This window comes from Schistocerca nitens, chromosome 4, assembly GCF_023898315.1.
Source record: "Schistocerca nitens isolate TAMUIC-IGC-003100 chromosome 4, iqSchNite1.1, whole genome shotgun sequence".
In the NCBI taxonomy this organism is placed as follows: Eukaryota; Metazoa; Arthropoda; class Insecta; order Orthoptera; family Acrididae; genus Schistocerca; species Schistocerca nitens.
Genome location: NC_064617.1, coordinates 890970907 through 891228351, shown reverse-complemented (window position 1 = coordinate 891228351; position 257445 = coordinate 890970907). Strand labels below are relative to the sequence as shown.

Genomic DNA, 257445 nt, shown 5'->3' with positions numbered 1-257445 from the left:
GCCCTATGTATACACTCCCGCATTGGCAAAGTATCCGATAAACCCCTGATTTACGTAGACCAAGGTTGTCCTTGACACTACCAAGAAGGCCCTTGGTTTTGCTTGGAGGACGGAAGATGGTTTTCACTTGGTGTTTACGTAAAATGCGTCCAATTTTTCCGTATAAGGCCCAACAAAACGGAATAATAGCCTGAGGGAGGAGCGGGAGGGGGATTGTCCTATATATACATGGCGCCGGCCCACCGCTGGTCAGTACATCAGCGCACCCGATGATGGCAACGTGGTCGATTACCGAAATATTGTGTCCTATGCACACTCATACCAGGCTGTTCACCCGAGATTTATTTCGTCATAAAATACGCCTGGAGAAAACTAAGAATAACATGAGTGTATATTGTCTGTAGTAATTACTTTTCCAAAGGCGAATACCCAACGTAACTCCCAGGACGAGTAGTAGTCCGGCTGTCGAGGCCGTGCAGTGCGGACGTGCTGTTGTTTCCACCTGCGGAGCGGGCGCGCTCGCTGTTGCTTACTTTCAGCAGCCGTCAGTTGTGTCGCTTACGTGTACTAGAACCATGGCCAACCGTTTTCAAAAAGCAACACTACGATTCACCTTCTGCAACGACCACACCCGACCAAAACCCTTGAAAGTGGAACGCTTCTACGTGACATAGCTAATAGCCCAGCTTCCGACATTTTGGGCATCCATTTGTCCATATTAAGTAGTACGGTGTACTCAAAATCGCCAATGACTGTGAGAAAGAATACTTCGTGATACTAAACACGGACTGCCCTTTTGCTACGCCGACGGAAATGCAGGTGCGGTCACTGTCGATATCGCTGGCTTGGGAATGCGAACCATTCTAGTTTTGTAACTACCATTCGATCTCCCGGCGAAAGATGTTATCGCGGCTTACCGCCCTATGCCACTGTACATGGCCACACTGCCGAACGCTGTGCGCAATTCCAAACGTACCCTTCTTAAGGGGCCGAGCGGTTCTAGGCGCTTCAGTCCGGAGCCGCGCGACTGCTACGGTCGTAGGTTCTAATCCTGCCTCGGGCATCGATGTGTGTGATCTCCTTAGGTTAGTTAGGTTTAAGTAGTTCTAAGTTCTAGGGGACTGATGACCTCAGATGTTAAGTCCCATAGTGCTCAGAGCCATTTTGAACCTTCTTAAAGGTGTACGACAGATCACCATCGTTCTCCGTTGCCACGTGCCGTCTTACCTGCAAATCAGCGGTTGCCGCGCGGTCGTTATATATGACGGCCAACCCAAGAGCTGTTCCAAAAAGGCCACCTCAGGTCCGAGTATCTTCACTGACGAATCACCCAACAACTGCCAGCCGCTACTGTGGCGCCTCCAACTCTGACTACGGTTTTTACCCTCACCTACGCTTCGGCGCTCTCTTCTCCTCCCGCCGACCGCCGTCCGTCGGACCATCTCCCGGTGAGATGCTTCAGTCCGGAACGGCTCTGCTGCTACGATCGCAGGTTCGAATCCTGCCTCGGGCATTGATGTGTGTACTGTCCTTAGGTTAGTTAGGTTCAAGCAGTTCTAAGTCTAGGGGACTGATGACCTCAGATGTTAAGTCCCAGAGTGCGCAGAGCCATTTTAACCGGTGAGATGCTACCGATACTGCCGAGCCGACGCGTCACGCTCACAACCTGACGCTTCTCCGGCGCCAGTACTAACACCGACGACTTCCAATCTGCCCCCGACCGATGAAATAGACGTCCCTTATCGTCCCCGCGACGACCTTCCTCCCAGATCGCCGCGACTCCCTCCCGTCTTCCGACACAGAGGAACGAACACGCAAACAACGTTCACCTAAAAGGCGCAAGAGGAAGGGCCTTACTGTCTTGGAACGAGACAGCTCACCTCCCCCTCAGGCTCTAGAGGCCTTCCGTCCCGACGAGGCCTCGGAGAACCTGCACAACGACAAGAATGACGACAACGCGACGCCGGCTCTGGCTGTCCTGGTGCCTACTCTGCCGGCTTGCCCAGGAGCACCTGAAACTATGGACTTCACTGCTTTGACTGCCACCGAGACGTCCTCCACTTCTACAGACGAGGTCGAACGTCACAACGACAGCACCCTCTATCGCGAGGAGTGACGACGTCGACGATGGTCCGAACCACTCGCTGGGGACGGAGTTACCGCAGACGGAGACCTAGTTACGCCGCCGATAATGCCATCATGTGGCTCATGGTATGTCTCGCTGCTGCCTCGCCCCTCTTCACCCTCCAGTAATGGAGTTGCCGTCCACGGCGGGGCACAACTCTAAACGTACCGAATAGCAACGATCAACACTAACAACATTAGCTCCCGCGTGAAAATTCAATTGCTGCGAGAGATGATGTGGGCATCGGACGTCGACGTCGCACTACTACAGGAAGTACACTTGGCCATACTTCCGGACGTCGTGGGATAAAACACTTATCCTTCCCCTCGTGACAATCTGCGACGCGCCGTAGCCATCTACGCCCGAGAAGACATTCCGGTGGTTGCTATGCTGCTGTCATATACCTTCCGTCCGCCAGAGGCTTGGCAGTGACCATCATGGGGACACGTATTGTAAACATATACGCTCCGTCAAGATCCACCTTTAGCCCCGACAGAGCACACTCCTATTCAGAAGAAATCGCCCCTTTTTTTCTTGGGCGCATTATCATTACTTGCTTGTGGGTGATTTTAATTGTGTCCTGCATCCTAATGATCAAACGCTCCACTAAAACACCTGTCACGAAGTGAGTCTTGTCGTGTGTGATCTATTGCTCCACAACGCTGGGGAAGTTCGACACAGCGACGCACCTGGAGAAACTTACCAGATGAGTCACTCCGCGAACCTCCTTGACAGGATTTACGTCTTTGGAGAACTCACATCTGCACTTCAAGGTGCAGAACTTTGGTCCTTGGCCTCTTTGGACCACTGTGCCTACATCTGCAACATCCTCCACCCGCAACAAGAGATCTGGTGCAGACGTTCATCGTGGGTGCAAAACACCTCCCATCTTCACGATCCCGAATGTCTTCAACACACTGCCGACACATGGGCCACCTGTGAATGTAGCTTACCTAAGTACTTCACAACTTTGACTTGGTGGCTGGAATGTTCCAAACCTGCCATTCGATGTACCTTGATTCAGTATGGTAAGGAAGTAGCTGCGTTGCACCGGCTCACTACCGACTACCTGGATGCCCAGCCACCCACCCCTGAAACCCAGAGGGAACACAGCAGGATTGAGCCACAAATTGAAACGTTGACACGCCGTAGACTGCAGGGGGCAATGGCACAGACCCGACATCAAGGTTCGGTGGACAGTAACATCCAACCATGCATCATACCACCTTCGATAGTAAACACCAACAACAACACCGAGGTATCCACCTGTCGCATCCAGCGCGTCACTTGCCAGGCCGAAATCGTCAATGCCTTTGTAGACCACTACCGCACAATGTACGAGGAGGAGGCTATCAACAACCGCACTGAGGAATTTGTGTTACCAAACGTAACTCGCACCCTCACCAGCGACGCGGCGGAAGAGCTGAGGGAGCTGGTTACGTGCGACGTAGTCCACGATGCAATCAACAAAGATTCTCTGAATAAGTCACCTGGCGTCGACGGATTGCCGATAGAATTTTATCGTGCCTTCCTTGAGCTAATGGCGTCTCGGTGGACAATGTTTCATGAACTGTTGGCGATTGAGAACGCCGTACCGCCGTCCTTTGTCACCGGAATTATCATACCGATCCACAAACCGACACAGCACATTACCATCCCCTAACTCTGCTTAACGCAGACTATAAAATTTTTGCACGACTCCTGTCGACGGGTTGCTGCAAGATACTGCCTAGGCATTCCATCCTCAGAACAGACAACTCCGGATGGCTCAGTTAATATACAAACGGCCTCAGGAGAATGTCGTGGTTTAATTGCACTGGCAGCGGCGTACGTATTCCGCGTCACGATGGCTGCCATTGATTTTGACAGCGCATTCGACAAGGCGCAGCACCGTTTTCTGTTCTCAGGAATGAGCCAAATGGGTTTTCCTCCCTCCTTTATCGACATCATCCGGCGGTGGTGCAGCTCAATGGCCATGTGGCAGGACCAGTGACCATCCGGCGCTCCATAAGGCAGGGTTGCCCACTTTCGACACTACTCTATGCCATAAATCTGGAGTCACTTATCGGGAGTCTGACGACTCACCTTTCTGGTCTCACTTTGCGGGAGCACACTTTTCAGTATCGTGCGTATGCGGACAATCTCCTCCTCTTGGTCCGCTACCGGCATGAAACACAAATGGTTCTTGATTTGATATCAACGTATGAAACTGCAGCGGGCAGTAACGTGAATGTGGCTAAATCCTTGGCAATGCCCATTGTACATGGCCTCTCATAAGACAACTTAGCACCTCTTCCGTGCGTACAGAAACTACGATACCTTGGTATCATTTTCACCTCCACCGTGCGCCACTCCGCTGCCATGAATTTTCGGCGTTCTCTCCAAAATATCCGCACGGCTGTGCGACAAAATCTTCTCCGCCAACTCGATTTATTACAACGAGTCGAATACCTCACTCAACATGTGGCGTCTAGACTGGTCAACATCACACAGGTAATCCCGGCCGCGTTCGGATACTTTCTTATTGCCAGTACTCTAAGGTCTATTACCAAATACTCACCCTTCCCCGAGAGCGGGGGGCCTGGGCATTATCAATGTGCGACTCCGAGCGGCGTCTTTATACATGTCCTCCATGCACAAGCAGTGGAATGGAGTTGCCTTCCTTACTCGCAGCTTGCTAGAAATTCTTATACCCGCGACCATATCGCCGCCTCCACCAGTCGGCCACATCACTTATCGAGCACGCGTCTTCCTCAAACCAAAGACTTCTACACCCTACTGCTTCGTTGCATATCCGGCAACAACGGCGAACTCAAACATCCAAGGACGCAGTGGCCCACGGTTTGGAGTTGTATCCACCAGCGTTTCCTTACCTCCAGCTTCCAGGCAACATAGTACCAAGTGGCAGAAAATTCTTCCAAATCAACGCCTTCACGTCATCAGACTACTGGACACTCCGCTTTGTTCAATTTGACACCTCCTGGATGAAGATGGCCACCAGCTGACTTTTGCTGCCACCAGTGACGTCTCGAAACTGGGTCGACAGTTCTTTGCCTGCTACCTCCGTCTTCCGCCAAATTCGATTGACCAATGGACTTTTATCCATCCTCAGGATACTTATTTCCGCGCCACCAAAACTCATGCAATTACACTACTGGCCATTAAAATTGCTACACCAAGAAGAAATGCAGGTGATAAACGGGTATTCATTGGACAAATATATTATACTAGAACTGACATCAGATTACATTTTCACGCAATTCGGGTGCATAAATCCTGAGAAATCAGTACCCAGAACAACCACCTCTGGCGGTAAAAACGGCCTTGATACACCTGAGCATTGAGTCAAACAGAGCTTGGATGGCGTGTACAGGTACAGCTGCCCATGCAGCTTCAACACGATACCACAGTTCATCACTAGTAGTGACTGGCATATTGTGACGAGCCAGTTGCTCGGCCACCATTGACCAGACGTTTTCAAATGGTGATGGATCTGGAGAATGTGCTGGCCAGGGCAGCAGTCAAACATTTTCTGCATCCAGAAAAACGCGTACAGGACCTGCAACATGCGGTCGTGCATTATCCTGCTGAAATGTAGGGTTTCGCAGGGATCGAATGAAGGGTAGAGCCACGGGTCGTAACACATCTGAAATGTAACGTCCACTGTTCAAAGTGCCGTCAATGCGAACAAGAGGTGACCGAGACGTGTAACCAATGGCACCTCATACCATCACACCGGGTGATACGCCAGTATGACGATGACGAATACACGCTTCCAATGTGCGTTCACCACGATGTCGCCAACACGGATGCGACCAACATGATGCTGCAAACAGAACCTGGATTCATCCGAAAAAATGACGTTTTGCCATTCGTGCGCCCAGGTTCGTCGTTGAGTACACCATCGCAGGCGCTTCTGTCTGTGATGCAGCGTCAAGGGTAACCGCAGCCGTGGTCTCCGAGCTGATAGTCCATGCTGCTGCAAACGTCGTCGAACTGTTCGTGCAGATGGTTGTTGTCTTGCAAACGTCCCCATCTGTTGACTCAGGGATCGAGACGTGGCTGCACGATCCGTTACAGCCATGCGGATAAGATTTCTGTCATCTCGACTGCTAGTGATACGAGGCCGTTGGGTTCCGGCACTGCGTTCCGTATTAACCACCTGAACCCACTAACTCCAGATTCTGCTAACACTCATTGGATCTCGACCAACGCGAGCAGCAATGTCGCGATACGATAAACTGCAATCGCGATAGGCTAAAATCCGACCTTTATCAAAGTCGGAAACGTGATGGTACGCATTTCTCCTCCTTACACGAGGCATCACAACAACGTTTCACCAGGCAACGCCGGTCAACTGCTGTTTGTGTGTGAGAAATCGGTTGGAAACTTTTCTCATGTCAGCACGTTGTGGGTGTCGCCACCGGCGCCAACCTTGTGTGAATGCTCTGAAAAGCTAATCATTTGCATATCACAGCATCTTCTTCCTGTCGGTTAAATTTCGCGTCTGTAGCACGTCATCTTCGTGGTGTAGCAATTTTAATGGCCGGTAGTGTATATGGATCAAGGAGTGGACGATCACTTACCTGTATAATGATGGCGATAAACCACGCCTTGACTTACAGCATTACTTACAAACTGCCCACAGTGAAGTCGAGCACTGACCACGCTACTGCTCCTTCTTCGCCAATTACCTTCAAGCAAGCTTTACGTCACCCCATCCCCGCTCAGCTGGATGGTGCCACACGCGGACAACACTTCCCCTCCTCCCTCCCCCCCTGCCGGGAACGCCGTGGCAAAGCCTCGCATGTTGACCCCTGTCCACTCTGCCTCCGCACCCCATTTACCGGGCAGGGGGATGCCGACAAATCTGATCATACCCCCCACCTTCTTTACCCTTTGTCTACGGCCTCACACCTCTTAGCTTACTTCAGTATCATTGTTATTATTTTTTTCCACATCTTGTTACTAAAAACTTTTGCTCGCCTTGTTCGAGTGTAATGTCTCATGTTGTTTCCGCCGGGAGGATGGCTTTTCTGTTGCATTTATGCTTGTACAAATAAAGATATTTTGTTTACTTAACCCGCTTCCAGTTTTAAAAAAACTAGAGGGGAGTGGTTCAGATATGGGAAGGCGGAGGCATTGTGGCCAGGCCTTGGGTTTCGACCCCACTGGCTCAAAACTGACCACTCTACTCTTCACCTTGGGAAAAAGGGGTAACATATAAAAAAATGGTAATATGCTCGCGTGCCCTCAGGGGATGGGGGCTGGGTTCGATTCCCAGTCAATGAAATAAAAGAAGTTCATATTCGGCCGGCAAGCGGAGGAGAATTGGTAATTTAAAGTTCCTGATCACCTCTTCGCAGTGTCTCATGAAGTGAGGGCGTGTGACACTGTTGATGGTAATCCGTCCATTGAACAGAGAAGTTGAGCTTGGCGGTCCCCTTGGTGCTATTCGCAGGTGTAGGCTGCGAGCCAGCACCGGGTTGCACCTTTCAACGGGGTTTTCAACTTTGGAAAGAAAAAAGTCCACAGGGGACAGGTCTGCAGAGGACCTAGGATAAGGCAGCACAGTGATTCTGTACGTAAAGAAAAAACGGCTTTCAAGAAGGTGCGCTTTCCGTCATGCCATGACCATGGTTTAGGGCACAAAACAAGCAGTTTTGTAAGTAGTTCCATTTATTGCAGCGAAAAGTAACAGTTACAGTGTGTTCAAAAAAGTGTCAAATAATTTGAGAGATGACAGTACTCATCAAAATAAGAAAAAATAGTCCAATGAACATGAGTCCAGAAACGCATACTTTCCGAGATAAGCACTTGATTGTAGGAAGGGCTTCACCACGCTTGGTTGCAGATATTAGCACAATCGTTGCATTCGCGTTCGCGCTCAGTCAGATGTGTCGGTAGGATATTATGAGCCTTACTGACAGTACTCTACATACCATTAGGTGGTCTGCAGTCAGTTGTGTGGTTCGAGTCGTGTTGTAGGCTACATTAGTTTTCATCGTTTTTGTGTGCCTTATTGTATGCTACTGACAACCCTGGGTAGGTATCGTGGTGTTTTACCTTCTTCCAAAGGCTGATTCACTTGCGTGTTTGTCCGCAGCTCGTGGTCGTGCGGTAGCGTTCTCGCTTCCCACGCCCGGGTTCCCGGGTTCGATTCCCGGCGGGGTCAGGGATTTTCTCTGCCTCGTAATGACTGGGTGTTGTGTGATGTCCTTAGGTTAGTTAGGTTTAAGTAGTTCTAAGTTCTAGGGGACTGATGACCATAGATGTTAAGTCTGAAACGTACCCTTTGAACAATTATACATGACTGTGCTTAAACTGACACACAATATTTTTAGCGCAACGCAATCTGACTTTCAGAAATCCCTACAAAAGAATGGCCCTGACTAACATTAACCTATGCATTTCACAAATCGCTTACCTCACAAAAATCTTCGTTACTCGAACTACTGCAGTACAGCGAGCGCCACTACTGCCAGCTAAATAAAAGATTCAAACTACGGAAGGCACTAACTACTGATAGGCATAGTTAGCAAATGAAAGATTTTAATAGAGAACAAACAATGTATTTACCTTAATAGTCATAATATATATAGCAGTTCATGACAAATTACAAAACTCCGCCATCTCTCTCCCCACATCCACCACTGCTGGCGGCTCACCTCCAACTGCGCAACGCTACGCGCTGTTCACAGCCAGCTGCCTAACACTACAATGGCGAGTATTACAACAATGCAAAGCAGCCACAGACTGCACACAGCACAGCCAGTGATTTTCATACAGAGGTGGCGTTACCAATAAAAAAACCTAAACAGCCTACTTACAAGTCCCATAGTGCTCAGAGCCATTTGAACCATTTTTGAACTTACATGTTTACTGTTATTACGCTGTCTGCACTTACAAATGGTGTACTACATTTACGCTATCTCTCTTCCACCACTTGTTAGCAAAGGAAGCCTCCTACTCGGCAAGTGAAATGGCGGATATGATATTCTGCTTTGGTTTAGCAAATGCATGTAGCCTGCGAGCTTGTGCCCTCTATGCTGAAAAAGACCCACAGCTCAGAGTGCCCTCTGATAAGCAGTTTGACAGTTTGAAAGACTTTTCGATAGTGTCTAAGGGACACAGGTACCCTTGCGCCTCGGAAGACTGACAGTGGATGACCCCACGCAGTCAGCATGCCTGTTGTGGAGGAGCACGTGCTACATTCGGGGGAAGAAACCGCTGGGACCAGTGTGCAATGACTAGCAGCAGCAGAGGGCTTCTCTCACTCTCTTACCTGGTGGGTGGGGGGTACTTCACGGATAATTGCTGCACCCATATCACCTCCAGCGCATTCAGGCCCTAAGCCACCGGGTCATCATGGCAGACGGCGGTTCTGTCAATGGCTGTTGTAGAAGCGTGACGCAGATCCACTGTTCACATCCAATATTTTATTTACCGATGAGGCAGGGCTCACAAGAGACAGTGTTGTGAATTTCCATAGCCAGCATGTATGGGCATATGTAAATCCCCAAGCAGTTCAGGGAAGAGGGCATCAGCAGCCGCTCTCAATCAACGTATGGACAGGTGCACTTGGCGATAGATTAATAGGGCCATATGTGCTGCCACAAAGGTTAACGGGGCGCATTATCTGGACTTTCTCATTAATGTATTTCCTGTATTGCCAACCTTGCTGGAGGCTGTGCCATTGCAGCAACGAATACAAATGTGGTTCATGCATGATGACGCACCAGCACACTTTCGTCACAATGTGCGGTGCGCGAACATCTGATGCAGAAATTTTAGGACCGCTGGATTGGTGGGGAGGGGGAATGAGGTACACCTTGGCCTGCTCATTCCCCGGACATCAATCCCATAGACTTTTGGTTGTAGGGACACTTGAAGGAATTGGTCTACGCCACGCCAATCAACAATGTGCAGTCACTGTAGGGTCGCGTCTTCAATGCGTGCCAGCAGGCACGGCAAGCAAGTATACTTCAAAGTGTGTGTCATTCCTTATGCCAGAGGGCAGAGGGGTACACTGTCATGGATGGACTCCACGTTGAACACCTCCTGCAAACACCACTTGTTTAACGCATAAAGTTTTCATTTCCAGACCCATGTTTATTGGACTTATCTCAGAAAGTTTGCATTTCCGGACCCATGCTTATTGGTATTATTTTTCTTGCTTCGCTGAATGCTACCACCTCTCAAAGTATTCGACACTTTTTTTGAACACCCTTTATATGCCAAATAAAGTTGCTGGAATTCAAACCGCGTGAAATACGACGAAACCTGATAAACAGTTCGTACAATTTACTTGCTTCAGCTCCAAAGTAAGGTTTGACAGACGTTTTCCGTATTATTTTAAAAATTAATATCTATTGATTGTCGCTTCAGCACCGAGAAAAGAAAGGAAATGAGGGAAACCTCAAAAGAAGTTACAGACAAAGAAAAAAATTAATTTAGAGGACTGTGAGAACAAGAAGAAGAGCAATGTAAATGGTATTCATGGCAGATCCAAAGGAGAGAGAGTTGTAGCGAAAGGATGCCATACATCTTTCCACGCGTAACCGCCCCTTAATCACAACGTCTAAATCCAAAAGACTATAGCATGTGACGATGTGACGGGCAGTGCGTAGTTTACTTATTATTTCTCTATATATTACAAACTAGGCCGTCTGCTGTGGCCGAGCGTTTTTTTTTTTTCGTTATGGTTCTTTGTATTTGCTCGTAGCGGACGTCACAACGTCACATGACATTCGTTGAAGTCCGTTGTTGATCCCTTCCTTCAGTTTCTTTTTTTTTATTATTATTATTACAGAGAGCAGCCAACTCTCTGACCGAACACGCTGAGCTACCGTGCGGGTTAATTCTAAATTCTAGGCGCTTCAGTCCGGAACCGAGCTGCTGCTACGGCCGCAGGTTCGAAATCCTGCCTCGGGCATGGACGTGTGTGATGGCCTTCGGTTAGTTAAGTTTAAGTAGTTCTAAGTCTAGGGGACTGATGAACTTAGATGTTAAGTCCCGTAGTGCTTAGAGCCATTTGAACCATTTGAACCTCTGTACGGGCATTCAAGCTGACCTATGAAAATTTCAAGCATTGTGTAGGTGCATGCTAGAAACTGAGTTGCCAACACTGCCAGTTGCAGTCTCTGCCATTTTGAAAGACACGACCAAGGCGACCAACTCCAGCACTTCCTTTGTCATCTGTTACAAAACACCGTTGACGATTTCAAGCAACTCACTAGATTTTATAAATGATTTGTGTTTACAACTTATTCTCACGCTCCTTCCTTTACACGGAACTCACATCGTCTTGTTTAAATCTGAAACCTCCCCTTAGAAAAATTTATGAATGACAGTGCTGGTAAACCCCTTAAGTTATTTGATTTTCAAACACCTGAGCAAAACTGAGCGTACTCAGACATTTCTCTCTTTACTTATTCTGACCATCACTAAACTGACACACAATATTTTTTTAGCGCAACATAATCTGACTTTCAATAATCCCTACAAAAGAATGGCCCTGACTAACAATAATCTATACCTTTCATGAATCACTTCCCTCACAAAAATCTTCGTTACTCGAACTACTGCAATACAGCGGGCTCCAATACTGCTAGCTAAATAAAAGATTCTAATTACTGAAGGCACTAACTACTGATAGGCATAGTTAGCAAATGAAAGATTTTGATAGAGAACAAACAATGTATTTACCTTAATAATATTCAAAAGTCATCATATATATATATATATATATATATATATATATATATATATATATATATATATATATATATATATATATAGGGTGAGTCACCTAACATTGAGAGGCACCCACATGCCTTGCTCATACTGTGGCATCAAGCAGTCAGGCCTGCAAGATGAGTGGTCTGCCAAGCGAGTGGATTCATTCTTATTTATCGAGTAACATGAACTCTAGTACTCACAATTAAGTTACAAGTTATCCTCCTATATGAATAATACGCAACGGAAACACGCATCTGACTATCAGTAATTTACAGAACTCTGGCTGTTCACTACGCACTGGCAATACCACATTTTCTTTCTTTTTTATTTAACGGCTTTTGTCAACACGTGGCCATCGCACTGAATGTGAGTGGCGCACACATTATAAATTCTGGATATCATGACAACATACAATTCGAAGGAAAAGGCCACCAATCTTTTTCTTTTCACTATCTTATTTATTCCGATAAATTCCATAACCTAAACCCACAAATTCTATAACCTACAACAATAACACATGAGAAATTCCGCCCAGTGGGCATGGCTTTACATTGGTGAATCTCTATCTTATGGTCTCGTAACTATTTAACGCTACAGTGCACTTTCTGGATAGGATGGTGGATCTTTTATTATTTCTCACACTTCGACTCTCACAATCATCATCACGAAACTTTCCTCCAGACCGAGCAGTACAAAAGGAACACGCACAACCCACTAATCTTTTGAAACTACCTTTCTACTCTCTCATGCAAACCACACATACCCAAATTACATGACATACACCACACTACAACATGGAATACAATACAATAAATAGTCACAACACTATCACTTTCAGCTCTCCCACTTCAATTAGTATTTATCCCAGTTTCACACGACACTGCCCCACTTTGTAATTCTACTTTCCTACTATGAACTCTGGAGATATATGCACGTCTTCCTTTGCAATGCAAGCCAAGTGGCGTTGCTGGATAGACGGCCGACTCACCTTGCTTCTCTCTCAGAGTTTGAATCTAGCGTCACACGGAATCATATCACGCAAAGTAATATTAAGAACATATTCATACACGCGAGTCCTCAACTGATACCATGGACGAGTACTTCTTTTTATCCTTTGTCTCATACACAGATTGAGACTCACACAGTACTCACCACGTGGAAGTACTCGTCTCTAATTTCAAGTCCTGCACACGCCATTTCTTAAATATTTCAACTTATGGTACACACACTATTTCTTAAATATTTCAACTTATTGTACACACGCTAGTAATTCAGCTTAACTTAAGCACACAGAAGTATTTCAACTTATTGCTACACATGGTTTCATTGTGACCGTTGGTCACTTCCGAAGATTACTACAATCCCATTAATATTACCTGCCTGACATTTAATTCTCCCCACAAAAGTTCCTGAAACAGAGAAATTATTATTTCAAACTACTCATGCATACCATGTCTCCACTCTTTTGTCTTTACGGAGCACAACTAAAACAGGTCTTAACAGCACAAGATCCAGCGGCAGAGTGCTGAAACATGGCCGTTCTTCAGGTCCTCTCGCACCTCTGCTGAAGTGGGGGAGCACCTTGCTACCATATTGGTCAGCCACATTTCAGGCGCTCAAAGCTCAGGTAAATTTCATCTCTTTGGTCCCACCAAAGGTGGCCAAAGGATCGTCTCAAAGATGATCATATATTCACATTCACCATCTGCGGTTAGCAGACGACCATACATTCATTCATTTCACAGATCTCACCAAACTGGATGTAGGGATTTACTTTGTGGGAGTGCACATGTGACCAATTAAATAAATAAATTGTCATTCTTTCCCACACTGGTATCCGGCTTCGCTGTATTAATTGAAATTGAGTTATTTTACAAGAAAAATGTGTTGTTCTGACAAAAATAATGAAGTATGTTGTACCTATTTTCAATGTCGGGCGGTACTGTACCCTTTCAACATTAGCGCTTGATATACTTCGTAAATCACATCAAATACTAACGAATCGATTCCACAGACCGAACGTGAGGAGAGGGGCTAGTGTAATTGGTTAATACAAACCATACAAAAATGCACGGAAGTATGTTTTTTAACACAAACCTACGTTTTTTTAAATGGAACCCCGTTAGTTTTGTTAGCACATCTGAACATATAAACAAATACGTAATCAGTGCCGTTTGTTGCATTGTAAAATGTTAATTACATCCGGAGATATTGTAACCTAAAGTTGACGCTTGAGTACCACTCCTCCGCTGTTCGATCGTGTGTATCGGAGAGCACCGAATTACGTAGGGATCCACAGGGAACGGTGATGCACCTTAGGTACAGAAGAGACTGGAACAGCACATTACGTCCACATGCTAACACCTTTTTATTGGTCTTTTTCACTGACGCACATGTACATTACCATGAGGGTGAGGTACACGTACACACGTGGTTTCCGTTTTCAATTACGGAGTGGAATAGAGTGTGTCCCGACATGTCAGACCAATAGATGTTCAATGTGGTGGCCATCATTTGCAGCACACAATTGCAATCTCTGGCGTAATGAATGTCGTACACGCCGCAGTACATCTGGTGTAATGTCGCCGCAGGCTGCCACAATACGTTGTTTCATATCCTCTGGGGTTGTAGCCACATCACGGTACACATTCTCCTTTAACGTACCCCACAGAAAAAAGTCCAGAGGTGTAAGATCAGGAGAATGGGCTGGCCAATTTATGCGTCCTCCACGTCCTATGAAACGCCCGTCGAACATCCTGTCAAGGGGCAGCCTAGTGTTAATTGCGGAATGTGCAAGTGCACCATCATGCTGATACCACATACGTCGACGCGTTTCCAGTGGAACATTTTCGAGCAACGTTGGCACATCATTCTGTAGAAACGCGATGTATGTTGCAGCTGTTTGGGCCCCTGCAATGAAGTGAGGATCAATGGGGTGGTCGCCAATGATTCCGCACCATACATTTACAGTCTACGGTCGCTGTCGCTCTACTTGTCTGAGCCAGCGAGGATTATCCACGAACCAGTAATGCATGTTCCGTAGATTCACTGCCCCGTGGTTTGTGAAACCCGCTTCATTGGTAAACAGGTAGAACTGCAACGCATTCTCTGTTAATGCCCATTGACAGAATTGCACTCGATGATTAAAGTCATCACCATGTAATTGCTGATGTAGCGACACATGAAACGGATGAAAGCGGTGGCGATGCAGTATGCGCATGACACTACTTTGACTCAGTCCACCGGCTCTCACAATGTCCCGTGTACTCATGTGTGGGTTCATGGCAACAGCAGCTAACACACCATCTGCACCCGCTTCTCCTGTGACGGGCCTGTTACGGACCCATTTGCGTGCTGCGACCATACCTGTTGCATACAGTTGGCGGTAGATGTTTTGCAATGTGCGGCACGTTGGATGCTCTTTGTTCGGGTACCGTTCTGCATACACCCTGCAGGCTTCAGCTGCATTTCGTCGACACTTGCCATAGATAAGTATCATCTCCGCCTTTTCAGAGTTCGAATACACCATGGTCACAGTTCCTAAAACACTATACTATCACAGACGTCTGGTAACACGGTGTACTACAGATGGTCTGCGTGCGGAGACGAATGCAGAATAACAATAGCAGCAAGCGCTACATGCGGACACTGCGACAGCTAGACCAAACCTCAACAGTGCACTACAGCCACACTCGTAAACACGGTCGTCATCGTAAACATGTCCCTGCAGATGCTGCTCGCCGACCGTGGCCCGTGTTTGTTACAACACGTAACTGAACGTCGGAAGTTTCAAGCATCAACTTTAGGTTACAATATCTCCGGATGTAATTAACAATTTACAATGAAACAAACGGCACTGATTACGTATTTGTTTATATGTTCAGATGTGCTAACAAAACTAACGTGGTTCCATTTACAAAAAACGTAGGTTTGTGTTAAAAAACATACTTCCGTGCATTTTTGTATGGTTTGTATTAAACAATTACACTAGCCCCTCTCCTCACGTTCGGTCTGTGGAATCGGTTCGTCAGTATTTGATGTGGTTTACGAAATATATCCAGCGGTAACGTTAGGTGACTCACCCTATATATATGATATACAGTATTACAAATTTACTCTTTCTGATGGACACACGTCCAGATCGTCCACTCTAAAAATTCTGCCATGTCACTCCCCGCATCCACCACTGCTGGCGGCTCACCTCCAACTGCGCAACGCTACGCGCTGTTCACATCCAACTACTCAACACTACAATAGCGAATATTCCAACAATCCAACCAGCCACAGACTGCACACTGCACAGCCAGTGATTTTCACACAGAGCGCTACGTGACGTTACCAACATAAAAACCTAAACAGCCTACTTGCAATTCGTCCTTTTGAAACCATATTAAAATTTGAGATTATGCAGCCCCCAAAACCTACTGTCCTAGTCGGTAGCATGGTGCTTCCCCCACAACCCCCCCACCCCCTCCCTACCCTCGCCTTCCTTTACTGCCGGCCTTGCCGAAATAGACCACTGGTCTGGAGTTATGGCAGTTGTTTATTGATTTTTCCAACCAGACACTGCCTCCACTAGTCCGTAGATCCTACCATTGACGCGAAAGGTCACTATAATGCTAGTTACACATGGAACAAAAAAATGGCTCTGAGCACTATGGGACTCAACTGCTGAGGTCATTAGTCCCCTAGAACTTAGAACTAGTTAAACCTAACTAACCTAAGGACATCACAAACATCCATGCCCGAGACAGGATTCGAACCTGCGACCGTAGCGGTCTTGCGGTTCCAGGCTGCAGCGCCTTTAACCGCACGGCCACTTCGGCCGGCCACATGGAACAGATAATAATACATATGTATTACACACTCATCGTTATCTAGCAGCAATAAATGATTTACATAAACCCTTCTTGTGAATCAGTATCTGTACCAAAACCCCTACAGTTCCTGAGATTGGCCTGAATATATAGACAGAAACCATAACTTTGGTATAAATTCATTTTAAATTCTTATTAAGCGAGTGTATAAATAAAATGAAACCGCTAAACTAAGCTTCAATACATTAACTGCAGAATTCTAACAGCATAGAAATTTTGAATAGTAATTCTAACTGCCGCGCGGGATTAGCCAAGCGGTCTTGGGCGCTGCAGTCATGGACTGTGCGGCTGATCCCGGCGGAGGTTCGAGTCCTCTCTCGGGCATGGGTGTGTGTGTTTGTCCTTAGGATAATTTAGGTTAAGTAGTGTGTAAGCTTAGGGACTGATGACATTAGCAGTTAAGTCCCATAAGATTTCACACACACAGTAATTCTAACTCATTTAACTTCCGTGTTACAATTCCAGAAAAGTGCTACGGTGATTTGAGAAGCATGACACTCATGACTTGGCTACCAAATTCCCCTGAGGGTGAATCCGATGGAAAACATCTGGGATGCCATTGGAAGCCAACACGTCGCCCACAAACCACCTGCCCATAATTCAAGAGTGTTGCGTGACATGTACGTAGTCATTTTTGCCACATACCTTCTAAAATCTACCAAGGACCTGTCAATTCCATGCTGTGCAGAATCGCTGCTGTACTCCATTCCAAAGGTCAACCAGCAAGAAATTAAGCAGGTGATCATAATGCTTTGTCTCGTCATTGTATATACAGGTTGTTAGGGATGCACACTGCTAAGACAACATATTATACGCATTGCCAAGGGCGAGATTGGATGTCGCCTGGTAGCATTGCGATAACATGGCACGGTAAGGAAAATATACAGGGTGGTCCATTGATAGTGACCGGGCCAAATATCTCACGAAATAAGCGTCAAAGGAAAAAAACTACAAAGAACGAAACTCGTCTAGCTTGAAGGGGGAAACCAGATGGCGCGATGGTTGGCCCGCTAGATGGCGCTGCCATAGGTCAAACGGATATCAACTGCTGTTTTTTTTTTAATAGGAACCCCCATTTTTATTATATATCCGTGTTGTGTGTAAAGAAATATTAATGTTTTAGTTGGACCACTCTTTTCGATTTGTGACAGATGGCGCTGTAATAGTCACAAACGTATAAGTACGTGGTATCACGTAACATTCCGCCAGTGCGGACGGTATTTGCTTCGTGATACATTACCCGTGTTAAAATGGACCATTTACCAATTGCGGAAAAGGTCGATATCGTGTTGATGTATGGCTATTGTGATCAAAACGGCCAACGGCCGTGTGCTATGTATGCTGCTCGGTATCCTGGACGACATCATCCGTTCGCCGGATAGTTTCGTTATTTAAGGAAACAGGAAGTGTTCAGCCACATGTGAAACGTCAACCACGACCTGCAACAAATGATGATCCCCAAGTAAGTGTTTTAGCTGCTGTCGTAGCTAATCCGCACATCAGTAGCAGACAAATTGCGCGAGAATCGGGAATCTAAAAAACGTCGGTGTTGAGAATGCTACATCAACATCGATTGCACCCTTGCCATATTTCTATGCACCAGGAATTGCATGGCGAAGACTCTGAACGTCGTGTACAGTTCTGCCACTGGGCACAAGAGAAATTACGGGACGATGACAGATTTTTTGCATGCGTTCTAGTTAGCGACGAAGCGTCATTCACCAACAGCGGTGACGTAAACCGGCATAATGTGCACTATTGGGCAACGAAAAATCCACGATGGCTGCGACAAGTGGAACATCAGCGACCTTGGCGGGTTAACGTATGGTGCAGCATTAAGGGATCTTTCTTTCTATGTATTCGCAGCACATTACACTTGTCTACATTGAGATTCAATTGCCATTCCCTGCACCATGCGTCAATTCGCTGCGGATCCTCCTGCATTTCAGTACAATTTTACCTCTCGATATACCACAGCATCATCCGCAAAGAGCCTCAATGAACTTCCGATGTCATCCACAAGGTCATTTATGTATATTGTGAATAGCAACGGTCCTACGACACTCCCCTGCGGCACACCTGAAATCACTCTTACTTCGAGGACTTCTCTCCATTGAGAATGACATGCTGCGTTCTGTTATCTAGGAACTCTTCAATCCAATCACACAATTGGTCTAATAATCCATATGCTCTTACTTTGTTCATTAAACGACTGTGGGGAACTGTATCGAACGCCTTGCGGAAGTCAAGAAACACGGCATCTACCTGGGAACCTGTGTCTATGGCCCTCTGAGTCTCGTGGACGAATAGCGCGAGCTGGGTTTCACACGATCGTCTTTTTCGAAACCCATGCTGATTCCTACAAAGTAGATTTCTAGTCTCCAGAAAAGTCATTATACGCTAACATAATACGTGTTCCAAAATTCTACAACTTATAGACGATAGAGATATAGGTCTACAGTTCTGCACATCTGTTCGACGTCCCTTATTGAAAACGGGGATGAACTGTGCCCTTTTCTACATCTACATCTGCATCTACATTCATACTCCGCAAGCCACCCAACGGTGTGTGGCGGAGGGCACCTTACGTGCCACTGTCATTACCTCCCTTTCCTGTTCCAGTCGCGTATGGTTCGCGGGAAGAACGACTGTCTGAAAGCCTCCGTGCGCGCTCTAATCTCTCTAATTTTACATTCGTGATCTCCTCGGGAGGTATAAGTAGGGGGAAGCAATATACTCGATACCTCATCCAGAAACGCACCCTCTCGAAACCTGGCGAGCAAGCTACACCGCGATGCAGAGCGCCTCTCTTGCAGAGTCTGCCACTTGAGTTTATTAAACATCTCCGTAACGCTATCACGGTTACCAAATAACCCTGTGACGAAACGCGCCGCTCTTCTTTGGATCTTCTCTATCTCCTCCGTCAACCCGATCTGGTACGGATCCCACACTGATGAGCAATACTCAAGTATAGGTCGAACGAGTGTTTTGTAAGCCACCTCCTTTGTTGCTGGACTACATTTTCTAAGCACTCTCCCAATGAATCTCAACCTGGTACCCGCCTTACCAACAATTAATTTTATATGATCATTCCACTTCAAATCGTTCCGCACGCTTACTCCCAGATATTTTACAGAAGTAACTGCTACCAGTGTTCCTTCCGCTATCATATAATCATACAATAAAGGATCCTTCTTTCTATGTATTCGCATTACATTACATTTGTCTATGTTAAGGGACAGTTGCCACTCCCTGCACCAAGTGCCTATCCGCTGCAGATCTTCCTGCATTTCGCTACAATTTTCTAATGCTGCAACTTCTCTGTATACTACAGCATCATCCGCGAAAAGCCGCATGGAACTTCCGACACTATCTACTAGGTCATTTATATATATTGTGAAAAGCAATGGTCCCATAACACTCCCCTGTGGCACGCCAGAGGTTACCTTAACGTCTGTAGACGTCTCTCCATTGATAACAACATGCTGTGTTCTGTTTGCTAAAAACTCTTCAATCCAGCCACACAGCTGGTCTGATATTCCGTAGGCTCTTACTTTGTTTATCAGGCGACAGTGCGGAACTGTATCGAACGCCTTCCGGAAGTCAAGAAAAATAGCATCTACCTGGGAGCCTGTATCTAATATTTTCTGGGTCTCATGAACAAATAACGCGAGTTGGGTCTCACACGATCGCTGTTTCCGGAATCCATGTTGATTCCTACATAGTAGATTCTGGGTTTCCAAAAACGACATGATACTCGAGCAAAAAACATGTTCTAAAATTCTACAACAGATCGACGTCAGAGATATAGGTCTATAGTTTTGCGCATCTGCTCGACGACCCTTCTTGAAGACTGGGACTACCTGTGCTCTTTTCTAATCATTTGGAACCCTCCGTTCCTCTAGAGACTTGCGGTACACGGCTGTTAGAAGGGGGGCAAGTTCTTTCGCGTACTCTGTGTAGAATCGAATTGGTATCCCGTCAGGTCCAGTGGACTTTCCTCTGTTGAGTGATCCCAGTTGCTTTTCTATTCCTTGGACACTTATTTCGATGTCAGCCATTTTTTCGTTTGTGCGAGGATTTAGAGAAGGAACTGCAGTGCGGTCTTCCTCTGTGAAACAGCTTTGGAAAAAGGTGTTTAGTATTTCAGCTTTACGCGTGTCATCCTCTGTTTCAATGCCATCATCATCCCGGAGTGTCTGGATATGCTGTTTCGAGCCACTTACTGATTTAACGTAAGACCAGAACTTCCTAGGATTTTCTGTCAAGTCTGTACATAGAATTTTACTTTCGAATTCACTGAACGCTTCTCGCATAGCCCTCCTTACGCTAACTTTGACATCGCTTAGCTTCTGTTTGTCTGAGAGGTTTTGGCTGCGTTTAAACTTGGAGTGAAGCTCTCTTTGCTTTCGCAGTAGTTTCCTAACTTTGTTGTTGTACCACGGTGGGTTTTTCCCGTCCCTCACAGTTTTACTCGGCACGTACCTGTCTAAAACGCATTTTACGATTGCCTTGAACTTTTTCCATAAACACTCAACATTGTCAGTGTCGGAACAGAAATTTTCGTTTTGATCTGTTAGGTAGTCTGAAATCTGCCTTCTATTACTCTTGCTAAACAGATAAACCTTCCTCCCTTTCTTTTATATTCCTATTAACTTCCATATTCAGGGATGCTACAACGGCCTTATGATCACTGATTCCCTGTTCTGCACTTACAGAGTCGAAAAGTTCGGGTCTGTTTGTTATCAGTAGGTCCAAGATGTTATCTCCACGAGTCGGTTCTCTGTTTAATTGCTCGAGGTAATTTTCGGATAGTGCACTCAGTATAATGTCACTCGATGCTCTGTCCCTACCACCCGTCCTAAACATCTGAGTGTCCCAGTCTATATCTGGTAAATTGAAATCTCCACCTAAGACTATAACATGCTGAGGAAATTTATGTGAAATGTATTCCAAATTTTCTCTCAGTTGTTCTGCCACTAACGCTGCTGAGTCGGGAGGTCGGTAAAAGGAGCCAATTATTAACCCAGCTCGGTTGTTGAGTGTAACCTCCACCCATAATAATTCACAGGAACTATCCACTTCTACTTCACTACAGGATAAACTACTACTAACAGCGACGAACACTCCACCACCGGTTGCATGCAATCTATCCTTCCTAAACACCGTCTGTACCTTTGTAAAAATTTCGGCAGAATTTATCTCTGGCTTAAGCCAGCTCTCTGTACCTATAACGATTTCAGCTTCGGTGCTTTCTATCAGCGCTTGAAGTGCCGGCACTTTACCAACGCAGCTTCGACAGTTTACAATTACAATACCGATTGCTGCTTGTCCCCGCATGTCCTGACTTTGCTCCGCACCCTTTGAGGCTGTTGCCCTTTCTGTACTTGCCCGAGGCCATCTAACCTAAAAAACCGCCCAGTCCACGCCACACAACCCCTGCTACCCGTGTAGCCGCTTGCTGCGTGTAGTGGACTCCTGACCTATCCAGCGGAACCCGAAACCCCACCACCCTATGGCGCAAGTCGAGGAATCTGCAGCCCACATGGTCGCAGAACCGTCTCTGATTCAGACCCTCCACTCGGCTCTGTACCAAAGGTCCGCAGTCAGTCCTGTCGACGATGCTGCAGATGGTGAGCTCTGCTTTCATCCCGCTAGCGAGACTGGCAGTCTTCACCAATTCAGATAGCCGCCGGAAGCCAGAGAGGATTTCCTCCGATCCATAGCGACACACATCATTGGTGCCGACATGAGCGACCACCTGCAGATGGTTGCACCCTGTACCCTTCATGGCATCCGGAAGGACCCTTTCCACATCTGGAATGACTCCCCCCGGTATGCACACGGAGTACACATTGGTTTTCTTCCCCTCTCTTGCTGCCATTTCCCTAAGGGGCCCCATTACGCGCCTGACGTTGGAGCTCCCAACTACCAGTAAGCCCACCCTCTGCGACTGCCCGGATCTTGCAGACTGAGGGGCAACCTCTGGAACAGGACAAGCAGCCATGTCAGGCTGAAGATCAGTATCAGCCTGAGACAGAACCTGAAACCGGTTCGTCAGACAAACTGGAGAGGCCTTCCGTTCAGCCCTCCGGAATGTCTTTCGCCCCCTGCCACACCTTGAGACGACCTCCCACTCTACCACAGGTGAGGGATCAGTCTCAATGCGGGCAGTATCCCGGGCAACCACAGTCTTAGTCCGATCGGGGGATGCGTGGGACGAGCTGGCCGTCCCCGACAAACCCCCATCCGGACCCCCACAGTGATGCCCATTGGCAACAGCCTCAAGCTGTGTGACCGAAGCCAACATTGCCTGAAGCTGGGAGCGAAGGGATGCCAACTCAGCCTGCATCCGAACACAGCAGTTGCAGTCCCTATCCATGCTAAAAACTGTTTTGCAAAGAACGTCTGAACTAATCTACAGAGAGCGCAAACAAATCGACAAAATTTAAACGGTTCCTTTGGAACGCTACGCTCTTCTAGAGACCTACGGTACACCGCTGCAAGAAGGGGGGCAAGTTCCTTCTCGTACTCTGTGTAAAATCGAACTGGTATCCCATCAGGTCCATCGGCCTTTCCTCTTTTGAGCGATTTTAATTGTTTCTCTATCCCTCTGTCGTCTATTTCGACATCTACCATTTTGTCATCTGTGCGACAATCTAGAGAAGGAACTACAGTGCTGTCTTCCTCTGTGAAAGAGCTTTGGAAAAAGACATTTAGTATTTCGGCCTTTAGTCTGTCATCCTTCTTTCCACGAACAATACGAGACTGGAATAGAAGGGAGAACCGATAGAGGTACTCAAGGTACCATCCGCCACACACCGTCAGTTGGCTTGCGGAGTATGGATGTAGATGTACATGTAGATGGGAGGAAGGATAATTTGCCCCCATTTTATCGATGGCAATCTAAATTGTGCAATGTATGCTGATTTCCTACGTAATGTTCTATCGATGTTACTGCAAGATTCTTTCACTGCAGCACAGAATGGCGATGTATTTCCAACATGATGAATGTCCGGCACATAGCTCGCCAGCGGTTGAAGCGGTATTGAATAGCATATTTCATGACAGGTGGATTGGTCGTCACCGGATCTGACGTCCCCGGTTTTATTTCTGTGGGGAAAGTTGAGGGATATTTGCTTTCGTGATACACAGACAACGCCTGACAACATGCGTCAGCGCATTGTCAATGCATGTGCGAACAGTACGGAAGGCGAACTACTCGCTGTTGAGAGAAATGTCATTACACGTATTGCCAAATGCATTGAGGTTGACGGACATCATTTTGAGCATTTATTGCATTAATGTGGTATTTTCAGGTAATCACGATGTAACAGCATGCATTCTCAGAAATGATAAGTTCACAAAGGTACATGTATCACATTGGAACAACCGAAATAAAATGTTCAAACGTACCTACGTTCTGTATTTTAATTTAAAAAACCTACCTGTTACCAACTATTCGTCTAAAATTGTGAGGCATATGTTTGTGAGTTTTACAGTGCCATCTATCACTAAACGAAAAAAGTGCTCCAACTAAAACATTCATATTTCTTTACGTACTACACGAATATGTAATAAAAATGGGGGCTCCTATTTAAAAAAAAAAAAACAGTTGATATCCGTTTGACCTATGGCAGCGCCATCTAGTGAGCCAACCATAGCGCCATCTGGTTTCCCCCTTCAAGCTAGACAAGTTTCGTTATTTGTAGTTTTTTCGTTTGACGCCTATTTCATGAGATATTTGGCCCGGTCACGATCAATGGACCACCCTGTGTAAGTGGATCGAAGAGGAATGAGGAATCATTCTAGCGACGAAGTAGGACGCAGTTAGGAAAATTTGCTGATTTAAGCGACTTTAACAAAGGTGAAAATATTATTAACCAGAGCCTGTGAACGAGTATCTCGATAACGGCGTTACTCGTCTAATGTTCACTTGCTACTGTAGTGAGCATATACGGAAAGTGGTAGGACGACTGTGAAACGACCGCTGGGCGATAAGTGGTTGGACGTCCACGACTCAACAGAACGTAGGATGGAGGCTTGTCTTCTCTGTAAAGCAGAATAGGTGGCGATCTGTGGCATCTCTGCCAAAAGCGCACAATGCTGGTGCACGCACAAGCGTTTCGGAGCACGCCGTTCATCGTACATTGTTGAACATGGGACTCTGCAGCAGACGACCCCACTTATTCATATGTTGGCCCAACGATATCGACAATTACGACTGCGGTGGCCAGAGAATCGTCGAGATTAGACCGTGGATCAATGGAAATGTGTCACCTCGTCGGAAGAATCACGTTTTTGCTACGTCAGGTCGATGGTCATCTCCACAACCGCCATCAACCACGCGAATAGCAGTAAGAAATGTGCACCGCACCAATGATGCAGACTGATTGTTCTATGGGAGATATTCTGCTGCGCTCACATGGGACCTGTGGTAGTAACCAAAGACACGCTGACATCTGTGGACCATCTGCACCCTTTCATGCTCGATGTCTTCCTCACTTGCAGTGACATCTTCCAGCAGGATAATTGTCTGTATCTCGAAGCCAGAACCATGCTACAGTGGTTTGAGGAGCATGATAGTGTACTCACGTTTATGTCTCGGCCACGAAATTCGCTCGATGTGAATCCGATGGAACTCATTATGAGTCGCTATCAGGCGCCATCATCACATACACATATCAGTGGCCCACTGTTTAAGGAAATTACATGATTTGCCCGTGGACATCTGGTGTGACAAACATCTACAACACCTGCCAACAAACTGTCGAATCCGGGATTGCTTTCCAAAGATGGTCCAACAAGTTATTAAGCAGATGGTCATAATGGTTTGGCTTGTTGTGTAAGTGCAGATATTGTGATCACTGGTACCTTATATATACTTACTTCACTGTGTTAGTTTTTTTCTCTCTCTCTCTCTCTCTCTGCCTGCATCTAACAGTATTCCTGGAAAAACATCACATAACTTCATTATAGACTGACCGTTTTGCTTCCATGTGTCCACGCTAGAACACCTTACTTACTGCCCAGGGGGAGATAATTATTAATGGTTTGTTCTTGGATCTTGTCTGCAAATACCTCCGATGACCTGCTCTTGCCACATGCACTTGGAGATACTAACCAACGTAAAAGTGTTACTCCTAATAGCTATAATTATTAGTAAATACTGATGTAATGTTGTCCAGTACACTATCTTCAGTCACCAATAAAATATCTGCTCTTATACACCTAACATCCTATATTTTGTACAGATTAAAAAATCCCATAAAATCTCCACAATTATTTTGTTAGTTTTTTCTGCATGTTCTGTTGTGCAAACTATGTTCATATTAGCGAGAATTTAGTGTTTCAGTTCGCTTAGTCTCTTGCATGAAAAACGGCTCTGAGGACTATGGGACTTAACATCTGAGGTCATCAGTCCCCTAGACTTAGAACTATTCAAACCAAATTAACCTAAGGATAGCACACATATCCATGCCTGAGGCAGGATTCGAACCTGCGACCGTAGCAACAGTGCGGTTCCGATCTGAAGCACCGAGAACCACTGGGCCACAATGGCCGGCTCTCTTGCACGATCTCCCACTCGCACTTAAAGAGCATGTGATTTAAATCGTGCATCTGGTGTTGAGACTCAAAAATGTGTTGGTGAGTCTCTAATGCCTGTCCTGTGGAGGTGACTGGGGCAATTTAGTTGATGGAAACAGACCTTATTATTGAGCATTTGCTGTACATATGGATCTTTTGAGGCTGCAGGTTATAGTACTGATGGCCTTTTTGTTCCAATCCGCTCTTCTCTCCATATGTTGTATGTCTCGACTTTGTGTACATGGGTGCAGTAACATGCACTGAATTTGGAGATGAGTGGCTGTTTGTGGACTGCGATGTTCTCCACATACTCTGTTTCCTGGATGCCTTGGTATGACAAAATTCAGAGAAAATTCATTGATGTACCAAACCCTTCCAGATCACCTACCTCCTGCATGATATTTTTGAAATGAACATTAATTTGCCTCTATATTTCTGGGGTGTTGAGAGCCAATAGTACTCTTAACAAGCCAGATATGATAAGATCCTGTTCTTCCAAGCGGCTTGATTACCTGGAAAGATTTCGTGATGGCCACTGCCTCTGCAATGCATTCTCAGAGAGGCAGTATGGTCGTTCTGCTTGGACATTATGAGACAAAGACACTATCTACATGTAGATGAACAATTATTTTTATCTGTCAATTAATATTTTAACAGCATCTGGCAACTGCAGTTGCTTGGTTATCTTGAATATGTTGTTTCGTTTGACTTTTCACTTTTGAGGATCAGTTGTACAATGTGCCTTAAAAAGAAACGGTAATTTCTGTTTTTTGGAAAGAATTTTATTCACTCATCCACATCAACGTATCTGCTTCAAAATACTCCCCATTATATATTACATTCTTATGCTATCGTTTTCTCCAGTCTCCGAAACTCTTCTGGAACTCTATCTTTGGTATTGCTTGTAGCTCTCCCAGCAGTGCGGTTTTAATCTCATGTATGCTTGTAAGACGAGAACCCTTTAAAGTTTTCTTTCTTTTTTTCTTGAACATAAAAAAGTCATGTGGAGTCATGTCTGGCAATTGCACTGAAGTGACAAATGTCATGGGATACCTTCTAATATTGTGTCATACCTCCTTTTAACCCAACATAGTGCAGTAACTCGAAGTGAATTGAGGATGCTGTCTCTATTAGCCATCCATAATTGTAAAAATCTTCCTGGTGCAAGACTTTATGTATGAACTGAGCGCTCTATTATGTCCCATAAATGTTCAACTGGATTCATGTTGAGCTATCTTGATAGCCATATCATTCTTCAGAACTGTCCAGATTGTTCTTGAAACCAATCACCAACAATTGTGACCTGATGACACAGTGTATTGTCATCCATAAAAATTCCATCATTGTTTGAGAACCTGCAATCCACGAATAGCTGCAAACAGTCTCCAAGAAGCCGAACAAGAACCACAATAGGAGAGTGATTTGCAGCGATCAAAGCGAGGTTATCAGGAGGAAGTGTATTGCCTGCTTGCTTGGCTGGGATAACGCTGACATCGGCGCCGGTGTCGACGAGAAAGCACATGCCCGATGACAAGTCCATGACGCAGAGGCGTCGTGCTGCTGGAGCAAGTGGTGTGGCGTCAGAAGGTAGGTGCCATGGACGGTCATGGCAGGACATTTTGCCTAAATGTGCTCACCAGAATTGTTTGGGTACGCACAAGGTGCGTGGCAGTTGCGAGAAGCGTCCTCATAGGTTGCACGGTACCAGCATAGCGGGTAAGCTTAGAGGTGAGGCGGTGTGAAGTGAGCGGAGGATCCAGCTGACTGTGTTGTAGCCCAAGACCACTTGAGCTGCTGTTTGGGTGAGGTCGGCTGCTGCCGGGAGGTTGCAGGCAGTACCCCCCTGTAGGTTGCCAGGAGGCAGCTCCTGGCAGGTCACATAGCTGCTGAGGTGTGTGCAGTGGCTCCTACTGGCAGAGCGCGAAACCAAAGGTGCAGGCTTACCAACTGAAGGTGAAGGTGATGTCGTCCGTGACAGGCAGTGTTGGTGACGAATGATTGCGTAGGCCCGGTTGGTCATGTGTAAATGAATCTCAAGAGGGTCAGTTACGTGAGACAGTAGGTGAAGTTGTAGGTCTGACAGAAACTTGACCAGCCATGAGGTCCACAGCATGGTGTCTGGTAGTGCTTGGTTATCAATTAATGGTTGAAGGCGCCGCCAAAGTTGCGAGGTGTGTGGACATCGAGGTGCTCAGCATGGATGATGTGGAGGATAGCCTCTGCTGGAACGCAAGAAAGGCTTTCGATGAGCAATGTTTTTTCCATTAAACACTTGGGCAAGGCAGGCAGTGAGAGGAGCAGATCACTGATGAGGTCTGGATGATTATGGAGGTGGCTCACCAGGTAGACGAAAAGTGCATCATCGTCCGAAATCCCTTGGATATTCAGTACATGGTCAACCAATACGAACCAAGTCTTGGGGTTGTCCTTTTACAACGCAGGCAGCTCAGGAAACCTGCTGGGTAACGCATGTTGATGCAGCACTGGGACGTAAAGATCTGTGTGAGCAGTGTAGGAAGCCCCTGACACCGGGAGTACAGTAGCAGTGGACGATGAGTCGCTCGAGGTCTGCATGGGGAGGGGGTGGCCGCAAGCTGCACACAATGTGGAGTGAGCCGGTGCAACTAACAGCACGATGTCTCCTAACTGCTGGTCTGGAGGCGTACTCAGGGTGGGAGTAACAGCAGGTGGAAGGCGGTTGCGATGCAGCCAAGGGGGGCTGATCTGGTAACTGGCGTGGAAGAAATGGCCGGTGCCATTACGAGACTAGTCGGAAGGCGATCGTTTTGTGACGACAGAGTGATGGTCACAAAAATCGGTGTGGTTGTAGCGAGCAGAGTCACCGAGATGGCGTTTAGAGGGGGGAAGGGGGGGTGCAATGCCTCCCGGTCGTGCATGTATATAAATAAATAAGAATATGCGACCCCAGCACATGAACATTCGAAATACAGTTCTCGAATGTTGGAACGTTGTTGGCACATCAGACCAAACCAAAGGTGACTGCTTAGCTGAGGGAGGAAACACAACATTCTTCACATGATCATCGTTCACAATATCACTAAGCAGCATGCACTGTCCGTGTAGCAGCTGTTGCTGTGTAGTAGCATTTGACAGTGGCTATGTTGGGCCGGTTATGGTCAAGTGGTCGCCGGCATAGCTGGGGGCCAGGTAATTGTTCACTTTTAACTAAACGTAAATTAGGCACACTAGTATAAACGCAAGCACAGTTAATAGGGTGCAAGTCACTGGCACAAAACGACACTGGTAGATCCATTGTTCTGAAGACAATGTGGACCGGCACACAAAGCCCGTTAAAGATGAAAAGAAGCACAAAGTAATTCACGAACACATGATGACGATGTCAGGGTCACCACTGTGGATATTACGAGTCGTAGATCGGTAATAACACACTTTTGCAGTCAAATGCACATTTATTTAAACCCTGAACAAGGTGAATCCAATGTGGCCGTACAAACACAGCGCGCAAAAAGACATAGACAGAAGTAGAGTCAAAGATCATCGGTTCCAAAGACATGGCGCTTCTCGCAAGAGGCGCCACGAGTCCGATGTTACTGTTATTATTGTTTGCAAGGTCATTAATGTACAACATGAACAGCAAGGGTCACAAAACAATTCCCTGGGGCACACCTAAAATTACTTCCACATCTGCTGATGACTCTCCAACCAAGATAACATGCTGTCCCCTCCCTACCAAACAATCACCAGTCCAGTCACTTGATACTTCAAACTTTTAACAATAAGCTTAAATGTGGCACTCTAAGTCAAATGCTTTTCGGAAATCAAGAAATACTGCATCTACCTGACTGCCTTGAACCAAAGCTTTCAGTGTGTCGCTTGAGAAAAGTGCGAGTTTGGTTTCATGTGATCGACGTTTTCGGAATCCATGTTGGTTGGCACTGAGCAGGTCGTTCTGTTCAAGGTACCTCATTACAGTTGAGCTCAGAAAATGTTCCAAGATTCTACAACAAATTGATGTTAAGGATACTGACATGTCATGGATACTTAGTGGATCACTTCTACTACCTTTCTTGTAGACTGGTGTGACCAGTGCTTTTTATCCAAGAGCTGAATACAGGTTTTTGTTCAAAAAGATCTACAATGGATTATGGTTAGAAGAGGGTCTAACTCAGCCGCAAATTCAGTATTGAATCTGACAGGGATTCCATCGGGCGCTGGAGCTTTGTTCAATTTTAGCGGTTTCAGTTATTTCTCAACACCACTGACACTACTTATTTCATTCATGTTTTCAGTAGTATGAGGATTAAAGTGGGGCAATTCTCCGAAGTTTTTCTTTGTAAAGGAATATTTGAAACTGAGTTAAACATTTCAGTTTTTCTGTTGCTATCCTCAATTCCAGTTCCTGTCTCATTCGCCCTACAAATAGTACGTGATGTCTCTAAAGTTTTTTGTAGTGTTTTTGGAGATGGCATCACTGATGATTTGTCAACTGTTCGTTGACCCAAGTTCTCAGAACTAAAGATACGGCATTGCAAAAGTTGTTGACAGGTGAAGTGCTTTGAGCGTACAGTAGAGTGTTATGCGATAGTGTACGTGAGAGGCGTCGGGGTAGTTTCAAATTACAGGATGGCGTAGTGGAGTTTAATTGAGCATTTACTTATTATTGCAAATTATATAGTTTAACACAATTTTTCATGTGTTGCTGCTTGTTTTTCTGTGCAAAATTTGAGGTTAGCGATGGCCGAAGTCGGCTCTTTAGGAGATCTGTCAGATCATTCATGCGTGGGATCAGTCAATCTTGATATAGAGGAGGTAAACGCTTGTGCTGTTGTTATGTGAAACATTTTCCCTGGCTTTAAAGGAAAAAAAGTCCGCTTTATTGTTTACTATTTCAGCTGGATGATGACGAGTACAATATCCCGCCAGTAGAACATACGCCAACATTAGAGAGCATCTTGAATGATTTGGATGACAGGACATCAGCCAGCGAAGATGAATTGTCGAATTCACTGTTGCCGCCAGCGGAGGTAAGGTAGCACCTTCTCTCTCCTGCGGCGTTAACATTGCAAGCAGCTGATCTACCATGAATTTGATATGTCAGACAAGTTGTGGTCACAGCTCAGACCTTGTAAAATACGTTAAAGGACATACAGTGTATAACACACCCGAAAACTATCGACGCTTTCAACAATGTGACTAAATAATTGTATTCAACTACTGTAATCTAGTCTCCTTTGCGCGTATGTGATGCTTCTGCGTTAGCTATGGAGAGAAGAGCGGTTATATACCTGTGGACACTTCTGAATTGGGAAGTGTAACTTGATCCTCCAAAAGCCCAGAAGCCGTTGCAATTCGTAGTTTCAGCAGCCATTCATATCTGAAATTTAATGTCCAATTGCTTTGTTAGTTACTTTCGTATTCCATCAATCATTATTGAATTATCGTCTTATGACACATGATGATATACCTACAGAACAAGTCGTTTTCCAAGTGAATATATGATTACACATGGCATGTTTTTTATCTGCATCATGTGTAAAATTTCCCAAAGTGGAAAAAAGTTCATGCGCGCGCGCGCGCGCGCGCACACACACACACACACACACACTGCTTGTGTAAAAATTTGTAATAAAAATAGTATCACTTAAAATTATTTCAGTTTTTAATTGTCTTTGAATACCATTATTTCATTAGAAATGGCTGAATTTATTTATGACTCTATAATTCGTCATTTTGTCTGCCAGTTGTAGATTGTTAGGAATAAAAGAAATCTGTTTCACTTCCATATTCAGGGGCCCTATTTATGAGCTCCATAGTTCCTCCAAATCATTATAGACAAACACTGTGATGCTTCTTTGTGATGGGCAGTGGTTGACATATTCACCTTTCCTTATAGGCTAAATTACTAAGACTTTGAAACAAAATTTTATTATTATTTGTTTGATTATTTTCATTCTGACATTTTATAGTTTCATCTTGTACTTCTGTTTTTTCTTTTAGTAAGTTCAGTGTTTGGCATGAATTAATCTTATACAGAAGTCCAAGTGAATAAATATTAAATTAATAAAATATCATACATGTGTTTCAAATTGTGGTTGATTGCTAATCTACCCATAAGAGCACCAACTTAATGAGGTGGCAGATGCAACACGAAAGAGTTGTTGGTATATGTCCTAGATAAGACAGTTGACTATGTGGAATTTAAGGAAATCTAGAACCAAGTAAAGCTGTGAGGACCGGGCGTGAGTCGTGCCTCGGTAGCTCAGGTGGTAGAGCACTTGCCCGCAAAAGGCAAAGGTCCCGAGTTCGAGTCTCGGTCGGGCACACAGTTTTAATCTGCCAGGAAGTTTCATATCAGCGCACACTCTGCTGCAGAGTGAAAATCTCATTCTGGAAATCTAGAACCAGTTTGCAAACCTGGTAAAATTAAGGCTCTTAAAGTAGAATCCACGTACAGAAGATTCGTGCATGTGGTTCCCATGAAATAAAATACATAAATTATAATTGTAGTACTGTATAAAGTTAAATTAACCATTGTCATAATTCTAGATCTTGGGTTTGTGTATGCTATATTTTCACAAACAGTAATGTTTACTTCTAGGTGTTGTATTTATCCTGTACTAAGAATGCGCTGGAACATTCAGGATTGAATAAAAGCAATATTATGGGGAGGACAGATTGCTACTCACCGTTTAGAGGAGACGCTGACTTAGACAGGCACAAGAGAATGACTTCTCTACATTTGAGCTTTAGGCCACAAGGCCTCCAAAGTAGAAAACACATTCACACAAGCACAACTCACTCACATACAGCAACTGTGTATATGGCGGTCTTTCTGTTGTGCATGTCTGCAACTCAGCATCTCCTCTATTTGGTCAGTAGCAGTCTATCCTTCCTGTAATATTGTCTTTATCAAGAATGCATGTAGATAACTGGGAAATACGGAAGCGTCCGATCCCGCCCGTCTGCTTTGACCCATGGTGTCACAAATATGGCGGAAACAAAAACAAACACACACACTTTCCACAAGAAGCCTATTGACACTAACGGGACAAGCGCGGGAAATTGGGTGTTTTGAGTGGGGGGGCAAACTAAATGTAAACAAATTTAGACACCTTGCGTAGCTACAACGTGTAAGTGAAGACAGCCATGCATGAATACCCACCCACCTCCCCAAGGGTCGTAACCCCTGCAACCCATAGAAGATAAAGATGCTTCAGTAGCTGATTAGTGTTTTTTGTCCTTTAAAAAAAAAAAATCTCACGGGATAGAACGAACGGATCAGAAAGATAAATATAATAAACTAAAACAGAAATTGGAGGAAACAGATAATTAAAATAAGTAATAAGTGTTTTTAAATTAAAAAAAAAAAAATCTCACAAGATAGAACGAACAGATCAGAAAAGTAAATAAAATAAGATAAAACAGAACTGGAGACAGCCACACTCAAACCAAACTCCGCGCCGTCATGACGTCACACACGACAACACCCTTACGTCACGGGTCAAAGCTGACGCGTGGGATCGGACGCTTCTGTCGACCCGATAACTGGGCACTAGGTACAGGAAGTGACTATACAGAAGAACTGCATGTTTGTCAGTAATGGGAGAAGATAGGCATTGATCCTTTGTTTTTAAAATCTACAGTTGTTTGCAGAATTAGTCTCTGTAATATATATATATATATCTCTTCCTGTTTGTAAATAGTCTCTTTTTTTGCATCTTCAGTGTAGGCCTTCATATATTTGCTGAAAATTGTTCATCAAGAATTATTACAGTATAGTATTTTACTTTTATCTTTCTTTTGTAGGGGACGTTTGAAGGCAGTGAGACTTTGTCCTTGGGTAGTGTGGGCAGTGTAAGCCGCAGTTCGTCAGAACGCCGACAGACGAAAACAAACACTTGGAGTGGAACTGCGCCAAATACACAGAGAACAGGTTCCATATTGCGGCATGTGATATTGAAGGGAATATCCACTCAGCTTGTTTCTGCCTGTGTATGTGTGTTTCTGTAATATATCTACTGATTAACTTCTAGTTCTTATGCTTATGAATTTATGGAAAAACTTATCAGTAAATATTTTTCTTGATTTCAGAAAGAAATCTTTTTACATCAGAGAAACTAGCCATTATCATTTTATTATTGCTTTGTATGTTTCACACAATCATAAGTTTCAGCTTTTGAAATTGAGGAAAGTTGATTTTCTTTAAATACAAACATTTTAGGTTAGACTTTACTGTGACTGTTATTGACATTAAATGAAACAACAAGTTTACTGTTACCATTCACTTTTTATTTGCTGGTAACAGTAAACTTGTTGTTTCATTTAATGTTTATTTATTTATTTATTTATTTATTTTCTCCTGATAACTTCTCAAATTCAGAGTCCATCTATCCCTCCTTTCAATCTATCTTATATCTACTTCCCCTTCAGCTGATGAATCTATAGAAAGACTAGGGACATATGTGCCATTGCGCCCTCTGTTTCCCTCTGTGGTAGCCTTTTAATTGGCCAAATACAGAGATCCATTCCTTTTTCGAAAAATATTTTGTTGTGCATGTGCTTTGTGCAATTTGTTTGCTTTTTTTACTATTACCTTTTTTCTCCATCCAGTCTCGCCTTAAGTCATTGCTTATTCTACTTCTACTCATTCAGAAAAGTTGCTTTTATCTTGACAGACATATTGTCCCACGTACTCGACCTGAAATCCTGTTACTGTGTATCCCTCCTAATGGATTTACCATTTATGGATACCATCCTTCCTTTCACAAAAGGCATCACCCTTTTCAGTTCAATTAGTCTTAACACTCACAACTTTAGTCCCATGTAACCACACTGTCTTAGAACAGATTTTACTGAAATGCTTCTCCTGCTTTTGCAAAATCATTTCAGTTTTTAACAGAATTTTCCAATCTCCACTCTACTCCCCAAAAACATTCTCCAGACTCCAAGTACTGTTATTAACGTGTTTTTCAGAAACCTAATACTGACAGAAGGCTCCATCCTCTTGTAAAGCCTCATAATTAGCCCCAAATCCAGATTCATTTATGCTGAACTTGACAATTACACCTTCTGCTTAACTCATTCCTCTCAGTGGACGCATTTCACTAAAATACACTGTCAACCTTGTCTTAAACTTCCAACTGCAATCCAGCCCTTTTCACCAGCTGTCAATCTCCACGGAGTACCTCATATCCAAATGTCACCACCTTACATTCCTAAATCCCATCCCAGTAACCCCTATATCATAACTCTCATAACCTTAAAATCAATCCGACTTTAATATTCCTCCAAAAATGTGCGCCAGTGCACCACAAATATTGTCAGCAAATGCAGTGACAGCTTGTCCATCGGTATTCAGGCATCTCCACTGACAAACATCACTGTTGTATTTGAGAAATGCAGCCTTACCTGTAACTGTTCCTGAAAACTTTAGGTCACCTGGATCTGTCTCTCTCCACACATTTGCAATCTCTTCTAAGTGCACCTGCCACCAGGGTTCCATAAACCCAACTATACTAGTATCCCTATTGGTCACCCCATCACAGCTGGTTACAATGCTCCAGAAGAAAGATTGTCTGTGTTTGTTGACAGACGTCTCCATCAAATTGTATGCATCCTCCCTTGCTGCACTGAAGATACCAATCACTTCCTCCACATCTGTCCTCTATTTCTGCCCCATTACTAACATCTAGCTCATCATTGTGTACCTTGCTATGCTTTTGAACACCACCTACATCGATATGGTAACAGGTCTCTTAATTGCTTCGATGTCATCCTTCAATCCGACCTCGCACAGATCCCAAACACTCAAGCAGTACTCAAGAACAGGTTGCACCAACATCCTATGTGCAGTCTCCTTTACAGATGAACCACTCCTTAAAATTCTCCCATTAAACTAAAGTCAACTATTCGCCTTCCCTACCACAGTTCTCACAAGCAAATTCCATCTCGTATCGCTTTGCTGCATTATGCCCATATATTTGACCGATGTGACTGTGTCAAGCAGGGCAGTAGTAATACTGTATCCAAACATTACAGGTTTGATCTTCCTACTCACCCACATCAACTTCCATTTTTCCACATTCAGGGCTAGCCGCCATTCATCACACCCAGAGGAAATTTCGTCTAAATCATCTTGTATCTTCCTGCAGTCACTCAACTATGACACCTTACCATACACCACAGCATCATCAGCAAAAAAACTGCAGTTTGCTGCCCACCCTGTCCCCAAATCATTTGTGTGTATAGAGAGCAGACCTATCACACTTCCCTGGTTCACTCCTGACAATTCCCATGTCTCTGATGAACGCTCACCATCAAGAACAACATACTGGATTCTATTATGTAAGAAGTTGTCAAGCCACTGACCTATCTATGAACTTATTCCATATTCTCATACCTTCATTAACAGGCTGCAATGCGACACCATGTGAAATGCTTTCTGGAAATCTAAACATCCATAGTTCACACTATATCATGTGTGAAAAGGGCAAGCTGAGTTTAGCACAAGCAATGCTGTCTAAAACCATGCTGATTTGTGGCCATAAGCTTCTCTGTCTCAAGAAAGTTTATTCTATTCAAACAGAATATGTTCAAGGATCCTGCAGCAAATAGAAGTTAAGGAAATTGGTATGTAAATTTGCGGGTCTGTTCTTTTGCCCTTCTTATGTACTGGAGTCTCGTGCACTTTTTTCCAGTTACTTGGGACTTTGCACTGGGTGAGAGGTTAGTGATAGATGCAAGCTAGGTAAGGGGCCAGTGCTGTAGAGTACTCTTCATAAAATTGAACTGGGATTCCATCCAGACCTGGTGATATATTTGCTTTCAGATCTTTCAGTTGTCTCTCTATGCCAGGGATGCTTGTTACTGTACTATGTCATTCAGATGGGAGTTTGTCTGGTAGTCAAGTGATGGTATGTTTGTATGATTCTACTGCGTGAAAGATTTCTTGAACATGAAATTTAAAACTTCGGCTTTCATTTTGCTATCTTTAACTGCCACATCAGACTGGTCAGCGAGGTCTGAATAGAACTTTAGACCCACTTAGCAATTTTACATAAGACCAAAGTCCCCTACCCCCCCCCCCCCCCAGGGGCCCACAGTCCTTTAGTGGGTCCATGTGTGGCGCACACGGGGCCCCGAGCTATTGCAGTCTCCTTTCCTTTCCAGGCTGCATTACCATCCCTGTTCCTCTCCCTCCCTATCCTTACTCTTTTTGTCCCTGCCCCCTCTTTTCCCTCTTCGTGGACTTCTTTGTCAGCCTGGCTATCCTCCTGGCTTTGTTTTGGTATGTGCTATTGTTTAGTTTACTGTTTCCATCTCCTTTTTGGCGTTTTTGGTCCTCTTGGGGTTTGGCCTCCATTGCCAAAATTTTCCGTTCAGTGTGAGCCATTTGGGGATGAACTCTCTACCTAGCTTCCATAGCAGACGTGATGCTCCTTCTCCTGATCCTTTGGCCTTCCCTTCCCTGGCCACCCCCTGGGAGGAGGATCAAGCTCACCGGCTTGGGTTGAAACCTTTCCCTTGGTACCTGGTTTGCACCAGGACGAATGGCAGAAGTTTTGCCATGACCAAGCCTTTGTTTTTCATGGAGACAATTGAAGATAAGTACGGCAAAGTGGAATCCATGAGTAAAATGCGGTCCAGTGCTTTGCTCATAGACATCTGCTGCCCAATCTGACGCCCTGCGTGCTTGTGATCATCTCGGTGGCATCTCAGTCTCTGTCACACCCCACCAATCTTTGAACTCAGTGCAGGGCATTATTTTCCACCAACATCTTCTCCAAACTGACGAGGAGCTCCGTGCTAACGTCGAGCGGCGAGCGGTTCGTTTTATCCGCCGTGTGCAGCGAGGCCTTCCAAACAGTCACACTGCTACGGGCGCCTTTATCCTGGCCATCGAGGGGGATGTCCTCCCAGGGAAAGTCAAGGTAATGGTGTATTGCTGTGATGTAAAACCTTATATTCCACCACCGATGAGATGTTTTAAATGCTTGTCTTCCCGCTGCTCCACTGATCCCCTCTGCGGTGACTGTGGGCGCCCCCTCCATGAGGGGAGTGCCTGTGCTCCCGCACCAGTGTGTGTAAATTGTCATGGACAGCATTCTCCACACTCGCCTGTATGCCCGGTGTTTGTAAAAGAAAGGAGGATTCAAGAGTACAATACCTTAGATTGGCTCACCTACACTGAGGCTTGTCAAAAGTATGACCGGCTCCATCCCGTGTCTGTCTTCTACTTTTGCTTCCGTTACATCCATTCCCCCTCCTACCCCATCCTCTTCCCAGCCCCATCCCATTCACCCCATGCCTTCAGTCTCCTCCTCCCCCTCCCTGTCAGTACCCATACCCACCCCTTTGGGTGCTGCTCCCCCTCCCCCACCGGAGAAATGTTCCTCTCCTTCGGTGGCCACCGGTACTGAAGCTCCCTCCCAGGACTCCTCTTCCCAGCACGCCCCTGAAAGGCAATCTACGGCTCCACATCGGCAGCGCGATCCATGGCCGGTGGGCGCCAAGATTGCCTGGTGAAATTCTGTGCCCACTCTCACTAAAGTCTGCCCTTCTCTTCCTGCCCAAGAGAAGAAGCAGAAACGCAAGAACAAGGGCAAGGCCCATCCAGTACCCCCTGAGGTGCAGCTTTCCCCCTCCTCCATTCAATGAACCAAGAGTCTGACCCCACCTAAATGGATATTACCCCATCCTTATTGGTGACTGATGGCGACTCAGCGGCGTGACCGACTCCGGTCCCTTCGCTTTCCCTTTGGACACCGCCTTGAGAATCCTCCAGTAGACTTGTAATGGGTATTTGCATCACCTTCCAGAGTTGCAGCCCCTTCTTTCCTTCTACTCTGTCACTTGTATTGTGCTCCAGGAGACCCATTTTGTCAATTCTTACTCACCCGCCCTTCGTGGGTTCCACACTTTCTGTCGGGACTGAATTGGCCCTTTACAGGCTTCTGGTAGTGTTTGCACCTTGGTCTGCAAGGACATTGTTAGTAAATGGGTTCCCCTCCATACCACTTTGGAAGCCATTGCTGTCAGGGTCCATCTGCCCACTCCAATCACAATCTGTAATCTCTACCTCCCACCTGACAGGCCTCCCACATCCCATGCTCTCACTACCCTTCTCCAACAACTCCCTTCTCCCTTCCTACTATTAGGGGGCTTTAATGCCCACAACCCTCTTTGGGGTAATCATATGACTACTGCCCTGGGCAGGACAGTTGAAGCTGTTCTGGCAGGGCTTGACCTCTGTTTGTTAAACACAGGCGCTCCAACACACTTTAGTGTGGCGCACGGCACTTTCTCTACCATTGACCTCTCCATCAGAAGTCCTGGCCTCCTTCCCTCCAGTCAGCGGGGAGTCCACGATGACTTATGTGACAGCGACCATTATCCTATTGTTTTGACCTGACCTTCCTTCATTCTCTCTCGCTCTGTCACCCTCTCAGGTGGGCCATATCTAAGGCTGATTGGGGTGCCTTCTTCTCTGCTCCCATCCCCCCCCCCCCCCCTCCGTATTGCCACACGACAGTGTTGATGAATCTACTCAGACTTTGACTGCTGCCATCCTTTCAGCAGCGGTTTCAGCAGTCCTTTCTTCCTCAGGTTCCCCACGCTGGAAGATGGTCCCTTGGTGGACTCCGGAAATTGCTGCAGCCATAAAAGACCGCCGCCGTGCTCTTCAACACTTCAAGCGGCACCCTTCTGCTGCTGGTCTTCAAATAACTCCGCACCCGGGCCCTTACTTAATCAAATCTCGGAAACGGATTTGCTGGGAATGATATGTAGCTGCCATAGGACCACACACCCCCTCTTCACAAGTCTGGGCGAAACTCGGGCGAAGTTTTGGCCACTGTCCTCCCACCGGGGTTGCAGGAATTTCTGTGCATGGTGTTGTCCTTACCAATCCAGACTTTGTAGCAGAAAATTTCTCTCAAAACTTTGCTCAAGCTTCGGCATCGGCTCAGTATCTGCCCACATTCCTTCTCCTGAAAGAGCACTCAAAACGACTGCCTCTGTCTTTTGTTTCTTGCTGCTCGGGGCCATGTAATGCTCCATTCAGCAAGTGGGAATTTGCCAGTGCCTTTGCCCTTTGTCCCGACACAGCTCCTGGATTGAATCGGATACATAATCAAATGCTGCAACACTTATCGGTGGCTGGCCACCATCGTATACTGACCCTCTTCAACCGTCTGTGGCGTGAGGGAATCTTTCCTACCCAGTGGCAGGAAAGTATCGTTGTTCCGGTGTTGAAGCTGCTTCTTCAGTTGGCTAGCTACCATCCAATTAGCCTTACTAACACCCTCTGCAAGCTCCTCGGATGCATGGTGAGTCGGCGGCTGTTTTGGATCCTTGAATCCCGCGACCTTTTGTCATCGACTCAAAGTGGTTTTCACTGTGGCCACTCTACGGTGGATAACTTGGTGCACCTGGAATCTGCTATCCAGTCAGCTTTTGCCTATTGGCAACACCTCCTTGCAGTCTTCTTTGATCTGCATAAAGCCTATAACACCACCTGGCACCACCACATCCTCACCACCCTTCACAAATGGGGTCTTCGTGGCACTCGGCCCATTTTTATCCGTAACTTCCTTTCTTGTCACTCTTTTTGGGTCCACATTGGCTGCTGCTACAAAACTCCCATTGGCAAGAAAATGGGGTTCCACAGAGTTCCGTGTTGAGAGTCCCTCTCTTTCTCTTAGCCATTAATGGTCTGGTATCAGCTGTTGGGCCGGCAGTGTCCCCCTCTTTGTATGCTTACAATTTTTTTTATCTACCTTGCTTCCTCTGTAATGGGCGCTCAATGTTCTTAGGTGTCTGTGCAATACCGCCTGGGGTGCAGACCGCTCTGTTCTCCTGAGATTGTATCAAGCATTGATCCAGTCTTGTTTAGACTACGGAAGTCCTGTCTATGGTTTGCATCACCTTCGACGCTGCAGATCCTAGACCCCATCCACCACTGTGGGGTCCGACTTGCGACTGGTGCCTTCCAGACTAGCCCCATACTTAGACTACTCGCAGAGGCAGGGATTCCACCACTGCAAGTTTTGCGCCAACAACAACTGATATCTTGTGCGCTCCGCATTCGATGAACCCCAGAGCACCCTAATTATGGTCTCCTTTATCCAGACACGGAGATCATCCTGCCGCAGCGGTGGCAACGATGTGAGCTTACCATGGCTGTCAGCATTCAGTAGCTGTTTTATGAACTCCAGCAATTCCCTTTACCGCCTCTCTTCTCCGCTCACGCACATACCCCTCCTTGGTGCGTCTCTCGGCCAGAGCTCTGTCTTGATCTCTCAATCAATTCAAAGGATTCTGTCCCTCCGATGGCTCTTCGCCACCAATTCTGCTGCCTCCTCTGTTCATTCCAGGGTTCAGAAGTGATTTATACTGATGGTTCCATGGTTTCTGGCCGCACTGGTTTTGCTTACACCTCTGCGCGACACAAAGAACTTCGTTCCTTGCCCGATGGCTATAGTGTTTTTATTGCAGCATTGGTAGCCATCTTGCACGCACTGGACCATATCCGCTCCTGCTCAGGACTATCCTTCACTATCTGTAGTGACTTATTGAGCAGTTTGCACGCTATCGGCCAGTGCTTCCCTCGCCACCCGTTGGTCATCGCTATCCAGGACTCCCTTTCTCTCCTTGCTCAACATGGATGCTCAGTGGTTTTCATTTGGACCCCAGGCCATGTTGGGATTCCTGGCAATGAACTTGCCAATCGACTGGCTAAGTTAGCTACTACCAGGCCATCTCTTGTTATTGGCATTCCGGAAATAGACCTTCGCTCGGCATTATGTCGTCAGGTGCTGGGCCTTTTGGATGCAGAAGGGCACACGCTTTCTTTGCTGAAAAAGCTCAGGGCGATTAAGGATTCTACAACTCCGTGGCGGTCTTCCTTCTGAGCCTCTCGTAAGGCCTCTGCCATCCTATGGCAGTTCCACATTGGCCATACTCGGTTGACTCACGGTTATCTCCTTCGTCATGGGGACCCCCCTCACTGTCGTTGTGGATCAGAGTTGACTATGGCTCACATCTTATTGGACTGCTCCAACTTCGCCACCCTGCGACGGACTTTTAGCTTTCCAGACTCACTACCCCTGGTGTTGGCTCACAATGCCTCAACGGTGGATCTCGTTTTACATTTTATTCGTGATGAGGGTTTTTATCGCTTTATTTAAGGGAGGGACCTTCCACCTTATCGGTGAGTGGAGGGAATGGCAGGCCCTCTTGCTCCCCCCTTCGCCACAACTGGATTGGCTTCAACTGCCTTCCCATTCCTTTCCTTATGGGGTCTGTTATGTCTTTAGCATCTCTCTTGTCTCCTGTGCTTCTTCCTTCATGCCCCTGTCATTAGTCACTTTCTTTACTTCACCTCTTCTTGTCCTTTTTCTTCCTTCCCTGTTAATAGTTTATCATTTTATGGATATTGTAGTTCCCTCTTTTAATGTAGTATTTTATCGGTTTTAGTTAATATAAGGTCAGAGGGACTGATGACCGCATAGTTTGGTCCCTTCTATAACCAACTAACCAACCACCCAAAATTTCCTAGGGTACTCTGCCAGATCTTTTGATAAGATGTGACGGTGGTAGTTGTTTTATGGTTCGCTCTTAGATCTTTTCACAGACACAAGAATCTCTACTAACCTTCGCTTGTCATCATTTGTGCATTCTCTTTTGAGCTGAGAGTGCAACAGCCTCAGCATCCTCTGAGTTTAATTATTAAACCATGGTAGTTCTTTTGCATCTTTTATCCACTTACTAGGCACATAACTCTCCAGACCATGATTTACAATCTGTTTAAATGTTGCCCAGAATTCCTATCTTATTGGATTAAGTGATGCCAATTCACAGTCTAAGTGTGACGCTAATAACTGCTTATCTGCTCTATCTAGCAGAAACACTCTCCTAGCATTCTTGACCGATTTATTAACTTTCGTAATCATAACTGCTGTAATACATCATGATTGCTAATCCCCATTTCTGAATTGACATTGTTGATAAGGTCCAGCCTGTTTGTAGCTATAAGGTCTAAGGTATTTCAATTACATGTGGGCTGCCATGATAGCTGCTCAAGACAGTTTCCAGAAAACCACCATACTACATTCTCGTGGTTTTCCTGTACTGGAACACTACATTTTCCTGACACATATGACACCAAATACACCACCAATTGTGTGATCCTTTAGTCAACCACACTCTGTTGAAACTTCCTGGCAGATTTAAACTGTGTGCCGGACGAAGACTCGAACTCAGGACCTTTGCCTTTCACGGGCAAGTGCTCTACCATCTGAGCTACGCAAGCAAGACTCACGACCCATACCCCATTGCTTCAATTCTGCCAGTACCTCGTCTCACACCTTCCAAACTTCACAGAAGCTCTTCTGTGAACCTTGCAGAGCTGACACTCCTGGAAGAAACGATACTGTGGAGACATGGTTTAGCCACAGCCTGGGGATGTTTCCACATTCTGTTCATAATTATTTGTATTTTAGAGGTGATATACATTTCAACTAATCCTTCTTAACTGAACATACTACATTCCTGGCCGGCCGGATTGGCAGAGTGGTTCTAGGCACTTCAGTCTGGAACCGCACAACCACTACGATTGCAGGTTCGAATCCTGCTTTGGGCATGGATGTGTTTGATGTCCTTAGGTTAGTAAGGTTTAATTAGTTCTAAGTTCTAGGGGACTGATGACCTCAGATGTTAAGTCCCATAGCTCTAAGAGCCATTTGAGCTACGTTCCTGTTTATCTAACTGCTGAAATAGTTTCATTATAGCTCTTGTCAGTATCAAATGCACCTACAGTGCCCCCATTGTGACATCTGTGTACCATGTGGACCATGAGTTTCTTGGATGTACTAATGTTAGAGCCTTTACAACCAGACAATATCCTTCTTGGCTAGTCCAGAATCATATTTCTCTTGCGGCGGTCTCTTCCTGTGACAACAAACAAACACGTCTCCACTGTGAAGCAGCACAACGAATGCTCCCATTCTCATCCAGTCCTTGACAAAGCAATACCTTCACCACATATTCAGCTATCTCTCACTGTGCTTTTAAATGAGGGATATTATACCCTCATTAACTGTTTTCAAAGTCATTATTATTTTGCTTCCACCCCAGGTCAAATGACAGTTCAGTAGGTACAACATTGGTAACTATGTAAATTATCCTTACTTTCCAAATATGCCTTATGTCGCACTCCACTCAGTCAATTCTCCAGACCATTTTCAATGTTGAAAAATGTAACCTCTTATTAGAACGTAGACTCTGCAGCATTTAGATTTTTTATGTATGGTAGGTAATGTCAGCACTAAGTTTTTAGGAATTCTGCTAAATAAATATTCTTTCAATTCATAACTTCTTCAATAAAGATGCATATTCCACTTTGTCATCAATAGTGAATACAGCATCTTGAACCTTTACAGGTGGTTAATGCGAAAGTTAAAAAGAAAGAAATATCAGTTTGGTTTCACCTGAAGTGATTGAGATTATTCATCTTTCATAGCCTTTAATAGAGTTATATTACTAGAATTTCAGTAAGAATCCTCTTATTTTGTAACATCATCACAAGTTTGTATTTTCCCCACAGGAGCGATCAAATGCTGGATTGCCCACAGCCATGGCTGCCACGACAATGATTGCTGTGGGGACATCTCATGGACTGGTGCTCGTCTTCGATGCCTCACAGCGCTTGCGATGGTGTCTTGGTTCAACAGACCAAGAGCAGGGATCTGTTTCCAGCTTAGGATTCAATCATGACTGTTCTCGTCTTCTGGTTGGCTTTGCCCGAGGACTGATCCTCATGTATGACATTCTGAATGGAAAACTTCTTAGAACTATGGCAGATGCACATCCACCGGGGACAGCTGTTTTGCATGTTAAGGTATTTTGGAAAACAGTACTGATAGTTATTCACATACTGTATATGAATCTTTTGTGTAGAAGTTAACATTTAAAATACTAAAGAAATTAAAAAGTTGTGCGCAGATATTGTGAGAGTGAGACAGAAGAGGAGCAGCTCTCTCTCTCTCTCTCTCTCTCTCTCTCTCTCTCTGTCTGTCTGTCTGTCTGTCTGTGTGTGTGTGTGTGTGTGTGTGTGTGTGTGTGTGTGTGTGTGTGTGTGTGTGTGTGGGTTTCCCCCCCCCCCCCCCCCCCCCCCCCCTCTGTATCTGTCTCTTGACTAGGCTTGGTGATTCCTTGTGCTCTAGTTATAGCTTTGGTACCTCCTGATCAAGATTTTATGTACCAACTTTCCCTAACTCCTTCAGCCTCTTTTACTTTTTTATATCTAAATTTTTCTGCCAGTTAATAGACCTAGTCAAAGTTCTGAAAGAAAGTGGTTAAATTATTTGGGAATCTCAATATGAAATTTTGAGTTACTATTTGCCGTAAATGTAGACTGGTGATGTATGATGACAGGACGTATAAATGCGTAGTAAACAGTTGAGGGCACCTGTCAAGTTCTCCTAGCCACATTTGTTAAGTTGACCTATTGTACAGACAAGTCTTTTGAATGTTCAATCGGAATATGTTACAGTCAAATATCAGAGATGCAGGTATGTCATAACCAGTGTATTACACTACTCTAATCTGTGCTTACAGATTGCTGGTCTTGAGGCCCTTCACCGCATATTGGTTTTAGCTGTCTGGCCCCATTCTTTACACATCTAGTTGACATATAACCATCTGCTAATGCAGGGAGGTTATTTATTTGTCATCTCTGACGACTTCCATCCAAAGCTCTCTGTTCTGCCATGCAATCAGACACCCATCTATCAAGGTCATTAGCTAGTGGAATCCAGGCAATAGCTTTGAACATAGCTAGCTACCCATACTCTCAGTTTTCTTTGAGCAACGAAACTGGAGTTCAGTCCTGCGGACACGCTGTGAAGGACATGCCACATGGCTGCAGACTTTGTATTTCAAGTAGTGCTATACACAATACCGAATGGATTCTTAAATGCTTGTTGCAAAAGTATTCAGACTCGCTCATGCCACACCATCTGTACACCTGCAATGCAGTAAAGCAGTGCATTGCACCCCAAGTTGCTCTCCCCCACCGGAAAGTGTATGTGCCCACATGGGTTCTAGCCAAGATTTGAGCTTCTGCCTTTCACAGCCAGTACTCTCATGTGAAGACTGGGTGTCATTCCATTGAGATTTGCCCTGACCATTTCCCCCACAAAAAATTTTATTTCATGTCTCGTGTCTGCAAATTTGTGTTAGTGCCGGTGAGCAGCAAGTGATGAGTTAATGACTTTAGTGTGTGTCACCGAGCTCATTTTGGACTGTGTCTAGAGAGTTTATTTTATGGGAAAATCACTGCTGAGGGCACTATTCTTGCCATGCTTCATGACACCAATCTTTTATTTAGTGTTCAACATATTAGCGTGTTATATCAGTTGTGTGCATCTTGGTTTCAGAAATCACAAAGAACTATTAATTCTTGAGTTTTCTCATTGCTCCTTGTAGTAGTTTAATTGATTCAGTAAAATGGTTGTTTGTGTTGAACCACTTGTAAACATTATTCATTGTGCCGGTACCTAAATGCCTGTTCTCTCGTGCTCAACTTTAATTTTATTTAATTAAATTAGATAGGGACGCTTTCCTACACTGGAAAACTATTTGTGTGTTTTAACATTTTGTGTTTTATACCTTTATTAATATTGTAATGAATAAGTCACCTAATGTAGTTCGTAGCTGTCAGTGAGTTCATGGGCTAGTCAACAGAGGCACTCATGTTTTGGAACCAGTGATGGTTTTGTTTTGTTTACCAATGCTCCATGAGAGTAGACACTGAGAACTTTTTTGCAAATACACACATTGTTCCTAGAGAAGTCTGAAGATGTTTCTTCTTGTATCTAATGTTGCTTTATGTATCATTTAGTAAACGTTTGTTGTTAAGAGTTATACAAGCACCATTAATTTGTATGCTGTCAAGGCTGATTTATTTGAACACAAGCATAAGTATTTCAGATGCTTATTGCCATAGCTGCTCCAAAATTGGCAACCCTGACATGATCAGTCTACAGATACTAGAAGAATAATACAAACTATTGTGACTGACAAGAGAATTTTCAATTCCTAAACTCCAAGACTGTAGGTACTGAAGGTCGGACAGTGTTAAGACTTGCTGTGTGATTACTGCCAATCTGGCCTCCCAATCCAGGGCACTAGTTTGTGCAGGTGGGAGATAGTTTTCTTTGTGCAGTAATAACCATGGATTCTATGAAGTTTACTCTAGTGGTCAGTCAGCTTGACCATCAGTATATGGCTGAAATTGAAGTAATCACAGCACCTCCTGTAGAAGATTCATACGATAACTGAAGACATCATTGATTCGCCAAATGTGTGCATCATGAGAGGATCATGAGCATCAAGTGTTAAGACAAGAAGATATTGGAGACAGGAATCAGTCGTAAGGCACCTGTGTATTAAAGTCTGTGTAGGAACTGTATCCAACACATTACTTTGTACTCTCTGGTGTAGCTGTCTCACCTGTAGAAGCATCTGACAGCTGTCGCAGATTTGGCTGACAGGATTCAGGATGCAGTATGCTGCCATCAATCAATACTGCAGGGTGCAACAGTGCGTCATCAGCAGTGATGTTAGCAGATTACAATAGTCGGTCAAAGTAGACATTGTCAAATGGGTCAACTGGGTGAACTGGTGGCTCGACACAGTTAAAGAAAGGTTAGAGGTCGTTACCACAACAGATCAGGCAGTAGTTCCAGAATGAACTCCTCAGTTCTCAGTGGCACAGATCATCCAACTACAATATGGTATCATCAGGACTTTGGGGATCAATTGCACAAATTCACTTCAGCTTGCACCTACCCAAACAGCATCAGCAGTCGAACATAGCTGCATTCAATTGCTGAACACACTCTGTGCCCCTATGCTAGTGACCGGAAGACTGGAAAGAAATTCCTTTTGGGTGTGGGCTCCGATTTGTGCATTTTCCCCCACAGACTTTTCTGTATAGTTGCTGGTCACCAACTGTAGAATTCCTTTCTGTCACTAACAACACACCAATAGGTAAGGGACATGTTTAGTTTGACTTGGGGCTGCATCATGTCATCATCTGGAGTTTTATTGTTGTGGGTGTCACAGAGCCTATAGTTGGAACTGACTTCCTGGCTTATTATCATCAGTTGTCTGATGCAGCAAATGCGTGGCTTGCGGACACTGTAACAGGACCTTCTATTGCTGGATTCTAGTGCAATGCAGTGATTCACAGGGCTAAGCTAGTTCTGATGGCAGAAAGCAGGGAAACCGAGTTGCTCGACCAGTATCCATCGGTAACACAACCATCTGATGTGGCAAGAGACATAAGTCACAAAGCTGTACATATTATCAAGACTACCAATACTCCACCAATTTCATGCCATCTTAGACATTTAGCTCATGATTGCAAAGACAGAGATAAGTCAGTGCTCAGGGAAGGTGTTATTCACCCTTCTTGTAGTCCTTGGTCTTCACCCCTAGATCTTGTACACAAAAAGGGTGCCACGTGGCACCCGTGTGGCGATTACTATGAACTGAATGTTAGGACAATTCCAGATATATGCAGTGTCCCTATTAAGGAACTACAATTATGCTCTCAGTGGTGCAACGGTGTTTAGCATACTGGACTATGAAAAGGCTTGTATGGAAATTCCTGTGTGCAAAGGAAGACATTCCGAAGACTGCTATAATAACTTCATTTGGTTGATTCAAAAGTCTTTATATGACTTTGGTTTGTGCAAAGCCACTCAGTCATTGCAGCGGTTCATTGACTCTGTGCTGCACAGACTGTCATTCTGATTTTTATACTTGGATGACATTCTCATCTATTTGGCCACAGCAGAGCAACATCAGCAACACCTGGTGGACCTTTTCAAACACTTAGAAGAGCACAATGTTGTTTTCAGCAAACCTCAGATAACCTTTTTTTGGCCATCTAATTTCGCCTGTAGGGTCATTGCCACTACCAGAGAAAGTGGAAGCCATCATGAAGATTCCACAGTTGGAAACCATAAAGGAACTATGTCACTTTTTGCGGATACTAACTTCAGCATTTACTGGGCTCAAGATGTCTCTCCCACTGGACAGATGAGATGAGCTCTGCTTTTAATGCAGCAAAGCAAAGCCTAGCAAATTCTGCATTCCTGTCACACCCTGCATTGGATGCATCACTCTTGTTAGTAGTTGATGCCAGTCAGACAGTTGTTGGTGCAGCATTGCAGCAGCAAATTGAAGGCATTTTGCAACCACTTCCCTTGTTTTCACATAAGCTCTCTGCTTCTCAATGAAAATGAGTGCTTATGATCGTGAACTTATGTCTGTGTACGGAGAAATCAAGTACTTTTTGTCACAGTTGGAGGCAATAGAATTTAAAATATTTACTAACAAGCTGCTTATATATGCCTTCAGACAGAACAACAAGAAATATTCACTGCGGCAGTACATCCATCTGGAATTTATTGCTCAGTTCAGCACCAATGTCCACTACATTCGTGGTATAAATGAATTGGTCACCAATAAGCCTGTTACAGGTTGACAGAGTGAAAAATGTTATTAATATCATTCAGCCCACAAAGACACAGGAATATGATATGCAACTCCAAAAGTCACTGCCCATTGTATTATGAAGCCTTTAATTACAACTTGTCAGCATTCCTGGTTCCGATATGAAACAGTATTGTGATATTTTCAGTGAATAGTGTCTCCCATTTTTGCTTTGTAGTTTCCACAGACGTGATTTCGACAGCATTCATAGCCTATGCCACCCTGCCATTGGAGCATCAACTTGCCTGGTGTCAAAATGTTTTACCTAGCCTGGTTTGCAAAATAATCATCATGAATGGGCTCGTTTGTGCCTTCAGTGTCACTACAGTAAAACACCCTGTCATGCACCTATGCCCATTGTAGAATTTCCAGACACTACAATGCACTTTACGCATGTGCACATTGATGACGTGCATCTACCTCCTCCTTCTAATCTGGTCAACATTATCTGTTGAGTGCAACTGATCACTTTACCCATTGGCTGGAAGCTATACCAGTTAACATACCGATGCAGACACTAGCCTTTGCCTTCATTTCAAATTGGGTGTATCACCTTGATTGTCTGCTTTGTAGTAATATGAACTGTGGCAGACAATTCGAGTCAGTTAATCAGCTCAGCAAATCCTGCAGTGCTCTCCATCAACGAACAACCAGCTACCACCCTGTGAACGATGGCAATGTTCTTTAAATGCTGCATTAATGTGCCATTCCACCTGCTTGGATGACTGATTAACAGTGGTCTTAATTAGCCTTTGCACTAATTACAAAATGGACTTAAGCTCATCATCAGTGAAGCTTGTTATATGGCAAAACACTTTGACTGGCCGGCAAATTCATTGATCTGAGATTTGCATAGCTACCAGACCATGACCCATCGGAATTCAATTGTTTTCTGAGGACCCACTCTGCATGCATTTGTTGCCCACATCAAGCCTCCAGACATGGAATGGCATGTACCTTTGTGTATCACAGTGTGCAAACATGCATGTACGTTATGTTACGTATGGGTGTTGTCAAACCCTCTAACAAGATATGTACACAGGCCCACATAAGGTGATTGAAAGAGGGGAATGAACACTGCATATTGTACTAAACGATAAGACTATTACTGTCTCAATAGACAGGGTAAAACTGATGCACCTATTTCCAGAATGCCGTCTACTATTGTGCCTCAAAACTGGCCTCCATCTCAAATTCAAGTAATACCATACAAAACTGAAACACAACTTGACAGAACAACACTACTATCCAAAACAGATACACAACTCAACGGAAGAGCATGCTCCAGCCACAGAGGTCAATTTCCGGCAAGATTTTTGTATGATGCTTCGCTTCTCTCTAAGTGACTGATGTAGCAAATAGAAGTTAACTACTGTATTTCATAGCTATCAGTGAGTGCATTGGCCAGCCGCCATAGGCATGTTTGTTTCAGAGTCAGCAGTTGTTTTGTTTTTGTCAAAGTTTTATAAGAGTAGACAGTGAGAACATCTTTGCAAATACACACACATCATTCTTAAGGTAATTTATTGCAGTTTGTAAGTCTGAAGGTGTTGCTTCTTAATATCAACATGCATCTGTTAATATATCTAAAAACAAAGATAATGAACTCAAGCATTTGAAACTAGTCACCATTAAAGATTATATGCAAATGTGATGAAAACTAAATAATGGGAGTAAATTTATCTTTCTTTCCCTTTTTCTGTCAGTTAACAAGTAAAATTTTCTCTTTTTCCCTTATATAGCATTTTCTGTTATTATGAGTACATCGCAAGCAAGGTAGGCATTAAAATGGGACATGTTATACCTGTTTGAGATTTTATTAGTGGTTATATGCATACAACAGCCTTCTAAGCAAACAGATTCATTCAGAAGATAACTGGAATAAATTATCTGTTTGCACGTATATCTGAATATGCAGTGTGTACAGGATCCTCACAAGTTACTTACATCAGAGGTAAAAGTGACTGATCAAGCTGTATTATTCAACTCTCCTCCAGCTGTTATAGGCCAGTTATCCACTGTCAAGTTACCATTTATGCTGTATAAGCCGTTTTTGTGGTTATTAGCAGTTGCAAGATTCCATTTTTAAAACACACACACACACACACACACACACACACACACACACACACACCACAAGTGAAAACAACCACCTTCTCTGGCCACTGGGGCCTCACTATAGGCAACTGCGCATGATACGAGATGCAATCTGGGTGGTGAGGTAAAAGGGCTACTTGTGGGAGATGGGGGGGGGGGGGGGGGAGCTTTGATGGGTGTGGGGCGGCGGCAGTGGGGAACAATTATGACTGGAGATAAGGAGAGGAGGGGGGAAAAAGGAGACTGTTGGGAAGTTGGTGGAGTAGAGGAATAGAAGACTGCGTAGTGCTGGAGTAGGAGCAGGGAGGGGATAGGTGGGTGAAGGACAGGGACTAATGAAGGTTGAGACTAGGGGGGTTATGGGAACATTGGATATATTGCAGGGAGAGTTCCCACCTACGCAGTTAAAAAAAGATGGTGTTGGTAGGAAGGATCCAGATAGTGCAGGCTGTGAAGCAATCACTGAAGTGAAGAACATTGTGTTGGGCAACATGGTGGGCAACCGGGTGGACCAGCTGTCTCTTGGTCAGTCACAGATAACCATGTTTTTGATGGGATAGGTGGAGCTTGTGAGTGGACTGGAGTAGGTGATAGTAGGAGGACATATGCGACAGGCCTTGCATCTAGGTCTGTTACAGAGATATGAGGTATGAGTCAAGGGGTTGGGAGCAGGGGTTGAGTAGGAGTGGATGAACAAGTGAAGTATGTGTAAACAAGATGAATTCATAGGGATTAGGGCCAGTAGTGAAAGGCAAAAACAAGCTGAAAATTATGTGGAAACACGATGAGATCAGAAAGAGAAATAAATAAAAGGACCATAATCTGGGATGCAGACAGGTGGACAGATATATATGAAAATGGAGGACAACAGATATGATTGGATTCAGTGAAGTTAGTATACGCATACTAGAATAAGAGAGGAGAAGAAGCGAGCAGGAGGGGAGGGGAGGGGGAGTTGGAAGTAAGAGGTACAAAAAGGTTTTATGGCACAGGAAGGCATGGAAAATAATGTACAAAAATATGTGAGAGTGAGGCAGGAAGAATGACCAGTTTGAAGGCTGAGGATTAATTATATCAGTGGGAGTAATGTGGCTCATGAGATGCTGCACCAACAATCAGCATTGTCATGTAGCTGTGTGCTGTATGCAGACAAGATGGTTGATGCAGTGAGGCTCGTAAAGACTGTTTGTGTATTTCAATTAGAAAGACAACAGGTAAATCACAGGAAACAAGAGAGAGAAAGGATAAACACCAAGTAAAGTAATGTGTTAAAGAGTAGTAACAAAGGAAAGTAGCATTGGGTTGTGGGATGGAAGAAAAGCTGTTAGACATAATCAAAGAATGGAGAATCCATAATAGAGTAATGACAGTATTATGAAAGGATAGAGGCTACTCGCCATGTAGAGGAGATGTTGAGTTGCAGGCAAGCACAACAAGCAGACTACTAAACATGTAAGCTTTTGACCAAAAGGCCTTCTTCTAAAGAAGACAAAACACACACACACACACACACACACACACACACACACACACGCACACACGCACACACGCTTGACCACTGTCTCCAGCCACTGAGGCCCACTACAAGCAACTACACACGCTGGTAGAATCAATGAGGGTGAAGTGCTCCTTGTGGGAGTTGCACTTTACCATCACACACCCCTACGCTACTGTTCCTCCCCATCCACACCCAAGCCTCCTCTTTGCTCCCACCTCCCAGATTTCTTTTCCCATCATGTGCTCACAGTCTGGCCTCAGGGGGCAGAGACAACAGTCACATGTGTGTGAGTTGTGAATGTGTGTTGTTTACTTTAGAAGAAAGCCTTTCCATGTTTAGCAGGCCATCTGTTGTGCCTGTCTGCAACTCAGTATCTCCTCTCTATGATGATTAGCAATCTTTCCTTTTCATAATATCGTAATTATTCCATCCTGGATTTTCCTTTCTGATTGTTTTATTTTTATTCGGTGTTTGATACTCTCGATCACTTCTGCTCTTTGTTGGAGATATCTCTCCACATATCATGTGTGTCATCTTTGTATGATGGACTCCATTAGTGTCAGAATAGGTAATTTGCAGACTGCCTTCAACCTTCTTGCACCATGTAATCATATTCCAGCAGTGTGCTTTTGTTCAAAATTAGTCTCCTGTTCCCTCCATTTACTGTTTGTTTACTTTCCCTTGGCTCTTAAAGTCTTTGGATCAGAAGCCAGAAGTATTCTGCACTTCAGATTTCACAAATCCTTGTGTGCAAACAATGCAATGATGTAGGACTGGCATTAGTGTTGCTATTGCTGAAATTGTCTTTTGTTTCATAGTGCTGTGTTTGAGTTTTCTGAGGAAAAAGCCGTTTCAATTTACCCAAAACAGTTAAGTAGATTTTTATGTCTGCAGTTTTGTTTTAAATCAGTAACTCCTCTGAATGAAGAACAATACACAACTACCACTTACTTGGTTGCTTCTTTATCCCACACCTGTCTCCTCCACAAAGGGATTTTATATGTGGACTGGAGCTAATTTTCTCTGATATCTGGAAGAACTAAAGAAAATGTGAAAGAATAGTTAGCCTGAAAAAATTTCACATACAGATACTTCATACACAACTTGTGTACTCCTTATTTACTTCCTCAATTGTAATAATAAACAATAGTTGCAAGGCACAAATGATGAGTGTTGCCTTCTCACCAGTGTGCTTTGTTTCATAACACAGTGAATTTCCATTCATGTAGTAACTGGGTTTATGTTAGTACTGAATGGATAAGTGGCATGCATATGGATAATGAGAAGCAATTATTATTCTAGGACACTCTTGTCATGTGTGGTTGTTTTTATTTACATGTCAGTGCCTAAATTTTGAGTGCTGTCTGCTGTGCAGTTTATCACTTGAACAGTGAGAGTAATATTATAGAGAGTCTGTGCTTCTCACAAATATTCTGACTATAGTGTCAGAAACAAGGAACTAGCAATGATTAGTTTATTAATGGCAAAGAAAAATTTTTAGTTTATTTTCTTGACAGAGACATTGCATAACATCAGCATTTACTTTATCAAAAAATTAAATGTTGCAGGATTCAAGTTAGCTTCTAACCTCTGTAGAGAAAAATGGAGAAAGAGGAGTTGCCACATTTGTCAGAAACTGTTTTGATTTCAAGAAAATTGAAATTAATAAATTTTGCTCAGAGGAGCACTTAGAAGCATGTGCAATAGAAGTAGTATTTCATGATAAGTCCTTAATAATAGTAGATATATACAGATCACCTTCAGGAAATTTTAACTTCTTCATAAAAAAAATCTGTAAGCTCTGTTGTCCCATCTCACAGTAAAAAACAAGGAAATAGTGCTTGCTGGTGATTTTAATATGGATTTATTGAAAAGCTCTGTCAGTGAACAATTCCTGCAGTCAGTAACACTTTCATTCAATTTAGTTCCTACTGTGAACTTCACAAATAGGGTACATAAATGCTCTGAGACTGCTATTGATGATATCTTTGTAATCAAATTTCTGCTACTGACAGCTTGGGGTTATCAGGTTTGGTGAACAGCGCAATGTAGTATCTGAGACCAGTCTTTAAAAATAACTTCAGTAAAATGCAAATGACACTCATGTCTCCCAAAGAAGTAGCATCCATCATAAAATCCTTAAAACCTAAGTACTCTAGTGGGTATGATAACATATCAATGAAGTTAATCAAAGAGTGCTCATGTGAGTTGTGTTCTATGTTAAGCTATTTGTGTAATCAATCTCTCATCAGTGGAACATTTTCAGGCTGGCTAAAATATGCTGAAGTTAAGCCTCTTTACAAGAAGGGGGATAAAGAGATACCGTCAAACTATTGCCCAATTTCACTTTTGCTGGTTTTCTCAAAAATATTTGAAAAGATTGTGTTAAAGTGTCTCCTTAAGCATCTGACTGCAGATAATATATTGTCCAAGTCACAGTTTGGATTTCTTAAGGGTTCTGATATAGAGAAAGCTATTTACATTTACAGTGAGAATGTACTTAATTCATTACATAATTACATAATGAGTTAGAGGCTACTGGCATTTTCTGTGACCTGTCAAAAGCCTTTGACTGTGTGAACCACACCATTCTCTTAAGTAAATTAGAATGTTACGATGTCATTGGCTGTGCTGTGAAATGGTTTGAGTCTTATCTAATTAACAGGAAACAAAGGGTGTCATTGCGAAATAGCTGTGCAGTAAGCAGTCAGTCTTCATCTGATGCGAATTAATTACACGTGGTGTTCCTCAAGATTCCATCTTGGGTCCGTTGCTGTTTCCTGTGTACATTAATGACCTCTCGTCTGTTACATTGCCAAATGCTAAGTTTGTTTTGTTTGCAGGTGATACAAACATCGCAATAACTAGCAAGTCAAGTACAGATTTAGAAATAGCCGCTAATCAAATTTTCACTGACATTAATAAATGGTTTAAAGCTAATTCACTATCATTAAACTTTGAAAAGACCCACTATATGCAGTTCAGAACCTATAAGAGATTTCCTTCCAACATGTGTGAAACATATGAAGACATGCAGATCGAAGAAGTTGACAGCGTTAAATTTCTGGGATTACAACTCGATAATAAATTCAGTTGGGAAGAGAATACCACAGAATTGCTTAAGCATCTAAACAAGTCTGTATTTGCAGTGAGAATGATGTCAGATGTAGGAGATATAAATATTTAAAAAAAACTTGTATACTTCACTTATTTTCATTCTATCATGTCATACCGGATCATGTTCTGAGTTAACTCATCAAACCGAGCAAAACTTTTTAGCATGTTACACAAGAATCATTTGTGGTGTAAATTCAAGAACACCACATAGAAACCTGTTTAAGGAACTTTGCATTCTAACCACTGCTTCTCAGTATATTTATTCTTTTATGAAATTTGTTGCAAGTAATATATCTCTATTTTCAACCAATAGCTCAATAGATACTATAAATACTAGGAATAAGAACAATCTACATAAAGACCTAAAATTACTTACCTTGGTCCAAAAAGGGGTCCAATATTCAGGAACACACATTTTCAATAAATTGCCAGCAACCATTAAAAACTTGGTTTTTGAAGATAAAGCACAGTTTAAACAGAGTTTGGAAGACTTTTTGATAGCCAACTCCTCCTACTCTATAAATGAATATCTTAACAGAGACTGTTGGGCCAGCATAAGTAAAAATGTCTGTTACATTTCAGTTTTGACAGCACTTTGTCACAACAGTCAAGATTAGGTATTTTGTGTATGATAAATCTATTAATAATGCATAACAATGTTTCATTCTGGCAGCATATTGTGTAAATATTAGCTGTTCCAGTTTACTGTATTGTATTCGCCTAGTTTGACAATCTCCTGACAAATGATCGGGGTAGTAAGTATTATAATCAAATGTTTTATGTTATTCTTTCTGTCATGTTCCACACCCACAAGAGTCATCTCAATTTTTGGGTCTGTGGAACGAAAACTGAATCTAATCCTACATATATACAAAATTGACAAACAATATTTAGAAGGTGTAGATAGTGCCTATTTGGTTTGTGTCTCATTTTGTTTCTAATTGCCATATAACACCCAAAACGTTTGTCTCCTTAAATAGAGCTGACCTTTTCATCAAATTCTCATTAAAACATTTTTATCTATATACACTCTTGTTTATGCAAAGTGTGGGTTTCTTACAGGTACTGTAAAATCAAAATTACATTTTGCATTCAGATATTTTTTCTGTCTTGTGAGAGAACATTTGTAAAAAAACTATCAAGTCATCATGCAACATTTAATAGGCATCACTAAAAATCAAACAATAAAATAAAGATTAGGAAGATATAAACTGCTAAAATCCAGTATTACAACTTGAGTGAGTGTCACAAAAACTGCCTTACCTTCCAATGTCAGCAGATGGATGCCATTGTTTACCATCATCATTAGCACTCTACAGTTTCTTTGTGTGCACAGTCTTCAGCATGCTAAGGATTTTAGTACTTACCACAGCGAATTGATAATTGGCATCACCAACCCACTCCTTAAATGGTTGTTAAGTGATGTACATGCCAACGTGTGAAGCACACCTTTACAATGCTTGATGATGACTAGAAAGTCACTCATGTAACACAAACATAAAGGAGTAATCATTAGAGAATGAATGTTGCAGTCCACCCCCACCCTCACCCACTCCCTCATAACTTCTTATGAGTACTGCTCCATTTCAGTGTAGAATATTACAATGTGCCTGGTATCAACTGATCTTCTTTTAATTTTTTTCATAAATTGGTTGTATATTTTATAGTGATACAAAAAAGAATCAAAGGAAATAGTTAGGTCAGAGTGACTGGAGAGTAGCGCTTGGATATAATGAATGCAGTCACTGTCCAGTGCAACCCATGCACTCCACATTCATTCATTTATTCCCTCCTGTGTGTTACCACATATAACATGTAACTGTTCACATTTATACTGGAAATTCAGGACATGCGAGGGGCCAAAGTGTTCCCTGCTGCACCAACACTGAGATTCTGTAATGGTCCACCCCCATGTTGTTTTCAAAGATTTCATAATCCTTGTGCAGACGTGACACTCAGGATGTGGGTTTGTTGTTCTTGAGGTGAGATGGTAAGAAACAAAGATGCCTAAGGCTCTCAGTGCTACAAAATAATCAGTCAGATTTAAATTTGGGATGCCATAGATTTTTCTTTAATTAGCACATGAATCATGTAGCAGCAAAACCTGAACTTCTATCAGAACACTTTACAAAATTATGCCTGCAAAGTTACGGGTATTACAGCCCATGTTTGAAACAATAAGTCTTCTACATTAAATGCCTCATAGTAAACTGAAAATCCTCATCTCCTGGCATGTAATGACATGCAGATTACTAATGAGATCATGCCACCCTGGGAGCTAATAATTGACTACTCCAATCAGGGACTGAAAGCAAACAGCACAAGAGTATGAGAGTAAGGGTGTGATAAGCAAATTTAGCAGATTAATTAGAGAATTAAAACATGAAATGTTTGTTTTTACTACAGTACCTTTTACACAAAATTACGAATCTCAGTGCTGATTGGACTGGGCATGGAAATGACTCAGTTATTTAAGTGGAAGTAGGGGAGAATCAATCTTCTTGCAATTCTTGGTAGTCATGTGTCATGATGATGAGTGGCAGATGCTGTGTCAGTATGGTGCGTCACCTCAGAGCTGTGCGGCAGTGAGTCGACAACTCTCACCAGTCTTCCATGCCTTTGCTGTGAGGCCCCAGAATAGTCTCTGTGAACTGACTGTTGTGGCTTTCATAACCAAAACAGTGTCATATTGATGTTAGGAGATGGAGATTAGGCAAAAAAAAAAAAAAAAAAAAATGTAATATTCCGTTGAGTGCTTCATTCCCAAGTGCTGGACCATAACGGTTCATCCACTTAACATGGAACAGTAAAAGAATAAGTGAAAAAGTGATGAACATGAGGGTGGGAGTAAGGATCAGAATCAGAGTCAGCAGACTAAGTAGATAATGGTTGAAAGAACCTCGATGTCGTCTTACTTTCATGCTATCTCACCAACTGTCCTTCACTTCTCATTACTCCACTTAGGTCACAGACTCCTCGAATGTTTCATCCTCTCAACATTGTTATTGGCAGTCTAAATTTGCAGTGACACCCAATGAGTAATTGCCATTTTGTGACCATGCCTCCCAGTCCAGGCTGAAATTTTTTATCTTGCAGGGACTGACGTGTGACTTGGGAACTGGCATTTTTCTCAAGTGTTCACTGTCAAGGCTGTTCCCATGTTTCTCCACATTCCTTAGTTGCTGTGAAAGCAGCCATACAACACTTCTTTATAACAGCTGTCTCTGTGTGAGGTCTGGATGATCTTTCATTTGTGCTTCGTCTAAGAATCTGCTGGCATTTGTGATTTATAAGCTGGTAAACATTTTCGTACACAGGCTGTTACTTCTTCCGCATTTCTATAGGTACATATGCCTCGCTATGTGCATTTTTGGCGCCTTGTGTCTACGCTCCATCTCAGTGCCTGCAGGAGTCCATGAATTATGAGCATGTTTCTCACTTTTTAAGGCAGGCCAAACAGCTGCAGCCAGCCCAGAGTTTCACATGCCTCCACATGTGCATTGTTAATGCTATCATGTTTACGTGCAATCACATTGGCTGCAGAGGTCCACAAATTATCAGCACATTTCCAATTTTTCACCAGGGCATTCACAGGATGTCCATTCTTAAGCAAGTTGAGAGCATCTGCAAGCCTACCCCTTCCATTGGTGCAGAATGTGCCCTTGCCTGCATCTCCGACAGTTGGTGTTTGAGATCCAACTTTCCCCTCTTTGTTGGCCTCTGTCACTGGGAGCTGTTGGAAGTATCCTCCAGTGGAAGTATTTTAACATTGTAGGAATTGTGTTCACAAAAATAATTTACACATTTTCTGCTCTGATCTTCTCTGTCTTGCACGCAGAGTTGTGATTACTTTAGACGAGCTCCAGTAGCTGGTGTTGCCCAGGATGCCACACGAAGAGATTGGCTGTGTGCCTTGTTGATTTTCATAGCAGTGAAAATGACTGTAAAACATTTGCTCCACGAGAAAGTTGGCTTTGTAATCAGTATTCGATAAACAGAACTTCAATAAATGGAACTTTAATATGTCTGTTCAGTAGGAACTAAATGATATTCTGTTAGCATTTTTAATTCATTTCTTCAAGCAAATTTTTCACAAACTTTGTATTTTTCCCGTATGAAAAGATGATTAGTTGCACAATGGAGAATTTGTCTTCTATTGTTTCAGCTCAGTTTTCACACTTTCAAGTAGGGCTGTATTTGAGCACGACTCGAACTGTTTGAACATTTTACGTCACAGCTCAGGAAATCTCAGTTTCTGTTCAATCTTTTGATTGCTCCGCTATATAATGACTTTTGTGGGTACTATGTCCACAACCTGCATTAGCATTTGTACAACACTGGATCTTAACCATCAAGCAGGTGCCCTATTTTTTCATCATGCAAGCAGCATGTGGTGTACTTCATGCATGTGTCATGAATAGCTGTATTTATGTTACCAACATAATCATGTATGAGCAATATCACCATTCAATCTCAATGTAATGAAACAACGATAAAATAAATTTAAATTATACAAACTGAATCATTGTTTGAGTGGAAATAAAATATACTTTCATTATTTCACTCTGTCAGCACATACAAGTGTTACAGCACTGTAATGAACTATTCAAAGCGTTAAACAGGGCAGTTGCTTCAGATACCAGCCATCTGCTTATTCAATTGTTAATTATCTTGTAGTCAAGTGTCTCATAGTGGGATTGTGGTCATTTTGTTGCATGAATTGTAAATTTTTTCGCACCTAGCTCGGCGTTATAAAATAAACACTGCTGCTGACTTTTTCATATGACAACACAACTTTTCACACTGTTAGCTGAAGAAATAATGAAGGAATAGATATCCACTCACAACTGTATAAGATAATGTTATTTGTAGTTGGGGCGCACTTTTTACCCAAATGCACCCACTCGAGTGTTAATAATAAAAATATGTGAAACACAGACTAAAATATCTTCCAGAGTGTATGTCATATCTAGCAATGGCAGCTAATCAATAAATAAAAGTTTGCAATAAACGTTTCTGTCAGATTCTCGAGCTTTCACTCATCCCACAATCAATCTAGTGACATCTCATGACTCTCTCTCAAAGACATGTATTGCCACTGTAATTTATTCTGGCGATAGAAATTGCTGTCAGTTTACTACAGTGTATTTCATTTGTTAGGCATTCAATTTTTCGTTAATTTTCATTGTTTCATCTTAACGCAGAAATTTGAAGTAAATTGCCCAATAACCTTTAGAGATTTCTGGTAACAACTTTTCCCCTTTATGTATTCCATACATATACAGTATGTTATGTAGACTGTCATCTTGCTCGTATCTTGAAGGTAAAGTGTGCAAAATTTCATCAAGACCAGAATATAACAAGAGATTTGTATGACTTATATGTAGACATTCTTCTTCATATATAAATCTTTCTATAAGACGTGCAGCTCAGTTCCTAATCATGCAGCTCATAACGTGAACTATACTGTATTGCCCCTCGTACTCGACTCGACTGTCAGTCTAGGGCTCCTGCACCAGACTGGTAGTCAGCACAAATCACTTCATTCAGCACACATGTTTAGGCAGGAGCCAAAGGTGCACAAAGGACTTCATCTGACTATCGTTATTCTGATGTTAATAAAATTTGTTGTTATAATGACATCTGGTGTGATTTGATGATGGCTTGCTACTGAGAGGATATTTAGCATGATAGACAATTAAATCTGAGGTATGTTTTATAAAATATTAGTAAATTAAAATTATAGATTTGCTCCACTGGCTCCTGTCGTGGCAGCCAATCAGATTATACTCCTCCTGAACTGGCATAACTTGTCACGGAATTGGTTCTCACCACACCATCTGTTGTCCTCCACTTCTTTTGTCACAGTTCAACTTATGCGATCTCAACTAAACTGCTAAGTGAAACTTGGGGTAAAATATCGTGGCTTTTAAAGCCAGATATAACACAATTTGTGAAGTATTATTTTTCTAATATTTGTTTGTCTTGCATTAGAGCTTGCGGTAACATCTGTACATTATCAGTTTACAGATTCACCAACTCTTGCACTTTGCAGCGACAGTGGAGGATCTGTGTTCGAACTAAATTTCCGGAGGACAATGGGTATGCGAGGATGTGATTCGAAATGCCTTTTTTCGGGCAGCAGGGGGGAAGTGGTATGCATAGAACCTCTGCTCCTCCACCATCAGCAGCTGTCATCACATCCACTGCAGGGGGTCATCCTCATAGCAATGGCCACACTTTCAAAAGTAAGTTTTGCCAAATAAAATTCAGAACATAGTTGACGTAGAATAAATCAGTAATTTCTTATTGCTTGACACTGTACTTAACAGGTTATATGGGGGATATGTGACACGTTTTATGTTGCTCTTGTTAATCTTTCATGAAGAAAAAAGGCTGTTATGTACAACTTTCTCAAACAGGCGAACAACAGAGTATGGATAAAAACCTGTAATGTTTGCTGATTACACAAGCATACTAATGAAGCATCCAAACACTACCATAGCAGATTCAGCTCAGATGATAGCCCAGTGGACCTATAGCTGCTACATAACAAACACAGAGGCTCATAATACGGAATTTCAAACCCTGCTAACACAAAATATAGGCATTAATGATCATACACCAAATGAAACATTGTGCATAAAATTCCTTTGGGGTCCAATTTTATACCAAGTTAAAACTGAATCAATACATAGATAAACTAGTTAAAGCTCAGTCCAGCACTTTATGATCTTAAAAGTATCTAATTGTATTAACCTAATGATTGTTTTGTTTTGCATACTTTTAATCCTTAACGTCTTACAGAGTTATTGTCCAGGGAAATACATCTAAAATGAAGTAATTATTCATCAGAAATTAGCTTTAAGAATAATTAACGTAGATCACCGCATGTCTTGCTACAGTCTCATTTAATTCTTACTCACTTTCCAGTACATTTAATTTTTGTTTTTGCTGCTGATGATAAATATCCATTTCAGCTGAACTTTGATTTGCATAAACACTGTACAAGATTTTATGTATATAAACTGAGGCAACGAGCAAAAATTTGTACCAGGGCCAGAAATTGAACCCGGGTCTCCTGGTTACTAGACACTTGTGCTAGCCACTAAGTCACATTGGCAGAGTAGTTGACACAACTGCAAGGATTACCCTAACATGCTTCTCTCCTTGGTCCATATTCTCACTGCTGCCCCTGTCTACTTTAAATTCCCCCTCCTGTGAGAGACCAGTAAAATCTCTGAAATTGCCATTTCATTTGTATAAGCATGACAATATTATAAAAAGGATAGTTGCTACTCACTAATGGAGATGCTGAGTCTCATCTACATCTACATACATACTCCGCAATCCACCATATGCTGCGTGGTGGAGGGTACCTCGTACCACAACTAGCATCTTCTCTCCCTGTTCCACTCCCAAACAGAACGAGGGAAAAATGACTGCCTATATGCCTCTGTACGAGCCCTAATCTCTCTTATCTTACCTTTGTGGTCTTTCCGCGAAATATAAGTTGGCGGCAGTAAAATTGTACTGCAGTCAGCCTCAAATGCTGGTTCTCTAAATTTCCTCAGTAGCGATTCACGAAAAGAACGCCTCCTTTCCTCCAGAGACTCCCACCCAAGTTCCTGAAGCATTATCGTAACCCTCGTTTGATCAAACGTACTAGTAACAAATCTAGCAGCCCGCCTCTGAATTGCTTCTATGTCCTCCCTCAATCCGACCTGATAGGGATCCCAAACGCTCAAGCAGTACTCAAGAGTAGGTTGTATTAGTGTTTTATAAGCGGTCTCCTTTACAGATGAACCAAGTCTTCCCAAAATTCTACCAATCAACTGAACACGATTATCCGCCTTCCCCACAACTGCCATTACATGCTTGTCCCACTTCATATCGCTCTGCAATGTAACGCCCAAATATTTAATCGACGTGACTGTGTCAAGTGCTACACTACTAATGGAGTATTCAAACATTACGGGATTCTGTTTCCTATTCATCTGCATTAATTTACATTTATCTATATTTAGAGTTAGCTGCCATTCTTTACACCATCACAAATCCTGTCCAAGTCATCTTGTATCCTCCTACAGTCACTCAACTACGACACCTTCCCGTACACCACAGCATCATCAGCAAACAGCCGCACATTGCTATCCACCCTATCCAAAAGATCATTTATGTAGATAGAAAACAACAACGGACCTACCACACTGCCCTGGGGCACTCCAAATGATACCCTCACCTCTGATGAACTCACCATTGAGCCGGCCGTGGTGGTCTCGCGGTTCTAGGCGCGCAGTCCGGAACCGTGCGACTGCTGTGGTCGCAGGTTCGAATCCTGCCTCGGGCATGGATGTGTGTGATGTCCTTAGCTTAGTTAGGTATAAGTAGTTCTAAGTTCTAGGGGACTGATGACCACAGCAGTTGAGTCCCATAGTGCTCAGAGCCAGCCAACTCACCATTGAGGACAACGTACTGGGTTCTATTACTTAAGAAGTCTTCGAGCCACTCACATATTTGGGAACCAATCCAATATGCTCGTACCTTAGTTAGGAGTCTGCAGTGGGGCACCGAGTCAAACGCTTTCCGGAAGTCAAGGAATATGGCATCCGTCTGATACCCTTCATCCATGGTTCTCAAGATATCATGTGAAAAAAAGGGTGAGTTGCGTTTTGCAAGAGCGATGCTTTCTAAAGCCGTGCTGATGCATGGACAGCAACTTCTCTGTCTCAAGGAAATTCATTATATTCGAGCTGAGAATATTTTCAAGAATCCTGCAACAAACCGATGTTAAGGATATTGGTCTGTAATTTTTAGGATCCGTCCTTCTACCCTTCTTATATACAGGCGTCACCTGCGCTTTTTTCCAGTCGCTTTACGTTGCACAAGAGATTCGTGATAAATGCAAGCTAAGTAAGGAGCCAGTGCAGTAGAGTACTCTCTGTAAAACCGAATTGGAATCCCATCAGGACCTGGCGATTTATTTATTTTCAACCCATTCAGCTGCTTCACAACCCCTGGGATGTCTATCTCTATGTCCTCCATGCGGGAATCTGTACAAGACTCAAACAGCGGTATGTTTGTACGATCCTCCTGCGTGAAATATTTCTCAAATGCTAAATTTAAAATTTCAGCTTTGGTTTTGCTGTCTTCCGTTGCCAGGCCAGACTGATCAGTGAGTGACTGGATGGAAGCCTTCGACTCGCTTACCGATTTTATGTAAGCTCAGAATTTCCTTGGGTTTTCAGCAAGATCTTTTGCCAAGGTATGTCTTTGGTAGTGGTTGTATGCGTCGCGCATCACTCTTTTTCCAGCAGCACGAATCTCTACTAACTTGTGCCTGTCCTCATTCTCCTGATCTTTCTTGTACGGCGAGTGCAACTGTCTTTGCTTCCTGAGCATTCTCCGAATTGCGCTGTTAAACCACGGTGGGTCTTTTCCGTCCGTAACCCACTTTCTCGGCACATACTTGTGCGTGATTTACAATCTGTTTAAAATTTGCCCATAATTCTTCCTCGTTCATCATACTTGGAAGTAAATGAAGTCAATTCATTTACTAAGTGGGATGCTAACAACTGCTTATCTGCTCTTTCTAGTAAGAATACTTTCCTAGCTTTCTTGACTGACTTTTTAAGTTTTGTAACCATAGTCATAATGACAACATCATGATCACTAATCCCTGTCTCAACACTGACACCGTTGATGAGATCTGGTCTGTTCGTGGCTACCAGATCTAAAATATTTCCATTACGCGCTGGCTGTCGATTTAGCTGCTCTAGACAGTTTTAGGATAATGTGTTCAAAAGTAATACACACGACGGCTTGTCTGTACCACCTGTAATGAATCCATAGACATCCCAGTCTATACTAGGTAAGTTGAAGTCGCCTCTGACTTCTGTGATACAGAGTGTAGACTCCCTTTGTATGGTTCTAGAACTGTCACGGTGGAACCTGGTGGCCGGTAATAACACCCAACAATTAACTTTATTTCTCCTAGCCCTGTTAAACATGTCGAGATAACTTCACAATCACACTCTAGACTTCAGTAGACACAATATTTTTGTCAACTGCAATGAAGACACCACCTCCTACGGTGTCTAATCTGTCTTTCCGATACATGTTCCAACCCTCACTAAATATTTCAGAACTTCCTATCTCAGGGTTCAACCAGGTCTCAGTCCCGAGAATAATTTGCACACCACATGCTTCCTGGCGGGCAGTAAATTCACGAACTTTATTCCGAACACTCTGAAAATTTACTGCTAATATCTTGATAGCTGAAGTGTCTTTACACTGAGCACGTCCTGATTTCCCTGCCTGCACGTCGACTGGTGAGTGTTCATCAGGACACCTTGCACTACTGCCTAGCCTAAAAAACCCCCATGTGCACGCCACAAGTACTCTGCTACGTGAGTAGCTGCTTCCTTTGTGTAGTGCACCACTGACCTATCTAGGGGTGTCCTACAATTCCCTACCCAATAGCGCAAGTCTAGAAATCTGCAGCCAAGACCATCACAGAGTCGACGAAGCCTCTGGTTGAGACCCTCCACTCGGCTCCAAACCAAAGGACCCTGATCCACTCTTGGAACGATGCTGCAAATAGAGAGCTCTGCTTGCACCCCGCTTGCGAGGCCAGCGGTCTTCACCAAATCTGCCAGCCGCCCGTACGAACTGAGGATCGCCTCAGAACCCAAGCGATAGGCATCATTGGTGCCGACGTGAGCAACTACTTGCAGACAACTGCACCCTGTATGCTCGATAGCCGCAGGCAAGGCCGCCTTCACATCTTGGATGAGGCCCCCCGGCAGACAAACCAAGCCCACGTTGGAATTCTTTCCAGCCCTGTACGATATTTCCCTAAGGAGCTCCATCACCCGCTTAACTTTGGAGCTCCCAATAACCAGCAAGCCTTTGCCTCCGTGTGCCTGCTCGGGCCCTGCTGAAGGAGCGGCCACCCACCCACTGACAGGATAAACAGGCGAGGCCAGCCTCCACATTGATCCTCTGCCTTGAGCGACACGAATGCATTGCAGTCCGCCACTCACCCTGAGGTGAGGGCGGCCCCAATGCACCGGGTACACTAGAAGGTGCCTCGGCGGCTGAGTCAGTGGACGCAGCAAGCGGCATCTGGGGTGTTTCAAGCGACGCGCCAGACCCTCCGCCGTCGCTGCACCTCGAGGCTGCAGCCTGAAGGCGGCTGACCATGGCCAACAGCACGCTCAGCTGCTCGCAAACCTCCTGCACCCGCACACAGCATGCACACACCCTATCCATCCTACTGCTAATATCTGGATGTATAAAGTTCCGACAAATAAAATAGCAATATGCGACTGCACAGTTGCGTCACCAGCGCCAGATTGAGCTGTGATATATGAAAAATTACTTATGAACTAAGCAATAAAATTACTACGACTACGCCACTATACAGATATTACAATGGGATCCTACCCCTGTCTTACAAGGGAACCTCCCCACCGCATCCCCCTCAGATTTAGTTATAAGTTGGCACAGTGCATAGGCCTTGAAAACCTGAACACATATCAATCAAGAAAACAGGAAGAAGTTGTGTGGAACTACGAAAAAAATTAGTAAAATATACAAACTGAGTAGTCCATTCGAAGATAGGCAACATCAAAGTCAATAGAAGTCTAGGAGCGCCGTGGTCCCGCGGTTAGCGAGAGCAGCTACGGAACGAGAGGTCCTAGGTTCAAGTCTTCCCTCGAGTGAAAAGTTTAATTTTTTATTTTCAGTTTATGTGACAAACTATTATGTTTTCATCACTTTTTTGGGAGTGATTATTACATCCACAAGAAAACCTAAATCGGGCAAGGTAGAAGAATCTTTTTACCCATTCGCTAAGTGTACAAGTTAGGTGGGCCGACAACATATTCCTGTCATGTGACGCACATGCCGTCACCAGTGTTGTATAGAATGTATCAGACGTGTTTTCCTGTGGAGGAATGGGTTGACCTGTGACCTTGCGATCAAATTTTTCGGTTCCCATTGGAGAGGCACGTCCTTTCGTCTACTAATTGCATGGTTTTGCGGTGCGGTCGCAAAACACAGACACTTAACTTATTACGGTTAACAGAGACGTCAATGAACGAACGGAATGATCATAACTTTGCGAAAATAAAGCAAGTAAAATTTTCGGTCGAGGGAGGACTTTAACCAAGGACCTCATGTTCCACAGCTACTCACGCTAACCATGGGACCACGGCACTCCTAGACTCCCATTGACCTTGATGTTGCCTATGTTCGCATGGACTACTCAGTTTGTATATTTTATTAATTTTTTTCATAGTTCCACACAACTTCTTCCTGTTTTCTCGATTGATCTGTGTTCAGTTTTTCAAGGCCTATCCACTGTGCCAACTTATAACTAAATCTGAGGGAGGTGCGATGGGGAGGTTCCCTTGTTAGTAAAAATGACAACCGCCTACGCGATGTTACACTCTACCATTATTAAAATTTGATACTGCCCCTTTCTAATTCAAAAATATGCAGATATCCGAAAAATTTCACCATGCAAGCACACAAACACACAAAGTAATTTGAACTAAACCTGTGGAACTAATACAAAAAACTGAATATACGACTAGTTTCTGCTACTGCTGCTCGCACACGTCACTCTGCAAGCACAGATGAAACTGCACTGGCCTCTGTCTGCTGCTGACTGACTCTACAAAATAAACAGAAAACACTGGCTGTCCAAAACAAACAACTAACTAACGACTCCGTGAATTTATACTTTACAGCTATCAATAAGCACTATAACTCCTCTCAAATACGAGAATATGCAAGGATTTTATGTAATTAAATATGCAAGTGCAGAAACACTCGGAAAGAAATAAAGAATCAAACTACAAAACAAATATGAAAGCTAAATATGCGGCTCAGATAGGCACGATGAAAGACTGTCAGAAACTCTGTGTGTGTGTGTGTGTGTGTGTGTGTGTGTGTGTGTGTGTGTGTGTTTCCAATGAAGGCAGAGTTGGCTGAAAGCTGACTTTCTGACAGTCTTTTTATTGTTCTTATCTGTGACTCAGCAGCTTCGCTATATGGCAAGTAGAAACTACACATTCCACAATATTGTCATATTCCATCGTGTGTAAGGAAGAATTTAAAGTAGGCTGGGGTGACATTGAGAATTCGGTCAAGCAAGAAGGTATGCCAGGGTAATACGTTCAGTTGTGTGAACTGCTGTGCCAAGGTGGCTGAGTGACTAGTGCATCTCTGTAGTAAGAAGGAGACCCAGGTTTGATTCTGGCCTTGGTACAAATTTTCACTTGCTGCTTCAGTGTATGTACATAAAATCGTATATGTATCAGACCTGCAAATTCTCAGAAATTGTAGGATTTCATAACAATGTGAGATACTTTGCCATTCCTGTCCAAGGTACATAACGGAGTTGTCCTCTAGTGCAAAGGTATTCAGCAAGCTTCTGTTGATGATGATGCAAGAAACTGGAAATCCAACCAGTCCAAAAATAAATTAATTTTGCATAATTATTCCCTCATTTTACAGTTTATCTGATTATCTGGCTTCAAGGATTGGAAATTAATGTTAGTAGCAGTGTTTTTTGTGAAAGCTACAAGACACATATTACAGTATTGTAAACAGACCTGTGTTATTACAGTTGTATATAACTGTTTTATTTTGAAAAAGACCACTGTTATCTAAAGTAAATATTAAGATACAACAGAGGAAAAGGCAGCTTTTTTGAAGTAGCAAATTTCCTCCTAATTTACTAGATTACATTTAGTAGGCATAATCACAAACAGTATTAAGCAGTATAGCAATAAATTATTGTTAATACTGTGTAAAGATTAAGTTTCAATGATTTGCCTGTCTTTTTGTTAATGTTTACCTTGACTCATTCCATATCCTTGAAGGTGCTCTTTCGTTAGTGTGTCTGGAGAACTTTATGAACAAATGACTGAATGATCCTTATGTTGGCAGGCTTGTAATCTACAAATGTATATTTTGAAGAATTGTTGAAGAAAGTGTATAATATACTATAGTTGGTTGTTGCAAGCAATAATTTAACATTTGACACACAGCAATTATTATGAGTGAGTGTTCTGTGGCCCAGGTTATTGTCGTAAGCATTCGACCGAGGATGCGTGTCCTGTTCACCCACCCTCTGCAGAGCAGCCCAGTGTCCCTGCCACTAATTTCGTGGCAGTTTGTCATAATTCAGATGGCTGACACCAGTAGAGTTGTGGATCCTGTACTTGCTTTTGCAAGGGATTCAACTTTACACTTCTTTCAGGTGAGTTTGATGGCAAATAATGCTACTCTAAGTTGAAAAGTGAAATTTTTTTAGATTCATAATAAATTGTTCAAGATAAAAGCTAAAAAAAAAATAGCTGGTTTGGCTTTATCAGCTTTTATTAATGAAATAAAAGTATGCTCGTATTAACCTAGAATTAAAAACTCCAGATAACTATAGTGAATGCAAAGGATTTAAAGAATGAAAGCTGGAATCACAGCCTTCATAAAAAATAATCTAGCCTCACTATTATCAAATATCAAAATAAAAGATTTCTTAAAATTAAGAATTGATTATCTTGTGTAGATGCTGCTATACTCTGAGACCTGCAAGTTTCTTATACTTGAAGCCCAAGACTAACCATATTAAAAGTGCAACTCTTTCCTTTCCTTTCCTTTCCTTTATTGAGTTGTCAGAAAATACGTCTAGTCTAGTCTTGTCTGTCCGACACTCAAATAATTTTAATTTAAAGTAGCTTTATAGAATGAAAGGAAAGTTATAGATTGGTCCTTTTCGTGATGGTAATTTCAAAAAGCTTTGACTCAGTTTCATGCATCCAAAAGCCCTTTCTTCCTAAAGGTAAAATTAAATGGTTTATTTTGGAACCAAAATGACTACTCTACAAGATTGTCGCTTCTCTTTATAATTAATGTTTACAACTCTCTTCTAAGAAATATGTATGCAAATTTGTGTCTACTATATATATATGTCCATATATATGTCACTTGAGATACAGAAAAAATCCATACAGACTTGAGTAAACTAATGTGCCTAAAAGGCCCATCTTTAAATTGAAAATAGCAAAATCATGTTTACATCACCCATGTAGTCAACAAACGTACTCCACCTTCTCTTTGCATCAATACAACGTTGATAAAAGTGTAGGGACAGCAGACTAATAGATGCTTTTGAGTAGTCACTAATGTGAAGATGGAATAATTTTGTTTTGAACCTGAGTTGTAACATAACAAGAGGTAAAAATGGAAATAATCATATCGTTGAAGCAGATAGACGTAAATGTACAAAAAATTAACACCGCTTGTGAATGATCCTTGTAAAACTTTAGCTTTCACAATCGTAAAAATTTGTATAATCAGCTTGTTCACTCACTCAATTCACTGATTTCAAATAAAACCATCACTTTCCAATCTATCTGAAATCTTTACCTTTTCTTAACACCAGTCTGTCACCACAATCAAGATTTGTATTTCAGAGAAAAATTATTGTGAAACATCAACATAATCACTTTGACATCCACAGCAGAGTAAATACCACCTCTAAACTTTTGCATGAATTAAAGTCCTCAGCTACACACATATATCTATGCATTCTAATGTCACCTAGTCCACCTTCAATCATCAGGCTGTCCTCTGTCTTTTCTAACTTTTTGGATGAACTTCCTTGGCCATCTGTGATTCATTTGTTAGCTGTGTCTCCTGCCCACTTCAACTTTATTATCATTACCATTGCAACCAATGACCCACCCCAGCTTCACCCAGGTAGAATTAAGTATCTAAGGTTGAAAGACTTGTCTAGCATACCTGTTATTGTGTTTAGAGGCCAGTTATGATTAAAATACAGAGAACAATGTTAGGTAACTGAATTTTAGCTCCAAATTCTAGTATAATTTAAACAATTTGAATAGCACATGCCAGAATACTTCTCAGGGAAATTACTTAATCAATAATCGTCGTATTTCAACTATTTTGCACAAAAATTCATAAATCGATCACACAAACCTTCCATGTGAATCAGTCTGTCTCTTAGCGAAAACCATATCAAAAGCCCGGCAGTAGCTCATGATATTAGCCTCCACGTAGAGGCAGAAAAATGCAGCATGAGACTTTACTTTATAATATGCCACTCTTTCCTGCCTCTTTTTCATAATTCTCACCACGAAATTCTCCATTGCTTGCTGAGAAACACTCAGGTTTTAAATTACTTTTACATAAAATATCTCAACCCAGCTACTCAGAACAGGTAACACACTGATTTCAGCATGTAAATAACTTCAGTTTTACTATGTTGCTTATACCATACCATATTTCAGCCTTATTGTACGTGAGTTTCAGGCCTGTTTTCAGATTGAATCTATTCAGTTCTTTCATTAATTACTGAAGTTTGCTTGCAACTGATACAAAGAGCACAGTGCCATCAGCAAAGTAGTGGTTCAGGCATCTTGTGGTAACACACATTCTTTCTTTGCTTTCTTCCTATTAGGAATGCTGTGAATAATTTTGGTGATATGGAATCTGCTTGCCCGCTCTCTTTCACTTTTAAATTTCTCAATATCTTGGTGAAGGACAATGGGAGTTGTAGTATGAACATATACAAGGGTTGGAACTTCAATAGTGGCAACTATTTATTTACAGCCCATACAAAATAGATACATGTTTCAAAGTTTTACTAACGTTCAAAGTAGTCACCAGCATTGTGTATAACCCATTGCAAGCAATGTGGAAGTCGTAGAATACTCTTAGCAGTGCCAGTTGCGTTGACAGTTCGAGCAGCACGGTCTATTGCCCAGCAAATTTGTAGCAGTTCTGAAGCGAAAGCCATGAAGCGTTTCCTTCAGTTTAGAAATAGAGTTGAACTCGTGAGGGCTTAAGTTGGGGGAGCGCAGTAGGTGGTATAGCACTTAGCAACCCCATCAGTCAAACAAATCAGTAACAGCTTTCACTATACATGCTTGAGCATTGTCCTGCAAAATGATGATCAGGTCTTGCAGAAAGTGTAATCACTTCTGTCTCTAAGCTGGTCGTAGGTTGTGTTCCAAAAATGAACAGCATAGACACAGAGGTGTTGACACTTTCTGCAGGACCTGACCATCATTTTGCAGGACAATGCTCAAGCACATACAGTGCAAGCTGTCACTGATTTGTTGATTGATGGTGCTGCTAAGTGCTATATCACCTGCTACACTCCCCTGACTTAAGCTCTCTTAAGTTCAACTCGATTTCTAATCTGAAAGAAACACTTGATGGCATTCGCTTCAGAACTGCTACAGATTCTTCGGGCAATAGACCACGCTGCTCGAACTGTCACCACAGCTGGCACAGCTAAGAGTATCCTACGCTTACCACATCGCTGGCAACAGGTTATACACAATGCTGGTGGCTAATTTGAAGGTCAGCAAAACTTTGAAACACGTATCTATTTTGTACGAGTTGTAAATAAATAGTTGCTATTATTAAAGTTCCAACCCCCGTATATTATTCAGTATATTAACACAGGTTGATATATATGCCAGCTTTTACCTTACAGATATTTTGCTGTCGCTGTTCTTGAAGTTATTTGTTGTACTGGACTGGCTATGCAGTGCCACTAACTCGTGGCATTTAACTTCTTTATCTTTTGCAGTGGACGGTGCTGAAAGAGAGCTCCAATCTATTCAAGTTACTAAAATGACATAATCAGCATTGCAATAACTCTTCTGTATTATAATTGCAGGTGATACATACCGCTCATAACTTGTAGCTCACAGTAGATCATATCATGTACTGTTGTACTCGTTTGACATTAGAGAATTGACTGTTCGTATGCATAATCTTTAGCTGTTCATGTGGTGTCATTATTGCTGGCCCTCTTTGCTCTGTCTTCCCAGGTACTGACAAGACAAGATGCCAAAGCATAAACAGGCTCCCACAGTAAGTGGGGATATGCACACAACATCACATCTCATCAATGTTCTGAGCTGATGTGTTTTACACCAAATCTACTCGTATGGAAAACCAGAGTATGCACATTAGGGTGTTCCACACTTAACAACTAGCTAAACAACATATCCGTTTTCCACAAACGTCTTTCATTGGCCTAAGTGGTTAGATGTGGAACATGTTACTCCACAGGATTGGCAAGTCACACCACAACCTGTGAGACAAAACTTATTTGCTTGACATTTATATTTGTGAACTTTGTTGGGTGTCCACACAATGTTATCGTAATGTGATCACAGTACTACCAGCCGAAATAAAGTCCAGGTAAACAACCAATAGGCAATGTAATAGAACAAGCCAACACACCTGTAGTAACATTAACTCAAATCATTTGCAGATTGATTCTGGGGATGGGATACACCTTTAAGTCCAGCCAATGACAATTGGTTTACACCATGTAATGTGATGTCTGTCTGAAGAGTGTGTCCCTCAGTTTTGGTGCCACCCGTAATTGATGAAGGCACTGTCCATTGTTTGTGATTTGAATGATTGTTATCTCCAGAGAGAGTAAAAAATTTTTCCGCATTGCTGTCGGGGAATGAGACAGTTACAGTAGCGAATATTTTGTATTGTGGAGATCATGGAATTAGTTACACACAACCAGATGAGGGCATGGTGGCATATTTTATATGTTGTAGCAAGCCTAGATGACAGTTCTAAGTATTTACATCTGGAGGAGGTTGAGAAGATGCTAAACATATAATGGACATTAGATCAGTTTTAGTAAAACACTTTAACACAGAATACCTAACTTTGGTAAATATCCCACATCCATTTGAGGGACGATATACATTTAATACAATCACAGATTGCAATGATAACAGTTTAGTTCTTGCACTGAATGAAAATTGAGTATCACTTAACATTTAATTCTGAACTTGGTACACTGTTATGACTAATGACACAAGCTTGCTCCAAAATCTGAACTGTGATGATTATGCTAGCAGACTGACTATCAAAGACTGAAGTGAGCAGTTCTGCTCTCTGACATAAGTAGACTTCCAGTAGTGGTGTACAGAACATCTTGAGGGCGTGTCTTCGTCATCTCTTATTTATGCCTGCATCTAGCAATAAATATCTTTAGATTGTAGCCTGTTGTGAGATACCAACTTAAATATTGGTCCTCACTCTTCAGATGACACCACATTCCTGCCTGTCAAATCTCAGCACCATGGTCATTCAGTGCTGCATGTGAGGAGGGGGAAAAGGGGAGGGGGGGAGGGCAGGCCTGAATGCAGACATAGATGAGGGTACAGGGACTGTAGCAACAGCCAATGGCAGCTCCCTGTTCTCACTCCGGTATTCACCTTGCGAGTGACCAGGAAAACTGGCCACAGGGTGCATGCCCGCAACCAGGGATGCGGATGCTGTGGTCAGGAAGACGGCAGGTAGAACTGCAGGGTGCCATGGTGGCTGATCAGAGGCAGTGCCTGCACATGCATCGCCTCTGGCGGGGGGACCAGTGGCCGACGTCAATCTTCATTGGCACTGCACTTTACAGCATCAACTGTGACAGGCGGAGAGCTGGAGATGACTGCTGTTGCAGATTCTAACAGCTTACTAGATCTGTTGGCAAATATTCTGCAGCAGAGTCACTGCCATTAGAGTGCTGCAGCTGTTTCTGGTGATGCCAGTGCAGCCCTTGCACCCTTGAACAATGGAAGGCGAATGGCCCAGCACTTGTGTGATAACTCCATGTGCCCAATCCTTTTCTTGCCAAAAACTTTGTTCTGTGACTGAAACTTCATCTGACATGATGAAAAAACTATTTCCGTGGCAGCCGCAGATGATGCAACAGGGCATGCTAATGACGACAGTGTAACAATCCTGCCTGCACCTTCCCATCAGGTGGTGAAACCTACAATTATGGATAAAGGGATATAAGGCAAAAGGTTAGGGCCCATGTACTATCATGTGTCATTTCCTGTTACTAACTTACTGACATAATACCTCTGAAACAGGAAGCCCTTTGGCAATCACAATTTCAGTTAATTACAACATAGATTAACGTATCAGATCTCAATAACAGAGCAATAGAGACAGGTAGACCTTGATTAATGAGAGTTTCAGCTAAACCAAATTGTGATACAGCTCTTAATTTAATTAAAAGGGAACAGGCAGGCCTTCAGTAATAACAGCTTCAGTTAAGCAAAATTACCAAATACAAACAGCTCAGCCTTCAATAATAACAGCTTCAGTTACAATAGAGATAAGACACACTCCTCTAAACCAGTAAATAATAAAATTTAAATGACTGAAAATTTCTAACCAACTTTAGTTACACATCTGACTTAGACAAGTAACTCTTGTGTAAACCCGTAATTAATAAAATTTAAATGACTGAAAATTTTAAATCAGCTTCAGCTAAAAAAGACATAGCCAAATAACTCTCATGTAAACCACTAATAAATAAAAGGACTCCAATGATGAGTAACTTCAGTACAAAGAATTGAGAAACAATTGCAGAATAATTAACATATTATGCTCAAATGGTGATGATAGTAAGAACCAAAATGCTCCCTTTAAACAGTAATAATTAATTTTGGAAAATTTTGGGCATTCAGCCAACAAGAATTTAAAACATGTTAAAATAACCAGGCGATGTGACGGACAATCACTACCAAGATACAACCAAACGCTTTGACAGAGCAATAATTTTGTCACTGTGCCACAGTTAGAAAGGCCAGACTGATGCAGAGTACCTGTACAACATGCTAATGTTGCACATTAATGATCAATAATGGCCAGGCTACTGCAGCAAGTTACATCAATACAATTCCAGCTAAGAACAAGTTACCAAATGCGCTATTTTAAGGTACAGAATAAATTAATAAGCCTGGGAATGAATCACACACAACCGTCGATAGCAGCATTCGCACACACGTAAACCTCCTGAGAGCTTTTTAAGTATTAGCAAGGAGGGATGCCCATTGGCTTGCAGAAGCGAGTTGTATCCCCCATTGTCTTTCCATCATCGCAGTCCATTGCAGCCTGCTCGTGTATAGGATGGGGGACAGGCCTAGCATGATAAAACTGTGGTTTTGCATTATCTTTAATTGTATGTGTGCCTTAAAATCTGTAGCCCTTCCTAATCCTGGTTCAAAAAGTTCACTTTACTTCTTGTCCTAATCAGAAACAAGGGAATGAGACACTGAAACACTGATTTGTGACACATTGCCTTTTATGTACAATTGAACAAATCAAACAAGTCTATGCCAAAAATGTTTGCACTGTTTCTAGAATGTAGTATGTGGAATGAAATACACTTTGTAACATCACGAAAAGTTGCAGGCAAACTGCACACACATAGTACTGGTATTTCTTGTCTGCCATAAGCAGAAAAAATAGAAGTAGACTTTTGTAGTTGTGATCTACCAATCAGATTATAGGTGTCTTTACTGATTAGGGATACAGATGCACCTGTATCTAATTGAAATTAAACTGTCTTGCGAGTCACTCTTAATTGGACAAAAAGTTTATTCTACTTTCAGTGCACTACAGCAGAAGATTGGCGTGAAGTGAAAAAGTGAGACTTACTTTGTGAATGTCGCAGTTGCTTGGTCACCGCAGCATGAACTTGCTGTGGCTTTGTGTTAGACTGGCACCCTTGTAAATAGACTATTTGGATGTGACTTTGCTTGTCATACTTGAAGCACTGTTCTTCATAAAAAAAGGACATGCTTGCTGTCATGAGTAGGAAAATACTGTAGACAAGACTTCCTCTCCTTTTTATGAACTACAGCTCATGTACCACATGACCAAAAGATTTTACCTTTAATCTGAGCCCTGTTTTTATGCACTTTAACATTAGCTGATGACTGATTGTCTTGTGTACTACAAACAACAGAAATAGACAGAACCTCAAAATCAACTTCAGTTCCTTCCACAGTACTGTGAGGTGTTGTAATTGACAGAACTGTTTTCAAATCCAGGTCTGGAAATTCTAGGATAGCAGCCCATATGCTTATATCTGATGTGTTTTGCACGATTGTCTCATGTAGCCTCTCATCACTGTAACTTTGTCCACAAAAACACTTGAACAGACAATGTCTTCTTAGCCCTTTTAAGTTCAGCATTCCACTATTTTAATGACTGTTCAGGGTGCTTCTTTAGATGGCAAAATTTAAATCTTGCCACTGTGACATGAATCTGTGTCTCATAACGTTCATCGATATTCCTGACCAGTTCTTCATATTATACATCTTTGGGAAATAGTTTGAGACACAAGCAATAGACACCAACTCCAAGAGTGGACAGAAAGAATACTATGCACACTGTGCCTTGAATGCTGTAGGTGCTGAAATGAGCTTTGAGTTGAGTGCGATATTCCAGCTAATCTTCTTCCTTGCTATTAAACAAATGAAATTTTGGCACAGTAACCTGCTATTGTGCTGCGTGTTGTGGCAGTAAGTTTACTATCTGTTGAACACTGAGCAGCAGTCATTCAGTCTGCTGTGTCTGAAACTGAACAATTTCATTTAAAGGTAGTAATCTTGGCGCTCAGATGTGGTTAAACACTTTAGAGTAGATACAATAATACAGAAAAATTTTAGCTACTGTGATGAGCAAAGCGCCAAGCATATCTGCACAGGCAAGAAAAGGTTAAACTTCTGTCAAAAATACTTGTCACACTTTTTATATGTATTGGATGAAAAAAATTGCACTTGAACAGAAGTGAGAATCATTTTTATATCTTGTTGCAAGCCTAGATGACAGTTCTAAATATTTACTTCTGGAGAAGGTTGAGTAGATGATACAACATATAATGGACATTAGATCTGTTCCAGTAAAACACATCAATACAGGATACGTAACATTGGTGAACATCCATGCCCTCCCCCCGCAGGTCCGGGTGTTAGAATAGGCCCGAGGTATTCCTGCCTGCCGTAAGAGGCAACTAAAAGCAGTCTCTCACTTTTCACCCCTATAGGTTCAGGTCCTATTTTATGGTTTGACCTGCCACTTTCCAAATTCTACAGAAGTGCGGGCATATGTGGTAGGATGCCTTACATGGTGCATGAGTTATCCATAGTGCCCTTAGATTCAATCTCCTGAACCACTTGTCATGGCTTTACATCTCCACCTGCAATTCAACTATTTGGGCAAGGACACTTTCTGGGGTGTCATCTTCTTCCATTGTCTCCTGTCCTCTTTCGCCCCCCAAGACGATACTGGATTTCTCTACGCCCAATATCCAGCACTGTAGCCAGTCCGTTGTGGTGGGACCGTCATGTACCAATATGGTGGTAGCCTCCTGACAACACAGGGATCGCACTGCTGATGCCCGAGCTGTAAACTCCCCACATATGCCAAAGGAGTAGATACCTGTCTTCCTGGGGCTTCAGGACTGCTGGCAATGGCCATCATGCCAGGTGGCCTTTGCTGTGGCTGGGAGAGCCACTGATCGGAGTGGGTGGCATCAGGGCAGATGACCCGCAATGAAATGTACTAAGTCATCTATTGCTGGTGACCATACAGTGCCAGCAGCCTCTAAGAAGGGCAAGATCGAGTACAGTGCTGACAGATATGAACCTAAATCATTTCCCTCCCTCGCTACACCATGGGAGTAACGTAGGGCTACAGAAAGAAGAGAGCCCTATTCGCCTTGGTATTTAGTCTGTAGCAAAATGGACAGGGACTCCTATCTACTTACTAAACCTCAATTTTTTGTTGAACATCTTGGGGATAAGTTTGGGGAAGTGACAGCACTGTCTAAGATAAGTGGTGCAGTCTTGATTCAGATAGCATCCCCAGCCCAATCCCGTGTGTTACTCGCTTGTGACCGGCTGGGTGATATTCTTGTTTCTGTCACTCCCAATAAAAGCATCAACATGGTCCAGGGGTTTATTTTCCATCGTGACCTCCTCTTGCGGTCTGACAATGAGCTCCATGCCAGTCTAGAACGGCAGGGTGTTAATTTCATCCGGTGCATTTACAGGGGACCCAAAGACAACAGGGTTACTACCATTGCCTTCATCTTGGCCTTTGAGGGTGATTCATTGCCTGAAAAGGTCAAGGTGATGGTTTACCACTGTGACGTTAAACCATATGTCCCTCCCCTACGTGGTACTTTAAGTGCTGGAAATTCGGGCACATGTCTTCCTGCTGCACTTCCAATGCCACATGTCGAGACTGCGGACGTCCAGTGCATCCAGATACTCCATGTGCACCTCCTCCCACTTGTATCAACTGTGGAGAGCAATACTCCTCCAGCTCGCCAGACTACACTGTACTCCAAAAGGAGTGGAAAATCATGGAGTAAAACACCCTGAACCAGTTGACTTACCAAGAGGCTAAACGTAAATGTGAACGATTACACCCCATTCGGTTGACATCCACATATGCTGCAGCTATGTTACCATCACCGTTGCAAGTACCAGTCTTACCGCACTCTGTGCCACGGACAGTGGTCCCTCCAGGCCACCAGAATACATCTGCCCCCTTGGTGGTAGGGGGAAAATCTCCTTCCGGTGCTCCCAAAGTACCTACTTCCCAAACACAGGGGACATCGGTCCCCTCCCCCAGCTGGAGAAGCAACAGCCTCCTCCGGTTCCTCTCATGCAGAAGTGCTCCCTTGGGACCCACTCTCCCATACTCTCCCAAAGTCTACACTAATGCCACAGTGGACCCTCATCAGTGGCTAAAGGAGCCAAAAGCTGCTGGACAAAGAGCTTTACAGTCTTCCACCGTGCCTGAAGCTACTTCGGAGAAGTCCTCCCAGCAAGCCCCTAAAGAGAAGCAAGAGGGCAAGCAAATAAAGAAGTCTGCTAAGAAAAAGGACCCTCTGGTGGCCCCAACACCACAGCTCCCTAGCAATTCTGTACCTGATGAGGCAGAGATCTTAGTGTCCCCTGAGGATCTGGATCTCACTGATGCCTCATCCACAATAAGAATGGATACAAATACTCAATTGGTGGCAGCAGGTGACCCTGATGCATAATCTGCCTCCTTGTGCTCTTCATGCCTTCCCAGCCTCATGATAATGTCTTCCTCCAGTGGAATTGCTACAGTTTTTTCCACCACCTGGCTGAGCTATGGCAACTGTTAAGCTTCACACCTGCTCTCTGCATTGCCCTCCAGGAAACCTGGTTCCTGGCAATGTGGACCCTGCCCTCCGTGGATGTTACAAGAAACATAGAGACTATAATAGTGTGTCAGGTGAAGTTTGTGTCTGTGTCCGAACTCAGTATGCAGTGAACTTGTGCCCCTTCAAACCCCTCTTGAAGCTGTGGCTGTCAGGATAAGGATGACACAGGAAATAAGTTTGCAATGTATATCTTCCTCCAGATGGTGCAGTACCCCTGAACTCATTGGCTGCATTGATTCGCCAACTCCCTTAACCTTTCCTACTTTTAGGAGGTTTTAACGCCCATAACCCCTTGTGGGGTGGCACTGTGCCTACTGGCCGAGGTAGAGATGTTGAAACTTCACTGTCTCAACTCAACCTCTACCTCTTAAATACTGGTGCCCCCATACATTTCAGTGTGGCTCATGGCACTTACTCGGCCATTGATTTATCCCTCTACATCCCATAACTTCACCCGTCTGTTCACTGGAGAGCCCATGATGACTTGTGTGGTAGTGACCACTTTCCCATCTTCCTGTCACTCCCCCAGTGCCATTCCCCAGATGTCAACCAAGATGGGCTTTAAACAAGGCAGACTGGGAAGCTTTCACCTCTGCTGTCACCATTGAATCTCCCCCACATGGTACCATCAATGTGGTAGTTGATCGGGTAACTAAATCTATCGTTTCTGTGGCGGAAAATGCGACTCTTTGATCTTTAGGGTGCCCCTGGCGAAAGTCAGTACCTTGGTGGTCGCCAGAAATCACTGAGGCCATTAAAGAGCGTCGGCAAGCTCTACAGTGACATAAGTGGCACCCTTCCCTAGAGCACCTAATAGCTTTTAAATGGTTGTGCCAGCTTTCGCCACCTCACAAAAAGACGGAAACAGGAATTTTGTGAGAGGTAAGTCCCGACCATTGGGTGCCATACGTCACCTTCCCAAGTCTGGACTAAGATCAGACATGTTTGTGGGTACCAGACCCCGACAGGTGTCACTGGCATTAACATCAATGGCGTGTTACCTACAGACGCAAACGCAATAGCCTAGCACTTTGCTGAGTACTGTGCTCGAGCCTTCCGTCGGAGAATTATCCCCCAGCATTTCGACACCTCAAAAGACGGATGGAAAGGAAAGCCCTCTCATTCACTGAACGTCACAATGAACCCTATAATACCCCATTTATGGAGTGGGAGCTCCTCAGCATCCTTGCACATTTCCCTGTCACAGCTCTTGCCCCAGATCGGATCCACAATCAGATGATCAAACATCTCTCATCCGAGTACAAGCGACATCTCCTCGTCATCTTCAACTGGATCTGGTGCGATGTCGTCTTTCCATCGCAATGGCGAGAGAGCACCTTCATTCCAATGCTCAAGCCCGGCAAATCTCCACTTGATGTGGATAGCTATCGGCCCATCAGCCTCGCCAACGTTCTTTGTAAGCTGTTGGAACGTATGGTAAGTTGGCAGTGGTGTTGGGTCCTGGAGTCACATGGCCCACTGGCTCCACACCAGGGCAGTTTCCGCCAGGGTTGCTCTATCACTGATAATCTAGTTTCCCTTGAGTCTGCCATTCGAACAGCCTTTTCCAGATGCCAACACCTTGGTGCCACCTTTTTTGATTTATGAAAAGCTTAAGACACGACCTGGCGACATCATATCCTTGCCACATTACATGAGTGAGGTCTCTGGGGCCCGCTCCCAATTTTTATCCAAAATTTCTTATCGCTCCATACTTTCCGTGTCCAAGTTGGTGCCTCCCGCAGTTCCCCCATATCCAGGAGAATGGGGTCCTGCAGGGCTCTATTTTTAGTGGCCATTAACGGTCTAGCAGCAGCTGTCAGGCTGTCCGTCTCACCTTCTCTGTATGCAGACAACTTCTGCATTTCATACTGCTCCTCCAGTACTGGTGTTGCTGAGCTGCACCTACAGGGAGCCATTCACAAGGTGCAGTCATGGGCTCTAGCCCACGGCTTCCAGTTTTCAGCCACAGAGTCATGTGTCATGCACTTATGTCGGCGTCGTACCGTTCGTCCGGGACCAGAAGTTTACCTTAATGATTTTCCACTCACTGTAGTGGAGACATATTGATTCTTAGTACTGATTTTCGATGCCCTATTGATGTGGCTTCCTCATCTTTGTCAGCTGAAGTGGAATTGCTGGCAGCACCTCAATGCCCTCCGCTGCCTGAGTAACACCAACTGGGCTGCAAATCGCTCTATGCTGCTGCAGCTTTACAGAGCCCTTGTTCAATCCCGCCTTGACTATGGAAGTCTGGTTTATGGTTCAGCCGGAGCCCACAGTGTTGTGTTTACTTGACCCAGTGCACCACTGTGGCGTTCGACTGGCAATGGGAGCTTTTAGGATGAGTCTGGTGACCAGCGTCCTGGTGGAGGCCGGAGTCCCTCCCTGCTCGCTAGTTATGTTTCGCATATTCGTAGTTACCTGAGCATCCAAATTACCATCTCCTTTTCGCACCCACGGCAGTTCATCTCCCCCATTGAAGGCACAGGTCAGGGCTTACTCGAGGTCCATTCATGTACACCTCCATGGCGTACACATAGGTTGAAGCTTCGCCTGGACCTTTCATATGGTCCTAAGAACTCAGTTAACCCCATGGCTCTCCGATGGCACTTCCTCTCGATTCTTGACATATACTAGGACCATGAAGTGGTTTAACAGATGGCTCAATGGCTGATGGTCATGTTGGCTTCGCATATGTTCATTGAGGACATAGTGAACAGCACTCCTTGCAAGATGGCTGCAGTGTTTTCACTGCAGAGCTCCTTGCAAGATGGCTGCAGTGTTTTCACTGCAGAGCTGGCAACCATTTCTCGTGCTCTTGAGCGCATCTGCTCATGCCCTGGCGAGTCATTTCTTCTCTGTACTGACTCCTTGAGCAGCCTGCAAGCTATCGAACAGTGCTACCACAGCCATCCTTTGGTAATGACCATCCAGGAGTCCATCTATGCCCTGGAACAGTCCAGTCGTTCCATGGTGTTTGTATGATCCCCAGGTCATGTCGGAATCCCAGAAAATGAACTTGCCAACAGGCTACATGGAAACTGCTTCTGGAGATTGGCATCCCCATAACTGACCTATGATCATTATTTCGCTGCAAGGTTTTTCAGCTTTGTGAGATGGAAGGCATAATCTCAATACGCACAACAAACTGCCTGCCATTAAGGAGACTATGAATGTGTGGAAGTCCTCCATGCGGGCCCCTCGCAGTGACTCTGTGGTTCTCTGCCAGTTCTGCATTGGCGATATGTGGCTAGTACATGATTACCTCCTCTGTCCTGAGGACCCACTTCTGTGGTGCTGTGACTCCCAAATGACAGTCGTCCACATCTTGCTGGACTGCCCACTTTTAGCCCCTCTGCGGCGGACTTTTAACCTTCCCAGCACCCTACCTTCGGTGTTGGGCAACAATGCCTCAACAGCATATTTAGTGTTACATTTTATTCATGGGGGTGGTTTTTCATTGTACCATCTAAGGGTGGGCATTTAGCCTTCTCTCCAAGGCCACCACCCTCCCTCGATTTTAACTCTGTCACACTTTCTTTGCATTTGTTTGTCTTGGTGGTCGTCATTTCCCTACATGTGTTCATCTCGCCTTGTCTTTTTGGGGTAGACATTTTAATGTGTTGCAGAGTGGCTGGCTCATCCTCTCTTATTATTATGATCAGCCAGCCCAGACCATCTGGTCTATGGTTTTAATACCTCCTTCTACTTTTCTTTGTGCTGTATTTTTTCCCATTTTCTGTTCATTCCATTCGTTTTCTTTTTAGGTGTGGTTCCCTATTCCTTTTCCCCCCTTTTACTTTCTAAAACGTACTTTGGGTGTTTTCGTACCTTGAGCCTTGCTTGCATCAGGAAAAAGGGACTGATGACAGTGTAGTTTGATCCCCTTACATCCCAAACCAACCAACACCCATGTCCCTATGATGGACGAATTACATTTAATACAATTTCAGGTCACAATGATAACAGTTTAGCTCTTGCCTTGAATAACAGTCAAATATCGCTTTACATTTAACTCTGAAATTGCTGCACTGATCTGACTAATGACACAAGTTTGTTCCTTTAATGTGAACCAGGGTGCTGATGCTATCACACTGGCTGTCAAAGAGTGTGGTGTGTGGCACTGCACTGTGATATAAATAGACTTCCTGCAATAGCGGTGTACGGAATGTCTCGAGGGCGTGTTTTCATCGCCATCTTTCATTTGTAGCTGCATCTGGCAGTTTGGTCTTTAGTTTGTGGTGCTGTCATGAGACACCAACTTTGACATGGAACCTCACTCTTAGGGCACGTCACATTGAAATGTAACAGATCTCTCTCTCTGTTGATTGCTCTCCTGTAGAACATGACCTAATGTGTATGTAAGTGTTTGCTAGAGCATCTACACAACTAAAAATGAAAATAAAAAAATATTGTGGAGGTGTGGCAAGTAAATAATGAAACTACTATCGGAAATGTGATTTATTGCAAACAAAGTAAGAACTAATTTTTATCCTCTTCAACATATGCTTCCCCCCCCCCCCCCCCCATCCATACACCACTGCACATGAGTCTTCTATTGTTAAAAGCAATGTTGTAGGTCATCCTTTGTCACTCTCTTCAACAACTCTGCCATTTTTTTTCTTGTACCTCTTCAATATGCTCCCTTCAGTGCAATTTTCACTCTGTGAACAGATAAGTCACAGGGAGTTAGATCTTGCGAATGCAAAGGATGTTAGAGTGTAGGAATTTGCTTGTTGGTTCACAAAACGGCATTGTGGGCTGATGCATTTTCCCGACACAGAATCCAAGCATTGTTCTTCCGCATATTGAGTCATTTCTTCCTTACTCTTTCTGCCAGTTTGATTAGGACATCTTTGTAGTATCCCTGATTAATGATTTGACTGTCAGGCATCTATTCAATCTTGATAATGCCCCTGATAACAAAAACAAATAAATCACCATCGCCTTCAGTACGGACATTCTTGTTAGTGCTTTTTTTTTTTTTTTTCATTCTTGGCAATGTGGGAGTCTTCCAGGGCATCAGTTGGTGCTTTGTTTCTGGGTCGTACTGGAAGATCCATGTTTCATCAGATGTGATGACACACTGTACAAGCTGTGGATGGAGATTAGAGTGGCAGTTTCCCGCCGCAGAGCACGTGGCTGGCGGTTGCTAAGGGGGCCATGGCGAGAGGCTAGCGTTTACGTGGCCTTGGAAAAACCTGAGCAGAAGCTTGGCAGGAGTGCATATGGCAATGTTTTTGCACTTGCAGAAATTTATATGCCAGAGAAAAATGTACGCGTACCTGCTTGCTTGTCACGTTTGTAAACAGAGCGATAAGTGGTTGCGTAATCACTGAGGTCAATGCTTGCACAGAGTGCATCCCATGCGGCTGATACCATACGCTCATTAATGAAGTAAGATAATTGTAGTTTTTTTGGTAGGGATAAAGGATAGGAATACTTTATTTAATTTCTATATTAATGAGTGAGATTGCCAGTGACAGTAATTTTTTTACAGTTGTCAACACCTTTAACCCACACTGACACAGATTCAGATTCATTTATCTTGTGATGATTCCTCGTCCTGAGAACCAAAGGCATGGACGACAGGTAATAAGATTTACCTATATCTCTATTGTACACCTCCACAATCTGAAATGTCCGATAAGCGATGACGTCACTGCTGTTGAACGGCTCCAGTCCTGCCACTTTATTGACTTTAGGTCCACATACCAAAGCAACAGTAACCCAGCCATTACCTTTTTGATTGGCTTCATTGTTGCTAAGGGTAAAGTTCAGAACTCCACCACAGAAAACTGATGGACTGTGCAGGATGACTTGTGCACCTACATAGTTCTTGGTCTCGATAGTAATATTGTCTGTTGTTTTATAGACAGTTGGGCAGGTACGCCTTCTTCTCCTATAATAACGTGGCATTTTCACCGTGAGTGGTCAATGCTGCTGCGTGTGCAGCTCCACGAAGACTGACGCCTTCTTAACAAAATCATTACTTATATAGACAAAACTGTTGCATCCTTGAGCCCCAGGTTTGCGACGTACGACTAGCAGTTCTCGACTGACGCTAACGATCAGAAATTTTCGAAGTCTGACATTTGCGTTTTATCCCATACATGTACTGTAGCCACTATAGCGGCATGTGTACCCGATTGCTTGTCATGATCAGAAGATCAGCAGATCAGAAAATGTATGCGTGTTAAGAGTGACACGGAGGTGCAAGTTGGCACTCATGGACAGAAAAATATGTAAAGCTAAATTATGTAGATGCACCACAAAAATATATAATAGTTCAAAAGTTACTGTTGTCTTAAAAATTGTAAATTTATGAATGTTCATAAGCTAATATCTCAGCAATGCTTTGGCTGATTAATATGATCAAAGTGTTCATGGATGTGGCTAGTAGAACTGCATCAAGCAATCATAGTGGATTTAGCAGAATATGTACCATTTTTGAATGAGAGGTCGGAATATGGGATTCAACTGAGAGAAACTTTGTTTTTGGTAATAAATAAATTTAAAGAGACAAAACTAGCAGCAGCATTCTAAACTTTAAAGAGGCAGGTATTTTTATTTAGTGTGTATTAATAAGTATGTATTTTTATTTGCTTATTTATGTTCAGTATCATAAATCTGGGAAAAGCAAAATCACATCACAAGAACATTATCTGGGAAAAAATGATGGCAGATACAAAAAAAAGTTGGACTGAAGGTTGTTATTGCCCAGAAAATTTCCATATTTTTTTAATGTATCGTATGTGTTTCGTGTTTAGTTTTAGAATATTCATAATTTTTTTGTCAAACATTGTTTTGAGTTAGGCAGTCATTTCAAGGGTGCATAGGGTGGCCATCTGTGAGGGCAGTTGAGTTTGAGCGACGCTAAGAGCCAGATGTGCCCCTCATCTGGGGCTGGTATTGGGTTGGTAACCACGATCGGGGACAAGTATGTATGTAGCAACGTTCGAAAACGATCAAGTTTAGCGCAATATAGTGGTTTAGGGCAGCAGACAGCAGTGTATTTTGTGAACTGTGAACAGTGCCGTGATCGTGACATATGAATTTTATAGTGAAGTGTTGTAGCATCAGTTATCAGCAGCTGCCATTACGTAAAAGCCCCTCAGACTGCATTTTGTGTGTTAAGTCAATATTGTCACAGAAGGAGCTGAGTAGCACGGTCACTATGGTGTAGTGGTTATGATGCTAGGCTGTTGCAGGGAGGATTGTGAGTTCAAAACTCACCTGAACTGTAAAATTTTAATTTCTGTATTTGGTTCAAGTACCTTCTAGAAGTATCCACAAATGTCAAGAATTATTATACTGGAATGTTCTGTAACTGTATACATACCGTGTTCTGGCCGGAGGCAGTTTGCTCCTCACTCTTGTATGTGCAAGTGCTGAAAAAACCTTCATTAAGTGAAGTTAGTGTTCGTCATTCATCTAATTACACCTTCTTCTATGTGACAATATATTGGACTGTTTGTGGAAAAATTGAAATAAACTAATTGTTCAAATTATAAATAAATGTGAGTGACTCAATATTTTTAAATTTCACCGCAATACCTGCCTGAATTTTTTTAATATTTTATTTCATCTTGAAAATTGAGTTTATGACAAGTGTGAGCTGGCACCCTATGACGAAAAACATAGCCATCATTGAGACCATCCTCATCTCTGGGCTGCTCAAGCTGAGAGTTGAGTGTAACAAATATATATATTTTCGTGCTGTAGCACATTGGTGCTCGAGCCAAAGTATACAATCCATAGTGCGTAGTGCCCAGTACCATCGTAACACGTGACCAAGTCCGGTTTCCCGTTGACTTGTTCCATGACATCAGAGCAGACGTTCTTCCAATGACAGCTTTGCTCCTGAGAGAGGTTTTTCAGAACCAGTTTTGCACAAACTTTGGTCATGTTTAATTCATCATCCAAAATTTGTCTTACTATCTTCTTTACTTGCTCACCATGTATGTGATATCCCGAATGCTCAGATGTTGGTCATTCCACATAGTTTCATTAATCTTCTGAATGTGTGCCTCATTCCCAGAACTCGCAGATCAACTGGAAAGTTCATTATCTTCAACATCTTTGTGACCGTCTGAAAACAGTTTAATCCATTCAAAAACTCATGCATGTGACCTAGCATTATCACTAGACACATCCTTTAACATATAAAAACATTCCAATGGTGACCTTTTTAATTTCACGGGGAACTTGGGTTAATGCGCTACTCAATTTTAAAGTTCACCATGCTCATGGCACTACTGCAGAACAATATCCTCTACAACTAAGGCTCAAAAGCAAACTGAAACAGACCTAAAGATGAAACAAATGGTGGCTGCTGCTCTTGAACTTTCAATGTCTGCTGCATTCCAGTACCAACCTCCCACCATGCGACAGCGCAACAGGAGGTGCACATTCATGTTGTATAGTTACCACACCTTGTGTATTACTACATTCTGGCTATTAAGAGTTTTGTAGCTGCATATTTCACCCCTTCCTGTGCCAAATTTGGATTAGGGTAATGCAGATCATTTTCCCTTCTATTGTTGCATTCATGAACATCTGTCACTACACTATGTGATCAAAAGTATCCAGACACCACCAAAAACATATGCTTTTCATATTAGGTGCATTGTGCTGCCACCTACTGCCAGGTACTCCACAGTAGTGACCTCAAGTCATTAGCCATCATGAGAGAGCAGAATGGGGTGCTCCGCGGAACTCACGGACTTTGAACGTCGTCAGGTGATTGGGTGTCACTTGTATCATACGTCTGTATGCAAGATTTCCACACTCCTAAACATCCGTAGGTCCACTGTGCCCGACGCGATAGTGAAGTGGAAACGTGAAGGGACACGTGCAGCACAGAAGTGTACAGGCCGACCTCATCTGTTGACTGACAGAGACTGCCGACAGTCGAAAAGGGTCGTAATGTGTAATATGCAGACATCCATCCAGACCATCACACAGGAATTCCAAACTGCATCAGGATCCACTGCAAGTACTATGACAGTTAGGCAGGAGGTGAGAAAACTTAGATTTCATGGTTGAGCATCTGCTCATAAGCCACACATCACGCCGGTAAATGCCAAATGATGCCTCACTTGGTGTAAGAAGCATAAACATTGGATGATTGAACAGTGGAAAAAGTTGTGTGGAGTGACGAATCACGGCATACAATGTGGCGATCTGATGGCATGGTGTGGATCACTATCACAGCACAGGCCTACATTGATGTTTTAAGCATCTTCTCGCTTCCCACTATTGAAGAGCAATTCAGGGATGGCAATTGCATGTTTCAACACGATCAAGCACCTGTTCATAATTCATGGCCTGTGGCGGAGTGATTACATGTCAATAACATCCCTGAAATGTCCTGCACAGAATCCTGACCTGAATCCTATAGAACACCTTTGGGATGTTTTGGAACGCCGATTTCATGCCAGGCCTCACCGACCGACATCGATACCTCTCCTCAGTGCAGCACTCCATGAAGAATGGGCAGCCATTCCCCAAGAAACCTTCCAGCACCTGATTGAACGTGTGCCTGCGAGAGTGGAAGCTGTCATCAAGGCTAAGGGTGGGCCAACACCATATTGAATTCCAGCATTACCGATGGAGGACGCTACGAACTTGTAAGTCATTTTCAGCCATGTGTCTGGATACTTTTGATCACATAGTTTATCAAACTTGGATAGATTGTTGATAACAAATTTCATAAGTGAATAAATGTAGCATGAGGCTGTGGTTAATATTTCCATTTCCTTAAACACATAGCACCAAGATCTACATGTGGGAACTTCTGTAAATAATTGGAATCCTTTTCTTGTGTGCACTGAATACTTTTAACCTAAGCAAGGAGTTACCCCCAAAATATTATAACATAAGGCATCAGCTAATGAAAATACGCAAAATACTTTAACTTAAAGACCTCTATTTCCCAAAAATTGGCAATTATTCTTACAGCAAAACTAACCGAACCTATATGTTTTAGCAAATCTACTATATTGTTTTTCCAATTTGTTTTCATTAGTATGCATACCTAAGAGCTGTATTTTTCTAACCTGTGTATTATTTCTTGTTAGTGGACTACGTTAATAGGAAGTGGAGTATTTGTAACAGGACAAAACTGGATGAACCATGTTCCTGGATGGATGCATCACATACTCACATGCCAATAATGCGTTCTCTTTTAAACTCACTGACTTGACGGTACAGTTTGTGCATATGACTGCGAGGCATCCTGCATGTCTGCTCCAACCACACTGATCCATTACCTTCAGTTTATAGCGACAACGACAGCTGCAGGCACATTTTACCAGTAAGTGGTGCTGCGTCACGATATCAATGTTGACTTTGAACCCATGGGGTCAACATGGTTCAAATGCTCATGATTTCTGCAGAACGTATTAATGTACATGCCCTGTGAGTATGAATGTCCCATCTCTAGTTGTTCAAGGTGTTATGTTTTTTCTGAACATGAGTCTTGGCACTGGGCAGCAGTATTGACATCTTTGGAGTCGCCTTATTTCTTTATAGAGGCCTAACAATAGCATATTTAAATCTTCCTGGGAAATCACTGTGAGTTAATACTGCATTACATACATGGCTAAGAAAATTACCTATTATAGCCTTACAACATTTTAGTGACTTGTTGGAGATATTACCCATCCTATATGAACTTTTGATTTTAAAAGTCATGGTCCCCTCCCTTATTTCAGTAGAGATGTGAGATTAACTTTTATTTCACTAAATGTCCTCTGTATTGCTTCTTCAGCATACTGTTTTGCTTTTTGTTCTGAATTATTTGCATCAGTCTCCTCACTTCCTTTTTTAAAAAAAGGTAATTACTAAAAATATCTGCTGCACATGAACAGTCTTTTACAATGTTTCCATTCTGTTTAACAGCAATAGTGTCATCCCCTAAGGCTTCTTTTCCTGTGTCTTTTTTGGGAATATTCCCTGTTGGTTTGATTTTATTATATGATCTGTCAATTTCAGATGAGATGTGCATAATGCTGGATTTTTGCAACTTTTTGTAATATGTTACAGTACTGTTTATAATAGGGAAGTATTTCTGGGTTATTATTTGTTCTAAACAAAGATTGTTAGTCTAAGATAAAATGAGAAATCTGAACAGCTAAAGTGTTTCTGGTGTGAGGTAGTTAAGGATGCATTTCTTTCACATAGTGTCTCAAATCAGGTCACTCTCAATAGTTGTAAGAAATAGTCAACTTCAGTGCGAACCTAAGACAATTGTTTATCTTTCAGAAAGACTAAATAGTTTTAGACAATCGAAAATCCAGGATGGAATGTAACAATATTATGGAAAGGATAGTTGCTACTCACCATATAGTGACTCAGCGTCTCTGCTATTTGGTAAGTAGCAACTATCTTCGTCATAATATTGTTAAATAGTTTTAGACTTACTTTATATATAAAAGTAGTCTTTCATTGTTTTCTGCTGAAAAATGAGCATGTTATATATGTTTCCTTCAAGTGGTACTGGGTGACGTGTTGTAAATTGTGAAGTGTTTTCTCTTCTTTGAGACAATACTAATTCAGAATCTGGCTAAGCCACTTGATTTTGGTTTTGCAAAATTTCTTTAATGCATCCGATGTGAAAGCTATGATGCATCCAATGCAGAAGGTATGTATTCGTCAATCTGTCGTCAAAACTGAGTATTCAGTTTCTTTCAAAGAGATAGAGGGGCTGGCCAGCCCCTCTATCTCTTTGTTAGTATTTGTTTCACATCTTTATATGAGATTTTCCATTAATCATTTATTCAGTTTCTCTTGAAGTTGCACCACGAGAATAAAAGGGCAAAGCCACAAATGAAAGCTGTAGCAGGCCTTGAACAGTTCTTCTTGTTAATCCTTATTTCTGTTCTGGAGCTTTAGTGATGATAAAGTATTCGTCTCATTATTACACAAGGTGTCACAACTTTCACACAGTTTTGTAACATTACACTGAATCGTCAGAACTTCTGTCAGTATTTTTCCAGTCAGTGTTCATATAACTTCATTCCATATGCAATCTATGCTTTTTTACAGGTTTCTGTAGACAATAAAAGCAAAGTACGGTTTGTGGCACTACAGCGCTTGAGTGTCGGTTACCAATTACTGAGTCTGCACTGGCTGAATACACGCACCCTGGCTGTTTTGGACACATTGGAGCAGCTGCATCTCGTGGATGTTCGGTCACATGAGGAGCTAGAGGTTCTGGACCTAGCAGCTGTTGGCCTGGTGTATGCAACAGCACACTTCAAGGGTCTTGCAACTGGTGGAAATGTCAGCAAAGCATTGGTATGCTATTTTCCAACAACCATAATGTCTGATATTTTGTGTACTCTATAGCTTGAAACTGTTACATTTTCAAACTGTGTATAACAACATCAAAAATGTGAAAGAGCCATAGAATTTACTTGGAAGTTTGGGTGAGAAGAAGTATTACTTTGAAAAAACAAATCCAGAGCCCCCAGTTTTGTAATAAATAAAGTACTCTTCATCTCAGGGCAGAAATCCAACTGGAGGAACATTGTTTGAAATGGTCAGGAAATGATGCTTTCCTCATTCCTATCAATATAAGCCAAATAAGCATATATAATGTTTTTTGGGAAAAATGAAGACTGTAACTGAAAGAGCTAAGTTGTCCTCAACCAGTAGATGGGTTTTAACACCACTGTGCTTTATTAGATGCAGTCTTCATGGAGATGCTATGTTCTTGGCTTCCTCCAATCTTTGACTGACAGCCCTTTTCTTACAGGTTGACATACTGTTTAATGTGCACTCTGAACCACAGTGCAATGTGCCATTTTCACATTAACAAATAATTGACAGAATGATAAGTGACAGAAAAATTCTAGGACCAATTTTTGATTGGACCCCAAACATTTTGGTTTGTAAATTGCACTTACCCAGTTAGCAGTGGCTACACATGACTACTAGTCACTGTTGTTTTACCATGTATGAATGAGGTTTGGTAACTGTTTCCCCTCAGATGCAGTACACATTATAACTCATTTCTACTTTGTTGTTGTCAGTGGAATGTACAAGAAATCCATGAAATGTATACTTCCATACATATATGAAGCTCAAAGGTTTAAAACTACTAATTCCCAGTTTTTGACATGAAACAGAGTAAATACTAGTAACTGATTTCTGGCATAATTTCTGCAAGAAAATGTATGGAGGTATGTGAAACTAAGCCCTTAATGTCAGTTTACGACAAGTAAAGAAGTTCATACTTATGACTGTATAAAACTGGAATGATTTTTCCCCACAAACATTAGTAGTTCTCGTATATTTCATTTATTGTTCCTGCATTGTTAATTTTAATTTGTTAATTTTCCAGGCCTTAGCAGGGGAACATGCCTGCTATAATTCTGTAGTCAGCTTTGGAAGCCAGCTGCTGCTTTTGGGCACTAAAACATTTCATGTGTTGTCAATCAGAACTTGGAATGATCGTCTAGCACACCTTGTGAGACAGGTGAGTTGTCACATTCTGCTCCATTACTGTAATGAAGGATAGCATCATGCACTATTGCCACATTTGATAGTTGGCTATAATTGTAATAAGTAAAAGAGAGAGATTAATTATTGTTGTTCTGTCACCAAACAAATATGACAGATTATAGCATGGTGTTTTACATGTTTATTCCATTAGCTTGAAAAAGGTACATCTGCTGTACACGTCTTAGGAAGTAAAAAGGATAGTTCTCAAACATTCTATACTTTTTTCCTTATAACGTAGGATGAAAATTAATGACCTACACCCTTTGTTATGTTACTCCTGTCATGTGTTGTTATCACCCTGCTTGCCAATAATTTCCAACACTCATTTTCCTTTTTGAAGGGTTCTTTCCTGCTGTCTGTGTTTTCCTACACTCTTTTACTGAAACATAAAAAACTCTGGAAGACTTGAAATTATTTTGTTTTTGCTATTTATTTTTCAAGTAAGGAAAAAATCGTGTAAGTCATGTAAGCTGATAGTGTTGCTTGTAATTAAACTGTAAACTGCATCATGTATCTTTCTATGAAAGTGTAGAAGTGGTATAAATTGGCAATGGCCCCGTACTTTGTCTCTGGTATGTGCCTTGTTATCAGCCCGAGTTTCCATACTGTACTGAGACCAGTAACGGATTAATATCCCAACCTAGAGGATGAAAGAGAGTGCTGATTTGTTTTCTATTTCCATTTTGCTTGTCTGAGGAATGGGGTATCCCTTGAAAATATTTGTTCATGAATTTCATATTTTTTGGCTGGGATCCAACAGCAACACAGGGAGAGTAAATTCAGTAAACAACATTACAATGTTTCATTCATGCATAACTAACAGTAAGTGGTATGTTTTCCATAACCTATGGTTTCCAACAGTGTGTTTGTAGTAACTAGAGTTACATGCTACATATAACTATTTCGCTTGAGAAATAAAAGTAGCAGACTCTTAGATGAATATAGTGTGTGCTTATGCGTGTGCCTGAGCGTGTACTCTTAGCTCATTACAGATTTCAGCCAAAAGCAAGCAGAGCTTTCATTCTTTTTTGTTGATCGCTCAATGCTTCTAGTATTCGGCAAGAGGTCTTCTTTACTTCCAGATTATTTAGATTCTTATTTAAGCATTTTATTTAGTCTGAGACACTTCCATTTTTGATAAAGTACGTAATAAATGATGTCGTATTTGCCCAAATACAAGATTAAGATTTTTTTTCCCCAACTTCATGTTCGAAAATACAGGGTTGTCTTAAATTCACAGATTAAACTACTGCCGGTGAAGTCAATATTTTTACGTAACGTAAAAGACTAATATGGGGATTGTCTTATATTTACAGATGAATCTTTGGCAATTGAAGTCACTTGAAGATTGATTCTGAAGAATTTGGGAAGATTGTGTAGTGTCACAAAATTGCAGACACTAGTGTTCATACTAGGTGTGTGAAAACTAATGAGAATGACAACACTGCAGATGATATGGCAACCTGAGTTTTTCTACATGTGTAGACTTGTGTGATCATCCCTTTCAGATGCTCAGGCAGAGTTTTAGCTCTATAGAATCATCATGTGACTATCAGAGAGCAACCATCAGTGAAATTGTGTGTGTGTGTGTGTGTGTGTGTGTGTGTGTGTGTGAGGGGGCGCGCGCGCGCGGTGGGATTTAGAGCAACGTTATGCTATCAAGTTTTGTGTTAAAGTTGGGGAATCCATTGGTATGACCATTGAAATGTTGAAACAGGCATATGGAGAACATTCCTTATCAAGAGCTCAAGTTTTTGACTGGCACAAAACATTTTTGGAAAGCTGAGAACATGTTAAAGAGGAACCTCTCTCGGGGAGAGTTGAACTTCAAAAACCACTGAAAACGTCGAACATTTGGGTGCTCTTGAGAGATCGGATTCACGTTTAACAATAAGGATGATGAATGAGCTGTTAAACTTACACTTTCACTGTATGTCAAATTTTGACCAAAGTTTTGCACGTTCAAAAGGTCTGTGCCAAAATGGGTCGATAAACCTTATAGCAGAGCAGGACAGTCAAAGAAACGTGTGCATTGATCATCTTGAGAGGAATGACAAAAAGGTTCAGGCGTGTTATCACAGATGGTGAATCCTGGGTTTTTTAGTATGATACTGAGACAAGGAGCCAAAGTGAGGAGTGGCACTCTGAGACATTTTCTTGACTGATAAAAGCTCGAATGAGCGAATAAAAGATTAAAACAATGCTGAATTGCATTTTTGGCAATAGGGTATCATGCATAAATAATCTGTTCTTCCAGGACAACCTTGTCAACAAAGTGTTTCACAAAGATATCCTTGGAAGGCTCAGGAAAAGGGTGAGACCAGACATTGCAGACAACTGGACACTGCTAATGACAATGGCCCATGTCACACAGCCAATTCCATCATGGAATTTTTGACCCCAATTGTTCCACAGCCCCCCCCCCCCCCCTATTCACCTCATCTGAGTCCTTGTGACTCTTTTCTTTACCTGAAATTGAAAAATGTCTTAATAGGACAACCATTTTGGACTCTGGAGAACGTTCAAAAGAATGTGAGTGACATGTTAAAGGCCCTATCACTTGAGGCCTTTCATTGCTGCTAAAAGGACTGGGAACTACTTCACCAGTGTATTGCTGCTGAAGAGAACTACTTTGAAGGGGCAATATTATTCTTTGAAAAAAATAAAAACTGTGATAGATAAAAAATCAGTTCCATTACTTTACTCCCTCACCTTGTACTCCTACTTCTGGCACAGTCACAGGCAGTGCCTAATTTGACTGTGTTTTGTTTTTATGGCCAATTATTTAATGTATTTCATTCATTCTTTCTTTCACAAGGATGTTATTTATTTAACAACGTTGTGTGAGCCGAGTGAGTACCTCAGGTGACTGGTGTCCATCTGCCACATAACATATGCTGACAGCTGTTGCTCCTGCCACACATGCCAAAGTTTTTGAGAGGCCAAGCTCCATGACACTGCATTAAGGAGGTCAGAATCTGTTCTGACCTCCTCGTGCCACATAGATGCTGTTCTTATGTTAATAGTAAATTGTTACTAATTGTTTTTCTGGAGTGATTGGAATAAGTTATCACAAAAGTGATATTATTTGTTAATTAGCTCCAGTGAGCAAAATGTAATATTGATTTTACCAAACTATATTATACTTAACAAAGGAAAAAACATGACTATTTCCATAGTAGCAATGAAAAAGGGACTGCAACAAAATGTTTTTCATAGTTAGCTGCCTTTTCATTTGTAGTTGGGGTGGAAATGGCTTTAAAATAGGGCAGATCCTCAATAGTTGAATACATTTTTTGAGAAGATGGTAAAACTCTGTATAGAGGCCAGTGGAACACATACGTGTGTCATACAGCAATATTAACAATGCTTGTGTTGATGGAATAGCGGAAATGAAAGGTAGTGTGTCAGCTGCTGGTCCTATGCAGCCAGTGAGAGAGCATCAGGAAATGAAGGAAAATATTCCAGAATGAGATTTTCACTCTGCAGCGGAGTGTGCGCTGATATGAAACTTCCTGGCAGATTAAAACTGGAACTCCGCTGCAGAGTGAAAATCTCATTCTGGAAACATCCCCCAGGCTGTGGCTAAGCCATGTGTCCGCAATATCCTTTCTTTCAGGAGTGCTAGTTCTGCAAGGTTCGCAGGAGAGCTTCTGTAAAGTTTGGAAGGTAGGAGACGAGGTACTGGCAGAAGTAAAGCTGTGAGTACCGGCCGTGAGTCGTGCCTCGGTAGCTCATATGGTAGAGCACTTGCCCACGAAAGGCAAAGGTCCCGAGTCCGAGTCTCGGTCGGGCACACAGTTTTAATCTGCCAGGAAGTTTCAAGGAAAATATTGTTATATCCTCATTAATTTTTAAGACGGATGCTGTATATCAATGAAACAGTTCGTAATTTTGATTAGTGAAAATGTGTTAAAAATAAAGTTCTCTCAAAGGACCTCTTTAAGAAAAGGAGTATTCTTATACTAGTAGAAATACGTATGAATTCTCATGACAGACTATACCAGCTATTCCTCTTTGTAAGGAAGCTGAGCTTAGTAGAAGCATGTTGCCCACCGCCTTTTTCCTGCTGACTAAGATGGTTTTTAAAATCCTAGTGGGCAATTTTTTGTAAATGTACTCTCAGTGGCTTCAGTGCATATCATAATCTTTAAATTAAGACTGAAAATCAAGGAAAGTGTTTTATTACGTGAATTAAAATAGCAGTGACAAGAAATAAAGCAGTCTGGCAGTTGTTATTCGCTGAAGTATGTACAAGCTATTATAATGATGGGTTCACCACTCCCAAAAGCATTTAAAAGCCTCTGCCAGCGTCTCCCCAGCAAGGAATACATGTACTATCTTCTGTTTGCATCTAGTATAAGTGCATGGTCAAATGTGACATTGTTTTTAAAAATGATTGAGCATTGTGTATCTGAGGCAGAACACAGAAACCAACCAGGAATTTGTGGTAAATTTGGAAAATCGCATAAAGGTTGCATTGAGGCTGGTCATTGCACCAGTCATCATTTTTAATCTGTGAAATGAATTCAGTCTGGGAGTGGCTGGCCTTCCTGTGTCCCAGAATTGGGTTCTTTAACCCACTTGTATATGAGGGCAGGTGTCTCTGAAACACTATCATTTTAAATGTGTAACATGATACTAATGTTTGATAGGTAAACTGCAAAGTTAAGTGAAAACCTGACCTTCCTTCACTTACATCATGATTAAATTGTTACATGCAGCATTGGGTTTCTATGCAAAATTGTGACATTTTCATTCTTTCCTAGGATCGGTACCTGGAAGCACTTTCACTCGGAATGGACTTCTACCATGAAAGAGGGAAGGCAGTCATTGGATTGAAAGGCCCTAAAACCAAAAGAAAAGAAATAATTTGGCAGAAGGTACTAATACATGCTGTTGTGTATGACCCTGATAATTTTTGAAAATATTGTGATCTAAACAATCAGTTTGTTAAACATAGTATAAATTATGTTTCAGGTGCTGGAGATACTGAACATTTACATAGATGAAACACTAATTCATGGTGGCAGTACTGATACCTATCAAGAGTCCATACCTGCATGTGTGGAATACTGTGTGTCATTGGATGTAATGTGAGTGGTGGTCTTAGTTTAGGTATCAGACTGAATTTTGCTGTAAAGCACAACAGATAATGTTGCTATGTTCCTAAGTAACTTCTGTTTGTGATTTTGTGTCAGATTTCAGAACTTATATAATTTTCTGCAAGTTTTTTGTTGTTTTGTGGCTTGTTAAAGAAGTTTCTAGTTTGGTAATACAAATTTGATTTCACAGTGTCTTCTGAGGTGCATTATTATTCTGATGTTGTGTGTGAAATGAAAGCAGAGTGTTTCTTTGATAGCTGCTGTTGGCTGAATTTGGCTGTCTAGGTAGTTGTGAATGTGAGAATTTGTACATACACCATGAGAGAGAGAGAGAGAGAGAGAGAGAGAGAGAGAGAGAGAGAGAGCAGTAGTAGCAACAATCTGAATGGTTCAATGTGCCATGCATCAATCACCTACATGCGAGAAGTTGCTTTTCCTCTTTTTTGGCTGTTATCTCCATCCTGGAATTTCCACATTGGTCACAATATTGGTAATGATCATATCTCCAGTTTTACTTCCTAGACACTGGCCACATCTCCCTTATAACAAAATGTTCATTTCTTAGAAGAAAAACTTTAACTGACACAAAAAGCTGTTGAATAAATATTATTAATCTCTCATCCTAGTTTTCTTCCAGCACTAAACATTTACACGAAGAATAATATACATTTTTCCATACTTGGTGAGCAACTATCAGTTTATGATCCCTAAGGGTCAGGCATAAGTCTTCTGGTGAAATTAGGCTTACTGTCGAGCTGTAATGTCACACTATCCTTGGTGGGGACAGAAGGCTTTCTGTTTAGATGTGAGTATTTGATATCGACCTTTTTTTCCTCTCTCCCTAAAGATGTATAAAGACTTGTATCGAGCTGCTCCTGTTAGGCAAAGAGAGATGCTGATGGTGATACCTTCAGTTGTTGCTCAAATAATGAGTGTACTGGACACATTGTGTTCCCTTTTTTTACACCATATATTTTGATTAATTTGTATTCAGTCCACACATCAGTGTTTGACCTCCACATTTTTCATATTTTTTTAGAGATTGTGTGGGGAAGGTCACTCATTACCCACCATGCTATCTAGTCAGTGCAGTGGGTTGTCATGTACTTGTACAGCAGTAGCCTCCTGATCACACTGGGATCATACCATTGATGTCCGAGCTGTCGAGCCGTCACCTCCCTGTGCATGCTGTGAAGTAGGTGGCTATCCCTCTTCTGTTAACAAATTACAAAGTGGTACCATCTTAATTAAAATGACAAATCCTACTACCCATCCCAGTGTATTACTCTTATAAACAACTTGGTGATGTACCTGTTACCATTACACCCCATAAGAACCTCAGTATGGTACAGGGATTAATTTTTCACAGGCACCTAACACTGCAGATGGACTAAGAACTACGTGAACACTTGGAGGAGCGAGAGATCCACTTTGTACATCGTGTATGTCGAGATCCATCACACAATAAGACAGACACCAGTGAATTCATCGTCACTTTTGAGGAACATTTTCTTCCAGAAAAGGTCAAAATTGTGTTACCACTGTGATGAGAAGCCATATTCTCTACCCCAGATGTGGTGTTCTACACGCCATCTTTTGGGCATATGTCTTCCTAGCATACATATGATGTGGTTGGCAAAGATTGTGGCTAGCCACTTCACAGAAACCATATGCACTACTACCTGTCTACGTCAATTGCGGGAATGGACAAACTCTCTGATCCCCGAAGTATGCTACTACTCAAGGGATACAAAATCCACTGTCCACCTCTCATATTTTGGAGCTCAGAAAAACTGTGATTGTTTCTACTCAGTCTCAGTGATATCAATCTTTCCCACTACTGTGGCCAGGTCATCAGCAGGAACTGATGTATTTACTGTGACACCGATACCCAGTAGTTTTGAAAATAAATTTGACAATGGACACTACCCCCTTCTCATGATTAATGTGGTGCCATCTTCAGGAACCACTCTCTCGGGAACCCTTTCCCTAAAAATCAACGTATCAGAGACCTGACTCCAGCCAGTGATTGAAGGAGCCACAGACGGTGAGTCCCAGGGCTGCCCACTCTTTGTTTTGTTCCTACACTCCCAATAGATAAACTCTCATGTAAATATCAACTGCCAAATGTGAAAGAGGAGGAGGAGGAGGAGGAGGAGGAGGAGAAGAAATCTCAGGATAAAGTTACTCCTGTCACCCTGGAGGTGCCATTCCACCCATGCCATTGGATTCCAAACCATGTTCATTGATGATGTTTACCCTCCACCAATAGTGACTCAGAGACCTTGACACATGACCTGCTCTCCAGGTTACTTCATATCTAACCAGGACACCCTCAACGTGATGAGCCAATAGAAATGCAGTGGATAATATTGTCATGTGCTGAACAACAACAGGAGCTACTAATTTCTTCTTGTTCGCCCATATGTGTTGTTCTCCAAGAAACATTCTTCACTGACGACCATTCACCAACTCCTCAAATTTACCATGCCTTCTGTCAAAACCGTACTGACGCTGAGAGAGCATCTGGAGGGGTCTGTAAATTAGTTCGCACAGATGTTGTCATTGAGTAGATAGCAAGTGTATGGGAAGCAATAGCAGTGCAAGAGCAAATGATCCCCTTTTGTAATGTTTATTTAGCTCACCTTCAGATAATCCCCTTAGTCCAACAACTCCCCTCCTCCCCCCTTTTCCTCTGACGGATTTCAATGCCCCTGCCTCTCACTCCCACCCCTCCTCCTCACTCCACACCATGAGGGAGTACCACCTTGTCTAGTAGGGACCTTCTGATTGACCAGCTTCTTTCTAGTCTTGGTCTGTCTCTCCTCAATCACAGTATTTCTAACCGCTTCAGCACCACCCACGGCACCATTTCAGCTATTGATCTTGACCAAAGACATAGCAGCGGCTCTTCAGGATTGTCGAAGGGCCCTCCAATGCCACGAGCAACATCTTCACTGACAAGCCTCTGAACTTTTCAGCAGCTGTGAACTAAGGCTCAGTACCTTATTAAAAATATGCTCTACAGACTGCTTGAAAGTATGGTAACCTGAGGATTATGCTGTGTTCTCAAATCATGGAGCCTTTTGTCCTTTTATGAGTGTGGTTTCTAGGAGGGACAATCCACAGCCATCCATATGGTTAGCTTGGAGACAGCAATGTTTCGGGGGTTTCCTAAACATCAACACATCATTGGAGACCCTTCTGACCAACATAAGGTGTAAGAGAGCTTGTCACCATCACATTTTACTAACCCTCCACAGCTGTGGCTTTTGAGGCTCCCTACACCTTTTTATTTGTTGGGGTTTATCCCACTGATTGTTTCACGTTAGAGTTGCTAATCATTCAGCTCCTCACAAATCCAATAAATGGCATCTTGCGGGTTTCTGTGCTGGAGTGTTACACTCATCAGCATCAGTGGGCTAGTGACCCCTATCAGACTGTGGATTACCTCTGCATCTGTGATGATGTTTGATATAAATCCCTACCTGTAGCCTTTGCCAAACTTCAGCTCCAAGGCTTCATCTGAAAAGCCTTCACTTGGCCATTTTCCTTCTTCCATTCTAATGGTACCTACTCTTACTCACTTACATAATCATCACCTGACAATTTCCAAATTCTTTTTGCAACGAGGGACATTGAACCCCTGACACCCACCCTTGGGCAGTATCACCAGTTGGACTGCCTCTGGAGGACCTCTGTTCTTAGAATATGCTCCCAGTATTTTCCCACACATTCTGTCTTGGTTAGTACCCAGACCACAAATAAGACTCATCTATTTCAAGGTTCTAAAATCTCTCACCCCTATTGCCTTTCCAAGTCTGTTCCTGTCGCTTCTTCAGGAGTATCCAGGTGTTACAATGATATATATACTAATGACTCTAAAATCACTGGTAAGAGAGGACATGAGTTAATATCTCCTGCCAGTCAAGAACAACATTTTTTGCCAGCAGTGTGTAGTGTATTTTACAGTAAAGCTGATAGTGGTCAGCAGAGCCTTACATTTCATTAAACAGACCACCTTGACTGTATTTTGATTTGTAATGACCAGAGAAGGAAAACTGAGCAGGCAGTACGACTAAGTTCAGGCAGGTCACAAATTGCCAATATCGAGGGTGACAAGAGGAGACTGCTCACTGAGTAAAGCAGTCTCCTCTTGTCACCCTCGATATTGGCAATTCGTGACCTGCCTGAACTTAGTCGTACTGCCTGCTCAGTTTTCCTTCTCTGGATCCCAAGTCATCTTGATATCCCAGGGAATGAACTGGCCAACCATTTGACTAGGGATGTGATTAATCGTCCAACATTCACTTTGACAGTTTCATGTGCAGATTTGCAGTTGCAAATAAGATCACTCCTCACTTAATAATGGGACATGTGTTGTGTCACTGACACCTCTGACAAACTCTGCACTATCAAAGAGACTACTGCTGTGTGACACTTCTTCTTCCATTGTTGCCTCTGTATTGATCGTACCAGATTAATGCATTGTTTCATTTCATGTAACAAATCAATCTTACATTGTGGTTTGCGGAACCTTATAGACAGTGGCTCACATCTTTAGAATGAAATCTGCTTTTGGCACTGCCTGCTAAGCTTGGCATCCTGGATTCTTTGCCTGAATATTGGCAGATGACTCACGGACAGTGTAACTGGTTCTCCATTTCCTCAGTGAAAGTGATTTTTATTCTTAAGTATGACATTTTAAACTACTTTCATGGTGGGGGCAGGGTGGGTGGGAGTGTGGCATCTCCCACAGCATGCTTAATCTGTGGACTCTCGACCCTTTTTCTTCTGCCAGCTTCCTTGGTCATCCTTCTTTTACACTGTTTTAATTGCTCTTAGAGGCAGTTAGCCCCCTTTTTTCTGCCGCACCACATTTTCCATTTTAGGGTTATCATTCCAATGAATATTGGGTGCTGTTCTCTCTCTTTAACATACTGTCTAAAATAGATTTTGGGTGGGACTGTGGAAATGATGGCCCCCATTGCATGCAGATCCCTGGCTGACACTCGTGTTGCCATCTACAGACCTGACTTTCTTCTCTCGCCTTTTTATTATTACCATTGCAGCTGATGTTCATTATGTTTTCAGCCTTTTCACATTTACTATTATGAATGTTGTTGTTGTTTGTTGTTGTGGTCTTCAGTTATGAATATCGCAGCTAAAAAGTGTTCTTTACTCTGTAATTGATTTTACTCTTATCCAGGTTGGCAGGGAGTGGATGAGCTAAGATTTCTCTTGCCTTAACTGAGTCCTATGAGACTCCTCATCTGCTCTGAACTATTTAGGGTGGCCTGACCAGTATACTTTTCCTTCGCCTTAAATTATTTCTCAGCTCTGGCACCAATATTGCTTTCAGTGCCTTGATATTTCCACTGTTATATGCTTTCATAATTTTATCAAATTTCTGCCACTCGTCAGTAACTCCAAATGAAATACCACTTGAACAAGGGACTGATGACCTCACCTGTAATCCCTTAAACCTCAACCAACCCATACCAGATGTGAACTGGCTTGGCCGCTTTCACAAAGGTAACAAAAAGAATAATCTTAATTGTTTTGCAATATGTAATTGCACATGACTAAAAAATGATTTTTCTGCTTGTGACATGACTGATATGACTGTTCTCAGTGCTGCTGACTATAAGAGGACCAGATCCAGAAAACGTTGTGTGCTGTAATAATTTTATGTTCTCTTATTAAAAATCATGCTGCCACCACTGAACAGATATTTATATATCACTTCCTTAAAAGTTCAAAATAGGCATACAGAGAATAATAGAAAGTTATTTTGCCCTACAGTTGGTTGTTTACTTCTGTGGCAGGGACTTGCTGTTTGGAAAGTTGTGGGATACGTGCAGTAATGATGAAGGAATGAAAGCTGTCTATTTGGAAAGTCTTGAACCATGGTTGCTGAATGATCGATTGCGTCACGTGCCGCCCATCATAAGCCAGCAATTTGTTTCTCATTATGAGAATCTGGGCAATCTACAGGTTAGTTTCTAGTCATTGAAGTTTTTTGAATGTTGATATAGCTATAAACTTCATTGTGTTTCAGCTAAGACCTTTTTATGTTGTCTAACGTGTAGTGCATGCACTGCACATTTGGCTGACCTGTACAACAGAAAGCTTAACCCAACCCAGACTAAATCTGTGTACTTGATTTAAAAAAAAGAAGAAGAAGAAGAAGAAAGGAAAGGCCAGCCTGATTGTGGTTCATATCATCCACCCACTTTCTTTTCCAATTTTAAGGGGAGAGGGTTGCAGGCAATAAAGCAGAGATGTTCCATCCGAGCATAGAGAATGCATGGATGTGGAACAAGTCATTTTACATGTAAATAATTTAGTTTGCAAATATGTGGGTGTATGCTGACATTTTTTAATTATTATTGTTTTTTATTATTAAATATACACATGTGTATTAGTTGTTCCTATCTACTGCCTTTACACTTTATGGTAATAGAAAGTCTTGTAAGGAGTAGAAGTTACCAAGGAGAAATTTTTTTAATTTGTTTTTAAATTTTACTTTGCCATCTGTCAGACATTTTTTAACAGGGCAAGTAATCATAAATTTTGGTTTCAGTGTGTGTGATCCTCTTTTTGTGCTAAAGTCAACCTTAATTTGAAATAATAAATGTCATTTTTCTTCTTGTATTGTAATTATGCAAGTCATTGTTACTTTGATCTGCAGTGGATTATTTACAATAAACTTCATTAGGGAATAAATATACTGTGAAGCAGTAGTCAGAATGGCTAACTCCTTAAACAGATGTGTGGGGATTGTGGGTGAGCACCGCATATTATTCTTAAGTTATTTCTTGAGCAATGTAGGCTGCTCCTTAAGGACGGGTTACACCAGAACATTATTCCTTATGACATTATTGAATGAAGATGTGCAAAATATGTCAACTTACTGATTTCTCTGTACCCAAGATCTGCTAAGTGCAAGAGTGACTGAACTAACTTGTTTTAGAGTTCCAAAAGTGCTTTCTCCAGTTTAAATATTGATCAGTGTGGACACTTACAAATTTTGAAGTTTACACCCAATTTATAATTTCCTCACCATGTGTTACACTTACCAATGATGAAGGTCCTTTACATTTACAAAACTAAATACGTTGTCTCCTTTTTTCGATTGAGAGTGACTTCACGCCGAAAACCAGTCAGTGAAATATTTAAGAACATTGTTTACCATTTCTTCTGTTGCTGTAGGTGTGCTTGAATTGATTACAATACTAGTGTCCTCTGCAAAAAGAGCTAATTCTGCTCATTATGTATTAAATCAAAAATTATTTACATATATGACAACAATAGCAGACTTAAGATTGACTCTTGGAACTGCAACTTGATTTTCTTCCCCAGTGAGAAGAATTTAATGTGGTTACATTGGTTGAATTACGAAGTAAAACTTCCTTTATCCTTTTGGTTAGATATAACACTATCCAACTCTTCTTAAATCCAACTCTTATTTAGTCAGTATATTATAGTTTTTCGGGTGTGTTACTATTGTAGAATACATCACCTACTCAAATTTGAAGTGAAACAGATTGGTCAATACCAACATGTCACCTTTTTTGAATGATTTCTTGAAGCCTTCAGCTGCCATTTTCTTTATTTCCTGTATGATTGTACAATCTCAGCCTTAGGCCATTTTCAAGTGTTTAAAACGGAAGTTTCATACAGTAGATACATTAGTGACACTTGTGATCTTTATGTAGGAACAAGTCACACCTGTAGATATACTAGACGCATTGTAACTTACTTTATGGATGGTTTTCTGTGATAACAGATTATGTCATATACGTCGTTGCTCCTATGACATACGTTATGCTCATAAATTAGTTTGAAGTGTTCACACTATTTTAGGAGCATGCTACTTTCGAGCAGTTGTTGCAAAGCTCTTATATATAACATACATAACACTAGGAAGATTATAATTATTTTACAGAATTTTGCTACATAACCTGCATATGCTTCTGTTCTCAGTTATATTTAATTACCGTTCATCATTGGTGTAAATATGACTGTCTGTAGTTTCTTTGAAATAACTTGTATATATTTGTTATGTTATTGTAGGAGCACGTCATTTTTGAATAGTTGGTACAAAAATCTTATATATCACATTTATCACAGTATTCTAATGAAATAGTACTGAGGACCATGAGAGTCTAGTAAAAACTGCTTTATGGTTATCATTACAGTCATATTTATTAATGAGGGTAGTGAAAATTTTACATTCTACGCTTCTGTAACACTTTGCCCTAGAACTGGTAGAAAGTTGTCTAGGAATTTCCCATTTTGCAGGTCTTTTTGCTCATTTAAAACTTTGACTGACTGATCTTCTAGATGTATTTAGATTTCAATTTCTTCCATTACATCCATGATTTTTTTCTTTCTGTAGCTTAAGTAATATTTGAAGTGATCCATCTATTTTAGGTGTTTTGTGGTTGATATCTTTTAAATGTGCAGCACATGTGGATGGGATATTGTCGTTTATTGTCTTTAGTGTTCTTTAAATCATGTACTAATATGTATAACGTATGAAACTTCCTTTTTAGATACTTGAAAATGGCCTAAGACCGAAATTGTACAATCATACAGGAAATAAAGAAAATGGCAGCTTGAAGGCTTCAAGCAATCATTCAAACCATTCATCGCAGCTGCAGACGCTATCACATCGAAAATTATAGTATCTTTGAGGGGTTTAACAATGGCATATTTCAAACTCAGTGGGGAAATACCTTGAAGAAGTGATGACTGGGTATTTTATGGGAACAAGTCATTAGTAGTGTGTTGGAAACATCATCAAATCCAGATCATCTTTTATTTTTGAGAGAATATATAATACATCCTTATGATAGACTTTTATGTGAGTTGCTTTTTCAACATATTGCTGTGATTTTTCTCTTAAACTGTTCGTCCCTATATTTTCTGCTACACCCAAGAAATGATTCTTAAACATACTTGCTACCTGTGACTGCTTATTTGTAGCCCTTGTACGCATTACATGATCGTAGCTAAAATTCTGCATATACAATTCCAACTACCGGCTCGTACTCATTTCTTGAAACGATCGCAAAACACAGCGTCAGGTTCCACCGAGACTCGAACTCGGATCGCTGGATTCAAAGTCCAGAGTGTTAACCGTACTTAAATCAGTAGTGATATACAGGACATAAAATCCCGTCTGAGGCCTGCGATCATTTTTATGTTAATAATTGGCAACCAGTGCTGTACAATCGCAATAAAGTCATGAGACGTTCAATTGACTTTTTTATTAGAACATGTTATGCTCTGCTTCAAGAGTGCTCGTGTCGCAGTCATATGTTACTCGACATTTTCTTTGAGTTGTCAAGACTGTACGCCTGGTTGGTTAGGAAGGAGTTGAAGTTTGTGATGATGTCTGAAGATGGGTGTAATCCCGAAACGCTTAACAAGTTCTAATAAAAGAGTCAATTGAACATCTAATGACTTCATTGCGATTGTACGGCATTGGTTGCCAATTATTAAATCAGTAGTGATACTGTCCTGTTCCGTGCCCTGTTTCTCATTTCACTGCATTCCATATAGACTGAATTCTGTTGTTGGAATTTCTAATATAACATGTGCGTTCTTTGATAACTTTCTTAGTAGTTTTTGTAATGTACATCTGCGTCCGGCCATCCTGATTTAGGTTTTCCGTGATTTCCCTATATCACTTCAGGCAAATGCCGGGATGGTTCCTTTGAAAGGGCACGGCCGATTTCCTTCCCCATCCTTCCCTAACCCGAGCTTGTGGTCCGTCTCTACTGACCTCGTTGTCGATGGGACGTTAAACACTAAACTCCTCCTCCTCCTCTCCAATGTACATCTACTGCAGGATTTTTACTTCTTCTTGTCAACAGATTCATTTACCATTTCCATTTATACTTTAATCCCACTAGTGATCCATGTTTCTCTCTTTCTCTCTCTCTTTTTACATATCTGTTTACTGTTTTTCTGATTAGCTTAGAGGTGAAGCTATTTTCAAATAGTGGCATGAATCTATTCCAGGATAGATTAAATTTTATGTCAGCATTTGGTTCATTATAAATTTAATCCTAGGTCTTCTCATGTAAACTATACTTAAAAACGTTTGTTCTGGAGTCATTAATTTTTGTGATTTCCACAGAAGACTATCTTTACTGTGCTGGCTGTACAGTTATTTTCTTGCTTTGACCTACGTTGAAGAAAATAACAGTTCAAGTTCTACTGTCTTTATCCACCTGTGTTGGAAAGTGAATTACTGACACCAAATTATAGGATACAAATAATATTTCCAGATCACTTCTCTTATCAGAATTCTTAAGAAAATCTACATTAAATGCCACCATATGCATTAACTGCTTGCAGCTTCCTGACAAATAGCATAGTAAGGGGACTATATTCCTCATAAAAAGCTCAAAATTCCCCAGTAAGTATCTACGTACAGTTATAATTAATGGTAAAATATTTTTCAGTATTAATACAAAAGCACATATTTCTTTCTATGTGCTGGTCTCTGCAAACTCTGTGTGTCTCCGTGTTTTTGAACTTTTATTCTGTGTAACACATGTAACAATCTGTCATTTTCCCATATTAGTAGTTCTACATGAGTAAGATGCTAGAATGTAATCCATATCAATATTATAAATGCAAAAGTAACTCCGTCTGTTACATTTTTGTGACTGACTAGAGAACCAGTTCTGAGGAAATGAGGTATTGAGATAGTTAGGACTCTAAGAACATGGTCTACTTTAGAAGGGGGAACAAGTCAACTGTTAAGATGAAAAAGTAGGGAATGGACCTTTTTTTCCTTTGCATAATGAATGTAAACCATGGTAAAAAATTTTTAATGTGTTGCACATTATATAATGTTAAGTCCCCCATGAACCATGGATCTTGTCATTGGAGGGGAGGCTTGTGTGCCTCAGTGATACAGATAGCCATACCGTAGGTGCAACTACAACGGAGGGGTATCTGTTGAGAGGCCAGAAAAATGTGTGGTTCCTGAAGAGGGGCAGCAGCCTTTTCAGTAGTTGCAGGGGCAACCGTCTGGATGATTGACTGATCTGGCCTTGTAACACTAACCAAAACGGCCTTGCTGTGCTGGTACTGTGAATAGCTAAAAGCAAGGGGAAAATACAGCCATAATTTTTCCCGAGGGCATGCAGCTTTACTGTATGGTTAAATGATGATGGTGTACTTTTGGGTAAAATATTCCAGAGGTAAAATAGTCCCCCATTCGGATCTCCTTGTGGGGACTACTCAGGAGGACGTCGTTATCAGGAGAAACAAAACTGGCATTCTACGGTTTGGAGCATGGAATGTGTGCAGGTAGGTTAGAAAATTTTAAAAGGGAAATGGATAGGTTAAAGTTAGATATAGTGGGAATTAGTGAAGTTTGGTGGCAGGAGGAACAAGACTTTCGGAAAGGTAAATACAGTGTTATAAATACAAAATCAAATAGGGGTAATGCAGGGGTAGGTTTAATAATGAATAAAAAAATAGGAGCATGGCTAAGCTACTATGAACAGCATAGTGAATGCATTATTTTAGCCAAGATAGGCATGAAGCCCACGCCTACCACAGTAGTACAAATTTATATGCCAACTAGCCTGCATATGATGCAGACATTGAAGAAATGTTTGATGAGAGAAAAGAAATCATTCAGTTAGTGAGGGGAGACGAAAATTTAATAGTCATGGGTGACTGCAATTTAATAGTACGAAAAGGAAGAGAAGGAAAAGTAGTAGGTGAATATGGAATGGGGGTAAGGAATGAAAGACGAAGCTGCTTGGTAGGATTTTGCAAATAGCATATCTTAATCATAGCCAACACTTGGTTTATGAATCATGAAAGAAGGTTGTATATGTGGAAGAGGCCTGGAGACACTGGAATATTTCAAATAGATTATATAATGGTAAGATAGAGATTTAGGAACCTGGTTTTAAATTGTGGACTCTACCCACAATTCATTGGTTATGAACTGTAGACAAAAAGTGAAGAAACTGCAAAAAGGAAGAATTTAAGGAGATGGGACTGGGACAAACTGAAAGAACTAGAGGTTGTAGAGAGTTTCAGAGAGAGCATTAGGGAACAATTGACAGGAATGGGTGAAAGAAATATAATAGAAGAAGAATGGGTAGCTTTGAGAGATGAAATAGTGAAGGCAGCAGAGGATCAAGTAGGTAAAAAGATGAGGGCTGGTAGAAATCCTTAGGTAACAGCAGAGATATTGAATTTAATTGATGAAAGGAGAAAATACAAAAAGTGCTGTAAATGAACCAGGCAAATAGGAATACAAATGTCTCAAAAATGAGAGGGACGAGAAGTGAAAAATAACCAAGCAGAGATGGCTAGAAGACAAATGTAAGGATGTAGAGGCATATATCACCAGGGGTAAGACAGATACTGCCTACAGGAAAATTAAAGAGCCCTTTGGAGAAAAAAGAACCACTTGTATGAATATCAAGAGCTCAGATGGAAAACCAAATTTAAGCAAAGAAGGGAAAGCAGAAAGGTGGAAGGACTACATAGAGGTTCTATACAAGGGCAATAATACTAGAGGGCAATATTATGGAAATGGAAGAGTACGTAGATGAAGAGGAAATGGGAGATACAAAACTGTGTGACAAGTTTGACAGAGCACTGAAAGACCTGAGTTGAAAGAAGACCCCAGGAGTGGATAATGTTCCATTAGAACTACTGATAGCCTTGGGAGAGCTAGCCCTGACAAAACTCTACTGAGCAAGATGTATGAGACAGGCAAAATAACCTCAGACTTCAAGAAGAATATAATAATTCCAATCCCAAAGGAAGCAGGTGTTGACAGACGTGAAAATTACTGAACTATCAGTTTAATAAGTCATGGCTGCAAAATACTAACATGAATTATTTATAGACAAATGGAAAAACTGGTAGAATTCAGCCTTGGGGAATATCAGTTTGGGTTCCATAGAAATGTTGGAACATATGAGACACTACTGACCCTATGACGTATCTTAGAAGATAGATTAAGGAAAGGCAAACCTACATTTCTAGCATTTGAAGACTTAGAGAAAGCTTTTGACAATGTTGCCTGGAACACTCGCTTTCAAATTCTGAGTGTGGTGGGGGTAAAATAAAGGGAACGAAAGGCTATTTGGGCAGTTATGAGAGTCGAGGGGCATGAAAGGGAAGCAGCAGCTGGAAAGGGAGTGGGACAGGGCTGTAGCCTATCCCTGATGTTATTCAGTCTGTATATTGAGCAAGCAGTAAAAGAAACAAAAGAAAAATTTGGAGTAGAAATTAAAACTTTGAGGTTTGCCGATGACATTGCAATACTGTCAGACCCAGCAAAGGACCTGTAAGAACAGTTGAATGGAATGTACAGTGTCTTGAAAGGAGGATATAAGATGAACATCAACAAAAGCAAAATGAGGATAATAGAATGTAGTCATATTAAACAGGTGATGCCGAGGGAATTAGATTAGGAAATGAGACACTTAAAGTAGTAGAGGAGTTTTGCTATTTGGGGAGCAAAATAACTGATGGTGGTGGAAGTAGAGAGGATATAAAATGTGTAGTGGCGATGGCAAGGAAAGCTTTTCTAAAGAAGAGAAATTTGTTAACATTGAGTATAGATTTAAGTGTCAGGAAGACTTTTCTGAAAGTGTTTACATGGAGTGTAGCCATGTATGGAAGTGAAACATGGACGATAAATAGTTTGGACAAGAAGAGAATTGAAACTTTCAAAAAGTGGTACTACAGAAAATATGCTGAAGATTAGATGGATAGATCACGTTACTAATGAGGAGGTACTGAATACAATTGGGGAGAAGAGGAATTTGTGGCACAACTTGACTAGAAGAAGGTTGGTAGGACATGTTCTAAGGCATCAAGGGATCACCAGTTTAGTATTTTAGGGCAGCATGGAGGGTAAAAATTATAGAGGGAGACCAAGAGATGACTACACTAAGCAGATTCAGACAGATGTAGGTTGCAGTAGGTACTTCGAGATGAAGCGGCTTGCACAGGATAGGGTAGCGTGGAGATCTGCACCAAACCGGTCTCTGGACTGAAGACTATGACAACAACAGCTACTTAGATACATGGATGCTCCTGCCCGTGCCCCTCTGCATGCACTACTCGGCAGAAATGCTGTGAATGCCACATTGTCGTGGTTTGTTGCAGTTGGAAGGGCATGCATGACAAGTTATGCTTATCCAACCAGGCAGACATATGAGGGCAGCTGACGTTATTGCACATACAGTAGCTTACTTATTTACCATCACTCATCATAGCAAAACTACTGATAAACAAGTGCAGCCATGGGTAATGGCTAGTCTTTTACACTTAACATATTAACTAATTTTTTTGTCAGTTTTATGCAGGACAACATAGCAATAAATGAGAAGCACCATATTTATCTTGTAGAAAGTGTTTCCCAAACTGTGTTCTGCCAAACACTGGTGTTCTGTGGGAAGTGTATAAGTGCTGTGCAAAATAACTATTAATAACATGGAACAATGGGAAATCCGGGATGAAATGTAAGAATATTATGAGAAGGGAAGTTGCTAATCACAATATAGCGAAGATGCTGAGTTGCAGATAAGCACAACAAAAAGTTTGTGAGAGTCTTTTTATTGTGCCTGTCTGCAATTTAGCATGTCGACTATATGGTGAGTAGCAACTTTGCTTCTCAGAATGTTATTAATAACATAGCATATTTGTATTTATTTTTCTCGACATTTGGTGATACTCATTCGTTGAAAATTTTATTATGGTTTGTGTGTTGTGAGTTAAGATTTAAAATTATGCAATCACTAAATAAAACAAATTATCTCATTTTTTAAAATTTTGTTAACTTTCAAAAACAAGATGTTCCATTAAAGTACCAAGATTCTCAAAGTTCCATCAGAGAAAAAGTTTGGGAAACCCTGCTGTAGAACTTAAACCACATTTTGCTTTTTATTTGTTTTTTATGTAACGTTTCTAATCATATATGCATGTGGTGCTCAGGAAGGCACAGGATCTCTATCTTTCCAGAACTCTGTAAAATTTTGATACAGGCAAAAAGTTGTTCTGTATTATTACTCTATCCTCTATTACTCACATGAAATAAGCTACCTTTATTTTTCTGTGTATTCTTAAGCACTTTTGTGGGCGTTTTCTGTTATTTTAACTTTAGTCATAAGAGAGTGCCTGCGTCCTGATTCTAACCTAAAAATGTACACAACGTCCCTTGTGTTGATATGATAAATGTTAAGACATGGACTGCCAACTGTGGGTTACTTCATCGCAAACAATGTAGCTGCTGGAACCAATAATGGATTAACTTGAACAAATTGAGTTTCTTGATAAACATACATACAAAAACATGTGTGATCTAGATTTTGAGTATCAGAAACAGGTAAAATAAATTGTTTGGCCATAGGGTTATACAGGGTGTCCTACAATTACATAGGCATTAGAGGTCCATACACTGTGCATCAATAATATGAATTTATATAATATAAATAGCTACTCCCCACATTGAGGAGACACTGAACTGCAATCAGGCAGATTTAAAAGTAGACTGTTTGATTTACGGAAAAATTAAGTGTCTGCTTTTAAATGTGCCTGTCGGCTGTTCAGTGCCTCCTAATTCATATTATTTCAACCTGGTTTTTCCACTGTATGAAATACTGAGTATTTCTAAATCAGGAACCAGTGGCCAGAAATGTATATTTCAGGAAATACAAGGTCTTGAATGAGCAGTGCTTATAAAGCATGTATCTGTATATTGCTTATGTTTGTCCATTGATGTTGGTGGTATTTTTTCCCTGTGGGATTACATAGTCACTAATTTATGAAACCTCTGTAGAAATTTAAAAGGAACTGATGGATAGGATTGTAACTGCCTGTCTTGCTGTGCAACAGACAAGGATTTTTTAGTGGGTGTCAGAATTTTACGTACCCTTGCAATGCATACACCAAGACTGATATATGTCACTTTGGACAGCTGCTGTGTGTAATATAAAAACTGATCATCAATAAAAGAATTAAACATTAATTTGTGACTATTAGTTCCTCATTTCAAAGACTCAGTTTACAGTCTTCCAGACTGTGTAATTTTTGCACTAACGGTCCACTCACTGTGTAGTCATGTAACAAGAACTGCTCAAAAAGAAGCTTGGTGTCCCTTGCATATACACTGAAGAGCCAAAGAAACTGATACACCTGCCTAATATTGTGTAGGGCACCCGCAAGCATGCAGAAGTGCTGCAACACGACATGGTATGGACTCGACTGATGTCTGAAGTAGTGCTGGATGGAATTGACACCACGAATCCTACAGGACTGTCCATAAATCCATATGGGTATGAGGTGGTGGAGATCTCTTTTGATCAACGTGTTGCAAGGCATCCAAGATATGCTCAATAGTGTTCATGTCTGGGGAGTTTGGTGGCCAGCGGAAGTGTTTAAATTCATAAGAGTGTTCCTGGAGCCACTCTGTAGCAATTGTGGACTTGTTGGGTGTTGTATTGCCCTGCTGGAATTGCCGAAGTCCATCAGAATGCACCATGGACATGAATGGATGCAGGTGATCAGACAGGATGCTTATGTACATGTCACCTGTCAGAGTCGTATCTAGAAGTATCAGGGCTCGCAGATCACTCCAACTGCACACGCCTCACACCATTACAGAGTCTCCACCAGCTTGACCATTCTCTTTCTGACATGCAGTGTCCATTGATTCATGAGATTGTCTCCATACCCATGCACATCCACATCCATCCACTTGATATAAGTTGAAACAAGACTTGTCTGACCAGGCAACATGTTTCCAGTCATTGACAGTCCAATGTGATTGTTGACTGGCCCAGGCAAGGCATAAAGCTTTGTGTCGTGCAGTCATCAAGAGTATAAGAGTAGGCCTTCAGTTCCAAAAGTCTAAAAAGATGGTGTTATGTTTAATGTTTCGCACACTGACACTTGTTGATGGCCCAGCATTGAAATCTGCAGCATTTTGTGGAAGGGTTGCACTTCTGTTATGTTGAACAATTCTCTTCAGTCGTCATTGTTCCCATTCTTGCAGGATCTTTTTCTGGCCACAGCAGTGTTGGGGATTTGATGTTTTACCGGATTCCTGATATTCACGGTACACTCGTGAAATGGTTGTATGGGAAAATCACCACTTCATCGTTACCTCAGAGATGCTGTGTTTCATCGCTCATGTGCAGAGTATAACGCCATATTCAAACTCACTTAAATCATGATAACCTGCCATTGTAGCAGCAGTAACTGATCTAACAACTGCACCAGACACTTGTTGTCTTCTGTAAGCATTGCTGACTGCAGTGCCATATTCTGCCTGTTTACATATCTCTGTATTTGAATATGCATTATACCTTTTTCTTTGGTGCCTCAGTATATGTGAAAACGTGGGCTTCTATTCATAGTAAGCTGGGAGTGAAAGAATTAATCCCATTGAACAAAAAAGATAGCTTTACTGTGAAATAAAATGGTAACCAAAATGAAAGTGTAACTCTTCTCACAGCTTTCAAAATCTTGTGCTGGTTAACATTCAGTACATTGTTTCTCCAACCTCTTCTTTGTGAAAACATGTGGATTCTACTTGGCACAATGTGATAAAGATGTTTCTGCTCAAACCTACGTCACCTGTCAGTGGTGGCCCAGTGTGTGAGGGTTGATGCAGTTGATTCCAGCCTCCTGAAGGGAGGGTGTTGAATAGATGGGTATGGTGTACTTGTGCACTACTGTCTTGAGACTAACTCACCAATAGAATTCTGGCAGTAGAGCTGCATAGTAGAGTGCAGGATCCTGTCCCATCCCTCAAATTATCCTTGATAGTGAAGCCCTCATATTATCCTTGATAGTGATGAGAGGCATCGAGCATCTGTACACAATACCTGTCCAAAACATGACTGGCCTATGTTTTGCCTTCTGAATCCATGCTCGAGTATCATGTCGTTTTTGGAAACCCAGAATCTACTCTGTAGGAATCAACATGGATTCCGGAAACAGCGATCGTGTGAGACCCAACTCGCTTTATTTGTTCATGAGACTCAGAAAATATTAGATACAGGCTCCCAGGTAGATGCTATTTTCCTTGACTTCCGGAAGGCGTTTGATACAGTTCCGCACTGTCGCCTGATAAACAAAGTAAGAGCCTACGGAATATCAGACCAGCTGTGTGGCTGGATTGAAGAGTTTTTAGCAAACAGAACACAGCATGTTGTTATCAATGGAGAGACGTCTACAGACATTAAAGTAACCTCTGGCGTGCCACAGGGGAGTGTTATGGGACCATTGCTTTTCACAATATATATAAATGACCTAGTAGATAGTGTCAGAAGTTCCATGCGGCTTTTTGCAGATGATGCTGTAGTATACAGAGAAGTTGCAGCATTAGAAAATTGTAGCGAAATGCAGGAAGATCTGCAGCGGATAGGCACCTGGTGCAGGGAGTGGCAACTGCCCCTTAACATAGACAAATGTAATGTATTGCGAATACATAGAAAGAAGGATCCTTTATTGTATGATTATATGATAGCGGAACAAACACTGGTAGCAGTTACTTCTGTAAAATATCTGGGAGTATGCGTGCGGAACGATTTGAAGTGGAATGATCATATAAAATTAATTGTTGGTAAAGCGGGTGCCAGGTTAAGATTCATTGGGAGAGTCCTTAGAAAATGTAGTCCATCAACAAAGGAGGTGGCTTAAAAAACACTCGTTCGACCTATACTTGAGTATTGCTCAACAGTGTGGGATCCGTACCAGATCGGGTTGACGGAGGAGATAGAGAAGATCCAAAGAAGAGCGGCGCGTTTCGTCACAGGGTTATTTGGTAAGCGTGATAGCGTTACGGAGATGTTTAGCAAACTCAAGTGGCAGACTCTGCAAGAGAGGCGCTCTGCATCGCAGTGTAGCTTGCTCGCCAGGTTTCGAGAGGGTGCGTTTCTGGATGAGGTATCGAACATATTGCTTCCCCCTACTTATACCTCCCGAGGAGATCACGAATGTAAAATTAGAGAGATTCGAGCGCGCACGGAGGCTTTCAGACAGTTGTTCTTCCCGCAAAGCATACGCGAGTGGAACAGAAAAGGGAGGTAATGACAGTGGCTTGCGGAGTATAAATGTAGATGTAGATGTAGAGACTGTATGCTTGTGACACACGCTGTACCTGGTCACTTCCACACTCATCCATGACAATCACCAGGTGTCATAGAAATCGACACTCATCGAGGAAGAGAAACGGACACCATAGATTCAAATTAACTTCCATGGTGCTGGAGGACTTGTGCTGTTGTTAATAATGGACATCTAAGTACCAAATTGACCATGTTGAGACATTTATGTAGTACATAAATTGTGTCTATCAATTTGTTTGTTGCCATTATCTCTAAAAAGGGAAGCATATGGTTCTTTTGCATTTTCCTTGGGATACCTAGAAGCCATAGTTTGTAGGAAATGGCCATCAGCTGTTGTTGTTGATTATGGGCAACCATTACAAGGCATATCTTCCCTGTCTCTCTCAAAAGTATGAATGTTCCAGTGATATCACTGCGGTGTACTGGATTCAACGGGCAGCTTCCAGTGCTGATAACCCTTCTTGCTGTAGAGTGACGATTGACACTGAACATTTTACAGAAGCCACATTGTCCTGTTTATAATTGAAGACACATGCCTCTATTGAACTGTCCTGTGAATGGAGGTTTACTCTACTCTTCCCTTGCTTGTACAAAATGCTGTGCCTATTGAGTTTCCACTATCAAAAGAGTATCGAGTGAGTTTTCTGATTTATTTAAAAAAAATAAAATAAAAAAACACCTCATGGGGATGTTTTTCTGGGCAGTTGATAACAGTTTTCATGAAAATTAAAAATACAAAGATTGAAATGTGATGCTGTTCAGTAGCAAAAGCAAGCAGTTTTAGACATTAACTGGTACACGTTTGCCAGAAGTCTTGACTGGTATCAGCTGAGAACAAGAAAGTGGAATTCTAAGTCCCAACATACGAACGGTCAAAATAAACTGAAAAAAGAAAAAGTTTAAATTGTTCATACACACAGCATACACAAATGTATTGTCTGCTATAGGCTGGTGAAATTATAGTGATAGGAACAGCAAATGATCACAGAAGCAATCCACTGCTAGGTGCAAGACAAAAGCAGACCTTGTGCTAGTAAGAGGGCTAACCCTAGTAAAAAACGAAAAATGTATGTATGTTAAGATTTGGTTATGCTATGTGCTTTCTGTCTGTCTGTGTACAACCTGGATAATTTGGAACCAATATAATTTTATGTTGCTCATGTGTGTTTCAATATTCTGTCTCTGCTACTACTACTACAACCACCACCACCACCACCACCAATCCCACTTCCACCACTACCCTATGCTTCTTCACTGATCCTCAGTGTCTGTAATTTCTTTTCCATTCTCTCTTAATTTATAACAACAGGTTAGTATTACATTACAACTTTCCATAGACTAATAGTACTTTAACAGCCATTTTGTCTTCTGATTTGTGTGTTCAATTAAAATTCACAATTGTAGGATCAATGCAAATCATATGATAAGGATAGATTGCTGCTATAGTTGAATCACAAAAGGCCTTTTTCTGAATTAGACCACACACACACACACACACACACACACACACACACACACACACACACACACACACAGACAGACACATTCACGCAAATCCCACACATGACCACGACCACTGTCTCTGGCTGCTGAAGCCAGACTGCAAGCTACAGCACATGATGGAAGAAGTAATCTGGGTGGTGTGGGCAAGGGAGAGGCTAGGCTAGGATGGTGAGTGGTGAGAGGCAGATATAGCAGGATCACATACGGAGAAGGGGACAGTTAAGTGCTGCTTGTGGGAGCATAGAGAGATGTGGTGGTAAGAGGACAGTGCAGCTAAGTGCAGTTGTGAGGTTAGATGATAGGGCAGCAGGGGGGGGGGGGGGGCAGAAAAGAAAAGGAGAGAAGTAAAAAGTAGTGGAATAGAAGGCTGTGTAGTGAAGGAGTGGGAACAAGGAAGGTGATAGGTGGGTAAAGGACAGTGGGTATTGTAAGTTCAAGTCAGGACAGTTATAGGAATGTAAGATATATTGCAGGAAGAATTCTCACCTGCACAATTCAGAAAAGGTGGTATTGGTAGGAAGGATGAAGATAGCACAGGCTATGAAGCAGTCATTGAAGTGAAGACTGCTGGTGGTTGGTGGGTAGCAATACCTCTACTTCGACAGGTGCCACCCATTCCATACCAAGAAGTCGCATCCATACAGCCTATCCTAGCCACCCATGGCCATCAGTTCTGCAGTGACAAACAGTCCTTTTCAAAATATACAATGAGTCTCACTGAGGCCTTCACAGACCATAATAACCCACCTAACCTTGTACAGAAACAGATGTCCCATGCATTCTCTCTACTCACCCACCACCTCCCGAAGTCCCACCGTCTGTTCACAGAGTGCTTCCCCTCATGTTTCAGTACCACACAGGACTGGAGCAACTGAATCACATTCTACGCCAGTGTTTAGACTACCTCTTGTTGTGCCCTGAAATGAGGAATATCCTACCCACTATCCTTCCTTCCCCTCCCACAGTGGTATTGCACTGCCCACTGAACCTATACAATATCCTCGCCATCCTTACAGAACCCTTGCTCCCAACCCCTTGCCTTATGGCTCATACCTCTGAAATAGATCTAGATGCAAGACCTGTCCCATACATATACTCCAGTCTAGGCACATCTGCTCTAGTCCAGCCACAAGCATCACCTATCCCATCAAAGGCAGGGCTACCTGTGAAACCAGTCATATGATCTACAAGCTAAGCTGCAACCATTGTGCTGTGTTCTACGCGAGTGTGACAAATAACAAGCTGTCTGTCTGCATGAAAGGCCACCGCCAAACTGTGGCCAAGAAACAGCTGGACCACCCAGATGCTGAGCACACTGCTTAATACAGTGTTCCGAATTTCAGTGACTGCTTCACAGCCTGTGCCATCTGGATCCTTCCTACCAAAACCAGCTTTTCTGAATTGCAGATGTGGTAACTCTCTCTGTAATATACCATATTCTACATTCCTGTAACCCTCCTAGCCTCAACCTTCATTAATCACTGTCCTTCACCCACCTATCCCCTTTCCTTTTCCCACTCCAGCACCACACAGCCTTCTGTTTCATCAGTGCACCCACAGTCTTTTTACTTCTCTCCTTTTCCGCTCTGCCCCCTCCCCCCTTTCTTACACCTAACCCCCCCCCTCCCCATCTAACCTGCCCCTTCACCCGACTGCATCTAGCTGCACTGCCCTCTCCCCACTTCATTCCTGTATGTCACACTAGCAGCACTCTGCTGTCCCCTTCCCCTACCCATACCCTGCTATCCCTCCCCCTGCCCACTCCAGCCTCCTCCTTACACCCACCAAACATTGCTTCTCACTTCATGCACTATAGCTCGCAGTCTGGATTTGGCAGCCAGACACAGTGGTCGTGTGTGTGTGTGTGTGTGTGTGTGTGTGTGTGTCTCTTTTGTCTAGTTCAAAAGAGGCCTTATGACTTGTGTAGCAGTCTTTTTGTTGCGCCTGTCCGCCGCTCTTGGTCTCCACTATATGGCGAGTAGCAATCTATCGTTTTCATAATATTGTCATTATTCCATTTCAGATTTTCCATTGTATTGTTTTAGAATTGTTATTTCAATTTACCCTTCTGTGGAGGTAGGACCACCTGTGGAAGCAGCCATGTAATATACTAGCTCTGTTGTAATCATTGTACAGCTTTTTAGATTGGTGTGACTGCCAACTAGCTGTCTACCAGGATGAATGACCACTGCCAAACTGTGGCGAAAAGCAAAGTGGGGCACCCTATGGCACAACATGCTGCTGAATATAATGTGCTTGATTTAAATGACTGCTTCATAATCTGGGCCACCATAATCAGCTTTTCTGAACTGCACAAAAAACACATTCTCCACTCCCAAAATTATCCCAGCCTCAACCTACAATAACCTACTGTCTCCGTACCCTCCATACAGTAGTTTTTGTCTCCTCTGTCCACTCACCTCCTCCCAATTGACGTCCTCTCACCTCACACACTGCCAACCCACCCACTGATCTTTTCCCCCTCAGCACCTCTCCATTCCTCCCCTCCCCCCACCTGTCTCTCCCGATGCTGCACTTGCCAGCCTTGTCCTGCTGCTGTACATCTGGTCCCTGCACACTCTTCGTACAGCACTCCTCTCTCCCCTCACCCGTACCCTGTTTTCCCCACCCCCCTTTGTCCGCAGCTCGTGGTCTTGCGGTCGCGTTCTCGCTTCCCGAACACGGGTTCCCAGGGTAGATTCCCGGCGGGGTCAGGAATTTTCACCTGCCTCGAGATGACTGGGTGTTTGTATTGTCCTCATATTTCATCATCATTCATGAAAGTGGCGAGACTGAACTGAGCAAAGGTTGGGAATTTGTACGAGCTCTGATAACTGCGCAGTTGAGCGCCCCACAAACCAAACATCCTCATCCTCCTATCCCCTTTGTTAAACACAAGAGTTGCATTCTGCCTGAAGCGACCAGAGATAGTGAACATTTGTGTGTGAGGTGTGCCTACTTATGTGAATATGTGTGTATTTTCTTTCCTGAAGAAGGCTTTGGCTGAAAGCTCAATCTGTAACAGTCTTTTCGTTCTACCTGTCTGCAACTGAATTTGTCATCTGTACGCCAAATTACATGTTGCTAACACCTGTCATAAGCAGTTGTGGGAAGTTGTGTCAGCAGAATAGCTGATTTGTATAGTCAGTTTTGTAATGATCTTTTTCCTTTAACAGCAGGAGAAATGTTACGTATTTAATGTAACAGTTATCGTGAGATAGTAGATGCTGGGGTGTGATCAAACTGTATTTTTGAAGAGAAACACTTTGTTTACTGGGTCAGATATGTACAGATACATAATAAATTATTGAATCCTGAGTTTTCATTTTGTACTTTTACCATGTTTAAGCATTTTTGTCATTGGTATAGATACAGTGAGATTCTGGGTGAAAATAAAGAGAAAGTAATGAAAATTGAAGCTGTCAGCTTTCACATTAACATAGACACCCAACTACAATATGGATTAGTCTGTGACCACATTATATTCACACTCTTTGGCTTCATCATCTCAAAACAAAATTGTCACCTTGCAGTATTACCTAAACCTCGGGCTGCACTAAGGATCAGCCTGTCACAACATACTTTCACCTTTGACACAAAATTATTAACAATATTTGAACACAGATAGTGCAGAAGTGGTGCATACATCAGTAAAAGAAACATCTGTAAGCTGTAAAAGCAGTCAATTAAGAAAGTACTGTCTACTCTAGAGGTGGATTGTTCATAAAAGAATGGGTCCAAAGTTCAAGAAACTGAATGAAAGGACCGAGGAATAACTTCTAAGGAACAGTTGCTCACCATTCTTTTCAGATTGGTCTTGCTTGTTCCCACCTCAATCTCGTTTGGCTGGTGTCGTTCCAGTACCGCTGTTTGTTGTTCACACATTGGTTTTATTTGGCCAGTCTTGTTCCAGTTCCACCGTTCATTATTCCCTCCTTGATCTTGTTCCTTTTTTGGGTGGTCACTCGTTCCTCATTCCAGCTCCACCATTCTTAATTCAGTTGTAGTTCCTTTCATTCATTGTGTCTGCCCATTCTTGTTCAATTTTAATATACGAATATAATAATAATATATGTTAAAATTAACACAAGAATTCTCAATTCACTGGAACTCATTTTTTTATGTACTTGTCCCTTATTTTCCACTGTAGCTTCTACAAACAATGTTTATCAATGGTATTATTTAAGCCTGCCTCTCTCTCTCTCTCTCTCTCTCTCTCTTCTCTCTCTTGCTCTGGCTGTCTCTGTCTGTCTCTGTGTGTGTGTGTGTGTGTGTGTGTGTGTGTGTGTGTGTGTGTGTGTCTGTGTGTTTTAATCCTGTATTACCTGTTAAAAAATGAATTTATCAATACAGTTCCTTCTACCTTGTTCACCTGTCTGCTTCTGAAGTCCCTTGACTACCTGGCATCCATTCTTATCTATTTCGTTCACTCAAGTCACCAACTTTTTTTAGTCCGAATTTTGAAAATTGCTGCCCTAATCACTGTAAGGTGTAACCTTATAAATTGGCCCTCTTAGATTTGCTTCATACTTACAGGATTTTAAAGTCGCTGTCTGGACATCAGTTTCTAAAAGCAATATGGTGTAATTGTAAATAATAATAATAATAATAATAATAATAATAATAATAATAATACTCCCATGGAGGCTCGGGAAAAGAATAGGCCTTCGGTTAGTCCTGCCAGTCGTAAGAGACGACGAAAAGAACAAACCACCAATAGGGCTAACCCCCCTTTTAGTGTGATTAGTTGCTTCAGGACAGAACTAATGAAGCCTCGGACAAGCGCTGTCATGGTCGGGGACAACGCTTGAACCCTATGCCCGTCCACAATGGTAACGACACTGCTAGCCACACGGAAAATGATTTAAATTCAAATAGAGGTGTTTTGCAGGACATGCTTCCTGCAACCACTCTAGAAGGAAAACAAAGACAGGATGAGATGGTCAGAAGAAGTTAACAGACACCTCATGTTCTGTTATTACCAAGCAACAAACTTAGGAACCAACACAACTGGATACAGATCACAAGTATACACAACATTTATTACCAGATACCCAGAATTAAAATTTTTAACAGAACAATGACTAGCTGATCAGATTCGTGTAATAATCAAAAATAACAGGATACCCCAGTCAGAATTAGAAAACATCAAACAACAAGTACAACAAATACTGGAACAAAATAATGTGCAGTAAGAAGAAGAAGAAGAAGAAGAAGAAGAAGAAGAAAAGACAGTAACGCACTCAAACATCCCAGAGCAAACAAACAAAGAACAACACACATCAATTAAACAATCAGAGGAAAACGAAATCTTAAGACAGCCACCAAAACAAGCACGAATAGAACATGTAGTGACACACATGTTAGATATAGAAAAAAAATTTCAGTTGACATATATAGAATACAAAGACACATTAGACCATTCTTGCATAGACCACCAAATAACCCACAAGTCGAAACAACAACTACTATCAACACTATCATACGCAACAAAATAAATGAAAATACAACTATGGAAGAGTTACAACTACTGGTTTATGTAGGAGCACTCACTACACTAAATATACACACTAGGCAGAGATCAGAACCAACCAACACACAGAAGAAACCCACAAAACCAGCGTGGCAACACAGGCTACAGATCAGAATAGAAAAACTGAGAAGAGACATCGGACAGCTAACACAGTTTATAAGAAAAGAAATATCAGACAAAAAACGAAAAAGGTTAGGTAAAATCTCACAACAAGAAGCGATAGAGCAGTTAGATGAAAAGAAGCAGAAATTACAAGCATTGGCCAAACGACTTAGAAGATACAAAAAAAGTGAAAATAGAAGGAAACAAAACCAAACATTCAACACAAACCAAAAGGAATTTTACCAGACAATAGATAACACAGACATTAAAATAGACAATCCACCAAACATAACAGACATGGAATACTTCCGGAGCAACATATGGTCAAACCCGGTACAACATAAGACATGCACGGTGGATACAAGCAGAAACAGACACATACAAGATGATACCACAAATGCCTGAAGTGATAATTTTGCAACATGAAGTCACCCGAGCAATTAATTCTACTCACAATTGGAAAGCCCCTGGAAATGATAAAATAGCAAATTTCTGGCTAAAGAAGTTCACCTCAACACATTCACATCTAACTAAATTATTTAACAGTTACATTGCAGACCCATACACAGTCCCTGATACACTTACACAAGGAATAACTTATCTAAAACCTAAAGATCAAGCAGACAGCGAACCCAGCAAAATATCGCCCCATAACATGCCTACCAACAATATACAAAATATTAACTTCAGTCATTACACAGAAATTAATGACACATACAACACAGAACAAAATTATAAATGAAGAACAAAAAGGCTGCTGCAAAGGAGCATGAGGCTGTAAAGAGCAACTGATAATAGATACAGAGGTGACATATCAAGCTAAAACTAAACATACACATACATTGATTACCAAAAAGCTTTTGATAGTGTACCCCACTCATGGTTACTACAGATATTGGAAATATACAAAGTAGATCCTAAATTAATACAGTTCCTAAACATAGTAATGAAAAATTGGAAAACCACACTTAATATCCAAACAAATTCAAATAATATCACATCACAGCCAATACAGATTAAGCGTGGAATATACCAAGGAGACTCATTAAGTCCTTTCTGGTTCTGCCTTGCTCTGAACCCACTATCCAACATGCTAAATAATACAAATTATGGATATAATATTACTGTAACATACCCAACAAAATAAAACATTTGCTATACATGGATGATCTAAAACTACTGGCAGCAACAAATCAGCAAGTCAACCAATTACTAAAGATAACAGAAGTATTCAACAATGATATAAATATGGCTTTTGGAACAGACAAATGTAAGAAAAATAACATACTTAAGGGAAGACACACTAAACAAGAAGATTACATATTGGATAACCACAGCGACTGCATAGAAGCGATGGAAAAAACAGATGCCTATAAATATCTAGGATACAGACAAAAAATAGGAATAGCCAAATATTAAAGAAGAACTAAAAGAAAAATATAGACAAAGACTAACAAAAATACTGAAAACAGAATTGACAGCAAGAAACAAGACAAAAGCTATAAATACTTACGCTATACCAATATTGACCTACTCATTTGGAGTAGTGAAATAGAGTAACACAGACCTAGAAGTGCTCAATACACTTACACGATCACAATGCCACAAATATAGAATAGATCACATACATTCAGCAACAGAAAGATTCACATTAAGCAGAAAGGAAGGAGGAAGGGGATTTATCGACATAAAAAACCTACATTATGGACAGGTAGACAATTTAAGAAAATTCCTTATAGAACGAGCAGAAACTAGCAAAATACACAAAGCAATCACTCATATAAATACATAAGCTACACCATTGCAATTTCATAACCACTTCTACAACCCTTTAGATCACATATCATCAACAGATACGAAGAAAGTAAATTGGAAAAAGAAAACACTACATGGCAAGCAACCGTATCATCTAACACAGCCACACATCGATCAAGACGCATCCAACAAATGGCTAAGAAAAGGCAATACATACAATGAGACGGAAAGATTCATGATTGCAATACAGGATCAAACAATAAACACCAGATATTACAGCAAGCATATTAAAGATCCCAATACCACAACAGATAAATGCCGACTTTGCAAACAACAAATAGAAACAGTAGATCACATCACAAGTGGATGTACAATACTAGCAAATACAGAATACCCCAGAAGAAATGACAATGTAGCAAAAATAATACATCAACAACTTGCCATACAACATAAACTAATAAAACAACACGTTCCCACATACAAGTATGCACCACAAAATGTACTGGAGAATGACGAATACAAATTATACTTGAACAGAACCATTATAACAGATAAAACACCACCACATAACAAACCTGACATCATACTCACCAATAAAAAGAAGAAATTAACACAACTAATCGAAATATCCATACCCAATACAACAAATATACAGAAGAAAATGGGAGAAAAAATTGAAAAATACATCCAACTGGCTGAGGAAGTCAAGGACATGTGGCATCAGTATGAAGTTGACATTATACCAATTATACTATCAACTACAGGAATCATACCACACAATATCCACCAGTACATCAACGCGATACAGCTACATCCAAACATATATATACAACTACAGAAATCTGTAATTATTGATACATGTTCAATTACCCGAAAGTTGCCAAATGCAATGCAACATATACCGTACAGTTAAAAGGAAGTCACGCTTGATCAAGGTCCGCATCACTTTCCATTTTCAACCAGACATAACGACTGAGACAGGAAAGAATAATACTACAACAAGAAGAGAGAAGATTTGAGCTATGTCAAGTAAAAATAAATTCTAGCTGAACAAGGTACTGGTGCCACAATGCATATCACAGAAGTTTTTTTAATCGTATAGTTGCTGGTTCAAATCTCTGTAGTAGCAACTATGGTTTTTTACTGTCATATAAATTCCACATTTATATTAACAAATGGAAATGTTAATTAACAGATGATGAATTACAGTTTTTTAATAACAATGTATTTTTATTTTTAATTGCTGGAAATAAATTAAAAATTAATGCAGTCAAACTGTATTACACAATATAATGTGAAGGTAACATTGTCCACAGACTTTAATTAATTTGTATGTTAGCGGGATAAAGAAGAGACACATTGCCAAAATCTGCTCTATACCATGAACGAGAGCAGTTTGTGGATGTCACTTTATAAAGTTTAGCTGTTTAAACTATAGTCAGGAGGATTCTACTTGAACCCACATGCTGTAGAGTATTGTTGTCATGCTGCTTTTAAGAAGTGATGAAAGTTATTTGCTTCTGAATATTTTCCGTTTTATTATTGACAGACTTTAGAAGAATGTTTGGTGCATATGGACGTTGCATCACTTGATATTCATCAAGTAATGGGCTTGTGTTGGTCTCAGGGATTGTATAATGCCATTATATACATACATAATAAAGCTCTAATGGATTATGTAACACCACTACAAGAGCTTATGCCTATACTGCAAGCTGCTCTATCAACAGGTAAAACAGCTTATTCATTTGTTCCTTTCAGTTTTGTATATGTAATTACTGACTATTCAATTGTAATATTTCTTCTTCTTTTTTTTCCCAAGGAAAAAAGTCACAAATGATCTGCCTGCTTTTGCTACATTGTGTCAGAATAGTCATGTAAAATTTTGTCAGTTTAGAAAATATAGCTGCAAAATCTTTGATTAAATTGGAAATACGTGGGAGCTATTCTTAAAATTTCGGTTCAGTCATTGCTCGGTATAAGGACACCAGAAAAAATGAGAAATTTAAAGCCCATTGTTGATGACGGCTGAAGAAAACTTCAGTTGTAATCTGTATTTCTTATTGTTTCATGAGTTTTGTTACACCTTTTGCCTAGATCTACAGAACAGGTAGTTATTGTTACAAAAGAGTTGTTATAGCTACAAAGAGAGTTGTTCACAGTGTCCAAAGATTGAGGAAAAAATAGGAAAAATTGGAAAGAATTCTTTTTCTCTATTGTTTACAGATAACAATGAGCAACAGGTAAAAGTGGGAGAGATGAGGCAATTCTGGGCTGTTCTGCACCATGTCAGTGTGATTTTGCTGCATGCCCTAATTGCAGTACTGTACTTCCATCATGTTAGTGGTTTCCTTTATGCTTGCAAAGTGAGATGTGGTACACCATTTATAATTTAAGTTCATACTATGCAACTGCACAAATTATTGCCCCCAAGCGTGAGAAAAATGTTGAAACTGTAGCAGCACTTACCAAAGCAGAACAATTTTAAGCGAAACAGGCCTCGTCAGGAACCACATGTTCCATCCTAGTTTTATTGTTTTAGAAAATGAGACATGATTTTTTGTGTTAATGAGATTTAAACTGTCACAGTTGAAAATGTTACAATTACTAAAATTTTCCTGGTTATTATACCATTTTCTTTTTTAATTATTGATTGGTCTTTTTGTGTTCTCCTTTCTTTTGTAACTCATGAGGGCAACAGGACAACATATTCGATACATTTGTCATCTTCACTCAAAAGACTGGTTTTATGCAGCTATGCACAGTAGTGTATCCTGTACAAGCCTCTTCATCTCTGTATAACTACTGCAACCTGCATCCATTTGAACCAACTTATGGTCTCTTTCTACAATCCCCCCTCCCCAATTCTCTCTCTCTCTCTCTCTCTCTCTCTCTCTCTCTCTCTCTCTCTCTCTCTCTCCCCCCCCCCCCCCCCCCCTATTACCTGGCTGACAATTATTTTATCAACCAATCCCTTCTTATGCCACAAATTTATTCCCCCCATTTGTTGGATTCATTGCCTCATTAGTTATTCCATCTTCCCATTAATCTTCAGCAAAATCACTCTCGCCTGACTTAATGAACCCATGATGAAATGCGCCGCTTGTTTCAAAAGGCTATGTACTTATTTACAAGAGACACTGAATTATCAAACTCTTAATTGGCGTTCCTTTGTGATGGCACTGCCTTGGTTCAGAAATAGCAACAATGGATCAGACTTATAAAGTATATGTTCTTGGTGTAAATGACTCTATGAAGGATCAAATATCAGTATTGGTTATGTGGATCAACTCACTAGAATTGAGAACTGACTTGAAATAACAATACTATATAAATGAGTGACAGCTTAGTACAGCAAACCCAACATCTCCCGTGCATGTTTGTTGTTACTCTAATCTGAAGCATATATTTTCATACTTGATTTAGTTACTAGTTGAGTACGTCCATTCGAAGTTGTTTTAGGGTCAGATAATTTCCATAATCTGTCTTTGGCTATATACCCTCTGAGTTACAAGATCTTAATTTTCCTGGAAGCTCCTTGAAACTATGAATTTTTATGCAGAAGTATGATTCAGCACTGCAGTTTCCAGATAGCTCTCATTTGAATGTTAATTCCTCATACTTTTCAGTTGCCTTTTTTTCCATCCTCGTTCTTGCCTTGTTATTGTTGTTGTTAATGGACAAATTTCTTCAGAATTATGTTTCTCAGAACTATGAACACCATTATCTGCAGAAAAAATAATTTGCAGTTTACTGCATGCTATTTGACATTCTTCGTATGTGATCATAATCAATATTTCACCATCTGCATATGTATTACAGTCTTTTTATTACAGTCTCATTTGTGTAACTGTCTTTATACTAACACTTCACTTTTTTTCCAATTGAATGGCTCAGTGGTGGAAGAGTTGATCCCAACAGACTGTAAAAGGGATAAAATTGTAAGTGACTTTGGAAACCAGCAGAAGAGCATCATGATGAAGCCAGGGCACTACCAATTCGGTTGCAGCCAAAGAATGGGCTACAGAGTCAGTGACTTCGCAGCACTAGAGTGACAACGGACAAACTTGCCGTCAACATCTGATACAGCTTGCAGGACTATTGCAACCTAGTTATGACTGCCAGAAGGTCACCAACACATTCCAAATATTTGTCATAGCACACTAGCCATGGTAAACAACAGAAATCAGCACACAGATGTGGTATTTAAGGACACTTGAACCAGTCAGTCTTTGTCAAACAGTTGTGATGTGGAGCCTGACTACTCCGCGACATGCCGGTGCCTCAGATGCTTCTGACTCAGCCAGGACATGAGCTGCTGCTTGCCCCCTACTAAGCCTGTGGGCACTAGGGGCAGCTCTGTGCTCTGCCACCATCACTGGTCCAGCCATCTCTGCCCCCTCTCCCCACCACACCCCCCACCAACAGAAGACAGTTACTCTTCAAACCAAGGAGTGATGCCCCCCACCCGAACTGATGGTTCTTTCAAGAGTTCATGCATGGTGCCCATGAGGCCCCAGGCTATTGCAGCCCATGCTTATTTCCTGGGCTGCATTTTCTTCCCCATGCTCTGACCTCCACATCCACACTCCTTCCTTGCAGCCCCCTCCTTCCCGTCTCTCTTGAGTTCTTACTTATGTCGACCTGGCTGTTCTCTTGGTTTCCTGTATTCCATGTGGTTTTGTTCCCCTTGCATTTTTTCTGTCACCCTTCCTTTTTGGCATTTTTGGTCCTCCTATGGGGTTTGAGCTCCACTTCTAAATTTTTTGTCTGTAGTGCGAGCCATTTGAGGAAGTGCTCCCTCCCTAGCATCTAAGGTGTGGATTTCTCTCTATCCTTCCTTCTCCCCCTTCCTTCTCTGCCATAGACCCTCCCTCCACCCTGCTAGGTCACCAGCACATGTAGTCAGTCCTTGTGGTGGAGCTGTTACGTACCCATCTGGCTGATCCCCCTGACAACACAGGGATCCCACTACTGATACCTGAACTGTAGCCTACTCAAATATGTCCAGGAGTGGTTGCTTGTTGTTCCAGAGCATCAGAACTCCTGGCGGCGGCCTCTGTGCCAGATGGCCCTTGCTGTGTCTGGGTGGTGCCAATGGGTAGAACCCTTGATTGGAGTAGGTGGTATCAAGGCAGATGCTTTGCGTACGAAGTGTATCAAGCTCCAAAAATCTGTCTGTTCTTCCATGGCTGTGTCTTTGAATGGTAACTGACCATTGAATGCAATTTCTTATGACATTGCATCCTACCCTTTCCTGGCAACACTGTGGGAGGAGGGCCCAGCTTGCCAGCTTGGATGGAACGCTTTCCTCGTGACCTGGTCTGTACTGGTACAGACGGTGACACATTCACCACCACAAAGCTGTTATTTTTTGTGAAAATACTGAAGACAAGTTTGGCACAATGTAGTGTCTCATTAAGATGCGGTCGGGTTCACTGTTGATCAGAACTTCTTCTGCCACTAGATCTGCAGCTCTTCATGCTTGTGATCATCTTGGCAACATCCGAGTGTTCATTACACCTCACCAGTCAGTCCAGGGAGTCATTTTCCAGTCTAATGAAAACTCTAGGCCAGTTTGGAATAATGGGACAGTCATTTTGTTTGGCTTGTGCAGAAAGGTCATAAGGACAAACGCCCTCCTCTCTGGTGTGAGAGGCACATACACACCCAGAGAAGGTCAGGGTTATGTGCCATCAGTGTGATGTGGAGTTGTACATCATGCCACCCATGAGGTGCTTCCGGTGCTTTTGTTTTGGCCACATCTCTTTCCGATGTATGGTGGACCGTCTGTGTCGTGATGGTGGAGACACTCTGCATGAGGGAAAAACCCTGTGTTCTGCCACCTGTGTGTGTTAATTGTCAAGACCATCACTCTTCATGCTCACCAGCTTTCCTGGCTTATAAGAAAGAAAAGAAGATGCAAAAGTAAAACTACCTGGATCGTTTATCTTACACTGAGGCTCATAAGAAATTTGACTGACTTCATCCTGTGTTGATTACTTCCACTTCTGCCTCTGTTACGTACTTTCCCCTCCTCCCTCTTCCTTACCTCTGTGCCGTCACCCTCTGTTCTCCCCCTTCCCTGTGGTTCCCACGCCCTCCTCTCTGGATGCCACTCCCCCTCCCCAGCCAAAGAAGTGCTCCCCCATCTTCTGCACCCGATGGTGATGGGTCTCCCTCCATGGACCCTTCCCCCTGGCGTCTCTCAGGTGGGACCCTGCTGCCACATCTCAGCCACAGGACACACAGTCTTTCTCCCTGAGGTTGCCCTCTCTTTTTTGTGGTTCCAAAGCTCACTCGCTTACCCTTTCTGGGTGTTATGCTCTGTTAGAACTGGGATGGCACTTTGAGGACTCTGATAGTGTCTGCACATTGCTCCACATGGATATTGTTAGTTCATGGATCCCACTGTGTTCCCCATTGGTAGCAGTTGCCGTCTGGGTCCACTTGAACTCTGTGGTCACAGTGTGCAATCTCTATCTCCCTACTGACATTCTACCTACATCTGGTACCATAACTGCCCTCCTTCAGCATCTTTCCACTCCCTTGCTCCTCCTTGGGGATTTTAATGCCCATCATCGTTTGTGGGGCAGCGCTTTTTCATCTAGTCAGGGGCTCCTCATTGACCAATTTCATGCAGGTCACGACCTGTGCCGCCTTGATGGTAGTTTCCCTACTCATTTTAGTGCCATGTATGGCACTTTCCTACCATTGATCTTTAGCTCTCTTCCCCCTTCCTTACAGTCACCACATTATGACCTCTGTGATAGTGGCAACTTCCCTTTGATTCTCTAGTTCCCTTCCCGCCTCCCGATGACCACATTACCCAGCTGGGCTTTCCATCGTGCTAGTTGGCCTCTATGTTCTGCGCTCATAGGCAGCACACCATGCTCTTTTTACAGCAGCATGAATCTCTACTAACTTTCACCTGTCCTCATTCTCCCGACCTTTCTTGTACCGCAAGTGCAACTGCCTTTGCTTCCTGAGCATTCTCCGAATTGCACTGTTAAACCACGGTGGGTCTTTTCCATCCGCAACCCACTTTTTCGGCGCATACTTGTCCAATGCATGATTTACAATGTGTTTAAAATTTGCCCATAATTCCTTTATGTCCATCGTACTGGAAGTAAATGAAGTCGATTCATTTACTAAGTGGGATGCTAAGACTGCTTATCTGCTCTTTCTAGTAGGAATACTCTCCTAGCCTTCTTGACCGACTTTTTAAATTTTGTAACCATAGTCGTAATGACATCATGATCACTAATCCCTGTCTCAACACTGACACTGTCGATGAGGTCTGGTCTGTTCGTGGCTACCAGATCTAAAATATTTCCATTACGTGTTGGCTGTCGATTTAGCTGCTCAAGACTGGGATGTCTATACTAGGTAAGTTGAAGTCGCCTCCGACTAATATAGCATGATCCAGGTACTTCTGCGATACAGAATGTAGACTCCCTTTGAATGATTCTAGAACTGTCACGGTGGAACCTGGTGCCCAGTAATAACAACCTAAGTCACAAAACAATTACTGATTTTGCTCTGTAACAAAAAATATTAACTAGGAATAGTCTAAATAAATTAGGAAATTGATTACATACATGAACCATGGACCTTGCCATTGGTGGGGAGGCTTGCATGCCTCAGCGATACAGACAGCCATACCACAGGTACAACCACAACAGAGGGGTGTCTGTTGAGAGGCCAGACAAATGTGTGGTTCCTGAAGAGAGGTAGCAGTCTTTTCTGTAGTTGCAAGGGCAACAGTCTGGATGATTGACTGATATGGCCTTGCAACATTAACCAAAACGGTCTTGCTGTGCTGGTACTGCGAATGGCTAAAAGCAAGGGGAAAATACAGCCGTAATTTTTCCCGAGGGCATGCAGCTTTACTGTATGGTTAAATGATGATGGTGTACTTTTGGGTAAAATATTCCAGAGCTAAAATAGTCCCCCATTCGGATCTCCTTGTGGGGACTACTCAGGAGGACGTCGTTATCAGGAGAAACAAAACTGGCATTCTACAGTTTGGAGCATGGAATGTCAGATCTCTTAATTGGGCAGGTAGGTTAGAAAATTTTAAAAGGGAAATGGATAGGTTAAAGTTAGATATAGTGGGAATTAGTGAAGTTTGGTGGCAGGAGGAACAAGACTTTTGGTCAGGCAAATACACGGTTATAAATACAAAATCAAATAGGGGTAATGCAGGGGTAGGTTTAATAATGAATAAAAAATAGGAGCAAGGGTAAGCTTCTATGAACAGCATAGTGAATGCATTATTGTAACCAAGATAGGCATGAAGCCCATGCCTACCACAGTAGTAAAAGTTTATATGCCAACTAGCCTGCAGATGACGCAGACATTGAAGAAATGTTTGATGAGAGAAAATAAATCATTCAGATAGTGAGGGGAGATGAAAATTTAATAGTCATGGGTGACTGGAATTTAATAGTAGGAAAAGGAAGAGAAGGAAAAGTAGTAGGTGAATGTGGAATGGGGGGTAAGGAAAGAAAGAGGAAGCTGCTTGGTAGGTTTTGCAAAGAGCATACCTTAGTCATAGCCAACACTTGGTTTATGAATCATGAAAGAAGGTTGTATATGTGGAAGAGGCCTGGAGGCACTGGAATATTTCAGATAGATTATATAATGGTAAGATAGAGATTTAGGAACCAGGTTTTAAATTGTAAGACATTTCCAGTGGCAGATGTGGACTCTGACCACAATTTATTGGTTATGAACTGTAGACTGAAACTGAAGAAACTGCAAAAACGTAGGAATTTAAGGAGATGGGACTGGGACAAACTGAAAGAACTAGAGGTTGTAGAGTGTTTCAGAGAGAGCATTAGGGAACGATTGACAAGAACGGGTGAAAGAAATACAATAGAAGAAGAATGGGTAGCTTTGAGAGATGAAATAGTGAAGGCAACAGAGGATCAGGTAGGTAAAAAGATGAGGGCTCGTAGAAATCCTTGGATAACAGAAGAGATATTGAATTTAATTGATGAAAGGAGAAAATACAAAAAGTGCAGTAAATGAAGCAGGCAAAACAGAATACAAACATATCAAAAATGAGATGGACGGGAAGTGCAAAATGGCTAAGCAGGGATGGCTAGAGAACAAATGTAAGGATGTAGAGGCATATATCACTAGGAGTTAGACAGATACTGCCCACAAGAAAATTAAAGAGACCTTTGGAGTCAAAAGAACCACTTGTATGAATATCAATAGCTCAGATGGAAAAACTGGTAGAATATGCAGTATATGTTTCCAGGCAGCTTAACTGAGAAGAAAGGAACTATTCAACAACTGGAAATAAATTCCGACATTAATATTCTGAATAACTTATTTCAGATGTCATTTATATGAAGGTACTTTCAAAGTAATAACTGACCTTGCAGCTCTCAAATGGTTACCAATACATAAAGATCCAAGTAGTAAAGTAACTAGATGGGCATTGTGTCTCAGTGAGTTTGATTTTGAAGTAGTACATTCTTCAGGAAGGTTATACGCAAATGCAGACGATCTAAGCTGCAAAGTACACACTGTGACATGTGCGGGTACATATGAATATGGATGGATCAAAGTACAAAACAGTGGCCCAAATAGCCCAGCAGTTCACCAGGCAGCCACAGTTCAACATGGAGGATGGCGTATTGTACAGAAAGATGAGATGCAGGCTACACATCATAGTCCCAGAGTGTCTATGAAACAGTGTTGAGGCAAGCCCGTGATTTGATTTTGGCAGAAAATGCTGTTTGTAGAGCGACAGAATGGAGAGTAGCACAAAATTACTGGTGGATAACATGCAGACATGATGTAGATCGTTACTTAAGGAACTGTATACCACGCGTGCCATGGGCAGAGCTCAGTTATCAAAACTTATGTTACAAAGGCTACCTGAGGTACATAAACCATTTCAAATGCTTGGGTTGGATAATCTAGGACCTTTTGCAAAAAAAAAAAAAAAAAAACAACTAGCAGTAAACCTGTATGTTTCGACAATAATCAATCATTTTTTCATGTTTCATTTCTATGACAGCCATACCGTATCAGCAGGCTGAAACAGTAGCACATGCAGTGGTAAACCAGTGGACGCTCAAGTTTGGAACACCTGGAACAGTAAGAAACAAACTTTATGTGCAGTTTTAAGAAGCAGTTATGCCAGTTACTGCACATTAAGAAACTTCAGATTAGTGCATTACATCCACATGTAAATGGTCAAACAGAAAAGGTTTATCGGACAATTGTGAAGATGTTAAGTTGCTAAGTTAACTCATAGCGTGACAACTGGAATGTTTTAATTGCATACCTCACGGTAGTATGCAATTCAAAAACCCATGAGAACATAGGTTTGTCGCACTATGAGATTGTTTTCGGTCAGAAGATGCCGTCTTCTTCTGAGTTTTTTAAGCCTCCACCAGAAAGTGATAGTTCGCCAGTGAAAAATTTCTCCAAATGGCTAAAAACTATTTGGCAACAAGTCAAAAAGGTGAAGACAAAAGCCTTGGAACCACAAGACAGGACACACAAGAAGAAAGCAGTTTTACCTAAGTATCACATACATCAATCAAGTATGTTGACCGACCCATATGTACCAAAAGGAAAAACTAGGAAATTTGTGACATGTTATTAAGGCCCCTTTCAGGTTATATAAATGACATCACATGTTAACATTAAGCTAAAACTCCCAACTTGCTCCACGATAGTCCACGACAATCAGATTCCTTTTAAGGGAACTGTAGAGGTGCTGCCCCCTATCAGCAGTGTCTTCGAAAGAGGGGAGGAAGAACCTGGGGAAAACGGAAAAAAAGCAAAAGCAAGGAAGGAAAGCAAGACAGTTCTGTAACCATCATGTCATGTCACTATGCATTTAGGCTACGAGTGGGGTTAATAAGGTAATTAGAGAATAGTGGGATAACTGTGAACGCATTGCATTTATGAAATTCATGTATTTTATTATGAATTATTCAAGTTACATACTGTGTGGTTATATGTGTATTTTAGCAAAGGCTGGATTGAAGAGGATGTTATTTTTGTGAAAGAGGATTATGCAACTGAACATAAATCAAACATTTGGTGTAAGTTCTAGATTGAAAGAACTTTAGATGAAACTATACTTGCGGTATTACTAATGGCAGTTCAATTTTGCTCTTGGGTTGACAGGGAAAACACTAATATGTGCAGTAAATAAGTTAATTACATTTGTGAAGAGTGCACATGCTACTTTATGATGTAATTGTTTATTCTCAACAGGCTTGAACAGAAGGTAGATGGTCACTGGGGATGAGTGTGTATGGATTCATGTATTAGTAGTAGACTTTTAGCTTTATGGGGAGAGATTTTGTTTGTACTCAGCTTATTTATGTAAGAAGAAGGGCAATTAATGTCAGACAGTTCCATTCTGAATTTTGCTATGCATTAATTTATGTACCTGATCTACTCTAAGAGATTTTACCCACAAATGTTCACACAGCATGGCAATGTGTCAGTGGAACAACTGGTAAGAAGTATTGCTATGAACATCAGCATTGACTGGTAGTTGTAGAATCCTCAACCTCAGCTGCCTGTGTAATTTTCACAATAATTGGAATTTTATGCTACCAACTCAAGTGGAAAATAATCCAAATCCCATCCCTTCTAATCTTCAACCTACGAATTCAAACTTGTCACAATGGCACCAACCACAAACGACATCACAAGTGGCAAAGTGCAACATGGACAAAGACCTCTGTAGAGATAAGTGCTAGTAAAGTTGAGCTAATACTGTACAATGTGATTCCATGAGTGGAGGAGCAAATCTGAAGTGTAAATAACTGGGGTTCCATTTCAGTAAAATTGAAAAGCTGCTTTCTGTTTCCAATTCCTCCCACCACTTTGTCCACCTCCTCTTCCCCCCCCCCCCCCTCTCTGTGACCTTGAGCCTAGTTTATTGTTTCTGGTAAACACATTTCCCCTTTATATATTACATATTAATTTATATATTGTATATTAAAAAGAAGTACATAAAATGTGTGTGTTCAAATTCAATATTTTGTCATAATTTTGAAGTAGTTGTTGAAAAATTTTTTTGAAGTTTTAAGTTTTTTCTACAAATGAACATTTATAAAGTATTTGTAGGCAAAATTCTTGCAGAGTTTTACAATGCTGTTCCATAAAAATATTTTATAAAACTTAAAAAGTTTGTAAAATCTAGAATATAATAAAACTCTGTACTACTTAAAACCAACCCTTATGCCACTTAGTCACTCAATTTTGGGAGGAGTTACGCATTTAGCCTTAGAAATAAAGACACAGGGCAAGGCTGAACTCTGCCGACAAATTAGAGGGTGTAGTTTTCTTCGTTCAGTACTGTTATTGAACAGTGTTGTTTTCCTCTCTGCTGACAGAAATGTCCAACAGTTTTTATTTAATACATCCAAATATGCCAACACACCCACAGTGTATGTATTACCTTCTTTCTTTTTCATGTCAGGAAAGCAACTTACAGACCAGCAGATAGCTCTGGGCAACAAGCTTCTGGTGTACATCAGCTGTTGCTTAGCTGGGCGTGCATATCCAGTGGGATACATACCTTCAGATATGGTTGCCAGTGTGAAGCATGAAGTCTTCAAGTGCCTCACCTGCCTACACAGTAAAGATGCTCCTGACTCTGAGCCGCCATATCCTTACCTCAGGTCAGTCACATTACATATAGGCAATGTCTTTGTATACCTTAAATACACGCATGCTATTATGTATGCCATATTTCGATTATATGTTCTGTTTTATGTCCTTGTCCAACAAGAGCTTGTGCTTCATCTCTAATAACTGTATAGTAGATTGTAAGTTTGATGCTAATCTTCTATGTTTCATTTTGTGTGCGGTGGAGCTTATTCAAAGTTCTATTCTTAAGTAGGTATCAGTCTAACATTTTGAGCTTTGCAATGCTGAATATATCATGTAGTTGAGTTTATCAAAATGGGCAGCACTGTTGCCATATAGTGTGCATTCAGTAGAAACTAGACTGCTTTTTAAGGAGACATCCATACCCAAAGTCACGTGAATGGAAGAAAGAGATACATTTGTTTCCTTGTGAAACATTACTTCAGAAGATTTTGAATAATCCAGAATTTAACATTTTTCTGTTGAATGATAGGGTCAAGTTTGAATGGTTCTCCTAATAAGTGAAGCCATTCAGTCTGGAGAATAGTGGCTGGAAACAGGAAGGAATGGTACCTGTAGTTATCACTGACTTTTGAATGAGTCAAGTTTATTTCAAATTTGTTAAGGCTTTAGTGGCCACTTGTTGACAAACTGCCTATTGGCTTCTGTCTCGGGTTCTTCGGCCGACGTTCATCTAATGATTTTTCTGTCGTTTCGCCAGCACAAGTGGCTGGCATTGTCAAAGCTTCACCCTCCATTGCCGGTGGTGAACTGGAGCCGAGCTCGCGGGCGCAGACTATATGTACCCGGCGCGCCAACGTCCGAGGGCTTCTCCGCGGTCATTTCCGGTGCGGTTCTCCTCTTGCTACCTGCGACGGTCGTTCGCTGCAGTACGGGAAGCCAGGATCCCTTTACCTTAAGGCTTTCCTCTTTCTTGCTCAAACTGTTCGCGTGTTTTTGTATTTCTACAGCTTCTCTGAACAAGCGCGTGTGATAGTGCTTATCTACAGCCAGAACTTCCGTGTCGACGAATTTTATTACGTGGTCGGTCTCATTCAGTGTGTGCTCTGCCATGGCCGATTTCTCCACCTGCCCCAACCTGCAATGTCACTTATGCTCTTTGATCCTGGTGTTGATGGATCATCCAGTCATTCCGACATAAACTTTTCCGCATGTGCATGGTATACGGTATATTCCCAACATTGCAAGTGGGTCTCTTTTCTCCTTCGCCGATCTAAGACACTCTTTGATCTTCCTTGTCTGTTTGAAAATCGCCTTTACACCATGTTTGCGCAATATATGGCCAATTCTGTCCGTCACTCTGGGAATGTATGACAGAAAGGCCGTACCCGACATTTCTTTTTCTGGTTCCTTACTTCGCCAAGTGTTTGGCTCTGTTACACTTCTAATATAATTTCTAGAGTACCCATTACTCCTCAGGACAGTTTCCAGGTGTTGCATTTCTCGTTTGAGGTGTTGCGGCTCACATATTCGTCCTGCTCTCGTTACGAGCGTACTAATCATGCCTCTTCTCTGGCTGTTACACAATGAAACCAGCTGTAGTTATTAAGTTACTAGTGAATTTCTTCGGCATTTCAGAGGAAAGGCCAACTAAAATAGATGGCATGGTTTATTTAAGAGTTTAGGAAACAGTTACTCGATGAAAACATTGATGTTGAAGAGTACAGAACTATTACAGTAGGTGAAGTCACTAATGTAGATAATACTGAAAGTGATTTTGGGCACAGTCCAGCAATATAGCTAGAAAATGAGCAGACTTCAGAATGGGGTCCAGCATTATGTGGCAGAGATGAGAGGAGTGGTTCCTCATATTATCCATCACCACCAAAGAAAAATAGGACAAAATTTTCTGAAGGTTATTTGGCTGATGCTTACAAAATCTGGCTGAAACAGCCAAGAGGAATGAACTTCATGATGGTGCTCTCCTGGTTTAGCCCTAGACATACTCTGCAAAGTCACATTCAGTACCATAATGGCACAGAAAAGACAAGTAAAAAACAAGACAATTTTTCAAAATTCCAAAAAGATGGTGAAATGACATGACAAAAAGAGGAAGGTGCTACAAGAATAACAACTAACAAGGTAAGTGATCACCGAATGCTATGAATCTGGGCACTGTCTTTTAAAGCACAATTGAGCAAAACAATGTCTTAACATTCAAAGCTTCCAAAACATAGCTGCTAAAGCTCAAGAAAACAAGATTGTTTCTCGCATGATCACGAGTAAAGTTGTCAGATTTGTTGGTGATAACACTGATGTAGGAAAGAAAGCTGATGAGTTTGTTATGAAAGTAAGAAATTTCATTGGAGAGTATAATTTTTCACCAGAGCAGATAATTAGTGCAGATCAGTCAGTATTTGCTGAAGAGTTACGTTCTGGGAGAACTCTTGCCGTTAAAGGAGCAAAACTGATTTTGGTGCTGTGAGATCAGTTGTAGCAACCACCCGTTCACACGTGATAATGCCTATTGTAATGGATCACACCCTTATTCCACACATGTGTGTTCTTGTCTTGGAAACAAGTGTGAAATTTCCAACAAGTGTGGCACTTGAATTACACAGTGTGAAAGCATGTGCCAGCAAATCACCAAACCTGACAAAATGGGATTTGAAAGTGTTCCTGGAACAGGTGTTACAACCAGATTTGAATAGCAGAGATTGAATTCTTCTTTTGGTTGATTCTTGGACAGCAAATAAAGATGATGCTTTACATACTGAAACAGTTCCAGCAGATGTTGAATTTCACAAGAAACTGATCCCTGCAGAACGTACTGGATTGGTGCACCCAGTGGACATTTTCGTTTTCTGTCCGTTCAGAATTATAGCACTGTTCATCACAGGTAGGATAATGTTATTGTCTACAGTTAAAGTGTGGAAAAGAGAATAATTTCTTCACATTTAGTTTTTTTGTGCACATCCAGTTTCTAGCAAATAGATTCAAACAATTTATCCGCTTTGCATTCTTAAAATGTGGTTACACTGATGAACATCTGTGATCATTTCAGACACCTTCCAAATACTGTTTCGAGTGTGATTTAGAAGGAGGTGGTTCCAAATATGGCTGGGTTCAGCTTTTCTTCTTGTGATGTGCTCACTGTAAACTATGTTTATATCTAGACCATGAACTATGGACTTTCATGTCTACTGCATTTGAACTACCATGGGTGTATAACGTTGTTTATTTCCATGATTTAAATGTTATCAAAATCATTTGCTCGCCGGCTGTAATTTGAATGGTATGTGTATTTCGATATTGGCTGTTCAACGTACTATATAGATTCAAAAAGTGTGTTACAACAGTTGGGAACCCTTCCTTGTTAGAAAAATACAAGAAAAACCTTTCCTTGGTGAATAGTTTGTGATGTGATGTGGAATCTGAACTATCATAAGTATGGGACCCTTTATTTTTGAAACTGACACCTCACTCAATGCACAGATCTTGCAGAGAATGACATTGAAAAATTCCCCAAGCAGTAATAGTGTCATATCACTCTGTCATTCCTGTAATTTTCGTAATTGTTTAGTGTCGTTCTCGGAAACTGAAAATGGCTAATATCTGAGGAGACAGACCTTCACCATTCAGTGAAAATTAGTTATTATTCTGTTGTGCAAATTAAACCTCTCTTACTAGTGCACCTTCTTTTAATCCACATGAAACTACCATCAGTTTGTTTCACTTTGTTATATGCAGTAGGTTTACTGAAATCATTGTAGGTACATAATCTGATAGTGATGTGTTCTTTTCATCCATTAACTGCTCCACAATCAAATGTAAAATCAGATCATATGGCTTCAAACTAGGCCTTTGGCACTCACAGCAGTGATAGACAGTGACTCTCAGTTTCCGCTTGCACTGCTCTCTTCACGTCTCTCTACTTGCATGCAGTATATTTAGCTTAGCAGCAGTTGGCAGACTTTGCTGTTTCAGAAGTACTGTCACCACTATGCAAGAGGGATGTAATTATTCTGTTTACTGCTCTAATAAATAATTAATTTTCTGAACAACAGTAGGGACAATGTGCTATTAATGCTCAAGGCTGGAAGTAGTTAATGAAATGTGATTAAATTTTGTAGGTATTGTAATTAATGCTAAATATGTTAAAATGTATTTTTATCTGCTGTTTAATGGAGATAGGTAAATTGCAAATTCATTGCACCTTTTCAAGGCAATGTTTTTTGGTACTTTAATGGATTCATCTCTGTTTTCAATACAACTTATACTTATTAGTAATGTGTGGTATTTTAATCCACAGGGTCCTTCTACATTTTGATACTCGTGAGTTTTTAAATGTTCTTGCACTAGCATTCGAAGAACCAGAGTTTCTGTCTGAGGTGGGGATGAGACAAGTGCAACGGCTTGTTGATATATTGTTGCTTATAATGGTGCAGGGCGAGGGTTTCACGGTAAGTGGACAGCTATTAACTGATATCATTGTGATCAGCTTTTCATTTTATTTCTTCCATTAATAAATTGGGAATGAATCAACACTGATCTCATTTGAAATTAAGATTTTGAGGTAGTTAATTATTTATAGAAACAATGAAAGATAAAGTGTTAACCTTACTGCACTTGTAGCAACTATCACCACCTTACTTACATTCATTTTAGTGTGGATTTTGAATTGGATATCGCTATATTGTGGGGGAAAAAAATGCGAACTCTTTATAGTGTAAGTTTCGTCCAAGAGCAACAGGGTTCTTGTTGATATATTTATCAGACAACATTGTGCAAAGTAGAATCTCAAAAAATAAAGGCTATTTTATTAAAAAAGAAGAGAGATCTCAAAAATGCAAATCAAAGGTGCATTTTAGGATTTACATACTACATACATACATTTCACCTCATTTTTATCACAGTTTCACATTAAATTTCTCCACGTAAATGTTCTCAGACAGTTCCAAAGTACAAATTTCAACACTTCACATCTTCAAAATTTTGAGAAGCAACCCTTTTCCTGAAATGAGAAAGTGACATTTGCTGAATATGAGATTGGTTTGCAAGGAGGAAAGGGTCCATAAATTTCTCTCCTGAAATTCCAAACCATCTGATTAGTGCAGATTTTCATGTCTGAATGTCATGCCTGTTTTGTATGTCTTCTACAGTACACCTCAGGTATTACTCATGTTCTTTGCTGGGTAAAGTCTACAAAGTTCACACCACATTCTATGAACTACTTTAGCTTTTTATCATAGTGAGGGACACCTGAAGCTAGTTTGCTATTTGGACTTGTAAAAAGCAGTAATGTAATGTGTAAGTATCATTGCTTATTTTTTGTGAGCATCTCATCTCTTTTCAGTACTGAACGTGCACTTGCACAAACAATTCATATATTGGTAAGTTAGGCACACTCTTGTTTAGGTCACCTTTTCGAAACACCATTGGAATGTTAATAATTGTCCAGCAATTTTTCCTGTACCCATTTTAGCAGTGTGATGTACATGAGTACTAGGCATGCCACTGCTCTCCCCACATTGCACAGTTGTCAAACTTTCTGTAAATGCATGATGCAATTGCCTTACTTTGTTCTACTTCTCCAATTGGTGAAGGTGCTCAAGTGTCACTCAGTTCATTGTAATTTACATTCACACTGTGTCTCTTTGAATTGGGGATTCAGACCACTGTATTTTTGCAGCCACTCTGGCACACAGAAAGAAAGTAACAGTAACAGGTAATACAAATAACTTCAGTTGCACACACAAAACATTTGCCAGGTGCGAGTAGCACTCTTGCACTGAGGGTTCTGCACAAATTTAATTACGTATATAGATAGTTCATCCACACCGAGAATCAAGAATCTCGATAATTTTTACTTGTTAGCAATATCAATACTGGTAATATATTGATCCTGGGAGTGTAACAATTTCCAAATTTTTTTCCCTTTGCTTGTACTGTGCTTCTTGCCAGATTTCATAATTCTAGTTCAACAGGTTGTACCATATAGTGTGTGAGTATCAAAACGTGTGACATAAATGATTGTATCTGTTAATTGCATTGACTTCGAAGCTTCAATTTTTCACATCGCTGAGGGACAACTGACCTTAGTATGCAACATAAATTTCAACTTGATACCTCTATCCATTCCTGGGAAAAAGTGATCTTAACAGATGGACAGACAGTCAGATAACAACTGACAAAAAAGTTTCTTCATGTGACATAATTATAAATTAACAATTTTCAAATTTATTTTTTTACTTGCACTGTGAAACCGTGCTCCTGCCACATTTCACGATTCTGGGTCATGGAATGTACCCTATAAGTTTTAATGAGTGAATCTGCAAGTATCAGAATTTGTAACATAAGTGACTATCTTTTGATTGCATTGACTACGAAACTTAAATTTTTACACCATCAAGGGTCGGTGGACATTAGTATGTGACATAAATTCCAAAGTGGGACATCTACCCGATCCTGAGAAAAAGGGTTGTTAACAATCAGGCACACAGACAAACAATGAAGTGATCCTATAAGGGTTCCATTTTTATCGACTGATGACAGAACCCTAAAAAGGAAGGGCATGCTACTGTACAGGCACAGGATGTTCACTGCAGTTGGTCATATTTTGTATCAAACAGCCTTTACATTTGAGGCTCACCTAGCATGTATAATTTAATATTTTGAACAAAATCAAACAATGGAAACTTAAGGTTGAAATTTCAAGATTGCTAGTCACAAGCTAAATACACTCCTGGAAATTGAAATAAGAACACCGTGAATTCATTGTCCCAGGAAGGGGAAACTTTATTGACACATTCCTGGGGTCAGATACATCACATGATTACACTGACAGAACCACAGGCACATAGACACAGGCAACAGAGCATGCACAATGTCGGCACTAGTACAGTGTATATCCACCTTTCGCAGCAATGCAGGCTGCTATTCTCCCATGGAGACGATCGTAGAGATGCTGGATGTAGTCCTGTGGAACGGCTTGCCATGCCATTTCCACCTGGCGCCTCAGTTGGACCAGCGTTCGTGCTGGACGTGCAGACCGCGTGAGACGACGCTTCATCCAGTCCCAAACATGCTCAATGGGGGACAGATCCGGAGATCTTGCTGGCCAGGGTAGTTGACTTACACCTTCTAGAGCACGTTGGGTGGCACGGGATACATGCGGACGTGCATTGTCCTGTTGGAACAGCAAGTTCCCTTGCCGGTCTAGGAATGGTAGAACGATGGGTTCGATGACGGTTTGGATGTACCGTGCACTATTCAGTGTCCCCTCGACGACCACCAGTGGTGTACGGCCAGTGTAGGAGATCGCTCCCCACACCATGATGCCGGGTGTTGGCCCTGTGTGCCTCGGTCGTATGCAGTCCTGATTGTGGCGCTCACCTGCACGGCGCCAAACACGCATACGACCATCATTGGCACCAAGGCAGAAGCGACTCTCATCGCTGAAGACGACACGTCTCCATTCATCCCTCCATTCACGCCTGTCGCGACACCACTGGAGGCGGGCTGCACGATGTTGGGGCGTGAGCGGAAGACGGCCTAACGGTGTGCGGGACCGTAGCCCAGCTTCATGGAGACGGTTGCGAATGGTCCTCACCTATACCCCAGGAGCAACAGTGTCCCTAATTTGCTGGGAAGTGGCGGTGCGGTCCCCTACGGCACTGCGTAGGATCCTACGGTCTTGGCGTGCATCCGTGCGTCGCTGCGGTCCGGTCCCAGGTCGACGGGCACGTGCACCTTCCGCCGACCACTGGCGACAACATCGATGTACTGTGGAGACCTCACGCCCCACGTGTTGAGCAATTCGGCGGTACGTCCACCCGGCCTCCCGCATGCCCACTATACGCCCTCGCTCAAAGTCCGTCAACTGCACATACGGTTCACGTCCACGCTGTCGCGGCATGCTACCAGTGTTAAAGACTGCGATGGAGCTCCGTATGCCACGGCAAACTGGCTGACACTGACGGCGGCGGTGCACAAATGCTGCGCAGCTAGCGCCATTCGACGGCCAACACCGCGGTTCCTGGTGTGTCCGCTGTGCCGTGCGTGTGATCATTGCTTGTACAGCCCTCTCGCAGTGTCCGGAGCAAGTATGGTGGGTCTGACACACCGGTGTCAATGTGTTCTTTTTTCCATTTCCAGGAGTGTATGTAACAGTTCTTCATTGTGCCTGTCTGCAACTCAATGTGTCATCTTTAGAGTGAGTAGCAATTTATCTTTTCCTAATATTTTGAACAAAAGTTATGTTTTTTACAAATCTTTAACATATTGCAGCGTGTCAGCAACTGTGAAATGTACAACAATTAAACAATTTTTTCAGCCTTCAGTTGCAAGGTAATTTTATTCGTTTACCTAGGTTTCGATTCCAGTAATGGAATCTTCTTCAGAACCTATAAATTAAACCACATACAGACATATGTTACTACTACAATGCATTATCAGTCTAATGTTGAATATTAAAGAAATTGGGATACTTACAAAAATTAAATTATTTTGTGAGCCAAACTCTGGCCATGTCACAGATTAAAAATTAACATTAACGACGCATAATCATAAGATTATGTCAGTCAAAATTAACACCATTGAGGCGAACGTGGACGCTACGCCGGCCAGAAATAAGGACCACACGTAAGCGGCTCGAAAACTAGGCGTTGTGAGCCGTTACGCGGCGAGGCTGGCCGCGGCCAAGCGCATGCGCAAGCGCAGGGGCGAGAGACAACTGTCTCAAAATTACTTAGAGCAACTATACATATAAACAAAATGTGACTGAAAGCCGTCCTAAATTGGACAAACCTATCTATTAGTATAGCAACATTAAACAAATTATATATATATATATATATATATATATATATATATATAACGTAGTACAAAGATACACATGTACAATTGCATTATAATAAAGGGACGAAGCAGATGGGGAAAACAGCATCGGTCATTCGAGGCGGACTGTTGGTCAACTCCACTGGAGTAAAGGTTGGAATCCTTCGAAATAACTTCTATTTTTTAATTGCAGCTGATCATTAAGTAAGTTGTCTCTATCAATACTAAGACTTTTAAAAATTTGCAATTCTTCGAGGGTGTCAGGCCTACATCCCTTTACTTCATTATGCAAAAGCTCTGCGTCTTTTAGAGGCTTGGGAGCATGCGCCTTTTGGACCAGATGTTCAGCAAATGTAGATCCTCGAGTTCCATCACCGCTTTTTGTCGGCAGATGCTCTTTAAACCTAACAGACAGGGCCCTTCCTGTCTGGCCAATGTAATAAGAAGGGCATTCAGCACACGTGATTTTATACACACCTGACAGCGATGATTTATCATTACCTTTAACCAGGGAATGAATTAAGTTCTTTTTGAGGTTGTTGGTGGTAGAGTATGAAACTTTGCACCCTAGGTTTTTTAATAACCTACCTACCTTATAGGAGATGTTACCTATAAAGGGAACTGATATGTATTTCGTTGCCTGGTGTTGATTGTGAGTATCTGAACTGGAAAGAGTGGTAGTCTTCTTTCGTGTTTTTTTATTGAACAACTGTCTCACTATACTGGGATTATATCCATTATTCTGAGCGATGTTTTCGAGGACTTTTAATTCGTTCTGTAAGTTGACTGGCGAAAGTGGAATGGAAAGAGCTCGATGGATACTCGAGTGAAAAAAGGCCATTTTTTGGGCCTGAGGATGGGTGGAATCAGCTGGGATGATGATGTCGGAATAGGTTGCTTTCCGAAAAATTTTAAAATCTATTTTGTTGCCAATAATGGATAGAGTCAGATCGAGATAGTCTAAGGTCCTATCAGCTGTCTGATTTTCTTGCGTGAATCTGATTTTTTCATGTAGGTTATTGAAAGTGGTAAATAACAGTTCTAGCTCTTTATGGGAACCTTCAAACACAAATAGCAGGTCATCTACATATCTCGCATAGAATATTATATTATTTGCCATATCTGGATAATTCCGAAAAAACATCTGCTCCATTGAGTTTATAAAAATATCTGACATGATACCAGCTAACGGGCTGCCCATAGCTAGACCACAGGGTTGCGAATATATTTTATTATTGAAAGAGAAATAATTGTACTTGAGGGTGGTGCGTAACAGAACCATTAGTTCATCGATCTCAGGGGCCGATAATTTTTTATGGTATCGCAAATTGGATTCTATAATGTCCATCGTCTGTTCAACGGGTACATTAGTGTATAGACTGATAATGCATTGTAGTAGTAACATATGTCTGTATGTGGTTTAATTTATAGGTTCTGAAGAAGATTCCATTACTGGAATCGAAACCTAGGTAAACGAATAAAATTACCTTGCAACTGAAGGCTGAAAAAATTGTTTAATTGTTTAAAAGTTATGTTGTTGTTGTGGTCTTCAGTCCTGAGACTGGTTTGATGCAGCTCTCCATGCTACTCTATCCTGTGCAAGCTTCTTCATCTCCCAGTACCTACTGCAACCTACATCCTTCTGAATCTGCTTAGTGTATTCATCTCTTGGTCTCCCCCTACGATTTTTACCCTCCACGATGCCCTCCAATACTAAATTGGTGATCCCTTGATGCCTCAGAACATGTCCTACCAACCGATCCCTTCTTCTGGTCAAGTTGTGCCACAAACTTCTCTTCTCCCCAATCCTATTCAATACTTCCTCATTAGTTATGTGATCGACCCATTTAATCTTCAGCATTCTTCTGTAGCACCACATTTCGAAAGCTTCTATTCTCTTCTTGTCCAAACTATTTACCGTCCATGTTTCACTTCCATACATGGCTACACTCCATACAAATACTTTCAGAAATGACTTCCTGACACTTAAATCTATACTCGATGTTCACAAATTTCTCTGCTTCAGAAACGCTTTCCTTGCCATTGCCAGTCTACATTTTATATCCTCTCTACTTCGACCATCAACAGTTATTTTGCTCCCCAAATAGCAAAACTCCTTTACTACTTTAAGTGTCTCATTTCCTAATCTAATTCCCTCAACATCACCTGACTTAATTCAACTACATTCCATTATCCTCGTTTTGCTTTTGTTGATGTTCATCTTATATCCTCCCTTCAAGACACCATCCATTCCGTTCAACTGCTCTTCCAAGTCCTTTGCTGTCTCTGACAGAATTACAATGTCATCGGCGAACCTCAAAGTTTTTATTTCTTCTCCATGGATTTTAATACCTACTCCGAATTTTTCTTTTGTTTCCTTTACTGCTTGCTCAATATACAGATTGAATAACATCGGGGAGAGGCTACAGCCCTGTCTTACTCCCTTCCCAACCACTGCTTCCCTTTCATGTCCCTCGACTCTTATAACTGCCATCTGGTTTCTGTACAAATTGTAAATAGCCTTTCGCTCCCTGTATTTTACCCCTGCCACCTTTAGAATTTGAAAGAGAGTATTCCAGTCAACATTGTCAAAAGCTTTCTCTAAGTCTACAAATGCTAGAAACGTAGGTTTGCCTTTTCTTAATCTTTCTTCTAAGATAAGTCGTAAGGTCAGTATTACCTCACGTGTTCCAGTATTTCTACGGAATCCAAACTGATCTTCCCCGAGGTCGGCTTCTACTAGTTTTTCCATTCGTCTATAAAGAATTCGTGTTAGTATTTTGCAGCTGTGGCTTATTAAACTGATAGTTCGGTAATTCTCACATCTGTCAACACCCGCTTTCTTTGGGATTGGAATTATTATATTCTTCTTGAAGTCTGAGGGTATTTCGCCTGTTTCATACATCTTGCTCACCAGATGGTAGAGTTTTGTCAGGACTGGCTCTCCCAAGGCCGTCAGTAGTTCCAATGGAATGTTGTTTACTCCGGGAGCCTTGTTTCGACTCAGGTCTTTCAGTGCTCTGTCAAACTCTTCACGCAGTATCGTATCTCCCATTTCATCTTCATCTACATCCTCTTCCATTTCCATAATATTGTACTAAAGTACATCGCCCTTGTATAGACCCTCTATATACTCCTTCCACCTTTCTGCTTTCCCTTCTTTGCTTAGAACTGGGTTTCCATCTGAGCTCTTGATGTTCATACAAGTGGTTCTCTTATCTCCAAAGGTCTCTTTAATTTTCCTGTAGGCCGTATCTACCTTACCCCTAGTGAGATAAGCTTCTACATCCTTACATTTGTCCTCTAGGCATCCCTGCTTAGCCATTTTGCACTTCCTGTCGATCTCATTTTTGAGACGTTTGTATTCCTTTTTGCCTGCTTCATTTACTGCATTTTTATATTTTCTCCTTTCATCAATTAAATTCAATATTTCTTCAGTTACCCAAGGATTTCTACTAGCCCTCATCTTTATACCTACTTGATCCTCTGCTGCCTTCACTACTTCATCCCTCAAAGCTACCCATTCTTCTTCTACTGTATTTCTTTCCCCCATTCCTGTCAATTGTTCCCTTATGCTCTCTCTGAAACTCTGTACAACCTCTGGTTCTTTCAGTTTATCCAGGTCCCATCTCCTTAAATTCCCACCTTTTTGCAGTTTCTTCAGTTTTAATCTACAGGTCATAACCAATAGATTGTGGTCAGAGTCCACATCTGCCCCTGGAAATGTCTTACAATTTAAAACCTGGTTCCTAAATCTCTGTCTTACCATTATATAATCTATCTGATACCTTTTAGTATCTCCAGGGTTCTTCCATGTATACAACCTTCTATCATGATTCTTAAACCAAGTGTTAGCTATGATTAAGTTATGCTCTGTGCAAAATTCTACCAGGCGGCTTCCTCTTTCATTTCTTAGCCCCAATCCATATTCACCTACTACGTTTCCTTCTCTCCCTTTTCCTTCTCTCCCTTTTCCTTCTCTCCCTTTTCCTTCTCTCCCTTTTCCTTCTCTCCCTTTTCCTTCTCTCCCTTTTCCTTCTCTCCCTTTTCCTTCTCTCCCTTTTCCTTCTCTCCCTTTTCCTTCTCTCCCTTTTCCTTCTCTCCCTTTTCCTTCTCTCCCTTTTCCTTCTCTCCCTTTTCCTACAATCGAATTCCAGTCACCAATGACTATTAAATTTTCGTCTCCCTTCACTATCTGAATAATTTCTTTTATTTCATCATACATTTCTTCAATTTCTTCGTCATCTGCAGAGCTAGTTGGCATATAAACTTGTACTATTGTAGTAGGTGTGGGCTTCGTATCTATCTTGGCCACAATAATGCGTTCACTAAGCTGTTTGTAGTAGCTTAGCCGCGTTCCTATTTTCCTATTCATTATTAAACCTACCCCTGCATTACCCCTATTTGACTTTGTGTTAATAACCCTGTAGTCACCTGACCAGAAGTCTTGTTCCTCCTGCCAACAAACTTCACTAATTCCCACTATATCTAACTTTAACCTATCCATTTCCCTTTTCAAATTTTCTAACCTACCTGCCCGATGAAGGGACCTGACATTCCATGCTCCGATCCATAGAAAGCCAGTTTTCTTTCTCCTGATAACGACATCCTCTTGAGTAGTCCCCGCCCGGAGATCCGAATGGGGGACTATTTTACCTCCGGAATATTTTACCCAAGAGGACGCCATCATCATTTAATCATACAGTAAAGCTGCATGCCCTCGGGAAATATTACGGCCGTAGTTTCCCCTTGCTTTCAGCCATTCGCAGTACCAGCACAGCAAGGCCGTTTTGGTTATTGTTACAAGGCCAGATCAGTCAATCATCCAGACTGTTGCCCTTGCAACTTCTGAAAAGGCTGCTGCCCCTCTTCAGGAACCACACGTTTGTCTGGCCTCTCAACAGATACCCCTCCGTTGTGGTTGTACCTACGGTACGGCTATCTGTATCGCTGAGGCACGCAAGCCTCCCCACCAACGGCAAGGTCCATGGTTCATGGGGGGGGGGACAAAAGTTATAAATATCAGAATAATACATATTCACCATGTAAAATATTCAATTGTTACTTTCCTTGATTTGCATCTTTCACAGCAGTACACAAGTTGTCTTTATGTCTGTATCTCTGTGTATTAACATAATAAGCAAACAGTAAATCTACTGGACAGTTTAAAATTGATTCTTACTGTTGTAAATGTTGTAAGAGTTGTCTGGAGTTTCAAACTTCACTGTGATTTGTCAACCAAAGACACAAATTATACATCTACATTTGGACTGTGCAAGCTACCTCACACCATGTGGTGGGAGGGGAGGGGGGAGCTACAGTACCCTTTCATTTCCTGCATCTCTGTTACATTTGCAAATGTTGTGTTGGAAGAACAAGTAATGGTAAATTTGTAAACCCTCGTCGCCTGTTTTGTGTTATGTAAAGGCCTTGCTGCTACTGCTGTGGAGGTAGAGTTGCTGTTGTTGTTACGGTAGGCCAAATTTGTGAGCTCATGAAACGACTTCTGATGCAGTACGCCGCTAAGACAATTTCTCCCTGCCACTATTACAGAACTGTCGCCCAGGGTCAGGTAACAGTGTAGGAGAACAAAGGTTCTACAACACTCCAATGAACTAGTTATAAAGTTTCACTAATGAGTTAAAAAAGCTTATTTATTGTATTGACTTGTCGAATAATGAAGTCTGCAATGCTGCATGTAATAAAACACAAAAAAAGGCCCTTGATGGCTAAGTGCAAATAATCATAGGTAAACTTCACAGTCCACAGCAAATGCAATTTGCAACAACTTTGTATTCACTTCTAAGAGTTCACTAAATGATGTTCCCTGTCTAAGTCAGCCCTGGACAATGATCTCTAACCAAGTAGGTGAGAGCAGCTCTTCTACCTTCCAAATAGGCTTCTATCCATTGTCGTCCATTCGTTGGTGGATTGTACTCAACCAGCAGTTGGCCGAGGTGAAGTCGATATCTTCATCCTCAACGCCGCCTGTGGCACTGGTGGAACTTGCGCAAGTCTGTGTGGCACTGTCAGCAGTTTGCATCTTTGCGCGCGTCGTGCTTTTGCCCTGGCTGCGTTTTGTGCATGCATACGACACAGCAGATAGATCTCCATAGGAGCTCAAATTGCTCCATTTTTCTCATTTTGGTCATTTTATGATATATACGTGGAACTTGCTCATACAATTTCAATAGTAGATCTATTATTTATCTACAAAATTTCTCTTGTAGCTTCAGCCACTAGAGTTTGTTGAGTGTTTCCGTTATGCTGTTGTTCTTATTAAATGAAACGACAATGAAACATCCCACTACTCATTGCAACTTTTCTGTCTCTTCTATTAATGCAACCTGATAAAGGGACCTGGACTGAAGAGCACACTGAAGAATCAGTCACATAAATGTTTTGAAAGCCACTGTTTTGCTGGGTAATTTGCAGTTCTTGAATATTCTTCCAATGACTGATTGGCATCTGCATTTCCTCCAGCTAGTTTTATATGCTCATTCCACTTTAGGCCGCTCCATACAACTATGCCTAGATAGTTTGTGATTGCTAGTCTTTCCAGTGATTTGTTGCCAACAATGTAATCAAATAATAATCAAATTATTTACCTGTTTATGTGCAGTACATTATGTTTTCATTTTCATGGTCAACTACACTAATTATCCATCCTTTGCAGTTCTTCCTATATTTTAGCACAGTCTTTGTTGTGTTGCAGCCTTGCTGTAAACCACAACATTGTCTGTGAAAGACCTCATGGAGCTTCTAATTTTATCTATTAGATTATTTATATATCTAAAAACAAAGATGATGTGACTTACCAAACGAAAGTGCTGGCACGTCGATAGACACACAAACAAACACAAACATACACACAAAATTCAATCTTTCACAACAAACTGTTGCCTCATCAGGAAGGAGGGAAGGAGAGGGAAAGACGAAAGGATGTGGGTTTTAAGGGAGAGGGTAAGGAGTCATTCCAATCCCGGGAGCGGGAAGACTTACCTTAGGGGGGGAAAAAAAGACAGGTATACACTTGTATATGTGCGGATGGATATATGTGTGTGTGTGTGTGTGTGTGTGTGTGTGTGTGTGTGTGTGTTCATGATGAATTCATTTTAATACTTTGAAGATCATGCCTTATGAGAAGAGACTAATGACGCATTATTTTCTCCCACTTAAAAGTCCCACAAAATGAAAAAGGGGGGTAAAGTAAGAGAAATTAGAACTTACACAGTAGCTATCCAATAGTTGTTCTTGGTGGTGGTGGTGGTGGTGGTGGTATTGTAATGTCATAAGTGCCTAAACCATTGTTTTTCCAGTACACCTCTCATGAGAAGAATAGGACAGAGAGGGGAGATGGTAAAATGGAATGATAGTGACATACAGTGTAATCTTTGCCTTTCACTTTGTCATTCCTTGAAGAGTTTGTGTGACAATGAAGAAAGTGGAACAAGAAATCTTCTAATATTTGTAACTTAGACATCGCATTTATTATATGTGTCAAGTTAAATCAATGATCTTTCTGGCTTTCTTAGTGAAAGTGATGATTAGGAAGCTTTTGGGTTTTGTAGCTGAGCACATTGTTATTTTTCTTGCATGATATTTTTAAAACTTCACTATTTGTCCTTATCAGGTGTGAAATGCTCATTTTCTGGACTCTAAGCAAGTTGTGAATAGGACACACTGCATGAATTACTGGCATTTGTTTGGCTGACAAAGAATAAATTGGTCTAATGTTGTCACATTCCAAGTATGGTGAGTGGAGGAGACACGTGATCTTATCTGTTGTGCAGTTCCAGTTCTACCACCAGGCTGATATAACTTTTTTATACTGTTCATTGCCAAAATATTGATGTCATACTCTGTTTTTGTGAATGTAGGTATAATATGTTCATCCTGGCACCTCGTAATAAATGTTTACTTTCACAGTAGCGGTGTAGCTGTGAAGAGCATATATGTTACAAATTATCTCCTCCCCTCAAGTGAAATGATAATACTTCACGCTTTATTGGTGAAATAGATTATTTCTGAGTTTGCAGCTGGGACACAACACAAATAAGATGGTGTGTCTCCTCAAATCATCAGGCTTGGAACTGCTTCATTCTTTGAAGGTGTGAGGATGCAATTGCTAGAGTGGGCATGCAGCATGTCTGTTTTGCAGTTCAGTTGGAGCTCAAACAGTTACGAAGGGCGTTTGAAAAGTCCATGCAAAGTCCGAGAGATGGCATCACTGACACGTATCGAGGTCATTTTTAGTTGGTAGCATCTTTGGAAAGATGACACACAAAGTTCCAGCCATATTGGTCTATTTCTTTGTGTTTGGCATTTGCGTGAATCAGGGAAGTCAAGTGATTGTCAAAAATGGACGAATAAGAATTTTGTTTGGTGATTAAAGATTTCTTTATGAAAAGCAAAACTCCTCGGGAGACTAAAGAGAAGCTTGATAAATTTACGGTGACTCTGCATCTTCGATTAGAATAGTTTATAAGTGGTTTCAAAATTTTCGGAGTGGTCATATGGGCACAAGTGACGCTCTGTGGATGTTATGACTCCAGAAATCATTGATAAAATCCATGATATGGTGCTGGATGACAGAAGAGTTAAGGTGCATGAGATTGCTAGTGCTGCGGGCATCTCGAATGAACGGGTACATAATATTTTGCATAAACATTTGGACACGAGAAAGCTATCCGCAAGATGGGTTCAGCGATTGCTCACGCTTGACCAAAAACGGAATCGTGTGAAGTGTTGCAAGGATGGTTTGCAACTGTTCAGGAAGGATCCGCAGTACTTTGTGTCGTTTTGTCACTGTGGATGAAACATGCATGCATTACTATACTCCTGAGGCCAAAAAAACAATCTAAACAATGGGTTACCAAGGGCGAATCTGCACCAAAACAGGCGAAGACCAGTCCTTCAGCCGGAAAGGTTATGGCGACTGTCTTTTGGGATTCACAAGGGATAATCCTCATCGACGATCTGGGAAAGGGTAAAACTATTACAGGTGCATATTATTCATCGTAACTGGACCGTTTGAAAACCGAGCTACAAGAAAAACGCCAATGGGACACAAAAAAGTCCTTTTCTATCACGACAATGCACCAGCACACACATCAGCAGTTGTGGTCGCAAAATTAGTGGAAATAGGATTCCAACTCGTTTCACACCCCCCCTATTCTCCAGACTTGGCTCCCTTGGACTACTATTTGTTCCCCAACTTGAAGAAATGGATGGCGGGACAAAGATTTTATTCAAACAAGGAGGGAATTGCAGCAACTAATAGCTATTTTGCAGACTTGGACAATTCCTATTATTTGGAAGAGATCAAAAAATTAGAACAGTGTTGGACGAAGGGTATAAGTCTAAAAGGAGACTGTCAAAAAATAAAAAAAGGTTTGCCCCAAACACGTTAGTAGTTTTTATTTTTGCAAGGACTTTCCAAATGCCCCTCGTACCAATGAAGTGTGCACTCAATTTCTAGCAGAGGCAACTGGGGAAGGTCTCAGAATATAGTGGAAAGAAAATGACAGTATTAACTGGGATACAAACCCAGAAAAATGTGCCAGACAAGGACTAAAATCCTGATACCTGCTTTTTGTGACCAATGTATCTTCAGTTATGCTACTTGAGCATCTACCACCAACTTCTCTACATTTATTCAAAGCCTCTCCCACAATGCAGTGGGACCAGCAGTTCAGAAAGAACAGGTATACTGTTGTTATTAAGGATCGAATTCCTTTAGTCTCTGCGAGCAGTACATTTGGCAAACACTATCTGCTAAAGACTGGTGTAAGGGTCCAAGTCCTTGTCCAGCACGCATTAAAGTGGGGAATTTTTAATATTTTTCAGTTCGGATAGTTTTTTTTCCAGAGTCACTACCTGACTTATGTACATGTAATATTTAACATTTGGATAGCCATTAAAATTACATTTTAATAACAGGACTGATTGGGTTGCAGCCAAGCCAGGTCGGTTCTCTGTTCACATTCCTGGCACGTCAGCTGGCCCGGCCATGGTGTGGTCTGCTGCACGTGGAGCGGCAGCTCTTTGAACAGGTGGTTGAGTTCCTGACTGAAGGCAGTGGCTCACCAAGCACAGGCCACCATGAGGAGCGCCAACAGGCCCTGCTGGAGCTAATAAGAGCTGGCGGTCTGCAACATTATGACCAAGACCGCCTCCTCACTCTTGCTCACAAAGCATACTTGTAAGTATTGTGCCATTGTTCACAGGCATCCCTAACTGCTTATTCACATCACCCATGTACCCAGTTTCCTGGCAGATTAAAACTGTATGCCGGACCATCGCATTAATCTGGACATTCACTGTCCACAGATATGTTCCAGATTCAAATCCTGGTGCTACACAAAGTTTTAATCTGCCAAGAAGTCCCAAATCAGTGCACATTGTGCTGCAGAGTGAAAGATTCATTCTGGTAATTCACCTACATACGTCACTCACTGAATGTATTGTCTTCAATTTCCTAAAAGCAATGGAAAAAGTAAAGGTAACCACTCACAGTTTAGCAGAGGCATTAAGTGCTCAACAGTCACATTAACAAGATTGAGATCTTTTTTATGTTCCTGTTGACAGCTTATTATCAAAAGTACAAGATGAGGTGTAACTTTTATTGCTTCTGTTGTTTATATTCCATGCCAAATTTACCATTGTCCTTTTCCTAAAAAGAATGCTGTTAAATTATATGATTTTTAATGTACTGTCTTTATCAGTTTATCAGTTTGTATCTTACATTAATCTACATTCATAATGAATCAGCAAATTAGATCAGTACATCCGCTTTTTGAACAGCCCTCGTACATAATACCAAATATGTGTAAAAATAAAGAAATGAAAAAATAAGTACAAAAGTTATACTGAATGGCATTATTAACAGTGATAACAGTATAGCAGTCTCATGTAACATCCTTGGAAAAATATTCATCTACGTCTAAACCGTGCAATGTTATGAAAAGTATTTCCAGTACCACCATCATTTCCCGTCGTCCCTGTTGTGTCCATAAATGGTACTGGGAAGGGCAGCCAGCCAACATTAAATCTCTGTATGATCTCTATATTTTTGTGACTTTAGAGTTCTAATCATTTTGAGAGACATGGGAGGAAATATGTTTCCAGACTTCTTGGAACGTACTTTCTCAGAATTTTTGTGGGTAGCCTCTCCATGATCCTAGCGTCTTCCACTGGAGTTTAAATATGACAAACTGCCTATTGGCTTATTCTCGGGTTCTTTTGCCAATGTTTGATGATTTTTCTGATGTTTCACCATCACAAGTGGCTGGCTTGTCAAAGCTTCCCTCTCATTTGCTGGTGGCGGACAGGAGTCGAGCTCACAGCGGCAGATTATATGTACCTGTTGCACCAATGTCTGAGGGGCATTTCGCTGGTTATCGTAGTGGTGCCCGCCTTGTTACCTGCAACGATTGTTTGCTGCAGCACTGGAATCAGGATCCGTTCATCTTGGTTCTTTCCTCTTCCTTGTTAAAGCTGTTACCATGTTTGTGGATATCTGTGGCTTCGCTGAACACATGTGCTTGGTAACTCTTCTCCACAGCAAGAACTTCCATGTCGGCAAATTCTGTTATGTGGTCGGTGTCTTACAGTGTGTGCTCTATCATGTCCAATTTCTCCACCCATCCCAGCCTGCATTACTGACTATGTTTGATGATAGATCATCCAATCACTTCAACATAGACTTTCCTACAAGTTCAGGGTATGTGGTATATTCCCGACATTGTTAGCGAGTCCTGTTTGTCCTTTGCTGATCTGAGATACTCTTTGATCATTTTGATCAATTTTTAAATAGTCTTTACGCCATGTGGTAATCCGTGCAGTCAACATGGTAAGGCTTTTTTTATGTGCAGATCAGTGTGCAATTTGGAGGGAGGGGTGAGGGGGGTGATTTCCATCCCCCCCTCCCCCTTTCTGATTTTAAATTACCTATCAGATCCAAGGATGTTTATTTTCCACTCACTGGGTACATAAAACTTAACATTTAATTTAAATTTGTGGACCCGTAAACAGAAAATATTGACACATTATTACTGTTAACATGTTTGCTCATTAATTTTGGAAAAAGCCTAATGTCCTTAAGCACCTCAAATCATTTCAAACTGAATTGTTATTTTCATGCTGTCATTGTTGATTTCATGTAAGGTCCACCATTCATTACATGTGCGCTTGCAAGACAAGTAGTGTGGCAGCCATACCACAGAGGTGCCTGAGCAGCAGAGCTGAAATTCACCCACGGGTCCCGGCACAAGGCGAGCAACCGCAGTACCTGCAGCCACATTTAAATTAGACCAGATTTTGGCAACAGTGCAGCATGGACGAATATGTACTGGACAGAAGCACAAAGCAGTCCAAACTGAGCAACAGTACCCAGCAGATGGGATTCGGCAGTCTGGCCTTGCTAGTCGTGGACCACATGGGTCAAGCTTAACACAGCTTCCCCAGTATCACGAATGCAAAATTAATTGGTTCTGTTCGGTTGTTCTCTCACAACCGCAAAAGATACGGCGATCTCCGCAAGTTCCCGCTTCAGTAGCTTTGTTAGTGAGTTGAGTGTGTGCAGGCCTGTGAGAACTATGGAATTTCAACCTGTAAGAACTATGGAATTTCAGCATGGCTTTTTAGCAAAGCAAAATTTCACCATTCCTTAACAACAGTGCATTACTAGATATATGTGCAAACATATACTAACAGTGGTGCTAAAGGAGATAAAACAGACGGTGGATCTGAAAAAAAAGGTGGTGGTGGTGGTGGTGGTGGTGGTGGTGGTGATGATGCCAACAGAAAGAAGTAGTCAATCATTGGGGACTGAAAACTGTGAGAAGTGCGAAGGTAGGGATGGGAGTAACAGTAGGCTTGAAATTGTAGTAGGAAATTGTGTAGCATTATGCATTTTCAAAAGTAACAAAAGATTAAGCTGTGTGGCTATTTGTAAATGACTAAAACTTGGCAATATTCACAGTGTGTTCTGAAGTTTGTGAACTTACGGTGGAAAGCATGGAATGTTTGCATATAGAAAATGCATTTTTAGTTGGTGTTTCTGCTGATAATACAAAAGAACTAAATGATAAAATTTGTGATCATGCAAAGTGCAAATGAGGATAATTGTAAAAGAGTTGGAGGAAATGCACACATTCAAAGAAGTATTAATTAAAGAATCTTCTTGTGATGAATGTAATAAATTTAAGATATTTAGGAAGAATTGTTTCCAGTCTTTGCTAGACAATATAAAAAAACTGCTTTGAAGACTTGGATTTCTTTTCATTTGCAGCCATTTTAAATTCAGAGGCATAGCCGTGAGACGAATATGAACGTGTGTTTTATGGTGACATGTCAATTCCTCACTTATGTAAGAAGGTAGATTTTAAATTAAGTGAAAGCACATGTGCTTCACTAGTCAAAGATTTTCGAATTTATAAAGAAAATCCTCAATACATGCCCACTTCTGTGAAAAGAACTTGTGAAAGCAATTGAAATTATATCTACATTTACCGTTGAATGTGAACGTGGATTTAGTGCCATGAATCTAACACTGACTGATCAGAGAAATCAGTTACAAATTCTGGCATTTTCAAGTCTATTTTTCATTTCAATAAATGAACTTCCACTGCACTGCTTGTATGCAGAAAAATTTGGAACAAGATGGATCGTCTCAGCATCACAGCGTCTTTGACACGCCAACTGCCAAACCCTAGAATCCTCAGGACCAGTCTCATTCTGTGTTTTAACTGTGCAAACAATATCTGTATAAAATAAAAAACTTATGAACGCTAACTAAACTTCACATAATCACTAAGAATACCCCTTACATGCTGTGCAGTTTCAGAAATAACCACTGAAATGCTTTATTTTGAGACGCGAAACAAATAGCTCAAACTAGTATATGAATCGCCAGATGCAGGTAATGGAATGTTATTGCCACTTGCATCTCTACAGAAATTGGATTTCGTGTAACAGTATCTTCCGTAGAGATACATATTTCTGTTTCATAACCAAAAATTCAAAATCTTGCTGTGACGTTCTTGTGGAATTTTCAAACAAAAAATCGCCGTCATTTTGAATATCTCGCGGTAAAGTACCTCTGTTGTTTAGATACTTTTTTAGCCATAGTTGCCTTTGTGAGTTCTTTCTTTATTGCCTTTTTTATCACAATAAACACAGTGCAAACTGCACTACTTTATGCTGAAATGGCTGAATGGATTTGGGTGAAATTTGGAGTGGAGATGAGTCTACCCTAAATTAGCACCTAGGCTCTATATATTTAATATAAATAGTGTATCACAGTACACATACATGTAAAATACAACATGAAAACATTGATACCATATATCTCAAAAAGTTATTGACTGATTTACTTCAAATGTTTCATGATAGTGTAGTGAACATTTAGATGGACACAGGGTATATCTTTTTGTATGGGAAGGTGATTTTACACACACACACACACACGCACGCACGCACGCGCACACACACACACACACACACACACACACACACACACACACACACACACACACACAGAGAGAGAGAGAGAGAGAGAGAGAGAGAGAGAGAGGGGGGGGGGTGAAGCACAGAGAGAGAGAGAGGGGAAGAGTTGGATGAGGACAAAGGCATAGGCTACACATTTTAAATTGTATATAATACAGAGAGTCTCGAGAGAATTTTGGAAGTGGCATATACATGTGGATAGTAAGTCTTAGCATTAGCATTTATTCATAAATAACTTTTTAATTATGGGTAACAGTGTGGGACAAATCTAGCAATTGACTATACTAACACACGAGGACATTCCCTTTCCTCCCCCACTTCCCCCCCAAAATTGCCTATTGTTGTAGATTCCTCTGTATCTCTGCTGAGAGAGAAGACACATTGATTAACCAATTCATGTTTCAAATAATACAATAATGTACATCTGCCAGACATTCCATCTAAAAAAACAAAATCACCTGTATCTCCCTCCATGCAGTTGGATCCTTTTACTTTTCCAGTGACCTACAGGGTATAAACTGCTTTTAGAAGGGGAGTAAGTTCTTTTAATAATCTACATAAAATGGTCCAAGTACATCGGCCAATCCATTTGCATTTCCTCAACTGAAAAATTTTAGTTGCTTTTCTGATCCACAATGATGAACTTCAATGTTTCATTTCAGTGTCCATGCGGTGACTGAAAGAATGAACCATATTATGATCTACAGTGAAATAGTTTCGGAAGACATAATTCAATATTTTGTGTCAGTGACCAAGGTGTGCTGCAGATTACCAACGAAATGCGGGAGTGCCACAACAACTGCTTATTATCAGTAAACGTCAGATTCACTAACCATAAATACAGACAGATATGTCATTCTTCAATGTTGCCCGGGTTGTGCATACACAGTAAAGTCCACAAGTCATACTGAGTGGCAGAACAGAAGGGGCCGAGGATGATTGATGGTGCTTAAGGATGAAGGGCTTGAAGGACATAGAGCATCAGTAGGTGTTGGAGGCAATGGCTTGATGACAGTAACTGTTGGTGGGATGATGATGCTTCTGGGACATGGGGCGTTGGCAGATGTTGGGTGATGGTGGATGTCAGGGATGTAGCTAGATGACAATGCTTCTGGAACTTCGGGCCTCGGTGGATGGAGATGGTGATGGCTTGACAATGGCAGCCACTTGTGGGACGACATGCAGCAAGACGTGGCACCTGGGAGCAGCGGACTGTGGTCCTGCATATTGCTGGCAACAGGTGCTCACAGCAAGGGTGATGATTCCGATCACTGGGTTGCTGGTGTGACCAACGTGACACCCAGAGGGTGTACTGGCCACAGCATGGTCCAGCGGTGGCCTTAAAAACTCTCCAGCGGAGGGATATCAGAGTGGCATTGGGTGGGCATGAGACGTGGCGTAAGTAGTGTCCAGATTGCAGCACTCTACCATGATAGTCACGCTGCCTATCAGTGAGGCTGATAGTGCTGGACGCCATGGAGGAGGTGTTGAAACTATGACATAAATGGCCTGAGCTGTGCGAGGCTAGGCTTGTAAACAGATTGGTGAGTTATGTTGATGTGAACTGTTAATCACATCCTCCTGGGGAGCTGGCAACCTACAACACCTGCCTGGTAGTATAGTTCTAGGCTGATATAATATGTACTTTGAATTCTGTGCTATCTTCTGTTTCAGCATCAGTATGATCACTGAGCAACAGAGTAGATTATTTTGATCGGTGTACTGACTTTATGAAGACACAACTACCTAGGATTTTTCATCAGATTGGTTGGCAAAATGTTTTTCTTTTGAATTCATTTGTTTCTTGCATTGCTATCCTTATGCTCATTAGGCTTCATTCAGCTTTTGATTGTTAATAAGGCTTTGAATTCACTTAAATCTGTGATGAAACTGTCTATGCTTTTTCAGTGTTTTCTAATATGTTTGTTTGAACCACTACTTTAGTATTGTTCAAAAAATCATTACTTTTTCCAAATAAATGGAAAAACTTTCCTACATATGGAATAGGTAACCAATATTACATGTAGGTACAAATATAGTAACAAAATAGGTGAGAGCCAAGGGAGATGTGACTTTTGCTGGCAGTATATATAGATGATCTTTGGATGACTAGACGTTACATAAAATGTTCCAGGTTCAATTCTTATTTCTTTAATTTCATATTGTGATTAGTGTGGACTAAGTTATGCCAAACAATTAATGCCCATTGTCAAAGGAATACTTAAGTATGTTTCTTGGTATAAAAATGTTTCTTAAAATGGAATTTTATGAGCCCGTTCAATAGATTGGAACCAAAAATAGTTGAATGTGATATTTATCAGTTTGTCTTAACAATGATAGCAAAACATGGTGGTAGCAGACAGAAAGCACAGTGCAGGCCAGCCCTGAAGTCGGAGCAACTAGAACAAAAATGGCATGATGAACAAATCATAACAGATATTATCTGTGCCAAAAGCTACTGGAACTGGTTTTTTTTGTTGATCTCAGGACTTAGTAAAATCCAGTAAATCCTATCATATTAGTGATTTGGCAAAGGAAACTCTGGGACACTCTGAAAAGAACTCGTGGAAGTAATATTGTCCTACCTGTGTTAGCACTGTGGCTGCATGGCTTGCTCCTGATCTGTCTCTAATGCAGTTGATAACAACAAAACGATATCCAAGAACAATTTAAGATCCACCCTCACAGCTACACTTCCACCAATACCTCTCTCCCACATTCCAAAACTTCACAGAAGTTGTCCTGCATACCTTGCAGGACTCGTACTTCTGGAAGAAAGGGTATCACAAGACATGGCTTAGCTGCAGTCTGGTGAATGTTTTCCAGAATTAATTTTCATTCTGCAGTGTAGTGTGTGCCGATTTGAAACTTCCTATCATATTGCCTTCCTTGGCCTATTTTGTGTCCCAGGATGGGCCGTGCCATCTTTCCACTATGACTGGGCAGTTGCTCTACTGAGGCACTGCTGGTCTACTGATCGTTCTTCTTATTTTGCTACTCCTGTTGAGACATACTGTATTATAGAATTGAATATCCCACTAAACTGCTTTGGAACCAACCTGTTGAATGACCATATAAAGTTTCTCTTTTAAAAATATTTTGTTTGTGATGAGAAACAAACTGAAATTTTCTTTTGACACTGGGCAGTATTTATTTGGATTACTCCATCTACATATTTCAAAAACATAATTGCAGATATCTACTGAAACACCAGAGAAAATGCAGCTTGTAGCAATTGTCATGTAAGGAAAAAAATCTGAGTATTGGAGCTATTGTTTGTAAAAGTTCTAAAAGTCACTGTTATTTTCAAAATGAGTTTCATGGTGCTGTACAGAATATTAAAAATTCTTAATGTAGTGTAGATTTCGCACATATTGCTACTGCATCAATCTTTTCAATTCAGGGGATTATTTGTGTACATCTAAATGGTTCCTGTTGTGCTGCCACATAAGAAGACAGTCCATGTTTAGTACTGAGAACAATTTTCTATAGTCTTGTTGGGTCTGAACACTGAATATTTTGTGACTTTTCAGAACTGTCTGCATATTTCAAGTGCCTCAATGACACTGAGTTTCACATCTATGGGTGATTAGTGACTTATCAAGATGGCAGTGTTTTATTTCATTTTTTACATAAAATAAATAGCTCAGTTATCACTTCATAACATTTTCAAATGTACAAATTGACTGTGTAGCAAGCTGTGCCAGGCATTTGATTACTGCGGTTCATGAAGAAAATATCATCTTCTGTTAGGAATGTAATTATACAACAGGTGGTGATAGCTTTTTATTATCAAATGCAGAACTCCACTAGAGTACAAACTCAAAGATGGTACACCCTCTTGAAATGGAGGTTTGAGAATAGATTCCTTTCCCATTCTTGGAAAGAAAAACACAAATGAAATGCTTGGTGAGCTGGATGACTTGTATGAAAACAGCATCCCCAATTATTACTCTGTGGCTTAATGGAATAGCCATTTCCAGTGTGGCAAAGTTATTGGATGATGAGGAGAAAAGCATTAATTCATATCGTAATGAGGAACTAGTAACTCAAAAGCAAATACAGTGGTCATTTGCAAGCTTCTAGATGTGATAGAGTTAGTAGTTTCTCATGCCTGAACAAAAATTACACCACAATAAGTGACAACATAAAAAGGTTATGGCTTGGCCAGTGTGATGACCTTTTTTGAACATCTGATCACCATGGATGCATGCTGTATTAATTGTTGTGACAATTCTAAGCAGCCGAGCAAGCAACGGGAGCACTCAACATCACTGCTGCCAAAGAAAGGGAAACAAACATAATTTCCGAAAGTCTCTTTAGTGTCCTTTAGAACTGCCATAGTGCATTGTTGGCAGATTATCTCTGTAGGGGTCAATTAATAGAAAATAATGGGTTGCATATTGATACAAAGGGTCAGACCCAAGCAGCACTGGATGTTGTCCAAATAAGTTCACTGCAAAATGTGTCAGCAAGTTCTTCACTTCAGGCAGCTACTCTGGACTATGAAATTTTTCCCATCCTCTTTATTCACACACTATGACTTCTACTTTCCTCACATGAGGAACCAGCAGCAGGATATGAATTTTGAACATTACAAGAAGTGATACATAGTAGTAGTCTGGGATCCATTTCTGTCAGTCCTAGAAATTGTAAAATGTCAAGTTGCACAATGGCGTGGAGTGTGTATTAAACTGTAGTACACCCTGCAGTTGGGTAGTTAAATTAGTTCAAAGGTCAGAGGAAGTCAAGTGTGTACTGTATATCAGTTGGGACATGGGTAACAGGAGCACTACAGTGATCATATCAACTTTTGAGTTCAGTCTTGCCTTTACTAATTGTGGATACCACATTAACAGTTATAAATATCGTCTAATGGGAGAGTGCAATAGAGATTATCTTAATTTTTCCTTCTGCTTGCACTTAACAGAAATGCATATAACGTAGAGATGTTTACCTCATTATTCCACTAAATCATTGTGTGCATAATGTTGTGACATTGCAAGCAGTTGACTAATTGAAACTTCCTGGCAGATTAAAACTGTGTGCCCGACCGAGACTTGAACTCGGGACCTTTGCCTTTCGCAGGCAAGTGTTCTACCATCTGAGCTACCGAAGCACGACTCACGCCCGGTACTCACAGCTTTACTTCTGCCAGTATCTCGTCTCCTACCTTCCAAACTTTACAGAAGCTCTCCTGCGGCCTTGCAGAACTAGCACTCCTGAAAGAAAGGATACTGCGGAGACATGGCTTAGCCACAGCCTGGGGGATGTTTCCAGAATTAGATTTTCACTCTGCAGCGGAGTGTGCGCTGATATGAAACTTCCTGGCAGATTAAAACTGTGTGCCCGACCGAGACTCGAACTCGGGACCTTTGCCTTTCGCGGGCAAGTGCTCTACCAACTGAACTACCGAAGCACGACTCACGCCCGGTACTCACAGCTTTACTTCTGCCAGTATCTCGTCTCCTACCTTCCAAACTTTACAGAAGCTCTCCTGCGAACCTTGCAGAACTAGCACTCCTGAAAGAAAGGATTCTGCGGAGAGCAGGAGAGCTTCTGTAAAGTTTGGAAGGTAGGAGACGAGATACTGGCAGAAGTAAAGCTGTGAGTACCGGGCGTGAGTCGTGCTTCGGTAGCTCAGATGGTAGAGCACTTGCCCGCGAAAGGCAAAGGTCCCAAGTTCGAGTCTTGGTCGGGCACACAGTTTTAATCTGCCAGGAAGTTTCATATCAGCGCACACTCCGCTGCAGAGTGAAAATCTCATTCTAGTTGACTAATTGTTTCATAAACATAAAAACTGAATAAATTTGTTTAAAAATTACAATATTTTATAATTATTGACATTTGTGTCTGCATTTGATTAGACATAATTCCACTTGCATAACCATTAATGGGTGGACAAACAATAATCAAAATAGGAGCAAGAAAGAAGTGAAACAGAAACTTAAAAATTTTGAAATCTTGGAATAGGAATATGGTGGTTGTGATGTATGACAGTTAATGTGGAGATGTGTTAGGAAGTAACAAAAATATATTGAAGTTGATGACTAGATAGCAGTAACCAAAGCCTGCTGATTAGCATCAACAAGAGGAATTTGCATTAATATTTGAGCATTTTGAATCAATGACGTAAGAGTAAAAAGCAGTAGCAATGTCAGTTTACCACACAGAGTTCTATCTTTAACTAAACAGAAACCAGATATACTAACAGACATAATTCAAATAGCGTGGTAGAGGTCGTTGAATTCATGTTCGTTTTATTTCATTCCTGAGCATGTTGTGAGGTTTGTGTTATATCATAGTATTTATTGTTTTGTATTTTCGTTATGCAGGTGTCTTATGCTTTTAATTACTCATTCAAGAACAATATATCTATCACTTTTATGCCATTCTGCATGTCCATTTAAGCGTCACTGTGTCAGTTGCTCAGGTAGCTGTTGTACATTCTTTCTTCAGCTCATAGACATCACCTTTTCTTAATGAACTGTAGTATATAGTTTAACAGGTTCCACTTAATTTTCTCCTTGTGAAAAATCTTTTTTTCTGACTTGATTTAAGTAGACATACGTAATTTCTGAAGTGCCTGTGATGTCAGTTTGATGACTAACATAATTTATTGTATTGTCAGCTACCGTGTATGTGAGCTATTGTATGAACAAAGACATGAATACGACAAGATTCTGCAGTGTTACCTATGGGACCCACTCCGTAAACCGCAGGTGTTTTCATATTTGCGCAATATTCTTTTGTTGTACAATAACACTGCTGAAAGGAGTAAAGTAGAAGCCCAGGTGGTGGATAATATAAAGGTGAGACCTATTTAATTTTCCCTTGAACTATATTTCAGTTTTTTGGACCAGAGTTATCAATGCACAAATTCAACAATATAGCTGTAAACAATATTTTTGAGAAGTTCCAAAAACTTAAGATGAAAATTGTTTTTAAATTTGTGTGTGGCAGCCCACTACATTTTTCTCTCTGTTGCTTGTTATAAACACTTCCCCCATTGCCATAAATATTGTTAATATTAATTTATGGTGTTCATTTTATTGTGATTATGAGAATAGTCTGGCTAGGTGGCAATGTATCTTTGACTGAGTTAACTACGTGATCGTTCTTAGTGTTTCTCTGTCGTCTGACATGGAGATACAAGCAATGTTAGTCCATTCTCATTTCTTTAACTTAACTCAGCTACAAAGGCACTGGGATAACCAATTGCAAATTTTCCACCTTTACTTCCCTTTAGTAACTTTTTTTTTTCATCCATCTTCTGACTGGTTTGAAGCAGCCCGCCACAAATTTCTCTTATTTGCCAACCTCTTCATCTCAGAGTAGCACTTGCAACCTAGCACTTGCAACCTAGCACTTGCAACCTAGCACTTGCAACCTAGCACTTGCAACCTAGCACTTGCAACCTATGTCCTCAATTATTTGCTGGATGTATTCCAGTAGCTGTCTTCCTCTATAGCTTGTGCCCTCTACAGCTCCCTCTAGTATTGTGGAAGTCATTCCCTAATGTCATAACAGATGTCCTATCACCCTGTCCCTTGTCCTTGTTGTCTTTTCCACATATTCCTTTCATCTCTGGTTCTGCACAGAACCTCCTTATTCCTTACCTTATCAGTCAACCTAATTTTTAACATCATCTGTAGCACCACATCTCAAATACATAGATTGATTTCTTTCCTTGTTTTCCCATAGTCCATGTTTCACTACCTTATGGTGCTGTGCTCCAAACATTGTTTCTCAGAAACTTCTTCCTCAAATTAAGGTCTATGTTTTATACTAGTAGACTCCTCTTGGCCAGGAATGCCATTTTTGTCAGTGCTAGTTGGCTTTTGATGTACTCCTTGCCCTGCCCGACATTGTTTACTTTGATGCTCAGGTAGTAGAATTCCTTAACTTTATCTACTTTGTGACCATCAATCTTGATGTTAAGTTTCTCGCTGTTCTCATTTCTGCTACTTCTCATTGCTTTTGTCTTTCTTCGATTAACCCTCAATCCATAGTCTGTTCTCATTAGACTGTTCATTCCATTCAGCAGATAACATAAGTCTGCTTCACTTTCACTCAGGATAGCAATGTTATCAGTATATCGTATCACTGATATCCTTTCACCTTGAATTTTCTTTTATTTCCATCATTGATTCTTTGATGTACAGATTGAACAGTAGGGGTGAAAGACTAAATCCGTCTTACATCCTTTTTAATCCAAGCACTTCATTCTTGGCCGTCCACTCTGTACTCTGGTATATATTGTATATTTCCCATCTCTCCAGCTCTCCCTATAGCTTACCCATGTTTTTCTCAGAATTTCAAACACCTTGGACCATTCAACATTGTCAAATGTTTTTTCCAGGTTGACAGTGTTCTGAATGTCCCTCGGTTTTTCTTTAGTCTTGCTTCTATTATCAGCTGCAACATCAGAATTGCCTCTCTGGTGACTTTACCTTTCCTAAAGCCAAACTTATTGTCATCCAACATGTCTTAAATTTTCTTTTTCTGTTAAGCTGATTGTGTGATAATTCTTGCATTTGTCAGCTCTTGCAGTCTTCGGAATTGTGTGGCTGATTTTTTTTCTGAAAGTCACATGGTATGTTGCCAGACTTGTATGTTCTACACACCAATATCAATAGTCGTTTTGTTGCCACTTCCACCAACAATTTTAGAAATTCTTATGGAATGTTATCTGTTCCTTCTGCCTTATTCTATCTTAAGTCCTTCAAAGCTCTTTTAAATTCTGATTCTGATACTGGATCCCCTGTCTCTTCTAAGTCGTCTCCTGTTTCTTCTTCTATCACATCAGACAAATCTTCCCCCTCATAGAGGCTTTCAGTGTACTCTTTGCACCTGTCCCCCCTCTCCTTCTTAATGTTACCACACTTCCTTTTAGTGTCACCAAAGGATGTTTTTACTTTCCTATATGCTGAGTCAGTCATTCAACAAAAATGGTTCAAATGGCTCTGAGCACTATGCGACTTAACTTCTGAGGTCATCAGTCGCCTAGAACTTAGAACTAATTAAACCTAAGGACATCACACACATCCATGCCTGAGGCAGGATTCGAACCTGCGACCGTAGCGGTCGCTCGGTTCCAGACTGTAGCGCCTAGAACCGCACGGCCGCTCCGGCCGGAAGTCATTCGACAATCATTTCCTTTCCAATTTCTTCATGTTTTTCATGCAACCATTTTGTCTTAGCTTCCCTGCATTTTCTATGTATTTTATTCCTCAGTGACTTGTATTTCTGTGTTCCTAAATTTCCTTCACATCTTTGTACATCCTTCTTTCATCGATCAACAGAAGTATTTCTTCTGTTACCATGGTTTCTTCTATGTAGCTATATTTTTCTTTCCAGCTTTTGTGATGAACCTTTTTAGAGATGTCCATTCTTCTTCGACTGTACTGCCTCCTGAGCTATTCCTTATTGCTGTCTCTAAATCCTTAGAGAACTTCAGATGTATCTTGTCATCCTTAGTACTTCTGTATCCCACTTCTGTACGTATTGATTCTTCATGACTAATGTCTTAAACTTCAGCCTACTCTTCATCACTACTACATCATGATCTGAGTCTATATATGCTCTTGGGTATGCCTTACAATCCAGATTTCAGAATTTCTGTCTATTATGCAATCTAACTGAAATCTTCCCATATTACCCAACATTTTCCAAATATGTCTCCTCCCCTTGTGATTCTTAAGCAGAGTATTCGCTATTACTAGCTGAAATTTATTGCAGAAGTCTATTAGTCTTTGTCCTCTCACATTCCCTGTCCCAAGCCCATATTCTCCTGTAACCATTTCTTCTACTCCTTCTCCTACAACTACATTCCAGGCCTATGACTTTTAGATTTTCATCTCCCTTTCAACAGCCTCATATACTTTCTTTCGCTCTCCATCTAAAGCTTGCAACATTGGCATATATACCTAAACTATCGTTGTTGGTGTTGATTTGCTGTCAATTCTATGGACAGCCGTATCACTGAACTGTTCACAGTAATACACAATGTGCCCTACCTTCCTATTCATAGTGAATCCTACTCCCAATATGTCACTTACTGCTGCTGTTGATATTATCCTATATTCATCTGACCAGAAATCCTCATCCTATTTCCAATTCACTTCATTAGCCCGTACTATATTTCCATTGAGCCTGTGCACTTACCTTTTCAAATTTTCTGGCTTTCTTACCATGTTAAAGCTTCTGACATTCCAGGCCCCGCCTTGTAGAATGTTATCACTTCATTAGTTATTAATATTTTTTTTCCTGTCCTGGAGATCCAAATGGGGGACTATTCCAGAATCTTTTTCTAATGGAAAGATCATCATGACACTTTTCCATTTACAGGCCACATGACCTGTGGATACACATTATGTGTCTTTAATGCAGTAGTTCCCATTGCCTTCTGTATCCTCAGGCCATTGATCATTTCTGAGTCTTCTGCCTTTAGGGGCAGTTTCCCACTCTAGGGTTGAGACAGTGCCCAAACTCTCTGTCCACTCCTCCACCCTCTTTGACGAGGCTGTTGGCAGAATGAGGGAGACTTTTATGCCAGAAGTCTTCAGCCATCAATGCTAATTATTAATCAAGATTTAAGTTGTGGCTGGTTTCAAACACGGAACTGAGGATGTTTTGATTACTGATCAAAGATGCTACGCCTAGACCACAGACAACCTCTAATTAGCACAACGTAAGTCATAAGAACAAGTGGTGTGACAAGAAGAGAAAATAATGTGCTGCAAATGTCTAAACCTAATGTACATGGCAGAATGAACTCCATGATAGACCAGACCACCTTTTCAAACCAGCCTTATGCAGCTTTGTCAATAATGCCGACCTCATGCTTTCACATTTTAGCATTTACACTCAAATATTTTTAAATACTGAGTGTGGCTAAGTTCAATTGTTAGAAATTTTAATCATGTTATATTTTGTTAATATTGTCTTTCACTGCAATGAAGATTTGCATAAAGACATCATTCCACCAGGTTGTATTTTAAAACTGTGCTTCATTCAGCACTACTAGTTTCAGGCATGGCCCAGTTTAAAGTGAATGTTTGCATGAACAATACATCCAGTGTAGTGGTATGGCTTTTAGGTTGTAACTTTCTTTTTATTATGGTATGTTGTTATGTTTTAGATGCATTTGAAAGTGGACCATGCCCAAAACTAGTTCTGCTGAGTAAAGTACAGTTGTAAAATACAGCCCAGTGGGGTGATGTCTTTCCTCACATTTATAGTGGCTGTAGAGCCCACCCAGAAGAAAACGAACAAAGAAGGTTCTTTTTGCCTGTGTAAAACAGGAAATTCGTTTAAGAAATTTGTTAAACTTACAGAGAGACAGAAAGGCTGGCTCTAAATACCAATAGAAACACTCAAAATCAAAACTAATAATCCTAGCTTTTCAGAAATATATGTTCCGTCTGCAGGGAACAAAGAGGGATTTGTTGGGGAAAGATTGGAATGGAAGGGCAGGTCCCAGAAGTGGATGGCTATGAGAACCAGGATGTTTCACCTTTTTCCCATGTTTTCATGGCCATGATGGAATTCAGTGATTCTCCAACAGAAAGAGGTTCCTACTCAATGGTCTGAAGATGACCACAGTAGTGCTCGAAACCGGTCACCTTGATAAATAAATCGTGATCAAGACTGTTTTTAATAGTAAATAAATGGAATTTTTAATCTCGGAAGCAGTTTACACAGTCTTGGTACAAGTTCATTGACAGTATCTTTGTGATCTTGATTCACTGTAAAGAAAGAACTACTCCTCCTCCACCAATAGCTTAATACATTTCCCACCTTAAATTCACCCAGATTTCTCCAAGTCTTCAGCGTTAGCCCCTTCCTGGAAGTTGACCTCCATCTTCCAAAGACTTGCAACAAACTTCAATGCACATCAAACCAATCCCCCCCCCCCCCCCGAGGGGCTCACATCTCATTCTTGTGAGAATGTGCTTGATCACCATGACCAACCAACCATGCAGCACCAGTTCCCTTTTCTATTGCAAGCCTATTCTTCTGTTTTTCTCCCTCTGCCTTTCACAAATTGTGCTGGGAAGGTGACCCACTGTGGTGTACATTCCACTTTTTGTGCCTTTCTGTCTTTGCATCCTTCGTTTCTGGCAGAGGTGCTACACCAAAAACCCAACACAATAGAAATAATTGCTGTTACACAGGTTGTCATGGACTCTGTCTACAGCAGACAAGTGCGCTCTTTGTGACTTTGTAGGCCTTAGCTGTTTGTGTGAGGATGCCTCTGGATTTTTACCGTTTGTAATGTGTATCTCTCTCCTGATTTTGAAGTGTTTCAGACTGTATTGTCTGCTGTGATTTCTGAGCTCCTCCCGCCTTTCCTCTTTTTGGATGACTTCAACACCAGCAACCATCTGCAACATGGAACTACAGCCGTTGGCCGTGGTACAGCTATTGAAACATTGCTCACAGAGCTTGGTCTGTCTCTTGAATGCTAGTGCCCACACACCCTTCAGTGTGGCATATGGATCTTATTTGGCCTTTAATCGTCCCATTTGCAACCCTAATCTTCTCCCTTCCAGCCATTGGTGAGTCCGTGACAACCTGTGTACCAGCAGCTATTTTCTGATTGTCCTGCCCCTCAATCAGCATCACTTACCTGGGTGTCCATGCAGATGAGCTCTCAACAGTGTTGACTGGGATGCTTTTGCCTCTGCCGTCACCCTTAGCATCCCACCATGTGGAGATATCGATGGGGTTGGCCAGAGTATAGCCATTCTATCAGCTGCAGACTTAATCATCTCCTACACCTTGGCATACCTCCATCGGAAGACAATGTGGACAACGGTGGACTTAAGAAATCGCCATGGCTATTAGAGATCACAGAGAGGCTCTCCTACATCATAAGCAACATCCATCGATGGAGAACGTCATTGCCTTAAATGGCTCTATGCCTGGGTCCACTGCCTAATAAAACAACAGAAAGAAGGATGCTGGGAACAGAGTGTTACTACAACTGGACCACGTTCCCCTCCTTCACAGGTTTTGACAAAGGGTCAGTGCCTCTGTGGACAACAGTCCTCCCACATGTGTATCAGGTGTCTCCCTGAATGGTATTGTATACACTGACCCACATGCTATCATCAAACACGTTGCTCAAGCCTGCGTGTCTGAGAAATCTCAGCCTGCATTTTATGTCCTCAAATGGTGGATGGAGCGAATTCACTTTCCTGTCACTACATATAATATAGAGCCATATAATGCCCTTTCAGTGAATGGGAATTCCTTAGTGCCTTAGTGCTGTGCACTTACATGGCTCGAGGGCCAGATTACATCCACAGCCAAATACACTAACACCAATCGGTGGATTACCAACACCCATCCTTGCCATTTCTAACCATGTCTGGAGCAAGGGTGAATTCCTATCTCATGATCGTTCTGGTACTGAAACTGGATAAACACCTCCTTGTGATGGACAGTGATCACCCAATTAGTCTAAATATTGTTCTCTGCAAGTTGCTCGAACGTATGGTGAGCCAGCAGTTGTGTTGGTACCTTGAGTCTTGAGATCTTTTTGCTCTGTCCCAAGGCAGTTTTCATAAAGGTCATTCTACTGCCAACAGTTTGGTCTGCCTGTAGTCTGCCATTCAGTCAACTTTTTCCCTTATCAGTGTCTTCTTCAACTTGAAAAAGGCTTACAGCGCCATATGGTATAATCACTATCTTCATTACTCTGTCGGTGGGGTCTCGGAGGCCCACTCATGACTTTTGTTGGGAACTTCTTGTTACTCTGTGTGTTCTGGATTCAAGTTGGTACTTCCTACAGAACCCCCCATGTACAAAAGAATGGGATCCTGCCGGGCTCCTCACTGAGTGTTCCCCTTTTTCTGGTGGCCATCAGTGGTCTAGCTGCAGCTGTGAGGCCTACGGTGTCATCCTTAGGTTTTTTGAATGTACTATTGCTCCTCCACTGTGGGTGTTGCTGAATGCTGAGTGCAGGGTGCCATACGAAATGCACTGTGTGGGCTTTTATCCCTGGTTTCCAGTTTTCAGCCAGACTGGTCTTCAGTGCTTCCCCAACTTAAGCAAACGTGCTGGCCACAGCTTAATACTCTTCACTGCCTTAGTAACACCAGCTGAGGTGCAGACTGCTCTACACTTCTGTGGCGTTACAAATCTCTGATCCTGTCCTATCTTGATTAGGGGAAGTCTGGTATATTGCCCATCACCACCTTCAGTATTGTGGATGCTGGACCCGATACACCATTGTAGGGTCTGACTTGCAACAGGTGCTTTTCAGGCTAGCCATGTGAACAGGCTATTTGCGGAGACTCGTAATAGGCGCCAAGTGCTGCTCAATTACAGGATGCACATTTGCTGCTCCCCTGTGCATCTGAACTATTGCATGCTTTATCCTGGTAGTGGGATCAAACTCTCACAACATAGGCCCAGGACTGGAGTCACTATCATAGTTTGTATACACCATCTGCTCTGAACTCCATCTTCCCCCTTTCTCACATCTTGTTGGAGAGCAATCACATACACCCTCACAGCGTGTAACCTGTCCTTCGGTCTGTCTTGACCTATCCTGTGGATTGAAAGATTCTGTTGACCCCAGGGTTTTTGGCTTCCTGTTCCTGGCCTTTATTGATCCATTTCTGGGTTCACAGTGGTGTACACTGACAGCTCTATAATAGACAGATAAACCCATTTTGCCAACACACATGCAAGATGCAGTGAACTATGCTCCCTGCAAAATGGATGCATTGTATTTACTGCAGAATTGGTGGCCATCACTCGAGCCCTGAGTCATTCATTCTCACACCAGTGAGACATTCTTAACATGCATAACTCCGAGTGGTCTTCAGGCTATCAACCAGTGCTACTGTTGGAATCCATTGTCCATGACTATAGAGGATCTCCTTCAAGCTGAATATTCAGTCATCTTTGTGTCAACCCCAGGTCATGTTGGATCTCAAGGAATGAAGGTGCTGACCAGTTTGCCAAGTTGGCTACCAGGTTGCTGACTTTGGAGGTGGGTATACTGGAACCGGACTTTTGGTTGGCTCTATGCCATCAGTTGTTGAGGGCTTGGAACATGGATTAGTGTGCCTTGGTTTCTCCAAACAAATGCTAGCAATAAAGGGGACCGCAACCATATGGCAGTCTTCCCTTAATGCTTCTTGCAGATAATCTAGTGTTCTCTGTCATCTTAACAAAGGTCACACTTGGCTGATCTATAGCCACATCGTGCGACATGAGTTTCCACCCCACTGTCAGTGTGATGCCTATCTGACAGTGGCCCACATCCTACTGGACTGCTCTAATTTGGCCACCTTATGGTGAAATCTTAATCCTGATGACAGGCTGCCTCTGGTGATAGCAGGTGATGTCAAAGTGACTGATCTGGTGTTAAGTTTTACCCGTGAAGGTGGTTTCTACTTCTCTTATTGAGGTAAGGCATGTTGGCCTCTTCGGCTGCTTGAGGGATTGGAGGGGTGCCTTATTGCATGCTCTGACACAAGGCCCCCAAGGTTGCTCTTGCTTCATGGTCTGACGTGACTCCTGCCCCTCCCACCTTTTTAATTCTTTGTATTCTTTTAAATCTTTCGTTGGTTTTCTGTCTTGTCGTCATTGTTCTCTTTTCTGAGATTTAATCAAGTTGTCTGCATTGCTAGTTTTCATGCGGTAATGGAGGGTGGGAAATTCTGATCGGATGCAGTGTATGTGTCTCCCATTGCATAAAATGCCCTGGGGCCTCCAGCTGCTTTCTGAGAGGAGCAATTCACTGAACATCACCCTCCTATCCCTCTCTCACTTCAACTTGCTTCCGTCCCATTGTTTTTTTTAATATATTTTATTCTCAGTTACAATCAGATTCATCAGGGTTTGTCTTCTGTGTCCTTCCTGTCCGAGGACTCTTCCTGACTTGACACACATAGGATAAAGGGACGTGACCTTGCAGTTTGGTCTCTCTAACCCTATAATTCCAATCCAATCGAACCAGCTCATCAACAGCCTACAGTATCTACAATTCAACTACTGTCACTCTCTTCCTTGTCAAACACAACCTTCCCTACAGCCCAGACATCTCTGGTAAAATATGTCTGCCCCTGTACCAAATACCTTAGCACCTGCACCAGTAACCTCTCTTAATTTACTCACCCACAGTTACATTACTGATCTTGTTCAAGAACAAATCTCGTGGTTAGTTCCCTCCGCCAAAGCTTCAACCAGTATAGCTGCCACTCTCCCATAACCCAGTATCATTCAGACCTTGAAAGCCTCAATAGATTAATGTGTAAGGGATGTAACTTTCTCAAATGAAGCCGTGAAATGAGACCATATCTGCCTTATATCCTCTCCACATCACCCAAGTTTGCCTTCCATTGCTCTTCTTATCTCCACAATACCCTTGCCAAACCATGTGACGTTCACGGACCCCCCATCCCTACCCCAAGATTCTTACTCCTCCAACTGTCCTGCTATAAAATCTGCCCTGTGCACCCGTCTACTACCACATCCCCATCATGAATAAAGTAACATTAAATGCAGAGCAGCATATCAAATTATTTGTGTTGTTTACAATGAGGTATGTGTTCATTGCATAATTTTCCATCTAAGGACCTGCCAATCTGGCCAAATGCATGAATAGACTCAAAAGGATTGGTCACCTTGTGGATGGTCTACAGTATGACGCAGAAACTGCTATACCATACAAGCTATTTGGATTCTTCTGCTGAGTCATAATTCCCCTGAACTCCAAAGATAAGACCCAACTCTTTGGTGTATACTTTCATGGAACAGCTTCTTGGATATAACCTCTGGTTAGCATAAGCCCACATCCCTTTTCCTACATGGCAGTCATTGCAATTTTATTATTTACTGACTTATTTTAATATCTTTCCCACTCCCACTCCCCGATCCCCACTCCCCGATCCCCACTCCCCGATCCCCTCGCCCTCCCACTCCCACTCTCACTCCCCCCCATCCCCCCTCCCTCTCCCCTGTCACCCCAACCCCTCTTTTCCACTCGCCCCCTCCACACCCTCGCCCCCCCCACTCCCACTCTCACTCCCCCCATCCCCCCTCCCTCTCCCCTGTCACCCCAACCCCTCTTTTCCACTCTCCCTTTCCTTCTATTCCATTATTCTTTCCACTTTTCATTTTCTCTTCCTCTTACAATTCATCCTCGGTTCTAACTCTGTGCCGACTGTCATCCTAAACTGAAGCCAGTACAGTGCTTGCTTATCTACTGTCTTTCACTTTCTCTGGTTCCTTTTTCTCCATCTTTACCTCTTCATCCTCACAACAGATGGGTTCCTCTCTATATGACTGTGCCCCATTTATATCTGCCCTGACCAAACCCTTTTGGTTCCTGAAGAAGTTGTGTAGTTCAAAAAGCTAGGATTCTTATTTTCTATTTAAAGTGTTTCTATTTGCAGTTCTTGGAGTTGCATCTTCTGAAGGCAAGTATTGGCCATTCATTCTACATCTTTATAATATTAACAAAAACTCTTGTTAGGTTATTGTTATTCTACCAGTTTAGTTTGCAGTCACATTTAGTTCTTAAGTTCTGTATCTCCTATGTAATAATTACTGATGATGATGATGGAATTGTTTTCTGTTTGGCAGGAACTGTTGGACATTGATGCTGTAAAGACCGCTCAAATTATAGTCTTGCATTTACCTCAGACAATTCCAAAGATATTAAGAAAACTTGACCTTGAACCAGAGGTCTTGTATCAGTTCCTCCATGGTTTGTTTGATTTCAGGTAACTCTCCGGCTTATATTTTTCTGGTAAAGCAATAGGTATTTTCTGTAAATTGCAGATTAGATGTGTTCTATCAGTCACTGATGCATTGTCATGAAAAGCCTGATCTGAAATATTGGAACAGTTACTTGATCATTACAAATTGGATGACATTTATTTTCAGGGATTCACATGCAAACTTAAGTCATCTGAAGGACGACCTGACCCTTGAGCCACAATTAGTTGAGCAATACATTCAGTTAATGTGCCAGTATGATCCAGCAAAGGTTTATTCCTTTATTACTAGCTTCGATGGATATCGTCTTGATAATACATTGAAGGTAATCAATATTTTTAAAGCATTCAAATGACCCTGGATTTTGTGTGTCTTTGTGTATGTGCATTTAGAAGCAAATATGATGGTTATTAGAGATAACAGGTCTTGCAAATTGCATGAATTGGTGATAATATGTGACAAACTGTACGCACAAACAAAACACACCTATCCCAAAATAAGATTCTTAGTATCAATTTGGATTTCAAAAGGATCTATCCACAGAATGTGACTTTTTCAATTCATAGATCAGATTATACAAAACTTTCAATATTGCCAGATGGTATTTTGTCTCTCTTGTGAAAAGCCTTTGGTTGTCCAGATCACAAAGTTTCTCTTGCAGAAACTCAAGTATTATGGCATCAGAGATCTTGCTATAAACTATTTCTCATCCCTGTCTCATGAAAACAAAGCAGTGATTCACATTAAGAAATCTAGGAAATGTAGACACTTAAGCAACATACACAGAATGGGGAATAATCACAGGAATTGATACTGGTTCAACTCTTGTTAAAAACTTGAAAACATAAATAACATTTTTTTTTTATTTATTTATTTATTTTTTTTTTTTTCAAAATTAATAACTGGTTCTGTGCACATATACGGTCATTGAATTTAGATAAAGTGCAATACATGCTATTTAGTACTGCCTAAGGCCTGACCACACCATTAGCAATAATGTATGTATGAGGAATTTTCAGGTGTTTGTTGGTAAGAACCTGAACTAGCAATCATTTTATTCATCTTATTAAATGTCAATTCTCTATAACAGGTCTTGCAAATTGCATGAATTGGTGATAATATGTGACAAACTGTACGCACAAACAAAACACACCTATCCCAAAATAAGATTCTTAGTATCAATTTGGATTTCAAAAGGATCTATCCACAGAATGTGACTTTTTCAATTCATAGATCAGATTATACAAAACTTTCAATATTGCCAGATGGTATTTTGTCTCTCTTGTGAAAAGCCTTTGGTTGTCCAGATCACAAAGTTTCTCTTGCAGAAACTCAAGTATTATGGCATCAGAGATCTTGCTATAAACTATTTCTCATCCCTGTCTCATGAAAACAAAGCAGTGATTCACATTAAGAAATCTAGGAAATGTAGACACTTAAGCAACATACACAGAATGGGGAATAATCACAGGAATTGATACTGGTTCAACTCTTGTTAAAAACTTGAAAACATAAATAACATTTTTTTTTATTTATTTATTTATTTATTTTTTTTTTTCAAAATTAATAACTGGTTCTGTGCACATATACGGTCATTGAATTTAGATAAAGTGCAATACATGCTATTTAGTACTGCCTAAGGCCTGACCACACCATTAGCAATAATGTATGTATGAGGAATTTTCAGGTGTTTGTTGGTAAGAACCTGAACTAGCAATCATTTTATTCATCTTATTAAATGTCAATTCTCTATAACTTTTGCATTATGAATAACAGCCTTCAGAGATAAAATTTCTAAAAGTTGACTTTTCATTCGTTAATGTCTTACCTGATCGTATTTAGGGGCAACTCTTCTTTTAGGAAGAAAGTGTTTGTTGTGTAGAAAAATGTAATTGCTTTTTAACACTTTGAGGTGTGGGCAGTTTGAGCATCATTCAACTGATTGAGACTCTGTGTCTTCACAGATTTTCTGAATTTTGTGTAGTAGGCTCTGGTGCATAGAACTTAGATCAGTTTATTGCATTCACAAGAGGGGTCTTTTTTTTATGAAATTCTGCAAAGAAACATAAAGTTACATCAGTGACAATATTTTTTATATTGGAATGAAAATGTGTTATTTCCCAATTTTTTTCATTTTTTGTTTCCTAATCAGGGTGTATAAGGCCCGGGAGATCCCAGAAAAACTCGGGAAATTTTTCGTCTGGGGGAAAACCGGGAAAAACCCGGGAAATTTTTATTGTTTTAATTTTCTGTTAAATTTTTGTAATTTTGACTGGTAATAATCGATACTCTAACAAAGGGTATTACTGTATCCTGCTACTGCAGAATAATACTTCAACAATAAAACATAAACGAGAGGAAAAACAAAAATAACTTAAATTGCAAAGGAAATGCACCATACACAGCAATGGCACACAGTGCTCATGAAAGTATTTGCCAACAGCAAAACGTGTCAAAGGCTTTAGGAAGACTATGCAATGCTTCATAACAACAAATTGCTTCCGATGATGAGCGTGAAGTCACAGCTGTTTACATTAGATTCATTTTAGCAGTTACGAACGGGGTCATGTGCATGCACAGTTGAGTCATGTTTGAGTAGTAGATGCTGCCGGGAAAACGGGGTGCCAAATTCATATTCTTGTTTCGCAAAGAGCCTAGCATCCAGCGCACGTTGATCTATCGATTATTTGTATGATTTTGAAACGCATCCCTGTTGGTTTTTGAACATTTCTGAACACATTTAAAGTTGACATCTTGGGTTGTCGGGTGTTCTGCCGGATATCAGCGTCGTACTTTCACGATATTTCGGTCACGTAGCTCGTAACCTTCATCAGGTGCGACCTGAGACTGCTCCTCGAGTGGACCTGGTCCAGTATTTATGCCTATGGCCTTCCCCCTCCACCAACGGCTGCAGGCACTTCCTCTGTGGTCCGCGCCCATTCCCTGCGACCTGCTGGAGCGCGGCTGCTCCGTTTTCGGTCCGCTGCGGTTCTACGTGTTCCCTATGCGGTCCGCGCCCACCAAACCCGCTCCTGGGGGTTTCATCTACGGTCTGGGGTACCAAGCGTTCCCCCTGCGGTCCACGCCCGCTCACCACGACCTGTTGGAGCGTTGCCGCTCCGTTTTTCGTCCGCTGCGGCTCTAGATGTCCCCTCTGCGGTCCGCGCCCACCAGTCCCACTTCTGGGCGTTCCATCTTCGGTCTGGTGCGCCTGGCAGTCCGTCAGGGGCTCGTTTTCCATCTCCATGTCTCTGGTTCTTCTGTTTGTGTAGTGTTGCAGCTGGCCCCGTTGCTCCTTTAACAATTCCAGAGCCGGATCCCATGCTCTGCTTAGTTGGTACCGTGTGTCACGGTTCATAAGATCGTCAGCCATTTTAATTTCTATCGATTCTCTTATAATACTGTCCCAAAATCTGGGTGTTTGTGCTAGAATCTTGGTATCCTCATACTTCATGGCATGATCTAGTTCTAGACAGTGTTCAGCGATGGCTGACTTAGTCACCTGTCTTAATCTAGTGTGCCTCTGATGTTCTTTGCACCTGATCTCCACAGTTCTGGTCGTCTGGCCAATGTAGGACATGCCACATTGACAAGGTATATTGTAAATCCCTGGTTTTCGTAATCCCAGGTCGTCTTTGACACTCCCCAGCAGTCCCCCGATCTTGTTGGATGGACAGAAAACACACTTGATATTGTGTTTACGGAGGATCCTACTGATTCTGGCAGAAATAGAGCCAGCATAGGGCAGGTATGCCACCTTCTTTGCTTCATCTTGGTCTTCTTCAGGAACCTGTGGTGTAGTGGCTGGTTGGAGTGCCCTCTCAATTTGTCTGTCCGTGTATCCATTCTTGGAGAAAACTGTTTTGAGATGTTCTATCTCTATAGGTAGATTCTCTTGGTCTGACAGGGCCTGTGCTCTGTGGACCAAAGTCTTCAGAACCCCATTCTTCTGTGCAGGGTGGTGACAGCTGCTGGCCTGCAGATATAAATCAGTGTGTGTTGGTTTTCGGTACACACTGTGGCCAATTGATCCATCTGCTTTCCTCATGTGGCCAGATCACGAAGGTGTCATCCACATACCTAAAGAAGCATGTGGGTTTAAATGTGGCTGTCTCCAATGCCCTCTCCTCAAAACTCTCCATAAACATGTTGGCAACCACAGGGGACAGTGGGCTGCCCATGGCTACACCTTCAGTTTGCTCGTAATATTGGTTTCTGTACAGGAAATACGTGGATGTCAGTGTATGACTGAACAGGTCCAACAGAGCACCGTCAAATTTCTCTGCAATCAGTTCTAGTGAGTCCTTCAGTGGGACCCTGGTGAACAGCGATACCACATCAAAACTAACCATGATGTCCGAATCTGTGACGTGCAGTTGCTTGAGGCGTTGCAGGAAATCTTCTGAGTTGCGAATGTGGTGAATACATTTCCCCACATATGGAGACAGGAGACCTTTCAAGTACTTGGCTGTTGTGTACGTAGGTGCCCCAATATTACTGACAATTGGACGTAGGGGCACGCCCTCCTTGTGTATTTTAGGCAGACCATACAGTCTAGGTGGCACTGGCGCTTTTTCCCGTAGTTGTCTGATGATCTTATCGGGCATCCCTGTTTCCTTCAAGAGAGCACTAGTCTTCTTGGCCATTTAAAGTTTATTTCTGAATGAATCATAAGTTGGTTTTTGAATGTTGCATAGTGTACGTGATGTCTCTGTCAGGAGAATCCTCATCGTATCTAAAAATAAACTTCCGCAGACAGAAGGGGACGGGGCTATAAAAGCTAAGCAGATGGCAATCGCTGTCTGATTATGTGATTGATGTCCATCCCCGGTAGCTGAGTGGTCAGCGCGACAGAATGTCAATCCTAAGACCCTGGGTTCGATTCCCGGCTGGGTTGGAGATTTTCTCTGCTCAGGAACTGGGTGTTGTGTTGTCCTAATCATCATCATTTCTTCCCCATCAATGCGCAATTCACTAAAGTGGCGTCAAATCGGAAGACTTGGCCCTAGTCACATGACATTTCCATTTATAGGGTTGATTGGGTTTGCGAATGATCAGCGTTGTTATAATTACTAGTGAAATCCATAGATTAAGACCACCAGAATGGAAATAAACAACTAACAGGAATAACAGGTGAGAAAGATTACGTATTATCTTCTCGGTGTACCCAAGAAAATGAAATTTTGAAAGAAAGTTTTTGGCCAGATCACTACACTAGTAAGGACCAGTTGTAGAGTCCCCGGCTAGCAGCCGCTTAAGTTCTGTTCTGGAAGTAACGCGGAAAACATGTACAAACACGTAATAACGCCTAACGGGAGAATAATCGCGGGATAACTAAACCTGTGATTTCGGCAGGGTTAGTGAAGTTAACCAGCAAACAAATTTTGACAATGGCAGGAATAGCTACAGAATTGGTGATGATTGTTTGTTAGAACGAGGAAGGAGAAGAAATGGGGACATCACACAAATTATGGAACAATAAAATGATTTCAAATTTATATAAAAATTTTGTCATACTAGCCTACTTTTCGATCTCGTGCTTGAGAAACTGGTGTGTATGAATGAAATGTGAAATTAATTCCTAACATAAATCTGTTTGCTTGTAGTAGGCCTAATAGGGTTTTGATATTGGTACTTCGTGAATTATATTCTGTCGTGTTATAAAAATGACCATTTATTTGATGACCATTTGTGCCAAAACAGTCTCATTTATTCGGTGGAGTTACAAAATTGCTACAATATTAGAAAGGCCTATTTTGTTTTATCTAGCAAACAGTGACAAAATAGATGTAATCAGATCGAGAAACCACACCAGTCTTGGGTATTATTTGTATTAACAGCTTTTTCAGTATTAGATAACAACATTTCGATTTTTTCATGTAGAAAAATGTTTGACGAACTTTGATGAGGTAATAGATTCTTTCGCAGAAATGAAAGCACGCCATGTAAATCTGTAGCAAGAATAGAGAGAAACAAATGCTAGGAGCTAAGGATTGAAGAAATGTATACTTTTTTGCTTGTCTCTTGTCTTTATTGGTTTTATGTATCCTATATTTAATTTTATGTCACACAAAACATCAAGTTATTAGCTAGTAGGCAGTAAAGAGTGCACATTTTCTGAAGAGTTCTTGTTCTCCCGATTAGAAATAATTCCATCCGCTATTAAATGCGAGATATTTTTTTAAGTGGCAGGCTGTCAAACCAGCCGACTGGGAGCAGGAGAAGCACCACATGACATTTCAATTTACACTGTCCTGAGTATAGTTTGATGGCATCCATTACAAAATATACATGTTTGAATTCCACAGAGCGAAATAGTGATGTGCGATAGAAGAATGTTGTATGAAGAGCCGTGACACTGCACTTTGGCACACTTAAGACCAAATAACATGTCTTACATTTCCTCGGAACACATGTTTTATGTTTCAGACTTTTCAAAAAGATGTGCGCTACAAGATGAACATATTTTTGAAAATTCGATTTTTTTTTTTTTTTTTTTTTTTTTTTTTTTTTTTTAAGTACTGACTCAGTTAGCAAATATTGTAGATCCGGGGCTGATGCGCAGAGCAGTCTGAGTTATAGTGGGTAGTCTCCACGTGACCCGTGTTTACATTTAGTGATTTTGCTGTTTCCCCTTCATTTACTCTCACATCAAATGAAAACAAAATGGATATCTGTGGCCGAGAGCTATCAAGTGAATTAAAATAATTCACATAATTACGGAAGGCTAACATAGGTTTTTAGTTTCAGATTTTATTTTATTTCCATCTTCCTGACAATCAAGCATTAATCACCTCGCAGAACAATGAAGTTATTTTTGTCTGTTTGCTAAAGAAATTTGACTTTTATTAGCCTTTTCCGCAGAGACAGTCAATTTATTTGAAACAAAATGTTTCATTCCACAGTACTGGCTAGTTTCAACGGTTTGCTGCATTTCAAGTGCACGTTTTCATCTTCTAGCACGTATGGCATTATGCCATAATAAAAAACCAAACATGATATAGTAGATTACTGGTGCTCCAAGAAAATTTACGACCCGAAAATCACACTGAAAAGCTTAATATCAGGTCGAGGTCTACTTCATTGGAAATCTGGGCATACGAATCTGCACTTCAAGTATACACTTTAAATGTGCATATTTTAGTATGGTTCACGAAATTCTGATGCTCTTTGAGTATCCTCTGATGTCTTGTTTCTTGTATGACATAATGTATGATCTTTACGTGTTTTACACGTACGTACATACGGGCTACGTCATGGTAGCTACGCATGTGCGATGTCGCGTGTTGTCTGCGCTTTGTGGCAACTGCTGAAACGAACCTATTTCTAACAGGTCGCGGAAAAATATTGCGAATGGTGGTTTGAAAAGAGTTACTTTCAAAGTAAATATCCTTTTACGGAAGTTGAACTATGTGCGAGAATGCACCATGAATTTCTTAAATCACAGAGCATTTGACTCTCATTTAAAAATCAACTCTTTGATGATGAGCCATTTAGAAGAATTTCAAACCCTGAAGATCAGACATTTTTGTCATTATTAAAAATTTTACTGGCACATTTGTGTGATATATCTGAAAGTGTAACACGCGCAAAAAAGGTCAACATTATATGCGAAAGCTTAGCTTCTCTTGCAGCTTAAACCTTAGAGACCAATATTATATGTGAAAGCTTTGTTTTTCTTGTAGCAACACTATGTATATTAATTTAAACTATTAACTTTCCCTATTTGGGTGTTCGTGCTACTTAACAGTGATGTTGCTGTTGGCTGACATCACGTGTCCCATGCTCTGAATATACGCTGTCATCAGCTGGCGAGATCTCATGACATGAGCTATGACTGGCTTACAAAAGCACATCGCAATCTCGATTTCAATGATTCGGAAAGTAACTTGTGGTGTTTGATTTCGTAATACAAAAATACGCAGCGTGCATGATGCTGCACATCAAAGATATTTCCAAAACATGTCTTTTTCCTTGAGTTTCGTTTTCTAAAGTGCCGGGAAATTCAATGCTCATGTATACAACCATAACCATTCAAAGGATTGATAAGTTTTGCAGTTCTGAGGGAAAAGATATTGTCACTTAACATGGAAAAAGCGTGTTTTCACCCGGGAGAAAGTGTATTTTTAACCGGGAAGTCCGGGAATTTATTTTCCTTGTCTGCATATACAGCCTGTAAATGGACATAAGAATACAAGGTGATACTAAAAATAAAACTATTTGAAAATATTGTTCTTTATTGATAACTTTTTAGTTAAATTTACTGTAGAATGAAAAATTTTGAAGCATTTTGTAAAATGAAGTCCTACATCACTCTCTTCATGACAGTTCTTGCCACCTTCCCACATCTTGCCTTGCTTCGTTCTACACAAATCTTGCATCTCCTATGAGGCAATTAGTAGTTTCTGTGGCTAGAGACAGTGGTTTTGTGTATTGAGCAGCAACCTATCCTTTTCATAATATGGTCATTACTTTGAGTGAAAGTTGATTCAACCAGGTGTCCTTTATTCACCAAAGTCTCTACCAATTCAGTAAAGACTACAACGAGATTTTTGTTAGCAGATTTCAACTTTAATATAAATCATACAAATTCAAAATCGTCATCATGAAAATATGAAAAAAGCTTTGTTTGACTGCTTCATTTGCTTCGTCTCAGACGGATAGTTGCCCATTAATTTGTTATTGTGGTCCCTATACACCTTTTTTGTAGAGCCAGGTTAGTCTATGGAGATCTGATGTGATGGTAGGTCTAAAGGATTGGCAGCTTTACACCTCAAGCATATGTAGCGCACAATACAACTTACTACAAGAAACACAGTTGCACTAATAATAGAAATGCTTATAGTAATATCAGTCCAATTATGTTGTTTTCAAAAATTTTGCATATGCCCGAACATGTGTTCTGTAGAAATATGTCCTTCTGTGATTAGCTCATCAAAGAAGTATGACAATTCTGGATTCAAAGTGTTGGTAAGTTCCTACACTTGTCCGTGGTACTGTGTGGCATCAGGCTCACCTCTGAACAGTTGTACCTTGCATGAATTGTATCCATTTGTACCATCCTAGTTGAATTAACAGTAACTTTTCCTGAATATCTCTTGTAGTCTGCAAATCTCATTTCTAACTTTCCATACCTCGAAAGTTAGTCCTAGCATTCAGTGATAAATAGTCAGCAATACATGCGGGTGTTTGGAAAACAACACTCCGGAGTTCAGTGGTTGGTTCACGATTGCAATTCCCACATCTTCAATAACGTGTAGTCACATCATGAGTACAATTATTCTTTGGATTGTCCTCACTGTTACATTGCTTACTGGAAAGGAATGCTCATCAATACCCCTTCCTTCTTCAAAAGGTGTGTCCATATAGCAAAAATAACAAATGACTGACATTAATAGCTTATAAACTGCTAACACACAATACAGATATAATACTACAAAACAAAGAAGAAGAAAGTGCACAAGTATACTGTAAACTAGTCCTCGATGTACATCTACATAGGTACTCTGCAAGGTATCATACAGTGTATACTTCTACTACTCATTTTCTTTCTTGTTCCACTCGCAAATAGAGCAAGGGAGAAATGACTGTATATATGCCTTTGTATGAGCCCTAATTTCTCGTATCTTATCTTCTTGGTCCTTAAGCGCAATGTATGTTCGAGGCAGTAGAATCGTTTGGCTGTCAGCTTTAAAAGGCAGTTCTCTAAATTTTCTCAGTAGTGTTTCTCAAAAAGAATGTCGCCTTCGCTCCAGAGATCCCCATTTGAGTACTCAAAGCATCTCCATAATACTTATGTGTTGTTCAAACCTACCGGTAACAAATATAGCAGTCAGTCTCTGAATTGCTTCAATGTCTTCCTTCAATCTGACCTGGTGCAGATCACAAACTCATTACTCAAGAATAGCTCACACCAGCATCCTATATGCCATCTCCTTTACAGGCGAACCACCCTTTTTTCTAAAATTCTCCCAATAAACCGAAGTCGACCATTCACCTTCCCTACCACAGTTCTTGCTTGCTCTTTTCATTTCATATAGCTTTTCAGTGTTACACCCAGACATTTAAACTACTTGACTGTGTCAAGCAGGACACTAGTAATACTGTATCTGAACATTACAGGTTTTTCCTTCCTTCTCATCCACATAATTTACATTTTTCCACATTTAGAGCTAGCTGCCATTCATCACACATCACATCATTCAAATCTAGCACCCCTCCTCTGAATTGCTTCATAGTCTTCCTTTAATCCAACCTGGTGTGGTTCCCAAACACTCGAGCAGTACCCAAGAACAGATTGCTCTAGCATCCTATAAGTGGTCTCCTTTACACATGAACCATACTTCCCCAAAACTCTCTCAATAAACCACAGTCGACCATTCACCTTCCAACCACTTTCATCACATGCTCGTTCCATAACGTATTGCTTTGCAACATTACACACAGATATTTAAATGATGGGATTGTATCAAGCAGGACAATACTATTACTGTATCCGAACATAACGATTTTATTTTTCCTACACATCTGCATTAAATTACATTTTTCTACTTTTAGAGACAGCTGTGATTCATTGCACCATCTGGAAATTTTGTCTAAGTCGTCTTGCATCTTCCTACAGTCATTCAACTTGGACACCTTACCGTACACCAAAGCTTCATCAGCTAACAGCCACAGATTGTTGACCACCCTGTCTGATAAATCATTTATGTATATAGATAACAGCAGCAGTCCTATCGCACTTCCCTGGGGCACCCATGATGATACCCTTGTCTCTGATGAACACTCGCTGTCGAGGACGACATACTAGGTTCTATTACGTAAGACGTCTTTGAGCCATTCACATATCTGTGAACTTATTCCATCTGCTCGTACCTTCTTTAACATCCTGCACTGGGGCACCATGTCAAATGCTTCCCAGAAATATAGAAATATGGAATCTTTCTGTTGCCCTTCATCCATAGTTCACAGTATATCATCTGAGAAAAGGGCAAGTTGAGTTTCACATGAGTGATGCTTTTTAAAACCGTGCTGATTTGTGGACATAAGCTTCTTAGTCTCAAGGAAGTTCAGTATATGCGAACAGAGGATATGTTCAAGGATTCTGCAGAAAACTGAAGTTAGGGTTCTTGGTCTGTAATTTTGGTGGTCCATTCTTTTACCCTTACTATATACTGGAGCTGTTTGCGCTTTTTTCCAGCCACTTGGGACTTTGTGCTGGGTGAGAGATTAACGATAAATGCAGCCTAGGTAAGGGGCCACTGCTGTAAAGTGCTCTTTTTAAAACCAAATTGGGATTCCATCCAGACGTGGTGATTTATTTGCTTTCAAATCTTTCTGTTGTTCTCTACACCAGGGATGCTTATTACTATGTCATCCATATGAAAGTCTGTCCAATAGTCAAATGATATGTTTGCAAGATTCTCATATGTGAACAATTTCTTGAACGTGAAATTTAAAACTTCAGTTTGGTTTTGATATCTTCAATTACCACACCAGACTGGTCAACAAGGAACTGAATGGAAGCCTTAGATCCACTTAGCAATTTTACCTAGTGCCAGAATTTTCTCAGGTTCTCTGCCAGATCTCTTACTCAGGTATGATGGTGGTAGTTGTTGTATGCTTCACTCATAGATCTTTTGACAAATGCATGAATCTTCTCAGAATCTTCAGAATTTCGTTGTTAAACCACAGTGGATCTTTTCATCCCTTATCCACTTACTAAGTACATAACTCTCCAGACCAGGATTTATAGACTGTTTAAGCTTTGTCCATAATTCCTCTTTATCCATCTTACTGGAACTAATTGATGTCAATTCACCAAGTGAGGTGCTAACAACTGCTAATCTGCTCTATCTTGCAGAAACACACTCCTAGCCTTCTTGACTGCTTTATTGACTTTTGTAGTCATAGTTGCTATAATGACATCATCATTGCTAATACCCGTTTCTGTACTGACATTGTTGATAAGATCCAGCCTGTTTGTAGCTACATGGTCTAAGATACTTCCAATGTGTGTGGGCTGCTGAACTAGCTGCTCAAGTCAGTACTTAGAAAACGTGTTCAAAAGTATTTCAAACGACTCTGTCTGTACACTCCAGACTGAATCCATAGACGTCCCAATCTATACTTGATAGGTTAAAGTTGCCTCCAACTATAGTTGGAGTCACTAACACGGCGATCGAGTTTGGGCTGGTTCTGTACATCTACGTCCACATACTCCAACAGCCAGTGAGCATTCAGTAGTGTTCAGAGTGCTCTGCTGTGAATGCCGTAGCTAATGTGAGCTTTAAACGTGATTGTAGTGAGTTGTTTAGTAAATTTATATTTCATTTGTTGCAATTTGTTATCCTTCATGGTGGTAGTAAAGAGAGAAATTCCACATAAGCAGGATATCTCTTCAAGTGGAAATCATGCGCATGCACTTACCATAACTGTTGCTAACTGTTGCTTGGAATTGTCAATAATGCCATCCATGTCTGTGCATCGACATGGGCGAACCGCTATCATTTGTAGATCAGAATATAGTACTGCATGATCTGAGTATTTACATGATTCTGACCATAGGCTTTCTTTGAATGACTCTACAACTATCACAGTGGAATTGGGTGGCCAGTAAAAACAACCAACAATTAACTTAGTTTCACCTACACCTGTTATACATGACCGGATAACTTCAGTATCACATTCAACTTCAACCTCAATAGAGACCATATTTTTGTCAACTGCAATGAATAGTCCCCTTCTTAAGGTCTCTAATCTGTCTTCCTGATATATGTTCCCTGACTCGCTAAATAGTTCAGAGCTTTCCAACTCTGGTTTCAGCCAGCTCTCAGGCCCAGAATAATTTCAGCGCAAGAACTTTCCTGGAGGGCAGTAAATTCAGGATCTTTATTATGAATACATTGGCAGTTCACTGATAGTATTCTGATGATCGCTGTCTCTTTATTCTGAACACCATCTGACTTCCTTTGCTGCATATCAACTGGCGAGTGTTCATCAGAACACCTCAAACTACCATCTAGCCTAAGTTCATATGGTGCCCTGTGTCTAGCACGAATATCTGGTAGCACATTCTTCTTAACTTTCCTTCTCTTTTTGCTTTTCTGTGGTACTGTTACTGGAATTTGTGATAAAGCATCTATCGCGCTATTGAATGACTTCACCCTACTAATACGAGGTGTGGCTGTAAAATAATAGTTCTGTTGCTGTGAAACATTTTATTTCAAAAACACACAAATTTAGTTATTGCCACCCTCAATATACACACTTCCTCTATCCATACAACACTCGTGTGAATTTTACATTTTATGGAAACAGTGCTGGAAGTCTTCCTCTATGAGCTCCCTGACAGCACATGCTACTTTTTCTTTCATGGTTTCAACAGACTAAAATTTTGTTCCTTTTCAAGCAGATTTGACTTTGGAAAATAGATAAGTCGAATGGTTCGAGGTCAAGTGAAGAAGGTGGGTAGTCTAACACTGGGATGCTGTACTTTGCTAGAAACCTTGGCACAGACAGATAACTTCTTTGTAGACCAAGATAAGTTTAACCAGATAAATGCTCAGCCTGTTGAGAATGGTCTTTCTGATCATGGTGCACAGCTAGTTACAATATACACTCCTGAAAATTGAAATAAGAACACCGTGAATTCATTGTCCCAGGAAGGGGAAACTTTATTGACACATTCCTGGGGTCAGATACAGCACATGATCACACTGACAGAACCACAGGCACATAGACACAGGCAACAGAGCATGCACAATATCGGCACTAGTACAGTGTATATCCACCTTTCGCAGCAATGCAGGCTGCTATTCTCCCATGGAGACGATCGTAGAGATGCTGGATGTAGTCCTGTGGAACGGCTTGCCATGCCATTTCCACCTGGCGCCTCAGTTGGACCAGCGTTCGTGCTGGACGTGCAGACCGCGTGAGACGACGCTTCATCCAGTCCCAAACATGCTCAATGGGGGACAGATCCGGAGATCTTGCTGGCCAGGGTAGTTGACTTACACCTTCTAGAGCACGTTGGGTGGCACGGGATACATGCGGACGTGCATTGTCCTGTTGGAACAGCAAGTTCCCTTGCCGGTCTAGGAATGGTAGAACGATGGGTTCGATGACGGTTTGGATGTACCGTGCACTATTCAGTGTCCCCTCGATGATCACCAGTGGTGTACGGCCAGTGTAGGAGATCGCTCCCCACACCATGATGCCGGGTGTTGGCCCTGTGTGCCTCGGTCGTATGCAGTCCTGATAATGGCGCTCACCTGCACGGCGCCAAACACGCATACGACCATCATTGGCACCAAGGCAGAAGCGACTCTCATTGCTGAAGATGACACGTCTCCATTCGTCCCTCCATTCACGCCTGTCGCGACACCACTGGAGGCGGGCTGCACGATGTTGGGGCGTGAGCGGAAGACGGCCTAACGGTGTGCGGGACCGTAGCCCAGCTTCATGGAGACGGTTGCGAATGGTCCTCGCCGATACCCCAGGAGCAACAGTGTCCCTAATTTGCTGGGAAGTGGCGGTGCGGTCCCCTACGGCACTGCGTAGGATCCTACGGTCTTGGCGTGCATCCGTGCGTCGCTGCGGTCCGGTCCCAGGTTGACGGGCACGTGCACCTTCCGCCGACAACTGGCGACAACATCGATGTACTGTGGAGACCTCACGCCCCACGTGTTGAGCAATTCGGCGGTACGTCCACCCGGCCTCCCGCATGCCCACTATACGCCCTCGCTCAAAGTCCGTCAACTGCACATACGGTTCACGTCCACGCTGTCGCGGCATGCTACCAGTGTTAAAGACTGCGATGGAGCTCCGTAAGCCACGGCAAACTGGCTGACACTGACGGCGGCGGTGCACAAATGCTGCGCAGCTAGCGCCATTCGACGGCCAACACCGCGGTTCCTGGTGTGTCCGCTGTGCCGTGCGTGTGATCATTGCTTGTACAGCCCTCTCGCAGTGTCTGGAGCAAGTATGGTGGGTCTGACACACCGGTGTCAATGTGTTCTTTTTTCCATTTCCAGGAGTGTATGACATAGCTCCATTCAGCAGTACTAAACAGTCCTCCAAAGTAGTACGTTCAGTCAACGATTTAACAATTGCAAATTTCAGGGAAAGCCTACAGCAGTTAGACTGGGATGAGGTGTACCGTGAACCTGATGCCAGTTTAAAATATAATTTATTTCATGACACTTCTGTAAATGCATTTGAAAACTGCTTCCCCAAGAAAATAGTTAAATATACTTGTAAGAAACCATGTAACAAACCATGGTTTACTAAGGGTATAAAAATATCTTGTAACCGGAAAAGGGAAATGTATCTGACAGCATGAAAGAGTAGTGACCCAGAAACTATCAAAAATTATAAAAACTACTGTGCTATATTAAGAAAAGTTATTAAAAAATCCAGAAGTATGTGTATCATGTCTGAAATCAGCAACTCTGATAATAAAATTAAAATAATTTGGAATATTATTAAAAGAGAAATAGGTCAACCAAGTGCACAGGAAGACAGTATTACCATCAAATTGAATGAAAACTTTACGAACAAAAAGTCAGAAGTTGAAAATATTTTTAATAATCATTTTCTAAATGTTGTGGATATAGTAGGATCCAGGTCTTCTTTAGAAGATGCTAGGCTGTTAATGGAAGAGGCCATACCTATGCAATTTGATACAATTGAAATCTCACCCACTTCTCCCTCTTAAATTAGGAAAATAATAAACTTGCTTAAAAGCAAAAACTCACATGGAATTGATGGCATTTCCAGCAAAATACTAAAAGTTTGTTCTCAACAGATAAGTAAGATTCTCAGCCACCTGTGTAATGCTCTCTGGAACAGGGCATTTTCCCTGATAGACTGAAATGTGCTATTGTTATACCTTTGCATAAAAAGGGGGATAGATCTGATGTCAACAATTACCGTCCAATCTCCCTTCTAACAGCTTTATCCAAAATTTTTGAGAAAGTAATGTATACAAGAGTAGCTTCACATATCTTTAAAAATGAAGTACTAACAAAATGTCAGTTTGGTTTCCAGAAGGGGTTTTCAACAGAAAATGCCATATATGCTTTCACCAATCAAATTTTGAATGATCTGAATAACCGAACACCACCCATTGGGATTTTTTTGTGATCTCCCAAAGGCTTTTGATTGTGTAAATCATGAAATTCTGCTAGACAAGCTCAAGTATTGTGGCATGAGTGGGACAGTACACAAATGGTTTAATTTGTACCTAACTGGAAGAGTGCAGAAAGATGAAATAAGCAGTTCTCATAATATGCAAAGATCAGGACATTCCTCAAACTGGGGAACTATCAAGAATGGGATTCCACAAGGGTCGGTCTTGGGTCCTTCGTTGTTCTTAATATATATTAATGACTTGCCATTCTATATTCATGAAGAGGCAAAGTTAGTTCTCTTTGCTGATGATACAAGTATAGTAATCACACCTGACAAACAAGATTTGTTTGTCAGGTGTGATTACTATACTTGTCAATAATGTCTTTCAGAAAATTACTAAGTGGTTCCTTGTAAACTGACTCTCACTGAATTTTGATAAGACACAGTACATACACTTCCATACAGTAAATGGTATGACGCCATTAATAAATATAGACCTTAATCAGAAGCATATAGCTAAGGTAGAATATTCAAAAATTTTAGGTGTGTCCATTGATGAGAGATTAAATTGGAAGAAACACATTGATGATCTGCTGAAACGTTTGAGTTCAGCTACTTATGCAATAAGGGTCATTGCAAATTTTGGTGATAAACTTCTTAGTAAATTAGCTTACTACGCGTATTTTCACTCATTGCTTGCGTATGGCATCATATTTTGGTGTAATTCATCACTGAGGAATAAAGTATTTATTGCACAAAAGTGTGTAATCAGAATAATAGCTGGAGTCCACCCAAGATCATCTTGCAGACATTTATTTAAGGATCTAGGGATATTCACAGTAGCTTCTCAGTATATATACTCTCTTATGAAATTTGTTATTAACAACCAAACCCAATTCAAAAGTAATAGCAGTGTGCATAACTACAATACTAGGAGAAAGGATGATCTTCACTATTCAAGGTTAAATCTAACTTTGGCATAGAAAGGGGTGAATTATACTGCCACTAAAGTCTTTGGACACTTACCAAATAGTATCAAAAGTCTGACAGATAACCAACAAGTATTTAAGAAGAAATTAAAAGAATTTCTGAATGACAACTCCTTCTACTCCATAGAGGAAAAAACACCAAACAAAAAAAAAATTATTAAAAAAAATAAAAAAGTTGTTATATTAACTTAATCTTGTTGTTGTTGTTGTTGTTGTGGTCTTCATTCCTGAGACTGGTTTGATGCAGCTCTCCATGCTACTCTATCCTGTGCAAGCTTCTTCATCTCCCAATACGTACTGCAGCCTACATCCTTCTGAATCTGTTTAGTGTATTCATCTCTTGGTCTCCCTCTACGATTTTTACACTCCACGCTGCCCTCCGATACTAAATTTGTGATCCCTTGATGCCTCAGAACATGTCCTACCAACCGATCCCTTCTTCTTGTCAAGTTGTGCCACAAACTCCTCTTCTCCCCAATCCTATTCAATACTTCCTCATTAGTTACATGATCTACCCATCTAATCTTCAGCATTCTTCTGTAGCACCACATTTCAAAGGCTTCTATTCTCTTCTTGTCCAAACTATTTATCGTCCATGTTTCACTTCCATACATGGCTACACTCCATACAAATACTTTCAAAAACGACTTCCTGACACTTAAATCTATATTCAATGTTAACAAATTTCTATTCTTCAGAAATGCTTTCCTTGCCATTGCCAGTCTACATTTTATATCCTCTCTACTTCGACCATCATCAGTTACTTTGCCCCCCAAATAGCAAAACTCATTTACTACTTTAAGTGTCTCATTTCCTAATCTAATACCCTCAACATCACCCGACTTAATTCGACTACATTCCATTATCCTCGTTTTGCTTTTGTTGATGTTCATCTTATATCCTCCCTTCAAGACACTGCCCATTCCGTTCAACTGCTCTTCCAAGTCCTTTGCTGTCTCTGACAGAATTACAATGTCATCGACGAACCTCAAAGTTTTTATTTCTTCTCCATAGATTTTAATTCCTACTCCATATTTTTCTTTTGTTTCCTTTACTGCTTGCTCAATATACAGATTGTAGGTCTCACTCCTTTCCCAACCACTGCTTCCCTTTCATGTCCCTCGACTCTTACAACTGCCATCTGGTTTCTGTACAAATTGTAAATAGCCTTTCGCTCCCTGTATTTTACCCCTGCCACCTTCAGAATTTGAAAGAGATTATTCCAGTCAACATTGTCAAAAGCTTTCTCCAAATCTACAAATGCTAGAAACGTATGTTTGCCTTTTCTTAATTTAGCTTCTAAGATAAGTCGTAGGGTCAGTATTGTCTCATGTGTTCCCATATTTCTACGGAATCCAAACTGATCTTCCCCGAGGTCGGCTTCTACCAGTTTTTCCATTCGTCTGTACAGAATTCGCGTTAGTATTTTGCAGCCATGACGTATTAAACTGATAATTCGGTAATTTTCACATCTGTCAACGCCTGCTTTCTTTGGGATTGGAATTATTATATTCTTCTTGAAGTCTGAGGGTATTTCGCCTGTCTCATACATTTTGCTCACCAGATGGTAGAGTTTTGTTAGGACTGGCTCTCCCAAGGCTGTCAGTAGTTCTAATGGAATGTTGTCTACTCCCAGGGTCTTGTTTCGACTTACGTCTTTCAGTGGTCTATCAAATTCTTCACGCAGTATCATATCTCCCATTTCATCTTCATCTACATCCTCTTCCATTTCCATAATATTGTCCTCAAGAACATCGCCCTTGTATAGACCCTCTATATACTCCTTCCACCTTTCTGCTTTCCCTTCTTTGTTTAGAACTGGGTTTCCATCTGAGCCCTTGATATTCATACAAGTGGTTCTCTTTTCTCCAAAGGTCTCTTTAATTTTCCTGTAGGCAGTATCTATCTTACCCCTAGTCAGGTAAGCCTCTACATCCTTACGTTTGTCCTCTAGCCATGCCTGCTTAGCCATTTTGCACTTCCTGTCAATCTCATTTTTGAGACGTTTGTATTCCTTTTTGCCTGCTTCATTTACTGCATTTTTATATTTTCTCCTTTCATCAATTAAATTCAATATTTCTTCTGTTACCCAAGGATTTCTATTAGCCCTGGTTTTTTTTTTTTTTTTTTTTTTTTCCTACTTGATCCTCTGCTGCCTTCAGCACTTCATCCCTCAAAGCTATCCATTCTTCTTATACTGTATTTCTTTCCCCCATTCTTGTCAACTGTCCCTTTATGCTCTTCCTGAAACTCTGTACAACCTCTGGTTCTTTCAGTTTATCCAGGTCCCATCTCCTCAAATTCCCACCTTTTTGCAGTTTCTTCAGTTTTTTGCTACAGTTCATAACCAATAGATTGTGGTCAGAGTCCACATCTGCCCCTGGAAATGTCTTACAATTTAAAACCTGGTTCCTAAATCTCTGTCTTACCATTATATAATATATCTGAAACCTGTCAGTATCTCCAGGCTTCTTCCATGTATACAACCTCCTTTTGTGATTCTTGAACCAAGTGTTAGCTATGATTAAGTTGTGCTCTGTGCAAAATTCTACCAGGCAGCTTCCTCTTTCATTTCTTCCCCCCAATCCATTTTCACCTACTACGTTTCCTTCTCTTCCTTTTCCTACTGTCAAATTTCAGTCACCCATGACTATTAAATTTTCGTCTCCCTTCACTATCTGAATAATTTCTTTTATCTCATCATACATTTCATCAATTTCTTCGTCATCTGCAGAGCTAGTTGGCATATAGACTTGTACTACTGTTGTAGGCGTGGGCTTCGTGTCTATCTTGGCCACAATAATGTGATCACTATGTTGTTTGTAGTAGCTTACCCGAACTCCTATTTTTTTTATTCATTATTAATCCTACTCCTGCATTACCCCTATTTGATTTTGTTTTTATAACCCTGTATTCACCTGACCAAAAGTCTTGTCCCTCCTGCCACCGAACGTCGCTAATTCCCACTATATCTAACTTTAACCTATCCATTTCCCTTTTTAAATTTTCTAATCTACTTGCCCGATTAAGGGATCTGACATTCCACAATCCAATCCGTAGAACGCCAGTTTTCTTTCTCCTGATAACGACGTCCTCCTGAGTAGTCCCCGCCCAGAGATCCGAATGGGGGACTATTTTACCTCTGGAAAATTTTACCCAAGAGGACGCCATCATCATTTATCCATACAGTAAAGATGCATGCCCTCGGGAAAAATTATGGCCATAGTTTCCCCTTGCTTTCAGCCGTTCTCAGTACCAGCACAGCAAGGCCGTTTTGGTTAATGTTAAAAGGCCAGATCAGTCAATCATCCAGACTGTTCCCCCTGCAACTACTGAAAAGGCTGCTGCCCCTCTTCAGGAACCATACGTTTGTCTGGCCTCTCAACAGATACCCCTCCGTTGTGGTTGCACCTACGGTACGGCTATCTGTATCACTGAGGCATGCAATTATGTTGTTAAATTAACTTAATTATGTCATCTATTGGAAAATTTGACTCGTTCCACATCATTACGAAATATCGTATTCATGATCCATGGAACTAGTATTAATCTAATCTAATCTAATCTAATGTGGTGTGAGTCAGTTGCATTGTCTTAATGCAGAACCCATGACCTGTTCTTCCACAATTTGGGTCGTCTTTCTTTCTTCCTCCCCCACCCCAACCCCTCCGCAGAGTTGAGCAAGAACCTCAAGGAAGTAATATTTAACCTTCAGGATCCCAGTGAAAATACACAATGCAGTTTTTTTATTATAATAATAATAATTTCAATTCTTGATTTGCTCAGTCAAGGTTTTTTCGCTCTCACTGAAGCTGGGCCCTTCCAGTGCGTGGACTGGCACTTAGATTCTGAATCAAATGTGGAAAAGAAAGACTCATCACATGTTATCACTCTTTCCAGGAAGTTAGGATCATTTTCAGTGGGATTCAAAGTGTCAGTACAATATTTTCACAAGTTTCTTTTTGTTCGAGAATTTTCAGCACCAATTTCACACACTTTTTTTGTGTTAAATTGGTTATGGAAAGTATGTCTTACCTATTCCTTTTTACAATTGATCAGCTACTCAACCAACAATCAAATCAAATCAGATTGCCTGCTTTATTGATATTTTCATCCATATTTGATGAAAGGAGTCCTGCACATGAGTCATCTTCAAAGTCTTCTCGGCCATCTTGGAAACTCTTGAAGCACTCAAGAACTCATGTATGTGATACAGTCTTTGCCATACACTTCTTTCAGTAAAAGATAGGTTTCAGAAGCAGTTTTTCAAAGTTCCATGTGGAACTTCACGACAATTAGTTGCTCTATTGTTACATTCATTATATTTACAGCTTGCTGAATTTCCTCCCATGTGTGTGCGACAACTTGGCTGTAACACCATGAGTAGGGAACACTGCCAGTGTGATGCAGGCTAAGTCACCTTTGATTGTTCTTCTTCCAATGCTGTCACCTTTATTTTTGTTCTTGTGGTCTGTCTACTCTGTACCATGGCCATGCTCGAATTTATTCTTCTTGACTTCATATCCAGATAGGATGATGCTGTAAGTGTGTCTCACTACTTCCAACTAATACACATCTTCAGTGATAATCTTCTGTATTATTCTATCTATCTATATCAGTTGTGAAGACAGGTCCAAATATCATTAAGTCATGAACTCAGCCACATCGATCAGTACGCCCAACCACACTGAACTTGACTTAAGATCTAAGATTTACAATCTGCATTTGTCTTGAATGTTTACATTGAAGTGTATCCTTCAAGGGGCATCACAAAGACATAAACACGCACGTCCAGCAAGTGCTACTGTGCTCACCACGCCTAACCTTGCCCCTGCTATGTTGTGTCACTGCATATGCACCATATAGACATATCACAGATCGGGGTGTGCACAGTGGATTGTTCCCACTACATAAAATGTTTACAACAGAGACAGCCATCTTTCACCATCGTGAGCATTGTCAGTGGAACCTAGATCATTCTCACAAACCACCCTTGCTACACTACAAGCTCTTACACAAATGGAGGCCAAGCCACAGCAATTTGTCTACAGACACCAGAGATGTTGCATTCAACTGAGAAAGCTTCACGCTTCATAGCTATTGGTCGTTAATATTTGGCAGATGCATATTTTCTCTGTAGCAGCATCAGTCCCAGTATTTTATAGTCACATCCCATATATACAACGGAAGTTTTGGTATGTAACTTGATTTTAACATTGACTGGGGAGGTCATGTATGTAACCTGATACAGACCATTATATTTCATTAAAAGTCTTAGTTTTCCCTTTTGGTGTGTATGCATTGATAATCAACCTCCATTGGCCATATCTGAAGTGTAAAAGCTGACTTGCTTGATGTCCTATATGTTCATGCCTTTCCAGTTCATTTGTATTGGCACATCAAGCTCTTTGCCATACCTCACATATTCTTTTGCAAATTTCTTCCATAGAGTATCTTGTAGGGTGAAAAATCATTACAGGTATGGACTTTAGAATTATACATCCTTATGGCGTAACTAGGGACTGTGCCCCAGTTGCTTATGGGCTGTTGACATACCGAGTCACCACATTCTGTATTGTTTGGTGAACACATTTTGTGCATCTGTATGCTTGCAGATGAAATGGGCTCATCTGTAACTTGCGAATATGAAGCACAGGGCAGAAGTGTTTCATCATATCAGATAAGAAGCTAGTACCCTGATCATCTAAGGAGCTTCCCGACACACCAAATTTAAGAAGCCACTTATTCACTAATGCCGTAGCTGGTTGCTAGTTGAGAATTAGAGTGATAGATGTAATAATGGTTGTATGTAAGTATGTATGTATGTGTATATGTATTACCAGCCAGAGTTCTGTTGACTGGATGCAGAATATCAAGCCCCATCATTTCAGAAGATCTGGATGTCTCTGGCAACTTACGAAGAGGAATCTTTTCGTGGATGAGATCCCAGCATGTGCATTCTATGCATTTCTTCACATATTGATCCACATCATGTTTCCCTATAAACCACAAAAGCTTATTAGCTACTAGCCTATCAATCATTCATGCCCCCCCCCCCCCTCCCCAACCGACTTGCATGTTGTAACACTTCTTTCCTCAGCGAAATTGAATCACTATGTACAGTCAGCATTTTGCAGGTCCACAAAGTAAACCTTCGTGTGAACCGTGGGTGCGACATAATTCCTGATAGTTCATGTCAGCTGCCTGTTCTCTCTGACAGCCACTCACACTTTTTCCAGCTGTTTGCAACACTGCAATCTTGCAGCTCAAAGTGTGTATATTTATATGTTTTCTCCCAGGTTTGTGAATAAATGTATGATTGAACTCCATCAACATAAGAGCCCACCTGGATAATGTGATAGAGGTATCCTTCAATACCATTAGCCACTTTAAGGAAGCATGATCCTTTAATACTTTGGATTTCTGCCCATATAGGTAAAATCTAAAGTATGTGATTCCATAGATCACCACTAAACATTTCCTACTCTGTGTTTAACTGCCGAGAAGTGTATGCCAAGGGATGCTCCTGACTCGGAACACAACCAATTGGTAGTGTAGCAAGAAAGGATGAATTCCTTGTCTAAATATAGAAATGCCAGTACTGGGTCCTTGATTAGTGCTACCTTTAATTCCTGAAAGGCACACTTGTAATCTGTTGACCACTCAAATTTAATCCCTTTTCCTAACCAATGGTTTAACAGTTGAGCAGTTGGTGCATATCATACAATGTAAACTTTCACGGCCGGTATTGTCTTCACTTAAAACTTCCGGGCTGATAGGCCGTGGTCGAAGTATAAAACTGTCTCCTGACGTTTCGTCTCCGACTCTGGGAGACATCCTCGGAGGTAAAGCGGCGAACTGCGAAGAGAACTCGAGGAAGCGCTGATTATATAGGCAGTACAGAGGGCGCCACTATTGATCATGTGGCGTCGGCTATGAGATTGTCTCTGGTAATGCCAACATTCTCGATTGAAAGTAATCGATCGTCATGCTTGCGGTGCAACGTTGACATCCAAATTTTATCCAGTTTAACACCTTCGTCTTTCCTGTTAAAATTATTACGATGTTTATCAATCTCGATAGCCTCTCTATACATGCGTGCATAATAATGCGAGGTTTTTGATATGACGCTCATCTCGCTGAATTTTATTTCATGATCACCTTCCTGGTAAACATGTTCTGCTACGGCCGATTTATCCGTGTGACCCAGGCGGCAATTCCTCTTATGTTCGACAAGACGGGTGTTCACACTTCTCTTTGTGGTACCGATGTAAACCTGTCCACAACTACAAGGAATTTTATATACCCCCGGTGTAGCCAAATGGTGCCGTGCATCTTTTGCCGACCTTAAAAATTCTTTTATTTTCCTAGTAGGTCTGAAAATAGTTTCCACCCCATACTTGCCTAAAACTTTCCCAATGCGATCTGTGACCTTGCTAATGAACGGAAGGAAAACCTTGCCCATGGACGACTGTTGTTCGTCGTTACTCCTGATTCTCTGCCTAGAGCGAAGTGCTCGATCTATATCCTTGCTATAATAGCCATTCTTCACGAAAGTTGACCGTAGATGTTCAATCTCATCTTTTAAATAAACAGGTTCACAAAGTTTGTGCGCCCTGTCTACCAAAGTTTTCATTACACCTCTTTTTTGTCTAGGGTGGTGGTTTGAATCTTTGTGTAGATAACTATCAGTATGTGTGGGCTTTCTATACACCTTATGGCCCAACGTTCCGTCCGGTCGTTTAATCACAGACACATCCAGGAAGTTCAATTGCCCATTCCTTTCTGTCTCCATAGTGAATTGGATTTTCGGATTAATGCTGTTTAAATGTGTCAGGAAGGCATCCAACTCCTCTGCTCCGTGTGTCCATACTACGAACGTGTCATCGACATAGCGATACCATCTGGCTGGTCTCTTACTGGCAGTCTGCAATGCCCGTTGTTCAAAAGTCTCCATAAATAAGTTAGCCACAGCAGGACTGAGAGGACTGCCCATATCCACCCCGTCAATCTGTTCATAAAAGTCACTATTGTATTGAAAGTAGGTTGTGGTGAGGCAGTGTTGGAATAATGCCACAATATCGGTGGGAAAAATATCCGCTATGCATAAGATAGCTTCGATTACCGGAATCATGGTAAATAATGACACAACGTCAAAACTGACGAGGATATCATCCGTGCCCACGCTCGTTTCCTTTAACTTGTCAATGAAATGAGCTGAATATTTAATATGACTGTCTGTCCTACCAACATAAGGCTGCAGCATTGAGGCAAGGTGTCTAGCTAACTCGTGTGTTGGTCCGCCTATAGCGCTGACAATTGGCCTCAACGGAATCCCAGGTTTATGAACTTTGGGTAAGCCATAAAGTCTAGGTGAGTACACTTCTGTTTTACAAAGCAGCTTCTTATCGTCGGAACCAAATGAAGATGCTTTCACCAGTCGATTTGTCATTCTTAAAATCTTCATAGTCTGATCTTTCTGGAGCTTTTTGTAATTGGAGGGAACCAAAATGTCATTGATTTTTCCATGATAGTCCTCACTGTTCAGTATGATGGTGGCATTACCCTTATCTGCATTAAGAACAATAATATTTTTTTAACTCCATTTATATCCCTCAGCGCCTTCCTTTGAGCCTGCGACAAATTACTTTTAGGTGGCTTACATGTACGTAAAATCCTAGCCGTTTCCATCCAAATTACGTCAGCGGACTGCTGTGGAAGCTGACGGATACCGGCCTCAGTATTTGCTACAATGTCCTCTGTGGGTATGTTTTGGGGCGTCACAGCAAAATTGTTTCTTAGTAATACTATGCAGTGTGGTGATTGGAATAAGATTGACGGTCTAACATTCAAAACTATGGAAGTTAGTGCAGAAATATCAGCAAACAGGCAGAAGAAGTAGTTCAATAACTTACAGAACAACATTTCTGGGGGTTCAGTTGAGGACAATTCTCGAACTGTTATTAACCTGTCTGATAAAGATTTGTCAAAAGTTGAAATTTCTGTACTAGTGAAAGGAGGCAATTTCAGAAACTGCTAATACTAAATGAGGATCAGTTGAACACCCTCTTCACTAATGACATCAAATACTTGACCTGGGTCCGTGCAAAATTACATTTGCCAATACTTAGCATAAGACATGCTGCTCTTAGGCTGTTGTAACTTCCTCCATCTATTTCACATGTTCATTCATATACTCCGAAAAAAAAAAAAAAAAAAAAAAAAAAAACTATAGTATCAAGATAAGTCATACACTTCCTAGGTTTCAGGCTAAGCAGAACTCCATTTAGCAATCTTTGTATATTTTTAAGCCCGAGTGGTATCCAGCGACATTGAAAGTTTTAGGTCTAGCTTCTGGTACAACCCACAATGCAAACCCATTTTAAAGAAGTATTTGCAACCATCCAAATTGCCAAGTGTTTCTTTGATATTTGGTGTTGGCAGAGCCGTTGTGATAATTCATGCACTCGGATGTATGTAGTCACAACAAAATTGATATTTTTTAGTGCCATTCATTGCCTGTTTCACTCCCCATGGACAGTCACTGGTTTCTATAATACCTTCTGCCAGTTGTTTGTCATTAAATCCTTCCTTAAGCAGTTGTAAATGCTTCAGTACACAATATAGTGTCTTATAAATTGGGGAATTACTCCCTTTTGGTATGCAGTGTTGGGTAATAGGAATCGTGGGTAATAGACACTGTGCAATAAGCAAATCCCTAAATTGTAACAACTAGCTGATCACTGCCTTGCCAATGACTCACTTTACTTCAAATGAAGGATCACTAACTGTATGTTTGTGGTTGGAGTTTGTATATGACCTATGTATATCATCTTCCTCTAAAATACCCAATGTGGTGATCATTAAACCCTTCAGTTGATCGCATCTTCCATACCAAAACTATCCAAGTTAACAGGAACTATATATATACACCTCAGCTACATTATTTATGTGTACTATGCTCCTGCATACAAAATGGTGCATTGTATCCAAATCCTCATTATTCCCCAGTGGTTCAACCACTCATAACATTTCCTGTGGTAAGCCTGTACCATGGATACCCAAACTAAATTCTCTGTGCCTGGTAGTGTCTTGTTACAAGAACCCATCTTCAGCGTGGACCATGCACACACACGGTACACCTCCATGATTGGTTAGCCTTGCAACATTGCCTCATTTGCAGTGGTATCACCTAGTGAAAACAAAGTTCCACCAAGTTCAGTTGTGTGCTGCGAAATATTGATTTTGGCATAATGTTTAGTAAGAAAATAGAGCCCAACAGTCACAGAATACCCTTGTCACATTTCTGGCGACGCTTCCATATGCTCAGAAAGTCTTAGCCTTAAGGTTGAACTTGAGCTTTGTTGTCCCCAATGAATCTAAATCATTGTTACCAACTCCACCCGTGATATTTAATGAGGCACTCATAGTCTCTTTCTACCCAAGAGATGCAGTGCAGTGACCAATAGATGTACCCCTGTATCTGTTAAAAACCTATGTTCCTTGCCATCAACAAAACCCCACAAGCAGCATCCTATCTCTGCCTCTACCTGTGCAGTATCATATTTTATTGGGAACATTGTTCGACAGCTTTTACTTTCCCATTTGTTTTCGATGATCACTTCTCCTGGGACCGATTCTCTTGTTTCTTAGCCTTGCACTCACTCCTGTGCTTTCTAACCCACTTGCTCACGTTTGTAGCACTTTGGCTGATGACACTGTTTCCAGAGATGCCCTTCACACCCACATCTGTGACAATTTACTGTGAACCTTACACGACAGTCACCATGAGGCCTTGGTCGCTATATCTATTTCCTTTAAGTACATAGCTGCTGTGACAAAATCCAAAGAATTTGCCAGTCTAACCCTACATGACGTTTCAGCAGGAATACTGTACCAAAACACACAAAGTGCCATATTTTCAACTTCTCAGTGCAACACTGTACTGTATTCAGTTCTTATTCTTTAATCAACCCTTGATTTATCTTTCTGTAATGAGTGATTGTAATATAATGATTGATACTATGCATCACTCGTTCTTAGTATTGAACTAAAAGAATAGGGGAAAATCTTAGATCACTCATCAAGGGATGTGAAGAATCTAGTAGATAAACTTAATTTCAAACATAAACTGAAATCTTATGTGATGTATGACTCCTTCTGTTCCAAAGAAGAATTTATGAATGTGTAATACTGAAATGTTAAAGTTAATAATAATCAGTAGATGAAAAATTAAAAATAAGGATGACTAACTAACTAGCTAGTTATCTAAAACTTGTACCATATTGTGGCACAAACCCAGATACCTTCTTTTCATGAGTTATGCTCACCTTTTGAGCTCTAGTTCCTTAAATCAAAACACTTGCACATCAGCATGAGCATGTGGAAAGCTGCTAATTGCAGTAGTAATACTTTATTTTGGAAAAGTGTTCATGTAATGATTTCATTTTAAGAAATTCAACTTTAATTTCAGCAGTTTGCTTTTACATTCATAGATCACAAGGAAGTATGAACAGACTGACGCTACAGCTTATTTGCTGGAGAAGACTGGAGACTTCCAAGGAGCACTGCAGCTGTTACTGGGCCACCTTAACAGCAGAATAGATTTGTTAATTACAACATCAAGAGATGGAGTAAATAAGGTTGAAGAAGAAACTGCGGTGCGAGAGCTGACCACACGTCTCGTGGAACTGTGTAGAAGAGGTTCAGCCACACTGGATGAGGCTGGCCGTCACAGTGTATGGTTTCCTCTGCTCGACAGCCTCATGCGACCACAGCGCAATGAGACTACACGGCTGCTAGGTGGGTGAACTACATTTTCAGGAAGTAAGCATTATATGCACTTCTGGTAACCAGAGTATCTGCATTTGCAGCTGCCGTTGAAAAAGATTTACACATCCATTTGTATATTCGACAGGCTTTGATAAGGGTGTATGGCGGATGTCATGATATCCCCACCTTCCCTTTTTCCTGTTCAATTCATAGACAGAGTACCAGAACAACAACTTCGTTGCTTTGCATTTACTCTTATTGCTCCGATTTTACCATCATGGTCATTAAAAGAAATATGCGTGAAAGATAGTAATATTTCACTCTATTGTTTTTTAAAAGTACTGTCCTGGAATTGTAAGAGTAATGTTCTCTGTGATATACATTGTTTTTCTAACAGCGTCTGTCACTAGTCTTGGATGAGCGCTATCCAGACACTCCTGCATGACTAAACAAACCCATGATGTAACACACTGCACTTCTAAAGACCATCTGTGTTTCCTCTATTAATCCTGCATGGCAAGGCTCACAGACAGACAGCTGGTCATCAAGAATCAGTCAATGAAAAATTTCATTGGCTACCTCTTTTGTGGGTGAATCACATTATTTTCGTATTTTTCCAATGAAGAATGACATCTCCTTTCCCCAAGACCATATGAATATCAGTCTGTGACCAATTTGCATAACCCTTTTGTGGTCCATCTTTTTTTTAGTGTATTTAATGCTTGTGACTGTTAACAATGAGTGACTGTCATTAATCTGAAATTAATGAATTTCATCTTTATTTCACGAGCTGGCAGTCCAGTGTGGAGCTGTGCTGAATTCTTTCTGGTAATCTGGGAGAATTTTATGTTCAACTTAGGTGACTAGTGAATACAATGATCAAAGTTATCCCATAGATATTCAACTGGGTTAAGACGTAGAGAGACTGGTTGCAAGGGAATCGTGAAGAAGTCTTGATAGCATTCTTCCAGCCATTTACAGACACTAGTAACTGTGTAATGAGGCACATTACCTTGCTGAAAAATACCGTTCTCTATTAGGAAGACAATCATAATGTGGAGGAGAGTGTGATTTCATAATTTAATTGGTCAGTAATGCCTTCCATGTCGATTAATAGCCCTATATACACTATAACACAAAAATATCGCTCAGATGATAAAGCTGCCACAGAGCAGAGTGGTGCAGTGACATCATATTCTGTTGTGACTCTGCAATCTTTCAAAGTGCCGCCGCACAGTTACGTGCATCCTCTACATGCGGCGCTGTCTGCCAGCCACGCAGCAGCAGCACCACCTAAGCGGCCAGCCAGCCAGCAGCCGCTAGACTTGGACTCAGTTATGATTTGACTGTTAAAGTGTACACACGTCTTACTCTGTTTACTTGATCTATGGCTTTCATGTATTGCGTCTTCCTTGAAATATATTTGTTCAACTTGAAGTTATTACAATTGGTGACGAGGTAGTGATTTTTCTTTTCCATCGTTGACCCACATGTTTCCATGGCTACTTTAGAGCAACTATTGCAAGGTCTCATAGAACAGCAAACGCTTCTCACAAATGTGATTTGTGATTTCGTCGCGGCATCAAATGTGGGGCGTCTCTCGTCGTCGTCTCCACCTACTTTTCCTCCTTACGACGAGACGGTGGAAGACTGGTCTGATTACAAAAAAAGGTCTTCGACAGCACTTCTTAGCATTTCATGTCGCGGACGAACAAACATGTAAGTCTCTGTTCCTTTCATGGATTTCACCTCGAATGTATCAGTTGTTGTCGCAATTGGCTCCTTTGAAAGATCCTGCGTCTTTGTCCTTTGCTGAAATGTGCTCACTTCTGTCCGTCTATTTTCAAAAGCAAACGCATGTGGTAGCTTCTCGTGTTACCTTTTATCATTGTCAAAAACAACCAAATCAATCCTATCGTGCTTGGGCTGCTGAACTTCACGGTCTCAGTAGAAAGTGTCAATTTGTTACTGAAGTCCACAAAGTATCCTACGCCGATTCCATGGTACAGGATGCTATTATCCGATCGGTGCCCGACAAAGAAGTTAGGCAACGTGCCCTTCAGTTGGCAAATCCGACTCTAGATGAAGTCCTATCCATCGCTCAGTCTTTTGAAATTTCTCGCGCCGCTGGAGCGCAAATAGAGGCATGGGGCGACATCGGGGGTATACAACCTCTGTGCGATGTTGACGAAGCGTGTGGTGTGTCCCCACCGGCCGACGTGGCCGCAGTACGTTGCCAAGCACAGCCTCGGCCTAACCGTAAACAAACCTCTAAGAAACTGCAGCAAAACCCAAGGCAACTTCCTTCCTGTCCACAGTGTTTTACGAAACATTCATGAGAAGATTGTCCACAACGTTGGGCCGTGTGTCACAAATGCAAAAAAAGGGTCATGTGTCATCCATTTGCAAATCTGATCCATACATGATGTTCATGAACATGACGCTTATTCTGATTCTGTGTTGTCTGTCAATTGTACTTCTTCCCTTTCAGGGAAGTTATTCCTCACTGTCCAAATACTTGGTCGAGATGTTGGCATGCAGGTGGATACTGGTTCTGCTGCCACTATCATCAATTCTCAGGCGTATCTTCAGTTGGGTTCTCCAATCCTGTCACCTGTCACTAGGCAATTACGGACTTTCAATAAACGGAAGATTTCTCTCTTGGGACAATTTGATGCTGAGGTATCTTACAAATCTGTCGTTCGCAATGTTCCCATATTTGTGGTCGACCATAGTAACGTGGAGAATCTTTTTGGTTTGGATGCCTTTCACATTTTTGGGTTCTCCATAGATGACTCTGTCAATATCGTCTCTGATGCTTTTCCATATGCTCACTTGGATTCCTTGTCGACGACATTTTTGTCCCTTTTTTTCTCCTGGGTTAGGCCGTGCAAGCTCATATCACAATCAAACCCACTGCTCGGCCTAAGTTTTTTCGGGCTCGGCCCATTCCCGTGGCCCTTCGTGATCAGGTCAAATGGGAGCTGGATCGTCTCACTGCTTCAGGGGTTTTGCTTCCTGTCACTTCCAGTGAGTGGTCCTCTCCTGTCACCGTCGTTGCTAAGCCAAATGGTGATATTCGTCTCTGTGGCGATTTCAAAGCCACTGTAAATGCTCAATGCCTTATCGACATTTACCCTATGCCTCGACCTGTAGAATTGTTCACTAAACTTGCTGGAGGCCAGTATTTTTCTAAACTTAACCTGTCAGAAGCTTATCATCAACTTCCTCTCGACGCTGCTTCCCGGCAGTTTCTGGTCCTTAGCACGCCTTTCGGCCTCTATCAATACCAACGATCGCCATTCGGGGTTGCCAGCGCCCCTGCTCTCTTTCAGCGATTGTTGGAACAATTATTGCTCACTGTCCGTGGGTGTATAAATTACCAGGATGGCATTGTTGTCACTGGCTCCACCACTGACGAACATCTTCAAAATCTCCACACACTTTTTCATGTCTTACAGACTGCCGGTCTTAAGTGTAATCTTCAGAAATCAAAATTTTTTCAGGCGTCTATCACGTACTTGGGGTTTCAACTCTCTTGGGATGGTATTCGTCCGCTTCAGCAAACTGTCGCTGCGATCGATACCCTTCCTCGCCCTACATCTGTTAAGGAACTGCAGGCCTTCTTGGGGAAAATAGCATACTATCACAAGTTTTTACCGTCTGCTGCTTCGTTGGCTCAGCCGTTGCATCGCCTGTCGCATAAAACCGTGCATTTTCACTGGTCTGCGTCATGTGATGAGGCTTTCCAGAAATTGAAGACTATGCTGAAACGGGCCCCGTGCCTGGCTACTTATCGACCTGGCCAGCATCTTGTTCTTGCCACGGATGCCTCTCAATGCAGGGTCGGTGCAGTCCTTGCGCGCCGTTTTCCTGACGGTTCTGAACAACACATTGCTTATGCCTCCAAAACGCTCACGGATGCCCAACAGAAGTATTCTCAAATTGAAAAAGAAGCTTTGGCCATTATTTATGCTCTTCATAAGTTTGGTGTTTTTCTCTATGGATCCACTGAGCGAGGTGGCGCTGTGGTTGGCACGCTGGACTCGCATTCGGGAGGACGACGGTTCAATCCCGTCTCCGGCCATCCTGATTTAGGTTTTCCGTGATTTCCCTAAATCGCTTCAGGCAAATGCCGGGATGGTTCCTTTGAAAGGGCACGGTCGATTTCCTTCCCCATCCTTCCCTCACCCAAGCTTGCGCTCCATCTCTAATGACCTCGTTGTCTACGGGACGTTAAACACTAATCTCCTCCTCCTCCTCTATGGATCCAAATTTCATCTTGTTACGGATCACAAACCACTTGTTTCCTTGTTTCATCAATCAACGTCACTTCCTGACAAGGCTGCACACCGCCTCCAGCGTTGGGCTCTTTACTTGTCTCGTTTCAATTCTGAGATTCATTTCCGGCTGACGGCTCAACATGCGAATGCTGATGCACTGTCTCGCCTTCCCATGGGTCCTGATCTGGCATTCGATATGGACGAACTTTTGTGTTTCCACCTGGATGTTGCCGAGCAGCGGGTTGTGGACGGGTTCCCCATCACGGGGGGCCGGCTGGCAGCTGCTACATGTTCTGAACCTACCCTCTCCCGGGTTTTATGCTGTATTCAGAAGGGTTGGCCAGATTGTCCATCCGCTAAGACTTCTGATCCGTTGCGGAACTACTACGCTTTGCGTTACTGCCTCACAGCTAGGGATGGTGTTATCCTCCTTTCACCGAAAATGCTTCGCCACATGTTGTTGTACCTGCGTCTTTGCGTGCTTCGGTCTTGCGCCTCCTTCACCACGGGCACTGGGGTGTCTCTCGCACAAAATCTCTAGCGCGCCGTCATGTGTACTGGCCCAGCATTGACTCTGAAATCGCACACATGGTTGCTGCCTGCGGCCCTTGTGCGTCAGAGGCCACCACCCCGAAGTCATCTTTGTCACTGTGGCCTTCACCTGAGAAGCAATGGGAGCCTATTCATGCTGACTTCGTGGGACCTTTTTTAGGTACTTATTGGCTTCTCGTTATTAACGCCTACTCTAACTTTCCTTTCATTGTCTGTTGCACGTCGCCTACCACCGCGGCAACCACCAATGCTCTAGCTCGCATTTTCTCTTTGGAAGGCCTTCCCTCTACTCTTGTTACTGATAATGGTCCGCAATTTGCCTCTTCTGATTTTGTGGATTTTTGTGCCCGTCACGGCATCATGCATGTCACGGCCCCTCCGTTCCATCCACAGTCAAACAGTGAGGCTGAACAACTGGTCTGCACATTTAAGGCTCAGATGAGGAAACTCTTGACTTCTTCTTCTGCTGATGATGCGCTTCTCCAATTTCTGGCTTCTTATCGTTTCACCCCCATGGGCGACCACAGCTCGGCTGAGCTCTTACATGTCCGACAGCCCCGCACGCTACTTCATCTTCTGCGGCCTTCCACCACATGGCTGTGGGTGCCTTCGCTTGGCCGATTCAGTGCCGACGACCTTGTATGGGTGCGGGGACATGGCAGGCGGCCAAAATGGAGTCCTGGCCACATCTTATGACACCGTGGCGAACGCCTGTATGAAATCCAGACAGACACGGGTGTTGCAGTGCGTCATTCGGACCAGCTTCGGCCTCGTGTGCCGGCAACGCCTGTTCCGGATGCCGCTACACCACCTTTGGCTCTACCTGATGCTCGGGATACTGGAATCTCTCATTACTCACAATGCAGTACTCTCACCATCATATTGGTGCCAGTACAAGAACTGACGCCACCAGGAGACATGCCCATGCAGGAACCAGATGACCATCATCTGTCGGAGCAACTCTGCTCGCCTCCTTATCCTACGGACGCGGACACATTGCCCATGTCTCCTGTTATAACAACCGGACTTGCCGCAACTGGCAGATTGGTGCACGGGGCCCCAGCAGGTTTGACCCCCACGTCTCCTGTCATCTCGATCCGTTATCATCGGGGACACTTCCGTGCGTACGGGAAGCCTCCTCCTCGAGACTTTACGGCCAGTCAAACAACACCAATGGACGTTAGCCACCTCCATCAAGACCTGTGCAAAAAATTCAAGGGGGGGGGGGGGGGGGGGAGTGTTGTGACTCGCCGATCTTTCAAAGTGCCGCCGCGCAGTTACGCGCGTCCTCTACATGCAGCGCTGTCTGCCAGCCATGCAGCAGCAGTGCCACCTAAGCAGCCAGCCAGCAGCTGCTAGACTTGGACTCAGTTATAATTTGACTGTTAAAGTGTACACAGGTCTTACTCTGTTTACTTGATCTGTGACTTTCATGTATTGCGTCTTCCTTGAAATATATTTGTTCAACTTGAAGTTATTTCACTTTCCATGGTGCACAATGTCTTGCCTGTAATGTATGTGACTAGAGCACTTCCAGGAGAATGAGGGTTAAAATCTCCTTCCCCGTATAAAGATTTAGGTTTTCATTAGTTTTTGTAAGCAGCTTGAAGACAGTTGCTGGGATGGTTCATTTGAAAAGGATATGGTCAATTTCCATATCCATACTTCACCGGCACATAGTTGTCCTGAATCTAATGGTCTCATTGCTAATGGGATGTTAAGCCTTAACATTCATTCATAAAGCTACTCCCACTGCCTTGCTTTCTTGCAGTGTTTGTATTCACAATGGGACCTTACAGATTGGCTCTGTTTGATTTTCTTCATACTTAAAGGATTTGAAGGTTATTGCCCAACCATGAATGTCATAAAGCAGTAAGACACATTTTTCAAAACAATTTGGAAATAAAGCCTTTGAAATCAAAAGATTTGTGAGCACTGTTAAGTGTAAAACAGTTGTAATTCATTAACAAATTCATCGGTAGCTCAGGGTATTTTGTAATTGATTTTAATTATGAAGTTGCTGGTGTGAGTCTTGTTAATATCATACCTTTTCAAAGCTTTTTAAAAAAAATCCATATTTACTAACAAAAATTGAATCATTATTTATTAATAAAAAAGATTGTTTTATTTTGAAGTAGTGGTAATATGAAAATAAATTAAAATGTAAAACAGACATGTTAATGACATTTTGTTAAATGAAAAAGATTATGCACATGAATACTACTGTTCAGTAATAAGAAATTAGAAAGTGTCTAATTTTCTATTTGATGTTTCGCATATTTATACCATATTTTAATTTATTGTGAATATTCTTATTTTCATGTGAATAGTAATGAAAAACGAAAAGATCTATTTTTTTCTGGAAAATTATCATTCTGTATTTGTTTATTAACATTTCCATTTGTTAATAAATATGAAATTTTAAAAAATATGCTATTAGCAAGATCTGCACTAGCAACTTTGTAATTACTAGCCGGTGGTTAACTATGGACGATTTTGTTAAAAATTTACAAATATTTTGTCCTTTGCAGTGCTCAGAAATCTTCTAATTTTCAGAGGGAATGTTTTCAGATATTTTGAGAATTGCATCACACTGTTTTAGGAAACTGAAATGCAGGTGCTGTAAGTGTGAAAAAGAAACTGGATCGGGCTGCCTCATAGGATCCCCTTGTCATACATTTATTACCAGATAAGCAGACAGCCAGACCATCTTTCATATTAAGTGAATAATGTAACAACACTAAGTTTTCCGTCAAAACTCGACATCAAAATTTGGTGTTGTATAGAAAATTATTTCAAAAGGAAAATTCAGTTGATGAAACAGTTAAATTACAAGGAGATGGAATGGGTGGTCGGTATATATCTCCAAGAGGCAAAATTCTGAGTTCATCCAATAGAAAAACTTAATAGTATTCTGAGAAGGAAAGTTGCTACTCACCATATAGCAGAGATGCTGAGTCACAGATAGGCACAATAAAAAGACTCACACAATTATAGCTTTTGGCCATTAATGCCTTCATCCACACACACACACACACACACACACACACACACACACACACACACACACACACACACACACACACACGGACTGCAGTCTCAGACAACTGAAAGCACACTGCCAGTGGTTTCAGTTGCCTGAGACCGCAGTCGTGTGTGTGAGTTGTGTTTGCGTGGTGAATGTGTGTGCATGTGCATATATTGTTGTCGAAGGCCTTAATGGCCGAAAGCTATAATTGTGAGAGTCTTTTTGCTGTGCCCATCTTAAACTCAGCATCTCCACTATATTGTGTGTAGCAACTTTCGTTCCCATAATATTGTTTCATTCCGTCCTGGATTTTCCACTGTTAGAAGAACTTAAACATTAACTTTAAGAGCTAGTATGTTCCTTCCTCAGGGAGGAAAGAGGCTTTATTGCTTATTGGTTGGTTTTATATAGGCTGAGGTTTTTATATGAGCCTCGGTGTGGCGGAGGAAAATGTCAAGGAAAATGACTTTGGGTTTGTGAAATGGCTAGATGCATTTCAGTTAGGAAAAGGCGTTAAGCTGTAGTGGGAATTTGAATAGTTCTTCTTCACTAGGAATCCAGCCAATAAAGATATCAAAATCTTAACCAGGCCAGGGGACCCAATGTCTCGATGTTGAGGAATGCCTCAATTGGCCATGTAAGGTGAATTAGTTATGGGTAAGGATGAAGTTGGTTGGTGTGACAGTAAATAAGGTTTTTGAGAGATTTTTTGGTTGGCTTTGGGCTAAGGTATTGATCGAGGGCTGAAAGACTATGCACATGTCACATATTAGTGTAGAGCGAGATCAAATCAGTTAGTGATGTGAAGGTTTACTTGGGATAAGGGTGGGAATAGATTCGAGATATTCTCTCTTACCTAGGATAGGAAGCTCTGTTTTTTACTTTGGAGATGCTTGTCTACTGCAGCTGAAATGTGTTCTGTTGAGGTTTTGAAGCCTGCTACAATGGGAGAGCCAGAGTGTTTATGTTTTTGTATTTTGGGTAATAGAAGATAAGACTGCAAGGGTTTTGAAGTGTCGGACATCAGTCGGGTGAGTCTGTAAAACTCAGCAGTGGGAGTTCCTTACTAAGGAAACTGTGGCGAGGTGGCCACGATGTTACTCTCAGTGAGTTGCGGGTGTGCTCCTTGCTGAAGAATCATGAACGTCAGCTCGTGACCATGGAGTCCTCTGGTGTGCGGAAGGACATAGGGGCCAGCATTTGGAGGCATGTGACTGGCAGCAGCAATGTAGAGCCAATGGTGACACCACAGACTTGGAGGAAAACAATCTGGCCTGTTTGTGTGTATATCGGACTGTTTTCCGGTGCTCAACAGGAGCCTTGTAGCAAGCAGGCGAAATGGGCAGCCACGTAGGATACACGGCTGCATGAAGTATAGTTGAATTGTAGGTGGTGGTGATACAACATCAGAGATCCGGAGGGGTAAGAATTATTATGGAGGATTTGTGATGAGTGTGGGGTTTTTTAGAATTTTCTATATCTCAGTTTGGATGGGAGGAAGAGGTCATTTAGAAAACTTTTATATGTCACGGTGTCCAGAAGCTGTTGAAGCTCCTGTAGCTCATACTCCATATGCTTAAGTATCACAATGGTCAAGTCTGTGCACAGGGAAGATAGGGTAAAGTAGTCTGTCTTCAATTTATGGATAGCTTGTGACTCGGTCGCCCAATAGGTGGTGATGCTGAAATTGAGGAATTCTTGGTATATTTGAGAAATTAGACTTTTTCTGTTATAACCCTGTTGTCAGCATGAGTACATACACCATATATTTGCTATTGTAATTCATGTTATTTCTGGACATCAGTGACATGTGAATCTCTGTAGTTTCAGTTCAATCTACATCTGTACTCTGCAAACCACTGTCAAGTGCATGACAGATAGTACATCCCATTGTACGAGTTATATGGTTTCTTCCCATTCCATTCATAATCAAAGTATGAGAAGAATGATTGTTTAAATGCCTCTGTGCATGCTGTAATTAATTGAGTTTTCTCCCCGCAATCTGTATGTGAGCAAGATGTAGGGATTGTAGTATATTCTTAGAGTTCTCATTTAAAGCAGGTTCTTGAAACATAGTAGTTAGTCTTTCTAGGGATAGCTTACATCTGTCTTCTGGAGTCTGCCAGGTCAATTTCTTCAGCATATTTGTGACACTCTCCCACAGATTAAACAAACTTATGACCATTCGTGGTGCTCTTCTCTGTATACATTCAGTATTTGCTGTTAGACCTATTTAGTACAGGTCCAACACACTTGATGAAGGGTTGCACGAGTGATTTGTAAGCAATCTCCTTTGTAGACTGATTGCGTTTCCCATATATTCTACTAATAAACCGAAATTCACCATCTGCTTTACCCACGACCGAGCCTTTGTGTTCATTCCAGTTCATATCCCTACAAAGTTTTACACACAGATATTTGTACGAGTTGGGCGATTCCAAATGTGGCTCATTGATATTATAGTCATAGGATACTATTGTTTTTTTTCATTTTGTGACATGCAAAATTTTACATTTCTGAACATTTAAAGCAAGTTTTCATTCTTTGTGTCACTTTGAAATCTTATCAAGATCTGATTGAATATTTACACAGCTTCTTTCAGACAGTACTCCATTGTAGACAACTGCATATCTTGCAAAATGTGTGAAGTTACTGTCAGTATTGCCCTTAAGTCATTTATAGACACCATGAACAGCTACGGTCCCAATATATTTCCCTGGGACACACCCAAAGTTACTTTTATATCTAACAATGACTCTCCCCCATGATAACATGCTGTGTCCCACCACCCCCTACTAAAAAATCCTCAATCCAGTCATAAATTTCGCTTGATACTCCATACATCAGTACAATGATGCTCTTACAACTCACAGACTATACTCATCTACATCTACATGATTACTCTGCAATTCACTTTTAAGTGCTTGGCAGAGGGTTCATCGAACCACAATCATACTATCTCTCTACCAGCGCACGGGAAAAACGAACACCTAAACCTTTCTGTTCGAGCTCTGATTTCTCTTATTTTATTTTTATGATCATTCCTACCTATGTAGGTTGGACTCAACAAAATATTTTCGCCTTCGGAAGAGAAAGTTGCCGACCGAAATTTCGTAAATAGATCTCGCCACAACGAAAAAAGTCTTTGCTTTAATGACTTCCATCCCAACTCGCGTATCATATCTGCCACACTCTCTCCCCTATTACGTGATAATACAAAACAAGCTGCCCTTTTCTGCACCCTTTCGATGTCCTCCGTCAATCCCGCCTGGTAAGGATCCCACACGGCACAGCATTATTCTAACAGAGGACGAACGAGTGTAGTGTAAGCTGTCTCTTTAGTGGACTCGTTGCATCTTCTAAGTGTCCTGCCAATGAAATGCAACCTTTGGTTCGCCTTCCCCACAATATTATCTATGTGGTCTTTCCAACTGAAGTTGTTCGTAATTTTAACACCCAGGTACTTAGTTGAATTGACAGCCTTGAGAATTGTACTATTTATCGAGTATTCGAATTCCAACGGATTTCTTTTGGAACTCATGTGGATCACCTCACACTTTTCGTTATTTAGCGTCAACTGCCACCTGCCACACCATACAGCAATCTTTTCTAAATCGCTTTGCAACTGATTCTGGTCTTCAGATGACCTTACTAGATGGTAAATTACAGCATCATCCGCGAACAACCTAAGAGAATGGCTCAGATTGTCACCCAGGTCATTTATATAGATCAGGAACAGCAGAGGTCCCTGGACACTTCCCTGGGGAACACCTGATATCACTTCAGTTTTACTCGATTTGTCGTCTATTACTACGAACTATTTCAGAAATGTTGCCTCCTTTGCCCCCTAAGACCAATGGTTAGCCCTAATTTTAACAATTCACATAAATGATATTCCTTTCCCCCTGAAAACAGTGAGCACTATCTCTACAGACAGCTGTCAGCCTTTTATGTACCTCCTTCACCAATGCAAGTAATCTGCCACATATCTCGATTTCTGTGCTGAAAGTTTCATATATGAGGTTTGTTTGTAATAATGTTATTTGTGGGGTGTGAGGTTTTGTGGAGTTGTACAGGTGTTTACACATGAAATGTTATAACCAGAGCTGTTCTGACAGTTTTGCAGGAACTCACGCAACAGTTGTTGATGGCTATGAGCAGCTTTGTCTCATTGCCCGCTATGCTGCAAGTTGTTCTCCAGGATCCTGCATATGCTGGTGGCAAGTTTGGAGACATAAGGGAACTTATGATGGGTTAGTAAATGATTGAAATTAAAATTATTGTAGAATTGACACTATGAATAGGAATAATTGAGAAATATTTTGTATTTTTCAAAATGTTGATTGTAGTAGACCCGGCAGGAACAAAATGACCAAATTCGTTGTCAGATACACAACCTTTTATATGAATTCTTCTGTGCCCAGTGTGTAAAATGGTTTGGTATACAGTAAAGGTACCTGTGACTTCAGGTGTCATTTATATAATTTCTCTATTATTGAGCAGTACATGTGCTGACAGTTGTTCATATACAAATAGTGCACCCTTTAAAGGGAAAAAAGACACAGTAGTACATTCAGTTTCTAAATAATTGTAAATACAAGCTGATATATCAGCAAACATGTAAGTTACTAGCATTGATATATTATTTACCAATAACCAGGAATAGAATAAAATCATTTTATTTTATGGCCAAAATCGATGATATTTTTTGCCAAATTTATCACCCCCACCCCCCCGGGTCACCAAATTGAATGTGTTTGTATGGTAAATTCAAAGTATCTCGCTAAAGTCAGTGTTGTTTGTTTTGGCAAATTCAGTGTAATTTTGATGATGTTTGTTGTGAAATTTGGTGTTTTTTGCCAAATACCATGTTAATTGCACTAAGTTCAGTGCTGTTTTCATCACCACCTTGAAATTGGTAATGGGAAATGAACTGCCAGTTTAAGAATACAATTATTAATTATTACTAATATCAATGAACTACCATCCTGGAAAAATTACAAATTTCTCTGTAACCCCTAAAAATTGCAGATTTTGCATTACCTGTCTAAAGACCTCTAATTCCACGTTATTTTTTGCTTTATCGTTTTTACAAATTTTTTCTGTCCCTATTAATAACACATCTACGTGTACACTATACTCTCTTTCCTACTCGGCAGGAAATAATCATTATGTAGTAAATAATAATTTTACCAGATGGTAAGTCCCCCCTGACCCGGGGTTGTGGGTGACTTCTGAACTGTACTCCATTCCCTAAACCTCTCCAGTCATTTTCCTTCACCCCTTTTCCTTCCCCTTCAACACTTCTGTCAGGAGGAGGAGCCACTGGCTCCAAAATCTTGTAAAAGTTGAATCCTTGTGTGTGTGTGTGTGTGTGTGTGTGTGTGTGTGTGTGTGTGTGTGTGTGTGTGTGTGTACGCGCGCGCCCTTGTTGCCGCTTGGTGAGTAGGTTTTTTTATCTATCCGTTTATATTACATTATCAATAATTGATTATTTTTATTGTTATATTCAATCATACAATACCTGCAGACGACACCAACTACTATTACCCTACGCATGCACCTGCCTCCCACCTTTCACGATCAGTTCCTACACCTGCCACCAATAATGATTCATCATATCACATAAATATGTTGTTCTTGTAGTTACCAGTCCAGTGAGTGATTTGATGCAGCTCTGTGTGATACTCTTGTCTTGTGTAAGTGTTTCTGTATATGCATAATTGCTGTAAATATGAGGGCATACTGGAGAGCAATGTCTCCATTTTTTTTTATGTGAAAAATTATAAAGTTTTTTATAGAAAAAAATGTTATTAACGTTCTCCATCTTTTTTCTTCATGTCTACATATTTATTTCTCAAAATAGTCACCCTGGCGACAAACGAGAGGTCAGCTGCAGTGTAACACGTGTTAAGTTCGGTTCGCGAAATTTAGTTGAATTCGAAGGTGTTCTCGCAGGTGGTGTTGTCTAGTACAAGTGGAAATCGTGTAAACAACAGTGTTCTGTGCAGTAGTGCTATTTTTTTTTTTCTGTGCTCCGCCAATATCTTCGAGAAAATGGTAAACAGAAGAGTCAACAGCAGCGCGTCCAGCAGCGGGGAAGCAGCAGGTGCGGCGGGCCCGCTCTTAGCGGAAGGTGCGGCCGCGGCTCCCGGCATAGCGGAGCTGGTCCGCTCTGAGGTAAACGCTGCGCTTCGCGATAAAAACAATCTCGATCTGATCGCAGGCACTATATCAGATACTGTAACGGCAGCAGTATTGGCCAAAATGCGTGAAACTATTGAGGCCAATACTGCCGAAATTACAGCACTAAAAAAGTCTGTGTCTGAATACGAGAAAAAGGCACGAGAGTTGGAAGTGAAACTATCTGCCGCAACTGACGAGTTAGAACAGTACCAAAGGCGAAATAGTCTACGACTGTTTGGAGTAGTAGAAAATAAAGAAGAAGACACGGACAACCTGCTTATACAGGTTGCGCGTGAAAAATTAGGCGTAGAAGTGACCAAGGCAGACATTGACAGGAGCCATCGGGTGGGACGAAAACTACCAGGTGCCACCAAACCTCGTCCAATAATAATTAAATTTATCTCGTACCGAAAAAGGGCAGAGATCTTTACCCAGAAGAAGAAGTTAGCAAGGACAGGGCTTACAATAAGGGAAGATCTGACACACGAACGGCTAAAGATTTTTAAACAGTGCCATATCCCATTTCGGTCTTCAGAATGTGTGGACTCAGGATGGCAGAGTAATCATTAAGACAGCAGCTGGAAAGAAGACAGTCACAAACATGACAGAACTGAATAGTATTAAGTGAAGCTACTCGAGCCAAAAGTGCAAACTTAACACCATTTGAAAATTGTAACAGCCCTATACTCAGATATAGTCTTGTAATTTTATTAATTTTTTAATTATACCCATATTTGTACCTTCAACTAATTGTTTTTGTAACTGTATTAACTTTTCACTATTTTTTTGTGTCTGTAGCTCTAACCATTACTTAATTTTAGTTACTGCTAATACTTTTTTCATTTTCTCAGTTTATTCTCTTCCGTTCTGAATTAGTTCTATTGCAATTATTAGTTTCTCCTTTAGTTCATTAATCACCCATCCCTTCGGTTTAAATTGTTCATAACAAAAATCACTATCAGTATCACTTTAGCAAATTTCAATCTAATTGTAGCTTCCTACGATAATCACTACCAGCATCACTTTAGTAAATTTCAATTTAATTCTAGCTTCCTACGATAATCTATTAATTATTAAGCTTACTTCTCTCTGCTGGCAGCATCGGCCTCTTAAATCACTCCCTTTTCCCTTATTTCCACCCTAAGCTGTTTCAAATACGCTAATTACATTTCTCCTCGTACGACAGAGGATACACAGTGACACACAGCCGTCACTATTTTGGTCATATTCTCCTTGCACCGAATACCACTAATCCATTTTCTATACTCCCGCAACCTCAGGAAATCTCTAGCAGTCGCCTTTCTTTCGGCACTCGCGGTGTCACACACAGGGCGCGCAAAATCTCGGACACCCCTGTGTTATGTCACTTGGCGGAAGCAGCGGCCAGTGCCCCTCGCGGCAGGTAGTGCCTAACAAAGGGACAAACCAGTCTGCCATCCTAGTTCAGGCTGCCCAGCGGAACGCGTCAGAGCTTTTAGCAGCTCACTGCAACATCCAGTCTTTACCTGCACATTACGAAGAACTTAGCCTCCTCTTCAACCAACTAAACTACCACGTAATCCTCTTATCCGAAACGTGGTTGAAACCACACATATCCTCTGCATCTATTCATCTCCCAGGGTACACATTTCTTAGGGCAGACAGATCAAAAAAGCGAGGTGGCGGCGTCGGCACGTATATACGAACAGATCTCAAAGCGAAAGTCTTATGTACGTCAAATCTTGCTGAAGAAAAAGAGGCTGAATTCATGTTCATTGAAATAAATATACAAAGTCGGAAATTCTTGACTGGCGTCGTGTACAAGCCGCCAAAAATAAGCTCAATGAGTTCCTTCCAGTCAGAATTACATTCACTTCAGTGTCAATACGAACATGTCATCGTAATGGGTGACTTGAACATAGACCTGCTAAGAGACACTCCCTCCGCAATAAACCTAAGAAGACTGTTTAGTTGCAATAGCATGAACATTCTTCCATTACAACCTACACACCATACGGCGCACAGTCATACTCTTATAGATGTAATCGCAACGAAACAGACTGACAAAGTAAGAGATGTTGGTCAAACATCGGCCCCTGGCCTCTCAGCACATGATGTAATATTCCTGGCCTACTCTGTGCAGCCCCCAAGGATCAAATCGCGTTACATAACTTGTAGGAACATGAAACGTATTGACCTTGACGCTCTAACAGCCGATTGCTCAGAAATCTCATGGCATCAAATATTCAGAAAACCCACAATCGACGGCAAAATTAATGAACTTGGTGATAAACTCACTGCCCTCTATGACAAACATGCACCTGTGCGCACAATCCGTGTAAGAAAATCTCCTGCTCCATGGCTGACAGCTGAATTACGTCAAATGATGACTAATAGGGATGCTGCCCACAGGCGTTTCAAGGCAGATCCGAAACCCGAGCGTTTCGAAGAATATAGAAAGCTACGGAACAGAGTGAAACAATGCATTCGCAATGCTAAAATCAGGCACGCTCGCTCCCTTGTATGCAGCGATCTGACGCCCACGACTCTATGGAAGAATCTCCGTAGCTTGGGGGTCGGAAAGGCAAAATCGGAAACCACTTTTCATGTGTCAGCTAACGAATTAAATGAATTCTTCTCTGCACCTCTGAATACCAGCACAGCTGATAATTACCGTCCACAGGAATCCCTAAACAGGATAACTAACAACGATACCTTCCATCTAAAACATGTAACAACAAATACGGCAAGAAAAGCAATAATGAGAATCTCTTCTGATGCAATAGGCAACGACAGTATCGGTATAACCATGATTAAGAATGTTGCCGATATCTTAGTGCCTGTCTTAACTGACATATTTAATTTTTCCCTCGTGAACGGAATATATCCCACTGCATGGAAAAGAAGCCTAATTCGACCCATCCCTAAGATCGAAAACCCGCAACTGCCTAGTGATTACCGACCAATTAGCATACTGCCTGCTGTTTCCAAAGCACTTGAATATATTGTTCATGACCAAATCACTGAACACTTGCATGAATTCAGCCTATATGACAAATTTCAATCCGGTTTCCGTAAACATCACAGCACAAACACTGCTCTAATTAAAGTAACTGATGACCTGAAATATGCCATTGACAATCGAAAGGCAACAATATTGAAGCTACTGGACTTCAGCAAAGCTTTTGACACTGTTAACTTTGACATAATGCTCAGAAAAATGCAACAGCTTAATTTCTCTGAAAGTGCAATGAGATGGTTTGAAAGCTACTTAAAAGACAGACAGCAATGTGTTGTCTGCGTAAATGAAAAATCTTCCTGGAAACATGTTTCCTCGGGAGTGCCACAAGGATCAGTCTTAGGACCACTTTTGTTTTCTTTATATGTCAACGATATTTCATCGGTTCTGTCCTCCTGTAAATATCATTTCTATGCCGACGACCTCCAGCTCTACCTAAGCGTCAGACCTGAAGATGTAAACACTGCAATCGCTCAGATGAATGATGATCTGTCTTCAGTAGTGACATGGGCGAAAAACCTGGGGCTTAAACTAAATGCAAAAAAGACGCAAGTAATCTTAATAGCCCATCAGAAATTAATAAGTTCAGATTTCCGCGAACGGCTACCTCCTATTCTGCTCGACGGTACTCCAATACCATATCAGAAAACAGTGAAGAACTTGGGTGTAACTTTGGATGAGCATCTCAACTGGGCGGAGAATACAGTCGCAGTGTGCCGAAAGACGTCTGCTTGTCTCTATGCTCTCAAAAAGTTTCGGAACATATTTCCACAGGACTTGAAACGCCAGCTCGTGCAAGCACTCGTTCTACCGAACCTCCACTATTGTGATGTGATTCAACAAGGCATGAGCAGTGAAAACAAAAGACGGCTAGAGCTAACCATGAATGCCTGTGTGCGTTACACCTGCAACATTCGCCGATACGATCATGTTAGTGCTTCATACTCCCAGCTAGGGTGGCTGCGGTCGGACAAATTGCGCGACTACCACACTCTATGTCTACTCCACCGACTCCTCGAGGCGCAAACACCCCAGTACCTTGCTTCAGAGATTAAAAACCTGTCATGTCATCATAATCGAAACACGAGGTCACTCTTATTTGGTATCCTAACTGTGCCCACTCACAAAACAAAAACTTTTGCAAACTCCTTCTCAGTTGCCGCTGTCCACCTCTGGAACAAACTGCCCCTTACCTTGCGCAAAATTCAATCTCCTGCTGCTTTTAAGAAGAAGTTGAAGCATTTCCTACTATCATCCTTATAAAGTTCTCCACAAAATTAATGTACAAGGACAATCCCCTCATCTGTCAAATAGCAAAGCTAGCGTCTCCTATGTTGCTCCTGAGATGCCTTCCTCTTCATCTATCTCTATTAGCCACGCAATATTCTTTTCCTTTATATTTCCTTAATTATGTTTCATCATGTCTCTCTATTCTTCTCCTCCCTTCACCATGAGTCTCCCTCATACTCCCTGCTGCCAGCACTCCTATCTCAAATCTGTCTGTTCAATAATGTCTAATTATAACAGTACTTGTGATCTAAGAATATAAACTCTATATGTATGTATTTTTCCAGGTGTACCTTTCAAATTGTTTATTTCACTTTTTGTACTAGATGTAGTTTAACATGCCTACTAAAACATATGAATGTAAAATAAGTAGAATGCCTGGTTAGATGTAAGAGAGGGCCTGATGGCCCTAATCTTGCCAGGTTAAATAAATCAATAAATAAATAAATAAATAAATAAAAGCTTCCTCATACCATCACTGTAGAATGTTTGACTTTGTTGATTGAGCCACAATCTCACATGTGCTTGCACTCTTCGACGTGTTTACACCCTGGGACAACTAGAAAATCTGGGAAAAACCACAGTAATTTTTTTCATCTGGGAAAAACTTAAAAATTTTTCATTGTTTTAGTTTCCAGTTAAATTTTTCTAATTTTGACTGGTAAGAATTGATACTTGAACAGTAGCTCACTACTGCAGAATAATACTGCAACAGTAAAAGAGAGACTAACACTAAAATAAAAATTCAGATGGAAAGAAAATGCGCCATTTACAACAATAAAACTCTGCGCATACAAGCATCTGCTAATGGCAATATGTTTCAAAGGCATTAGGATGAAGACTATGACGCTATGTAAAAATAAAGTGCTTTCGATGAGCATGACGTCAAACTGTTTACACTTCTAATGGGATGCAGGAAAATATTGCGAATGGTGGTTTGAGAAGCATGACTTTCAAAGAAAATTTTCTTTTTAACACTTTGAGGACCAGCCACTTAGAAAAATTTCGAGTCCAAATGACCAGCCATTTACACTATTATTTTAAATTTTACTATCACATTTGTGTTGAATATATCTTAAATGGTAACACATGCTAAGAAAGACCAATAATATATGTGACAGCTTAGCTTTTATTGTAGCTATACTGTATGTATATTAATTTAAACTATTATATCAATGAAAATAATCAATTTTTGAAAATATAATGTAATTGGAAAGATAACAAGTCTACTCACCAAGTGGCGGCAGGAGAATGCACATAAAAAAGTATTAAGTATGCAAGCATTCAGAGCCAGGGGCTCTTTCTTCTGGCAGAAAGGTTGAAGGGGAAGGAAGAGGGGCAAAGGAAAAGAACTGGTGAGGCTTAGGAAAAGGGATAGCGTTCAGGAAAGTCACACAGGACCCGGCGTCAGGGGAGACTTACTGGATCGGATCAGAAGGAAAGACTTAAAACCCATTAACTTTTCCTATTTGTGTGTTTGCGCTACTTAACACTTTGCCGTCCGCACATCTCGTACAAATGTATTCACTTGGCACCGGCAGCGCTAGTTCAGATTACTTTGGCTTGTCGCCGGCCGTTCTTGACATTATCAGGAGATTATAAATTGTTAAGTTTTACTAATCTCGTTGTTACTTCTCTTAAGTTCGCTACCCTGTTCCCCTACTTTCATAAAATGTTGAAGGTACACACATGTAAATAAATACAAAATTTGTTTGTTTCATATATTTGTTTATTTGCATTGTCTTTGGTACTTAGTACTTCTCTTTCGTATGATATGCAGCAAAACAGTCTCCAAGATGTAACGCAACTCCACAAGACTTGCACATTAAGTTTGTTGTTCTCCCTTTTTTTTGGAACATACATGGCAGTTCCTTCGTTTTCATTTATTCGTTTCTGAAATAAGTATTAGCTGGTGTTGCTTTATGTGACCGGAAAGTCTGCCAACCGGATCATGGTGAGACGTACGTGATGTAGTGGCAACCCCCAAGTTTTGCTCAGAAGCAGGTGCATGGTCTTTTATCCATAAATCGGACACCTTCAATAAAAAATCGTGAAATCAGAGACTCTTGTGGTCTGTATTGAAATATTTCCATGTACAGAATGCATTAAATAATGTGCAATTAAAGACGTACATGCAAACCTTTTTTGACCATTTTATAGTTTTTCTGTATATGGGGTAATAACTAATACACTTTCAGGTTTCTTTATTGTGTAATTGGTTTTTCTACATTTTCTTTGAGTGTCAGTCAAAGTGGCATTATGTATTGTAGAGATCATTAGTATTGTTTTAGTTTTCGAAGCTCTCCATACCTGTGCGAGTACTTCAGCTTTCCATTGATGGCAAGCTACAAACACATTGACTTTTGGGCACTTTAATTTTTCTGGAGATCCCATATTTTGCCGTATCATTCCACAAACTAGGATTTTTTTTTTTCTCTCCTTCAAGTAACTACTCCGCAAGTTCTACACTTTTATCATTATTATGCATGTTGAGGTGATGCCACTTTCCATAAGAAGGTGTCAATAGTTCCATCACTGTTTTTGCCAAAGGCTGTCCAGTGCTGCTATATATCTTGAATCAGGAGATGTATCCGGTACTCGAATCACACCGCATCCGAATGAGTATGCCATATTTCGTAATTTTCAGCGGATTGTAAACTTTAAAATTTAACCGTCCACGCCATGGTATCATTCCTTCATCAATTGAGATGTTTTGACTCGGATTAAAGGTTTCTTTAAACTTTTTGAAAAAATGATCAATTACGAATTGCACTTTGAAAAGCCAGTCGGCATTATCCGGTTTATTGTTGTTGTCAGAAAAATGTAAAAATGATAATATTTGTCTGAATTGGTTGCAGGACATTGTTTTGTGAAATATCAGTGTGTCTATCAACGAATTCGTTGACCAATAATCATTGATCCTTGATTTTTTTTACAATTCCCATAAGGATAGCAAGCCCAAACTATTTTCTAAGTTCGGGTCACGTAATGTTGACAAATTTGGCATTTTTTTTATCCAGTTTCCTCCTATTGCAATTTTGACTGTAATACTTGTTGGTTTTGTTGCTAATATAGTCAAATAAATCATTCCCAATATACAATTCTGCGATATCCTCGATGCTCTGTGTATCTTTGGTAAATATGTTTGGACCAGTATCTTTGGGAAATTTGTTTGGACCGGGAGATCCTTGAAATTTATTATTGGTCCTCGGTAAATCAAAGTCTGATCACTGTGCACTGTCGTCGTCTTCTGATTCATCTGAATCAGTTGGTAACCGTAGCATTCGCCGAATTCTTCTTGGACGTATTTCACTATCGTCCAATGATTCTGCTTCACTTTCATTTTTTCGTTATTCAATGTCTTCTTCCCACACGACCAAGTCGTCCGACAAAACATCCGTGTATTCATCCTAAATAATCATATCACCTCTTTCATCTGCCATGATGAAAAGGCACATGCTTGTTGATGTGTGTAACTTATTGTTACCTGAACAAAACACCAACAGAATGCAAAAGATACTAAAGTGCTGTCGCTGACCACTGCGCGATACTATGCTCACGACACCACCATGGTGGCACCAGCCATTGACCACTATTTCGCGCGCGACACCACTGTGGTGTTGCCAGACGGCATATTGTTAATAGTGATGACTACATCACATGTCCTATGCTCTGAATATCTGATGTAATTAACTGGTGAGATCATGTGACATGAGCTATGATTGGATGGCAGAAGCACATCATTTCCTCCAATAAATCTGTGTGTGTTCTTTTTAACTGTTCTCATTCCATTTTAAACTTTCCTGAGTTGGGGATGAGGGACACTCTCCTTACTTTTATAGACACATTGAGGTTTCTGGGCCTCATATTTGACTCTAAGCTTACGTGGTTACCACATCTTAAGGACCTGAAAAAATGCTCACTTAAAGCTTTAAGTATTTTAAAATGTCTTAGCCACAGTGCATGAGGAGCAGACAGGACTTGTCTCCTCCAGTTTTATAGGGCATTTGTGCGATCTTGGCTTGATTGTGGGTGCATGGTGTATGGGTCTGCGAGACCCTCTTATTGAGGGATGTTGGACATGGTGCACCATGAAGGGATTCGGTTGGCCACTGGGGCATTCAGAACAAGCCCCATACCAATCCTCTGTGCAGAGGCTGGTGAAGCACCACTTCACATCAGGCAACGGCTACTTAAGGTGCACTATATGTATAAAACACTGTCCACACCATACATACCGACTACCATACCATTGTGCATCTCCCTGGAAAGGCTCTTTCGTAACCGGCGACAGGCAATGAGGCCATAAGGGATTCGTGCACAGGCTTGCCTGCTAGAGATAAGTGTGGATGATCTTCATGTTTTACATCGCAGTGGGAGTGGGTTTCCACATTGGCTTCTCCGGAAGCCCAGATTTATTTTAGACTTGACGAATTTTAAGGTTTTACATTTCAATCTCTGTTCTTTAAGATTTTAGATATGTATCACAGTTTCACAATGGTGTACACTGATGGCTCCAAACAAGGGAATTCCCTTGGCTGCTCTGTAATGTTCTCTGACTGTGTCACCAGGATTCGCCTTCAGGATGGGTATACTATTTTCTCAGCAGAGCTTCACATGAACCTAAAAGCACTGGAACAGGTGCATCGTATTTGGGGCCAACTGTTTCTCATTTACTCATATTTGGGGCAAACTGTTTCTCATTTGCTCATATTTGGGGCAAACTGTTTCTCATTTGCTCATATTTGGGGCAAACTGTTTCTCATTTGCTCAGATTCCCTTAGTGCCTTACAAATGTTACAGAATCTGTACCCAGCTGAGGAGTTGGTCTGGCTGATATATGACCAACTGTACTTTCTCCAATGGCAGGGTAAGCAGGTGTCATTCTGCTGGGTGCCAGGTCATGGGGAAGTGAACAGGCTGATCGGCCTGCCAAGGAGGCCTTCAGAGGACAGGACGTGGCACAGTGTCCTGTTCCCTTGCAGGCTATTGTTTCTGCACTACACAGAAAGTGCATGCAGTTGTCGGATGAGGAATGGCTGGCAGTGAGGCCAATAAGCTGCAGTTGGTGAGGTCAACAGCCCGGCCATGGCGTACCTCCTGCCAGTTGCTCGGGTGGGATGAACGGTCTTCACGCGTCTTAGAATTGGGCACTGCCATCTCACACATAGCTTTTTACTACGGCAAGAGGATCCCCTGTTTTGTGATGCTTGTGTCGTGCACATCCCTATCTGACATATTTTAATGGAGAGCATTTTATATTGTGATGCAAGGGCAGAAGCAAATATTGGTAGGGATCTGCCACATATTTTAGCCAATGATGAGACGAGTGGGTCAAAGGTTTTAAAGTTTTTTGATGTGTTTGGACTCTGGCCTAAAATTTTTGCCTGGACATTTTAGTGTGTTGCAGAGTGACTGGCTTCTCCTTTTTTTATTCTTGTGCTCAGCCAGCCATGTCCATCTGCTATATTGTTTTAGCTCCTTAGACCACTTTCTTCCTGTGTTGTTAATGTTTTATCACTGAGGCAATACTTTGTTCCATAGTTCTGTATGGGTACGCAAAGTTTTCCAACTATGTCCAGAAGCGCATCTTGTAGTGCAGTCTCGATTTCAGTGTTTCTGCAGCTACTCTGCTGCATTTGATGGAGTTGGTATTTATACTTCCACAATACGAAAATGTGTAGTGTACATGTTGCCATACATGAAAGACCTTTTCCTGAAGTGCCAGAAAGTTCTACATTGGTTTATAAAACTTTCTACCACTGAAAGGATTGACAAATTTTACAGCTTGGAGAGAAGTATATGATCACTTAACATGGAAAAAATATATTTTCACCTGGGAAATTGGGTTTTTATTTGTTTAAATATTTTTTGTCCATGTATACACCCTGACTGCTTCATCACTACCAAAGTAAAATCCCCAAAGGTGTTCTTTAAGTTTTGAAAACAGATACAAAACATAGGAGGCCATGTCAGTGCTGCACAGAACATGCTCATTCACAGTGAATGAATGCAAGGAGTTGGATTGTTACAGATGTTGCAATGCTTGTATGTGGTCTGGCATTGTCATGCTGAAGGGAGAGGGTGCTCCATGTGTGAACAAACTCTTCAAGTTTGAAACTCGATTACAGAATTCTGTTTTTCACACACCAGCATAGTTATGCTACACACCGCAGTAAGGAGCCCACCAGCAGAAGAGGGCTGCAGATATGTAGGCATGAGGAATAAAGCCATAGAATGTTAGTCATGTTTGTTTTATTTAAAAAGCTTTGAGGCTTTTCAGATAAAAAATTCAGAAGCGTTACTTTCTGGGATGCCCTCATACATTCAGTTGAACCTGCATATCGCATTCAAGACTGTATCTCACTGCACAGTTTCTACCGCACACACTTCACTCCATCAGCAAATTAACCATTTCTTAATGGGCCTGGAATCTGCTATCAATCTATCTGGTGTTGTCCGCAGTTGAATTCAGTACCTCTTCATTAGTTACTCAATCATCTATTTAATTTCCATTCTTCTGTAGCACTATATTTTAGAAACATTGGTTCTCTTCCCATATGTGTGATTTTTTTGCTCCCATGTTACTTCCACTTTTGAAATAAATGAAAGCTGGAAAAATGACTGGTGTTGATGAAATAACTGGAGAAATAATCAGAGCCAATGGAGTTGCTGAAAAACAATGGATCTGCAGACTCTTTTATAAGATGTGGAAAGAAAGAAAGATGCCTGCTGATTGAAAAATGGGTATTGTAATCCCAACTGTCAAAAAAGGTGATGGAAAGAAATTTTGAAGCTGTAGGTTAAGACCTTTAACATCTCAAGTTGTTGAACTTTATGAAAGAATTGTAGAATGTAAGATTAGCCACATCAATGAAGAAATTCTCTTGGAAGAACAGTTTGGATTCAGAGAAGGAAAGATCAACAACTTATTTAATTTTTGCTTTCTTCCAGTAAATGGAAAAATACTATGAACCCAATTGAGACCTATGGTTACCCTTTCTGGATATGAAGAAAACACTCGACGATGTGAACAGGGAAAAGATGTGGGAAACACTGAAGAAAATTGGAATACAGGTTGACATGTTACATGGCATAAAAAATTTGTATAAAGATAGCCACAATAAAGTCAAAACACCGGTAGGAATGACCGAAACCTTTGGCACAAAATCTGGGTTTAAGCAAGATTGTGTCCATCTCCTTTTCATTACTGTAGTGAATGAACTCCAGGGAAAATACACTGAACCATTGGAGATGAAAAAATGAAATCCATGTTTGTTGTTGATGTATAGCTGTTGGCCAAATCTAAAAAAGATCTTCAAGATCAAATAAACACCTGGGCAGAAGCTCCTGAAGTGTATGGTCTCATTTTCAGATAGAAGAAAAGTTAGGTATATGAGCAACTAAGAAGAAATGTCAAAATGGAAGATAAAGACCTAGTAAGGAACAAGAAAGTAACATTAAAATGTAAGGAGTCATCTGTGAAGCCTATTACATGCCCATTTTGAAGTATGATTGTGAATCATGGGCCTTGAGAAGTAAAGTCATAATCAGAATTCAGGCATAATCAGAATTTGTTCGTAGTATGGTCAGAAAGACACAGAGGGATGTAATCCAGTTGAAATGGAATGAACAATGTGGTGCACGGATGCTAAGAGGCTACCAGGACTAATGTATGATTTGAAACTCAGAGAGAAAACAGCAAGATTCAGGTATAAGGATATGGTGGAAATATGACATCCAGCAGAGGAAACATGCTCAGGACAGCACTGGAAGCCTCGCTTGCCCATCCATCTAATAAGATGGAATGACATAGTGTATGGTGGTGGTGGTGGTGGTGGTGGGGAGGTCACTGCCCTCCTCTAGAACTGGACTACTACTACTTCTACTTCTGAGTTATGATAGCAACTACTTTTTTTATGGTGTTACGTACTTAAGGCACATGAGAGCTCTTGGACAGACAGGTATCATGATATGGCAGATGTTGAAGTTTACAGTGAAATTCTTTCACTAAGAAAATGTACAATTTACTGAACTTCAGCAATTGGTCTGGTGTAAAATATTTTAGAGTAAATATCACATTGGGGTAAAAAGGCCCTGTTTCTCTCTTTGTATTGTCACTTACTTGCAATTCACGTATGATGCAGGCATGCTCAGCAACTCGTGCTACGAGGAGACACTGCTTCAGGCGACATCTCGCCTGCTGAGCTCAGACTTACACCAGCAGCTCGCCAAGCATCTGGCAGCAGCCAACAGGGGTATGACACCACGCCTCTCCACCTGCAGCATGTGTCGGCAGATGATTACACATCTTCGGGATAATGAATCTGTAGTTCTTTTCAGGTAATTGAGTTCACACTTTTCTGGAGTGTGCATGTGCCCTTGTGCAGAATTAATAACTGTTGCATGAATAATTTCAGTGATAGTGTATTTAGCATTTAAATTAAACAGAAATTAATAAATCATTCAGTTAAACTGTTGTAGTGTCTGAAGATTTGTGGCAAGCTTCTGCACCAAGTTGATGTTTTTAATTATATTGCAATGTCTTTTACGCATATGAAAATGACAATTCCTTTTGGAAATTCATAAATTTAAAAAGAACGATGTATGCTTATATTGAGAATGTGCAGTGTCCAGTATGGCAAATATATGCATAGAAAATAGGTAAAGGTAGTTCTGTTAAGTTTTGTGTCCTTGGGTTCCTTCTTTGTGCCACAAAAGAGAAAATAGCCACTGGGTGCAGGGTAGGGTAGCAGGTCACTTAGAACCTGTGTTAAGATAGGTCACACATTGCCTGAAGAAGCAAAGGTGATGGAGAGAAAAAGAACATATATTTCAATATTTTCTGAGCCAGTGCTATACTACATATGGCCTGATTAATGGAAAGTTCAATGATGCAGTTTAAAAATTTTGTTGTTAGTTTCTTATATTGTTATGTTGCAGGTGTGGTCATGCCTACCATTCAGACTGTATGAAGGATCCCCCTCATTGTTACGTGTGCAGATGGGGCAGAATGCCAGCACCTCTATCAATAAATGATCCTCAGGTAAGTTATAAAGTTTATATGTAGCTTCTCCTGGGAAGACAATTATGTAAGGAGAATAGTTTACAACTGCTATTGAGGTAACTGAAGACAAATTGGTAGTTCTCAGACAGACATCTTGTTATGTTGTCTCTGTCTTATATTTCAGCAAAAACAGTCAATTATTGACAAAAAAATTTGTTGGATAGATAAAAAATCTACTCATCAAGCGGTGACAAAACATTCACAAAAAGACTGTTGTGATTGGTAAGCTTTCGGAACCAGTGGCTCCTCCTTCTGGCAGAAGGGTTGAAGTGGACTTCCTTCCCCTTCAACCCTTCTAACTGAAGAAGAAGCCACTGGCTCCGAAAGCCTGCCAGTCACAACAGTCTTTTATGTATGTGTTCTGCTGCCGCTTCCTGATCCTATCTTATATTTCAATAGACGCAAGTTCATCATATAGCTTTTCATATCTGCTCTTTATTTCTGTTAATGTAATTGAAAATTTATTCATGAAATGTAAACATTTATCAAACATTAAGTACTTCTTTTGCATGGCAGCCATTCTCCACAGTTGCAATGCCATGCAGCTCTTTTAAAAAAGTTACTTTAAAACAAAGAAATATGTCCTCTTAATGTAATTGTTATCCCTTTCATTTGTTTTAAATGTGAGTTTCTACGGTGTATTTCTTTATGAAAATATGTTATAACTACTTTAATTATGTTACTTAAAAGAAATATAAGTAACATTATTATGTAAGAAAGGGAATACCACTCATTCTGTTTGCTGCCTTTTTATTGTTATTTTTTTAAATACATAGCAGTCACTAGAGTTGCCAGAGGAGTTATTGTTTGTTTTCTACTTTCAGGGAAATTCATCATCGTCATCAAGTGCAGCAACCTCCCCTCATTCACAAGAACTTCTGATACAGAGCCCAAAGTTCCCCCTTCAATTATCCCCACCGCCCCCTCGAGATCTTGAGGGTATTTTTTGAAACTGTAATCAAGAAGAAAACAAAGATTATACCAAAGACTGTTGTATGTACATTCCATTGAATGTTTAATTTATAAATATATTAATATTGTTAAAAACAGTTATTCAGATTGTTTTATTCTTGTACCAATTGTTTATGCAATGGAATGACACCATATTTCCAACACAGCATGACTAGTTAACTAATCAGGCTACCATTAGGAGAAAGAGTGTGAAGGTGGTCACTTTCTGCACAACTTAACAAATCAGGATGTGGCTTCAGTACCATTGTACTCACAGAGTCACAGACAACAGCTCAGTCAACAGCATTACTATTAGGGTATCAGTTAATGCTATCATGCTGATAATACACTGGTGTCCAAAATTAAAGCAACAAATGGAAATTTTGCAAGGTTGGACAGATTACTCTTGTAGCCAACACAATTACATCTGAGGACAGTTCATATGGAACAGACATTGTCCATTCAAAAAAAGGGACAAGGTAGATGAACAACAAAGTATGTTTTAAAACAAATGATAGCAGATTTTCTCCAAAGACAGTGTGTCGATTTCTAACACCAACTGATGTAAGCAATAAAGATAGAACATTACATTTATTTAAATAATTTCTAATGTTATATAGATCTAGCTACACAGTGTATAATATGAAGAGCTACTATAAGTTTTTTAAGTGTTTAATGGTTTCTCCTCTATTTTAATCCTTCAAGAAATACACAACTGCAACAAGTTCAGTATATTGTTGCATATTATAACAATGTGTGGCTATTAAATATCTGTGGAGCACCCTCATTGTGGTTTTCAGTTGTTGTTAGCCATGGACTGAAAGTAGGATTTTTTACTGACAGCGAACATTTACTATTACTTCAAAGTGAATCTGAATGTAAATTGGTGTACCAAGCAATTGCTACTCGAAATTATGGATTGATCCAGTTTCATCATTTGCATCATAAGAACAAAGTTATTTAACAACAAAAATTGCATAAATTGGAATGACTAGGTACAACAATTATGCACTTTTATTAAAAAAATAGAAACAGGCTATGTGGTTGTTCACAAAATTGTATATATACTAGCAAGGCAAGTGAAGTTCACGAAATTAATCCAAAGCTTAGACCAGAGATTATTTTACAGTTCGTTGGTTACCAGATAGAATAAGCAAGTCATTTTGATGCAATTAGATATGAACACAAATAAGACCATATTTACAAAGTCCTTTCCGACTCAGAAGCTTACTCTGTTCACAAGGGTGATAATGTTAGGTGGCTGGAGCCTGTTGAGGTCCTGAAGTCCATTCTTCAGTGAAGGTGCTGCCTGCTGCATGCGTACCTGTGAATGAACGGTGGTTGTCGTAACTGTCATAATGGTGGCACTGCAATATTTACAGCACCGCACTTCCCATTCCACAAATTTCTGCTGTCAGTGATTTCAAGTATGAGAATTTCTCATCAATGTCCAGTTTCCCAGCAACATGAAGGAATGTGTTTTTAATCTGGAGAATAGTCAAGGCAGGTATGTGTTGCACCTGATGGCAAATTGAGTACACTCTTGAGATTGAATCAGCCATCAAATTATCTGCTGTTATCACTGTACTTATATTAACTGTTTTTGATCCATTCAACTATGGTGATGGCTGTAGCTATCACAACAGTATTGCACTACAGTGATGGATGCTGCATTGTAGACAAGAATCATGTTTTGTCTGCTTTGTATAATATTATGATGGCAATACTGTTAGATGGCACAACTTGTATATTTGTGAAGCTGAACCCACAATCTGAGCTTACAGGTGTTGAGCCTGCATTTCAAGAGCTCAATAAGTGACAGCATGCCTAACCTACGTGAACAAACAGCCACACAATTCAGTGTTTGTTGAAAGAAAGTGATTTTAATGATTCAGGCAATGGTGAAGAGTATATAACACCATGCAAATTACACATCGAGAAACAATGAAAATAAAACATTTTCATTGACCAGGAAACTGAATGCACATAACATTGTGCTACAGACTGTTCAAAGGTAAAGTGGTGTGAAGATATTTGGTTTGTGGAGCAGTCAACTGTATGGTCATCAGCGCCCGGAATGACTGGAAGTGGGACAATGTAGTGAATAAATCAAGAAATGGTACTGTCAAAGTGACATTTGAATTAGAGACTACTGTTCCACAATGTGTGAGACAAAAACTACAAAGCTTCAAGTCATAACGAATTTCTAACAATATCATTTTCAACTTGATGAAAAGGGGTAACAAACTGTTACTCAGCAACTAACAGTGAGAACATTGTCGGTTTCCTGTAACAGTGAATGAACTGAAGTTGCAAATTGCTATCTGTAGCCTTGTCATAGACAAGGAAACGTTTCATTCTGTATAACTGGTTAACACTCTCAGCACCAAGCCAGTAGGTTCTACTGGATGCCCACGCTTTCAAAAGTGTCAAGCCCATAGGTTCTGCGGGCCAACAGAATTTTGTTGCGTAAAAAGTGCTGTGTGTTGATTTTGCTCTTATGACTATCAATATACAATGTTTATACTGTTAGTTACATGGATATATGGCATGAATGTGTGTGTTGTTTTTGCGGTATTTTGTTTGATACGAGTCATTGTTTTCACCTGCGGATAGAGCTTATTATCGGTATTCTGTGTAAGAGAAATGACACGCTGTGGTTTAACCCATGAAGAAAATGTCAATTTGCTGAATTCTAGAGACTTTGTCAACACTCTGAATAGTGAAGAATGATGATTTGGACTACTCAGGTCTTTAAAGGTATGTCTATCAGTAAAATTCTATAATATTGTGTATTTATAGTGTTTAGCAAAAGCAGATAAACACCATGTATAAGTTTACAGAATTTTAGTTTTTATATCTCCTCCCATTTTTTAGATGAAGAATCATTTGAAAGCAGTTCTTCAAAAAGCTACAGCAGTGATAATGACATTATATATAGTGCTGCTGTTCCTTCCAAGACAGCCACCGAGCTGAGAGGATGCGCAGCAGAAGCTCTTGTGTGATAAGATGTAAATTAATTTAGTCTTTGTTTTTTGTTCATGTGTTTCTGCAAAGAAGTGAACTGTACGTGTGTATTTTACTGTGTAGACTAGGGGTTAGAAAATTAATCTTTTGTTGTTGCATAAGTCTTGTGAATATACGTGTGTAGGGTGGCTCCCTAGTGTAAATTTTCTGTGTAGAGAAATTTATTTCTGTTTAATAGCTTGTGGTCTCAGAGTACAGTGAGAAATATGCACACTAACTCTTAGTGTTACTTTATTCTTCTTTGGTATATTCTCAAATTCAGTAGCACCATTTGAGACCTTATATCTATTTTAAACACACTACGAATGGCTAGGTACTGTGCTTGTTGTGAGTGGACACAAGGAGAGTTGGCTGCTGTCCATAAACAGCTGGAAGCTGCGTTAGCTATCGTCGACAAGCTTCTAGCTAATGCTTGAAGTTTCAGTGGCATCAGGGCGCCAGTGATGAGACCTGTGACACCTTTAGTGCCACTGGAATCTGCTGGTGACCCGGACGTTGCTGCAGCTTCCGATACACAACATCTGACAGGTCTGTCCTCACTCCAGACTGGATGGCAGACAGTGGTGGGTTCACGTGTCATAGGACAGAAGGTGAAAGGAGGAAGAGGCTGTGCGGCTGGCTCCCTATCTCTTAGCAACAGATACAAGGTGCTTCCCAGTTTTGGTGATAACTCTGAACCAGCGCGAGATGCCTCTCCTGTTGGGCCAGCAGTCAATTTTCCTGCCCAGTCCGGACAAGTACAGAGGGTGGGTATGCTAGTCATTGGGAGCTCCAATGTTACACGGGTGATGGAGCCCCTCAGAGAGATAGCAGGCAAGGCGAGAAAGAATTCCAGTGTGCATTCGGTATGTTTGCTGCGAGGTCTCACCCGTTCCGTGGAGGAGGCCTTGCCAGCAGCTGTCGAGCACACTGGGTGCAACCGGCTGCATCAAGTGGCACATGTCGGCATGAATGATGCCTGCCACTCCGGTCCTGAGGCCCCCCTCCTCTCCTTTCAGCAACTGGCTGATTTGGTGAAGGCAGTTAGCAATGCACACAGGGTACAGGCTATTTGTAGCATTGTACCCAGGGCTGATCACTGTCCTCTGGTTTGGAGCAGAGTGGAAGATCTAAACCAGAGGCTCAGACAGCTCTGTGACGGTATCTGATGCGAATTTCTCAACCTCCGCTATCGGGTGCAGAACTGTAGGGTTCGTCTTAACACGTCAGTCTTGCGCTACATGCAGGAAAGGGCTACTTGGGTAGCAGAGTACGTGTGGCATGCACATGGAGCATTTTTAGGTTAGAGGACCCCTCCCTTGAGAGCAAACACGATTCGCCTGTTAAATCACCCACAGCGACCTCAGAGAATCTTGGTGCTTGTAAATTAGAGACAGAAAAGATAAATATGATTTTAGTGAACTATAGGAGCAGCCAAGGAAAGGTCCCAGAATTAGTGTCGCTTACTGAAGGTTATAATGCACAGATAGTATTGGGAACAGAGAGCTGGTTGAAGCCAGATGTCAGTGGCAACGAAATCCTAAGTTCAGACTGGAATGTTTATCGTAAGGATAGGTTAGTTGCCAATAGTGGCGTTGTGTTTAGTGCAGTAAAAAATTCAATAAAGTCTAGCGAGGTTATCACGGATTCGTAATGTGAATTAATCTGGGTGAAACTGAGTATCAAAGAACGGTCAAAAATGGTGACTGGATACTTTTACAGACCACCTGGGTCAGGATCTGTAGTTGTAGAGCACTTCAAACAGAACTTGCAGAATGTTGTTGTTGTTGTTGTGGTGGTCTTCAGTCCTGAGACTGGTTTGATGCAGTTCTCCATGCTACTCTAACCTGTGCAAGCCTCTTCATCTCCCAGTACCTACTGCAGCCTACATCCTTATGAATCTGCTTAGTGTATTCATCTCTTGGTCTCCCTCTACAATTTTTACCCTCCATGCTGCCGTCCAGTACTAAATTGGTGACCCCTTGATGCCTCAGAACATGTCCTACCAACCGATCCCTTCTTCTAGTCAAGTTGTGGCACAAACTCCTCTTCTCCCCAATTATATTCAATACCTCATCATTAGTTATGTGATCAACCCATCTAATCTTCAGCATTCTTCTGTAGCACCACATTTCGAAAGCTTCTATTCTCTTCTTGTCTAAACTATTTATTGTCCACGTTTCACTTCCATACATGGCTACACTCCAACACAAATACTTTCAGAAACGACTTCCTGACACTTAAATCAATACTCGATGTTAACAAATTTCTCTTCTTCAGAAACGCTTTCCTTGCTATTGCCAGTCTACATTTTATATCCTCTCTACTTCCACCATCATCAGTTATTTTGCTCCACAAATAGCAAAACTCATTTACTACTTTTAAGTATCTCATTTCCTAATCTAATTCCCTCAGCATCACACGACTTAATTAGACTACATTCCATTATCCTCGTTTTGCTTTTGTTGATGTTCATCTTATACCCTCCTTTCATGACACTGTCCATTCCGTTCAACTACTCTTCCAAGTCCTTTGCTGTCTCTGACAGAATTACAATGTCATCGGCAAACCTCAAAGTTTTTATTTCTTCTCCATGGATTTTAATACCTACTCCGAACTTTTCTTTCGTTTCCTTTACTGCTTGCTCAATATACAGATTGAATAGCATCGGGGAGTGGCTACAACCCTGTCTCACTCCCTTCCCAACCACTGCTTCCCTTTCATGTCCCTCGACTCTTAATAACTGCCATCTGGTTTCTGTACAAATTGTAAATAGCCTTTCGCTCCCTGTATTTTACCCCTGCCACCTTCAGAATTTGAAAGAGAGTATTCCAGTCAACATTGTCAAAAGCCTTCTCTGAGTCTACAAATGCTAGAAACGTAGGTTTGCCTTTCCTTAATCTTTCTTCTAAGATAAGTCGTAAGGTCAGTATTGCCTCACGTGTTCCAACATTTCTACGGAATCCAAACTGACCTTCCCCGAGGTCGGCTTTTACCAGTTTTTCCATTCGTCTGTAAAGAATTCGTGTTAGTATTTTGCAGCTGTGACTTATTAAACTGATAGCCTTATGATCACTGATACCTTCCTCTGTGTTACCTGATTCGTTAAGTTCAGGTCTGTTTGTTGCCAGGAGGTCTAAGACATTACCCTCATGAGTTGGTTCTCTAGCTATCTGCTCAAGGTAATTTTCAGACAAGACATCTAGAACAATGCCACAACCCTGTCTCACTCCCTTCCCAACCACAGTTTTACCTCTGTGTATTTCTCAAAGTTAAGTATTGTCATTTATCTTCCTGTAATAAAAACTCATTAATGTGATTTGCTTGAATTACTGTCTAGCGATCCGAGAAGCAGGTTTCCTAGACACCCCATCTATGACAACTACGCAGGATACAACATTGGCAACTGGTATTCAGGAGAACCCTGTGCCTGGCTGCCACAAATTATTGATTTATCGTGTGCTATTGTGTTTTGCTGGTGCCTTAATTCTACACTGGCTTTTCTTGGCAGGAGTGTGTTTACTTGCTTTAATAGTCTCTCTCATGGTGTTTTTGCTACACAGTGTTTTTAGGTGGGTGTTGCAGAAATTTTCTTTGCTTTTGTACTTATTTTTCTTGCTTGCCTTGTCTGTTTGTTTATTGCACTTATCTCTTCCAAAATGAACAACCTACCTCTCCCAACCCCTGCTCAGGCGCCTTAGCTGCAAGCAATAGATGCAATGCCACTAACACAGATGTTTCAGTTACAGAGTCAACAAATCGCAACTCTACTAAATACGGTCCAGCAGCTACTCACCACTCAAGCAACCAATACAGTGCAGCAGGCACCTACAGTAGCTCCAAGTGCCATACCATCTTTTCACCAGTTTAATGAGCAGGAGGAATGGCTCGAGTGCTTGCAACAGTTTGAAGCGCACATAATTGCCCACAACATAGCAGGTACTGCGGAACTCCCTTACTTTTTGCCCTTGGTAGGAAGTGCAGTGTTTTTGCTTCATTCAGAAATTATTCCCTAATGCTGCTCTGATGAACTTTCCTATGATCAAGTCGTATATTTGCTAACTAACTATTATGACAAACAATGTGGTAGCAGCTAGGTACCAATTCTTTCACTGCAAGAAAGGGACAGAACAAACTTATCACGAGGGGGTAATAGACTTGCAGGGTATGACGAGGAAATACAAATTCAAATGTGCTTTTCGTGCTTTATATTCAGATGTTATGTTGCGTGATGCAATCGTGTACAATGCAACTGATGTCAGACTTAGAGAAAAGATTTTGAAGCAGTCCGATCCATCATTTCAACACATAGTGCAAATACTGGAGCAGTACAATTCAGGTGCAGTGTCAGCCGATAAATTTGAGCAGCCACAAATTTGTCGGGTCGAGTCACCGCTTGCTCATGACCAGCCTGTTAGACAGCAACAGCAGGCGTGTAGACAGTTCTCCATGCCGCATAAACTGCTCTCTAAACAGGCAAACAGAATTAAGTCATCCCCTATTGACTGCACAAACACCAAGACTGCCCAGCCAGACTAGCACAATGTTACGCCTGTGGGAAGAAAGGTCACATACAATCCATATGTTTGCAACAGAACAAACATAAGAATTCTGCCCACTCACATACATCTAGTAACAAAGCCTATGTAATCAATGCCGTGTATTCAAAGCCTGCTGCAGGCGTTAGCAAAACTAGCAAGCGAACAGTTATATTAGTGGAAAATGTGTGAAATTTCAGTTGGAGATAGGTGCCTCTGTTACATTGCTGAATCGTAATACATATCAACTATTAGGCTCCCCATGCCTGTCTGAAACTAGCACGCACCTGACAGCTTATAATGGACAAGACATTCCCGTTCTCAGAAAACCCTCATCATTTTATGGACAAATTAGGCGCTGGTCATTACTTTTCAAAAACTGATTTGCGCAACGCGTATCTTCAGATACCACTAGATGAAGAATCTCAGAAGGTGTGTGTTGTAAACACTCATTTGGGTTTGTTTAAATATTTGTGTTTGCCTTTTGGCAAACACCCGTCATTTTCCAATGGTGTTTGGAACAGTTGACCACTCAAATACCAAACTGAAGAACACATTGCAAATTTGCGTGCTTCACTTCATGCGTCATCTGTTGCAAGACTAAAGTGTCGATTGGACAAGTGTGATTTTTTTTAAAACCTGAGTTGCAGTATCTTGGTCATTTCACAGTCAAGGTGTACATCCTCTTCAGCCACATTTGTTATGGGACCTGCCAGGTCCTTGCAATGTCACAGAATTGCAGTCAGTCATAGGGAAAATGAACTATTATATTCGGTTCATACCGAATGGTGCACAAATCGCAGCTCCCTTGCATCGCAAGAACGTCCCCTGTGTTTGGACAGATGAGTGCCAAGAAGCTTTTCAAAAACTTAAAGATGCTTTGCTCCATGATCTGTGGTTCACTTTGATACTGACAAACCAGTTGTGTTGCAAGTTGATGCTTTCTCTTATGGAATCAGTGCAGTGCTTTCACACCTATTTGGTGATAATGACAGACCTATTGCTTTTGCATCAAAAGTGTTGTCCAAAGTTCAGCGTAACTATTCACAAATAGAGAAAGAGGCATTCCACCACTATTCATATGGCAGAAAATTCTACTTAGTCACAGATCACTAGCCAGTGCAGCCCTTGTTTCATCCTACGAAGCCAGTTCCTGTATGACCTGGCCAAAAATTGCAACTATGGGCTTTGTTGTTGTCTCAGTACCAGTACGAGATTGTGTATCGTCCGACAGCTCAACATGGTAATGCGGACGCACTTTCGCGTCTTCCGATGGGCCTTGATACCGACTTTGATGCTTCTGCTGCATCTTGTCGTCACATTGATGCTTGGGATTCTGAATTGCTTCAATCCTTTCCTCTTAACTATTGGAAAAGTGCACAGGCCATGGAATCTGATTCTGATTTGGACATTTTGTTAAAATACATTTGCACATCTTGGCCTCGCTCATTGCAAAGCACAAGGAACTCTGCAGTGTGCCGATACTTTGCACATTGGCATAGCCTCACTATACAGCAAGATGTGATTCTTATTCAAAATGACAGTGGACAGTCATGTGTATTGATCCCCAAAGCTTTGCAAAAAGAAGAGTTGCGGTTACATCACCAAGGACACTGCGGGATTGTTCATATGAAACCATTTGCATGTCGACACTGTACTTGGCAGTGTATGGACGCCCGAATAGAACAGATGACATCACAGTGACATGCACATGCAGAAAATCAGTCCACTCCATCACAAAAATTTTCTGCTTGGCCTAAATTGCAATCAACATGGCAACATGTGCACCTAGACCTTGCAGGACCTTTTTATAATGTTTGTTGGTTGGTTGGTTGTGGTTGACTCATAGAGCAGGTTTCCTTCTGTTGTGCCAATGAACTCGACAACATCACATAGCACAATTGTCTTCTAGTTTTTGCCTCGAAGGTTTGCCTGAAGTCATAAGTTCGGACAACAGCCCCTCAGATGAATTTGAATCATTCTGTGAACGCAATGGCATACAGCACCTAACTAGTGCACCGTTCCATCCACAGTCAAACGATGAAGTGGAACATTTTGTCAGAGCCTTCTAGCACGAAATGGCCAAACTTTGCACTGCACACACCAGGAATCAAGCATTGCAACTGTTTCTCGCCTCCTATCATTCGCATACAAGCGATGGACCATCACTGGCAGAATTGCTTCACAGCCGCTTGCATTGGACACTGCTCCACCTACTCCACAGCAACTGGCGCCAAAGGTAGGCCACAAGTATCACTTCACACCACACGATACTGTGTTTTCCGGGGTTTTAGTGGCAGCAGACAGTGGACGAGAGGTGAGATCCTTTGTGGACTTGGCGCATGCATGTACCTCATTTCAGGCCCACACGGACTGCAGCGCCAACATCACAATCAAATTCGCTACTGGCATGTGCACAGTGTTCCTTCTGTGTCTCTTCCCCCAGATTAATGGATCCTGAGGCCAGCGTGGCCACAGGAGCCGCTAGAGTGTGTCATCACGACACCGCGGGAGGACCTCATTGGGACGGAGCCTTCCCCTTCTCCACCTCCTCTCATCCTACTGATGGAGCTGGACCAGCCCATACCGCAGCAGCTGACGCCTTCTACATCTTGCTATGGGCCTCGAGAGGTGGACATGTACTCTTCTCGTCGTTTTCCGGGAGACTGTTTCTGCCAGAGTGAAAGCCAGATGGCGGGGTTTGACAGGAAGCCTGATGTCCCCTGCAGCCACAGCTTCCAGTCCAGCACAGCGTCCACGATCCTGCTTCCCCTCCCGTTTTCATGCTCCATATACAATGACAGTCCGGGAAAGAATGTTCTGGCATAAAATCAAGTGCTGGCATGCCAGTTGGGAACATCAGAGCAGAGAGGGCTCTGAAGACGATGTCAGCCAATTGCACTCCAACCGACCCCTCTCCAGGGCGGCAACACCCTCTGCATGAAGAGAACATAGGCGCCGGTCTCGACTGTTCTCACCCAGTTCTACAGAAATGTCAAGACCAGCGATCTGGATAGAAGCATCCACTGTATTACTTCACTTGTATTATAATTGTTATGCTGAAGGATATTGATTATATGGCATGTCGCCCTCTGCTTGCGACGTCTCTGTGTATTTCTCAAAGTTAAGTATTGTCATTTATCTTATTGTAATAAAACCTCATTAATATGATTTGCTTGAACTGTTGTCTAGTGATCCGAGAAGCACATTTGCTAGGCACCCCGTCTTTGACAATTACGAAAGATACAACAGGTTCAGGTCCACTGATGATATCTTCATGATTGGGACTCGGGGCCAAAACACCCTATCCTCATTCCTTGACAATCTCAACATCTCTCCCATCTGCTTTACCTGGTCCTCCTCATCCCAGTGTGCCACCTTCCTAGACGTTGATCTCCTCCTATCTGAAGGCTCCATCTGCAACTCTGCCCACATTAAACTCACCTACTACCAACAGTACCTGCATTTTGACACCTGTCATCCTTTTCACACCAAGAAGTCCCTCCCATACAGCTTGGCTACCCAGGGTCAGCGTAACTGGAGTGACAAGAACTCCCTTGTCCAGTGTGCTGAGGATCTCACCAAGTCCTTCAGAGATAAGGACTATCCGCCAGACCTAGTCCATAAACATATCTCCCGTGCCATTTCCTGTCACATCCCCAAGAACCAGTTACAAAGAAGTGCCCTCTTTGTCACCCAGTACCATCCCCGACTGGAACAACTAAACCACATCCTTTGCGAGAGGTTTTATTACCTGTCCTCATGCCCTAAAAATAGTGACATCCTAAACGAGATCCTTCCCACCAGCCTAAAGTGGTTTTCTATCACCCACAACCTCATAGTCCATCCCTATGCCACTCCCAATCCCAACTCTTGGCCACAAGGATCATATCCCTATGGAAGACCCGGTGGCAAGAACTGCACAATCTACCCATCCAACAATACCTATTCCAGTCCTGTCACAGGTTTATCCTACTCCATCAGGGGCCAGGCCACCTGTGAAAGCAGCCATGTCATTTACCAGCTCTGCTGCTGTCATTGCACAGCTTTTTATATTGGTATGACTACCAACCAGCTGTCCACCAGGATAAACGGCCACCGTGAAACTGTGGCCAAGAGTAAAGTAGACCATCCTGTGGCACAACATGCAGCTGAACGTAACATCCTTAATTTCAATGTCTGCTTCACTCCCTGAGCCATCTGGAGCCTCCCCTCCACCAACAGCTTTTCTGAATTGCACAGATAGGAGTTATCCGTACAATGCATTCTCTGCTCCTGTAATCATTCCAGCCTGAACCTATGGTAACATACCGTCCCCACACCCTCCATCCAACAGTTTCCACCCCCTCTGTCTTACCATCTCCTCCCCATTCTTGTCTCCCACCATCTTTGTCTGCCACCCTCTGCCAGTGCACCCACCACCCTCCTTTCCGTGCTCCCTTAATTTGTCCTCCTTTTTCCCCACAACGTCCCGATGCTGCCCCACCCATATACTGCTATCCCCTTCCACTTCCCTGCCCCCTCCAAATTGCTGTTACCATCCCACATGATATTTATATTATGGCCTGAGCTGCTATAGTTGGTGCTCATGTGGTTGTGTGAATGAATGGTCTGTGTTTTTCTCACTGCAATGAAGGCTGTGGCTGAAAGCTTATGTGTAAGTGCCTTTTAATTGTGCCTCTCTGCAACTTACTTATCTTCATGGTAAGTAGCAGTTTGTCTTCTCCTACATTGTTAAAACTAAAACTTTCTTCCGTGCACCTTAATAATTCTTTTTTTTTTCTTTTGCAGTGTTTAGTTGTGAGTAGTGTGTTAGCTGGATTCTAATCACACTGTGTGATATTGCTGGAATGCATCACTTTTATGGATCAGATTGTTAGCAGGGTATTAATAAACTGATTGCCAAATCTCACCTTGTTTAAATGACCTATCTTGACTTTTTTGGGGAAAAAACTGAGTCACAAAAACCAACTCAGATACTACAGTGGTTATGACATTGGATCCTCATGTAGCCCTGCTAATCTAGATTTTCTGGGTTTTCCTACAACACTTTAGGGAAATGCTGTGATGGTTTCTACAAAAAAGCAGTGGCAGATTTTTTGCCCCCTTTCTAGTCCAATGACAGCTACTTTCAGGCTCTGGTCACTTATATCTCAATAGTATGTTAAGCTTTTGGAAACTTACTGGATATCATATGGATAATTTGCAAATTATTTCAGTGTAATTGTACACATGGAGTGTGGCACATTCAGTAACTATCTGTAGAACGCTGGCAGTCAGAGGGAAAGCAAATCATATTTTTAGAACCTAATTAGATTAGAGATTAGATTAGTACTTGTTCCATAGATCATGAATATGACACTTTGTAATGATGTGGAACATGTCAGGTCAATAAAAGGTGTCTATGGGGGTTGGGGAAATTACCCACTATATCCAAAAATTCATCTAATGAGTAGAAGGAGTTGCCATTAATAAATTCTTTTGATTTCCATTTAAATGCTACATGGCTATCTGTCAGACTTTTGATGCTATTAGGTAAGTGACCAAAGACTTTTGTGGCAGCATAATTTACCCCCTTCTGAGCCAAAGTTAGATTTAACCTTGAGTAGTGAAGATCATCCTTTTTCCTAGTGTTGTCACCATGTACACTGCTATTACATTTGAATTTGTTCGGACTGTTAATAACAAATTTCATGTTGTTGTTGTTGTTGTTGTTGTAGTCTTCAGTCCTGAGACTGGTTTGATGCAGCTCTCCATGCTACTCTATCCTGTGCAAGCTTCTTCCTCTCCCAGTACCTACTACAGCCCACATCCTTCTGAATCTGCTTAGTGTATTCATCTCTTGGTCTCCCTCTACGATTTTTATCCTCCAAGCTGCCCTCCAGTACTAAACTGGTGACCCCTTGATGCCTCAGAACGTGTCCTACCAACCGATCCCTTCTTCTAGTCAAGTTGTGCCACAAACTCCTCTTCTCCCCAATTATATTCAATACCTCCTCATTAGTTATGTGACCTACCCATCTAATCTTCAGCATGCTTCTGTAACACCACATTTCGAAAGCTTCTTGTCTAAACTATTTATCGTCCACGTTTCACTTCCATACATGGCTACACTCCATACAAATACTTTCAGAAACGACTTCCTGACATTTAAATCTATATTCGATGTTAACAAATTTCTCTTCTTCAGAAACGCTTTCCTTGCCATTGCCAGTCTACATTTTATATCCTCTCTGCTTCGACCATCATCAGTTATTTTGCTCCCCAACAGCAAAACTCATTTACTACTTTAAGTGTCTCATTTCCTAATCTAGTTCCCTCAGCATCACCCGACTTAATTTGACTACATTCCATTATCCTCATTTTGCTTTTGTTGGTGTTCATCTTATACCTCCTTTCAAGACACTGTCCATTCCGTTCAACTGCTCTTCCAAGTCCTAGTTTCATAAGTTAATATAAAAAACAAAGATGATGTGACTTACCATACGAAAGCACTGGCAGGTCGATAGACACACAAACAAACACAAACAAACATACACACAAAATTCAAGCTTTCACAACCAACAGTTCCTTCATCAGGAAAGAGGGAAGGAGAGGGAAAGACGAAAGGATGTGGGTTTTAAGGTAGAGGGTAAGGAGTCATTCCAATCCCGGGAGTGGAAAGACTTACCTTGGGGGGAAAAAAGGACAGGTATACACTCGCGCACGCACACACACACACACACACACACACACACACACACACACACACTCTCACACACACACATATCCATGTCAGTCGAGGTGGAAGTACAGAGGCAAAGATGTTGTTGAAAGACAGGTGAGGTATGAGTGGCAGCAACTTCAAATTAGCGGAGGTTGAGGCCTGGCAGATAACGAGAAGAGAGGATATACTGAAGGGCAAGTTCCCATCTCCGGAGTTCGGATAGGTTGGTGTTAGTGGGAAGTATCCAGATAACCCAGACGGTGTAACACTGTTCCAAGATGTGCTGGCCATGCACCAAGGCATGTTTAGCCACAGGGTGATCCTCATTACCAACAAACACTGTCTGCCTGTGCCCATTCATGCGAATGGACAGTTTGTTGCTGGTCATTCCCACATAGAAAGCTTCACAGTGTAGGCAGGTCAGTTGGTAAATCACGTGGGTGCTTTCACACGTGGCTCTGCCTTTGATCGTGTACACCTTTCGGGTTACAGGACTGGAGTAGGTGATGGTGGGAGGGTGCATTGGACAGGTTTTACACCGGGGGCGGTTACAAGGGTAGGAGCCAGAGGGTAGGGAAGGTGGTTTGGGGATTTCATAGGTATGAACTAAGAGGTTACGAAGGTTAGGTGGATGGCAGAAAGACACTCTTGGTGGACTGGGGAGGATTTCATGAAGGATGGATCTCATTTCAGGGCAGGATTTGAGGAAGTCGTATCCCTGCTGGAGAGCCACATTCAGAGTCTGATCCAGTCCCGGAAAATGTCCTGTCACAAGTGGGGCACTTTTGTGGTTCTTCTGTGGGAGGTTCTGGGTTTGAGGGGATGAGGAAGTGGCTCTGGTTATTTGCTTCTGTACCAGGTCGGGAGGGTAGTTGCGGGATGTGAAAGCTGTTTTCAGGTTGTTGGTGTAATGATTCAGGGATTCCGGACTGGAGCAGATTCGTTTGCCATGAAGACCTAGGCTGTAGGGAAGGGACCGTTTGATGTGGAATGGGTGGCAGCTGTCATAATGGAGGTACTGTTGCTTGTTGGTGGGTTTGATGTGGACGGACGTGTGAAGCTGGCCATTGGACAGAGGGAGGTCAACGTCAAGGAAAGTGGCATGGGATTTGGAGTAGGACCAGGTGAATCTGATGGAACCAAAGGAATTGAGGTTGGAGAGGAAATTCTGGAGTTGTTCTTCACTGTGAGTCCAGATCATGAAGATGTCATCAATAAATCTGTACCAAACTTTGGGTTGGCAGGCCTGGGTAACCAAGAAGGCTACCTCTAAGCGACCCATGAATAGGTTGGCATACGAGGGAGCCATCCTGGTACCCATGTCTGTTCCCTTTAATTGTTGGTATGTCTGGCCTTCAAAAGTGAAGAAGTTGTGGGTCAGGATGAAGCTGGCTAAGGTAATGAGGAAAGAGGTTTTAGGTAGGGTGGCAGGTGATCGGCGTGAAAGGAAGTGCTCAATCGCAGCGAGGCCCTGGACGTGCGGAATATTTGTGTATAAGGAAGTGGCATCAATGGTTACAAGGATGGTTTCCGGGGGTAACAGATTGGGTAAGGATTCCAGGCGTTCGAGAAAGTGGTTGGTGTCTTTGATGAAGGATGGGAGACTGAATGTAATGGGTTGAAGGTGTTGATCTACGTAGGCAGAGATATGTTCTGTGGGGACTTGGTAACCAGCTACAATGGGGCGGCCAGGATGATTGGGTTTGTGAATTTTAGGAAGAAGGTAGGGGTGCGGGGTGTCGGTGGGGTCAGGAGGTTGATGGAGTCAGGTGAAAGGTTTTGTAGGGGGCCTAAGGTTCTGAGGATTCCTTGAAGCTCCGCCTGGACAATAGGAATGGGATTACCTTGGCAAACTTTGTATGTGGTGTTGTCTGAAAGCTGATGCAGTCCCTCAGCCACATACTCCTGACGATCAAGTACCATGGTCGTGGAACCCTTGTCCGCCGGAAGAATGACGATGGATCGGTCAGCCTTCAGATCACAGATAGCTTGGGCTTCAGCAGTGGTGATGTTGGGAGTAGGATTAAGGTTTATTAAGAAGGATTGAGAAGCAAGGCTAGAAGTCAGAAATTCCTGGAAGGTTTGGAGAGGGTGATTTTGAGGAAGAGGAGGTGGGTCCCGCTATGACGGAGGACGGAACTGTTCCAGGCAGGGTTCAATTTGGATAGTGTCTTGGGGAGTTGGATCATTAGGAGTAGGATTAGGATCATTTTTCTTCGTGGCAAAGTGATATTTCCAGGAGAGAGTACGAGTGTAGGACAGTATATAGTGAGGCTACAGTGAAGATCTCTAGCTCTTTAAATAAGTGTCTGCAGGATGATCTTTGATGAGTTCCAGCAGTTATTCTGATTACACGCTTTTGTGCAATGAACACTCTTTTACTCAATGATGAGTTATCCCAGAATATGATGCCATACAAAAGCAGAGAATGAAAATAGGCATGGTAAGCTAATTTACTGAGATGTATATCGCCAAAATTTACAGTGACCCTAATAGCATAAGTAGCTGAACTCAAACGTTTCAGCAGATCCTCAGTGTGTTTTTGCCAGTTCAACCCCTCATCAATGCATACACCTAGAAATTTTGAATATTCTACCTTAGCCACCGATTTCTGACCGAAGTCTATATTTATTAATGGTGTCATTCCATTTACTGTGTGGAACTGTATATACATGTTTTGTCAAAGTTTAATGAAAGCCCATTTGCAGAGAACCACTTAATGATTTTCTGAAAAACATTGTTTACAATTTCACCAGTTAATTCTTGTCTGTTGGGTGTGATAGTTACACTTGTATCATCAGCAAAAAGTACCAGCTTTGCATCTTCGTGAATATAGAATGGCAAGTAATTAATATATATTAAGAACAGCAGAGGACCCAAGACTGAACCTTGTGGCACCCCATTCTTGATTGTTCCCCCAGACTGAGAAATCACCAGTTTTTTGCATATTATGTGAACTGCTTATTTCAACTTTCTGCACTCTTCCAGTTAGGTATGATTTAAACCATTTGAGCACTGTCCCATTCATACCACAGTACTTGATCTTATCTAGAAGCATTCCATGATTTACACAGTCAAAAGCCTTTGAGAGAGCACAAAAAATCCCAACGGGTGACTTCTGGTTACTCAGAGCATTTAATATTTCTTTAGTGAAAGTATATATAGCATTTTCCGTTGAAAACCTCTTCTGGAAACCAAACTGACATTTTGTTAAAACTTTGTAAAAATAAAGGTGTGAAGCTACTCTACAATACATTATTGTTTCAAGAATTTTGGATAAGGCAGTCAGAAGAGAGATTGGGCAGTAGTTGTTGACATCAGACATATCCCCTTTTTTATGCAGTGGTTTAACAATGGCATACTTCAGTCTATCTGGGAAAATACCCTGCTTCAGAGAGCTAGTACATATGTGGCTAAGAATCCCACTTATTTCTTGGAAACAAACAAACTTTTATTATCCTGCTGGAAATGCCATCAATTCCATGTTAGCTTTTGTTCTTGAGAGAGTTTATCATCTTCCTAATTTCAGAAGGAGAGGTGGGTGGAATTTCAATTGTATCAAATGGTGTGGGTAAGGCCTCTTCCATTAACTGCCTTGCTTCTTCTAATGAACATTTAGATCCTATTTTCCCTACATTTAAAAAAATGATTATTCAAGATGCTTTTGACTTACGGCTTGTTGTTTGTCAAGTTTCCATTCACTTTGATTGTAATGTCGTCATCCTGCACTCTTTGTTCCCTTGTAATAATAATCCAAATTGTTTTGATTTTGTTATCAGAGGTATTAATCTCAGATATGAGGCACATGCTTCTCATCTTTTTAATAACCTTTCTTAATGTAGCACAGTAGTTTTTATAATATTTGGCTGTTTCTGAGTCATTACTCCTTCTTGTTGTTAGATACAGTTACCTTTTGTGGTTACAAGAT

At 41.5% G+C, this 257445-nt stretch overlaps 1 protein-coding gene across 1 annotated transcript; it reads left to right on the top strand.

Annotated features, from left to right (window-relative positions):
• Positions 1–30885: 30885 nt before the first annotated feature.
• Positions 30886–239369, top strand: LOC126252008 (vacuolar protein sorting-associated protein 8 homolog). Its single transcript, XM_049952792.1, has 23 exons — positions 30886–31122; positions 31206–31337; positions 34120–34305; positions 44918–45211; positions 62614–62838; positions 70686–70865; positions 93723–93974; positions 95023–95157; positions 99953–100066; positions 100164–100279; positions 106117–106285; positions 129873–130053; positions 140796–140997; positions 145239–145389; positions 159724–159968; positions 170907–171087; positions 181886–182025; positions 182189–182345; positions 210639–210945; positions 222897–223031; positions 237397–237592; positions 238193–238295; positions 239141–239369. Exons 1-23 carry the CDS (start codon positions 31048–31050, stop codon positions 239264–239266), a joined length of 4002 nt encoding a protein of 1333 aa, XP_049808749.1. The 5' UTR covers positions 30886–31047; the 3' UTR covers positions 239267–239369.
• The last annotated feature ends 18076 nt before the right edge of the window (positions 239370–257445 follow it).

Excerpts from the sequence above, each read along its gene's own strand:
- LOC126252008 (XM_049952792.1), top strand. The coding sequence starts at position 31,048 with ATGGCCGAAGTCGGCTCTTTAGGAGATCTGTCAGATCATTCATGCGTG. Across the intron at positions 95,158-99,952 it reads TAGCACACCTTGTGAGACAG|GATCGGTACCTGGAAGCACT; the intron begins GTGAGTTGTCAC and ends ATTCTTTCCTAG. Across the intron at positions 130,054-140,795 it reads GCAAGCTGCTCTATCAACAG|GAAAGCAACTTACAGACCAG; the intron begins GTAAAACAGCTT and ends TTTTCATGTCAG.